The following is a 244,474-nucleotide window of genomic DNA, read 5'->3' as shown; positions in this document are numbered from 1 at the left end:
ATAATTTCATTGCCTATCATTTCTTTTACTTTACACTCCCAACACTTTTTTAATGTAAGCAAGTTTTCTTTTGCATATAATCTTTGTCAATTTTGTACCATGTGAACAGCATTAATTACATCCAATAACAATAATTTAAGTAAATGTGTTTTATTGTGGGTGCTGTACAGGGACTGTCACCTGGTACGTATTAAAGTGGTACAGTTACTAATTAGTTAACACCCTTGTTAATTATAATGCTTTTATATCTATATTCTTTCTCTTTGTCTAACAACCTTTTTACCTTAGAATCCTCAACATCCACTAGCATGTGAAAAAAAGAAAAATGGTTTTATGTCCCCAATGATAACTTTAAGGTTTTATAGTACACACAATTCTTTATTAGAAGGCAGTCTTTCTTTATGGTATTCATGTTCTATTTAATTAGAAAAGTTAATTTAACACTCTTTTTACTATTATGTTTCAAACTCATTAGAGTAAACAACGCCAGGCCTGCGCAGAAGGCGCAGCACAGTCACAGCAAAAGCTAGAAGAGCGGCCTTTCAGAGCCTTTTCTTAACACTCATTGGGTAACTGCTGCAAGCGCACTTGCTTGATGCCCGCTATTGCTTTGATAATAAAAACTTTAGGGCAGTAGGCCTGCATTCACTATGCTATATTTCGTCATTCTTCTGAGAAGCATGGCATCGACTAAACTATTGCGAGCAATTTTGTGCCGATTGTTCATGCAGTGGCTGACAACGATGAGGAAGTATGCCTGAAATGGGTATGCGCCACAGTTGATAGGTCAGGAACAAGCTTTTGTAATGGGTTGGAGCATTGGACGCGTTACGCTATTCGCATTGTGCAATGACTGCTTGTTCTTTCGCTGTTTTAAAACGCTTTATAAGTTGTATTGACGCGATTGCTTTCCTGACATCAAGCCTGCCTAAGGCAAGTTTGCCAACAAGTCCCACACACCGCATGGCTCAGTGGTAGAATACTGGGCTGGCACCCAGCGGACCTAGGTTCGAGCCCCACTGTGTCACTGGTACTAGGTCAAGCTTGCCTAAAGCAAGTTTGACGACAAGATACAAGCACTGGCATACTAAGTGGTAGAATACTGGTCTGGCACCTAGCGGACCCGGGTTCGAGCACCACTGTGTCATTGGTGCTAGGTTTTTTTTTTTTTCTCATTTTGTGCGATAGTGGTTACGGACACCGGCGGCGGTGGACACCTACAGTGCCGAGCATGATCGGAGTTGTGATCTCATAAAAGCTTTCAGTGTAAAAAAGAAGGCGCCTTGAAGAAGGAAGGATTTACCCAAGATTAAGAAGGCAACAGACACTATGGCATGCAGTGCCATGGTGTCTCTGGCATGGTCTTTGGCATGCAGTGTCATGTGATGTAACACTGCTTTTCTTGAGCAATATAAACTTAATGTGCATGTACACAATAACACAACACTGAGCTAACCAACTAGTCTAATGGCTGCCATAAAAATACCCATGACTGGAATGACGCTTGTACAGAAGGTAAGTAAGGCTTGGTTATCGCTATTAATGTGCACAACTGAAAAAGGATTGCAGATACTTCGTCCATAAATATGCATCTGAATCTGCTAGGTAAGTGACAGTCTAGACACATATGAACATTCAAATGCATAAAATTGCATGTTACAAAAATATTTGACATACATATACAGATACAAGTTCAAAAATATGCTCTATTCTAATAATCATTGTGATCTGAACTAAGTAATAGTGCAAGAGCTTTGGTGATTGATGACAAATATTTACAGTCATAGTGTACCGAAACTGAAGACACTCCAGAAAATAAACAAGTGCGATATTACGCGAAAATCTGCTACAGATGACTGGTCTTGGGTATAGATTGGCAACAGACTCACTAGAAAACTGGCCGGGTCGGTCTAAAATTGTGCAGGTGGCAACCCTCCACCTATAGAACACTTAGTATCAACTTTTGTTTTAGACCTCATTCTTGACTTTACCATAACAACTCTTGCTGTGAGGAGACGATTGGAAAATGCGAGGACGCGCGAGGAACTACAAGTGGTGCCAGAGCCACCGCCTCTCGGTTCCTGCACCAACTGCCTTGAAGTCATAGATTTGGACCGCTTCTACAAAGGCCTAGGTAGCTTTAAATTGGTGTAAATGAAGTGCATTGCCATTGTTTCAGGACGTTTTGTTGTGCTAAGCAAAAATATAAAAGCTTGAAATCTGCAACATCGCACTGCATATCATGTGCAGAGATTTTGGCATAGAGTTTCAGAACAAAACTTTCACCTTCTTTACTATTATTAGATGCATAAAAATGAAATTAATGACACTAAAGTTTCAAAAGAATAATTGATCCATACAAACCTATATATTGTTTCACTTTACTGTCCCTTTAAAACCACTTTTACACTGTTGCTTCCTTGTGTTCAGAAGCTAGCAGTGCACTGCACATGCAACACCACTCGTCATTGAAATTTCGGCTGCGCACTGCTACGGTGGCATAGCGCTACTGTTCACTTTTATGCTTGATTAACCGAGCAAGGAAGGCAACACTGGCCTATGAAGGGGAATGCTTCAAAACTCTGGCTAGAAGTACTATTCCCGAGAGTAACCATGTAATTTTTGTTTCTTAAACTAACGGAAGGATAATATCTGCAGTGAGCATGTTGCAGCCAGAATTGGCACCATCCCATGTGATCAAGTTCAGGTGCACGTTAAACTCCAAGCGGCACAAATTTCTGGAGCCCTCCACAACGGCATCTATGATAATCATGTGGTGGTTTCGGGACGTTAAACCACACATATCAGAATTGGCACCATGCTTGCACACCAGCTAGCTCACATTGCAATTGCAGGACAGCTCGAAAGCTTAGACATGATACGTAGCTTGCATTGTGCTACAGTTTCGAGGCATTTAAAGGACTGGGAACACCTGTTTCTTGATCATGTTTTTTTATGGAACAACGAAAGGCTCCCTCTTAGTACGGGTTAGATCTGTAGCAATTTCTTCCAAATGCGAGCAAATATTTTGTAAGCAGAATTTTCCCATCTGAGAAGCTACTAAAGAAGTACAACACCCTTCTCCAGCAAAGCTACGAAGTGACAAATTCCAATGGCTCTTTTTGCGCACTGTTCATTACATTCAACCTTCTACTTTAACAGATAGTGAGTGCAACTGTAATTAAGCACCTTCGTTTTAATGTTTTTAAGTTTTAACCCTTTCAGCCGCTATCTATGAAGAACTGTAAATGTGTGTCAAATCACTACAACGTTATCAAGGCACTTAATATGCCATTGCGACGAAAATAATGATAATTTCTGAATTTAGGGGTGTTATAACAACTCGTCGAACGTGGTAGTGCCTTCACAAAAATGACCATATGTATCAACACACTGCGAAATGATGTTTGATAAAGACTAATTTATTATTCAGGAGGTTCAATTCATCCAAAGTATAAAATATCTTGCTCTTTCCTAGCATCTACTTGATGCAAATAGTGAAGACGAGTAATGTACACAATTTTGTGCATAGCATTTCAAAGGATTAACAAAAACGTTCGTCAGATACTACGCTTTGTGGGGATGAGTTTAATGCGAAGTGGTCGGCAAGTAAATGTTTATGCCGTGTCTTGGCTTTTAGTCAAATATTACAAAGTGAATCGCGTTTTCCAAGTTTTGTCAAGTTCACGAGGGCTTGCCAGGAACATCGAATACATTGGTGTTTAAAAGATAACTTGTGGTCTCAAGCAGCGTAAGCACTCTCGTTAAAGCACAGATGTCAGTATTATTGAAACAAAGTGCAGTTTACAACACGACATGAATATCATATGCAACTTTACTAGTTTGAATGCTGCCTGCCAAATAAAAAGATTACAAATGTAACCTAGGCTGCTATAATAGCAGAGCCAACACTAAAGCTGGCATCAAAACTGCTTGACATCTATATAGCAGGAGTACGTAACGTTTATTGTTATAAAATTAGAGTCAAGAACTGCAATCCCAGCACCTCCGCCACATGTTACAAGGGTTTATTAAGGTACGCAGAGACAGAGACGATAGCAGCAACAGCAGGCCAGGGAGCGAACAGCCAAGCAAGCCAGCCGATCCCGGTGTGCTTCTACACGTGTACCTTCTTCCTCACACATCAAACACTTATCCTGCAACTGCACATGGCCATATCTAATCAAGGAGGACCCATGCTACTTATTAGACCTTACAAGAAGTGAAGGCGATGCCACTGTTCTACTATCGAAAGAAGTGTATAGGTACATATTCAGTTAGAAAATATTACAGAAAGCACCGTATTTCCACACTAATTTGCTGACCATTACTTGAATGCACCAGTAAGAGATCGCGTATGAGACCAATCAGGGTCAAATTTATCTTTCCTTTTCTTGCCACACAAGACTTCAACAAAGACTTCAGTAAAGAAATAAAACCGTAAATCTAACTGAGAAAACAGGGTTCGTTTTAGCCAGTACTACAGAGTAATGGTAATCCTAAACTGTGTTTTGAGAGTTTAAGAATGCAATTAGGTATGGGTTCCAACATAATTTCGACCATTCAAGCTTAACTATCATCTGGACAGTACACATGGTGGTGCCCAGAGTTATTCAATCATACGAGTTGCGAAACTCCCCATAGGCTCCATGTATCAAAATTCGAACACTACATTGGCTGAAATGGCGGGAGTACATTGTAGCGCCATCTCTTGATAACAAAACTAAGTAGAAAGCGCAATATTTTGTGTTTTTGCATCATTGTGAGCGCCATCGCATTCTGCCAAACAGCATGGCAGCGCCTAGAATTTGTTCTTAGGAGAGTTGGTGCAAGGGTGCTGAACATGTCACTTTGTCCCAGTGGTGAGACGTGATAAAGGACAGAGGAGCTGCTTGTTCTCTTGACGTGTCCTTTTTCATGTTTTCCGCATTGCACTAGAAGTAACGTGGCTATAAGCGGCATGTTCGTGTGGTAGGTACACAGCTAGCACAGCGTAATGGACGGCGCAACAAGTCTGTAGTTTATCAGATTCATGTGGCGAGCCCACAATGTTTACATTTCGGCGAAATAGTGAGCTCCAAGGTGTGATGCAAGCGGGATGCAGCGTGGATCCAACCTGCGAGTCTGTCAATGGCAGCAGACGACAATGCCCGAGCAGCAAACGCCAATGCCGTTGGAAAGACTCCACGAAACATAGCTCCTGAAGAGAAAAGAACGCTTGCCGTGCTAGTTGCAAGTAAATAGCAATGTTGAAGTTCCCACTTTCTTGTCGTTGGGCTTTCATAATTATATGGTATCCCAGCCGGTGTCTGATTGATTTCACGATTAGCGGAATTCGACCGCTGCGTGCAAGACAAAGCGGCCAATTCGCGGTAAGTACTGATCAATACTGTTATGCTTTGGTTTGCACTACCGTATCTGTCTTCTTTGTGCGGCCATTACTCCCGTCGTGTTAGTGAGTCACATCGTGAATCACAGAGTGAAGCAGTTTGACACTGGAAGTTTGACAAAGGATTCGTCAAACTTCTCGTGAGCAATCGATCTCAAGCGCACGTTTTCAAACGAGCAAGCGAGGAGTAATAGAAATAATCAGGGCACAGCGTGAAACCATGGTAGCACGAAATTGCAAGCACCACGTTCGACGAAATAAACCTTGAAACTTCGACCCGGCTTTGATTACGCCTTTGCAGAGCGAGACAGCTGTTAACGGCGGCGGCGGGCGTCGTGCAAGCTAAGGCCATTTATTGAGGCGACAATGCCAGTGTTGCGTGCGGCGTTGAGCTGCTTAAAAAAAAAAAGCGCACACACAAGTGGAGATGCAGTGGAGACGCAGATGGCGCAACGATTGGCTCATTCCCGCTAAGTCGGCCAATGGCATGTCCGGGTTTCGGAACGCAGTTTGGCAACTCATATGATTGAATAATTCTGGGTGGTGCCATGGGCATCATGCAGAACACACACAAAACAGCGCACAGTGCTCATAGATTGAACGAACAATTTAGCTTCCCAATCCATGTGCACGGTAGGGCACATGCTTAAAGATTCAGCAAGCACAGAGAGAGCAAGCACCACTGGATCACTCACAAATCTTTATTTACCATTTTTATCGAAACAAACTTCTTCCCCGTCTCGTCGTCCAAGCTGGAAAAACAGCGCAAAAAAAAAAATAAAACAGACACGAAAACCAATATTTCAACTTCTGCATCATCTCGCATATAGCCATGCTTTCTTCCACATTCCCATTGCAAACTTTGAAAACCTACTTTTTTGTATTTGCTTTATTTAAATCCTCTGCACATAAACTTGGTAACATAGATTTACACAAAAGAAGGAAGCTCTCCATTTGCTACCGGCAAACAAGGATGGTCCAAGGGCGCTGCACCCGAGGCAGAGTCCTATAAATGCTGTTAATGACATAAAATTTTGCATACCAGACATCGAAAGCGAGCTGGCATTTAAGAACACCTGCATTTGCTGGGCCAAATTAAAGCCTGCTGGAAAAAAATCTTTATATCAAGCCAGCACCAATGCTTTATTCTCAAGCACGCAATTTTAACACCCGAATCAAACCAGAACCAAGGATGCTTAAGAGCTGTGAACAGCGGATGTACAAGACTGCCACACTCTTTCAACAACTTTCTTTTTTTTTTCTTCTTGTTGCCATTGCATAGTAATGAAGCTGTTCCACAAGCTCTCCGCTGCACTGTGGTCTGGTGAAAATTTGAGGCAATATGGCAAAGGCCTATTGCATTATCTTGCAAGTAACGCCTGAAAATATTTCAATGTTTGTAAACTCAAAAGAGGCAATTAGAAGCAGCAGTTATAATACGACCTGCCTACTTGCACAGCTTTGTCCAAACTGCTTCACGTTTGTTAGGCCCGAATCGCAGAGCTGTCAAACGCTCGTTAACGTCCCAAAGTAGAATAAGCGTTAGAGACTGTACTGTGCTTTAATGGCTGCATCTTCTTTAAGAAGCAATTTGTTGGCCATGCTAACAGCACGAGTTAATGCCATCAACATTCCATCAGCCGGGAGAAACTGGCGATGTAACTCCACCTCGCAAATCTACCGTGGCAGCATTGTGACTAAGCATTCGATGGCCATGTGAATCGGGCCCCAAGTCAAACACATATATGGACAGTCATTATTACAGAAAGATGTTCCAATGCACCACCACGAGTAGCAGCGTCCTTGGGCAGGGAGGGAAGAAAAGAAATTACACATTCAACTCAGTTGTACCATGGCAGAGGGGTGCCAGTAAGACCACACACACTCACACAAGTAAACTTCAAGAACAACAAAAAGGTTAAAGGCAGACAAACCGTAAAACAAGAAAATGGTAAATTGCTTCTCTTCTACTAATAAACATTCGCAAATGACTACATACAGTTCTTCTGTACATATTACAATTCTGGAAAAGAAAAGAAATTACACAGGTCTTGAGGCCACAGTCATTGCAGGCATTCCTCCTTCTGACCTCTCTCTCTCCCTCGCCACATCTTTCTTTTAAGCAGTCCTCCTTTAAGAGTCGCGGCGCAGCATTCAAACGAGACGCTGGTCCACAGTGTACTCAATTGGCGGGTACATAACGTTCGAACAACTCATCCGGCTAGGCTGCACAACTTCAATCAGACCCAACATCCCATAGAGGCAGAATTTCGCAGTGGATTCATTGTATAATCTTACTCGATAGTCACAAGGAGCATGAACAAGAAATTAATCTTGTGAGGTACTAAGCATTATGGCATTTACTGTTTTCTACCGAGAGTCCTTGGAAACAATGCAAGACTGTGCAATTTCGACGAACGCTTGCTATGCACATCTCGTGACCAATTGACGTGTGAACGCTATGCCAGACGCCTACGATGGCAAAACAGACCGCAGGATTCCACCTCCCTGTGGCATTTGAGCCTAAAAGAGCAAGCAGTTTGGCCAGAAGGGCTGCTTGTAAGCTGTGTTTATGCGACATTTGGTACAACTGATAAGGGTGACCCGAGGACGGAGCCCCAACTCGCAGTATTAGTAAAATGAAGGCAAGAACAACGAAAGACAGGCACCAACTGTCACAAATAAGATCAATCATTAAAAGAATGGTCACATATTAATAAATACCTTGAAGATAAAAAAACACACAAGTCAAGATACCGGGAAACATTTCTCTTTCAGGTATCTCCTCGTAGAACCAAGAAAGACAAGCAGTGGGAAACTGCTCTCAGAGCTGCCCATTTTATGCAGATAAGTAGAAATGGTGGTGGAACCCAAAAGTCCTTTTTCTTGACCTACAAAAGGCAATGCACAAAGACTGCCACATACTAGAGTTCCAATTCTTCTGAACTTAACACTGCTGGCTGGCAAATATCAGTAATGAAAGCAAAATAATATTTAAGCCAACTGTGACAACTCTCTTTCTTGACACTTTCAATACACCCGAAAATGATAGTGCAAAACTAGAATAGTCTAAACACACACATGTGGTAGGAACAATACGAAAAAACTTCCCAAGGCAGGTAAGGCAGACCTGGGGGGTGGCCAAAAAAAAAGGCAATGCACAACTTTGTAGTCCTCCCCTAGATGTCTCCAACGCATCACGTTATTGAGGCAGACTGCAACCACATGCGGTCTGCCGACAGGATCAACGGCACGTGTTAGCAAAGAGCCCTTCTATGCTGCAGGTCGGTGATAATGAAAAGAGAAACGCTTGCGGAGGCCACTACCTCAGCTACAGTTTGCAACTCGCAGCACATCCATTTTTTTTTTTTTTCTGTACACAGAATACGCTCGCACAGCTGGGACAGAACACTAAACATGTGCTGTGTGTCAAATGCCTACGTCTGCGATGCAGCCATTCGCGTCTTTTCGGCAGTCCACAGTGACAGGCATAAAAAAAGAAAGAACAGCAGCATGGATGCATTCGTCTTGGCTTATTTCTTTTTCGGCAAGTTGAAACCAATCTCCTGACTGCCATGCTCGCTCTCGGCAACGGTGCCATTGAAACCTTTCACATCTTCCACCACGCGTTTAGCCCTATGAGTACTACACGAGTCCACTGTCGGGAAAAACTATTTTTCGCGTCGTCGCCATGGGAAGTTTCCATTCGGACGCAAACGGTTTCGCGGTCAGGGAAAAAGGGGGAGACACTCGCGACTTTTTCTTAAACACTAGCTGCGACCAACTACCGAACCCCCGCGCTTTTTTTCATGGTTCCGAAGGCTAGAGAACTGCACGCGTGCCAGTCAAGGAACTGCACAAGGAACATGTGAAAGGACCGGCAAACACGCACACATGCTGATGACAAGCCACGTACAGTGGAAGGACAGCAAAAAACCAGACGAAAAAGACTGAGCGTACAAACACGTGTAACCATGCACTCATCGAGAAGACAAGGCAAGAAAAGAAAAAAAGAAATGCAGTGCGTGGCAGCACACAATTCCTGGTTCATACTACGTCCAGCCTGCGCCGAAGTTTTTTTTCTTTCACATTCACGGGAACAACGGAGAGGCCATCTTGGTTTCAATACTCCAGCAACAACAGACAGAAGAAGCTACTCCGGCACTAGCATCGTTACTTACAGTGGCGGCGACAGTGCGGTACCTCACAAAGCTGAGCCCAACAGAGGTTGAGATTTTTTTCCCGCACATACACGTTTCCCTAGGATTCACTGTCCACACAAGAGAGTCTGAGTGTGGGCAGACAGGTGGGGAAAAGAAACAAGAGAGAAAAAAAAAAAACCGAGAGTCTGTAGTGTTCGGCCAGACGGGGGCAGCGATGGCTCGACGCAAACCCTTCGCCGAAAGCCTTCGTCCCTTCTTTCAGCCGTTGATTGTGGCTCCATCGTTGACTCAAGTGACGCGCGCACGAACACTCCCCTCTTTCTCTTTCACGCCGTCCGAGATGTGGCGACGAGCAAGAAAACACGCCAAAGGAAGGCAACGGTCGGGGGACAGGACACAAGAATAAACAACACTTACGGAAAAGTAATAAAAGAGGAAGATCAGGTAGAAACTTGAAGCAAAACGAAGGAAATGTACAGAGCGCGGCGATAGCCTTTTTTTTAATGTTCCTTTCCCCTTCCCGAAACCTCCCTTGGAGCCGGTGGTGGCGGTGGTTCAATAAGTTAGGTTAGGCGGCTGAAACACACACACTCACACGCATTGAGGGCAGCACACTCCCCCTCTCTTCCGTATCGTGAGGAGTGCACGAAGACCTGTTGACCAAAAAATGTGTCCAGCTCCCGAGCTCTTCCTTATGCCCGACACTTGCCAATGAAGATGACACGGTGGCGACGCAACGCCAGTGCGGTTACATGTGGTGGCAGGACGAGGGGTGGAGAGGCACGCATGTGTGCGAGAGATGGTGTGTGCGGAGAGAGAGAAGGATCGATCTGCTCCTCTAGTTCTTTCTTTCTTCGTACGACACACCTCGGCTGCTGCCGGTTTTTCCTCCTCAGACGAAGACCTTGGCGAGGGCGTCCGCTCCGGCGCTGGCAATGTATGGCTTCGACGGGTGGAAGGCCACGTCGAAGATCGACTCGTCGAACTTCTTGCGATGCGAGGTGATCTCTTGCACGCACGTCTTGTTGTCCAGGTTCCACAGCCGGATTGAACAGTCGTGGCCTGCGCGCATAAAGATGAAGAAAATAGGGGGGGGGGGGGTCGCATCGAGGTGGTTACTTAGCAGCAAGCAGGCTGCAACTGGCTCTGTTCAATTCTGGGCTCTCACACGCAAAAAAACAAGAATTCTATCACATTGATGACATGGGGAAGGCAACATAAATTGGTAAATACTAAAACTTTCATCAGGCAAAAAAAAAAAACAACTCAAAGCAACACGCACAGTACACTAATAGGGGTGAGCACAAGTGTCATCTTTTACACAGGGTATCCCAAGTATAATGCAGCACAATTTTAAAAAAAAAGGAACATCGTTACACAGAGCCCACCTTGTGCACGTTGATCCCAGAATATTGTAGTAGGTAATACCAATTTTTTCCATTAGGTCTAGTTAATTGGTCCGAATTACGTTTCTAACGCGACGAGTACTCACTTAATCACTGAACTGTCATTGACGCCTACGCAGCACTGATAGACCGTGGCAAACGCAGTGTCAAGTTTTCGAGAATACCGCACATGTTGTCCAAACGATTCAGAACCAGCAAGACGTGAACGTGACAGAGACTGTCCTTCAAACAATTTGCAAGTGCACTGCTTTGCATCGTGCATTTGAACAACTAATCATAGCGGTGGTCTCTAAACTGTGTGCACACATATTTTGCAAATTATTGCGTCACTTTATCTACATGCATGATCTCTAACTACGACAAACTGGGTGTATTTTGCAAACACAAAATTTAGCTAACCTGCATATTAAATGCGAAAACCGGCATGTGGAAAAATTCACGTAATGCTGAGAACAATAGAAGTGACCGTCACACAATGGGTCACTCGGTCGATCACATGGCTTCGCAAATCTAAACACTTTCGTGTCGCCTGGAAGTTGTAAGACTGGCAAGCCAATACGGACTTTTGCCAATACTCGTTTATCATACGGAAAGTACGGTAGCACCATACTGGCTAAAGGGCACGCATGCAAGAGCATTACTGTATGGAAACTCTTTTCGTATGTATTACAGTAAGCCACGCATTGTGTGAAATGTGGTTCATACTTGGAGTCCCATCTCTGCGACACTGACCACCGCCATCCATAAATGAAGATTCTTCCAATAATAATCCAAGATGATAATACTAGTGGGTACACAAACTTCTTTGCGTTATGTATAGGTTTACTTGATAATGATGGCCACAAATTTAAGCAGCCTGGGCGAGTGGTGCCATCTGACAGTGGTGTGCGTGACCAGGCAAGCACAGAACGTAAACAAGTATGTTATACTTAATTGTCAAGTGTCATTTTTGGCAATGACATAATTCGGAATGAGTTATCAAAAGACATTTTTGACGGCAAGGACACTCGGCGAAACGATTATTTTGCGATCAGCAAATAGCTGCTTCACTTAGAACTAGAAACTGTCATCAGCATGTTACTGTGCACAGTGAGAAACTCCCATGGCTAAAACGTTTTTGGGACTGTGGTGCGCAAATACGAACAGAGCCATAACTTGCACGGTGTGGTACTGCTGTAACTCGCTGAAATGTTCACACAGCAAGAAGCCAGAACAGGAAGTACAATTTTCACAATTCAAACGCGGCTTCAGATGTTTCAGTGACTGGTATGCGCAATCTGGTCTCTCTAGAGATAATCTTGGCTCTGATCATCGCGCGTCAAAATTATGTCGATATGACTCGAAGTGAAGACTGTGGTAAGAGAAGTAGGTGCATTAGTTAGCCCTAAATTGTCCCGTTTACATACACGAGTACTGTATGTGAGTGACTTGTTGCCAGTATTACACAGAAAAAGCTCATTTATAAGAAAAAACAAAATTAACAGCAGACTTCCAGAATACAGTCGAATCTCAATTCTAGATTGAGGGGACCTGATAATTTGTTTGAATTAAAGGAAGTTCAAATTAATGAAAGCTAAATGAACGGAGAGCTCTTCATGCAGTGGCACATGTGCATTGAGCTAACACACAAGGGGGAAGTTTCAGAAAACTTACATTTATTCACAAAACACAGGACATCTGTCATTAATTGAAGTAATCGGTGATGCGCATCTGCACATGTTTGCCTTGCAACGAGTCAATCGATTTCGCACGCTGTTTGTAAAGCATGTCTACTTCGGCTTCAGCATTCTCCTGGCAAGAGAAGTTGCCTGCGGCAACGTGCAGCACCGACACTCTCTAAAGACGACAACAACAACTGCATCTCTTACTACCCTCTGTGCCAAAGCCGCCGTAGCGTTGTTAGCACGTGACAAGAAAGGAGGGGCGTCTCCACGTGGAGAGAAGCAGATCGACATTTGAGAGAGAACCAACACTGTGTGGCAGCTGCTTCTAATCTTTTTTTCTTTCTTGCTTTTTTCCGCATGCGGTGTTGATAGGACAGGGTTCTTTATGTGGCAGGGGCGGGAAAAGCGGAAGCCTGGCACCCGTGCGTCGCAGATCGGCGAGAGAACCAACACTCCGCTACAGCAATTTTATATATTTTTTTTCCTCTCTGCACACTGTGTTGAAAGGAGAAGGGTCAAGGGTCTCTACGTGGCAGGGACAGAAAAGGGAGAAGTGTGGCACAGGCACGTCCCAGCTCGGCATTTGAGAGAGAGCAAACATTCCGCCGCAGCCATTTTTTCCTTTTCTTCTTTTCCTCCTCCACATGCAGCATTGAAGTGTCTGAGGTGACGCCGTCGAATTGTGCGTGGTGCTGAGAGAATTTTCTAAGCGTGGTATGTTCGAATTAGCCGTAACCAGTGCTAGCCCGTTCGAATTACAGGACATTTTCGCCTATTGGTATACACATAGCTTTGACAGGACCACAGCATTGGTTCGAATTAAGCATGTTTGAATTAATGAGATTCGAAAACATATGGTGCTTTGTACAACAAAGCACATTACATTAGCTACTGCTGGCATTGCACCAGTTTCAGTACAAAGTGACTGCTTTGATTCCAGCTATATTAGAAAGCTGACAGTCGGGCCACAGTGTGAATCAGGTTTGGTAAGCGACAGCTTTAGTGACAGTGTCTCCATCACCTGGCTTGTTGCTTTGGAGTGAATTTTCATGCACAAGGGGTGCGGCCTTTTAATATTAGCTAGATTCGCAAGTATTCACAAATGCATTGCCCTGCAACCACATTCTCAATGGACAACACCGTTTTAAGATGGCACTCTCGTTCACTGAAACTAAAACCTCTTCTTTCAAGTCCTTGATGGACACATTGATTTATCTGATGGGAAGGATGCGTGCGCTTGTTAAAGCACCAAAAAACAGTGAGTGACATCAAAGGGGCGCCCTCAGATCTCATAATCTTCGCACACAGCGGCACATTCCTTTTCCCGCCAAGACTGAGAGTGGAGAACTAGCAGCCTGGCGACAGCAATTAACCGCCAATTCCATTCCAACCCAAGCCTACTTTTGTACTAGTACTGCCTAGTTTTTAAAAGACAATTTAATTAGGGAAGAAAAAGAAATAAAAAAAATTTGAACAGCGAAGTTTTAGGAGATCGAATAGCAAGACTGCTGGACTCCAGACGCCTAAGTCAAGGCTTGAAGGACCCCGCTAGCGAAGGCTGATTGTAATCACTGGGCAACCCGCTTTGAAGCCAGGACAATGCAAGAATGAGTGAATACAAAATTGTGTTGAAACTGAACTCGGTGTGTGAAATGCTTCAAGAGAGGCCAAGAACGACATAAGAGAGGCATTGTTTTGGAGCCTCAACAGTTGGAGGACGGCAAGTAAGAAGGCATAGGTGAAGCTATGAGAGATAGCACTCTTTGCAGCGATGAAACAAAAGCGCATTCTTATCCCCCCCCCCCCACCTCGCCTGAGAAAACGACCTCGTTTGTGTGTGAACTACGTGACGAGTCGCCAGAGTGGAGTTCACCGCACGTTGACAAACAACAGGAAATCAATCTGTTCACGGTGAACGTGCTCGCAGCCCGCACAATGGAGGCCACAATGGAGGCAACAGGTAGAGTGCTTTTAAACGACGCATCCGCAACAATGAACATATTGCGCCGCGGTCTCCACTCGAAAATGAGGCAATACTAAGTGAAAAGAAAACTAACACCTCGCTGCTCTTGCAGCCTTGAAATTGATGAGCGAGGGCGAGAGTTCGGTCTGCAACATCTACTAGTCAGAAAACATCGCTTTATCATATGAAGGATCGTTGATGACGCACGCACATTCGTCGCACATTGGCGTCAGTACCGTCACTGAACTGATAAGCGGCCTAGTGGACAGACAAGCACACGGCAACAACTTGCAGCAAAACTTGATAGAAACGACACGCTCATGCTAACAATCAATCTGATTATATGCCCGGTGCATATTAACCGACGAAAAGTACGTGTGCCACGATATTCTTCAGTCGAAACGGCAAAATAAATGTTTTAACCAATTTTCTCATTTTCTCAAAACACAGATTTTGACCACCTTTCTTGTTTGCTCCTTCTGTAAAAACAGACCTATACAGCTATAGCTATAATTCTTTTTGCGCAATGTAGTTAAATGTGCACAGAAAGCAACATTGAGATCAGATTTTTAATATGCAGCTCCAATTTTTTTAATTGTCATAAAATTTCTTTTTTTGTTTTTGGTTACATGCAGACAGTGAACGTTATTGTGCTATAATCCGAGAAGTACTTTTCAATTTTCGATCAGCTTGCAGCATTGCACTCCTTAGGCTTTCTAGTCTCCATATATGTGTTAAAGACTATATAATTTTTATGTACATAAATTTGCATTGTTTCCAGAAGAAATACAATATAATTACTAATCTCAGAAAATAATTAACCTGCATAAAATATACCTGGATAGTTAAAATGAGCTCAGGAAACTGAACAAGGCTGTGCAGTTTCATCTAATTTGGTGAAAAAATAACCAACGTTATCTTCAAGACCCATGTCCCCCCTTAAAGGAGGACAACACACGGTAGCGAAAGAATGTCAAAAGATAACTTAGAAAAGGCCTGAAGCTGCTTTAAACCCTCACACAGTGTCTGAAAACATAAGCCTGAGATATTTCAGTATCTTATCCGAGAGACATTTGGGTACTTTGTGTCAAAAGCGTACCGGGCATTGAGACAAATGGTTTACTGCAAGACATTGAGACATTGAGACAAACTGGATTACTGCAAGATCTTTCAGCTGTCACGACTTGAATCCCGGAGTTTTCCTGAGCCAAAACCACAAGATGATCATAAGACGTGCCACAGAATTTTAAAGCACGCATCAAAATCTAAGCACATAGCTTTTTTTTCGTCACTTGCCCTCATTGAAATCTGGTCACCATAACTGGGAATGCAATATGCACACTAGTAGTAAGCATCGCAGTGCCGTAGCAGTGTTAATGCAGAGGGCAATGGCCACAGCTCTTCAAGAAAACTGCTTCATTAAGTCTGAAACGCATCAGGTTAATTATTCCTCACACAGCTGGTATAACGGTACAAAGTACATATATATCAAAGTGTGATGGCGATGCTGAATAGGATAAAAGGAACAGTCCTGTCAGACCACGCAAGGAAATGGTGCCACTCACTGCCCGAAAGAAGGTAAAGGCCGTTGGGGTCGATGGCCAGGCTGGTCACTGCGTCCAAGTGGGCGACCATGGAGTGCACCATCTTGCCTGCATTCGGCGCAAAAGAGCCAAGTGAGTGGCGAATCATGGCTGAATACAGCAGATGTGGAAACAGCACCTGCTGAGCAGCAAAATTAACATGACTTTCATGCAAGCAGCGAAGACTACAACTGCACAGGAGGCACGGCATCAACAATGCTTTTGCAACCTTTACTCGTCTAAAGTGGTCAGCTGAAGAAGTTAATGTTATGCAAAAGAAGCAAGTTCATAAGCAGCAAAATTCCTAAATGGCTAAATGAAGCCCGAGCGACATTTCACTACTCATCCCCAGTGTGAACAATTTGAGGCAAGCTTGCCTAGAGAATCCTTGTAACAGTAAAATGATAGCTAAAAAAACATCTTGGAGACAACCTGACAAAGTAAATTCCATGCGTTTCAGCGATGCACATACCAGTGTTGTTGTCGAAGAAGCGAATGTGGCGATCCTCGTGCGCCGTCACCGTCATGGGCAGGGTCGGATGGCTCACCACACAGTTGATCTGTTTGCTCAGGGCACTCGCATCTGGGAGAGGAGAAAAAAGGTTGTTGTGATTCTTCTACTACTACAGTATAGACCGCTTATAACGTAAGTCACAGGAGTCACGAATATCCGCACTATAAACGGTACCGCGCTATAACCAAACCAACCATTTTCAAGGGCCGCACTTGTGCAAAACATGTTGAGCATGCAGCTTTGCGTGTCCGAGAATTTCTGAATGTTAAAAGAATTTCATGTCCAAAGACATGTGTTGCCAATGAAATGAATGCGAAGGGGGGGGGGAGGGGGAGAGTGGTAAATTCGCCGACTACCAGACCGCCTCGATTATGCGCATTACACAGAAACTATGTCTAATCCCGTCCTACTATTTGAGCGCTACACAGCCCCACTCGTTTTCAGTTAACCCTATGTAATCCTTCCCATAAAGTGTGGCCACCGCAATATGTTTCGTAGATTCAGTACCAAAGCGCAACTTAGATTCACGCAAACGCTACCGATCAAAGCCTAGCTTGCCGTTTGGTAAGTTGTTGCAGAAAACTTGTCCAAAACATGACGATTTGGCATCAAAAAGATCGCACTAGCAGTGAACCAAGAACCGTGTGCGTGATACAAGTTCGCGTTCGGGGACGGGAGATCAGCAACGACAATCGACAACTCGCCATGCTTTTACGAACGACAGCGCACTGGCAACAAAAGTGAAAGCTCGCCTCAAAACCGTAAAAGGTTTTCAATTTACGGAAGAGGAAGCAAACACGATAGAACAGCGCACCGTGAGCCCTTGCAATGTGGTCGCTGCCACAGCGCACGCGTCGTAACGCGAGTCGCCATCCACGTTTGAGACCCGAATGCAGAAAATTCGAAATAGCGTGCGGCAATCACGGCCCGCGAGGCCCGCAAAGTTCAGTGAGTAGCTTCCAAGCATTTGGGTTCGCACTCAGGCCAAAAGTCCCTAGAATTTCATCTAGGGGGAGCAAACGCTATTCTAAAGCTCATATGGCGCCCGCAATGCCCACACCGCCCGCTGTGCCCGCAACGGCCACAGCTCCTGAAAACATTATTCTAAATCTCTCTATTTGTTGCAAGCGTGACAACGACGACGTCTTGCCCGGTGGGAAACTTAAGCGCATATGCAGTTTATAAGGACGGGATCGCACATGCCACGTTGAGCGGTGCGCAGCCGAAGCCACGCTAGCAACGTAGTACGCCGTAGCCGCGTTGGTGCCGGTGCAAAAGCTTATCGGCCACCGAGGCAACTGTCCTCCCTACTCGGCGAGCCCACGCAGTGTCCTGCGGTCTCTCTCATTTTTTTTATTTTCTTTTTATTCTTTCGGCCCTTGGTTCATTCACTTCGTGCTCCCTCCTCCTCTGTAAGACGTCGTTCGCTCTCCAGCGGCGCACCCAGCGCTATTCGCTGCCGCGTTTGTCACAAACAATTTCCGGCAACCACATTATAACCAGTGTTTCATCTTGGGGCTGCACAACAAGCAGTATGCGTATACATAAGGTTCTATGAGAGGGTAAACGGAAGTTGAAAAAGACCGCATTGTAAGCGGTTCTGCACTACAAGCAGTTACGTTATAAGTGGTCTACACAGTATTTGTACTACTGCCAAGCTTGAAATGTGAGCTGTTGATATCATGTAAAACGGCAGTCCCGTCCACACGTATGCTGTACTACTAGTGCTCGAGGCACAGACAAGCCAAAGAACACAAGCTGGCAAGTACATCCCCTGTGTCCTCTCTCTTCAACGTGTTACAAGAATCCATGCACATAAAAAGGACCAAATAATTGGGTACTGTTTCATTCCTTCTTTTTGTAAAAACAGTGCTTCAGCGTGCCAGTGTCAATGCTCCCACACACATAGTGAGCTTTTTGAAGAGCATCTTTGGAAGGCACACTGCCTATGCACTGAATGCATGCCAATGGAAGCACCATAGGTAGCAAACTTGCCAATTACTCTAGGGAAAGTAAGCAGACGGCCGCCGTAGTTACCTACGTTGTCGTACTTGTGTTTCTGCGTTGTTCACATTCATGCAGTGAAATAAGCAACCCGATTTTCAAGGGATGTTGAAGAAAAAAGGAAACAGAAAGAAAAAAAAAAGCTGCCCCGCAACTTTGTTTTACAGTGCAGTCCACTTATAACGATATCGAGAAAACCTAAAAATATGATCGTTATAACAGGTGATCGTTATATCTGGACTGCCGCCAAAAAATCGTCGCCGGACGTACCTTTTGTAGCTCCAGGCTTCATTTCGCTATTTTCACCAAGTAATAAGTATTGTAGATAGTAGGATATCAAAAACAAGACTTTATTTCTGACTCCGAAGAACGCATCACGGGTTCGCTGAGGAAGAGAGACTGACCGACGGCGGGGTGGGAGCAGTGGGAGGAAGAAAGCACAGCCAGAGGTACACAGCCGGAATGCCAACGAGGCCCCGCCCCGATGCCGCCGCGCCGCTTTGCTTTTCGCTTTTTTTATTTTCTCTCTCTTTCGCGCTTTCGTTCGGCAAGCTACGAGTAGCTTGCCGTTGTAGAAGGCGGGGAGCCGCGGAGCGCGGCGCTTTGCTTTTCGCATTTTTTTTTTAAATTCTCTCTGCCTCTCCGTGGTCGACGCGCGGTGAGGCGCAAAACGTGCCACAGCTCGTGCCATCTGTAGCGCGTCGCGCCAACTCGCGATGCTCTCTTCGGCTTTTTGAACGGCCGGGACGCGCTGCCGGCGCTGTGCTATAGAGCCTAGAATATACTGGTATATTTCTAGACACTGTAGCTGTGCTGCAGTGGCGGCAGATACATACTCGCCTACGCTAACTTTTCGTCTTGTCTCGGCATAGTTCGTTTCAGAGGAACTTATCAAACTAAATGTTACGATTATTCTGAATGAAACATGCCGTCCACGGCGAACTTTTCATCGTTGTATCCGATATGCGGTGGATAACATATCGTTATATATGGTTTTTTCCCCATAGCCCCAATGCATAAAATGAGACTGTTAAGTCGACCCATCGTTATAACCGATATATCGTTATATGTGGTATCGTTATAAGTGGACTGCACTGTACTAATTTGCCACACAGCCTCACGATCAAGAGCAACGGCACCAATGTATCGCCGCTGTGCATTGCAACAGACGAACCGCTCCGACATTGTGCAAGTTATTGTGTCGCTTCTTGACCTCAAACTTTCGTACTGCCATATAACAGCACGATAGATGCATCATGCCAACACTGGTAGGCGATTAAAGTTATTTCAGCCTGAGCATGCGTTGGTACGGTTCAACTGCCAAAGGCATTTCGCTCAAACATTCTGTATTGATTATTTCAGCAACGCAGCAGTGGTTGACTTAGGAAAGAACAAAAAGCTATTGAGACGATGCATTTGTAAACGAAGCAAAGCAAATGTTCACCACGTGTTGCACCTCACAGCCAAACCTTGCTATGTTCGTCTGCACGACGTTCCTTTCATATTTACCTGCTCCGCATAGACAACAGTGCGGACTGTTAGCTATCCTTCGCATTTGGTCGTTACATCTCTCTTACGCGACCCTTTATAAAGCTTGTCACTGCTCCCACGGCGTCATCTCTCGATACTTCAAATTCTAAGTGGCCGCACTACATCACAGAGCAGGTATTCTCTGGTCGAGCAGGCTACACTATCACCTAAACAACATGACTCCTTCGCTGACAAATTTCTCGCTGACTGTCCCTCCCCCACAACGCTGCTCACACCTGGATTCAGGAAGCTTCTGCATGATTAGTCTCCGTACAGCACCCTTTTCCCAGATTCATCTGTGAAATAAGACAGCACCACTTAATTTGTCAAATTCCCCTGATCTCGCCCGAGCATTAGACTGTATTGACAGCATGTTTTGCAGAGAGGCCTGCTTTTGGAGTCTATTCATACAGTTGTTTTTAAATGCTTGCGATCTGTCGGCACAGAGTTTACATGTTCTTTTAAAATTGACAACATGCCCTTACCAAAGCGTTCATTTGTGACACAAACCATTCACACATCCAGTTGCATAGAGCCTTGCGCCTTTCCTGCATCTGTCAAGGCAGAATCGATTGTCTGGCACATGAACGAAGAGGAAGTAGCAGCCGCAAACTTGATCCATCTCCTCGCAGCAAAGCTGTACAGTGTTGTCTTCTGCTTGGCTTCCCGCACATACTGTTGCCGGTGGCCACTAGGTGTCTATCAGTAACGCATCTACAGGTAGTGCACTAGGCGTATAGACGATTGATTTCAAACAGAACACATGGCCACTGCCACCATGAGCTGTTAGACAAATGTTCTTATTTTTGTATATCACGAGGTTAATAAAGTCATGGCACATCAAATGCACCAACTCAACAGTTTTCACAGGTATGCGCCTATTGTAGAACCATTCGTTTAGTTGCAGAAGATGCAGAACGACAACCCTACAGCACAATATGGCGGCACTGAAACGCACCAGTGAGACACAAAAATCAACTTGTCAACAGTGCTCTCACCTGGATTTTGGTCGCTTTCAAGCCGCACCACCTGCTTGCCCGTCTCCAGATCCATGATGACAGAACGAGATGTCGTGTATGCCACCGCCATCTGGGTGGAGTCTGATCGCACGAAGTCTACAGATGTTGGAGTGCCGTCAGCTGAGTAAAGAAGAGTGGAAAAACCAAACTATTCAAATAACTTCAGTACCCAGACCTTGCACATTAGTGTGGTGTCGTATACTTTGAAAATTTCCAGTTTCTCCAAGCACAGAATAATTAAATATTCTCTTCTGTACATGCTTTATTTTTAGAAATAACTCAAGCAGAGGCTAAAAGCACATGCAAATATTAAGTTTTGTCTGCTGGCACCATAAAAATGGAAAGAAAAAAAAAACCCTCACCAATACTGACAAGTTATTAGGCAGCTATGGACGCCTCAATTACTCTGGTGCCTTCAAAAGGCGGCAATTTTTGCTGCAATTAATTGCATGTTAGAACGAGTTTTGCACACAAATATGCCAGAATCCCAGCAATACACATTTCCAGCAGTACACCTCCCAGCGGTACACCGCCCAGAAGTACACCTTACCTGGGTCTGGGGCGGTGTATGTGTGGAGCAGGGGCACCTTACTGTGCGGGGACCAGAGCCGCACTGTTCCATCACCCGAACAAGACAGGAGCTGCAGTTTGGTCGCATGCATGGACAGGCCCCACACAGCATCTGTGTGTCCCCACAAGGTCCCCGACAGGACACCAGGCTCTGCAGACAACAGGACACGATCTTAGTAAGCAGGATGCCAGGGTTGTGAGTTCGTGCCTCACCAGGGGAACCTAAGCACTAATTTACTCTTATGTTTATATGTGGCTACTAATTATATGCATATCTGGTTGATGTGCATAATTACAAATGTATATATATTGTTTACGTATAATTTTTCTGTATGTATAATTGTGTATTATCATTATGTATATATGTCACCCAATTGTAACCCCACCCCTTATGTAATACCCCCCTTGAGGGGGCCCTTAAGGAAATAAAAAATGAAGTGAAGAAGGGCTGAAACTGCTGCCAAAAGGCACTACTATACATTGTATGGACAGCATCTACGACCAAAGTCAAACGTAGTTTTCATTCATGAGCCACTGCACCAGTGTGCTAGCACTGCCATGACTGTAAACAGTAAATGTTTTATTCACGCCCCTGCAAAAATAGGCGAATGCAATTACACAATGCCCCTCCATACTCTTTTTCAGACTTCCTCCTTCGTATCATCTTAAAACAGATCCTCTGATCATGTCTTAACAAGGTATATCATGTTTTCTCACGTATAACACGCACAGAAAATGCATAAAATTTGGAGCTAAAGCTGGGGTGCAGGTTATACGTAAATTTCAGAGTGCAAAGTAATTCACAGCAATGTTTCGCGGAAACGCAATAAAGGTGGTGGGGGACATGATGGCCGATAATGACGGCAGGCAAGAAGATGGAAATAACACTGGTGAATAAATTGAGTGAAACTAAAGATTTTGAACTATTTGACCATAGTTAGTAGAAGGTATTTTTATCGAAGTTTCAAATAAACCGCACGGCGTAAGTGACACACACAATTTTTCTACACGTTATCACACTGGGCGAGTTATATACAGCAGCGTGCTACACGCAAGAAAATATGATCAAACAAAAGAAAAGGAGGACTAGGACAAGAAAGGGCAGAAGGAGCTGCAAGGGAAGGAACCCACCGAAGGAATCGTAGGGGTCAATGGTCGAGCTGGGCACATTCCAGCAGCGGATGGTGTGGTCCAAGCCCCCACTGAAGCACTGCTCCCCCGTTGCACCCATCACCAGGCACAAAACGGCGCCCCTGCACACAGAGCACACAAGAGACACGTTGACCACCAACACAGAGGACAACCATGATTTCACAATCTGACTGCTGTACACATAGGTTAAACAGTATGGAGGAACAAGCACTTCATCAAGACGAGAAATCTGTCAGGCTGAATCAGCATGTGTGCACACCATGAGTGCACAGCATGGCAATGCATTTTTCTGTCACAGCACAACAGGATGGCACGTCTGTCATGTTAAGACAACACACTTTGCACACACCCCCATATGACTTACAAGATCATTCAATGCCTCATTTGGCAGCATCTCCCAGAACAGAGTCACTTTGAGTACAAATTGTTGCAAGTACACAAAAAACAATTGCAGAACTGCAGCGTGCCAAAACATGCCAGTGAATATGGTGCAGAATTTCAAATTTAGTTATTTATTTATTTATTTCATAATACTGTCAGCCCTTTTTCTGAGGGCTCTTACAGGAAGGGTACAACCAAATACAAACCAACCAATATACATCTATGTCAGGTGGTAGCGCAATCAATCAATACATGTGTAACACTTCATAAAATTGGCAAGCACTGCCCGCATTTACAGCAATGCCTGGCTACGCATTACAAGGCTTAAACAGCTTGGAGAAAGAAAACAAAGTAACTCAAACCAAGGAAACATGCAGGCTTATCTGGCAGATCCATCACTCAAATACATGTCCAACAATTTCAAAAGTTCTGGGAAAACGCTTTAAACAAAAGCTTTAGCGCAGCGAGACATTTTTAGATGGAATTTCCGAGGGGGCATCGCAACTGGTTGACGCATGTCCCCACCCAGTGGACTTCTTATGTCCATGAGAGCTCTCAAGCAATAAATTAATTTCAGGTCCCTGTCCCTCTTCAAAATTGCCTAGTAAGAAGTAGCAGCATACTTTGTTCCAATATAACAAGTGACACAAACTCCTGTTCCTGTGAAGAAATTCCAGAAAAAACTCTGAAGCCTGTTGCAAGCATAAAACACAAATGCATGAAGGGATGGGCTGCAGAGAGAAAGCCCAAGACATGCTCTCCGAAACAAAAGGAAAGTCCACTCACGAATGCGCCCTGAATGTGTAGACCGGTTCCACATCTAGCGCTGCCGTCCTGCGAGTGGAGAGAGAAAAAAAAAACAATGTGGAGATGTGTTCGCGCTTACGAAAGACAACCTAAGAAGCCACTAGGGATAAAAAAAACTAAGGCTGCACCTACATTCATGCAAATATGCTCACGTGCTTCTCGCAGCCAATGGCGATGCGCTATGACAGAGCGAGCTGAAAACGTTGGACGGGAAGCTCAATCAAGGTGCACATGTACTTGAAGTGAACACAGCGTATGTACACCAACAGTTGAACATTGTGCACTACCTATTACAATCAAATGTCAGAATAAAGGGCACAAGTATAACAAATTATCAGTTATGAAGAAGTAAATGAATAGTCTGGTCACAGACACAGTGTTGTGAATGTCTGTATGCTCAGATATAATGAGGTAACATGAGATGAGACTTTGTTAAAGGGAAATTTGGGAGTATGGTGAATTGACAAGTATAGCTGAACCCCTTTCAGAAGAGACGTGCACTGGGGAGCAATTCTTGTCTTCTGTATAATTCTTGACTCTTATAAGCAGGGAACCACGTATCCATTATCTGATCGACCCTTATTTTAGTGTGCACACACTGGCCTTACTAATACCCATACGTCTAATACTCGTACAATACGTCCGTTACATCAGTGTCTCAAGGGGGTTGGACTGTACTACTTTTACATTGGTCAGAAAACACAAAGCATCCCACTTGCATAGTTCATGCTGTGTCCAAGGACACACATATGCGCACGCATAAACTCGCACGTGCTCGAACACGCACGTCTAAGCAGAATAGTGAAATTGTGTACTGTCAACGTTTTTCAACACTTGTTGACACGGGGAGAACTGTTCTGGTGTGAAACACTGGTCAAAGACATGCCGAGTGCGAGCATGCAATTCCAAGTGGGCCAGTGTCATAAACTTGGCAATAAGTTTAATAAACATTTCATGTTTTAATCTCTGTGACAGATTAACTCTTCAGAGTCTCCAAGACCTTGGGGAGAATCTGCTAAGAGACAAGACTAGCTTAAGTTCATCGCCTTTGACAGAATTTATCAAAACAGACCCTGTATGTGCATTCATTCGTCACCGATCCCAAAGGTATTGCCGTACACAACTGCCATACACAACTGCGAGGAAGCCTTCGGCTTCCTCGCAGTTGTGTACGGCAATACCTTTGGGATTGGTGACCTCCCAGTTGATTTTTTTTTAGTCAAATTCAATGACAGTCGAGCCCACATATAACGGCCCCACTTAAAACAAACTTTCGCTTAAAACGAACAATATCCGCGTGACCGTGAAAATATGCATTGGTTCAATGGCACAAAATCGCACTTACGACGAACGTCTCTGAGCGCCGCTGATCGGTTACAGTGAACGAAGTCAGCGGTCCACCGACTTCCCGGGAAACTTTAATTTCAACCACGGATCAGGCATCGGGGAGGTGCCCATACATTCTTATTGTTAAACGCCGACCCTGCCTCCGCGCCCCTCTAGTGGCCGCTCTCCCAGGCAGCTTTGCGTTATGCACCCCTCCGTTCTTTGTCCCCCTGCAACTCTGAGCACCCCGCATCAACAGACGAGGCCCGTGTTTTCACACTGCCACCGATCTTTGGAAGACCGGTCGGCCATCTACCCTGTTTTTGATCGCTGATACTGTCGTTGCCGTCGCCGGCCTGGAGTGACCACACCATTTGCCAACATTGTTGGCCACCAACTGTACGCAATAGTCTGCGTCTAGTGCACGCGCGTACGCTACCCTACCTACTCTGATAATTTGAGATTCGTTTCGTGTTTAGGACTTGTTCTCACTCACTTCGCACTCGACAGCATGCATTCCGTGCACATGCGGAAGCGCGAAAACGGCTGTCAATTTGCGCGGAAAGAATCGCGAAATATCGAAGTATTGAATATTATCAACAACAGTGCCCTACTTACTAAGAAATTAAGGTAAATGCAGAAGAACACAAGCGCCGCAGTAGGACATCTTCAAAATGATCCCGATGACATCAGACGGACCACCTACAATTAATCACTAGTAATCGATATACAGTCGCCGATCGATTTTTCGGACCTGGCAGGGACCGAAAAAAAGTACGAAAAATCGAACAGTCCGAAAAATTCGTTTTCGCCAAAAATCTGAAGTTTATTGCATCAGGCAGGTTTAAAAAAGTCCTTGATGCTGCCTTGCCTCAAACTACGCTTGGAGGCAATTTGGTTTGCCCGTATTTGCGCCAAGGTGACATCGTCGCCGTAAACGCTCGACAAAATTATCACCGCGTTGGCGATCTCCGCCGACATCTAGCTGCGAACGTCCACTCTCTATTAGCTTGATTATGGCAGCTTTCTTCTCCATCGTCAGGGTAGTATACTTCCCACGCTTCTTCACACCACCTGGCTCCCGCGATGGCACAGATAGCGGAGCCATGGCACCGAGAACACAAAATTCGATGCCGTAGATAGCCGCTGCGAAGCACACAACGTCTCGACGCTATGCGACACAACACGTGCAGAATGGCGACTGAAAAAAGCTGCAACAACAATAAAAGAATCCTTCTTTCGCCTCCCCCCCGTGCGATGTGATGACGATAGTGCTGACCGAAGACGAAAAAACGGCATCCATCACCGCGTCTTTTAAAAAGCAAACACGGCCTCCGAAACTTAAAATATGGCGTGCGCATTCCAATCTCGGAGGCAGGAAAGGCATCTGAAGACCAAGCTTAGCCAAGCCGACGAAAAATCCAACATGGCGGCGTTTACAATGGCTTGGGGCGTGGCACAAAACGAGCGATTTAGTCCGAAAAATCGAACTTTCAGGGGCAAATTCGCCCGAAAAATCGGTCGAAACAATGCATTAGCTCTATGGAATCCCTGACGGTGCATTTATGAAGTCCGGAATATTCAACAAGTCCGAATTTTTGGAGTCCGGAAAATCGGTCGGTGACTGTAACTGCACTAAATAAAGAACCTTCAGTGCTTCAAGAGAGACAATAAAATGCTGCTTGTTGGTTTCTGTTCAATTCATGGGAAAAAGAAGCGCCGCACGTTACTATGGCGAACAACATAAGTGGTTCGAAAATTCAATTTTCCCGTGGTGACACGGGACAGGTGGTGCCATTTAGCGGGGCGCAGTTGAAACAAAAGCGTCTGCAAATGCGAAGCCAATGGCAGGAAATTGATCAATGGCCGTTGTTGCTCCTGTGACTCCCACTGCTTTTGGTATGCTGCTACTAGCGCGGTAAAGTCGGGCAACGTTGTGTACGACAACAGTGACGCGAGTGTTCGGTCAGTCCGTTTCTTGAGGCCGGTAATTTGAAGTGCGCTAAACCGAAGCGAAGCACTAAACGTGATTTTATTTCAAAATAGGCTCTTCCTTGGCACAAAAGTAACACTACTAGGTTTTTGGACCGCAATTACAACAATCAATGTCAACTTAATAGTTGACTTTAGTGTCCCTTTCATGATCAAAGGTGAATAAAAAAAAATTCCAACGCACAGCAGTACACACTGCAACAGTCTTTACTACTACTCACTTCTTGGCGGGCACTGTCTTCTGCAAGTTCCAAAGTTTCAACGTGTGGTCCTCCGATGCCGTAATGAGCACTGAATCGACAGGATGGAATGCCAACGCACGTACGCCGTCAAAGTGGCTGCAGCAACACACAGGACGAAGCAAGGTTAGAAGTGAAGGAGAATGCAATTTGAGAGACTGTCATATAGAAGATACAAAAGCTCTCTGAGCACTACAAAGAATGGCGCTTTTATCTGAAAGCACAGCTCTAGCTCTTGCAGATACAAAAAGAAAAACACAAGCACAGCGGCCACGCCGCTACCCCTTATACTTCTCATACTGCCAGTCTTCCGAAAAGTGGACACCGCTTCTTGAAACTCGTTTAACTCTCGATCAGTCTTAATAGAACTTGTGCACAGTGCATGTATATTCGCGAGCAGATTTCAATCACACAATTATTTTTCTACTGCGTTGCGCAGGTGTTTTTTTTTTTTTTTTTTTTTTTATGTAACGTGATGCACCCCGGGGTCGAAGTGTTTACCCTAAAATGAGAGTTGTGAAGTAAATCGGCATATCTAAATAACAACCTCTGGAATTTAACATCCCGAAACCACAACACGATTATGAGGGACGCCGTTCCGGAGGGCTGTGGAAATTTCGACCACCTGGTGTCGTTGAATGTGCGCGAACATTGTACAGTACACTGGAGCATGTGTACAGGGACAAGACCAGAATCCGATGAATCCATCAATTACAACAACGCTTTGGTCATACAGACTGCTCGCTCTGTTTTACCATTGCAGCCAATTGCCTTGGTATAAAATAAACATAAATGGCATGACAACATGAATTAAACGGGAAAAAATACCGCCCTCTTAAGCATCACTTTCCGTTTGTACCACTGGTAATGAAGCATTCAAAGTTCAATGATTATTCTTAACACGTAGCATCAAGTCTCAGCCTTGAATAAGATGAATTTCAGTGGGGAACACACAGTATTGTTCAAGTGAGTATGCAGTCTCCCTTATTTATTCATTTCCATTCCTGTTTTCTAACCAACCTATTGTAGTCGCTAAAAATGTTGAATTACCAGCAGTCCAAAAGAGCACTATTGAAGGAAATGATGCATTTGCAACGCAGCCCCTTATTAGGCTGATTTGGCACTGCAGACATCTTTCAACAAAGAATAAATTGGGATGCCCACCTATTGCAAATAAAATATTGTTGTCCTTGCTTTAACTGACGAATCATCAAAAAAAAAAAAGGAGGCACTGACAATAGATCATGATACACGCAATTGCTAGCAAAAAAAAAAAAAAAAAAGAAAATGCAACTGACCTTCTGAGAGTGTACTTGGCATTCCACGTTTTCCTGAACGACTCTTTCGTGGCTGAAATCTGCAAATAAAGAAACTTGAAAAACTGTTGCGGGGATCCCACTTTCACTAGTGCTATTCATTGAAGAAAAGAAAGAAAAAAATATAATTTATTTCACATATATTACACTCCAAAGTCAGATAAACATTACTCTCTTCTCTCAGCAAATGACGCCACAATGTGAAAATCGCTCGTGACAGCCATTGCATCAGCCATTGGCTGATTTGAGCATGGGGCGCTCGGTCGCTACTAGGGCCGCTAGGGTGGCCGCGACATGTCCGCAAGTACATGCGCTATCGCACTGGAAAGCTGCATATTAAAGAAAAAAACTGCTCAAGGTCACAACACGCACGTGACACATTTTCTTTCCCTACTCCATCCCTCCCGCCTTTCCTTCAAGCACTTTCGTCGGGAAGAGAAGAGAGAATGCAATTGCAGCCTGCAGCAAATCTTTGCAACTCCGCTCATACTGGACAGATTCTAAAAATTTTTGCGGCGGTTCATTCATAAAACAATAACCTTCTTTAGTGAATCCATTCCATGGCAACTTGAAAAATTGTTGCAGAGTCCCTTAAATGAACATATTATCCTCAAATCGTTTGATCATCTTTTAAGCTTAAAAGCTTGTTTTGCGGGCTTATAACTCTAGCTGTAATGAATAATGCTAAGTATTTTACAGGTTATCACTTCCATCCTAATGAAAGTCAATCCTGCTACTTCTCAGTTATTTCGACTTCCTTTGAATGGAAAAAAAAGAATAAAAAACTGTTGCATAGAGGCCTAGTTAAAAAAATATTGTGCGGGTTAGGTCATAATAAATATACCCATTTTTTTTATACATCATATATTCTATCTGAATTCGATTCGAAATTATTCAACCAAAATCACTATTCCCTTCGAATTCGCTTGGAACCTAAAATTCACTATTTGCACGAACTAATAAATGTTATCGCAACGTGCGGGTCAATGTTCAGTTCAATATCCGAATCAGGATTTATCAGGAACGAAGCAAGAACTACACAAGTCCAAACGGTGCAAAGGACAACGTCGAGTTTCCACAGTCGACATGTTGGCAATATGGATGTCACTTGTGCCTTTGTAGCAGCCGCTGCTTTCAGTTGCTTTGATGCGAAAAGCTAGAAAAACTGTAGCCTCCGAGACGTGCATTTAAAAACAGAAAACACTCAAAATATGTCAAAATATGTCACGAGTGTCCACATCTCAAAGGCAGTGCTTTTTAGGCACGTGTGCCATTGTACGTTAGAAAACAAGGAAGGAAATGCGAACATTGCAACGTGATGGCAGAGTCACTTCGCATTCTCATTTTGGTGTCCTTGGCAATCGATCTTCTTGAAAAGACACTATGCCCACGCGCAACGGCATAATACTGCTTCTTCCTGACTTGTGCACGCAAAGGGATCATAACTTATTAAAAGATGGCTGAAAACACATCAATATTTGTTAGGAAAAATGCACTTTTTGGGCTTCGGCGCAGCGCAGCTTTCGATATAGTGAATGTCCCGCTGTGCGGGGGTTCGGTGTGCGGGTGCACCGGTCCCATACTTTTGCATGGGAAATTCAAGGGAATTTTTATTTAACCAATATTTCGATATATCCGAGTTTGATATATCCGGCATCGACTGTATATTCACTTAAACGAACAAGTTAAATATATGTGGCCCACTCACATCGTAACTGGACTCTGCCTCGTTGTTGACTGTCAGGCCTGCCAGCTCCCCCAGGCCCAGTGTTGCATCGATGGCGTCCTCGTCCACACCCGGTGCCCCCATCAGTGGCCTCCGTGGACCTGCAGGGCACGAGAACAAACAACAGCTTAGAGGCTTTTTAAAAGGCATTCCGCTGCACTCATCATCAAATGGGCATTACATATACCTAAAGGATTATTAGATAAGTTTCGCATAATATTCTACACAGCCTTCATGGGGCTAATGATACAGTCAACCAATGGTAGTTTTCAGAGGAAAAGACAAGAAAAGGGTCAATTGTGCCTGTACTTTACACCACGGCTCGCAGGTGCGACAGTGTTGCCTATTTGGCCACTAGTGCGTTTGTTCATATTCGATTGAAAAGTACTCAAGTGCTCGACCAAGTACCCTAAAATTTTACCAGCTTGTTCGCAAAACCACAGGCATTAAACCACATAACACAGATCATGATAAAAAATCAGATGTCATGGCTCCTCAAAACAGCACCTGAGCAAACAACAAAGCATAGTTTTGTCATGGCTGTCACCATGTGGTACAACATGGATACTGCCTCAAAGATGGGAGGCCCATCTTTTCTTGCATGGAAAGGGATGACTAAACAAAAATTTCAAGGCTCGTATTCGCCCAGTGTGATAATTTACACTATGTTATTAGGACAATGCCGCAAACACCATTAGGTGCTGTTAGAGGCAGAAATGTAATCACTTCTAATCACTGAACTGTCAACAAAAACTGATGAAATTAGAGGCACCCTTGCTCAAGCCTTCCTTGAGCACTTTAACAGCTCAGCTGTTGAAATAGCTTACAACTGCAGAACGCAGCCATGGACATCCTTTAAGGGGAGACACGGGTATGGGAGGACGAAAATTTTCCAGAAAACCAACTTTTGAAGTATTTCTTTTCATAATCATTAAGGTCTAAGGAAGCTGTTCCTAAAATATTATAGCCCTGTAATGCGTATTTGTCGAGTTATTGGGTCACAAAGTCAGTTTGATGACCATTTTCGCTTCCGAAACCATCTCAAAAACGGTCGAATTCAACGCCGCAGCGCGCGAGAACCGCACCAAGTAGCGCGGCCATTTTGGTCTCATTTTAAAGACGCATTTTTCTATTATCTGTTCTTAGCAGAAGAACGTTTTTCGTCTAGCAACAACGCAGCTATCGCGCATAAAGAAAAACTGAATACTCGCACATCATTGGTGCGTTTTTGTCACGTGGGGCAGTTCCCGGTTACCTATTGGACGCGAAGGGATTCGTCTGCTAGACAGCGGCGTGCAAGCCGCCATTTCGCGTAGAGGCCTAACAACGGCCATGCATTCGGTGCAATGGCAGGCGGTCATCGGAAGTTCCGGAGTGCTCATGCGTTCGGAAAAAGATGAAAACGGCGTTTGAGAGCCCGCACCTTATCACCAGCGAGACCTTCTGCCGCCGAGAACTCGGAAGAAGCAGGCTGTGCCAGCGCTATCACCGCCGCGGCACCCGTGATCGCGGACGCGATAGCAGAGTCCCAAGATCACACGAGAGCTGTGCGCGTCGACACTCCCCTGGTTTCCGACGCTGAAAAAGTGGCCATCGAGTGTCGTGCGAGCGATGTTCTGCAAGATCTTTCATCGAAGTCTGCCACAAAACGCAAGCGGTCTTTTTTTCGAGACTCGGATGGAGCCGCAACACCTGGTACGCCGTTCACCGTCGTTAGCTTAGAGTTGGTCAACGAACTTCTTCAGTGTATGAAGTGCGGTGTGTGTGGTGGGCCTGGCAGAATCTCCAAGGAAGACCGCGAATATGGCATAGCCGCGAAACTAGTTCTCACATGTGACGAGTGTGGTAAACTGAGGACCGTATGGAGATCACCGAAAGCAGGGGGGGACACAGCGCACGGCCCCTTCGAAATTATCGTGCTCGCGGTTCGCGCTGCAATGAGCACAGGAAACGGGCAAACTACGCTCAACGATATTTTTTCCGCCCTAAATATTTCACGGAGAGGCCTGCACACCAAGACATACCAGGATTATGTGAAATCGAAAATGAACCCTGCTGCGCAGAAGGATGCCACGCGCGTTATTGACGACTGCGCGAGCACCGTGAAGACGATGTATTCCGAACTCAACTATGGAAATCCTCGAAATATCGCCGTTTCCTTTGATGGGACTAGGCTTACCAGGGGCCACTCATCCCATATTTGTGTAGGGACCATGATTGAACTATTCACGGGTTATGTGCTCGACTTCGTCGTCCAAACGAACTTTTGTTTGGGCTGCCAGCTAGGGCCGAAGGAGGACAACCCAAGGTATACCGAGTGGCTAGCTGATCACACTTGCCAAAAGAATACCTCCAGTAAGCCAGGACAAATGGAGGTGGAAGCAGCACAAATTTTATTTGGCCGCTCATTGGAGAGACATGGGCTCCGCTACACAACCATGTTGTGTGATGGAGACAGCCGGCCCTTCAACAGTCTGCAGGAGGCACAGGTATATGGCTTCTAGCCAATAGAAAAAGAGGACTGTGTCAACCATGTGCATAAGCGCATGGGCACAGCACTTCGAAACCTCCTGCAAAAACAAAGAGCCGAAGAAAAGCTAAGCCTTGGCGGCAAGGGCAAACTGACAGGCGAGCTGGTCACAAAGCTCACGTCATAATATGGATGGGCTTTACAAAGCAACCAAGGAAGCATTGAGGCCATGAATGATGCTGTCTGGGCAACCTTTTATCACGTATCATCTACTGATGCAAGCCCTCAGCACTCTCACTGCCCAACTGGTGAAGAGTCATGGTGCAAGTACAACAAGGCTGTTGCCAAGCAGGAGACTCCTCCGAATCATCGCTACAACCTGCCGGAGTATGTGGTTGATGCCTTGTGGCCTATTTATTACACGCGCCTCTCTGACAAGAAATTGCTGGAGCGTTGTCAGCGAGGCAGAACACAGAACCCAAACGAGAGCCTGCACTCCGTCATCTGGTCGCTCGTGTCCAAAAACAAACACTCATCGCTTTTCACCATTGAAGCTGCTGTGGCCGAAGCTGTCGCAAGGTTCAACGCTGGCAAAGGGAAAGCAGATGCCGCCATATTGAAGGAGCTGCACCTGCAGCAGAGCGTTGTGGCCGCTGAAAGATGCTCAGAAAAGGACAGGCGCCGACTAGTGGCATCGGAGAAGAAGCATGAGCATGCTGAAAACTTCAAGCATGCCATGAAAAGAAAGCGCACCAAGGAGAATGATGATTACATTCTTGGTGGCTTCTAACATGGTTAATACACCGATTCACACCTTTTCTTGTTAAATATAAGTGCTCAGCATGTTCAAAAACTTCTTTTCTCGTTTTCTCAAAACAACATTTTTCATCACACCCTAAGCCATTGCCCACAGTATCTTTTGATGTAGCAGTCGGATTTTTATAATTCTTGCAGCATTTGAAAGCTTATGAATTCATTAGTGCACGAAAGCCAAAAAAATGTAATATTTTTATTTACAATAGTGATTTAATTAGCAACAAACTTAAGCAACAGTTTCTGATTTCTAATGAGTATACTCGTTAAGGCCATAACTCTGGTACCAATGAAGCTAAAAATAAAATGACGGTTTTGTTGCACTCCCTGGCCTTCATGGAATGCTGTCATATCAAATTTGTAGCAATATTTTATGAGGAAGATGTCAAAAGGCTGGGCAGAATGCAAGTTTATGTAACAGTCAATATTTAAAAATCTAAAAGTGATAGCAAAAAACTAATTGCATATTTGTTTTCAGCTGTGAAAAATACATATTGTATTAAAATTTCAGCTGGAAATACTGAAAATTAAAAAAAAAAAAATTTTCAGACCAGTGTCTCCCCTTAAGTACTCATGCAGTGAACTTGACACTGCTTCTCCCAGAAACTGTAGCTGGAGACTTTCGTTAGTGCGTCGCAAATAGTTCTCCATAGATTGGAATTTTTAGCATGTTGTCAACACACGCAAAAAATAAAATTACACATCGAAGTAACAAAGCAAGAAGTTTATGGTCTGTTATTAATCAAAGAAAGTGTATGACGTGTTTAAAACAGAAAAGCGAGCAAATTGGTGCACTGCTCAAGAAGTTGCCCAAGTGCCCAACTTAACGCACACCTAGGCACCCAAATGACCCAAAGTCAGTGTTCATGTGTCGAAACACTTGCAATCAATATCTCACCAGAAGCTTCGAACCACAGTCACAGTGGCACAATTTGTGTGCAAGTTACTCCCAACTGCATATGTTGATGTCGCGGAACTGTCAGCTTTACGAATGACACGTACTACACTTTTCTTCCCCATTTCATATAATGCACTAAGAAAAATTGGCTCTCACACAGCATTATTATCTTCCACATTGCATATAATGCACTGTCTTGAGGAGAGATGCTCCTTGAAAAACCTTTTTTACAAATATTTGTGACAGCTCAATGAAACTTTCACTGTTTATAGAGTTTGATCTCCTCTTTTCAAATATGCTTTCACTTTTTTGATAGCTCATTTAGTTACTTTTATAGATCATGCGTTTGTAAAAAACAATGCTTTTTTGCGCAAGCTTAGGCAACAATAGTAAGCACAAGAAAGCTCTAAAAAATAGCAAATGTTCTTAATGAATTGAAATTTAATAAAGCAAAGAAACATCGTGTAACACATGTGTGCTGGCCTAGAAAAAATTCTAATGCCGTGTTTCAGTTTTACCATACTCAAAGAACAAGCTTTTGAAACTATCTAGCTGTTCATGCTTTGTAGACCTCTAAAATTTGCTTATTTGAACTTAGGACATGTTAAACATTAAGCATGCCAAGTTTTGTTGCAATCCGACTTCATAAAGCGTACATATTTTAGTGCTACAACTATAAAAATGCTGAAAAATGAGGAGCTGAGAAAAACAGGTTTGAAAGTTAAAAAACATGTTTAATTCTATATCTGCAACCGATCTGCACAAAATTCACAGAGAATGTCACCAAGGCTCTCTGGAAAGAGTTCACAGTTTTAAAAGAATCCAGCACCATACGTTGGACCCTCATAGTCCCTGCGAGCTGCCTCCTCTAAGTGGGATTTTTTTTGCGGTACTGTAACGATGGACATTTGCTTTGGCTGTGACCTTTGCCATCATGCTAAAAATGCGCCTCTTGTTGGTGTCCTTGCTTAGAGAAAGCTATTCCTCAGACGGGAGAACTCCAAGTTCTTGAAGCACCTCCTCAAACACAGAGTGCCCACGGTTGAACCAAAGAACAGCGATTGCTGTCGTTGTTTCAACCACGGTTCTTGTCCCAAATTTTGTTTTTGGGCACGAGAGCCATATTTTGGTGTTGATCGATTCAGCTGCGTTTTGTGCCTGTCCTTTCATGCAACGCTGAAGCAGCTTTTCTTCTGTCAGTCTTTTGTGGACTGGCAGCATTGCCTTGCCTTGGGAAGGAGTCAGGATGGGAGTGTGGGGTGGTGCTGGTTCACCCAGTGTTTGTGCTCGCTAGTGCTTGCACCAAGACACATCACCGTCTGGGCAAAAATAGTGACTCCCGGCACTATCCCTTGAGCAAGAGTAAGTAGGATGCCCAGACAGCACAATACATGTTGCAAACACTGCCTCGGTTACTTGTGATTGCCACGTGAAAATAGCCTTGCAGCTTGTGAATTGTTGCGTCCTTCAGCTTCTGCCCTCTTGGTGTCTTCAATTTTTGGAGAGCTGTTCCAAGTTTTGGCGACATGATTCGTGCAGTCCTCCTCTTAACACAGGAACACCTTCACATACAAATTCAGTTCTGACACAGCAGGATATGCTTTGCTGTCCCCATCAGAAAGAAACGTGAACTGCAAAAGTGTGGTGCAGGAATCCAATCTTTTCCATGTTTTTGCCATGTTCCGTCCAACATGACTACATCTGACGATTCGCCATCCTCGGCAGTCAGCTGTCTTGCTTGTGTGATGTTTTCAGCGGCGACTTTCATGGCGGCTGTGTGCACTTTTTTAGCAATGGCCGTGAAGGTCTTATGATGCACTGGTTTTGTAACGCCAAGGATCACGCAAAACCGCACAAGCTAATCACATCCGATGCCGATTGCACGCACTGCGACCACTGACTTCACATTCACGGCGAAACTATCCCGTGCGCTGCCGCTGACATATGTATCCTCTCTTTCACTGCATGGCGCAGACACGCGGTTCGGCATGTACGTTGATGAAACGACAGTTGTAGCACATGCGTCATTTCAGCAATGAAGTTCTAAAAACAATGCCAGTCCTTTTCGTCTATATGCCGATTCTCGAACAGACAGCTCACACCGCCGGCAGTTAGGGCATACTGCACCGCTGACGAGGTTCCGCATCAAGTCAATCTCGCAAATAAATGTGCTACCGCTGTCACGTTGACGCTCGCTTTTGTCGTTGAACATCTTAATTTCTCTTTCGGAAGCACTGACGAAGTCATTGACGCTATGGATGAAGGTAGGATAATCCAAATCAGGTGCTTCGTCGTTGCCGGGGCTAGGCCTAGCAGCAGACGAACCTCTCCGCTTGCCTTTGGTGCGCCTTCCCTTGAACACTGGTGCTCAACTTACGTGAACAACAGTCACGTTTTCGCCGGCATGCATCGGCCCCATGGCGGAGAAAAAGCAACTCAGGCAGTTGTTTTTGCCATCCCGTCTCTGTAAAAACAAGAAAACGAAGAAAGAGCGCTCGGATGAACGTCCGAATGCTAGCAACCAATGGCGGTGCTGGAATCGTGTAACGTGACTTAAAAGACAGACTTGCCACGTTGGAATGCAGTGGGGAAAGAATTTTTTGTTGTTGTTGTATTTTAAGCGAGGATGCCACACTGCCGAAGTGGGCTTTTGGAAGGGAGGGTTAGGCCTACATACCCGCGAAATTTCAAGAGCCGGCGATGCCACAGAACGGAGTGCCGCGTGCGTGCAATCGGGTAATTTTCGCACTTTTGCGAGCTACCGCGAGTGCTTTATTGGTATTTTTCGATAACTTCTAGTTGATTCTCAGCTTTTATTTTTTAACATATTAAGAATAAGGCTTGAAGGAATACAAAACGCAACAAAATACAAAATTGACTTTCTCAAAAATTGAAGCTTTGACCCACATCTCCCCTTGAAAAAATTGCATCTCACACAGCATTATTCACAACACCATTTCTTCCAACTGGAAGAACTTCAATAAGCCACTGTTAAAAAGTTTTCATATACCACTCCCACCAGAGGAGGCTGTTGGGCAGAATGAAGGAAAAATATGGGCGGCAGTGTCACGCGGCAACCTTGAAGCCTAGTCATCGAAAATTCAAGGGAGAAACTGGCCTTCGTCATGTGATAAGCAAGCGCTATCATTTCTCGCATCGCTTTGGCTATGTCTGTTGTAGCAAGAGAATTTCCTGTGAATACACTAGAGGAAACTCTCACACTAGTGTCTACGAGAGCTGCAAGGCACAGCGCTTCGGCCAGCATGGGAATGATACACGGATTTGTCTGATCATTCTTTTGGCTTCGTTTGGCTTCGCATGGCTTGGAGCCACTTCGTCACGAGACGAAGATCAGCAGTTGCACATAATCACATCAACTTTTTAGCCTCACCAATTCAAATCGCGTCACAAAGTTCACAACCGTCGTTCTTTTGTTCGAAACAAAACCAAAACACGGCAATAAACAAAGCCATAAGTGCATTCGAAGCTCGCAAGCGCGAAAACTGGGCAAACTTGTGCACTACCCATCATTCCCATGGTGGCTAAATGATTGCAGCGCCAGAGTTCCCTCTACTCAATTTGGGGGAATAATTTGGCAGTGGCGTCCCAATTCCAACCAACAAACACCGCAACACTGGTCAGGGCTGCATCAAAGGAAGCTGGCTTGCTCCCTCCTAGATATTTTTTTTTCTTTCCTCCATGCTGTTGAAGACCCAGCGAGACCTACCGGCGTTGTCGGCCTCTTCCAAAAAGGCGCTGTAACTGGCGATGCGCGCAGCGATGGGCTGCCGACCCCCCAACTGTCCGTTCACGACAATGTCGCCCGACGCCACCATACCGAAGGTCGTGGACGAAGGGGAGGTGGAGGACAGGTTCTGGGAGGCCGAGGAGGACGGCACCGCAGGAGGCGGGGCCGAGGGGGCCGAAAAAGCCGGGATGCGAGGCAGCGGGTTCGTCACAAAGGCAAAGGGGGGGTTGCCCCCCTGCCCGCCCTCGTTGGAAGAAGCGGCGGCCGTGCCGGGTGTCGACAGCGAAGCCAGCATCGCTTGCAAGGCAGACCGCTTGGGTCCTAGGGTGGCAGTGGCAAGGAGGGAAAGGAGTGCAAGGAGGAGAAAGAAAAAAACATGCAAGAAGCACAAGGTCATGCAGGCTGTCTTCTCTCCCACCAAAAATGGGCACACCCAAATGAAGAGAGAAGCATTCAAACTATACCATGCAGTGCACACTAAACAATAAAATGCCTTCTGTGATAAATCGCACATGTCGTGAAAAGTACATGCAACATTTGGCTGCAACAGAGCAAGCAATTGAGATGTGTGGCCTTGTATGCCAGCCAGAACAAGCTTTGCAAGAGTGTTGTCCCCTGCTACAAGCAGAGCGGGCCTAACAGACAAACAAGAACCATCTCAATTGCACCTCCCTAGTGTGGCAGAATGTTTTTCCTCTGGATCTAACAGTCTAAAAAAATAAAAGTAGATAACATGAATAAAGAAAGTTCCAAAATAGCCACATTGCTGTACCAAAAAGGCAATGCCAACAAGGCTATGCAGCGATCTCCTGATAAGTGCTATGTGGACCCATCTAGGTGTACTCAACATAAAGCATGCAGGGCAATCACTCCTTGCAGCTGGCAAAATGCAAGTGCTATTTAACAGGCATGGCAAGCGCAGGTATCCCTTAAGCACTACTACAGTCACCTACACATTATTATAGTGAGCAAGCCACACTTCATAAACCAGTAACTACAGCAAGAGATTTGTCGGAAAACCAAAGCCACTTCACACATGACACGAAAACCGCTGAGCATCCAACTGACCACCACTTCCATCGCAATGACACTGCTTGGAAGGTGCGCCACCATCCCCATGCTAAAAAACTTTTTTTTACATTGGGTTCCACGAATGTGCCATGGCAGCTAAACATTACCATAACCTACATCCCCAGCGGCTTTGGTTTTTTTTACAATGCCTCATGAGATGCGATAGCTGCATGCACCTAGAGCAAATGTGCACGTGTTCATTGTATTTCTAAAACCATATGCAACTCTGATAGTGCAGAAACAAGAGGCTACAACACTAGTGACTGAAATTGGTGCAGTAGATAAGCAATTAATTGGTGCATCAGAGCAACAAAACGTGCAGCAGTGTAAATCTAGTGCACACTAGATCAAGGTTCCACAGCAGCAGCTTATTTAACGCTGACAGGTTGATGTGGCCCACAAAATTAGGCTTGTGCGAATAATGAAATTTAGGTTCGAAGTGAATAGCGATTTTCATTCAATAATTTCGAATCGAATTCAAATGGTATACATGACAAATAAGGAAAAATGGGCATATTTATCAAGACCTAACTAACCTGCCCAATATCTTTTTAAAATTGAAATAATGTCTCTATGCAAATGCCTTCTCTTTTTTCGTTCAAAGGAAGCAGAAAGTACTTTGAGTAGTAGCAGGATTTGACTTTCGGTAGGAATGAAGTGACAACTTGTAAAATACATAAGATTTTAAAATTTATTATAAATAGAACACGCAAACCCTTACACAACTTGAATAAAAAAAATGACGAATTAATTTAAGGGTGATATGCCCATTTATAGGTGATATGCCCTGCAAAACTTTTTCAAGTAGCCATGGAAGAGACTCACTAAAGAAATGGTATGAAAATTTTTAGAATCCGTCCAGTACGAGCAGAGTTGCAAAGATTTGTAGCATGTTGCAATTGCATTCTCTCCTCTCGTCCCGAAAAAAGCGCTGGAAACTAAACAAGGAGGAATGACGCGGGGAAAGAAAATATGTCACGTGCGCCTTGTGACCTTGAGCATTTTTCTTTGTTCTCCGGATACAGGGCTTTTCAATGTGCGATTGCGCACGTACACGTGGACAAGTGGCGGCCTCCCACGGCGGCCCCAGTTAACGACCAAGCGTGCCATGCTCAAATCAGGCTATAGCCGATACAACAGCTGCAATAAGTGATTTTTGAGCATGTGGCGTTATTTTCTGGGAGAAGAGAGCAATCTTTAGCAGACTGAGAACTTATGGTGAATTGCAGGCCACGTGCTGCACGATGTTTGGCTCACGTGTTCTTGGTAGCGAACATCATCAATGGCCACCAATAGGCAGCGTTTTCTGACCATGCTCAAAAAGTGTTGTAGGGCCTTTTTAATTGTGTAGTAAGGCTTCACGGCAAGGCGCATTTCCCCTGGGTTGATGCTTTCACGGCTTAGCACACCTACACTGCAGTGAAACCACTTTTACAAGCACTTACATGCGGATTAATTTACACCTATTCATTCATTGCGAATACTTTGAAATTTTCAATAATATAAATTTGAATTGAAGCAAATTCGAATACTCTACTATTCATTCAAACATTCTGAGCATTCGAATATTCGCACAAGCCTACACAAAATTAACTTCAATACTACACAATTATTTGTATTTCAGCTATTTCTAGCTTATGCGGTGTGCTGCATTATTTCCCCCATATGCTCATATACTCTGGGCAACCACAAACAATGCCAAGGCAAGTTTCTGTGCCAGCTTTCACTTCAAATTCATAATATATCAGCCTTCCACAACTAGGCAAAAACATTACAAAATGTAAAAGGAAGAATGCCAATACTAAATCAATCTGAAACGAATGCATTCTCGTCTGCGACTGTCCATACATGGACAGCATCTATTTGGGCAATCATAAAAACACTACCTCATCGTGTGCTTTACTGCAAAAAGAGCACGGCAGCAGATGCAACAGAAACATGGTGGAAACTTGATCACCTTGGCGTAGTTTGGGTATCGTTTTGCAATATGAGAGTGCATCGGTGCATACATTCAAGCATTGCAGATTCTGTTATCCAGAGGCATAGCAGCCCAGTAAGCGCAAGAGGCCACAGTACATACATGCAAAGCAACATTCCTGTGATGCGATGAGGGAGGACAGGCGAGGTTGAAGAGAGAAGAACGAAGGAAGTGCACATAGACGAAGTGGAACAAACATTTTCGGAAGGAGCTCCTCACTTCAGAAATCCAACCTCGACACTTAAGAATGTTTGGATTTTGAGTGCAAATCGCATTTTAAGGCCTTTTGATGAAACCTTGGTGCCAACAACAAACTCTACTGCGACATTAACCTTGGTATGGGCCCTCTCAGGCTCACCGATGACAATGCAAAAAATGAATAGCAAGGTGGAGTGGCATTTGCAAAAGCAGATGCACAGAAAGTATGGACACTTACTGTTAGCATCACAACGAACCACTATGATTGGCCCATACAGTGCAGTACACCCATCTTGTATAAATTGGTGAAAATTTTACTGATGCCGGTAGAGGAAATCTTGGAACAAAAGAAGATCAAAGTTGAGGACAAAAGACAAAGAAGAAGGAGTCCTAGAAAATCCTAGAAGAAGCTGACGCAATTACAGTAGACAAGGCTGCAGACAATGGCAACTAGCAGCCGACAAATCAAAGCCAACACCATGGAATTTGAAGGAAAGAGAGGTACGAGATGGACATCGGGAAGCGAGAGACGATAAGAGGACTTAGACCGAGTGTTACGGAAAGGACTGCCAACGGCGACACGTGGCGGAGGCCCAGGGGAGTTGAGCCGACTTACTCTGGGATGAGACGGGTGCGCTCGTGCCCTTGCGACCTCGGCGCTCTCGCCGGTACTCCTCGACCAGCTGGTTAATGAGCTGTGGATCGGCACCCCACCGCTGCGCCATTTCTTCCTCATCCTCCTCGTCGTCGTCCACGGCACAACCGTCTGGAGGCACCCCACCCATCAGGGCCACAGCACAAAAACACGCACACAAAGCAACGCACCAGCGCATGATGTCGGGCGGCTGGTCTAGGATAATTTTTTTTTCCAATACAGACAGCAGTCATCCTAACCTGTTTTAAACTGCTGTCGCAATTTGATTACATCTCACATCTTCACTTTTGGATCCAGGCGGAATGGCCATGACAGTTAATTTTTCATGCGTGGTAATCTGACAAAACTGCACCAGTGCATCATAACTTTCTACTCAGACATGCATTTCCCAAGATTTTTCTACCAATGCCAAATGACCTCAGGTAAAGCATTCCAGGTGCATTTTATAGCTGTACGTAAAGCTCGGAGCTGCCTTTTAAGCTTTCAACATGTTATTATAGGCAGTATTAGAACACCCCCAATGTCCAATATCACGATTTCATAAGCCCCACGACAAAGTAATAGATTAGACTTGTCCAGTCCAGAGGGTGCCCCTTCTTGAGTATTAACGGGGCAGTGGACTCACTAGGCTAACATTCGTCAAAGGTCGACACAGGCAAAAAAGTTTATTACTAACCCCAAAGTACGATTTTTTCTAGTCGGTCCTACACTATCTAACCTGTGAAGATATGGCCCATTCCCTCAACTTTTGCATTTGTTCCCAAGTTGCATACCTCCATATCTTACAGCCACTAGAATTTGCCGATAAAGTAACTGAGACATGTTCATTTTTCTAAAAATGTGCCAAGCAATACAGAGCATCAACGAAAAGCTTAGTTCAGGTCCATCGAAGCTACACTGGCCCATCTAATATAGCTCTGCACAAAGCTATATTAATGCCACAGGTGTAAACAGTTTGCACTTAATGCTTTCGCCATCACTTTCATCATCCGTTTCTTCATTGCCCGGCCTGCTACAATATCAGGCAGAAGTCTCTAAAAAAGTGACACAAGTGCATTTAGGTGATGCTTGCATATGGCTGATCTTTCGCTACAGGCCCTGCCTGTGCGTCGCATATGTTTTACTACACTGAAATCCTCACTGAATATGTTGGTACTGCCCAGCGACTTCATTATGTAAAACTTTTCTATATGCAAAGTTAAACTAAACCCTGCGCTAAACAGTGCAGGTACCAATAACCCCAACAAACTATGCCCCCAGTACATAGCCCAGCAATAACCAAGTGACACGTTATGAAGCATGTACTGACCCGAATCCACTAATGACGTGTAGCATACATTTGGAGTGGTTGACAACAACATTACACGGAAATGTCACAATTACAATGCAACATAATAGGGTTTGGTCCACTGGTAAATAATATGCCCCTATTGTGAAGCACTATCAATCCAAAACTGCCTCACACAGCCCACAATACAAAAAACACAACAAAAATCCACTCGTGTTCACTTCATGATCCTCAATAGATACTACACGACTGTGCTCAATCCACAAAGTAAATCTGTTCCCGTTACAAAACTAATGGATGTACACACACTCCTGCTCAGCCTTACCATTTGCAGTAGTGCATAGAACTTAATACACTTCAAAACACCTCAATACAACGAACCCAGATCTAATAAAATCAGTTATAACGAAGTAAAGGAAGAATAGTCTTGCTATATTGTGTTAGAAATAAATCTTCATAACGAATTTTCAGATATAACGAAGTCATTTTTGAGTAAGATGCAACTTTGTTATAGATAGGTCTGAGTGTACGCATAAAAACATACTAAAGGACTGTGACAAAGGATACTCGTCAGCACTAGAGAAAGAGTCGAAAATTTACAAAGTTGCTACCCAATTCTTCAAACAAATACGGTGATCCCCATGATCCTAACACTTACCGACACGGCAGACAAACTGCACTCAATCACAATGACTGTACGAGCGCAGCAGCGGAAAAGATATTGAGGATCAAGTAAGGCATCAAGCCATCTCACCCCACTCGGAACCATCGCCCTGATTGCGGCCACCTTCCCGGCCTTCCGTGGAGTCGGGCCCCAGGAAGTCAAATTCCGTTAGCACGTTTTCCGTGTCCGCTTCCCCTAGCTCGTCCCCAGATCCTAGAACCTGGGCAGAGAGAGACGAGAGATGTTTCAGCTACAATCGTATCGTTTAAGGAATAAACTCTATAAATAAATCTCTTCTTAAGGATAAAACTCAACAGCGAGACCGCGATTCTTCTCGACATTCTGAACACCTCTCATCTGCACTATCACTGTCAACTAGCAAAACGCTAAGAAAAAGCAACACAGCGATACCACAGTTCCCCAACTCATCTTCTGATCAACCCCTACTCTGATGCAGGCACACTGGTGTCCCTCTCACCTAGCTGTCGGCTGTATCAGTGCATCGCTTCAAGGGTTAAACTGTATAGCTGAAGGGTTAAGAGTTCGTTCATTTCACCAGAATGCAACCAGGACGCACCTTTGATTTTATTCGCCTGTTGTCCATCCGCTCCTCCGCCTCGTCGTCCGCAGACACCGCATCTTCCATCTCGTCACTGCACGACATCGGGGGCAACAAGAGCGCCATCAAAGGCTTCCCTCAAGCGCACATGTTTGCACACATGCAGACAGGTCCATAATTCAATGGGAACCAACTGGCCTGCAAAAAAGTTTCACTGCCCAGACCTCACTGAAAGGTCGAATGCAGTAAAACGGGCTGCTTGCTTCTTCAACCTATGTTGCGAATCTGCAAGCACAGAAGCTGCAGCTGGTGCTGGCAATATATGTATCATTTTAATCGCGGGAGGCAAAATTAATGAATGCCTTGAGCTCAGAAGGAGTTGCAAGAAAAACTGCAGACCAGTATTTCAACTTGCAACCGTCGTCACTTGTCTCAGACACGTGTGAAGAAAGATACTTTAGGGCATTCGCTCCCTTCAGAAATCAAGTGACTGAATAGTTCTTTTTCATGCATATCCCCACACATGCCACGTTGATTGATGTCCCCTCTTGCCTGGACATGCACAGAAAAGTATTTGTGGTTACTTTCCTTTCCACCACTGCGTTTGTTCAGTTGTTACTCGGACTTTGTGGTGTCATAACTTCTCGTTCGTGTATGTGTTTGCATGCCCACCGTCTAATAACATGAACTAACTTGGCCTTCTGTCATCCTGACCTGGTGCACAACTGTAGCGAAGAACACTATGCTGTGCGCACAGCCATAATTTTTAATGGTAGAGAAGCCTCGAGCCAATAATTAGTCGCCAGATTCTAAAGAACCTAAAGCCTGCCGAGCTATAAAACTTAACGATTGTGAGACTACACTCTTGCACTTTTCAGTTTTCGACTTCTGCATAAAGACAACCATGCCATGGAATCCCTAAGAGCTTCATAAATTGCTACATACAGAAACATGGCTAAGCATCAAAGTGAATTTCTCCCAGAACTTCACACCGACTATACAGCAGCTTTGCAGCCAGAGGGGGGAGAGTGTCCGTGTCCAAACCAATGAAGCAGATTTTTTGTGACCCCTTTTCGCACAGCATTGAGCTATAAAAAGGCCTGAAAGCCCAAGGTGTAACTTGTATCCAGACTACACGTTTCAGCAAGAGTACTCAAAAAGCTCTAAGGGCAGCCTTTCTGTAATGTGAGCTTCTTTCAAAGACTGCTAAGGTTTTGAAGGACTAAAGTGCCCTCTTCAACCTGCTAGCTTCAAAACAAAACACTGCCTCCAGCGATCAGCAAAACTTCTTTATTGCGTGTGGAATGAAATAAAAAAAAGATACATAAAATAGGGCAATGCCAGACAACTACCACAGATTACGACAAGGACGGTGTTGTGGACCAGCTAACAAACCTCGTCGCCAGAGTCTCGTGCATATTTCATTCCTACCATGGTGCTGCTAGGGAAACGTCCGAATGCGCAACATGCAAGTGCATCGTGTCTTTGCAATGCGTGTCTGCTATGGCTGCCAACAAATCGACGCACGACAGCGCCAATTCGAGGCTATGCGACACTTGTTTTCAAGGGTCCACCTATTAAAATATTAAAATAATCAAAATAGAAGAAAAGTAAAAAAAAAAAAACTGCAGTTGACTACACTTGAAGGTCCATACACACACAAAAAAAATGCAGCGTCTCCTTTGGTCTTCAAAAACTTCCACCTCTGGAGATTTCGCCTCTGTCGTATGGTGCAGCCGCCAGCTCACCTAAAATTGTCTTCGTCGTCCTCCATGTCCACGTTTTCTGTGGCCAGAAAGTCGAACGTCGCCAAGACCGAGGCTTCCGTGTCGAGTAGCGCGTTCTCAGCCACATTGACTATCTTCTTGCCTGGTACCCTGGTAAAAAAAAAAGAGAGGAACGGAGTGCAATTATACAAGTGTTTAGACAGAGCACAACCCTTATTTGATCATATGCGGTCACAGAGAAAGCATTTACTGCGAGGCTCAGACCAGCTGGCAATAGTGCCACACTAAAAAACGAGTCAATGCGTTGTACACTTGTGTACTGTGTCAGTAATTTAATGACAGCCAAGAGATGCACATGAATTCATGAACTAAATGCTTGAATCGCACGTCCTACGTGTTATTCGTACACCACATCCGTGGCAAAACAGTACAAAGAAACGCGCCATCGTGTTGTTTCATGCAGTGACTGCATTGCAAGACTGTGCAAATGTGATGTCATAATGGTAATACAGTGGAAACCGGAAAGGACCAGCAACATGTGCTTCGTTCAACAGGAGTTTCCTTTACTGAGAGATAAAAAAGGGTGCAGGGTTGAAATACAAAACCAATCATATGGGAGGCAACTCATGCAGACAAAATGTTGTTGAATCCCGGTACATTAGACAGTTAAAATACCACAGCGTTAATGGCAGAAATAGGCGAAACCGTGTACAGTTGAACCCCTTATTAATAGACATCATACCTGCCAAACTGGCAACAGAGAAATTCGTAAAACCCTCGAGCAGAGAAGGGAGGGTACTCTTTTATGGGGAGCGCGGCACTCTGCGACCAAAAATCGGCAAAAAAAAAAAAGAAGAAGTTTTCGTGGACCTTCTTGCGTTCCCAACATCATTGCACACCTATTTACAAAATTTCGCAGCCGAATACCATTAACTTTTATCGTTATTCAACTTTTGGACAGGAACACCAAAACGTTTCTAGCACTCTTTATAAAAGTCTTTACCGCCTTTAATTTACCGCTGCGTCAGCCACGTGCCCTCGGAGCTCATAGACCGCTATCGCATGGCCTCGACCAGAATTTTATAGGCAGCGGTTGCGACAAACTGTAGTTTTGTTTTCAATCCACATGCCTTCAAAACGAAGACGTTTTTTGCTATCTATGATCCCAACTACCGCGGTTCTGTCCACAGAGCTTACGGAAAGCAGCGCTGCTGACTGGTCGAGCGTTGGCCACGCGCACACTTTCCAAATTCTATCAGTAACGTCGTCGCCATACATGATCATGTAGAATGACCACTGTTTCGTCCCCAGCGGATGTGGAGACGACAACCACACGCACTGTAGAAGACTGTGCGTGGGCTGGTCGCCCGCGTACTTCCAAAGCTTCGAGCACGCTGCTCTTAACCAGTCTTCGTTCGACGGTTTCACACTAAAGTTCATATCACATGCCCCACATTAAAAAAAAGTGTTCAGAACATTCAAATTTCGGCCCATGGGACACATGAATTTAGCTGGGGAATTCCACGAATTCGTATCTGCCGCGGTTTTGCATCACTGAGATTTTGCGATTAACACCTCTTAAATTCATTTATAATAAAATGCGATAGGCTCGCAAAAAGCCTGGAACGGACTGACCTGCATTTTTGTCAATGCGATCAGCTCTCGCACATAAATTTCCATTTCCGGGAGATTTTCATGGCAACCGTACTATTGGAAGAAACAGTCGAAATCCGGGAGTCTCCTGGACAATGCAGGAGACTTGGCCGGTATGTGATGATGACAACACCAATACATATTGTTTTCTCTTGGTGGCGGACTATCGCACAACGCTGTTTTTGTAGCCTCCGCAACTAGGTACGGCAATGCGCCATAGGAGGCCACACTCTTTTACTAATTTATTTTTTTTATCGGAAATGAAATATTTTATGAAAAAATTTCAGCAAGATTCGTAAAATCGTAGGTGCGGTCAAAATTCATGCATAGAAAATCGGAAGACTTGGCAGGTACGATAGACGTGCATCTGCCAGCAATTCTTCTCATTGCCAGCAATTCTCATTTGTAGGAGGTGTGTCTAAGAAGCAAAGTACAACATATACATTTTCCTATAAACCACTACTTTAAACTAGGGATTCCGGTATCTCTTACTCCCATTTGTCTCTTACATCAGTGTCTTTCAAAGGGGTTTGACTGTACAAAATGTCCCTCAAACAAATATGCAACAGCAACACTAAAAGCCACGACAGAGGCAGTTGGGCGCACCTCCTCTGCGTATCCGAGGCCCGCTGCTTGATGGGTTCCCCGGGGGCCGTTCCACCAGCGCTTCCACCGTTGACGGTCGGGTGGGCGGCCTTGTCCTCGGGCGCATTCCCGGAGCCGGCGTTGGTCGCAGGTCCCAGCCCCAGAAGTGTCCGAACCCGTGCCGACCGCACGTCCAGGATGGTGTCCGTGTAGCCTATCTCTTGCAGGTACCTGCCGAGGAACATGCACAAGTTCAGTCTACGGTGGCAACTGTACCACAAGCAAAAGAACTAGTAGCCCCCTCCACCCCTGTACACCCCCGCATTCCAGTAGTTCATGATTTTACTATATACTCTGGGACAGCTCGTCCTGGCAGAGGATCAACGGCCACAGAGGCGGGCCTTCCACACAAGCTGATCACTCCACAAGAAGCACAGCAACTGATTTCAGCTCTGGTTGCAGTTTTGCTTCCTCAAAGTGGTGACCCATTTAAGAAAATATATACATAAGAAATGTAAATGGGACAAAAATTTCAATTGCACAGTGCACAGCAAACGCTCATTGATTCGACCCACATTAATTTTGAAGATCAGACTTGGGAGATATGATCCTTGGTCATGGCCACCATGTGCATGGCATCAAACTCTTGTAATTTGGCCACATTCGACCGCAACCAAATTCATTCATATCATTCTCAAAGCCTGCCCATACAAAGCACTGTAAATGTGAGAAGCAAAAGAGCGAAAATAGCGACCGCAACCAACAGACCTGAGGCAACAGTATGCATCGCCAATTTGAACAATTGGTGACCATGGCTTCGTCCACAAGCGAATCTTGCACTCGGCAGTTTCGTTTATCAATATGTGCGCAATGTCACAAAACTCAAACATGGCAGACACTGTTGAAGATGAAAAGCTTTCAGCTGTGATGGTGCACTGGCACAACACTCATTTGCTACAGTGATGAACAAACAATCAGTTGCAGGCCCTTTTACCTGCGAAACAACTACTCGCGTGCGCGTGGTGGTCGTGGCAAGTACATAATAAGGATGAGGCACAGAGGACGTCTCACAATATTTATGGCGAATTCCACTCGTCGAGCGGGAGCAAGTTTTCTTGCTCCGTGGCTGAGAATCTGCATTCTGCTGGTAGATTCAGAGCAAGTTCGCATGTTCCACCGGCAGATTAGAAGCAACTCCGTGACGGAGCGTTCTGCGTGCTCCGTCTTGCAGAGACGAATTTCGCCGCAACTCCGAGAATGCATTGCCGTCATTTTTGCAGAATCGGACCTAGCTGTTGCCTGCGACTGCCTTGAGCATTGTTTTTTTTCCCCCAAGGCAGTACCCACTGCACGAGTTTACACTACTAAAATGACATTGTTTGATGCTGTTGGTTTGCTTCTCGCTTTGAGCAACAGTGAGAGCACCAGTAGCAGCAGCGAGGACGAGCCGCACGTGCTTTCCCGCCGTGTGCGCTGCGGAAGTCTCGACTGAAGATAATCGGCCATGTCGAAGTTTTCAGGACTGGTTTGGTGACGTATGTGTAAACAACTTCCGGCGCGACCTAGGGGTGGGGCATTCACGTGTTCCACTCACACATCTGGCTTGGCGCAATCCGAGTGCTTGCTCCAGGATTTCAGCGGCCACTTCAAATCTACCAGTGGAATTTGCCATTAGACAAGGAAGTCTGGTGGCATGGTCGCAATGAGAACCAAATCGCAGGATGACGAAAATTGCGGCTTTTACACTGTTATGCAAAATAAGAACTGTACTCGCATGTTCATCAAGAAATCCAAGTTAACTAGCCTTTACTGTATATTTCAGAGCCACAATTTGTGCAGTACATCTTTCTTGTACAACTAAAGACCGAGCCTGCAGCCACACACGGACCAACACATGTCGGTGACGCCATGCTTGCTTTGGAAAGCAGGCAAGCAGAAAACGTGGTCCTAAGAAGTGGGAACTAAAATCCTTCCAAAGTGAGCAATAATATTTGCAACTTTTCGAAACTGTTTTGATCTCATAAAAAAATTTCTGCAAAAAATCGGATAATTACAAATAAGGCTAGGTCCCAATTCTTATTCCACCAGCACATGTGCATTTTAGTTCTGTAGCTTCCACAGCACTGCCAAAAAAAACTGTGCTAAAGTAAATGAAAACTGCAATGGCTTCAAGCAATTAACAGTGGTCAAACAAATGTAGCCAGAACCAGCACATTCACGCTTTCTAAACCAAATTTAGATGGATAGCGTGCTGTTCCTACATAGAACTCTCGCCACTTTTCAGTCACGAGTGAACCAGCCGCAATGAAATAGCGCTCTCTTTGGTTCAGAGCATCAGTTGGGGCCACGTGTCGATTTTCTAACAAGCGCACATTCTTGCACAGCCATATGACTGGCAAAAAAAAACTAGCGTTTTGCATGCGAGCACAAAGGGGCGCCCTCAGATCTCATAATCTTCGCGCACAGCGGCACGTTCCTTTTCCCGCCAGGACCGAGGGTTGAGACCAAGAAACCTTACGACAGCTGTTAACGGCCAATCTTGTTCTCACCCAAGCCCATTTTTGTACTAGTACTACCAAATTTTAGAGAATGTGGGGAAGGAAAAAAAAGAGAAAAGAGGAGAAAAAAAAAGTAAAGCAAGGAAATTGTAGGGAAACCGAATAGCAAGGCTACTGGCTCCAAACCCTCAGGTCAAGGATCGAAGGACCCCGCTAGCGAAGGCAGATTGTAATCACTGGGCAACCCGCTTTATGCATTCCAATTAGCTTGGTCACAAACAAAAAACGCACACACACTTGTTGAACCACTGTTTAATGCCAGTACCATAGAGTACGTTTCAATTTCTTGAGGCCCAATCAACTAGTTTTCACATAAATAGCTCAAGAATTTTACTTTATTTTAGTGTCTTAAAGAAATATATATACCTTGCATACAATATACGTACAAAAGAACAGCAGTGTTCATGAACTGAAACTGACTGAAAGATTGTGAGTTGGTAAATGCTGCTGATTAGACTGAACATGGATTGTTGAGAACCTAGAGTTGGTTTGATTGATATGTGGGGTTTAACGTCCCAAAACCACTATATGATTATGAGAGACGCTGAGAACCTAGAGTGTGTTTGCTTGTGTGTCCAATGAAAAGCTGATCTTTGGTGTTCATATTCGCTGCAACTACTTTGAAGAACCCCTCACAATCTCTATTTAAACAAAAGAATGGAAGAGTTCCGTCTCCAGCAACACCACAAAGTAACAGTGATGCCAATGGCCAGCTTCCCAAAACGCAAAAGCAACCTAATGAGAGACTTTCAAAGAAGCTCTTGAACTTTCTTCAACCATCTGCACGTTAACCTCGACAACTGGTTTTGAATGTAAAAGCTGCTACAATAAGTGTGCATCACCGTACAGGTCTTTTTCAAATTTCTATCACTTTTTTCTTTTCTCACCAGAAAGGTGGCGTTACAGCAGTGTATGAACTGCTCAGGTCTAAACTGCTTCCCGGTCATGCCTTCGCAAAAGCACAGCCTTTGAAATGTTTCTGTGTTAGCCAAAGAAACTTGTAATCCCCATGGAAGCAATGTTTCTTCCCACCAAAAGCAAATACAGAATGACGTTCGAAATGATGCAAGCAATGCTCTAAATGTGATTTAAACATCCTTGAAAGCGAGCTCACCAACAAGAATACATCTCAACTTGTCTACTCACTGTGCTCACATCTGCTCTACGAAGCCAAGGTTGTGTGCATGTAGTAAAGCTATCGTGTCTCGGAAATTTTTCTAAACATTTACCAAAATGTGCAGAGGCTCAAAGCGTGTTATTACCCCACTCCTTATTCTTTGCAACAGTCTTAATGATGTACGTATATTTTTTTTTATTTATCAAAACTGCATGGTATTGAAAATGAATCCCTTAGGCAATACCGCTCTATACATATCTGTGCCCTCACAAAAAAAAAAAGCCTTGTTGGCAGTAAGTGTCCAATGTTATGTGCTGTGCCCATGTCCGTGTGTTAGTGCTGTTTGTCTTTTTATGTGGCTCCAAATGTACCACACCACAAAAACCACACCGATCACAAGTGACACTCACTGTCTTAAAAGTTGGCGTCCTTGCCTCCACGACACGTTGCTGTTGCTCGTGATGAACAACTCGCCGTCCATGGGCTCCTCTGCAAACGGAAATGATCAGTCGAGTCTATTGCCTGTGTCCTTATGCAAAAAATTATGGTGGATGCCAAGAACAAAAGCAACTCAAGACCGCGAGCATTCACTCTAAGCAAATGAGCTGAAAAAAAAGGGGCTGGGCAAGGGAGACGGGTAATAAATTTGAACTCTGATAAGAATTTAAGCCAGACCTCCCATGTGCGAAATGAGCACACTTCCGAAATGTCACGGTGGGTACCTGGTTCAAGCTCAATAAAAAAAGTTCCTAGTGAGCAAGATTTTTCTACAGCGCTTTCTCCCCAGCGGCATCCACGAGCAGTGGAAACAGTTTTGTGCAAGTTAGGTTAAGATGCTCCTACCAACCCGTATTTTTTCAAGAAGATGCTGTCGTGGTTAGTGCTACATCCAAATACCACCCAGACCTGGTTTTACACCTCGGTACAGGTGTCGAGTTCTACTACCTCTCCAACTTGAATTAAGAAAATATGTGGGGCTAATATAAGGGGAAGATATCGTGGTCAGTGCAAGTGCACCTAAGCGACCAGCTTCCTGGTGGCGCTATCTACCCTCCCGTTACATCACTGCAATGTAAATAAGAGGTCAGTCTTTACTCTAGTCACGAGCTGGCTGGTCGTATTTTGTCTCATTCCTGGCTGTACCTTGATACGCCTGCACATTGACATATGCCCCATCCCAACAGATTCGAACACGTCCGGTTAATATTTTCATGTTCCACATTTAAAGGCAAAGGTCGAGTGTTCATTTTTTAAAGACAATCACGCCCAATGTACTAGTGATGACCTTAGGCAGCAGTCCTTTAGCGCACCAGAGCTAATGGACTGTCTGTCTGCTCGAAATTAGCAAAAGGCAAGGCAAAGATATTCTATGCGGTGAGTCTCGAGATAAGAATTTAAAATGAGCTCAACCTAGGAGATTGCGCAGCGTGCAAGTGCCCATTACCTTTGTTGACATCGTCGAAGACAGGCGCCTTCAACTCTGCGGGGTTTGGATCCGTGTCGTACTTCAGCTTGTGAGACTTGATCCTGCAGATCAAGACCATCGCCAGTTGTGCATTAGAGTACACTTGCATATGCACGCAACTGTGTAGAGTGCAGTGCTGGTACAAATGCAGTCTACGGGAAGCAACGAAGTCCTAATAATAATTGTCGAAGATTTAACGTCCCAACACCAGGATACAATAAGGGACACTAAAGTGAAGGTCGCCAAAAAATTTCTAGCACTTGAAGTTCTTTGAGATGCTCCCTAATCCAAGTACATCAGCTTCAAGCACTTTTGCCCTGTAAAAATGTGGCCGACACAGCCGGGATTTAGTCCCGCAACCTTTGGGTCAGCAGTCGAGCACCATAACCATCACTGTGGCAGGTTACAGAAATCCCATGACACAGTGCAAAGCACAGCAAATGCGCCATTGTGAATTTGTGCTGTCAGTGAACAACTTTAAGAGAGAGAGAGACAAATGCTATCTGTCTTTGCTAGGTGCACCTTGGGAGATTACCTGCCTTTTGCCCATATTGTAAACATTTAATTTAATTTGTGTGGGCTATGGTAAAAAGAATTGAAAAACATCCAACGTGGCTACTGAAAAATGAACAGCTAAAATCCTGACACTGCATCTGCATGCAGGCGCAAAGGGTGCGCCCTCAGATCTCATAATCTTCGCACACTGTGGCACGCTCCTTTTCCCGCTAAGACCGGAAGCCGAGAGCAAGCAGCCTGGTGGTGTAGCAGTTAATGGCCAATCTCGTTCCAACCCAAGCCCATTTTTGTACTTGTATGACCCAATTTTGGAGGACAACTGCAGGGAAGAACAAAAAATGAAGAAAGAAAGGAAAAGTAGAAAAGGACAATCGTAGGGAAGCCAAACAGTAAGGCTGCTTGACTCCTAACTTCCGGGTCTAAGCTCGAAGGACCCCGTTAGCGAAGGCAGATTGTAATCACTGGGCAACCACTTTGCAGTCAGCACGAGATGAGTTAAAAAAGAACCGAGAATGTGCCACGAGATTGATAGAAATAGAAGATCAAAATTTATAATGATCGCACTGAGCACGCTGTTTGCAATTTATGTAAAATACTTTTATAGTAACACAGAATGATGCCAAAAATTTTCGTGCAAAAACGGAGAAGCTTTACAACAACAATAGATACGGTATATACGGTAAAGTTACGCAAGTACACTGTTATTAAGAGTGATACATTATACTACTTGCAAATGAAGTATTTACTTATGAGGTCATTCACAATCTATGCATATTCAAAATTGTAAAAGGTAATGCTAAAAAAAAAAGAGAGGTGCAATAGTAACTAGGAAGGGGCACACCCATGGTGGACCTTTTCGTTTCTCATCACACGGTGGCTCACACAAATGCTGTTGAAAGCGCGGAAGTTCACAAGTGAACACTTGATATTCTGAGGAATACTTGTTGGAGACAAGTGCATTATGTAAGGCAGTGAGTAAAGAAAAATAAAAGCAAGGGAATTGTAGCAAAGCCGAATAGCAAGGCTACTAGACTTCAAACTCCCAAGTCAAGGCTCGAAGGATCCCGCTGACGAAGGCAGATTGTAATCACTGGGCAGCCCACTTTGTGGTTGGTTCAAATGTGGACACACTAACAGGGCATGCACACGGTTTTTTCAGCTTTAACTGGATTATGGCTGCAAGGTGCTAGAGGCACGTGTAGCGCAATCGTTGGCAGAAGTCCAAGACGAGCTATGCTAAAGGGCACTAACAGCCAACCAAGCATGGAGAACAACAATATGCGAGCTTTCGCTTAAAGTGCAAGTTCTCAGATTCATTCCATTTATACTTGCTTGCAGAAGTTTAGTTTTTCTACCTAAAAACTGATGATTGTAACTAAACATGAAGTAGGCTAAAACCTCCTTTAAAAAGCACAAGGTAGCTATACTAAAAACTAGGAAGGGCTCATTGTCTAGAGTCCCCTGGAAATCGTCACCTGCCTGCTTACCATTGCATTTCGCATGAGGCGTTCAATAAAGCCACATGCTCAAAATATGCCAAGCTCTTATGAAAGAAGAAACCATCTCAGAAAAATGCATCTTTTCTACTTAGTTGAGCTTTCACTTATTCCTTTAAAATGCATTTTACTCAAGATTTACTTTTGGGCAACTTCTTGAGCTTAGACAGGATGTTCTTGGTACTTCCGATAGCCCGATCAGGATTAAAATTTGACCACATATTATCCTTAACACGTGAAGAGTTCAAGTATCTATTTTAAAACTTGATATCTTTCGTACACCTCGTACAACCTTGAAGTAAGCAATTAGTATGGGCTGAGGATTCTAAGAATTCTCACATTACAACTTTTCTTGTCCATTAAAATGTCTTATATAAACTTTTTTGACCGTCACTTAAAGTTTACAGTTAATGTGGGGAAAAATGAGCTATTAATGGCTCAGAACCATGAAATTTTAGTGGCATAAAAAGTTTATCCTAAACGAACAATACTTTACATTGTTATGGCATAAAATGAAAACTGAAACTTAATATAAAACCAATTATATACTTGAAATCAACATCAAAGCGCATACCCAAAGAAAAAACTTGATTTTCAAATCACATCTCCCCATAGGAGCCCAAAAAAAAAAAGGTTTAAATGAGTGCCACTAAAACATTTTTTTACTACATATTTGAATAAGCTGTCAGGAATTTTTTCGATAATGTTATAAAACATTAGGCTGCACATTCTGAAATTTCACTTGGAAATTCGAACAAAGCACTGCGCAAACAAAATACCCCAGAAGGGAATATGATAAACCCTAAAGAAGAACAACCTTGCAACAGCCAGAAGCATACTAGAAAGCCTGCAGAAGACTTTTGCAAAAAAATATACAAGAGTTATCGTAGGGGCTACTTTTTTTTTTTATGACCACCAGAAAAAAATGTTCAAATTATACTGTTCTGAATGAGGTCCTTAAGGGTACTCGTGAGGCACACACAGGGTGTTCATAAGGTACTCACTGATAGGAACTAAATACTTTGCAGACGAATTGGGAAGATGTTTACGAGTTAAGGTGTAGTACGACATACCACGCATTTCGACGAAATGAAGCAAGCCTAATTCACCAAAAGTCACCTGCACTGTGGCAGATTGGCAAAGGCTCTAAAGCTTGAAATAAGCACAGCAGAACATCTCTTTCCATTTAAGTAGAACTGCTTCACTGGTGAAAACACCCTTGGGTGAATCAGTTAATTCACAGTTTACTTCTGTTAAGTTTACTATTGACAGTGAATAAGGTGAAACAATGTTTCTTCAGCACCATAACACTAGAGGATGAAATGCGTCAAAACAGATTCATTTGCTTCTACAAACGCATCTGTATGGCATCTGCAAACTTATGGCATCAGCAAGCAAACAAAGAAAATATGTGCAGCAAGCTTCGGGGCACCCCTTTCATGTTCTCTCTATCTCACCATTGCTGGCAACACAAACAAGAAAGTGCAATGGCAGCGGTTGCCACTCACCGAATTTGACTTTTTGCTGCAACATAAATACACAATTGCTACTTCTATGCCATGCATTTCAACCTGTTACGCCATTTGAAAACGTGTGCAATATGTATTGCGAACAAGGTTTGCAAAGCTCCCCATCCCGACACCTGACATGCCCGTCCATGCGGTCTGATGGCTGAAATAGAAACAAAAACTAAACCCTAATCGGGTATGCCCACGTTAAGTACGAAGACTGCCTACACGTCAGCATGTAAATAAGCTTGAGAAAAAATTGGGGGACCCTTAAGCTTCACCTTTAAGGGTCGAATGCAATAGCAATACCCAGTTCTTGGCATGCACTGCAACCATTTTACGTTTTTTGTTGTTGTGCGACGTTCCTCGAGGAGTTCGAATTGCAGATTACTACAGCATAATCGATAAAGTCGAAAGTGGCTTGTGTCAGTGAAGCTTTCGCATATGGCTGCACTTGATATAATAGGTAGCATGCTTTAAGGGGAGATGCGCGTCGAAAAATCGCGTTTTTCGCGGAATTTTTCAGTTTTGAGATTTTACCTGTAAAATTATCTTTGTATATTCAGCTACAACTCCGCAAAAGATCAAGGCGAAATTCGAACGAGAAGTTAGTAAAAATTCTATTTTATTCAGCCACGGTGGCTCGAGAAAGAGCTAGTTTCGTCGCAAATCAGCAACATTCGATCGTCTCCTTCTCGAGAATGCAGCATCTCCCGCCATTGCTGTTTGCTTGGAGAGGTTGAGAAAGCCTTCGTTTAGCCTACAGCACCTCCCTCAGTTTCGCATTTTGGCCCGAAATAATAAAAAAAGGCACGTTTTGGCGCCTGTTTCAAGCGTTTCTACTGCACATTTAAATCACGTGGTGCTCTAGCGGGGCCGCCCGCTGCGGCGAAGCACCGAAGCCTGCATCCATCCTCGACTGTGTGCGGCGACTCGATCGAACTCTGTGGCCCTTTTCCTGCGTTTTTTCAGTTATTTCGTAATGAACGAACCGAAAAAGCGCAATTTCCGAGCTCGGAAGGCTCAAGCGAAGATCCCGTACCGAGTGCGGCATCGCAAACCTCTACGGAAAGTGACAGCGGGAAGCAGCCGCTCGACGCCTCTGGCTAGCCCTAACCAGCACGGCGGCCACTCGGACGAAATCGACGCTGCGCTGAACTTTGTGAGCGCTTCGGAGGTGAAGATTGGACTCTTCGAGAACGATAGAGCAGCAAACGATCGGAACTCTGCGAGTGCTGTGATATGCGATATCAGTGCGCTTACGGTGCTGATAAGTGGAGCTGCTTGCCCTGCGTGCCACACCTGTACCCTCGTGGTACGTGAACCGGTCGAAAAACGGAAGGGTCTCTCGGCGTTTCTTGAGTTGCATTGAGCGAACAGTGAGTGCCCTGAATCGGTACTTTCTTCTGTGCACACCTCGAGCCGTGTTGTGCCTGGTGAGCTTGCGAACGGTGCTAGCGGAAGCCGGGAATATCGGAGTGAAAGCTCCCGTGACAGCTTCGCCGTAAACGTCAAGGCAATGGTAGCTGCGCACGCGATTGGCATCGGGCACGAACAGCTTTCACGTTTTTGCGCCATTCTTGGCTTGCCGACGCCGTTACATCACAAGAACTTTATTGCGATCGGCAAGAAAGTTCATGCTGCTGCCATGAAAGCCGTGGAGGAAAACATGGAGAAAGCGAGAGTTCACACGAAAGAGATGGTCGGCAGCAGTGATGTTGCCGTGATGTTTGATGGTACGTGGCAAAAGTGGGGCCACAAGAGCCATAACGGCGTTGGCACAGCTGTGTCTGTAGACACTGGCTTCTACCTCGATTTTGAGGTTCTCTCAAACTTCTGCCTTGCGTGCAGCCGGCACAAAGACATCGGGAGCGAAGAGCAAGTGTGGCAGGCGTACCATGACCCAGTTTGTGAGAAGAACGTTGACTGCTCCTCTCATGCTATGGAAACTGAGACAGCAGTGCGCATATGGACGCGGACTCCCTCATATGAGACACCGTTGCGCTTCACCACATTTTTGAGTGATGGGGACAGCAAAGCCTTCAATGCTGTCTTTGAGGCCAAAGTGTACGGTGAAACATCCATCGTGAAGGAAGATTGCACCAACCACGTGGCCAAGCGCCTGGGCACTTGAATTCGCAAGCTCAAGACTCCTCTTCCACGTGGCGAGAAGTTGAAGGACGGGCAAATACAGAAGTTGCAAAACTACTACCGCATAGCCATCACCAGCAACAGGGGCAATGTCCGGGAATGTATCGTGCCATTTGGGCATCACTTTTTCATTCGAGTTCGACGAATGCAGCCAAGAGCCACAAATTCTGCCCCGAAGGAGTTGAATCATTGTGCAAGCACCAGCGGGTGGAAGCACTTGGAGAACCCGCGCCAGACCACACTCCGCTTCTGACAAAGACACAGGGGGAGGAGGCTCTGCTGCCTATATACAGGCGTCTCACGGAGAAGAAGCTTCCCACCCGCTGCTTACAAGGGAAGACACAAAATGCAGGCAGAGTCCCTCAACAGCAAGATCTGGTTACTATGCCCGAAGACGAAGTTTGTGTCCAAGACAGTAGCGGAAACTGCAACTGCCATCGCCGTTTTGTGGTATAACTGCAGTCATGGCAGCTTTGACAAGTGCTTCAGGCGATTAGTATTCTGCCACCAGAAGAGCTTGTTGCCCTGGGAAGCTCCCGTGACCAGAGGAGAATGAAGAAAATGTCCGTCCGCCAAACTGCTGAAGCTCGAGCCCATCGCCGAAACCAGGTGAAGAGAGCGCGTCTCACGGACTTTATTCGAGAGGGTGCTGAAAGGCAAACATATGGGCCAAGGGAGTTCTGAACAGCTGTGCTGTGTTTGAGACATCATGCTCTATTTTTGCAAGAAATTTCATGTGCTTTCGTCACGTTTTTGAAAAATACAGATGTTTGAAACTTTCAAAAGCATTTTTATCCATTTGTACTTTTCAGCATTTTTTTCGTTTTGTGCACCACATTTCAGGTACTTCAAATGGTCAGATCTGGATGAAATTTTGCACACAGCCTCTTCAAAGTGTGTAGAATGTCGATAGCTATATGCATTTTAAATATCTCTTATACATTTTTTTGAAAACAAAATTAAAATGTTGACTCACAGCACACAAAGTATGCACTTTTGGTATTCCTGAATTTTTTAGAAATATAGAAATTATTTCAATAAATTTTAAGTAGTATCTAACATACTACTTCACCTAACCAGCAAAATGAGCTATTGCAGGCTTCTCTAAACAAAAATTTATTATGAAAAAAGATGTGCACTGTTGGGGGCACCGTCCTATGTACGGCTGACGCAGAAGCCTATAGCTAATGTTTCAGCCGCACACAGTCGTTCCGTGCACGGTTAACGTCCCCCAACCGTAGCTTGCCTCATTGCAGCTACTACTACGGGTTCGGGCGAATAAGGCAACTGGCCAGATCAACAACAAACACTTTATTGCTAAGCGTTAGCAATCGCGCGTCACTGTCGCGGGGAGATACTACAGATAACAAAGGTGTTGACGCTTACACCTCGGTCGTGGACGTCCTCGGCTCGCAGGAGGGGTTGCGGGTTCGTCCTCCTGGGATGGTCGCTGGTGTCAGAGAGCGAGCGCCCGTTTGCCCGCTCGTTTTGTTCCCCGACCCGATTTCCCTTTCCCTGACGAGAATGGTACCTTTCCTCGCTGAGGGAGAGGGGAACCTGTTCCTGGCGCCGGGAAAGGGGGGGGAATCGCACGCGCCGGCCGTGGGGGAAGGGGTCCCCGCAACCAGGCGCGTGCGCTGCCCTAAAAGGGAAAAGGGAGGCTGGGCGCACCTGCTCCCCACAGCACAAAGCCCCATATTTTTCTCTTGAGAGGTGTCTCGCACAAAAACTAATAAAGCTACATAAGAACTAAGCACATATTTGGAATCAGCGTTACAAACTCAGTCTATGACCAAAGTTTCATAACTTTAGGTATAATATTAAAGAAAAAGTGTTTTCGAGGAGTATCTCCCCTTAAGGAGAAACATGGCCATGGGAATTGTAAATTCGGATAATACGTTCAGTTTTTCAATTTTCTTTTTCTGTAATCCTGAGACGATGTTTTATATCATAGTGTAATTTTAGATCAAAATAAGTAGTAAAGTTGACAAAAGCATTTTACTTAGGGCTGTTGTCAAAGGCTATGTGAAAAATGGGCATAGCAAAATGCAAATTTGCAGCTTTCCCTTGGCACCGTGCCACCATATTGGCATCATCGTAAGGAGGACAGATTGGAGCTCAATATAGCCACAAAGATGCATTTCTCCAATGAAAAATAAAGCCAGCTTCCTTGTGAGTTCCATTTTATCAGCTTCAAGCTGCAGTTTCTTTGAGCTCCATTTTCTCAGGTTTCATTTTTTGAGCAGTTGTCGGTCATCCCTGTGCCATTTCACAACAAAATAAGCTATAGCCATTTCGTTTCCTGAACTTAGATTGACACATTGGTGAGTGCCGTAAGGCTGTCCATATTTGCGTGCACATTATACAGACTTTTGTAAATGGCTTTCGTAAAAGTTGTTGGTAAGACAATATGTCCAGGACATTTCAGAAAAAAAATTGTGTGCTTACTTAAATATTAAAAATTAACCAATAGCATTACGACCCAAAATAGACCCTTAAAAATATCCTTGTGCTTGTGCAAAGATTTCGACGGAACTTGTGTCTCATCAGCCAATTTTTGGGGGGATATCTATCAAGTATTGTAGCTCAAAAGTTGTACTAGACAGCTCGAAACAGATTTCAGTTATAATACCAGCACAACAAATGACATCTGCATGCCGAATTTGATCCCTTTAGCTTCATAAATAGCAAAGATAATTTTCATCGCCACGTCCCCCCCTTACACCACGAACAATTATGCTAGGGAAATGTTTTCGAACTTGCTAAGCACCACCACACGGTCTTAGGGGAATATGCACAGAAACACCTGTGCTTTTTGTAATGGGCGAACGGCTTTAAACCGCCGAGTCTTTGCTATAATTAAATTTTCCGACACCCGATGGCAATGCACGTTTGTACCCCACAATATTACTGCGATATTACATGTTGTATAGAAGAAGTCTTATAGAAGAAACACGTTTGTAAAGCATAAAAATTATTTTCACAGATTTCCAAGCAGAGGCAGTCATTTTCACTGTACTTCCAAGCAGGTGCATAGCTGTGTGGTGGAACACCTGCTTGTCATGCAAACTGCTTGGGTTCTATGCCGACTCGGGCCCGGAAATCTTCGCAATTTATTTGCATCTTTCAATTTTATTGGCCATGGACAAGATGATTTTTCGCTTACAACAAGCCCATGCCCACGCCGCAAGTTCTTGCAAAATTAGCTTTTTATCATGTTAATAATGGCGCATAGCAACGCTTTCAAGCTACCAAGTCCACACAACTTTAACACAGCCGTCTAGGCGGGAAAGCCTGTGGTAATATGTAGAGAAATAAAGCCTTTCGGTAGCGTATGTAGGCCACAGCTTGCAGTGAAAGAACAAAGCAAAGCACAGGTGGTCAAAGGAATCGCACGAGTACACTCTCGTCCTGCGTACCTTTCCTGCTTGAGGGCAAACTCAAGCATCTTTATTCGCCTGATGAGGTCGTTCTTTAGGTTCTCCTGCCCTTTGCGCTCACCCTGAAGAAATGCTATCCTTGCCTGCAACAGACAAGAGGAAAGGCAACATTCAGAACCATCACAGAATGACCCGCGTCCATTGACTAGCAAAGCTATTGTAATGTCTAATGCACACTGCAAAAAAATTAATAAATAAGCGCATTTCAAAAGACAGCGTAAGCTTTGCTTGGTGTATGATAAGCCTTGGCATGGCGTCACTTTCAAACCAATTAACTGTCCGCGTTTTTATGTCAAGCTCCGTTAGTTAACATGGGTAAACTGTGGTAATACATATTCACTGCTTCAGATACAAGTTTTCTGGCAAAAATGAAAGACAGGTACAATATGTTCATGAACTGCATAAAAAAATTAATAAATAACCATGATTACAGAAGCAAGAATATTGTGTGGAATGTGCCAATATATACTCTGGTGGCCCATGCACTTGCTATAAAACTATAAGGACAATCGACATGCTTACCATGTACATACTTTTGACATATGATAAGGCACAAACTAAGAGTTTGAACAAACTAACTCCACTCTAGTTTTCTTTTAATCTAAAACACACTACTTGTTTGCTTTTTGATTCATGATACAACTTTAACCCACCAAATGCATCAAACTTTTATTTGCATATACTCAAATGGAGAAACACGGTATAGTGTCATTCTCTTGTGTTCTTCAACAAGAACAACTTAAATAGAATACAAACTTGAAAAAAACAAAACAAAAACCCATTCTTTAAGTCAGCAATGCATAGCAGTGCACCAGAGCACCCAAGAAGGGGAAGAGTTCCCAGCTCGTAAACCAAGTGGCACTCCCACTATCTTGAAAGTATGGGGAGGGAGGAGGTCTGTAGCTAGAACCGTTCAAACAGCTTGTCCCTTTCTCTCGCGCAGATGAGTAGTCACGGTCATGCTGGCTTCGGAGAAGGAGACAAAGCGAGTCTGCAGTAGCCTTGAACCGAGCCGCACAGCACATGGCACCGTGCCGTTCAACCCCCTTCCAAAAGGTTCGGCATGACGACGCAGCGTTGAAAGAACAAGAAAGCTAAAACGAGAGGCACACTCAACTCGGCCTTTGGGCGCAGTGCCAAGAAAGCACAAGCAAAACCAAGTTAATAAGCAGGAGTAAGAGAAAAGATACAAGACAAAGTAGAGCACCAAAAGAAAAAGAGAGAAAAGTCTAAGGAGGAGTACGAGCAAGGAACCCGTCTTCCTGGAGGTGCACGAGGAAAAGAGCCACGCGAGAGCAAGCCCACCTCAAGGCACCAACCTTGGCCCGGCCCTTCTTTCACCGCTTTGCGACACGACAGCAGAGAGACAAAGTGTCATGCTCTGCCACAGTCCGCTGACGTTCAGACGTTTGTGCAACGAAAGGGGGCAAAAAAATTTGTCCCTGTGACGTCTGCGCAGTTTGCGACATTTGAAGACTGGAGGAAATGAGGGAAGCGTCAATGCCGCTCCTGCTGTTAAGTGGCATCTATCCAAAGACTGCTTTGATGCTCTGCAGAGTTAGGTTTGGCACAACACGAAAACAAGTGGCAGGCCAGCTAATGATACACACAAAAAATAAAAAATCTCACACATGTAGAAAGACAAAGGGGTTATCTACATTCATTATGACACTGCTTTTATGCGTGTGTGCATGGCAAGAGATTGCCATAACAATAACAGAATCAAAAAAGAAGAAAGCCATCTACATAAGGCAGGACAAAGATTGGTTTTTCAAGCATTGAGAAGTTTACATAACTTCAGCTTCAGACTAACATTAGCTCCAGCCACGATCTCATCAGATAGACACGTTACATCCGGCAGTTTTAACCTCTCTTCAACTAATAACGTCAACGACTTCTCATGACCAGACTACGAGACTACTACGAGATACGAGAAATCAATATAAGGAAAGAGCCCACAACTAATGCTAAATGTTTGATGACTGAAGTAATCCATAAGGAAAGAGCCCACAACTAATGCTAAATGTTTGATGACTGAAGCAATCTGCCCCCTATTGGTTTACCTGTGCTGATTAAAGGAGCCTTAAGTATATCTTAGCTTAACTACAATGAAGGAAGCAAATTAATAGGCACTGCCTCTCTATAATACTTGCAGATAGTGTGCTGGCAGGCAAACCGTTTACTGCGTATATATATGTATAAAAAAAAAAACAGGGCATCTTTCCCAGGTGAGTGATCATTGTACTGCGTGCTACTGAATTCAACTCTGCTCATCAAAGCTACTCACGCACACAACCTAATTGCTTAAAAAGCCTTGTCCTCAGAAACCCTTGTACAAGTAGACCATTTGTTTTCATAATGAAGAACAACACATTTTCAATGGCGATTCTTAGATAAGCAAGTTTGGTCAAGGTACAGGAAAAAGTTGTACAGCCTCCAGTTGAACGAACTACCAAGGATTCTCTCTTTTGCACCATGAGCCAAGCTATTTGCGAAGTCCAACCTGTTAAATTCACAACTATTTAATGGGACACTAAAGGCAAATACCAAGTTGACATGGATTGTTGAAATCGCATTCCAGAAACCACGTGATGCTTGTTTCATGCCAATGAAATCATTAATTTGGAAGAAAATCACATTTTAGTGGTCTGCATAAACCTAGGGCAATTGGAACAGCCTGCTTCCGCGAACAGCGTTCTGACATAGCATTTCCCATGCCTACAGTATGGTCCAGAGAAAATAGGGGCTGTAGTGGTCAAATGCCCAGCGTTGAAAACACTAAACAGAACTGGTGTCGTTCAAAAATAATGCCAATAAATTGAAGGGCCTTTAAGCTTCGCCTTTAAGAGTTGAGCACGATAGCGATATCCTGTCTGTAGTACATACTTTGAACACTTGATGCACGAAATCTTTTTGAAAAATTGCTATGCACCCCCTACGTGGCCTTTTAAGGGAATAGGCGCAGTAACCTGCGTGCTTTGTGTAGTGGGTGGCAGGCTTTACACCATGAAAAATCATTATGATAATAGCATGTTCCAACGCTCGATGGAAATGTACGCTTGTACCACGCATTATTATTTCAATATGTAATGTTGCATTGTGAAGCCTGAAAGTTACTTTCCCAACATTTCCGAATCGAGGAAGTTATTTTCTCTATTCAAAAGCAGATGCGTGGCTGTGTGTTAAAACACCCACTTGCCACGCATGTGACCCGAGTTCGATCCCCACTCAGACCCTGAATTTTTTTTTTGTTATCAATTTTTCGGTCACGCACAAGATTACGATTCTTTGCTTACAACCAATGCTGCCTACACCAGCATTTCTGCGAAACAAGCTCTTTGACGCAATCACTTTAAAAGTTATTTTTTTTGCATGAATTTGCAAAAGTTTCAGTTTATTCCATCTAGTAATGCAATGAAAGTGGCTCAAGTACGTGTGATAATTTTAAAGACTCCTCACTGCTTCATGGGGCTTCCCTTCCAGAATGTCCCATTGATGGTGTGAACAGAGTCCCACAGTAGTACAGAACGCAGTTACTTGGTAATGCATTGTAAAACAGCACGATAACACACGGACACAGCAAGAGGATCACACGGGTGCTAACTTTAAAGTGAGGATTATTTTTTGCAGGAAGAGAACATACATGAAAAGAATTGGTCATGCACAATTACTCTGCCCAACACAAAAATATAGAAATATAATGAAGAATTTCACTTCATCGTCAGACAGGGATAACGATAGGTGGCTTAGGCATTTATCACCGAAACTTGCCATGAAAATAAAAAAAGCTTCAGCTACCCCTCTAGCTGTTTTATCACCGTTTCGAAGTAGAGCAGTAGTGTCACCAAAACACGGGGTACATCTGCATTTCTCACCGTGATGGGACAGGATCTCTTTCTGACAAAATAAATGTCAGTTTGAAGTTAGCACTTGTGTCACCCTCTCGCTGCGCCCATGTGTTTTTGCACCATTTCACAATACGTCGACTCCTACACTTGCCTCAACTTTTTTTTATTACTAAAATGATGCTGTATATGATGCTACTGCTTTAGACGTTCTCAAGACCTCCCACTCTGACGTAAAGTGTGATTTGCCTTTATCGTCCCTTACAAGGTGCACGTTTTCCATGCGGGTCACGTCACTGGCATTAATATATTCACTGACTGCTATGGGGCACCGACACCCTGCCACGCTAAAGTTGTAGCGGCAACTATTTGCTGTCCAACTCCTTCAAGCTTAAGCACGGCAAATCGGCTAGCACGGTCGTGGGTTACACACCGAGTTGCCCAATGCCCACTTCCAACGACCCGACCGGTGGTTGAAAGGTTGTCGGTTGACTGCTCAACCGAACTGCGAAACGCTCCAGAAACGAGAGGCGCTCGCCACTTTCTCTCCCCCCCCACGACGGGGAGAAAGGGTGCGCACGCGTCGTCAAGCCAGGGAACAACAAACGGTCGATGAAACAAAGCGCCAAAACCCGCGGTCGGTCGCAGAGCCTTCAGCCTCGCAATAGGGCGAAAGCGGCGTCCTTTATTAAACGGAGACGACCTTGGCGGCACCGCACTCGCCCGCCCTGCACGCTGGGTGGGCCATGGATCGTCGCGTCGACACCGCCGGAGCGCTGTTTCACGCTTGACTTCGCCCGGCCAGCGGCGGGCGCGCCGATCATAGCGCGCCGGACGCGGCGCGGAACGCCGAAGAACCGCGCGCGCACCACTACACAAACAGACGCGCGCGCGAGCCAATCTTCGCGGATCGTCGACCCCGATACTTCTTTTTTTTTTTTACTAAATAGCTTCTTTCTCCCAATGCTCCGCGCATGGTCCGATTGTACACTATCGACCCGTCGTTTAATCTCCGCTCGGTGGAGAGGACCGTACTGGAACAAAAAAAAAATCTTCAACGTTTACGATTCACCTGCGCGGCGCCCTTTACCGTACTTCAGGAGTGCGGAGTGCAAACGCTCATAAGCAGAGGGAAAAAAAAACGAAGTATACAAATTCAACCCACAGAACTACCGCGAAGCTGCCATGCGCAGTGTAAGAAGATTCTCTCCGCTGATTTACTTAAATAGTTGACTACGTAATCTGTCGCTTCCCAGCTAAAATATAACGTTTGGGTAAGCAATGATGTAGGAATCAGTCATAAACATTTGCCAGCGTGTTCAAGTTTTCGATTTAGAAGCATTCCTGTATGGTAAAATAAATTTTCCTGTGTGTGTGCAAGTCCTTAACGTTAGGCAATCGAAAAAAAAAAACGAAACTGACAGCGACGGCGGTGGGTGCCAAGGGTGCTTATATTTACTTATCCGTTGCTCAGGTTGTAACACGACTGTTGGCACTACCGCCATAAAATTTCGCAAATATGAAATCGTAGGTCAGTGACCGGCCCTTCAATATGGTTTTTTTTTCTTTCAAGGACAGTTGTTAAGCGTTAACGTTCCGAAATAACGAAACACCGCAGTAGAGGGCCCCCGTAATTTTCCCACCACATGGGGGGGTTGTTTGAAGTGCCCCTAAACCTACGCATACGGGCACCGAGCACGTTCGCGTCCGTCGAAAACGCACCCGCCACGGCCGGGATTCGATCTTGCGACCTCCGAGTCAACAATCGCGCACCGCAACCACAACATCCCCGTGACATGTCGACCTTCCTATTCTTACAAAAAAAAAACGTGTGCAAAGATGTTAAGATGTTCGTAGAGCCCAACATCGTTGAGCCAACAAAAAAGAAGGGTCCCTTTAAAAAAAAAACACTATCCGAAAAAGGCATCCAAGGGCCTTGCAGAAAGCTACGAAGAAGCCTTATAAAGCGACACTGACGTGACCTCACAGGCGGTGCACACAGAAACAGAAGCGCCCACGACACCACGATGTCGACATCGACTCGCGGTGGGTGACGCACCCGACGTACTCGGGCGTCGGACTTCGCTACGAAGTGCAGCAGATTTCCCACCAGACGTTCTGGAAAGGCGGAATCGGCCAGAAACTGGCATCGTAATGATTCCGTATGTTTCCGTAACAATCTTACAGAAATATATGAAAAATATATGGGAAACATATGTATTCTTACGGAAACATACGGAATTATTGGGCATCGCATACAGAACGTTTCAGTAGGGATGGGATAAGAACCCCCATCTTGAAGGTTTCGGACGCCAACGATTCAAAAACCGCTCTTCAGTTGACTTTTCTTGATGTCACAATCGTTACACTAACTCGAAGACAACAATTAACGATGGTTTCTCCTATGTTTCCTAGGATCTACTTGGCTGCGTCTAACAAACGAACTCTCCTAGACGTTACCTACCACGGCGGTGACTATGGAGCTCGTCTGCTGACCAGCAGGCCGCGGGATCGAATACCGACCACGGCGGCCGAATCTTCGATGCAGGCGAAAAGTGCTCGTGACACGCGTGTATTTAGGGTAGCCGAAATTTCCGGGTCCATCCAACACTACGGCGTCTCTCATAATCTTATCGTGGTTTTGAGACGTTGAACGGCATAAATTATTAAATTAAATTTATTTCCTGTCTTACGATACACTGCTCGAGGGCAGGTAAAAGCTGCTCAAGGGCAGCTTGACGAGCCTACACATACCTCAAGTACAGCAGGGAGGCAGATGTGGAAATTGTACAAATCAAAATTATAAGGATAATTAGAAAATTCCCCTTGCGTTCTCGTAAGGCAGAGACACACGCGGCGGGACGCCACGCGTGCATCCTCGTGACGTGTGTTCCGGCGACGGTCGAGGTGTTGTAACGAGTCTCGACAACCGCGGCGCTGTTACGCCACCGAGTTCCTCTACTAACCATACACCACTACTAAAGCAATAACGTTCCGAAACCCTTACAACCCGCCGACGCGGGCTGCCCAGACAAGTTCCGCCCTTGTTGACACGACACTAAGGAAAGAGGATGATGATAGAAACGCCGGTGACAGTCACATCTACATGAGTCACAACAGACGCAGAAGAAACGAGTCTTCCGTCAAGAAGGATGCCCGAACATGCAAGCAGTAGCCACCTCATCGATAGCGCCCGCTGCCGACTCGGAAACGGGGGAAACTGCTGCATCGGCCGTGGCAACAGGCAGCACGGAGGCGATAATGGCCTCTCCAACGTGTTCCAGAGGACGACTGTATACCCTTAACTTCTACATCTGCAATAATGGCGCTCTCCGCGTTATTCTGAGAAGCTGGTGTACAGGGGTGGACGGGGGGAAAAAAACGCGAACGGCACGGAGTGCCGTTTCCATCCCCCCTCCGACGACCCTTGGTGGCAATTAAGAGATGCTAGAATCTCTCTTCGCTTGTAACATGGAGTGGATTGTTATTAGGGCGAGAGCCTCACCGAACGGGTAATTCGACCGTCGGCGGCGACCGTCCCGCAGCGTGGTGGGGAACGAGTGACGTAAAACAAAAACGTCACAAATATTGGTGTGACGTCACGTGACGTGTAGTGCCCTGCCCTGGGCGGCGGACAAAGCCGAAGAGCACGCCACCTCAAGAGAAGACCGCGCTTGGCAGAGGCATGTGGGAAGCCAGGGCTCATGTTACCTGCTGCCTTATTAAACGTCGACTGAAGAAGAAGATTGGTTTCGCCTTCGAGCCCTTGCGTGTGAACGCAACAAGGGAACCTGCGAGTTTGTTATCCGGGCTACGAGAGTACTCTAGAAAAGGCGCAAAACAGCAGAGCATGATGAGTGACCGTTTGCGTCTCTTTCCATCGTGGTAGTATGTAAACGTCGACCAGCGAGTTATACAGGCGCTGGGACAGTTAAAGGGCCACTAAAGAGCAACAATGACTTGATTTAGATTGATAAACTGCACTCTGAGGACTCTAATGTCCCATGTTTCGCTATCATAAGTTAATTATTAGCGGAGAAAATCAAGGTTCAAGATTTGGTTTTGAATTTCACGCAAAAATCTCCGTGCGTGACGTAACAAATTTCAAAATACATTTACGGTATTTTCGTTCCATTTTCAATGAATTTTTTTTTTTTTGAAACTCCATATGCGAAGTCTGTAGGGGCCACCACGTATTACAATGTAGTTCATTTTAATCGACTAGACTCTACTCAGAACCCAGCAGATGCCTTCGAAATTTCTTACGTCGCACAGTTTGGTGCGAGAATCTCGAAGGTGGCGCCGCCGCCCGCAATTTCTTTTCGCGTGTTTTCGGGATGGTGAAATTGTACTTTACTAATACGCAGCAAATATTTTGCTCTTTAGTGTCCCTGCAGGCTTGCGCGCAACGTTGACGCCGCACGTAAGAAAGAAGGAACCCTGTAGACTCCAGCGAAAAACCAAGACCCACGAGAACCATAACGAAACCCACCGAACAAGTGAAAAATTACAGATAACCACCGAGACACGGCTGTTTCATTTCTCGAACACGGCGAAAACAGGAGTACAGTTAACAGAGTCGACATCATTACACGCTCGACAACCGCAGCGTACATGTTCATCCTGGCCCACACTTTCATTACGATCACGCATATTTCCACTGCCACACGAGGGCCCCTGCCAACGATCTACAATTTTTACTACCCGGTGCCAGGCGAACAGCCTGCGGGGGAGGGCTCCCCCTTTAAAGGTCCTTTTTCGCTCTCAATGCCATTGAGAGCGAAAATACGGGGGGGGGGGTAATCACTCAGTGTGCCACCCACCCCCTGCTACGTCCCTACCTCCTGTGATAGCCGATTCTATTTTATGCATGCAAACTTCCCGATTTCGTCACATCGTTTAGCTAACCCGTTGCAACCCTTCGGCTGCGTTCCCCATCCCTTGGTAATCATTCCGTTGCTCCGACGAACCACAGGTTTCGTCCTACGCATATGTAGCCGGCCCAGGTCTATTTATTTCGCTGAATGCCAACTACAATACCGGCTGCCCGTTCTTTTGCAATTCTATCTGAACGTTTCGTCGATCATTTTCTGCCCCTCTACATGACCTCTGCTGTTTTCGATCTCTTTAAGGGGCGAAGCTCCTTAAAGTGTGAGTCGTTCTCTCCTCTGTAGTAGTAGTAGTAGTAGTAGTAGTAGTAGTAGTAGTAGTAGTAGTAGTAGTAGTAGTAGTAGCCACCTCTAGTTTGTGAATTGCTCAATAGATAGCGTCGTGTGCATATGTTCTTGCAAATAGTATCACTAGATGGCGTTAGTGGTTTTCGTATTGTTGACAGACGGACGGACAGACAGACGGACGGACAGACGGACGGACGGACGCTTCACCCCCACCGATCATCATTCACTTCGTGGATATGCTGCGAATATTTTTTTCTTCTTAGGTTTCTTTGTTAACCTTCAAGTTTCAGCCTCGATAAATAATAAAAAAAGTTTCGCAATAACCTCCACTCTTCTCCCGAACTGTCCTCGGTTGCAAATAGGCCCGCGGAGACACTGCAAGTGGCCCCACTTAATGACTGCATAAATTATTAAATACGTACGTAAGAGACGATTTACAAGTATACAGCGCAAATAAAGCAAGCCCAAGAAAGTTTGAGCACGAACCCAGCGATATGTTCGCGCCCAATGTTTCTCGCGCTCGTTTCATTACCGCTGTAGCGTTAATCACGTTGAAGCTAACCCTACCTTCAATGGCACTAGTATACGAAAGCCACCAAGATCATCAAGTCGCGCGGTCTATTTCAGGGCGAAATCTGGAACTTAAGTTCATTCTCCGTGATGCAGAGGAACTTCATCCTTTTCCTGGCGTCCCTGCAGCAGATGAAAAGGACGGGACAACGCGAGCCTTCCACGACGACGTCCTGGCGAACGGGGGCAAAGACAAACGCTAGACGCGGCGCCGGCGTTATCCACTTTATCGCAACGCCTGTTTTACGCGCGTGTTCGCATATCCACGAATTCCGCGAGAGATACTGTATAGGCCCGTTTTTTTTTTTTTTTTTTAAAGCCTCCGGGTGCGCGCGTCTTTTATGGCCACCGAGACGGCATATGCCTGCTTCGCAGTGTGGCTCCCACGCAGCGTTGGAAGTCAACGAGACGACGTAATCTACATATCTGCAGCTATCGTCAGCCAATATCGGCAAAGCGATCCCATACTGTCACATGTCAGCTCAAGGTCCTAGCTGCCAACTCGTAGGCTCTCAACTGCGCAGTTAGCCCGAAAAGGCCTCTTTGCTCCTCCAAAAGACGAAACGTGTACAAAAGATTGCACATGGCACGGCGAGGAGGGGCACTTTTCCCCTTGTGGAGTAAAGCACCCGTTCTTTTTGCAGTAACTGCAGGAATGTTGGCGCCGTGTGCAAACGACCCATCGATGCCTACACAAGCCTGTTTCCTTTCAGACGGTGCCGTAGCGCGGTGTGATGTAATGGTTAGTGTACGCGCATGATGACTGAGTTCTCGTGAGTTCGAATCCCATGTGTTTGCTGCAAATTTTCCGAAATATATTTCTGAATGTGATGCATGTACTTCTAATGAAATGCCTGCCCGCACTTCGAAAGGCTGGTCAAGTCAGCCAAAATCCAATCTTTTGCGCAAAATAACTGTTGCTCCCTTGAAGGAGTAACCGCGAGAGCGCGGAGTAACTTCGCAGTTAATCCCAAAACGGAGCAATGAAAGTGGTAGGTTAGTTACTCTTCTAAAGGATCAACCTGGATATTCCTCTTTCTCCTTCACTTCCTAGAGTGTAAGCACTTCGCCCACTCAAATATTCGCAAACTCACAAGCACCGCGCAAAACAAAACCGCGGGTGTTCGAGCACGTCTGACGAAGACATTAACGATGGGCGCAAAAAAAGGTAGCGAGAAAAAGCGGACTAAAACGAAATCTACAGACGCACAGAGCACGGCAGGAAGACGTGTACCGTGATATCAAGCAGGTTTCAAGAGCGCACAAACTCGTTCAAGAGGGCGCTCCCACAAGGACTTCATATGTTGCCTTTTTGGTTCGGTGTTAAGATACCTGTTGATGTGAGAGTTTAAAATGTAGTGTCATGGGGGAATAGTAATCATGGGGGAATAGTAAGGAATAGTAATCGGTCATCGTTGCCGCCTTCAAAAGAGAATATACTCGTAATTGGCCACCGAATGGAGCGCCGCATTTGGTGACATGGGACCCATTTTTTGCAAACATTCCTCACTGGCGTAACTGGCGTGTCTAGTGCATTTCATCAACATGAAGATCCTATTTTCATCATAACATATACATCGCGAAACGTAACAGATTGTGAACGGGGGGTGGTTCACATTGTTTATAAAGAAACGCCATTGCTTTAAAAAATGAGGGCGGAGGGCAGAATATTTGCGTCAGTTACAACATCTCACATAACCCTCTGACCGAAAGGGGGGAGCTTTCCCGGCTTTCATCTCAAATCCTCGTGCCGTGCCTACTACCCTTGGGTCCCCGCAACGACACATGTGCGCCCGCCGCGCAAAGCGCGCACTGACCGAGGGTGCCGTTACGCACCGCTGCTGCGGCTACGGCACGTGCGGCCGAATTACACCACACACACGACACACCGCGGCCGCTGCAACATCGCGGCACTGCTCCACAAAGGCGAGAGTATGAGAGAGAGGGAAAGTGCGAGGTAGGAATACTACGTGCATGTCGATGATGGAGAGGGTGTGGTGTTGAGGAAGGAGATTTCTTCACGCGACGCTGCGGCTGCTGCTCAACATCCATTTCCCTCCTCCTCCTCCTGCCCCCACCATCTGCAAACACGCCCCTTTGCAGTGTCGACAGACTCCTCTCGCGTGTGACATCACCCAGACATGTGGAGGGAGAGAAAGGACGACTCTCGGAACGTGACGCGCGAACAATACGTAAACGACCGCTTTCGCGCGGGGGACACGCAATTCGCGACAGCAGTGCTCTCCACCCCCCGCCGCAGGGACGCGTATGTGTACCACCGCGTGACGACGACGACGCACACGCAAGCATTTGCTCCAGCGCGGCGGCGGCACGCGAAGCTGAAGGAACAGCCATACATGCACGCGAAGACGTGCGACACCGAGTCCGGGTGACAGTGACGCCTGGAAATGCAGCGAGCAATGAAAAGGAAAATTATGGGTGTAACCTTAAGAGAGAGGAAGCGAGCATAGTGGGCCAGGGAACAAAGAGGAATGAATTATATCATAGCTCAAACCAAGAAGAAATGGTCATGGGCCGGGCACGTAGCGCATACGCAAGGTAACCGCAGCTCATTGAGGGTAACTGACTCGATTCCAAAGCAAACACGTGAGAGGGAGACCGAAAATTAGGAGCGTAGATGAGATTAAGAAGTCTGCAGATATAACGTGGCAGCAGGGAGCACATGAGGAACACGGGAGAAGCCTTTGTTCTACAGTGGCTGTAGTCAGGCCGCTGATGATGATTTCAGGAGCCCGGACGACACGGATAGACCGTTGAGGGATTTGCACGCGGCGTCACACACAAAAGGACACGCTGCAGCGACCCACGAAGACGCCGTGCAAGCAGAGGCAGGATTGTGCCTGCCATGCGATCGGCCACGCACGCACATACACTTCGCGAATCGTGATTACATGGTGCCGGGTGCGCCGCGAAAGCCGGTGTGTCGCAAACGCGACGGACAAAGGAAATGGGGTTAACGATAGAAAAGAGAAAACGTCGATGGAGGACAGAACGCGCGAGCGGCGGCCCACAGACGATGTGCATTACATGGCCGCTCAATAAAACACAACGGAAGACATAGTTACGAAACGAAACAAACCAATCAACTATGGACGTGTAGAAAACAAAACCAGGCCAGGCTATACAGGGTTAAACGAAGCTTCCGAGTCTGAAGTGTAAAGATGCCTCAACTTCCGCATTCCGAAGGAGACAATTACCGCGCGCGACACAAAATAACCGAGAGGTGAAAACTAAATCCTTGTCAATACTTGTAGCTAATTTTAAAATACGAAAAAAAAGCGTATCGTCTTTGCGAATCCGAGTTCCGGTGCGTTAGGGCCCTTCAGAGAGCAATACTATTCAGTATGGCTCTCCGAAGGGCTGTCGAGTTCTTTGCAATGCAACTGTGCCAATGGAAAGATGACGTCTAACATGATCTCGTTCGCGGTCATTTCGGCCCTGCAGTCTGCTCGCTTTACGAAAGCAGCAACAAAATAACTTCAATAGCGTAAACTATACCACATAACGAGCTCCGCTATGGAATAAACGTCGGGTCGCCAACCGCGGCTAGCGAAGTCGAACACGGTCCACTTGCCAACGCCAAGGGCCTGCCGACCGAACACGAACAGCGGAAACGTCGCACAAAACAAACAAAAAACAGCTAAATCACCTTTAGAAAATAAAAGTGCACAAACGAAACGAGCGCAAGAAGCAGAATGCCTCCGGTGCCGTCCACTCCCATCGCGGGGTAACTACAACGCGCGGCATGCACATGATCACATCCCCCCTCCCCTCTCCATTCTCCCCTGCAGATCACTCGTCTCTTCTTCCAATCGCAACAACCGGTCTGCCGTGGCCACACACTGCCAGCAGAGAAGTGCGCGTAAAGAACAGCCAACGACACACCGCGGATCACTTTGTATCTTTTGATTTTGCTTTATAAATCCGCGGATAAACGACCCCTTCACCGCTGCTGCACGGAACGAGCCCGACGTCACGCTCAAATTAGGAAGGACCGTAGCAATTAGCGCACGGAGAGAAAGTCAAGAGAAGGTTCCCCCCTCTCTCTCTCTATCTCTTAACAAGGCAATGCATGCGCTGCAGGTTAGGGTACAACGACAGAGCTGCAAACGCATTCAGAAGGCCGATCGAAGATCGGGCATTGCAATGCGGAAAGGGGGGTCGAAGGGAGACACAATGGCAGTGCGCTTCTGTTCTGCTTTCTTAATACTATGTTCGGGATCGTTAGACGCTAATGTATAGCGATCACTGTTAAAATGGAATATCAAACGAGTTCAGATCGATGGATCATTCTTCGACAACTCTTCCTGCCGTTGAAGTCTGCCGTCATCGGTTCGTCATCAAGGTTGGTTGTATTGTATCAAGATTTTATTGTAGTGTCGTCGCGCATGGGCACTGTTCTTGCACTCTGTACAAAAGCGGTCGTAGCATTTACAATAAAATTCAGTTGACAGCACTCTTTCCAATCCATTTTGTCTACCTACACTTGTCGGGCTGTTACTACAATACGACCACGATGAACCAACTCGCTCAAATTAGTACGCTCTTGTCGTTCGTTATCACAGGAGGAAAACAAAAAAAGGCTATTTGAGTCTGTCGCCGTGGCGCGGTGGATAGTGTGCTAGGCATCTGATGCTGCGGACCGAGAGGTCATTGGTTCGATGAGCGTTGACGGTACTTTTTTTTCTTTGACATCTGATCGTGTGCATCTTTTCGTCGTCATTTCCGTGACGGAGATACGTTCCTGAAGTATTGGTGGACCCCGGCATAGGACACTTGCGGGTTAACAACGAAGATCCTGATGCTTTCTAAGCCCGAGCTTATGTTCCCCGTTAAGTGAAAGATTCACAAAAAAGTCAATGAGCACGTCACGTGCATTGCCAAGGCACCCTCACTATATCAAAACGTAATTTCATTAACGGCAAACTACCATACAAGGCATAGTCAGGACAAAAATGTCAATGAGCACGTCACGTGCATTGCCAAGGCACCCTCACTATATCAAAACGTAATTTTTTTATAACGACAAACTACCACACAAGGCACAGTCAGCGTCGTCACAATGTAATGACGTTACGGCGAGCTGGGGAGGGCATCTCAAGGAAGAGAAACCACACGTGTTTTCGTTTCATTTTTTTCTCTCGCGTTTTCCTTCTTACGGACCGTTTTAAAACGGAAATAGCGGTGTTTCTGGTATAGTAAAACAGAAATTCGCCCATACGAAAATTTATTTATTTATCTTCAGTAAGATCTACGGAAGTAGATGCGCGGTATTTGAGCCGACGAAAAAGAAAAAGAAGTTCAATCATAAGAGATCGAATGAGGACGGTAGTTTCTTTTTTTCCCCGAAAATACTGACTGCCCGAAACTTCAGCTACAGGATTAAGTGACGAATGCGAACATGCTACAATCAAAACAATGACTCGCAATATATGTATGTATGTATGTATGTATGTATGTATGTATGTATGTATGTATGTATGTGTATGTATGTATGTATGTATGTATGTATGTATGTATGTATGTATGTATGTATGTGTGTGTGTATGTATGTGTGTGTGTATGTGTATGTATGTATGTATGTATGTATGTATGTATGTGTGTGTGTGTGTGTGTGCGTGTGTGTGTGCGTGTGTGCGTGTGTGCGTGTGTGTGTGTGTGTGTGTGTGCGCGCGTAGGGAGATTCACACCTCGTTAAAAATTCTACTGCCCCACTCGACCAATCTGTTTTTTTTTTTTTTACCTATCGATGAAGCGATTTCGGTTCACTTTGGTTGTAACTGATGCTCTTCGTTTGCTTGTTTGTCCTGTCTTGTCGTCGACATACAAACAAACCCCGTGCGCTTTCCACCGAATCTGTCCAGACGTTTCAGCACGCGACGGCCCGGTGAGCCGGCGCGGCATCGGCGCACAACGGGATGGAGGCAAGGAGGAGCGGACACACCCACGCGCGCCACACGATTCGCCGTCTATGCGCGTATGCAGCATGCGCAGTTATGTATACTGCGTGTGCACGACGACCAACGGTCATTTTCGTCTCACACCGCTGCCAGTGGCACGCTTAACGGCCGAGTCACGACTGCAGCAACTGCAAAGTGTGCCTACCGCACTTCCCATATATATATATATATATATATATATATATATATATATATATATATATATATATATATATATATATATATATATATATATATATATATATATATATATATATATATATATATATATATATATCCCCTTGCTTTTATTCTCTCGCGCGGGATCCTGTCCACCACCTGAAACCATAGAGTTTCCCAATATACACTAGAGGGAACTCTGGCGCTAGTGTCTATGGGAACTGCAATGCACGGCGCTTCAGCGAGCATGGGAATGATGGTTAGTACACAGATTTGTCTAATTTTCGTACTTCTGGCCTGCTTCTGGCTCCGTGTGTGTTCGTGTGGCTTGAAGCTGTTTTCTGACGAAGCAAAAGTCAGCAAATGTTCGGCGATTGCGCTTCACCGCCCTATTTTTTTCAAATTACCTTTCCAAATTGGGTCACGAAGTTGAAAAGGGTTTGTTTTTTCTTTCAAAACAAAACTGAAACAACAGCAATAAACGAAGCCGCAAGTACGATTCGCCGCCCGCAAGTACGAAGACTAGGCAAATGTGTGTACCACCCACCATTCCCATGGTCGCTGAACGATCGCAGCGCCAGAGTGCCTTTTAGTTAATTTTGAGAAACTCTACGCCTGAAACCACGCCCGTCTTGGAGACAGAGGCAGAACCAAAGCAGTGGTCGCATTCCGCCCGCATCGAAATATTCGACCACCGCGACTGCGGGATCGAATCCGCAATTTTGGGGGTGGTAAGTTCGCAAATAAAGAGCGCAGCACGCAGGCGGATTCCGCTATACGACGGCCATCACAAATGAACACAAGCGCGTGTTTGTGTAATTATTCGAATAGGGTTGAGCATCTCAAAACGACTACAATTACGAGGGACGCTGTAGTTGGGGGAGGCGGGGGGCTCCGACATTTTTGAACAGGCGGGGTTCTTTAACGAGCAACTGAATATATATAAGCACACGGGCCTGCAGCATTTTCGCCTAAATCTAGGATTCGCCCGCCGCACCCGGCCTTCGATCCCGCGACCTGCGGGTCAGCCGTCGAGCACCATGACCACTATAGGCCACCGTGGCGGGTATAGCACCGTTGTACAAGAGGAATTTCTATTCATTGATTGATATGTGGGGTTTCACACCCAAAACCACCATGTGATTATGAGAAACGCCGAAGAAAAGAAATTTGAAAGGCTATTGACTTTTTTTTTTTGCGTCAATACGACGCGCCGATCCCAAAACGTTACAAGATACAGCATATCAAAGGCAAAGAAAAAAAAAGAGACGGAAGGGATTAAATCGAGAATCCTGTGAGAACCGCTGGTCTGAATGGCATGCCGGTGGACAGTATACGGCCCAGAGTCCTCGTGGAAAAAGGGACACTTAGCTGCCCTGTTTAACGTTCGCGAATGGGCGCAGCAGAGCAAATATACAGACGGCGGGCAATGTTTTATACTCGCCATACACGCGCATTGCTGCACGCAACTGGCTCTCGCTCGCTCGGTCACTATCGGTGGGGCGACCACCAATGCACAATATCGCGTCCCAACACACACACACACACACACACACACACACGCACACACACACACACACGAAAGAAAGAGTGTGCGAAAGAATACGCGACTTGTGAAAATAAAACACCAAAAGAACAACAAAACTCCATTTGCTACAACCACGGTGTAAGAATAGTTTAGGTGAGAGAACGGCGCATAGCGGAGGCTTCGTGGGGAGAGGCCACGGCTAAAACAGAGCGTGCGTATGTAGGAATGCGAGGAGCCAGCCGGAGAGGGCGGCGGCAGACCAAACAAAGACTGTTGCGCAAACAAAACGCGTCCACGCGGATAGCGCGCAAGCGTCGAAGACTGCGCGGAGGTTCGTTCGGCAAGAGTTGACTTGCATACAACCACCGATCCATGTCCACCGATCTGTATACACGGGAGATTGATAAAACGTGCAGGCAAAGCCATCTAAAGGCTGCTGTCGATGCATATTACACGAGATGGCAGTCGACTGATTAATTGATATGTGTGGTTTAACGTCCCAAAACCACCATATGATTATGAGAGGTGCCGTAGTGGAGGGCTCCGGAAATTTCGACCACCTGGGGTTCTTTAACGTGCACCCAAATCTGAGCACACGGGCCTACAACATTTCCGCCTCCATCGGAAATGCAGCCGCCACAGCCGGAATTCGAACCCGCGACGTGCGGGTCGAGAGAGATGGCAGTCGGACTGAGATTGAATGAAGAGAACGTTGTCGCAACTGCGGGCCGCCCATGCGTTATCCGAGAGATTGGCAAAGACAGCGCTGGCAATCGTAGCATATACGTCAAAAATACAGCCATCACAAAGCCAACATTAGCCGTTGGCAGAAGACAGCCGCGACAATACAAGACTGAAGACGGCAAGCCGAACTTTCACTTAAAAAAAAAACATTCCCTTAAAATAGAGCAAATTTCACAGGGAAGGGAGTGAAGGCTAATGAAGCGAGAGATACGAGAGTCGAACCAACGAGAGGAGCGGATTCGTTCGCCCACCCGCCATCGATCAGGCGACCGAAAAAAGAAAGGGTTTCCCCCAACAAACACGGAACGCGTCTGGCGCATGACCCGCGCACCGGGGCGACTACCGCTCACACCAGATCACGCGCACCCGGCAATCAATAGGGCGCTATTGGGCGCGGCTGTTTGCTCAGAGCTTCGTCGCCCGGCGTTGAACCGATCGGAGGATATAGAGCGAGCCCTCTTCCATCGGCCCCACAGCTTCCGCCACAACCAGGGAACGCCACGCAACAACAGCAGCTGAAACTATGATTACAGCGACGACAAAGGCTCACGCCAAGCAAACCAAGCGGAGAGCGCGAACCGAGGGGAAACGAAATATAGGGTACGCAACGAAAAGAGCAACGCCCGTAAGAAAGAAAGAAAGAAAGAAAGAAAGAAAGAAAGAAAGAAAGAAAGAAAGAAAGAAAGAAAGAAAGAAAGAAAGAAAGAAAGAAAGAAAGAAAGAAAGAAAGAAAGAAAGACGTAGCGCCGCGTTGAAAAGTACGAAGACGGAGAATGCCCAGAAGAAGCTGCTGCCGCAGGGCATGTACGCGATGTGCACCAAGCGGAAAAAATAAATACACAAATAAAAAACCGACATCTCTCGAACTGGCGGACGTATATACGAGTGCAACGTCGGTTCCTCTTTCCCTCTTCCTTCAGCGAGAGGAGAGTACTGCCAGCGTCACTGGTTACCCTCTCTGCCCCCCCCCCCCTTCGATTCGGGGCCGAAATTATCTTCGCTCCAGTTAACCCGCGCCTATAGCTAACACCGCCGCCACCTCCTCGTGGTCCACGCTCACACTTCCCCGACGAGCGAGGCACCTCCATCGTTGGAGCTGCACGGCAGCCACAGTTCCAGAAAAGAACGCCCCCAAATGGATCACAAATACAAACATACGCAAATGCATTGCAAGTTACGAGAGAAAAAGGTACGAAGACGTGCACCGAGCAAATATTCAGAACCAAACAAATTGTAGGGCAATAAAACGAGCATGTTGAGGCAAAGAAAGAAAGAAAGAAAGAATGAAAGAATGAAAGAAAGAAAGAAAGAAAGAAAGGGAAAAAATTGGCTCTGTATCTGCATGTTTCACTGCAAATGTCGTCGAAAAGCGATAGTCTTGCGTCTGGAGAGAGTGAACAAAACGTTTATTTGATGTTCTGCGCGAGAAAATCAGTAAATTGTATTCTAGGAGCGCTGCGCTAGAGAGTCTCGATCCGTGCAGCGAAGGCGAACGTGCGCATCAAGTCACGTCACACGTGAGACATGAGCGCTGTCTGGCAGTTCTCTTGGAAAACGAAGCGCGCGGCGTGCGCGCCCGTCTCGGAGCTCATAAGGTGTAGAACGCAAGGTGACGTGTAGGTGCCAGCACCGTGTCGTCTTAGCAAATCACTAGAAACACTTGCCTTTTCAGCAAGCGTTGCATGGTCAGCGCAGCGTGATAAACACTACGGTTCTTAGAATTACTTGTGTATGCCTTTTCTAGTATAGAAAGCCACACATACAGAATATTGGCAAGTTATGATGTCTCAAATATGCGAAATAATTGCTTTTCAATTGGCAATCGCACAAGTATGAACGTAGAAACTTGAGCAATATTGGTGGGCACTGCAGATGGGGTTGGCCATTTGACGTATCACTTGGTGCCGTTTGGGGTATCATTACGGCGGACAAACAGACAAATGTACAGACAAACACACAGACCAAAATTTTTGCGTCGAAGTACCCCAAGAAATACCATCGTCTTTAAAAACTGAAACACCACCTTCGTGATGATGCACGCGAAAGTTTCCTCTTTCTCGTCAGCCCATGCGTACGTACCCGATGAGACCGACGGGCAAACGAGACGACCGATTCCGCCCGCTGCCACACATACGCGGACGGGGGGCATAATCTCGTAACACCTTCGGGGGCCACGACGAGAAGCGCCTCGTTCCTCAAACAAGCGGGCATCTAACGTAGGCGCACAATTACGCACCAGCAAGAAAGAAAGAAAAAAAAAGTTCCTTTTGCAGTCGCAATCGTCGAGGGCACGTAATGCGAGGGCACTCGTTCTGCTCGCGCTAAATTTGCGTAACCCCCTTAACACTTCTCGACCAAAAATTAAAAAAAACGAGTTCTCCCTTCCCCTGTACCTATCGCATAATCTTTTCTCCCCTTTTATCGAAACGTATAACCATCCGACGTTAACAGCGCCGACAAGGGTAACGCGTGTCGAGGAACTCTACAGGGAATGCAGGCAAGCTGGTTTCGCGCATAGAAGACACTCCGTAATTCTCTAATTAACAGACTCGCCACGGATTGAGAGTATGCCACGATTGTCCGCGCCACGTTTTTCGCGTGAGACTGAAAGATCACCGGCACACGCACCGAGAAAGGCGTGAAACAGAGACGCCGGAACTGGATGCAAATGCATATGCCCCGTGCAATGCATTGCCCCGTGCTAGTGTAATCCCTTCTATTAACCTGCCGTACGCACCTTGGCACGTTGCGAAGCCCGATTGATGCGGACGTCCAATCGCTGCATTATTCGCGGAAGAACGGCACTCACTGGAGGAAGTCGTTGCACCGTTAATCGGCCGCATCGAAACGGAAGCAAAAGGTGCCAATACGAAAGGGCGAACGAGACGGGCACCTGGCACGCGACGGGCACGATTACGCTGCTGTGCCCCCCAAATCGGTCACGAAAGGCGGCATACGCCGAGACAGCGAGAACGGATCGAACCGGTTCGATTAGCTCGGCTAATAACCGCCAAATGCATAATAAGATGACAGCGTCCGTGCAATATAAGCAACGCGCTCCGGTCGAGCACGAAAGCATTTTTTTTTTTGCTCCTTTCACTCATCACACGCCTGAAGGTTATACGGCAAGGACACTACGTTTAGAATAAAAATGAACACTACAAGCCTATAGAAAAATACCACGTAACATTCACATACTCTATGAAGTATGGTAACATAGGTGTAACGCGTTTAAATACACGTACGCTCAGGCGATATGAATTGCGGTTGTATTTAGTGTATAGTATTTTGTATTTGGGGTATAGTAATAGTATTTTGGTGTATAGAGCGCGGTGGGCTGATTGATCATTCACGACCGCTAAAGACATACAAGCCGCAAGAAAAAAAAAAGTAGCGGGTATACAGAATCACGTAAGAATAAAAATACGCTATGTACGAGCACACACACTCATCCTGTCACTCTCCACGTTCTCCAATTTCCTGCACTTTTCTTTCCTGCCGAACATTCCTGCCGCACCGTTTTGCAATCCGATAAGGCCCACAGCAAACTCGTGTGACGGAAATACAAACCTAATCATACCCATCGCAAGCCCACTACAGCTTCCAGAGAGATCGATCGTCAGCTGAGATAGTACACCCTTTTTCTGCCACCATTGCACGACGGACAAACCGGAAGCGACTGCGCGATCAGCATGCCGGACACACCGACGCGAACTAACACGAACCCCTGTGAGCACAGAGTATTTGCAAGTACGCGGCGATTTTATCGCCGACCCCACGAATTCCACTTCCTAAAGACTTTCTTATCTCGAAGGAAGTTGGGCACTCATAACGGTCAGCGCGCAAGAAGGACAAAAAAACACAAGTGCACGACACAGGCGCTGTCTAACAAGTGAAAGTTTAATAGAAGAAACGTGTCATATATGCAAGCATTAAGGCATTAAGGCAAACGAGGAGCTCGGTTGAACCATAGTCACACAATAAGGCCTTTTTGGGCGCGTCTGGATGGCTTTAAAAATTCTTTTTTTCCGTATAGTATAGAAGTGTGGAATAGACTTCCAGAGTACGCTGTTACTAGCGCAAATGTCAAAGAGTTTGAGTGTTCGCTAGAATTGTACTACCAGCAACATGAAACGTAATGTCTGTTTTGTCATTGTGTATTGTTTTTGTTTTGCGTTTATATTCCTCCCTGTAATGACCCTCAAGTGAGGGTTACAGTATTAATAAATAAATAAAATAACTTTGACACCCCCACCCCCCAAATGCACGCAATAAAGCACATCCTGTAGATACAAAATCTCAACATCTGTCGTGCATATTCTTGAGTTTCTTTTTTTTTTCCTTTTTCATGCGCTGATCGTCATGTTCCGACTAGCCTAATTTGCTACTTTACTGAAGCTGGGTACGTATGGTCCCAGTTGGAAAGGGGGGAGAGACGGAAAGACACCCTGCAAAGGGGTGCACGGCATAAATATCAAAAAGACAAAACATTAAAGAACCCCAGGTGGTCTAAATTTCCGGAGCCCTCCACTACGGCGTCTTTCATAATCATATAGTGGTTTTGGGACGTTAAACCCCACATATGAATCAAAAAGACAAAACAAGCGAGCAGGTAAAAAAAAAACCTAGCGCGTAGCCCCACAATTAATTATCCGATCCACGCAATCAGAGGCACGCGCATGCAAGCACGAAATGGGAGGTGCCTGAAAAGCACTGCGCCGCTTTCTACGAAGCAGATCGCCCAAGGTCACTCGTATACCGGTATATACGGTCGCACGCACGCAGCCACACGTTATAAACGCGAACGCAACGCAGTACACGCATGGGCTCCGAGATTCCATTATACTCGTCACGTTCTCGGCGCGTTGAAGCCCCTACACGCGAGCTGGGATTACCTAACCGGCAAACGCCCATATAGATGCTGTCAAAGCGACGCCGCGTCGCAGGTGTACATAAGCGCTATAGTAAGTGGCGCGGACATTTTCGTTACGTGGCGCATCGCTAATAAACCTAGAACAGGCAACGACGGCAGTCATCGCGTTCATTGCTCGTTGTCAGACAGTGGGAAACTTTTAATGTGCACACGCGAGTTGACGGGAAAACTACGCGGCCGAATCGCCCCCGATGTCCGATACTTCAAATCCGGCGGCTTCAGCATTCCCTGGATCGAAGGATCATGATTGACACGAAGGCAAAGTCAATGAACGCCCGTATACTCAAACTTAGGAGCAGAGAGAAAAAGCCCATGTGGCTAAAATTATTCCGGACCCGTGCGCCTCGGCGTGCATCACAGTATCGTGGTTACCTCGAGCAAATTCCGACGTTATATGCGAGAATAAAAAAATCAAATCAAGCTGGCGGGATAAATGTCAGGTCCTAGAAAATACCGTGAAACGAAGATGCGAGTGCCAGGATGCGCACATGCACACGTGTTACATGCGCACGTGTGACAAAAAGGTACTCCATTTCAAACGTTTCCTGCTAATAAACAGTTGTGGGAAGTCCCGTTCTCGATCGTCTTTCTATAGCGTCCGTTGTGTTTTATTTCTTGGGCTAATGTTATCTCAGAAGCGCATTCGGTACATGAGGGTTCCCAAGTACAAAAAAAAAGCGTTGAATTAGCCCAATGAGGACCATCCTGTACGCGCAGCATCAGTCACCAATTCAATGCAGCTGCAACAGTGGCCATCTATACATTAGCCGCCGCTGCTTACGATTAACGCGTCTAATGGCCTCTCTCTGCCGAGTCTGCAACGGCTTGCTACAAGTTCCAAAACTGTTTGCTCTCCTAGTATAGGATGTATTGGTTATATTTTTCATACGATCATTTGCACATCGCCCTCAAATTCACATCTCAAGCAATGTCTTCGCTCACACGTGACCTCAATTCACGGTCTACCAGGTAGGCTGCATATGTAGAGTAGACGCTAAATACCTGGTAGTGACTGACTAACTCAATATTGACTCCAATTGCAATAGCTAGGTTAATTAATAAAACAAACGAACAGACAAGCAAGCGGGCCGGCGATTCGCTCCCTTCATCGTTCGCTTCCCGCACTGGGACGGCCCGGCGAGAAGATGGCGAAAGGGCATCTCCATCGTGCACAGTGTTCCTTTTTGTGGCAACCCCGCCGGGTCGCGTCATCGACGGAGAAAATAGTAGCGACGGAAAAACAGAGGAGCTCGACTCATCGAAGGACTATTTGTATACGGACTGCGCCGGGCCAGTTTTATACGCGCGGGATGTCCCACTTTCGCTTTGAGAATGAAAAACAGGATTACACTGCCCGTCACGGCAGGAAACAACACGACTCGGTGCAAGCACTTATAAAATGCGAAATACGGTGCGACATTACTGTGCCTGAGAGAGAGAGAGAGGAAAAGCTGCCTATCTGCGTCTTTGTGTGATCGTGTGTATATGTTCGGGCGAGCGGCCGATTCCTGGTTGGATAAGATCTCCAGGGCTCACGTTTGACGCGTATACAGACACATCAACAACACTCTTAAAAAAAATGGAGTGACGTTCTCTCCATTTAGGGAGAAACGGCGATGTCCCCAATGTTCGTCTTTAAATAGAGAAACGTTGCTCCTTATGAAAATCAACATGGCTGCCCCCGGCGAAGCGAGTAGGCTTAGCAAATGCAACGATTCTCGACTGATAAGGAGCACACGGCACTGAAAGTTACAAAAAACGGTCCCGCTGAGCTTGATATTGCACGAAATGATTATAAAAACAAGCAGACGAACCTGTGGCGGTGAACACATCGCGAAAAAGAACGACGGAGCAAGTACGTTTCGTTCGGTCAGCGAAGCCACGTTCACTCCGATAGACACGGATATATACTGCAGAGCCCTCACCTGAAGAGTGCATGCTAGGCTTGCTGTATTTATTTCTCGCAGATTCACATAGTGTAGCGAGGTTATCCATGCGTTTACGGGTACACAGGTCACGAGATGTGCCTCCAAACCGTAGACTCGATCGCAGCGAAACCATTCCGACTCAGTATTGCAGCTTTGATAGACAGATGTTCAACGTTATATAAGTAGCTGGAGGTGTGAGAGCGTCATAACCGTGAAGTAGGTGGTAGCTGGCGCCATCTAGAGGGACTGAAAAAACTAAAAAAAAGTTGCCTGCTGCGACGTACATTGTCATACCCATTTTCACGGCTCTCTTGCGGATTGTTTACGCCTCAGCCCATTCAGGATTGCTTACGTCACAGCCCATTGAGGATTACTGTCACTGACAACGGAAGCCTAAATATGCGCTGGTGCAATGCATATAACTACACATGCACACATGGACATATACTGCACATATAGTACGCAACAATTATACGCTATCATATACGCTAACAAGTACGCAACAAGAGCACAATCAACCACTCACAGCAACGAATCACACTACGACGTGTTTACTCACAACATACTATGAAAGCGCGCCAGCTTATATAGCGATGAATTTCGACTGACCATAGTGGCACAAGTTACAAGTAGGTTTTCTTACACTTTTTTTACGTTTCGTATCAATACCACAACATGCGCACACGTAAATATATTGTATCTGATGCTAAGACAAACGCGAGTTTATCAATGATTGCACAATAATGAACGGAATAATTACTAGAGCTTATCAGGTTTTCACGAAGGCGGATACCCCCAAGCCTTGCATAGAATGCCCAGGGCATTCCGAACGCTGCGCCATCTGTTGAGCACTGACAAAGTTACTTTTTTTTTTTTCTTGAAGCCTTCGAGAGTGCAAACACTTGCCGCGCGTTAGCCATTTCGGAGGGCACGTTTCTTTTTAGGCACTGCGCCGTGCTCCCGACCGGGTTGCAGAAATTAGGTGCCTTTTCTCATCTTCTAACCACTACCACCACCACGTTTCTTTTTCTTCTTGTTACTTGGAGAGGGAGCTGCATGCGGACCAAACTTTGTCTCCGTCGTGGTAGGTGTTCTGTGGTCACGTCGACCTCGTTTAGTTGCTTCGTCTTAACGTTTGCTTATATTCTTTTTACGTGCGTACCACAAGTGTGACCGTTAGCCATGGATATAGTACACCACTAGCCCTTCAATGACAAGGTTTTTGATGCGGTAACGACCGTCCTAGCAGTGTAAACGTACGTTACAACGCGGGTCTTGCGAGAGAAATAAGCGATGACCTCGCATCCGATGGTATTTTTTCGTGAGCTATGACAGTGGCTGTGCGTCGCGGCAGCTCTCATACTTGAGTGGAGGAACTATCGCTGCAGTGCGCAAGTTTACTATAACTTTATAGAATGTTGTGCCTGCATACTTTTCTGCTTCAGATGCCTCTCGCGATTCGCCTCGCGTATCAACTTGCAATCATAGTGCGTGCCACAATTTTGTTGTTAGCGCTGCGGCTGTGGTGGTTATTACTCTGGATTCGGAATACTCTTTTCACAAAGGTGAGTGAGCGTTAGTACTTACTTGCTGTGCACAGCTGTTACTAGAAGTGCATTTTGTGTTGAGTTTCTCACAACAAAGGAGAATCATGGACGAGAAAGGCATACTGCACGCGTGCATAATTCCTTCCTACTTCTCAGTGCTGGCATGGGCAATTCAAAACGAGTGCGATTGAGAATTTGGTTTAACCTACAGAACTCATTGGTTCACTTTTCACAAAAGTTTAGTTATGATGATGTTTAAAAAGTTTCTGATGGTTGTAACCTAGCCTGGCGAATAAACACTCGGTGAAACTTCGCAGCCTGTTTCCCTTTGTGCTTTCACCTGCCGTGGTAGCGTAGCCTTATTGGGTGTCGTGTGACTATGCTGGAGGACGCAGGTTCGACTTCCGGCCACGGCGGCCGTATTCGAATGGGGGTAAACTGCAAAGAACATCCATATGGCGGTAGTGGCACGTATAACTCTATCAATTGTATATGATCGTACTTTCACGCATGGAGTGTACAGTGGTATCAGGTTTCCTAGAATGATGAAAAGTGTGATGCTTTTTTACGCGCCTCGTTGAATTCATGAGTGCTGTTGGTGCCGTGCGAAACTAAAAATGCGTGGGCTTACGAAGTATGTCGACACCGAAAAAAATCATTATTTTTTTTACACTCTAAGGTAATCGATAAAGCAAGACTGATTGGGAAGCAGAGCTCCTTGTATTCGTGACAAATTGGTAGTATGAAACAACACGAGACACACATGGAAGTGTGCGGAGCATCGTGCGAGTGCCTGACGATAAAAAAAGAGAGGTTTTTACTCTACACTAATAAAACAAAAGAAAACGTCACTCCTGCATTGCTTACAACAATCTTAGGTTAAAGCAATCGCTCGCGACTGGCCGCGGCCGGCTATAGGCTTGGCGTGTGCATGCGCGCGAGCAAGACCCCCGTGATTGAGGAGAAACTTGAACGCTGAAGGAGGAACGTTTCTCCTTTGGTCCTTGCCGCGAGAGGGCGCGACGGGTAAAGCGCCTGAAAGGGAGCAAGTCGCTGCGCCGAAGGAGCAACGGAGCCCGTTTCTCCATTCTCGCTCCCTTTTTTTTTTTTTTTTAGAGTGAAGCGCTCATTTCAAGATCGTTAGTTACATTGCTTCTCTCTGCGGTGTTTCCACGAACGCGAAGCAGCGGGTTTGACCACGGCGGCGGCGGCAGTCTCATTTCGAAACACGCGAAATGCTATACAGGCCCGTGTATTATGTGTACGATGTCAGTATACACATTGACAGTTAGATGGTCGAGACCTCCGGAGCCATATGTCTGATACCAATATCGTTGTTTCGGCCTACGGATAACTTGCGGTGTGATCCGCCTTCGCACGGCGAAGTCAAAAAAGGACGCAGGGAAGGCGGCTCGCAAGACTTAAAAGCAACCATTCGCCGGAAAAGGTGGGCTGCTCAGAGGAAGACTTGTAGCCATTACTTATGCGTTTAAATTGAGCTACTTCTCTCTCTCTCTCTGTGCGTGTGCGCGTGTGTGTGTAACGTCAGCCAGGAGGAGTGCGCGCCCACTGTCTATATAGGCCTACTTGTGTGCGTCCGCCGCTAACGTCACATACGAGTGCAGGTGTCCAGAATTGACACACACCCTTTGCTAAAGGATGGAGTCCGGAATCGCACAAAGGAAAACACAAACAAGAGCAACGAGAGGGGGAGGCATTGCGTACAACACGGTCCATCTAATCTCAATGGGAGAGTCCACTCTACAGGCGACCGTTCGGTAAGAGCACAACGCGGTCACACATGGAGCCCTCGTCCTCTGCAGACGACAAAGAGCACGTGCGCAGCGATGCAGAGAACACGATGCAGCAGGCAGCCGAACATTTTCGTGCACGCCTTCTCGCGTAAGCGCGCACGCAGCGACCTGCAGTGGGGCTTCCCTCATCGAGGCCCGTACCACGGCAACCTATATACACGGCGGGGCATCGGCGGCGAAGGTCGTCGCTGCAGCGGGGAACATGTGCCGGGGTCGATAGTAATTGAGGGCGGTTCCCTCCGGTCCTTTCCAAGCAGAGAAGTAGCCTAGCAAAAATCACAGCCCCGCCACACCCCTCTGTTTACGTCACGTGTGGTGGGGTGAGAAAAGATGATTAGTACAAAGGTATACTTTCAAGGCACGGGCACCAAATGCACTACGATGCGCACAGAAAAAAAGAAATCGTAACACAAACAACGATGGTAGAGCATTTGTGCAGCTATAGCGTGAGAGCGAGCCACACGGGGCATCACGGAATCAGAGTCGCGTTAGAGGCTAAACGAAAACGCGCCTATATGCGATGCAGTTATATTGACTTTATATACTAAGCCAGATCTACCTAACACCCCGCAGTCACGACAGCGTTTGCGACAAAGGAAAAAAAAAGGGGGGGGGGGGGAGACAAAAGCCGCCTTCCACGGCTGCAGAGAGGGCCGTCACAAATATAGTCGATCTAATCCACTGCGCCGAGCTCGTTCAGTTACGAAGCGCATAACCACAACGCCTTCACTTTTTTTTTTCTTCCACCTAACCTTCGTGTCGAGCTGCTTTGCCGAAGCACCATTTTCCCAAACACACAGTATCGACATATTTCTTTCGAGCGTCCTGCCTTTCCCTCGGCTCCTCTTTTGCAACAGCAACATGCCGCTTTGGTATACCGGCTGGCTCTCTCTCACAGACCTACCTTAACCACTTCAGCAAACATTGCATAACGGGGTAATACATTGACGTGCCTTATCCGATTCCTCAACAGCGCGTAAAGCAAGGGAACTAAATTAAAATAGAAATCAAGCAAACCAAACAAGAAAGTCTAAAAATATAATAGGAAGTACGGAACGTAAACCAACACATGGAGGCGAGGTCCTGCCTCTATGCAATCTGACTAATAATGGAGTCACCCACCCAGACTCTTACACACTTAGGAGCTCTGCCAACAAAGTTATGAGACTTACAGAACCTCCTTAAGGCTTGGCCCACCACACCGTGCTCAAGAGTTTTTTTTTCTGTGTGGTGCTGAGCAATTTTTCTGCGTAACATGGAAAACATGCTCAGCCAAGAAAAACCGTAACGATACAATGAATGAATAAATGAATGAATGAATGAATGAATGAATGAATGAACTGAGGTTCTCCTTAGCATTTCCCAACAGCACCAGTAGACTGTTGTAGCACCCCGCTTTTCTCTCTACCTATACAGACACGACACTAATTCCAAATTCCCAAGAACGAACCAATTCACATCACCTCCCTCTCTCGTAATAAAACGACCGTCAAATAGACGCCTAACAATTTTACGGGCAAAAACCGCGATACGATTAAGAGAGAAAAATACGGATTAATTCTTGAATACTTGGGTTTACTGCGAAGCAAAATAAACACGACGGTTGCGACGCGGCCCCCCGAATCAAACCCGCGCCCTCGAACTTGCAGTGCAACGACGTGCGTGCCAAGTCGTCGCTGCGGGTCGTCACAAACTACTCAGCACTATGGTTACGTCCCGGAATCTAAGTTATCCTTCTCTTTTTACATCTTAACCAGTTCGCCTCACATAACTGAGCAGGGCCACAGTACATGTATGCGCAAGAACACGTAACCTCCAGCGTACATGAAAGCAGTGCAGTATAGTGTACCTAAGGCACTAAGCCGCAAAAAAGGGAGCGAAATGGGAGTAAGTGCTGCATTCCGTCCCTGCAACCAACAGTTAGTCCGTGGAGGGGTTTACTGCAAGACGAGAGTGCCGTGTGCAAAAACAGGGAGGAACTGTTAGACCATGCGGAGGAACGTTTACTACGGTGGAACTTTCCTGCACCGTGGCGGCCTCGAAGGAATGGTCAGCATGCGCTTAAGCGAATAGTTCCCTAAATAAATGAGCTGTTAACAGTTTGAGTTAGTGTAAATGGTTGTGATATGTACGGTAACTACGTCAGGAGCAAAGTAATATTGTTTATATAGCATAGATATAAGCAAATGTGTAAGCCTCCCCCCCCCCCTCCTTCTCAAAAAAAAAAAAAAAAGTACTCGTGCTCAAGCTGTATCAATGCATGGCGTGGTGTTATCCGCAAGCTAACCTTCGTTGGTGTAGCAGTGTGTTGTGGGTGTGTTATCGTTACGTGGTTGCGATTGCTGCCTCTTGTGGTGCACTGAATCATCTCTGCGCTGTAGGAAACGAGATCCGCTACTGGAATGAAGTGCTACTCTATCGAAACGCTACGCGCCGATTGGGATATCTCCCGAGAGGTGAGTGTAAACAAGGCTGTCATCCCTCCGCGAGATATACCTCTCTGTGCCGTTGATATGTGACGAGCACCGTTTGTTTAACACTCACGTTCTTCGCGAACAAGACCCGCATGGTTCGCGCCATAGAGTTTCCCACAATACTTACTAGAGAGAACTCTGGCGCTGGTGTCCATGGGAGTTGCAACACACGGCGCTTCAGCGAGCATGGGAATGATGGGTAGTACACACATTTGTCTAGTTTTCGTACTTCTGGCCTGCTTCTGGCTCCGTGTGTGTTCGTGTGGCTTGGAGCGGTTTTTTCACGAAAACAAATTAGCAAATGTTCACCGTTTGCGCTTCACAACCTTATTCTTTTAAGCTTACTATTTCGAATCAAGTCCCTAAGTTCAAAAGGGTTCGTTCTTTCTTTCAAAACAAAACCGTAACCAGTAATAAACAAAGCCGCAAGTACGAATACTAGGCAAATGTGTGAACTACCCATCATTCCCATGGTCGCTGAACGATCGCAGCGCCAGAGTGCCCTCTAGTTAATTTTGGGAAACTCTATGGTTCGCGCTACACATTGTTGAGAGTGCTGCCCCGGCCGTCTCCTTTTAGAAATACAAATGTGATAGCTGGCCCCATCGAAACGTGGTAAACATTAGCTGTAGCAAGTGCAGCTGTTCAAAAATTGTTTTGCTATCAGGTGCAGCACAAATAAACATTTAATCGGAGATTTCCGCCCCATTAAAATGCAATTAAACTCTGCACAATGACATGTTTTACAAATTGAACTAATTTAGGAAGGACAGCTGTTGACATTGCATGTCAATAGCTTGGCGTGGCGACGCTAACACAGGCATTCGGTGACCACGTCAGTGATTTCACTAGTTTGTAGCGATGCTAGGTGTGTTTAAATTTTATATCTCGAAAATGAAGCACAAGCTTCATTGTTAAAATAAATGTGCCCACAAGCGTATCGCAGTGAATGCTTGAAGCGTGAAACTCGAGAACGGGCGCCTTTAACTTCATATTACGTTTTGAACTGTTCCATGGCATTATGCCGGGTTCTGTGAAAAAGCAGTTTTCTTCCATTTTTTTTACGTGATTGGACGTAACTGCAAGCGCACGAGCACTTCTGTCTTAATTATTGAATGCTTCCGCAATTATTTTTTCAGGAAATCGATTACTGAAAGCACTGCGCCTTTCGAGGAAGGTCAATATATTGCAGCTACGAACACGCTCTCAGCAGTTATCGATGGTGTGGGTGCACTTCCTGAAATCAACTGGACAGCATCCATTCCAATGAAGCTATCATATATTTTGTACTCATATAAGTTGCTGAATTGAGGTGTGCACACTATGGTGCAGAATCGACACGAGTCGCTGAATAAACTTGGCTGTTTCTTTAAACTTTTTCGTTTTTTCTTTGTCATTAAACAGATATTTTCGGTAATCCACATAACCGCGCTCTGAGAATCAAGCAATATTGATACAGCAACGGCAACATATACGGAAACATATACGGAAACTCATCAAGCACATAAATGCGATCACCAAATGGTTGCTTGCCGAACACTGAATGCTTAAGTCCAATATAAAGAATCTTTCTAGTTTGAGCAACATGGCAGAACGCGCAGTGTCCATATGGCGCCGCCTACATATGCTCCGGTAATATTCACTCCAATGTGAACTGGGGGTGTGGTAGGTATGGTGGGTTAGCGTACGTGATTGCTGATCGAATGGTCACGAGTTCGAATCCTGTGTATTTGTCGTGAATTTTCTGTAGCTTATTTGTGAATTTATTTCTTGCGTATTGATTGTATGTCTTCAAATGCATTCATCAACCTCCAAGTTCTCGGTAATTAACCAGCAGTTGTAATAAATACTTTTTTTTTTCGAGAAGGAGCAACTGATAGGACTAACAGTTCGTCTCTACGCAGTCACTTCCTCCCATACAGGGGTAACTTTTACTCCTTGGAATTTCGTCCCTCAAAACTACTGAGGACTAAACAGTTCCTTGTCAGTTACTTCCGAAAGGACGAATCGTTCATCCTTTGGCGAGTAATGGTTGTGGCAACGCAGTTACCCCCCAAAAGGACGAACCACAGACCCCTTTTCGTCCTTTGCGGCTTGGAGTGCACGAATTAAACAGCGCCTCGTAGCTCAGCGTCAAAGTGATTGCGCAGCGCGGCGGCTATTCCGGACCTTGTATAAGCCGCCAGCCAGAGCACCTACATGCAAAGTCATCTGTCGCAACGCGCTCAATACGCACGGGACGTTGGCTAATACGAGCACACACACCAATGATGGATCCTGCAGGCTGCGTTGGTCTCTTTACGAAACCCTGCCGTTGCATAAACACCGCTACGAGGCTGAATCCTACGCGACTGCAGAAAGGGAAAGCCGAAATAAAGGTTGCGTAACGCACCACTGCCACACATATAATCCATCCGTATCTATATATCCAGAATATCTATGTACTTCTAAATCTATATACTTATATGGATAGATGTTTATCTAGGTCTCGCGCGAGTACGAAGCGAAGCCTTGGCTTTGACCTTGCCTTCAGCGCTTCCACTTCCATCTCCTCTCATCTTTCCTGTAAGTACAACTACACGCGTACGAGATTTCGTAATATGGCTCCGCCAGCGCCGGCTGTTTACAAAGCACCGCTCTCGTTTTTTTTTTTTTTCCCCTTCGTGTACGCTTGACATGCCACTGCGAGCGAGTGATGTGCCCGAGCAACACGATACGACGAAACACGGCCGCCCCAAAGGCATGTAGCACTAAAAGAACAAAGCAATAAAAATGACGAAATCAACGCGTGGAACAGAACCTCCGCCGAAGAGCGCAGACGACACAGGCGACGACGTCTCATATGATCCACGACGCCGCCTAATTCCGTCTGGAGCCGCGACTCGACATAACATACACACCACTGAAAGCTCGAGACGGACGTCGAGTACTACTCCTGTGAGCGCGAGGCAGCAGCTGGGCTCGTAAGTGGGGGACGATAAATGGCAGCTTCCAGGCGCTAAATATTACTATTCAACGCGCGCAGACACAAAAAATAGAGGGCAAACGACGAGCCAAGGCTTATTGGTGCATACACTAAGCGTCCCTGTTTTCTATGCACTGTCACGCAGTCAACCAAGTATCTGCACTGAACCATCGATATAACGAACACGGATATAACGAAATATTGGTTATGAAGTAAATGAAGAATAGTCTGGCAGTAGCTATACTTTTGGGAATATACTTTTATAACAAATTTACGGATATAACGAAATTAATTTCTTGTAAGATGCAACATTGCTCTACTGAAGTTTGAGTGTACATTCCATACAAGATCAACCGGATTTAACTCCGCATGTCCACTATAGCCAAGTTCATTCAGGCTGCGCGGCTGAATATAGTACTCAGTCATAAGGCGACGCCTGTACACTGTGCGGAATGAAATGTCCACTGCAGTGAGTGCTGCTCAAAAGCGATTGATCAATAAGCGATTGATCGCTTATAGTGACGTCATTACTCTCGCCGTTTCAACTAACGACCGAAGCGAATATACGAGGTTGGCTGCCTTTATGTCAATCAGCATGCACCGCGAGCGATATCTCCCACGATAAAGTGATATCCCTCCCAGAATTCGCGTGCCCCGTGCGATTGACTGACAAAATAACGTGGGATACGCGCTATATACCAGTCTTACTGGGCTCCATTGACGCATGGAGTTATTACGAGCTCTCGTAGCCGTGCACTTATAAGCTCGGCTGGAGCGATGAAGATAAAAGCAAAGTGATGCCGTGTATAGAAGCGTGATAACGATAAACTGATCGATGATCTAGTCAAGCGGCATCGAGATCATTCAGCTCCACAGATACAAGTTATTCGCGTCAGGTCATACACGTCACAGCGCGTGTATCAATGGAGACGGTCTTCGGCCGAAGCTTTTTCGCAGAACGGAAACGCAGACACTTACCAAGGGGCCGTCTTAACACGAAGACCCAGATACGAGCATGCAACGAACGCAAATAAACTAAGCCAACGAACGCAAATAAACTAAGCCGTATATGAGAGCGAGGCGGGGCACAATTTCGACTAGTTTTTGTTCATTCAAAATGGCACGCACACGTACATTACCAACTAGCCCAACATGTTTTTAATTAGATACACACACTGCGCTGATGTGCGTCTGTTCTTTAAGAGCGGGTAAATGTATATTTTCTGTGCTGCTCCATCGGCTCGCCAACTGGCCCAATAGAAGGCCGATATACATTAGCTGAAGTGCGCGAGCCGTTTAGTATTGACCTTATCGACATTCTCAATCGGTAACTCGGTCAATAAATTAAGGAATTTTCGGAGGACAAAAAAAAAACCCTGCGCCCAACTTGCACGTTCGAGCGAGGTCACCCGGCTTCTTTCCATCGACGGGGCTCGAGTTCTCAAACTACGGTTCACGCACAGGTGCGCGCACACGGAGCTGACTCAAACTTTGGCAATGCACCGAGAGCGCAGCTGTTGGATGAACCCCCCGCGCTATCCACATGCGCATCGCGCGAAAAACTACTTTAAATACCTCGAAAGCAGATGCAAAAACTCATGCTGAGACTTTTTTTTCTTGTTTTCTACCACACCAACTGCATATTGTGTTTAGGTTGTAAATCAGAGGCGATACTTGCGACAACGCCCCCAATACGAGCATGACACTTTTTCTGCGCTATGTTGGTGACACATGCGTTAGGACGGCTTGCGTCTGAGCTACATAGCGGGTGATCTTGCATGTCGAATGGTTGCAGCTCAATTTTAGACGCGCGGACGAGGGAAAGGAACACAAAATACAGTGCTGTCTTGTGTTTGTTTCTTTCGTCCGTGCGTTGAAAATTACCTGCAAGCACTCGGGATTCAAGCACGAGTTCCGTGCAGTCCGAAACATAGTTGCGCAACGACCAATGTGTCGCATAAGATCCGCTCTATTTTCGTATCTCCCTGAAATCGAATATGGGAAACGGAAGCACAGCCTGTAGTGTACTCTCTATAATCTGAAGAAAGCTGCTATAAGTAAATGATTTGGCAAAGCGACTGAAATTTAAGTATTAATATAATAAGGAAGTAAAACATTGAAACGTATTTCGATTCTTTTTTGTGTGTGTTTGCACGTGATAGAAGTATACGTGAACAAGATGCTTTCCTAGTTCGTGACAGCATAAACCCCTTTTGGGCATTCGAAAAGTCGCCACATTCGGACGAGCGCACCCTGGCATGGCCCACGAAAAAGCGGACCACGTGACCCTTCCCTCGAACACGAACAGGAACGCGAGAGTCGTCGAAAATCAATACACCACGGCATTTTTAATACAGAAACAACAATCGCGCGCAACCGAAATCAACACTGCTTTCGAAACGACGTTTTCCTTTTTTTCAAGGAAGCCGCAGGACACACACAACTCGGCCTTTTTTTCGAACGAAGCTCCTTCGAAACAAGCAGGAAAAAAGGCAAACGGCGTTTCTTTAAGCTCGCGTCTTAATAGATATGTCCCTCGAGAAAGGAAGAATTACGTCGCTACCCTTCTATTTTATTTCTTTCGCGACGACACGTACGTAAACAACGTATAGAAAAAAAAAGGGGGGGGGGGGCAACGTGCGGCGAAACAAACGGAGCAAAACAGAAAAGGACGGGCAAGGCGAGGGATAGAAGCGAATGGCACACGGCACAATAGGCAGCACCACCGAATACGTCTCCCCCCCCCCTTTTTTTCTCTCTCTCTCTTTACGGTCTTCCCATTGTTCGCACCGGCGGCGGCGAAAGCAGTTGCGTCAACACCGCCGTGCAGACCGTGGCTTCTTTTCGGCTTTGTATCCATACAACAGTAAACACGATGAGTGCTATTATAGGTGACTGCTCCCCCCCCCCCCCCCACACACACACATACACCAAGGCAAACACGATAACGAAAAGGGATCAGCCGCCGTCCGCGGCGGATGAAACGACGTCGAAACGCAAGAGGCATTGCATAGCGAGTGAGAATGCGTCACAAAAGGTGGAACGCACCGCGCAGCACAACAGATCGCTTGTTTTCTTTTTTTCGAGCGCCGCAACAGGGGCGAGCTTCAGGTCCCCCCAAAGACAAGTCTTTCATCAGTCCGCTGACGTTTATATACGAAGACGATAAAAAAAAAGTCGGCTTGTCGCGCCGAAATGACAGTCGAGCGACACCGAAGTGAGAGGTTAAATCAGTTTGATAACTTACGCTCCAAAAATTCTATCCAACTTCGCGATCGTAGGTTTGATTACAGAAGGTAAATGTTTCTTTTATCTCCTATATCTCGCGTCGTAAAACCAGAGCGCGTACGTCTCACGAAGAATGAATTTTTACTTGTATGTTTGTTAAGACGGGTGAATAAAAACTGCATGAAGTTTCAGTGTTCCCCTGGTTTCCGTAACAAAGAATGTATTTCATAACTGATCATCAACGCCACGCCATAGATACTAGCAGACGCCACGAGAAATCTATATTACACGGTCAAGTTCACACGGAAAGTTCCAACCAGCGTCACCAGTTTTTCGCCACTTTCTTTTTTTTGTATAAAAAGCGCGTCTGATCATGGAAAGAGCGGTAAAAAGAAAAAAAAACATTCCTCACATATAACATGCCGACACCACGGTACAGAAACCAAATCTACGGTTTCGCAAAGGGGCACCTAATAACTAAAGCTCAACTAAACTGAGCCAGTGCACTTCAAGCCAATCGCAAATGCAGCCATCCCGGCCGGGAATCGAACCCGAGTCATCCAGCTTTGGCGACGTAACACAATTGCAGCTCAACTACATAGATACGCAGTGAGTAGAACGAGCTCAGAAAAACGCGCTCTTCAAAAAAAAAAAGGGGGGGGGGGGGAAATCCAAATCTACGGGCTTTACCACAGGCCACCACTCCGGGGCAACAGTATTACACAATCAGCGGAGAACAACAGAAAGTTCCGATACATAGTCGACGCACTCGTCGCAGAAGTAAGGCGTGCGCAGACAAGGAGAGTGTTGTGATCCCGGGGTGCTGTGGTAGCGTGGTGTAGCTTCGGGTTGAGGAAACGACCGCTTACAAGGTGGGGATACGAAAAACAAACAAGGCTTATGGCACTATTTACAAATATTTACAGCATAGGAAAACTTCACAAACCACGAGCGTGGTGGTTAAACCGTTACACAGTTCAGAGCGACGTCCTGCACTCTGCGGCGCCGTTATAAGCCCTGTCGGGCTCCTCCTTCTTCAGTGGAACACCAATCACACACACACACAACAGGTGAGGGGTACGAGCATGCACGGCGCACGTGAACATCCAATTTCGAGTCAAGATCACTGCACTTAAAGGTGGCGCCAGAGAGGCTCTTGCTCGTCGTGTATGTCGCTGGTCGAGGGGTCCCAAGCTTCGGACAGCAGACATCAAACGGTCCGCCAATCTGTCCGCTCAATTAGCAGGGCACTTTGTGGCGGCTGTCGCCGTTTCTTCAAAGGAATACGCTGTCTTTGTTGTCCCCTCTGGAACGGCTTACAGCTTCATGGCGACACGACGTCTCATCCGCCGGCTAGCAGGGACAATACCTGGCGGGCATGGCTACCTCTTTGAGGATTAAAAGAGCGCCGCTCCCCCGTCATTTCTGGACGCTGGTTCCGAGAAAACTGGGTTCTAGGCGTGGGAACGCTGCCCGGCCACGCTTCTCAGCGACAGCATGGCGCCTACTGATGCCGGTCATAACAAGAGATAAGAGAAAGCCAAAAGTGCACCGTTTGTAAAGAGAACACCGCAGTGCAGAACGATGTAATTACGCGCATTTCTCCTCTCACGGCCTTGTTGTGCACGGACTCTTCGCTTTCTTCTACACGATGAGCCCTAACGCCACACGAACGACGGTTCGTCATTGTATTTCCAGCCCTCCAAAGCGCAAGGCCGGAAGCCTTCCGAACACAGGGAAGGTGTGTGTGTGTGTGTGTGTGTGTGTGTGTGTGTGTGTGTGTGTGTGTGTGTGTGTGTGTGTGTGTGTGTGCGTGTGTGCGTGTGTGCGTGTGTGCGTGTGTGTGTGTGTGTGTGAGAGAGAGAGAGAGAGAGAGAGAGAGAGAGGGGGGGGACTGTTCCGGCAACACCTTGTACATCAACTGTTTAGCAGATGAGGCAATCAAACCATCCCATTCCATTCTCGCCTTACGTACACTATAGTGATGAACCATGTCCCAACGTTTTAAGGGAAAGAGAGAAATAAACTATGCTGCGACCAGGCGCGCGTTCTCTTCGCCTATAGGTGGGCGAACCCTTTCCACCAGCCGGAGCTCGCTCTCGGTATAGACAGAACTGCAACAACGCCTACCACTGCTATTCTGGAGTTGCTTATCCGCTCTCTTCATCCATGGGCGCAATACTCGGGTTGTTTCGACAGCTTCATAGCATGTGGTACAGAGTGTTTGAAGAGTCCGGCACACCAATAACAGTTCCTGCTGTAGTTGCCGGGGTGAATTGCATGTAGCAGCGTGTATCGTGCGGATAGGCGCCTGTCTGTACCTTCTCCAGGTCCCCGATTGCCCTCTACACGGCCTTTTGTGAGCCGGTGGATAGTTAGGAGAGATAGAAAAAAAAAGCACCTCTTCTTCAGCAACCATTACTGTGCGCGAAAAACTGCGCTAAAATAGAACAGGGCACCACAAAGAAGTAGCAGTAAACAGACCGAGCGCGCAAACTACAAACTGTTTTCTATTGACTGTAGGACGTCGGTTAAATTGACAAAACCGAACGTAGCGGCGCATACCCACCCAGGACCATCCCGTGCCAGCTAACCGCACCTCATTCATCATAAAAGGACAGTCCTCCTTTGTGCTGTCCTTTTCTACACTAGCTCAATTTTTTTTTCTCCCTAGAAAGAACCAACCAGCCTATTAAAGACGCCCTGGTCATACTACCGCGTGTACCGATGACACAAGGACGGCGACGCAAGAGCTCCGCGCCGCTGGGACCCGGAACGAAGGCCTTACGCAACGTTCGAGGCGCCCTCAATAACGCGAACATCGTCGAGAGAGAGAGCGAAGAAGAGACACCGCGGTTTCCAATAGCAAATCCGGCCACGTAAGCAGGAGGAGCTCTTCCGCATTCGTGTTGCGTGCGCCGCTCCCGGAAAGAAAAACTAGTGTCGAAAGACGCGCCGGGGACGTCCCGTCATTTCCGGTCATCCAGGCCTTGTCCCGTCGTAGAACACGTCGGCCTGTATACGGCTCTTGCTGCCGACACCACCAGCCACCAGGGCCATCAGATCAATTAGCGCCGAGCGGGAGAGAAAACGAAAAACCCGCCGCTGTTCCGGAAGGACGCGAAAGCGACAGGCCGGAAAAAAACGGATAAGGTGTCGCACTACTACGAAGGTTGAAGGAAGAAATCCTTTATAGGTGTCCAACAACGCATGAATGGAATTGAATTGAATAATCGGGTAACAAGAGCTTTAATGGAATGAAAGCGTTTGCGGCTACGCTGCGCCTTTGGACGACCACAATGTCGCCGTTCTAAACAGCGAATCAGTGCCGCAAGCCGACAATATCTTTGGTGGAGTGTAGCACGGGACCGGTGACAATTCTAAACGAAATAGTGAGCGTGTGACAGTGAAAGTGAGCGATTGAGTGGGTGATAAGAGCCTGCGCCTAAACAACACGAGTCATCTATTGCCATAATAAAAGAACTTAGTTTCGTTTGTTTTCCTTTTCTTTACACTGGCATATGCCTAAGCGATATGGTAAGGACGTGGGTGAACCAAAAGCCGACGATATGGGGATGTGGAGGGTTCAGAATTTGATTTTGTTTTTTTTTTTTGGGGGGGGGGGGGGGCAGGGTTTTGACACCGTATCACCCTCTCCCGGCTACGCCTTTGCAGAGAACAACCTGCTTTGCAGGATGTTCTCTTAGCTACCAGCTCTCTTAGCTACCACTTAGCTACTAATATACACAAAAATTTGCGCTCACTCGGCCCACATTATCTTGCACCGAATAACGCCGCTTGTTCACGTGTAAACACGGTAGAGAAAGGACACAACACCTCAACGTTCGCCGTTCACAGTTCGTGTGCGCGCGAGCGTGGGGGGACGAATACGCCGAGACGCGTTGGTGCGCAAGAAGACAACGAAAAGAGTGCTCGTTAACCAATGAACAGCACAGCAGCAACAGGAAGAGCGTCCTTCACGGCGCGTACACAAAGAAGCAAATCGGCGGCTGGCACAATGGCACGGCCTGCCGTTCACGATCATCATTACGAGGGCGAGCAACGGAGCAGCGCGTGTGAACGAAGCCTCATTTGCATACGGCGAGCAGCTGGATGGGAGGACGAGACGACCCCCCAGCCATAACTGGATGACCGGCGCGGCGCAATATTGAGCTCGCTTCACCTCTCAGCCGAATCCGATCATCTTGGCCGCCCTTGCGTTGCCTCGATAGTCTTTCTCGGGACACTTGAAGCAACGCATTTTCGTCTGGCTGTGTCTGTCTTGTCGGTCGGTAACACGATTGGGCCAGCCAGACAAAGTATAACCCCTTCCTGAACATGGAGTTTCTCGATATACACTAGAGGGATCTCTGGCGCTAGTGTCTATAGGAGCTGCAACAAACGGCGCTTCAGCGCGCGCATGGGAATGAAGGGTAGTACACACATTTGTCTAATTTTCGTACTTCTGGCCTGCTTCTGGCTCCGTGCGTGTCCGTGTGGCTTGAAGCTGTTTTTTCGTAAAAACATAAATTAGCATATGTTCACCGTTTGCGCTTCACAACCTTATCCTTTTAGGCTTACCATTTCGAATCAAGCCACTAAGTTGAAAAGGGTTTGTTTTTTCTTTCAAAACAAAACTGAAACACAGCAATAAACGAAGCTGCAAGTACGATTCGCCGCCCGCTAGTACGAAGACTATGCAAATGTGTGTACTACCCATCATTCCCGTGGTCGCTGAACGATCGCAGCGCCAGAGTGCCATCTAGTTAATTTTGAGAAACTATGTTCCTGAATGCTCAGCCATCTTGATGTGGGGGCTGCCTTCATATTTATAAACATTGTCCATCAAGAAGCAAATATTAGACATATGTAAGGTGCAACATCAATACCCAAGTATTAGGTAGTGTGTTCGTTACTAGAAAATACGTATATACGTAATTCTAGACACCCTATTATTTCTTATGATGCGCGGAAATTGCGACGCTATGCACGAAAAAAAAAAAAAAACGGCCGACGGAAGACTTTCGTCTTTCGACGACATTTGCAGCCAAGCACGCAGATACGAGACCATTTTGTTTTTTTTTTTTTCGCTGTCCTTATTTGGGCGACTGTTCGATATGACAACGCATTGGTTTTAAATCTTTTGTATTCTTGGTATGTGCGCTATCACTCCCTGTATACTATAAACGTTCATTCTATCTCCAAAAAGCGGGACGCAGTGTACGGAACACGGACGAGAAAAGAGAACGACAACAAGGGCTCACGGTATCTTCTCCAGTCCCTGTTGCGCACTGAGCCCCACTTTCGCACTTTTGATGAATCGTTACCAACTAGTCCAAAATGGATGTTTTGATACTGTTAGCAGGGCTGCGTGCCTCTGTCAACAATAATAATTGTTGGAAAACCCCGATAAGGTTATGCAGGCCAAACCTCATAAACGCGAAAATGCACGCGACAGCGACGAGCGATGCTATGAGCTGCGAAACAGGGCGTTCATGCGACGTATCGCGTGGTAGTTTTCGCGCGATCGCTCGGTTTGCCAGATTTGGAAACCGTCGCCCGGAAGTGGTGTGCTCAAAACGCCGGAACAGGATGTACACGACTGACGCACTTCCGGTTACCTTCTAGTGCCGCGAAATCACCACCTCCTCTCGTGCTCCTCTCCGCCCGAGTCCCGCGTGAACAACGAAGAAATAACGCAATGTTTATGCACGTGCACATGAAAAAAAAAGTGCTGCAAGGCAATAAGAAACACTTTCCGTTCCATTACACAACAATAGATTTTATTCTTAAATTGCATACCGCTCACTACGCGGTTTACTTGGTATGAGCAGACGGCCTCATGCAGGCAACGGTGGAGTTCGTTCGCCGAAGTTGTCACGCGAATGAGGTTTGTCTGCGAATTAGGTTTGCCTGCAATTGTTCGCGCGAAGGCAATCTACGTCGCGAGCATTTTCGCGGTTATGGGATTTGGCCCTGATGGACGCCGCAGTGGAGGGCTCCTGAAGTTTCAATAACTTGGCGTTCTTTTAACGTGCGCCCAGATCATGGCCTATATATAGGCCTAAGTAGACTGGTACGTCTCAAGTATTTTCGCTTCCAAAGGTGCCTCTGTTAAAAGCTGCTTGTGCCTCAAGCATAATTTAGCCGTCGTCTCCTCCATCCTCTATTAGTAATGGAAATGAAGTTTATTAACAATAATATGGAGTTTCATGTCCCAAAACCCCGAAACGATTAAGGCGCGTTTATACAATGGAGAGACACGACACCGATTTCGGTCTGCGGGCTGTCTTTAGGAGTGTATTTTGTTGTCGGTCTATGTACACTGCAAAGACAGTCCCCGGGTGGTCTTGAGGACCCCGCTCGCGCCTTGTCGTGCTCACGGTATTTTGATGGCCAATTTTGTAGTCACGTTGGAGACACACGCAGCCACACCGACTAAACTTGCACACACCTGCACCTCATTTTTCAGCCATGCTCCCCGCTCTGCCATTGTCCCTCTCCGGCTAAGCGGCGCAGCCTCCGCCGTAATCCATGGTAAAGAGGAACGGGGGCGGTGCACACAATCAACGCCTATATTTAGGAAGATTGCCCGCTTCGTAGTCGTTTGAAGCAAAGACACGGGGAGAATGTTCGCTCAGCCGCGGTTCTCCCGACGACACGCTGGCGACAGGTCTGCGGATGCGTTCTGCTGGGGTCTTCGGTCTCTCATCATGTTACACTACGACGAAATGCTGTCTTTTGAGGCGTCGTCGTCGGCCTAGTGTGACCATGGGGTCTGGCGACTTCGTCGGCGGGCGACTCGTCGGCCGGTGGTCCGCGTCTTCCTCGCGTTTTCGTCGTGATCATGCCAGTGTCGTCTCGCTCTAGTGTAAACGCGCCTTTATACGAGACGTCATACTGGAGGGCTTCGACCGTCTGGTGTATACTTTGAACAAGCGCAGAAATCGTACAGTACACCTTTCTTTGGCCTTTCGCCTCCACCGAAAAGGCAACCACCGCGGCCTGAATCGAACCCGCAACCTTAGGGTCAACAGCCGAGCACAGTAACGACAGCTCTACCACGGCGGACAAAGAACAAGTTATTACAACAAACTTCTTCGTCTAAGTACATCATGCCTTCTCGCATCCTTGAGCATTTTAAAGAGAAAGAGAGAGAGAGAGAGAGATCGGGAGAGGGCTTTTTTTTTTAACACCGACAGTCCAGCAAGAACGAACGCGGCGCAACGCCAAGGCATCCATGGAGTGTCCCGCCAAAGAGGATAAGGCGCACGCAAGTGCGGCCAAATGCCACAAGTCCCAGCAATGCGTTCAATTGAGCGTCCGGCCGCAATCGAGGTCTCTCCTCGCGATATCGAGCGAAGTCGCGCTTTTAAACAGCAGCACAGCCGGCACCGCAACAATCTCGTTCTGAAGCCAAGGGCGGGCGCGAGCAAACGAAACGTGTTCACCCCCTCGAGAAACTATACCGCCCACGTATGCATAAGATCTCGCAAGCTTGCATCTAAATGCTGCAGTCCCAGCGCGTAGCGACTATACGCTGTGACCCCAATAATACGCCACTCGTAAAGGCGTTTTTATCTGCATATACACCCTGTATAAAATGGCCACAGCGAAGGTTAACGCCGTCATTAGGGTGAACTTTCCCTGAACTGTTCCCGCTTTCGGGGGTCAGGCAGGGACAACATCGTATACCTATGCGCCATGATAGAGAGAAAAACAGTAAGTACGTTTACTACCTAGCACTCAGGCAACTAGAGCAGCTAGTAATGCAGATTGTACACCGTAATTCTACCGAATACATTCTCGTAAACGGTCGCAAATTTCCTGCGATCGCAGAGGGCGGGCGATAAATTTAACTATCATCGACTCGCGGATCAGATACAGGCGAAAGGCGCCACGCTCCGCTGCAGAGAGTTTGTCAGTGGGACGGAAAATGCGAATAATTTGAGGCCGTGACAACCGCAATACCTAGAGAATAAGCCACACTACGGGACGCCACTGTAATGAATCACTGCGAACGAGCTGCTACTGCGCAATGGCGAAACCTTGTGCGTTTCCGCATCCTTCCACGCGTGGTATAGTGCTTGGTTTTAATCGGGTGAAAATTGCTGCCCTCCCGATTGGCCGAGTGAGTAAAAGGCGAACATCGTTGGTCCCGAGTTCGAATCCCGGACTAGCTCGATTTTGTCACTAAGCTTTAATTTCCGAGAAATCCGCAGGCATCGGGCATTGACAGTGCCCCAAACGGACGCCAATTTTCCCTTTCAGGTGACAGTTGTGGAACAAACCACAGCCAATCATCGATTATGATTATAGTCTACTAAACTTCACAAACCGGCTCGGCTGTCCAAGTTCGCCGCGGAGCGGTAACTATACAGCTATATATTCAACTAAATGAGCACCTATTTTTCGAAATGGGCCAAACTCACAACCGAAACTAGCTCAAATAAGGCTGTATTGGCACATACATATTCCCAAGTTTCATCTGACACAGTAATAACAAGTTATTTGCTTGGCATGATATTTGCTGTCTTTCATGCTACAAATGATTGGATGGTGCTTCTTTTTTGCTTGAAATGTGTCATCCCTGTCATGGTTTCTTTGTGAGATCGGCAGCATTGCTAAATAATAATAATAATAATAATAATAATAATAATAATAATAATAATAATAATAATAATAATATTTACTATTATAACTAATTTATAATTGTCTAAGAGTAAAGTTTGGTAAATGTATCTACCACTAGAGCCTTATTTGGGCTACTTTCTGTTTTGCCTTTCGCCCACGTCGAAAAAAAAAAAAAGGTTCTCAAATACTCGCAAGCTTCGGAGCGATGAGGCACTCCGTAATCCGGTAGCGTGCGGCTCCAAAGCTTAAAGCGCTACACACACCGCCGAACTTCCGAAACCTTATACCTTCTTCCCTAGCGACTAACAGGCACGCAACACAAACAAAAAGAAACAAAAAAAGGGCGCTTCGAGTTTGCTTAACGGTCCTTGCCCACTGCATGCAGCCTACACACCGCGAGGATCGTCGAAGAGCAAACACACCGAAAAGCCTGATGTCAACAATCCCGGTGATTTTTTGCCTCGCGCCCAGAAGTCGAGCGAAGAGGGCAAAATAATATTAAAAAAAGGGAGCCACGCGCAAATGCGGAGAAACTGTATACGCTCAACTCCAGAGGCCGACTGTAATTTAATAGACTTTGAGAGGATGCAGTTCCACTTCGGCTGCGATGGGAGGAGGCTGTGAGAAGGACATTGAAAAAGATATATATATGAAAAAATAAGAGACAGCCTTCCCAGGCGCCAGGCACTATTTCTTTCTTGCTCCTTCGTAAACGTCGAGAAAGCGACGCCGGAGGAGGAGGCGCCACGCGCACGTCTGACGTTCTCTCGCGTGAGCCGAATTAATGGGCTCGAACGGAGGAGTCCGGGTTATACGGGAACTTGATATATCGACTCGCCTCCCGAGATCCGCGTCTACGCTGGCGGCGAAACGGTGCGCACGAATCCCTAGCCGTCGAGCTTGAAAGACGGCACCAACTAGATCCAGTTGAACCCCTTTATATAAGGGACATGCTGCTCCAGCCAGCAATTGTCTTTCATATGACGTGTCTCTATCTTTAAGCAGGGTATACCACGTACGCCTTTTTTTTTTCTTATTAACACCTATTTCAATGTAGGCACATTGGTGTGTCTTGCACCAGTTCGTCTCGTAGATCAGTGTCTCTACAAGGGGGTTGGACTTTATACATGATTGAAAGGATCGAAAGCCAATTTGTATGGTGCCTTTCAAGTGCTGGAACGGCTTTATCGGTCGAAGAGTCTCATTGCGGAACGACGGTAACGCGGTGATCAATTTATTATCTTTTTGTTTTGTTTTCGACGTGCGGCGTCTATAGACCTTATCGCTGTTTACAAACACAGGTGGCTAAAGGGCTTCCTCTTTTGTGTGCGGGCGTAGCCTGGCAGTAATGGCGAGGAACAGATGCCTTAACGAGTAGCCAGTTCATTTTCAAGACTTTTCTCTCTGCACCTGGTCAAACACTTGAAATACACTTTTTTTTTTCAAAGCTAGATACAACATTAGAAGAATCAGCCCTTAACTTTGAGCGCCTGCCTCCCTTTTACCCGAGAGCGGTCTTTCCTTACTCTAGCACAACTTACAAGATTTCTGTTTCGGTGTTAGAGAGTAACAAATGGAGCGACCGGAAGTTTTCTCGGTAGCATCACGTGCCGCTCCTATTACTGTGTTGAAAGCGGCCGAAAAGGCCCAATACGAAGTCGCACACGCAGCACGTACAGCGAGTGGCGATCGCGGTTCGTGCTCATGCTATGCAGCTTTCTACGCGCATGCGTACACAACTCGCGCATGCGCCGTGACTCGATACGTTCCATCGTTGTCGCGAAGGAAGCGCAACTTGTGAGCGTCAACTACTTTTGCTTCTTGTAAGCAGCCCAGAATAGAGCCGGGATGGAAAAGATTGCACACTATAATCCATAGCCCCAATTAGGAGGAGGAGGAGGAAAAAAACCTTTATTGATTTTGGCTGTGCCAGATAGCCCTTATCCCCACCGGTCTAATTGACATCCCTAGTCCGGGACGTCATTAGTCAATCAGGCTGCGCATAAACCCGACAGACTATACGTTCAGCAAACGGCAACGTTTCAACAGTTGCAGCATCAAGGCTGTCTGATAGAATGTTCGACAGTTTTTTATTGGTTTTATTTGCGTGTGCAGCATGTGTGTGAACATCTCTACTGGGCATGCTTTGTTGCCCATTCAAGCTTCTATATTGCGGTCCTATTATGCGCGCTACGTATCGAGCACGTGAGAGATTACACAGCAGTACACAAACACCGAAGGAATGCTCCAGCATACGAGAAACAGAACGCATGTAGGTTCTACTATCGTGCCACAGTATGTATGTATCATGACCCTCACATACATGCATATATGTCTAAAGAGACGTTAATTTTATTTTGGATAGCCGGAGGACGCAAGAGTATTCAAAAACAGTTAACTTGTACATCTTTCTATTTACACAAGTGGAGAAAAAAAAAGAGCTAAAGGACTTTTCTTTTTTTTTTTTCTTGTTACAGTGCACAGACTCCTGGACACAGGTGGGCGTCACCTCATAGCGTCGTACCACCCGTGTTTTTTTTTTCTTCTCTTTTTTATTCCATCGAGTATGGAAACGAAATCATTTTTGTCGCCAAAGTAGACTGGAAAGAGCCAGGGGATCGCAGATAGCTCGAACCAGAAACAATGAACGCTGATGCCGTTACGATAACGTATAACCCTGCGCAACGTGCTTCTTCGGAGCCGTGCAACACTTGGCTTGAACAGGAGTTGCGTAAACGAGGGAAAAAAGATCCAGTGTACGATGCACCACACTATATATATATATATATATATATATATATATGCAAGCATACATGCTGAGGACACCTCTGAAACTGTTTTTGCTGTGTACGAGGCTTGAAGCTCCACACGGCCACAAATTAAGAAAACAGAAATGTATAAAAGAGCTATAAGTTGTGTTGCGTAATTTCCCTCGACGCTTCTTTCTACCAATGCGTATAAGCTAGCTGTGTTGCGCTGACCAAATGGTACGTCTTTCACGTCCCAACGACCTCGTTGACGGGAAAGTACGGAAATCATTTAACTATATTCTGTCATTCTACACGTTTCTTTTATTGGAGTGTTGTTTGCAGCAAGGAAGAAAAAAAACACGTGATCTCGTTTGGTTCAACTTTCAAATCGTGCATCGATAGATACAACCTCTACGCCGCAGGCCGGAATTAACGAAGTAGGTCAGCGTGCACAAATAAATCTTGCTTTCATATTGTCATGTTGCCATTTTTGTGACATTTAAAAAAACGCACGTGTACCGTCTGCAGACACTTGAGGGAAAACGTAAGGTTGGTTCAAGAAAATACGAAACCAAGGTCAGCAGCCGAACGCCGAAACATATTATGGTTGCGATGGCTAGCAGCATAACGAAGGAACCAATCAATCGGCCGCTCAAACGATTGCATGAGAACACACACACAGAGGGAGAGAGAGACTATTAGTGTGGACGGTGGCACCAGATATAGCTGCTACTTTTTCGGCCCACGACTTCGCGCAGAAGCCGGCGGCGCTCAATGAATGAGCGATGTCGATTAACCACGGTCCAGTAACCCAGTGTCGCACAATCGCCCAATTTCCACTATTGTTGAAAGATTCAAAGCTTCTTCTTTGAATCTTTGGACACTTTCCGGCGAGTCCTGGTTGGCCACGCATACAAGACTTTCCTTGGAGAGAAGGAAAGGAAGTTTCATAGCGAGGGCCTCATTCTGGAAGACTTGATGCCTCGAGGTGGTATGCGAGGGAATATTGGTCAGCTGCCATCTCGTAATCACATTACTACGTGACGCCAAAGAAGGCGAAAAATAGTGTTCCACACTCGCCGTCAAGGCAACAGGTGCCGCTTAGTGACGCGCCCATGTTTAAACACATATATACCCTATAAACTGGAAAGGGGGAAATGACCGCCGCAGCTCAGTGGTTACAGCACCGGACGCGTTATTCGAAGGTCGCAGATTCGGATCCTGCCAGTGCCAACTTATCTTTCCGTCTACTCTTCTTCACATTTACATTACAAGTACTTCTACTAGCGTTCCCCATACTTTCCCTGGCATTATCGTCTGTTCTCATTAATATTAGAGAGACAGGTTCACTTCCTTCTGGGTTCCACGACTTTTCGAAGAGAGTATACAGCGATGCCAACTTGCATTTGACGTCACTGTTGTCGCAATATTACGGTACTAGCTAGCTAAGACGCTTCATGAACTCTTGCGAAACGGTGACATCAGATTAGTGCCGGTGTCACTTCCCATTCTTTCTTTGTTTCTCCTTGGCGCGGCTGGCGAAAGAGGGGAAGCGGGCAAAACACCAAAGAACGATAGAGGTGAATGACACACTGTCGTCTCTTGCACTGGCACTCTCAGAAAAAACGTCGCGAAGGCCGCCATCTTCTAGTATCCAGCGCAGAGAAGCTGCCTGTGACGTCACACGCAAGCTATGTATAAACAGAGCGATACGAGTCAAGTCAGTACTGGCAAAAAAAAAAATGCTAGGGTGCAACCACAACGAGCTCCGCTTCTTCCTCTCGAAGCATGCCACAACAAGAAAAAAAAATGGAAACCATTCAGACTCACGAAGTCACCGAAAGCATAATGTAAGCGGTGACGTGAAATACGCTAAATAGTCGCAATGATATTCGTTTGCTAATACGACCATAGCAGCCCCGACAGGTGGTATCACATCCACCAGCCGGTCCCGTTATAGACTATTCACTATTTCGCGGACGGGTTGGAGTGTCGCCATGTTGGGCTGTGAACCTTTTCCGATTTATATCTTTGATAACTAAACGAACAGTGTTACGGTAGACGCATGCGTATGAAAATCGCCTATACGCGGTAACCAGGCAGTACGCTAACGTAAGCAAGTTTACCGACGAACTAACGCTCCGTGGGAAGTGCTTGTACGGACTACATGGAGAGACAGAGCTGAGAAAAAAAGAGAATTGCGTACTCACGGAGAAGCGGCGACGGCATAGAATCTCGAGAAACTAAAACTACCCTCTCGTATGTTCCATAAAATAAAACATATTACGCGAAACACAAAGTGCAAAGCCCCTTTGCGCGTTACGCAGGAACCTTTCCCGTGCGGCCACCACAGCAGCAGTTTAAGTAGCTGTACTGAAGCCCACAAACACTCACACAAAAAAGGAGAAGAAAAAAAGGACACGCCAACGGAGAGTGGTGGATGATGGTCCCGTCGCGGACGTGTGTAAATGTGCTTCCGACATGGCGGAAATAAATGATCCGCCGACGGTGGTGCTGGTTAAAAGGAGGAAGTAGCTGCGAAAAGATGCGAGGAAGTGGACCAAAGGACCATCAGTTCATAAATACACACGTCTGCACAGGAGCGAGCGCACTAGCCAAGCACTTTATGCGAAACTGAAGAAAGGCACTGCACACGTTATACGGCGCATATACACGCCACGAATTTTCGCCGTTTCTGTTACCCTCTCGAGTGTTTTTGGACAGTGGAGTATTTCGAAACGCGCAAGTACACGAGGGAGATTTCCGAGGGGAAAAAAAATAAACGCTCAAATCCGTCCCCGCTTCCACGCACACGAAGAAAGCCGTTTGTCGCCCCGTGCTAGGGTCCTTTCGTAAGTATATTGCGAAAGGGCGAACTACAACTGACGCATGCATTCGCGAAGAAACCGAAAAACATATACACACTTCAGTAGTGCGCGTACTGGGTCACAAAATTCAGCCAGGCCAGTTGTAACAAATGATAAGCTCATCCAGAAACACGAGAAGCGGGGCCTCTCTTTCTCTCGCTTACATTTTTAATATGTGTTCAGCAATGCTCGCATTTTTTTTTTTTTGCACGTTACCGAGCAATGTTCCACTGGGTGCCATTCCGATGCGATTCACTTTTTTTTTTTTTTACTGAGAAAGTTCTGAAACCCACTTTAAATAAGGGGGGGGGGGGAGGGAGCTTTCTTAAGCAGTACGTAATAAGTGCAATTTTTTAAAAGGACAACCAATCCCATCACTGTAGTAAAAAAAAACGCTGACCAAGGGCTATTAACGATGCCATATCGTATTATAGTGTTGCATTTTCACAATCACTATTGTAGCGTTGCATATTCAAACGACATACAACCTAAAACGCCATACGGCATAACGTGTTCACAACAAGGAAAATTGTAACGCGGTAGTTGCAAGAGAAATAAAAAAAGTAACAGAAATGAGAAATGCGGCCAGCAAGCATCTCTCAACCCGTTCTACGCTTGGAACATGCTAAACCATTGGTTTTGGCCGTGATGTTGCGCAAGCAGCTGATCCTCGTTCTCTTTGCATGCCTTCGTTCTTACCCTTCCGTTATTAATTTGCATGACGTTTATACTTTCTACGCAGTTCTTACACATAACACTTTATAAGGCTCGCTGCAGCGCTGTTGCGTACATTTTTTCCTCTCCTCAGCAGTTGTAACCACCACAAATCACTCCAATAAAGGGAACACGAACAGCAAGAGGTGCCCTCAAAGCAATGCACTGCTTGGCTTCTTACAATTTCGAGCCAGAGCTGGCTTAGAATTTAGAACGTTTAGCGAGATTATTAACCCGGCGGCGGAAAATCGAACCTTCGGCCTCACAGTGATCACAGTGCCGAGAGCGCGGAAGTTTTTCTGTTTTTTTTTTTCGCGGCGAAAAAAAAAGGAAAGGGGGGTCCTCCCCGTGTCTGCTGTGTTTTCTGATAAACAGCTAATTTTCACACACACACACACACACACACACACACACACACACACACACACACACACACACACACACACACACACACACACACACACACACACAGGTGCGCGCGCGAGAGAGATTCATAATCGGCGAGCAGATCGGTTATAACTATGAATAACGCCAACTCGGACCCAAAAAACGCAGGAGAGATAAGAGATAGGCCCGCCTTACACACACTAAGCCACGAGTGAGCGAACTAAAGCGGAATGCGCTTATCGAATTATCGCAGACATCGCGAAGTCAGCTAACGAGAATAGCGGGCCCAGAGAACGCACGTAGGGCCAGCTAACGAACGAGTCGACGACCGACCAGAAATTTCAATACAAAAGTGATGTAAAGTTTACATTATAGTTAGAACAAAAAAATGAGTGATATTCGTCTGAAATTAAATCTGCGCGGTTAAATATTCCCGAGATCGCACACTAACAATTTGTGTCCAGAAGCGAATGAATATAGGATTACACGCGCATCCATTTACGACTGCCGACCGAGGCGGCTGAAACGCAGACTGCAGCTCTAGTGGGACGGCACACAGTAGTCGCGCCTGCTTGCGATGACATCGAATCGCCAAATAAGCTTCCCTTTTTGTGCATCTGAACGTTTCAGACGACTTCGACTGAGAAATCGCGTAATTTAGCGACAAAGTTACAGACAGGCTAAAGCGTGACCAATACATCATATAGTGACAACGTTACACCAGAGTGCTAGTGCAGGGGAGGCCCCCTAACTGTTTGGTCCCCAAGATTTTGTGCTCTGTCGCGCTCTCCCTGCCTTTTGCCGTTCGCCAGCAGCCACCTTTTAAAAAGAGCGCCAAGGAACGCACAAGCTCGGGTCGTCGCGCCACTTGCGAGTTCCTAGAACTGAAAGTGTTCAGATTCAGAACTGTACAGTTCACTGTCACTGATTCAGCATTACAGTGACCTACGTTACAGTATTCGTCAAGTGGTTACCAGAAGGTTACGCTGCCTTGCCACTGCAGCGAGGTAACATTTCAAAGAACATTGCGCCTCCACATCGACTAGCGATTAAAAACGCTGAACATATTCATTTCAAATTGGTAAACAGCCCCTAAACACTACTATATCCCTTCCTTCTGAACGAAAAGAAATGTTCAGTGAATTGCTGCTTGTTTCCACATTTCGCGCCGAAGGCATAACGTAGTCACGTCAGATATTTCAGGGTTAGACATCACCCGCTGCAAACTACACAGCCCACTCCCCCCCCCCCCCCCCCCTTTCGATGTTAGAATGTTACGGGGGACCGAGAGAGGGAAAAAATAAACAAAAAGCACGTGATCCGGCCAAACGTAACGTCCCATAATAAGTGTGGCAGCTTGGGCTAGCTGGTATGGCATGACGATAGTTATAGCACGAGAACAAAACGACGACAGAAAGCGTTCGTGTCCTTCGTGTGTCGTCGTTTTGTTCTCGCGCTATAACTATCGTCCCATAATAACGCTTGCAATAGCAGTCCGCAAGAGATGAAAATCTACCCTCGCTCGAAACTGTTGTACAGAACGCCAACAAAGTACGGAAACCCAAACTGAATAAAGCTCTGAATCGCTGCGCTGGCGGTTAAATTGAAAAGTACTTCTTCCAACTTTCAGAGCAGCCACGTCGGGGCCCTCTGTTAATGATTGAACAACGGGCTAGACATTGAGTAGGTAAGCGGCGCAGCGGATGAGCTGCGATGCCCACCTGTCGTCACACATGCCCCGTCAAGTACGATAACAGCAAGTTTTCGCATCCGATATATCCTTGTACAGAGTTCCAAAACACCGTCAACGCACTCCGCTGAGCCGTCGAGCTTTTCCAAAGAACTGAGAATGGATCCCCCGTTAAGCAGTAGTAGCGATGCTTTTTCGCGAAGCCAAAAATGACACACACGCAGGAACGCAAACATCCAAGAAGAAGAAATTAACATCCAAGAAGTAGAAATGATTGACGACAGACAGATGATCTGCTTGAACCCAGGCGAAACTGAAAAAAAAAAAAAAAAACGGCAGTGAGCTGCCGCTTCTGCAAGACCTGGGACGTCAATGTAACGGAAATTGTACGCCTCGCCCGTAAACAAAAAGACTTCAAGGGGAAGAGGGGAAGGGTGAAAACCCGCTCGCTTCGAAGTCGCGCGCCGTGTGGAAAACCGAAACCCAGATGTGTGCGTCCGTCCGAGCGCTCGTTTTGTGTTCTGTTATTTTGCATTTTTTTTCTTCGTTGTTTATACAGCGCGACCTCCGCAGATGCCCTCCGCAAACGCGTGAAAAAGAAAGACCCCCAGAAAAGAGGCACGGCTTCGCGAAGATGAGCTCCCTGGCCACTTCGGGGTAAAACGCGGGGCGATGAACAGCGACTTCTGCAAAGGCGAGAGGGAGGGAGAAATAAGAGGAGGTGAGGTGTAGATGCAACGCTCCGCGCATTTTTTTTTTTTTTTCGCAACGCGCCGTGAAATAAATAACGGGAAGGATAAGAGACCATAAACTAAGACAGATAAAACGGTGGATGAGCTTCTGGCGCAACATCGCAAGAAAGCAACGGTTGAACAGGACTCCGGCGCAGCGAGCGTTTTGGAAAGCGTTTCGTGTAATGACCCACAAAGGGAGTTGTAATATCGAGGGCCGTTAAAGAATAAAGAAAAACACGCGGCAGATAAGAAAAACTGTTCGGACCAACGCTCTTAGCGCTCACGTTGGAGGAGATGACGTCAACGCGACGATACGAATATAGGGTGGTGTACTGCGAACGAGGGCCAACTTTTATAAAAGCCAAACAAAAAAAAAAGTGACAGACGGTAGAAATCGTGCCAAACACGTCAAGTTTTATCTGAAAAATGTGTGACAAAATGTGCGCTTGTTTTTTTTTTTTTACCGCCGCCGTTTCACAGCGACATGGCGAGCAGCCTGGAAACAGATTACAATTTCGAACACCGTGTGCTGTTTGCGTGCGCATTAAAGTAGGGTTGTTTTTCAAAGCGCGATACAGAATACGCAAGCCATGCGTTCTCAAAGGTTAGGCCGGTGTTGGTTAGGCATGCGCGGCTCGTACCAATCATAACACGGCATGCGATAAGTTCAAAGGAGATCGCATTAGCCACCCCACCCAAACCCCCTGCTCAACATGAAGGCGTTTGTGTGCTGAATACGGCTTAAATATGCCTTACAAATTTCGGTACTAATGTTTACGCACAGCGAAACATTCGGGAGATTACCAAAAGAAAGTCACAGTGACAACGGGAACAAACTACAAAACAAGAACTGCTAGTCAACTGAGTAACGGTACACTAACAAAAAACAACTAGCAGACGACACAGCTGAGGGGTCATCTGGTAACAAAGATTGGGCGAGAACACATGCCGCGGCGCTCTCAGCGGGATAGTGCAAAGGCAGCAGCAAAACAAAAACCCAATAGAGCGTGCACAGCACCTCGCGACATCGTTTGCTCCGGGGGCCAGCACAAGCGGGAACGAGCAATCAAGTCGTAAACAAAAAATCGAGCGATCAAGAAACGCGGCTGCCACAGACGGGTGGGCTTCTTTCCTCAAGCACGCTACCTGCCGTCGCGCCCAGATCGCTGGGACACGGAAGCGCGCACGAAAACGACGGCGCTGAGACAGCAACGCAACAGGAAGGAAGAAGCCATTTCAAGCAGTAGCCGCATCATTGAGCACTCGCTTCCGACAAAGCGGCCCTGTGCTTCACACAGGGCGCGCAATAATGGGCCGGTCGGTGACGAGCGTCGTATCCCCCGTAAAGTATTCAACGAGAGGATCGCGCAACTTGTGACGCGCACAGAAACCCAAAAAAAAGCACGAACGTAAAGGGGAAATAAAAAAGGCAGTGACCCAGCCCGCTTCCTGACAAGGCACGGAACAAAACACCGGCAAAAGAGCGGCGCCCTACGCAGTTCGTCCCACAGTCTTCCCTTCAAACAAGATCACATCGCTGGGATTCTTTCGGCGTCGATAATCGGCCGAATGTGCAGGCGGCGTGCAATGTCTAGGCCAACGATCGAATCAACGCGAAGGCAGGGGCCGCGTAGGAAACGCAGGCCGAGTAGACTGCCTTCGTAAACCGCGCAGAAAGTTCGAAAGAAGGGTTAAAAGAAAAGCTCTGCGAATAAGAAACAAGAATGTAGCAGAACTGGAGCAAGTGCGGACGCAACAGCGCTAACCTTGAGCAAACTAGCGACCGACGGGAGGGATTCTTCCGTGCGTCCAAGATAAAACTGTGCACCCGGCTCGTCACGTTCCCGAAATGTCGCGACAGCCGCGTGTCACACTACAGCCGCGGTCAACTTGACACTCGATTAGAGACCGCGAAAAGACTGTCCCGAGTTCTTAAACGACAGCATCCCGGTACGCACGCAGAGGAGGAAAACCCCTTCGACAAAGGAGCGTCGGAGATGGCGACGCGAGCACGGCAGACGGGAGCGCACAGCTTCGTATCGCTACCTAGGACTCGTTACGGTTAACGTCGCTTCGGGCACGCTTTCCTGCCGCGCTCCGAATCACTGTCCGCTCCAATTCGGCCGTTCTCGACGTATTTTAGGCCTAAGGGGAAGGAATAAACCTGAGCGCCATATTGCTTTTTTTAAGCCAGCGCTAGCCATTGCCAGAGGCAGTAGCACGGTTTGTATGAGAAAAGCGGCGTTCCGGGATTTCCGACCCTGCCAAGGGCCACGGACGCTGTCAACCGTCGGCAAATGCGGGTGAGTTTCTATCGGTGTCGCAGGAACGCGCAGCGCGACGCTGACAGGGCGTAAACGACGACCAGGCACAGCCCGCGAGGCGGTGTTTCGAGGGATGCGAAACAGGGGCGCAAAGCGTCACCGCAGCACACACTCACTTGGAACTCGGCTCTCTCGACGTCCCACTGGGCTCTCTCCATTTCGAAGCGGGCCCACTCGTGCTGTATAAAGTGTAAAATCCCGGGTATGGAGTACTGGGGCCTCTGCGCTGGTTCTTCTTGGTTCATTTTGGCGTTCATGCCCATGGGGCCCCCCGGCGGCCCCAACTGACTGTGATTTTGCGCTGACGATACGTCCTCCATATCACTGCATGGTCGCCATTTACATGGATCCAGCCGTGGCCGACGACGTCACGCGGAATGCCGGGATACATTTTCCGCCGCGCAGATGACGTCATTACACGGCTGCTTACTTTTGCAGCAGGCAGAGAGCGCGACAAGCGCTGCAAAAGTTCGACTTTAGGCGTCGTGAGGGCGCCACTTGACGTGCCAGAAGCGGCTGAAAGCGCAGCTGGGAGAAGTTTATCCGCGCGTGTTCTTCAGCGTTTTTATTTGTCTAGATGTATGCAAAGTTCGCGTTTTCGTACGGATCGTGCGCTTTTATGGTCCTGCCCGAATATTGTTTTTTTAATGTGACCCGATGGTAACCGGTGCCCTAATTGATTGTTAACTAATTGCACGCGGCGAGCATCATTTAATGCTTGTAAGTACACGGCGTGAGGTTCGTGCCAATAATATATTTCAAAGGCGTTCAATGAACTTCAAAACAGTTTCATTTGTGATAAATCTACGCCGGTGGTTTTACCACTGTCAGCGTTCCTCTTTGTCAATTCGCGGGCTATTCAAAACAAGTTAAAACAGTGGTAAACAAATCATTTTAGTGCTGGTCCAGTGTATTGTTTTTCCGTGTTAAACTAAGAAGCAGCACACCTGAAAGCATGTTTTACCACACTCTTCATCAGACCGCGGTGAAGACAGCTTGTAAGAGGGAGGAGAGGGTGAATTTGGTAATTGCCACTTTGTATGAACAGTCTTGGACCTCGCAGAACTCCTTCAACACCCTATAGTATGCTTTGCGCGCGAAGAATTAAATTATGCCAGTGACAAGCGAAATAATTTAGTTTCTGAACCATATATCACAAGTACTTTAAATTATTTCGGTGTGATCGATCACTGTTGTTGGTTTATCTTTGAAGTTGGTCATATCTGAAGCCGAAGTTCGATTCCCCATTTGAATGGCCCTTTTCTATGCAATCTCCAGCTTTTGGACGCTATCTGAAGACATGTACAAGTTCCTGTTGATTGCCAACTGCGAACAGCGGCTGCGTTACGCCTACTACTTCTATCCGGTCGACAAAGCGAAAAGGCCGTCGTTGGAAGCCGCGCTGATCAAGAAATGTCTTTCCAGGAATCAAAACAGCGTAAGTATTTGCCGGCTTATTCGGAGCGACTTTTTTTTATCTGCTAAAAATCCCGGGCGGAAGTTTAGACCAAGCCCATCATATCTAGCTAGCTTAATTAGCGGCGCCCCAATTTGCACCTGCGTGTTAATTATAATTAATGTGCAGCTTCATGTCTGTGAGTGATTCAAGATGACCATGATAGCGAAGTGTGCCGCCTCATTGGGCCTGCGCTGGTGATAGTGACGATCGGGTGATAAAAGTTGAACAGCGTAGTGAAGCCGTCTATGACGTCATAGGTATATTACCGAGAAGCTCTCGTGTTTACCGGTTACCAGTCACGCTCGTGGCCAGGAAAGAGTGCTAGCCCCCCCCCTCCCCCCCCCATCGAAATGAATTTGGTAAGGAAAGTGGCGGGATTTAGCAGTGATACTGCCACCTCGCTCAATTATTATTTAAAAGTAGGTGCTATATCCTCAAATAATCAATGGCTTCAGCAGATACCTCCCATCCCCTGAAAAACATTCCTGGCCACTACCTTTTCACCGGTATAATAGTAATATTAACAATACCAACCATGATACGATTCTGAGATACATCCTATAGTGGAGGGCTACGGAAATTTTGACCATAAAAGGTTCTTTAGTGTGCACCGACATAACATATAGTGTACAGGCCTCTAGCACATTGCCTGCGCTGAAATATGACTGTCGCTACCGGAGTCATACCCTCTACCTGTTCATTAGGAAAAGTCAAGATGAAGTCAAAGATTGATAAAATGTGAAAATTTACCTGAGATATCTGCCAGGCATCTTGACGATAGTGTTCATCTATTTGTAAATGTTTAGTCATAATTTTTTTCGTATTACTTATAGTTTCGATTATTTTACATGGTCAGACACTTTGGCGAAGCACATGCTTCATATAATTCCCCTCCCCAGCTCAGATAATCAGAACACTAACATGGATGTTTCCATCATATATTAAAAACGTTAAGAAGGACTGAGTACTGGGCAAGCACAAGTAATTGCTAATACTATTACAAAACATGTGCGCAGACTAGAGTGTGACTGCTTTTACTGTACTTACCACGCCAGAACATTCTGTGCAAAACACATACATGGCATAGAACTCATCTTATGTGAAGAATGTGCATGTAGCATACGTGCTACATATCATTATGAACAGGTACTAGTTAAGGAACTACAGTAACGGTGATAACCACCTAACATATCATGTACTGAGGCTTAACATTTTTGAATCTTAGTAAGACATTGTGTTACATGTGCCAGATTGTTGGTGACAGTTTCACTGGGATGCCGACTTTAGCAGGCGGCCACTAGAACAGGGCACATATGAGAAGCGTTGGCAACAGACAAAGTGTGGAATGAGTAAGTGTGATTTTGCAAAACTCGTCAGTAATAGCACAGCTCTTCTTTGTTTGATTCTCCAGTGCTCATTTTTTCTGCACGACGGCTTCAACATCGTGTACCGCCGGACGGGACAGCTTATACTGATCATTGGTACAGATGACGATGAGGTAACCAGCGAATTCGTCTTTGATTGATTTTGGTGATGGGCCACATTGTTTGTGCATGCTATTAAAGGCAGCTGAGCAGCACAATGCGAACTGTGCTGCAGTTTCACTGCTGATTTCACCATGATTGGCACGTCCACTTTTCAGCTGTTTGTAACATAAACAGTTTGCACCACATCATGTTGAAACCATCTCAATGGTTTACGTTCTTAACATGCTCAAGATTACGGAGGTCAAGATTACTGCAAAGGAGCACTACATCTAGTTTGTTTGTTGTATCAGGCTTTGGGTGAATGTTGCCGTGAATTGGCAATTCAGCTGTTCCTCTCATGCAGAGAGCATCGCGGTTTCATAAATAGACAACCCAGTGACAGAAGTGCGGCTACAAACTGCTCCAAAAGAGGCATGCTGCTCCAAATCGTAGTTCTTGCTAAAATTTACTTCGAACCTGCTCCTAAATGGCACTGAGAAATTGAAGACGAGCAATTTTGACTGTGTGACCAACTTGTAAACTCTAATGAAACTGAAAAAAAATTTGTACGCTGTGATTTTAGCATGTTAATATGTAACACTGTTGGCTCTTATTTATGCAGCAAGAACTGGCATATCAAGCTTTCAGAATATTTAAATATTTTCAATTTTACATGCAGGCTACTTCAGTGATATGTAAAAATAACAGAGATTGTAGTATTTAAATATATAGCTCATATCTCGAGCATTTGGCAAGCAACCTAATCGTTTGTGTCTTGCAATTTACATTGATTTTAGACTTTGGAACATCTTTCATAATAGATATTTGTACTTATGCGACACTCTGAATATAGTAGGAGTTGTATGGCATATTCTGCCATCTGCTCCTAAAACACCAATAGCTGCTCCAAAGTGGTACTTTTCCTGCTCTAAATGAGGCTCGAAAGAGTAAAAAGTTGCTTTTGTCACCGACAACCTTATAGTGTTTAAATACACTTAGGCCCTCAAACATGCCTAATTGCTTCCTTGTTATTCGAATTTGGAAGAAAAATGTACGTATTTAAATTATCCTAAAGAAGCATTTCGTGGCAGAATGCAATGTGCAAGTGTTAAAAACATGCTTAGTCTCGTCAACAAAAATTTTTACGTAATGTTACACTTTTTCCTGTTCTTTTATTTTTGACATATTCAATATTTGTCAAACACCAGTCCCTCACACATAGTCTAGATTTTATTTTGTTGCCCCGAATGAAAAATTGGTACAAGAACTTGTTGCACGATTTTCCGTTTCAATAAAAACTGACACATTGTCGCATAAAAGCAATCACGAGATCTTTACCAGCATTTTTTCACTTGAACAAACCAGGCATGTGCAACATATTTTGTATATTACACTGTGAAAGACGAGAACTGAGCTTGCTCTGCAATGACGAATTTGACTGCTTGAATCATCATAGTTTTTGGAGTCACCTATCATTTCTTATCTTATCTTCATCCAACAGCTGTTTTTTTTTTTTATTTGCTATCAGCTAGAGTTGGCTTATTTTCCAACCTTATCTCTGCTCGCTTCAGCAGTGCCTCTGTAAGTCTACCTGCCGCGTCACTTGCGGTAAGAGCACGCCTCTGCCCTTACTCCACAACAATGGAGCCTGCATCAGGCCCCTGATTGCTGCTGATAACAGAAATAAGATTATCGACAGCTATGCATGTAAGCAAGAGCTGCAGTGTTGGTGTCGGGCGTGGGAAAGATAAGAACCTGTTTTCAAAAGTTGCTCACAGAGTTCATCGAACTGTTCCTCAAAGGGGGTGGTTGCCTCTAACGGTTCCGTTGCCAACCATGACAACTCAGCAGCTGTAACGAATGCGCAACATTACTTGTGTATTGAGATTTAGGTGTGCAACAAATAACGCTATGTAGGCAAAATTAATCTGTAGCCACTAGTATGCCATGCTTCATCACGATATTGTGGTTTTGGCATGCAAAACCTCAGAATTTATTACTTCTTCAAATCTGGTTTGCCATCAATAAACAGCTATATTTTGAAGTTCTCATTCCTCTATCTGTGTCAATGATTTTCTTGTTCTAAAATTTTTGCTTACCACGTAAAATTAAAATCTTAAATACATTGTAGAGCCAAGTATTTAGGTTAGCTTTAGCAATGTTGAGTTCGTAACCTTCGTACCTGTCTTTAATCTTAGAGATCTATCCTAAATATAAATCGGGCAAAAAAAAAGGAATGCGTGTGTGCATGTATATGTGCACACACAAAGCATAGAGTACACACAGTAGGATGCAATCCCGGATATGTGGATGCAGTGATAAACCTTGGCAGTATAAGAGCTCATCATTACTTTAAAGAAAAGCAAAATAGAAATGCGTTGATGGGCTGTAAGAAACATGGACAACACGGAATAACAGACAAACACAGTTACTGTACTGCAACCATCGTGTTCAAGAAGCAAGCCTGAATCCGTGCTTCAATCCATGCGTATATTACTTGAAAGAGCAAAAAGTTGGAAAAGAGCTACAAGGGGCAAATATTTATAATAAAAACAGATACTACCCATCAACCTGCAGAAACAAAAAGACTGAAGATAAAAGCTGAGAGAAACTAGCCATCGTGTGGCATCGGTGTTCGTTATCTTCTCATGCTATTTTAAATACATAAGTGTGGATGCATTTAACAAGATGTTCGACTTCATTTATCTCAGTGGTCTTCAATATACAGATGCCATAACAAAAATATGTTGACCTTGTTCTTTGCAGAATAACCTTGCCGTGTACGAGTTCGTACGTGCCTTCCTACAAGTCCTAGATGCCTACTTCTCGGGAGTGGTAAGCAGCGCAGAACGCATTGGTTATTCTTAAGCCCTTCTAATTACTTCTTGTTGTTCCATTTCAGACTGAAAAGAAGGTATCCTTACATCAAAAAAAAAAAAAATCTCGAGACATGTCAGCATTCAGCAGCTTGTTTACAATGCGCGCTAGTATAACAATTGTAAGAGATGTCATTTACTTTTATTTGATGCTTGCTTTTGTGCGCTTTTGGATGGTTATTGAGGTTGGGTGTGTTGCAGTTAAGTTGAGTATGCAGCAAACACAAAGCTGTGAGAATTTCTCGAAACAGTGCCGCAATGACAGAGCTACACGCATTTTATTATCTAAAGAAGGTCCTCACCGGGTTTCGCTTTTTCCTTCGCTATGCTTTGCTCGTAGGCTTGTCTATTTTTCTGGCCTGTGTTCCTCCTCAGAGGTTGAGAAGGCGAGAGTGACGATTATGCCTACAAGTGAGCAGACAAATGGGTTCGTTTTGTGGATGACATGATTCGACGTGAATGCAATGGTGACATCGGAGGAAACGCTGAGGATTACCGAAAGGCCTCGCGGAGAGGAGGGATTCTTTTTGTGATGGCGAATTCCACAGCGTGCAAACGTAAGAAAAGCATGGGACAGAGTGGATAAGAGCGCTTCTCTGTCCCATGCTTTTCATATGTCCGCACGCTGCGAAATTCGTCATCGTAAACCAAAACCAACAAGCCCACGCTTGTACAGTCATATTAAGGGTCTGTTTCTTGGAACTCTTGGGGCACCGGTGGCTTATAGGACTGCCATGTTTGGCATTGTTGACTCTGACGGCATTTTGAACTCAGTGCAAGCATTTATTTGGCATGTTCAAAAATATCGGAGGCGGTTCAGGGCATTTTAAGTGTCAACATGGCTGAAGAAATTATTTGTAGGATCCCTAAAAATAAGGAGCTTGCAAACCTCAAGATATTACATCGCTTTCCTAAATGTCCTGCATAATCTGTGACTATAACGAACACATTCACACTTAACGCCAAGTAGGCTTGTTTGGTTCAGACTACACTAGGTTAGCTCCAATAGATGCATTATATGTGACGAATAGATGAGTCGCTTGAGCATTTCCCACTGACTTGCAAGTGTTACTTTCCTGGAAAAGTAGTACGGGTACTCCACATACATAACTGATCACTGTTACCATTTTTAATGCTGTTCATAAGGTTTTCTAAAAGCAAAAACGAAAAGAAGATGCGCAGCATGACCAGCAGCGTGTTGTATCTTCCTTTTGTCTTTTGTGGATTTTATGAACATTCAAGATTAACAGGCTCTCCCAAGCGGAGGTATTGTAGCACTTCGACTTGTTTCAATGACGGAATCGCCCACGCTTTCCGTAGGGTGCCTTGACTGTAGACGGCACCAGATCGTTGCCGAGTTTTTCAAGCTGCACCTCGTCCTTCAGCACATGGTCAGTAATGGGAACGTGTCGGAGACCAACGTACAAAACATCCTGGAACGGTTGAAAGCTTTCGACAACGCCTGAGTGTGGACTTGACTACGATGCCGCTGCGGACCGTGGGCAGCGCAAGGTCGTTTTCAGAAGTGTGAGCAGGCACAGTCTCAAAGACTTGCCTGCTCACAATGACGTTGGTCGAGTCCTTGCTCACGAACTAGAGGTCGACCTTTGACAAAGCGAGACAAGTCACTAGTGTAGTGGTTGCTTGTCGGTGCACATTTTAAATACGCGCAAAGAGCTCTTCTTAAGTATGGACCCTTCTGTACAAATACGCACAAAATGAAAATCACTGGTAATACTTTTGCCAGATTTTTATTTCAGTCTCATTTGTCTTACTGCAGTGCATCAGCCGGTAGAATGTTGCAGCTGTTTTTACAGCCCATTTATCTGAAACAAATTCATTCCTTTTTTTTGTATGAGTATCTCTATATGAATGTACAAGAGATGTCTGCTACCGCTTTGCAAACTTTGGAAAAGGATATATCCCGACTCTGAGTTGCCAAGATTTGGTAAAGAATACACCATTAAAAAAATATATAACCATCTCTTTGCATCTGACAATTTCAAGGCTGTACATCCAATTCCATTCCAAACCATCAACTGTCACAAGTGGTTTGCACAGGGTGACTTGTTTCCAAGAAATGCAAGTGTTCTGTCACAAACGAATAATTGAAGAGAAGCTCCGCCCACAATTACAAAAGCTATGCACGTTCTTCATTCCCGGAAACTTAAAACAATTTCCTTGGGTTCCACGTGGATTCGATTGCCTGTACCCAAGCGGTACTTACTGGCAAACCTGAATATAGTGAAATTGAACAAAACTTGCCTGATGTACCACATCTACTTGTACCATGAGCACGTCTTGTTCCCAAAATTCAGGATGAAAATTATGAGTGTTTCTATTGCATAAAGAAAAGGCACCTTTTTCGTCTAAATTATTTTGTAGGTTTTTTTTTTCTTTCATACATGTAACTCGAGAGCTGTTTTTTTTTTTTTTTTTTAACTGCCCAACAAAACTGGCTTACCTCTGCTAGACACTCATTCACGGCGTTCTTTCGTGCTAGAACTGGAGAATCCCATCACCTGTGCACATCACAGTGCGTGGGTGCGACGCACCCTTGCTCTTTCTCGGGAGTATATGCTGTGCTAGAGTGCATCAATGTCCTGATAGCTTGTTTAATGTTTGTATATGGTTTACCTTTCCTTCATTATTGCGTGCATCATGTCCAGATTACTAAACTTTTTTTTTTCTTTTTCTTCTCTATGTGGCCTTCTTTGATGTCCAATGGCAGCATTGGGCCCTCTACATCAGAACACGGTCAACAATATTGCATGTACTGCCTGTTAATACACCATGTAGATGTATGGCTTTTGCTTTCCGTTAAAGTCCGGCTCGCTCGAAAGTCAAGGGGCACTTTTTTTTTGTAATTTGAGCGCCCATTCATTTCATAATTTGCAAACACAATCTTCAGCAAGAGATCCACGCAGTGGGTCAGAACAAAGGGAAAAAAAAAAATTTTTAGACCTGAACGAAAATTAACCTAGAAGTTTTCTCCTTTTCATTCCAGAGTGAAACCAAAATAATTATCGTTCTTTGATTAACGGAAATCAACGCAGTTTGGAACAACCAAACTTGCACAATGCGAGCAGTCATGCTTGCGCTACCCTCAGGGTACAGTACTAGCGCGTATCTCAGGCACAAAACCTTAAGTGAAGATGTGTTGAAACTTCGTGAAAAATTCAAAGAATGGCAACCAGCGCTGTTTATAATAATACATGTAGACTTTCGTGTGCCCGTCACGCAGGCCAGCACGGAGAGGGCATTCTAAGGACTGAAGGTCATCAGAACAGCGGTATTGCATATCTGAGAGTACACTCTACGACTGTATTCTTCGAAGATCATACCCTTGACCCAAAGCACAGAGACTGATCAGAAACTTTATAGTTCACTTACGAGAAAATTGAATACTATAACATAGGACACTGGTTTGCACTAGTTGGTACGAATCCATGGTACATTTATTTGCGTTCTTCTATATAAATCAATCAAGTTACTACACCTCGAATCTCATACTCAAAATTACATTTGCATACAAACAAAACCGTTACGAATCATTACAGAACAGTGTGTGTGTGTGTTTTTTTTGTTGTTCTGGAACAGAAATGGAACGGCAATTTTTGCAGTGGAATGGAACTGAAATGGAATGAAACACATTTCATTCCAACACCTTGGACCCATGGGCTGTGATATTTAGTTTGAATTGCCTTAACCGGGTGAACACTATTTAAAAGGTTTGCGCAGTGCCACAGCAAAGTGCATAAAATTTCAGTGCGTCTAAAAAAAAACAGGCCCGTATTTGCATGTTAACCTGCAAAAGTCATCGAAAGACAATAGTCTTGGGTGTAGAGAGAGTGATCAAGACATTTATTTGATGTTCTGCGCAAGAAAATCGGTGCATGGTATTCTCGAGGCGCTGCGTTAGAGTACTTCGAGCGTGCCGCGAAGGCGAACGAGCGCATCGTCACGTCACACGTGAGACATGAGCGCCATCTGGCAGTTTTCTTAGAAAACAAAGCGCGGGGCTCTGAGACTGGTGTGCGCGCCCATCTCGGAGATGATAACGCAAGGCGACGGCAAGGTGCCACCACCGTCTCGTCTTAGCAAAGCGTTGGAAACACTCGCCTTTCCGTGCAAGCGTTGCATGGTCAGCGCGTGATAAGTGCTACGGTCCTTAAAATTACTTATGTATGCCTTTTCTAGTAAAAGACGCACATGCGGAATATATACATGTTGCTATGGTGCCCCAGGCATGCGCAGTAATTGCTTTTTAATTGACAATTGCACAAGCATGAACGCTCAATCTTGAGCAACATTGGTGGGCGCTGCGGATGGGGTCGGCTGTTTAAAGTACCCGATGCATTTAAGAGTGGACAAACAGACCAAAATTTTTGCATCTAAGGTCCCCAAGAAAGACTATCATCTTTAAAAAATACCGCAGACAATAAAAAAAGGAAACAAGTTTTATTTTCAGTGAAACACATTCACTGTGAAGAGCAGCCCTACAAAACCATCATCGCATAAACAATGCAGGGAAACATATGTGAAGGACAAGAGGTCACAACATACAGATGTACAAACAAGAGACAATGGAAGGCTACAACCTGAAGACATGCATAGTTTTTTACACTAAACAGTACAGGGAACATTTAAAACATGCACAAAATCACAGTGACAACTAACCGCTTCTGCAATACTTGAGCCATAGCAGCCATCAATCAGGTCAACTGCTTCTTTCAAATAACATGGCCATGGGTTAAGCATGCTTTCTGCCGAAGTTGCGATTAGTACAAGCAGCTGTCAAGTTACATTTAGTATCGACAGTGCCCGCCACGTCCATTTCTTCACAAAGTCTCGTGTTTAGGTTTCCACTCGCCATTCATTCATCGCCAGCAAGAACCCACGCCCAGCTCCGCATTGACCAAGCTCAGAACTGGCTGTTACCGAACCCGGAGATGCCACTGAAGCATAGAAGGAATCTAACTTATATGAACATTGACATCAATGGCTTTAGCTGCTAAAGAGTTGTTAGCCACCGACATAGGTGCCTCTTCAATCTGAAAAAGCAATACTGTTCAACTATGAAATGAGTGTTTTGGGTGTGATAGCAAGCACAAGGTGGAAGATGTATTTTCGACAATATGTTTCCGTTGATGCAAAGTAGCTCTGGTCATATGTCATAAAGAAGGATGACAAGAATTTTAGTTTAAGTTTTATCATAGCTTAGGCTTGAGGTGTGACCATATGCATCATAGATATGGGGAGAGAGAGACTTTGACAATCCTGCTTAACTACCTTTGTGTAATACGCACACATTCGTGAACAACTATGCCTGTCTTGGGCCACACTACATCGTCGTAGTTCTCGCATTTTTTCAACTCTGTGCTCAGCTACACATGTTCTTGCACAGGCTTCCATTATCAACTGAATGTTTCTGCACATCAGCGCACATATAGCACAACTATGCCATTTGCAAGATGCCACCAAAGCTCGAGCCACAAATGCGAAGCTGGCAGGTTGGCACTGGTACAGCAAAAGGTGCTCATGCCAACAGATGTCCGGTACCGGCAGAGTTATTCAGTCGTACGAGTTGCAAAACTCCCTATAGGCCCCGTGAATCGAAATCGTGGGAGTCTGCTGAAACTAATAAAAGCTTGCAAAGACGCCTGCACTGCATACTGTGTTGAAAAACTTGAGAGGAGCACACGCAGGGGCGGTGCCGCAACAACATAGTATTTCGTATTGCTGCTACCAGATGGCGTGCCAATTTGCAGGCCCCCATAAAGAATCGGCCATTGGCACGTCATGGTTTCAAACGCAATTTCACAACCAGTACGATTGAAAGAACTCTGTGGTACCAGCACATACCAGCCCTAAGCGGCCAATGCACTGCACTTAAACAAACACCTACATAGCTTTCAAGGTGAAATCAACTAATATGGCCACTCGTATGCCGCTACTTGGCAACACAGCCGTACCTACGTAGCCACAGACACACAAGTCCCACGCAGGTTGGGAGGTCAGTATATCATACAATAAGTCTGAACAATAACACTGGTGTAACAAAGAATAAATACTTCTTTCAGAGGCAGCAGAAACAAAAAACTGCCGCAGACACTTGCATGCCACTTGCTCCGCATCACTGATAGTAACATCAGAACAGAACCAAAGGTAAAGAAGTGCTAAGAAACAACAAGCCAGTTGACCTGAGAAATAATACACGTAATGCCATGCCCTAGTTAAAAGAACTATCTACTTTGTCACATGTAAGCTTCAGGACAGTGCAAAAAAGCATGCTTTTGTGCGTCACCCTTGAAAAAGAAAGAATCAAGGACCAGCCAAACACCGCTACAGCTTTACAGATGAAGCTAGCTTCATAGTTACATAGTCTCAAAAAAATAATTGGTAAGTAGTAAAAAGACAGCAGTAATTAGGAGAAAAAGAAGAAAAGGCAGCTGGTAGCAGCTGCATAGCAAGCTCTCTTGCACAAACATGCCCACAGGAAAGACAAATGGGAACAGCTACAGACACCCATCTAAACTGACTAATGAACCATTGCAGTTCAGAACGATGACAACCTCAAAACTTGACATCATCAAGTTTTAATAGTGACCCGGAAATTTGGAAGCTCCAATGTCAATTGAAAGACTAAGCCAACTCAAATCAACGCAAGCTCGTAAATATTAATAACTGCATGGTCCTGAACAGAGCCACACTCTCTCTGCACGCAACCATCATCGTGGGCAATACGACTGCTGGAGTAGAAGCACAACCAGAAGTTCAGGAAATATCGACTGCAAGCTTAATTCAAACGACAAAGAAATACGGCAGAACTTTGATGCCAAGACTAGCATGGAAGTGTTACGCGAGTGGACAGTACAACCACCACTTCGTTAAACATGCAAGCTACCTACTTACAGGACGTACAAAACTTGCAGTTCAATGGAGCACACATTTAACAAGGAAAAGTTTAGAATGGTAGTTGTGTCTGACCACTTCTGCACAAATATCTTTGCCCACTACATTGTACTTCACATTACTTCAGTCATATCCAAGTAATAAAGTCTGGATTTCAATGGCTCTTGCTAAAGTACTGGCTGCCTTTGCATTTGAGTTTTCATTGGACATAACATTAAGCAGTTTACGTAGTTTGAAATCCTGTTTAAAATCGGCTTTACACAGTGCCTGTGGCGTCGTCCAGTGAAAAACAGGTACAGTTGGCCATCAAATGACACGGACCATGTCAGTGCACACCGAAATTGCATCTGCACGGTCTAGTGGCGAGCCGCCTGCTGCCCAGAGCATTGCTCGGGCGAATGTGCACCTACAGCTGTGCTCTCGACAGAAGACGTCTAGCCACTTGGGCAGCATAGATGGCGATTTCGGCTCACACTCACACGGTGCATATCGTTTTGAGATCAACTGTACTTCAATGGGAAAGAATGAACAGAGCCGCTGCTCACAAAATAAAATCTGCAATTCGAGTCTGAATTTTGTGCAAAAATCCAATAGGAATTTATTCTGTATGTAATGGCCAATTACCACAACACCTAAACATGGTGTCGGCGAAATGAAATGGAAAATGTTCTTGCCTCTCCTCAAAACAATTGGAAACATACTTCTACAGCGACACAATATTCGGAAAAAAGTACAGCACATAGTTGTAAAGGTGCTCTTGGGTGCAAGAAGTGCTGCGTATATAACCGTGCTTAAAAAGTATTAGCGCTAACAAGTACCAAAAACTACAGCCAGTTTAACACTCCAAGACGGCAATGCAGACTCCCGCTGAGCAGGATTGGTATGCGCTATCAGTTACCGCTACAACTTTTCTTTTATTTGAACGTACTGCTACAAAATAGCTCTCACCAAAACACTAAAAGACACACATTCGTTATGGACACTTCCAGGTAAAAAAAAATAACACCAGTCATAGCACAAGCCCTGACAAAATTTCTGGGCAACTTCCACGTTCAGTGACCGTTCATTCATTTTTGCAAGACCTTTCAAACAGCACATGCTCACATGCGACACCCACAGACAGCTACTCTAGAAAGGAATTGTTGACGTTCATAGCTGCTTTCAGTCATAACTCACTCACCTACCCAAAGAACGTGTAAACACTTCACATTCTCATGTTTACATCGTTTCAGGTGTAAAACCCAAGCTTACGCAACGTTGAATTTCCACACGCTTGGGACAGAGCTACGGTGCAGTTATAATCAATACAGAATGCCTGCCAAGTAAAGCGAAAACCTTGCGTTTCACACCTTTACTAGCTTAGCATGAACGTGCGACGAGCTCATTGAAACTAGTTTATCGTGACATTGCAAATGCTTCAAAGAATTATTAAAGGAGCACTGACATCAAATTTCAAAATCTAGATGTGCTCTTAATTCGATTGCTCGGTGTGCCTAGGTCCTCTTGGCCAAATTTGAATTGCGTTCGTCACGTGGAAGTTATTCTATTTTGACAGCAAACAGCGTACAAGAGCATAATGAAAAATGAGATGCCCCGGTGACATCGACAGTAGTACTATGTGTTCAGTGTGATACATTCCCCGCATACTATCCTGTGCGACGATGCACTAGTAGCGATAGTGTCTACGATCCGAGTGTTTTATCCTGGCGCCAAAGCCTGGAAACGCACTTACTCGTCATGTGTGATCTTCGTTGTACCGCTTTGAATGATTTCGTGAAATCACCAAGATGCAAATCGCCCATAAAAGATCGGCGAAAGAAAAGAGCATTATTAAATGTGTGCTCATCAGTCAGGGTGGCGGAGAACCGTTGTGAGTTGCAGTCGTCTAGTTCGAAAAGCGAAAAAACCACAGTGAGGGTGTCTTTTCACTACGCGCATGTTACACGCCAACACTATTACAAACTATCAAAGTGGAGCAGCATACAGACAGATATCATCGCTAACAAGTAACACACAGGTATCGTTAATAGTGAATTTTACTTCATCCGTAGACTTCCTTACGTCTACGTAATAACAAGTTACTGCCGCCGCCGTGAGCGGCCGGACAGATGGAGCCATCTGGAGGCGCAAGCAAGAACCTGGCAGCTTCTTGCTTCTTATTTCTCCTCTGGTGCGCTTCCCCTATACCTTTATTCCATTGACCCCCTTGCGTATAGCTGAATGGTGTGCACGCCACACACACTAATATAGCTAATTTAAACGCACGAGCGAACGCAGCCGAAGCATGCATCATCGGGCACGTCATCACTGCTGCTCGAAATGGCGTCCATTTCGGAAACGCTCTTCTGCAAAAGGTCGAGCGAAGCAAAAATGATTGGTAATGTCGCAAATCATTGAGATTCCAAGCTCCAGACTCTCGTATTCAACACTAATCGGCACTTTTTACGGCGACGACGGCAATGCATGTGACAAGGCATGACAATGTGTGCGCCTAGCAGACGCAACGTTTGCGAAGCAGCATGGCCTGACGTCCCTCTTTTCTGTGGAGAAGTGGTCAGCTGTAGCGTGGTGTGGAGGTGACCGTGAGGTGGCGCCAGTGGTAGCACATCCAGCTCTAAAAATAGCGGGATTGCCGGCGGTTTTGAATCGTGCTAGATACCAGTGATATGAATCAATAAAAGTAATAGTTATTTGTCCCGCAGTTGCGGACACGAATCGCTACTAGAGTGTCGATAGCTATTCATTGACGCAAAAATCTTTACATCAGTAAATTTAATGTTAGTGCTCCTTTAACTGTAAGCAATTAGAATGAAGAGAATAGCCGTGTTAAGAACTAGTCAAAGCCATTGAAATGATTTAACCCTCGGAGACGCACCGTACAAGCAACAATGTAGAACATGGGGCAAAAACGAAAAGACGAAACCTTTTATGGGATAGTCACAAAAAACTGAGCCAGTACAAGCGAAAGAGTGCTTACTAGAAGGTAAACCACATCGCTGACAATGCAAAACGAAGCCTTGCCAGAAGATAAACAACCAGGCTACTGAGACCTCATACAGCACAATATCATCCAATCTACATTCGGCTTTGATAGCTGATACACCTTTGGCAATAAAGTGGTGTGCATGTAGCCTGAGAAGATGTACACCAAAATTTCAAAGAAGTGCTAGCCACAAACAAACTTGGTTACAAAGTACATGTTATAAATTTTCCGTGTACAGCTGAGAAACAGAGTTTCGAACTTGAGTCAAAATCTATCGCCAAAAGCACTTTTACTTTTTGCAAACAGTGCCCCCATCATAACGAAACACGTTTAGCAACTACAGCGGCCCTTTTATACCGAACTTTGTCGCAGGACCATTGAAATGACAGCTAAGATAAATGAAGGTGTAGCATAATCACATCGACGACGCACCTTCTCTCAGCTATTTTGTAGTCTTCCCTGTGCAATAGTGTTACGTCACCTCAGTTGAGGGTCGCATTATTCATAAATAAAATAAAACTGGCATACTACCAAAAATAGTGAAACTCTCAACACATGCATGAAAACAAAATGCAGCCAGCTCCACTACGTGAAAGCCGTCGAAACAGCACAGCCGATGGCCCCTTCGTCGGGCCACTGCCTTTCCATTTTTCTTTTTTTGCAAGTCTTTATAAGTTTAAGCTTTGCCAATCTTTTTCTACATATCTACGTGTTGTATCATTTCTTTTGATATCACACTGTGTGTTAAGTAACAGGGCGACGACATGTTGGTTCACGGCCACGCCGGCAAACTACGGTTGCATTCTATTGCAGCTATGGTCCACTTCACAAGCACACTCGCCGAAACTTGTACATACTCCTATCACAGCTGCGCTAGAGTGCAAGCAATGTTGCCGTGCATGACGTGCCCTCGTTACACCAAAAGACGGCGAACGCTCAACTAAGAAAAGCTTTGCTATTAAAGAATGCATTCAATCCAGGAATCTGAAAGGAGGTGAACCCATCAGACCAAACTTTCAAGCTCCGAGACCGATCCTTAAAAACTTTTACAGTGAACCCACAAGTGCCACCATGTTTTCGATGGCACAAGGAAGGCCATGGTTCAAGATGAGGAGAGGAACAAACTTAGCGAAATAACGAGAGCGAAAAAATGCAATGCTGAAATTTGGAACGAAAAGAAAACTAGCGAGTATTGTCCACACTTGAAATGACCAGTTCTCTCGAGTTTCTCGAGCATAGCGTGGTGTTTGCAGACACCTCGTGCGTGTGCGCACGAGCCGCAAGTGGGTTTGCGGCAAGATTTCGTCGGCTCGGGCTCTTCAATTGGGAGCGTCTCTAGTGTGGTACGCAAGACAGGCGCTCCTGAAAAAAAAAAAAAGGAAAACGTATACACACAACAGCTTATTAAAAAGGTCAGCCTTTCATGCAGCCTCATATACAGTCGAGCACCAGTATATCGAACTCATAAGTTATCCCCTTGAAATTCCTTTGTAAAAGTATAGAAATTCACATGTGTATATCGAACGCTACTTTTACCCGCCTTCAAATATAATGAATGCAGCGCGAGCTGGAAGGTGCCTTTTGGCACTCCCCCGCGATCTCCACGGCTCCGCGCGCGAGTTGGAAGGCACGCTTAGGCGCTTGCAGCGCCCGGTGACCTCTGCGTGGCACCACGCCTCCCCCCAAACCCAAAACGCTCGAAAAAAAAAGGTAAGGGCAAGACGGCCTGGACTGCACAATCTCCAACTTGCGGAATGGCTTTTTTTCATTTCTCTTTCTCTCTCTCTCAATGTCTCTCCGCGTACCCGTCGGCTCGGAAAGCAGGAACAAACAAGCCGGCGTCCTCCGCCCCTACTTAAACTTTTTATTGCTATTTCGCGAGTTTTGATCAGCCAACCACAGCTCACACCTTTTGCTGTTGCCCTCGCAGGTGGCCATCGCCTTGCGACTTGCAAGCGCTTTGTTGCTTCCGTTATGTACCACCACATGTGCAGCATTTCTCTATTGCGTGCGTGGTGTGCCAGCACCTGTGCAATGCCGCTGTGGACTCCTTGAATTGTAAACTTCTCATGTAGCTATGGCCAGTATTAAAGGGACACTAAAGTCAACTATTAAGTCGACCTTGATAGTTGAAATGGCAGTCCAGAAACCTTGTAGTGTTACTTTAGTGCCAAGCAAGGGCCTATTTTGAAATAAAATCATGTTTAGTGGTCCGCATCGGGTTAGCGCACTTCAAATTACCCTCCTCAAGAAGCGGATCGACCGGACCGACTCACGCCACTGTTGCCGTGCACAACGTTGCCCGGATTTACTGGGCTAGTAGCAGCAGACTGAAGCAGTGGGAGCCACAGCAGCAACAACGACCATTGATCAATTTCTCGCCATTGGCTTCGAGATTGGTGACATTTTTTTTGTTTCAACTGCGCCCCACTAGATGGCACCACCTGTCTCGTGTAACAACGCGAAAATTAAATTTTTGAACAACTCGCGCAATTCCCCATAGTAACGTCCGGCGGTTCTTTTTTCCATGAATCAAACAGATATTAACAAGCAGCATTTTATTTTGTCTCTTGATGCACAGAAGGTTCTTTATTTAGTGCAGCTAGATCAATTACTAGTGTCATCGGGATCACTTTGAGAATGTCCTACTGCGGCGCTTGTGTTCTTGTGCATTTACTTTAATTTCTCGGTAACTAGGGCACTGTTGTTGATAATATTGTTTTAGGTGTTGTCATACATTGAGCTTTCACTCTTTATTCTTTATTCATCAGATACCCCGCAGGGCCCGAAAGCGTTATAGCAGGGGGGTAACATCAATAAATGACGTACATCTCCGTTCACACACACAATACAACTTTGTTCACACATAAATAACTGAAATACATTTTCGTTCACACACATAGTAGAATTTTGTTCACACATCAATACCTCTTCGTTCAGGTTACAACACGGGTTTACAGCAGTGAATAAAATACACCTTCGTTCCCACTATGTACTTGCATTTCAGTTAGCCTGTTCCACTGTTTAATCGTTCTAGGAAAAAATGAATTGGCATACATGTTCGTTTTAGCTGGGTATTCCCGAATTTCGCAACTATGATCAAAACGTTTTGAAGTGTAATGAGGGTTGTGTAGGTATATTTCTCTATTATTTCCAGTTTTATTGTAGTAAATGCAATAAAGAAATTTTAATCTCTGCTTTCGGCGGCGGTCAGAAAGGCACTCTCATCCTAGCTCAGCCTTCATTGCAGTGCAGATCTCCCTCCTTCCGTACCGTACCAAGACGAACCTGGCAGCACGATTTTGTAATTGTTCCAGAGCAGCAGTGAAGGTTACCTCAGCGGGGTCCCACACGACACAACCGTATTCTAAGATAGGTCTGAAACAAGTAGTGTATGCCATACGTTTTAAATTCACATGCGAACATCGCAGGTTTCTTTGAATGAACATTATGGCCTTACCAGCTTTGGCTATGAGAGTGACGCTGACGTAAAAATTTATTTAACTTCAGTGCCCCCTTAAGAAGCGCAAGACCCTCGAGTTTGCGGCAAAGTTGAAAGCTATTCGGCATGTTTAAGCCGGCGAGAAAATAGTAGCGACCTCTACAGCTTCTCCCAGCAGGAGAAAAAGCAAGCGGTGTTGTCGCCAACTAAAATGTGCGTCTGCGGGAAAAATGTGCTTCACTGCAACACAGCAGTGACACGCGGTGTTGTGCCACAGACACGTTGCTCGTTCGGGAGCATGTCCCACGAGATCGAGCCCTGTTCCGACGAACTGTCTCCCCCCCTCTCAGCGCTGCCTTCCGTGCAGAAGAACCGTGCAGTTCCGGGGATAACGTCGCTTCCTCCGCCGAACCACTTTGCAGTTCCGGGTACGGCTGCGTCTCCTCAGCCGAGCCACTGTGCCGTTCCGGAGAACTGGTCTCGCAGAAGAGTCCCAAAACGCTATTTAAGGCTGTGCCGGCCCCATGTCAGAGGGATTTTTGCCCCAGCCGACGGTGTCGTGCTGGCCGGCTCTGTACAAACGACAACCTGCTACAATAAACGCTACTTTTGTTGCTGTTTTCAAAACGGATTGCCTCCCTGTTTCGCCTTCGGGCTAAGGCTTCAGCGAAGGCTTCAGGTTGGGACAAAGCTCAATAAAAGAAGGTTGAAGTTCAGGCCACTGCTGAGATCTAGATCCAACGCGAAGCGCATCGCGAAGAAAGGAACTTCAGCGAAATTCCGAAGCCGAAATCTTCGTTTCCTCTCATCTCCAGAGCAGACACCTAAGAATGACCACAAAGATAAGTTGGTTCAGTCACATACAGTTTTGGCAGAACCTGTCGAAGGCAGCGCACTTGTTAATAAGTGTGTCGGGGCTTCCAGCATTCCTAGCCATTCGAAAAGGAAAAGGCCTCGGCAAAAGCGTAGCGCGGAAGAGACGAGAAGCGTCAAACATGTTAAAGCAGTTGTTAGGTGCCGTGACGTCTTCATTTGAGGCGCCAGGTTCAGGGCTACGCGTAGGATCGCGAAAGGGCTCTATAGGAAATGTTTGAAGCTCATACCATCACTGAGATCGAGATTAGGCGGGAAGCATGTGAAGAAAGACCAAATTTCAGGGAAATTCGAACGCCGAGATCCCCGCCTGGTCTTATCCTTTTCACTGCCGCGTAGATGCAAGCAAGTGGGGAAACGTTGGGAGCGCTTGAGCGGTAACACGAGCGGTTGTTCTCCACCATGGCGAAAGGGTCACTGGTCGAACCGGAGGGGTAAACGACGCAGTGCAGATGCCCCTTTCTTCGAGTTAAGTGGGTGTACGTCAAAAGTCGGTGCTATTAAGTTCGGCGAACAAGTTGGTTCGTCGTCCCATTGTCCAGACCGCAACCCTCGAAAGCTGTGGAGTGCGCGACTCCCGAGAGTTCGTCTGAGATAGTGCTGCCTTACCATAATAACTTTTTCTAAGAATAACTTTTTCTAGTTGTGTTGCTCGCCGATGAGGAAGCAATGCGTTTGAATTTTTGAAAGTTTGACTTTCCTTCTCATCGAAGAAGCTGACATTGATATGTTCGTTTGATTAATTTTGTTTGCATAATATTTCAAAAGTAACAGTAGTGTGTTTTATTTTAACAGATAAGGCTAAGAAAAAGCCCCTGTTTAAAATACCTTTTGTGTTTGACATTGCGTGTTATTTTGCACGTCGGTGTAGGTTAACTTTTAACTTTGTTCTGTCTAATGCGCGCAAGTTTGATTTTCAGTCTTATTTTCTTAGTTTTTTTAAGCATGCTTTCTCTTGTCGTGATGATCGTTGGTGGCGCGCATTGAATGCTTGCTTGTAGGATGACAAACTTTGTTATGTTTAACAGTCTGACGCTTGCAAGCGACGCCAATGTGTGTGATTCTGAATTGCTTGGTATTCTAAATTGTAGTTTCGGGGCCAAATTGAGTTAACCTCAGGAGCTTCGATCGTCCCTATTCTGCCTAAATCACAATTGAGAATCGCTCAAAAAAAAATTCTGCTTGGTTCAACAGTGTTATGCACTGACACTTGGCTAAAGCTGTGTCCACCTTATGTATTGCTGTGTCCACCTTATGTATTGCTCCTCAGGTACATTGCTCGTGATGCTATTTTTTTTAGCTCAGTTAAATCTCGAGGAAATGTTTTCGTTTCTGCTGGTCTGGCGATTTGATCAGCATTTGGAGGGTGCTTGCTTTGGCCAGAGTGGTTTGGCTTTGTGTTCGACTCCGTCGTTCCAGTGAACCTCCGCAGGCCTATGGAAGTCTTTACGGGCGGAGAGAGCGGAACGGCTACCGACGGTCAACCGGCATCCCTCCTTCCAAGCCGCGCTGACGGCTCAAAACTCCGGATGCATTGTCTGGCGGCGGGGGTGCTGTTGTGCCACAGACACGTTGCTCGTTCGGGAGCATGTCCCACGAGATCGAGCCCTGTTCCGACGAACTGTCTCCCCCCCTCCCAGCGCTGCCTTCCGTGCAGAAGAACCGTGCAGTTTCGGGGATAACGTCGCTTCCTCCGCCGAGCCACGGTGCCGTTCCGGGGAACTGGTCTCGCAGAAGAGTCCCAAAACGCTATTTAAGGCTGTGCCGGCCCCATGTCAGAGGGATTTTTGCCCCAGGCGACGTTGTCGTGCTGGCCGGCTCTGTACAAACGACAACCTGCTACAGTAAACGCTACTTTTGTTGCTGTTTTCAAAACGGATTGCCTCCCTGTTTTGCCTTCGGGCTAAGGCTTCAGCGAAGCCCGCTCGACGGCTCGCCGCTCTTCGCCACCGCTACCATCGCGACAGAGAAAATTCATAACAGCGGGCAGCATGTCACCTGCATAATACGCCTATTCTTTCTGCTAAAATAATTTAGTACCGTATTCACTCGCATAATGATCGCACCCCTAAACTTTGTCGTCCAAATTCGACTTTTTTTCCTCCGCGTAATGATCGCACCCTGAACTTGCCGCATCGACATGTCATGTGCCATGTCTAGCTGAACGCGCATATCATTGTTTCTGTGATCTGAAAGCGGGCATCACTACGCTTATGCGGTAAATTTACTGATTTAAATGAAAGCATTCCTTATTTAGATAGACGAAACTGTTATGACGCGCGTGACGTATTCACAACCTCTATAACTGACGCAAAGAAGAAAAAAAATGCGTTGGCTTCGCTCCACGGAGTGCTTTGCTCCGTCAGCCGCCTGTTGGTTGACCTGTGTTCATCCTGCAGCAATGTTTTTTTTTTCCTGAGACCACGTTTTTTTTTTGTGTGTGTGTGTGCTTTGTGATCGTCTGTTGAAGCGCCGTTTCACCATGGGGCGGTACGCGAGCTTTACTGCCACTTTCAAGCTGAAGGCGCTTGACTACGCGCTAGAGCGCGGTAACCACGCTGCCGGCAGACATCCGGCGACGAAATCCGGATCCGATATCGGAAAAAACAGCGCGACATGCTCATGGCTACTAACAGCACGCAATGGGCTTTCTGTGGACCCAAATCTGGCAAGTTCCCTGACATTGAAAAGGCAGTCCTCGAATACGTGAAATACATGCGCAAGGGCGGTTGTGCAGTGTCATTAGACATGATACGGATGCAGGCGTGCAGTTTCCCGGAGGCTGGGAATAGCCACAAAGGACTTCCGCGCCAGTTCCGGCTGGACGACACGCTTCATGCGGCGGAATGGACTGTCGCTGCCATTTCCTACGCGCTCGACGGAACGAAAGATGACCCTCTGTGGGACAATGAAGACACTGCCGGTTCCGACAGGGAATCGTGCGGCGACGCCACTGATGCCAGTGATGCTTCGGAGTCTGAATGAACGTTAGGGGGTCAGAGAGGTAAAAAATAAAAGGACAGTGTGCCATGCATGTATCTCCTGCATAATGCCTGTATTTTATTACAAAGGTAAGCCTTAATTTACTTCTATGCTTGGTTATGTTCATCATAGCTACCGTAAAAGTTCTGATTAGCGACTTTTTTGCATTTCCAGTGCTCAGAATATTTTTTCACAGAAAATTTACCCCGCGTAATGATCGCATCCCGAAGTTGGAGCCACTTTTTCGCAAAAAAAAAAAAAAAGTGCGATCATTATGCAAGTATATACGGTAATACGTAGCCTTCATAGATTACGAGAAGGCGTTTGATTCAGTAGAAATATCAGCCGTCATGCAGACACTACGGAATCAGGGCGTCGATGAAGTATATATGAACATCCTGGAAGAAATCTACAGGGAATCAACTGCTACCATAGTGCTTCATAAAGAAAGGAACAGAATACCAATCAAGAAGGGTGTAAGGCAGGGGGACACAATCTCCCCAATGCTATTTACCGCGTGCTTACAGGAGGTTTTCAGAAGCCTAGAATGGGAACAGTTAGGGATAAGAGTTAATGGAGAGTACCTTAGTAACCTGCGCTTCGCCGATGACATTGCATTGCTGAGTAACTCAGGGGACAAATCGCAACTCATGATTACGGAGTTAGACAAGGACAGCAGAAAGGTGGGTCTTAAAATGAATCTGCAGAAAACGAAAGTAATGTACAACAACCTCGGAAAAGAGCAGCGCTTCGAGATAGGTAATAGTGCACTTCAAGTTGTAAATGACTATGTCTACTAAGGGCCGGTAATAACTGCGGAGCCGAACTACGAGATCGAAGTAACTAGAAGAATAAGAATGGGGTGGAGCACATTTGGCAAGCACTCTCAAATTATGACAGGTAGATTGCCACTATCCCTCAAGAGAAAGGTATATAACAGCTGTATCTTGCCGGTACTTAGCTACGGAGCAGAAACCTGGAGGCTTACAAAGAGGGTTCAGCTTAAATTGAGGACGACGCAACGAGCAATGGAAAAAAAAAATGGTAGGTGTAACCTTAAGAGACAAGAAGAGAGCAGCGTGGATTAGGAAACAAACGGGGGTTAAGGATATCATAGCTGAAATCAAGAAGAAGAAATGGACATGGGCCGGGCATGTAGCGCGTAGACAGGACAACCACTGGTCGTTAAGGGTAACTAACTGGATTCCCAGAGAAGGAAAGCAGGTTAGGGGCAGACAGAAGGTTAGGTGGGCAGATGAGATTGAGAAGTTTGCGGGTATAAATTGGCCGCAGCAAGCACAGAACCGGGTTAACTGGCGGAACATGGGAGAGGCCTTTGTCCTGCAGTGGACGTAGTCAGGCTGATGATGATGATACGGTAATGACCCGTGTGACAACATTCATGATATGTTTTGATGGAAAACATAATCACTGAAGTTTCCGATTTGAGTTTTTGAAGTAGGTGTCGCAGGCAGCAACTCAGCCAGCCGTGCAGGTGGGCAAATCGCTGGAGCAATCACCAAACGGAGGTTTGCGTACATCACGAATGGCGTCAAACTGACCTATGTTAATTTCTTTAGATTCCTAGAAAGAAGGCGTAAGTCATGACACACTGATGTTGCGAGAAGCATGTCTTTTCTGCAGGTGCACATTTCAGCTGACCACAAGACTACTGTCTAATAAATGCAAATGCATTTCATAGTCGGGCTATATCAGTGTGCCAGCACACACAGTGGCAGCATTCACGGTGATCTGTGAACTTTTTTTTACCAGATTTATTAATATTGTTTCTCCGTTTTTTATAGTGTGTCAATTAACTACACATCTACAAGTGTAATGCAGCAATGTAGCTAGCACATCTTGAACAGCGGGTGTTTCAGTAGAACTCTATCCGCTTCATACTGCGGTAGTTTGATCACAAAAATAGAGTGAGTTTCTTTGACCATGAATATATCATAAGATAGCTAATTATAGGTGACATTTGCCAAAAAAAAAGAGTCAATCGATATTTGAATAAATGCAGCAGGTCCTGTGACAGCGGTCGCTTCCGATTCTTATGGTACATTTGAGTAGTCTTTTTTGAGTACTTCAAATGCTTTGAAAAATGGATGTAAAATAACAACTAACCATTACATAAGAAAAAGAAATAAGACTTGTCTACCAGCATGTTCCAATTGTAGAGAGCTTTAAAAGCTGTTTAACTCACCACTTTCAACCATGGTCAGTGCGCTCTAAGATGACTGCCCAAAATGCACAATTATTATGCTTCACCGCACAGTAACTTGACGTTACAGCAAAGCTAACTTTCAAAAACTGCTACAACCGGAAAATGATTGTAGCACTGAGAGCTGGTTTGAGGCTGCGAGATAACTGAAATGGCAGCGAATATGGCTTGAATCAAGAAAAGATGCTGCCCGTAAAAAATGTTTTTTAATCTGTAGCCTAGGACAATAAAATTCTTACTGTATATGTAGGCTTTTATGCTGCTTTCCAATTTGTAATCAGTTTTATAGTAAGTTGCACAGCTCTCATTTTGTAAGTTGACAATGAAAAAAATATAGTTCTTTCCAGTCACACTTTTATTTTACCACCAAGATTGTATGGTTCTGAGCCATTAATGCCTCACATTCATCATCATCATCACCAGCCCGTCTACACCCACTGTAGGGCAAAGGCCTCTCCCATGGTCCGCCAGTCGACCCAGTCTTGTGTGTTTCGTTGCCACATTATACCCGCAAACTTTTTAATCTCATTGGTCCACCTAACTCTCTGTCACCTCTTCAAGCATTTCCCTTCTCTGGGAATCCAGTCACTTACCCTTAACGACCACCGGTTATCTTGCCTACGTGCTACGTGTCCGACCCATGTCCATTTTTTTTTTTCTTGATTTCAACTATAACATCCTTAACCCCGGTTTGTTCCCTGACCGACTCTGCTCTCTTCTTGTCTCTTAAGGTTACACCTATCATTTTCTTTTCCATCGCTTGCTGTGTCGTTCTCAATTTAAGCTGAACCTTCTTTGTAAGCCTCCACGTTTCTGCTCCGTAGGTAAGTACTGGCAAGATGCAGCTGTTATATACCTCCCCCTTGAGGGATAGTGGCAAACTACCAGTCATGATCTGAGAGTGCTTCCCGTTCTTATTCTTCTAATTACTTCAATCTCGTGGTTCGGCTCCGCGGTTATTACCTGTCCTAAGTAGACATATTCCTAAACAACTTCCAACGCCTCTGCACGTATCAAAAAGTGGTGTTTTCTGCCAAGATTGTTGTACGTTACTTTAGTTTTGTGCATATTAATTTTCAGATGTACTTTGCTGCTTTTCGTGTTCAGTTCAGTAATCATGAACTGTAATTCGTCCCCTGAGTTACTCATCAAGGCAATATCATCAGCCAATTGCAGGTTACTAAGGTATTCTCCCTTAACTCTTATCCCTAACTCTTCCCAATCAAGGTTCCTGAATACCTCCTGTAAACATGCGGTGAATAGCATTGGAGAGATCTTGTCTCCCTGCCTTACACCCTTCGTTATTAAGATTCTTTCGCTTTCTTTATGGAGAACTATGGTGGCTGTGGATCGTCTGTATATTTCTTCCAGTATGTTTATGTAGGGTTCTTCGATGTCCTGATTCCGTAGTGCCTGCATTAATGCTGATGTCTCGACTGAGTCAAACGCCTTTTCTAATCTATAAAAGCTACGTATAGGGATTGGTTGTATTCAGCGCATTTTTCTATTGCTTGATTGATAGTATAAATGTGGTCAATTGTGGAGTAGCCGGTACGAAATCCTGCTTTGTCTTTTGGCTGATTGAACTCTAATATAGTCTTAATTCTATTAGCTATTCTTTTTGTAAATAGTTTGTAGACAACAGAGAGTAAGCTGATTGGCCTGTTTTGCTTAAGTCCTTGACGTCTCCTTTCTTATAGAATAAGATTATGTTGGCATTTTTCCAAGATTCTGGTACGCTTTTCCTGTCAAGAGACACTTTTTATATAAGGTGGATAAATTTTCTAACACAATTCTCAGCCATCTTTCAGGAAGTCCGTTGCTAATTTATCCTCATCAGCGGCTTTGCCTCTTTGCATTCCTTCTAGAACTTTCCTTACTTCGCCTTTCGTTACTGGTAGGATGTCGAATTCTCTTGGACTATTATAGTTTCTCCAAATATCATCCTGGTTCTTTTGACTTCTGTACAGCTCTCTGTAGAACTCCTTTGCCATCTTTACTATCCTATCCATATTGGTTATGACAATGCTTTCCTTGTTTCTCAATGCATACACCCGATTTATGCCTATACACAAGTCTGCCTTTGCAACTTATAGGTTTCCGCCGCTTTTTAGTCTGCTCAATTCTTTCCATGTCATACCTCCTGATGTCGGCAACTTTACGCCTATTGATTAACTTCGAAAGCTCCACTAGCTAAAATTTGTCAGTTGCATTTGAGGCTTTCATCGCTTGTCTCTTAACATTTTTACTAAGATGCCCTCTTAATAAGATGCCTCACATTGCTCCACATTAACTGTAGAATGCAAATAACTAACAAGAAAGTGCAAATAGGACATTTTAATGGACAAGAAAAATTGTAACATGAGAATTCTTAGAACAGTGAGCCCATACAAATTGCTTACTTTAAATTTCTAATAAACATACAGGCAATATCAGGTTTTAAAAACGTACTTGCACCCTTCACATGTTAAGGATTATGTTAAAGGCAAAATTTCATCCCCGTCAGGCTATCGCAAGTACCAAAAACATGATGTACAAACTCAAGAAGTTGCCCAAAAATGAATCATAAGAAAAACGCATTTTAAAGGAATATGTGAAAGCTCACCTAAGTGGAAAAGATAATTTTTTTTAATATGGTTTGCTCTATCATGAGAGCTCACAATCATTGTTATTTTGAGCATGTGGCTTTGGTGAACTTCTCATGCAAAATGCAATGACAAGCAGCCAAATGACGATTTCTGGGGGACTCCCGATAATGAGCTCTTTTTAGTTTTTGGTAGCCACCTTGTGCTCTTTAAAAGAAACTTCAGCCTAGTGCATGTTTCATTGCAATCTTTAGTTTGTTTGTTTTTTTGTCGTGAAAGAGAAACTGAGCTTTTTAATAAAGAAAGTATAAACAAAAAATATATAATTTTTGAAAAAAAAAAAAAAAAAGCTCGAGTTTTTTTGAGTCTCATCTCCCTCTAATGCCATTTACATACCTGTCAGCCTGGAAAACCTTGGATTTCAGTAGATTTGTGGATGTGGGAGAGGGGACATAGGGGACGCACCAAAACCAGGACTAAACTCGCTCAATTTTTAATTCATTGTTTCTCACGGCCACACCGCCACCGACAGCTCTCTATGATTGCCAGAAAGGTGTTCAGATGACGGCAATCATACTTATTACTACGCAGCGTGTGCATGTGTATGTGGTTAAAGGGGCCCTGCAACACTTTTTGAGCATGGTCAGAAAACGCTGCCGATCGGCAGTAAACGCTCCCGAGAACACATGAGCCAAATGTTATAGCGCAGCACGAAGCTTGGAATCGACAATAAATTATTAAAGTCAGCTAAAAATTGCTTTGTTTTCTCGACAAATGACAGAAGGTGCTCAAAAATCACTCATAGAATGCCCATCTATCAGCCATTGGCTTATTTGAACATGGCGCACTCGGTTGTTAAAGAGATGGCCGCGGCAGGCCGCGACTTGTCCAGGCATGCGTGCACAATCACATTGAAAAAAACCGCGTATTCGAAGAAAATAAGAGAGAAAAGTTCCCAAAGTCAAAAGGCGCGCGTGGCGTAGTTTGTCTGCCCCTCCCATCCCTCCCTGCTTAGCTTCCAGCGCTTTCGTTGGGGCGAGAGAATGCGATTGCAGCATGTGACAAATCTTTGTAACTCTGCTCGTACTGGACGGATTCTTAAAATTTTTGCGGCGTTGGATTTGTCAGGCAATAAGCTCTTCTACAAAAATTAATTTCCTGGTTACTCAAACAATGTTTTAGGGCCTCTTTAGGAAATAAAATGCACCATGTGCTGTGACAGATAGTGGTTCCTTCCAGATTTTAGCATGCTTCATCCCATGACACTGATTTGTTGCTGTACTTGACAAAAAACCATTGGGTAACCTCTATTTTGCATTAAAGTGTTTTCAATGGTGGCAGCCCCAAGCATTTGGTGAACTCTTGATGCAATCACATAGTCTTACCATTTGCACGTGGGAGACGTTGAAACGAAGAGGAGTGCCTGTTCACACCTCCTAGTAGGTCTCCCGCCTTGTGTCAGGATTGGACGTCAGCAAGGCAATGATCATGCTGCACGACGGGAACACCTGGTTAGTCATAACAATCTCTAATGCCTTATGCGGCAAAATCAAGACATAATTATGAGGAATGCCCTAACGAATGACTCAGAATTAGTTTTGACCAGAGGAGTTCTAAGGGTTCATCTAAATGTAAGACTGCGAGTGCTTGCATTTCATCCCCATCGAAATGCGGCCACCATGCCTGGGAATCAAACCAAAGTTCATGAAGTCAGCAGTGTGACGTTTAACCTGCTAACTACCATGGTGATTAATGGTACAGTGGTTGGCTAAGCGAACATTCGGGCTGTTACAGTGTGTTGACAACCGAGTTGACATAGCCCTACGTATTCTTTCACTTCAAAAAGCACTCTACTGCTGGCCACTTGAAGAATGAGATGTAAAGAAACTTTTTAGGCAGTACAATACAGAGCACAGTACACGAACAATTTCAGCGAGGATGGACTGAATTCACTGAGTGGATTTAGTTGAAACACCCACGAACAAGAAAACAACACAGAGGTCCCACTCTGGTTCTGTTATGAACTACATGATTAATAGCCATATCTTTATAAACAGCTCAAAGCTTTGACTACTTGTTGATGCAAGATGAAATATTCCACACGAACTGCTGTTCAGGTGGAACCACTGCCTCTTTAGGGCTTGCAAAAGAAGGGGGCACTACAGAAGCAGAAATTTCTGCACTTGCACTCACCAGTATAGATAAATGAAGAAGAAAATGAGGTAAAATGCCAGCCGGATCATGGAGTCCCGAAGGTGCCGCTTGAGGTTGCCCCGGTTATGGATCTCCGTCGGGTCGTACACCCCGAAGTTGCAGTCAGGTACCGAGAGGTACCTGCGGGGCACAAACACCGAACAGCATGACTCGATGGCAATGACAATAGGTTGGGCTAGTCACTTTCCCTTTAGATCCATGTTTACCAGTGAAAAAGAGAGACAAGATAAAGATGAAGGACAGACATACTTTCAAAATAAAGAGTATAAGAGAAAAAATCATTTCATAAGAGATGTCAAGAAAGAGCGACAAAACAGGGGGAAGAATGCACAAATACCATACGTGGCTTATATCTGGAGCTTCATGTCCCAAAACCAGGATATGGCTACGAGATGCTGTAGAGGAAGGCTCCGCAAATTTTGACCATCAGGTGTTATTTAAAGGAGCACTGACATCAAATTTCAAGATTGAGATGTGCCCATCATTCGATCGCTTGGTATGCATAGGTCTTCTTGGCCAAATTTTAACGGCATCCGTTACATGGATGTGACTGCCCTGCAACATCGGCACTAGTGCTACGTGTTCGATGTGATAGATTCCACAAATACCATCCTGAATGACGATGCCCTAGTAGCGATGACGTGTACGATTCGAGTGTTCTTATTGTGGCGCTGAAGCGCAGAAACGCACTTGCTTGTCGCGTTTGATCTTCGTGGCCCTGGTTTGAATGCTTTTGTGAAATTATCAAGATAAAAACCACCTTTAAAAGAGCGATGAAAGGAAGGAGCATGAGTAAACATGTGCTTGTCGGTCAGCATGTCTGGGAATCGTTGTGAGTTGTAGATGAGTTGCAGTCGTCTAGTTCGAGGCACGGAAAAAGCGCAATGAGGATGTCTTTTCATATCACGCATGTGTTACACATTAACACGACCACAAGCTATCAAAAGTGGAATGGCGTATAGTCAGATATCATGGTTAACAAGTAACACGCAGGTATCATTGCATTTTAGTTCATCTGTAGACTTTGCGTCCACGTAAAAGTGGTATGTCCAAAAGAAGATGTCCCCACCTATCCAGCCTCTCGCAGTTAACCCCGCAAGAGGCTGGATAGGTGGGGACATCTGGAGGCGCAAAAAAGAACCTGGCAAGCAGGACACATGTTCTATTTTTCCGCTGATGCTCATTCGCGATAGCTATATTGCATTGACCCCTGTGCATATACCTGAATGCTTTGCACGCCAAAACACACCAATATAGCTAACTGAGACACACGAGCGAACATGGCTGAAGCGTGCATCCTCGGGCACCTCTGCAGAGCTGCTTGGAACGACGTTCATTTCAGAATCACTGTTTTGTAAAAGGTCTATCAAAGTGAAAATAATTCGCGAATCGCGGGGATTTCAAGCTCCAGACTATCGTATTGAACCCGAGTCGACACTTTGTATGGCGACGACAGCAATGCAGGTGAGAAGGCATGACTGAGTGTGTCCGTCTAGCAGACGAAATGCTTGCAAAGCAGCTGAGCCTGACATCACTCTTTTCTGTGAAGAAGTGGTCAGCTGTGGCGTGATCTGGAGGTGACCGCGAGGTAGCGCCACTGCTGGTGCTCCCATCACTAAAAATGGTGGGATTGCCGGCCGTTTTGAATAGTGCTAAATACCAGTGATATAAATCAATAAAAGTGATAGTTATTCATCCCTCAGTTGCGTTTCAGGTCACGAATCCCTGCTACGCGGTCTATAGCTACTTGCAGACGCAAAAATCTTGGCATGAGTAAATTTGATGTCAGTGCTTTTTTAATGTGCACTGACATCTCACAGTACAAGGGCCTCTAGCATATCGCCTCTACCGAAATGCAACCTTTGTGACTAACATCGAAGCCACAACCTTTAGGCCAGCAGCCAAACCATAGAAGGCTTGTCGGAAATACCATACTTCCTCTGCTGTCAATGATACCGAGGATGTACTCATCCATTTTATTCATTTCTTGGAGGATACCTGCCATTTTTTACTTGGATCTAATCCAAACTGCTTTTATTGAAGAGCATCCAAAAATTTCCTAGAATTTACAACTTAGGCCAAAACCAAAGTTAAGGTTACAGCATTGCCAACAACCAACTGTTAGACCAGCAGATACAGTGTCATTACTGTCATAAAGCGATGACGAAGCACTTTCTGCTTTCAGCTTGTACAGGCTCATTTCACGGTCAACTCTTGTTCCGTATCTGTTACCAGTAAAGTGATGATGGTGACGGACCTCTTGCATCATGAGAGCCCACATAAAAAAAAAGTTATTTTGCATGCTATGTGAAGTTGCACTGCGTCTTTCTCTTTCATGTGTGGAACCTGTGCCCCTAAGTGGAGCAAGCAGAGGAAGAACTTCAGCGGCACGTCGACCAGGAAAAGTTTCCACAGGCCAGAAACAGAAAAATGTGTAAAGGTCGTAGGCAACATAGTGGATTCTTTAATAATTCCACGCAGACCGAGCTTGCTTTTGAAATGACACCGTTTGAATGGGCACACGGTCGAGGCATATTCAGCAGTTACACTAAAGCCAGAAAAAGCTGATCACAGAACGAAAGAAACTAGTTTTCCATTCTATGAAAGCAGGATGTACTTGTGTATATATAAATTTTTTTCCCTATAATGTTTGATAATAGCGCATTTCAGAGTATCTTTATTTTCAAGTCTTGAAAACCGAGGGTCTTGGCTTTGATTGATATTGATTGATGTGTGGGGTTTAACGTCCCAAAACCGTCATATGATTATGAGAGACACTTGATTGTCTGTTAGTTTTCATTAGGATCTCTAAAGAGCTTTTTGTCTTAATTTGAGATTAAGACAGGCTGACGATTACACATTTGACTACATTAAAAAAAAAGTCGTACTTTATCACTCAGAACCTGTTCAACAGGCCACCGTTTAATAATGCTTCTACATACGAATGCTTCACCACTGTGTAACACTTAGAATCACTCACATAATAAAGTGAAATGGAAGGATACAAGCTTTGCAAAACACACGAAAAAAACAAACACTTCAGTGCTGCCACAAAATCCTTCAACGTCAATATTTCAAACAACAAAACTAACTCGGACGGAAAAGCAGCAGTTAATGATATATACAGTCTTCTTCATTGGACACCCAGCTAACAGAAAAGAAAAAAAAAAGATGTCAGGTGACTCACTTGTAAACCTGCCACACGACCATGGGGACATTGAGACCGAACAATATCCAGTGGAAGTTGACGAAGAACAGCAGAACGGTCAGAACAGCCTGTGCGATCACCTCTGGAAGGACCCACTGCGTTGAATGAGAAGACTGTCTTAACATTGGTGCAGATTAGAGGACGCTGCACATTCAAAACAGAATTTCGAATGCCACCCTTCGGGGAGTATGGCAAAACTGCCCCACTTTAAAACAAAAAGGATTGCTTCTGCGCTCTTAAGTGCCGATGCCACGATCTGTTATAGTGAGGGGCTCCAGGTTAATTACAACCACCTCAGGTTCTTCAGTGTGCACTTAAAACTAAGTAAGTAAGTGTTTTAATGCTTCGTAGGTGAGTTTTAATCCAATTGCGTTAATGAAGCCCCATAGCGGAAATTCCAGAGTCCACGTTGTTGGTTGCGAGACAAATATCGGCTTTGTCAGTGAGCGAAAAATAGCGAGGTACGCAAATAATAAATATCGTGGGTCCAAACTGGAATCGAATCCAGGCCTTCTGAAAAGGAAGCAAGTGTTCTAGCACAGAGGTACACCACCGCTTGAACCAGTTTTGCGGAAAAAAAAAACCTATACAGGCATCGCCATTTAATAATGCTTCCACATACAAATTCTTCACCACTGCGCAACATTCAGAATCACTGGCACAATAATGTACAATGAAAGAATACAAGCAATGCAAAACACTCACACAAAAAAATAACACTTCAGTGTTGTCACGAAATACTCATTCCATTATTTCAAAACAATGAAACTATCTGAGACAAAAAAAGCAGCAGTTTCTATATATACATATCTTGTAATCAGCAAGAAAAGAGACAACACCCATTGTCTGGGCCAGCTGTTCTTATTCTAGCTTTGTTCTCTTCTACCTCGCTCCAGCTACCCGCATCAGCCTGGGTTTGTAGGTTAGGCATACTGCTGCCAATATTTAGCGCGTGGGTTCGTTTCCCGGCCACGGCACTAGCCAAACAACACCCGTGTGCGTAGGTTTATCTGCTCGTTGAAGTACCATAGCTGGTCTGATATTACGTGTGATTGCACTTTCACAGACCACGAAAAAAGAGACCGGCCAAATTTGAGAACGCTTTGGAGCATGTTTCCAATGGCAGCGGGACTTAGACCATAAATATATATATATATATATATAAAGGGAAAGAAGTGGATACTTAAGGGCTCGTTTTCCCGTGTTTTGACACAATATTAATGAAATCTAACAGACAATAATGCCAAGGAAAGTATAGGGGAGGTTATTAGACTGAATCGTAAGGTAAATGTGAAGAAAGAAAAGTGGGTGAAAAAATAACTTACCGTGGGCAGGAACTGAACCTGCGACTTTCGAATAACGTGTTCGATGCTCTACCACGATGGCTATCCTCCCAGCCTCTTTATTGGGTATATAGGTGAATTTGAACGTGGGAGTGTCAGTCAGCTCCATCTCTAGCTTGTCTTTCGTCACATTTACCTTACAATTTGGTCTAATAACCTCCCCTATACTTTCCTTGGCCTTATTGTCTGTTAAATCTTATTAATATTGTGTCAAAACACGAAAAACGAGACACACGCACCAGGTATTGCATCATGGAAATAGTGTACCCAGTGCACTCTCAGAAGCTGCCAACCTACTACGAAGTGTTTAGCCATTACTAATCTTCAGCAGCACCAGCATCAACAAGCTGTGCAGCAACGTAGATGCACATACTGTCTCATGGCCGCATAATGAGTACTTCGCAAAATGATGATGACATAGCATGGCTTTGCAACTGCACTGGCATGCATTCTCAGAGTTCGAAACAGTATGCACATAGACGGCCCTTCCGCGCTCACTGCACGATTGAGGTTAGCTAGTGATTGAGACGGCAACATGAATGGAACCTGATTAAACTACCGCATTGCACTCTTACAGGCAAAGATCAGGTGACCTCCAACATTTTTGTGTTTTGTTGCAATCATAATGTGGCTGCCGTGGCCGAAATCAAACCCGTGACTGAGTTCAGCAGCACCACGCCATAGCCACTTAACTAGAATTGCACGTGAAGCTGTTTCTGGTAGAAATAGGCACTGGACAAGACCACTTAAGAAACCCTGTCAATTGCCGGTGTTTTTGGTAGGGTTTGAAGTATACTTAACGAGCAAATATGAAAAGTCAAAAGGTGCTATATGATCTATTGTCTTAGATTCACCACAAAGTGACTGCAGCACCCAGTAACTGAAACTGCACCAACGTTTCAGCACGAGAAGCTGTGGATGAAAGTGAGCACTGCATTGACAGCCGTACATGCAGTACAATTATTTATACATTACCGTCATGTGAAAATTTCCCCCATGTGATTTAGTGCTCACACCCAGTCTTGCTTGCCACTGCCCTTCGTGTGTAACACCTTCGAACCAGAGAAGCATTCTTTGAATGGCATAGGTGTAAAAGAAGGGACCTTTAACTATCCACAAGAGGGGCTTGCTTTTCCAGAACAAAGTGATTAATCGATCCCAGTGCCTCTCAAATGGAAAGTGGGCAGTCTGGGATTAACTTGTAATCGCAACAAAGGACTCTTGATAATAGCTCATCCCCAACACTTTCTGCCACCCACAGCTGCCAAGACAGCCTTCCAATGTCAGCTGCTTTAAGAGCCCTCGGTCTCAGAGCAGCCATAAAACTGAAGTTCAATCAAATATTGATAGCAGAAAAATTTCCTGACACTATAGACCTTTTCACTCAAGGCTCAGAAAAACATGTGTCCTCTCCAGTTTTTGGAGCTCGCCATTGAGAACACAGACTGGTCATTACTTATTTCGAAAAGCAGCATTAGCGATTGAAAGTGGGTGATCACACCCATCTAGTCATGTGCGTACATTTATCAAGTTAGAGCGACTTGATACTGTAATGACATAGGCTGCTAAAGCAGTGCAATGATGAAGTATGCAGGCCAGCTCCAGTAAAAGTAAAAAAAAAAAGCCTATTATGCTCAAGGAAGGCGGGCAGTTCTCCGTAGCTCTTCGTTTTCCTTTGAAATGTTGCACCCACCGGTTCGTAGCATATCCGCCAAACTTTTTAACGCCCTTTTTTTTTCTACTTTCTGGTCCAAACACAGCTTGTTATCGCTGCCTCCATGACAGCATTCACTTACCCCATTCAGCTTGGAACAACATTGCTGAGCGTTGAGATAGTCGCATTCTAAATCGGACAGCGTAATCACCTGTACGCTGCAGATAAGGAAAATGTCAGTGTCGCGGTGGATGCTCATAAACAAGCTCTGTCACGTTGCCACGTGAATCGTCGCCGCACTAAAGGCACCATAAAACTCAGGCACAGATGCATAACACCAGGCTCCAAAAAACACATAGGTTATCTGTATCAGTTCTCTCGCAGTGGTCGCGAAGAAACATTCTATTGTCCCTAGACCGTAGATCAGAGTCGTAGGGACCTCTGCAGTACATTCCACGAAAGTTGCCGACCTACAGGCACAAAACAAGCCGGTGCCGTTGTCAGATAAGCCGGCAAGTGACATGCCGGTAAACTCGAGAAAAGGATACGACATAAACGGTAAGGAAGAGCAGGGCTCCCGTGTCGAATAAGGAAAACACAAACAGAACCACGTCGTTCACCATCGTCTTGGCGTCGAGCAAGGTATCTCCGCGCGGGACGGAGATAAGGAGCAACTAAAGAAACTTCTTCTCCCCGCAACAAAAGCTCTCAGGAGCTCGCCATGGGCCGAGGAGAGAACGGCACGACGCGCCCACCACCCCTGCGTCTACGCCTAGCGGCCAAATTCGAAAGCTTGCATAATCTCAAACGCAGCAATGTTTTGTTGTGCGGTTTTCGGAGCATAGCCTCCTCTATAACTTTGTGCCCGAGCGGTCGGTCCCTCAGCGCCGTCCCCCGAGCTATTATGGGATGCGAGCGCTCCTGGCGGAGCGCCGAGGCGCAAAACGAGAGAATGGATGGCAGCTATGGAGAAAAAACCGGCTTTGAGTAACTACCGAAAGGGCAAAAATGAAATAAGGAGGGAGGCATTTTACGATAATTCAAGGGGAAGCGCTTTACTGTTTGAAGCGAGATCGGGTTGCCTTAGAACGCGTAGTTATAAAGCAAGATTCAGTAAAGAAGAAGAACAATGCACATGCTGCGGGAAAGATAAGGAAACGGCGGAGCATGTTCTGATTGAATGTGGAGATATCCACCCAGGTGTACTCCTGTATCCGTCAACTGAGCTCGTAATGGTTCTAAATTCTCTAAAGAATTACGCGGAAGTTTTCCTCGCAAGAGCGAGAAAGATGAATCAGCCACTGAAGGCTGCCGTTGACAACGCCGCGCAAATACTACAGAAACGTGACAAACTCAAGTGCTCGACCCCGGGACATCATAAAAAACTTTTGGAGGTTGTGCTCGTGAAGTTTCTCCGCCCACTTTTTCTGAACTTCGCGACGAGTGTGACTGACAAACACGACTTGGCAAAAGATTTTCATGTCAAACCATTGTCTCGAAAAGTGCTCAAGCTTTGAGCGCGAAATCAAATAACAAAGCTCACATTGCATTCTGCATACAGTGCTTGTGTTAAAAATTTGGTGTGTGCGCACTTCTTAACGTATACGCATAATCCAATGCAATGTAGACGGTTTCTAGACCGTCATAAACGCAAGCGTGCATAGGCCGCGTCGTCTGCTGTTATTATGAGATTGGTGCGGCATCTGGCGGCGAGCGCCAGAACTATAAGGGACGGATGGCGCGTATGTATTTAGCGCTAATGCGCGGGCACAAAAAAATATAGGAGGCTATGTTCGGAGTAAGAAATTAGCCTCGATCGCAGCGATGTGCTATTGTTTAGCAATGGCCGCTGGCGCTGTGCGAGTGGAGTTCGCCGCGAATCGAAATTGATCCCGAGTCGCCACAATGCAGCGGATTGCATGAAGGCGCACGATTAAGCAAGGGACTAATCGACGGCAGTAACTCGCCGGCGAAGTAAGACGCCGCCGCATTGTAATCCTGCCAGGTGGGTAACTTCGATAAGTGTTTTTCTCGCCGACTCATGTCAAATGTTGGGACTCCCGGGGTTGATGTATCGTATGCGAGTACCCCGCTTTTTTGTTTCATTGTTTCTTGGTGATCACGTTCGCGATAAAAACGCGGGGCACTCTGCTTCCGTTTCGTAGCATCACACTCGTTGTCCGAGTTTAACGGGAAGCTTGTTCCTATGTAAGCTGTCACTAGAGTTGCAGTTGGCAGTTGCGTTCATTCATTCGACATTTATCGCACAAGAATGTCGCAACGCTCGATTGATTACCGTTGCAACGTTTATAGAATCCATCCTTTTTCACGCCTGAAGTTTGAGCCGTCGGAAGGGTGTTGCAGCCTAGACAGCCGAAACTCTCTCGGCCGCAATTGCAGCTACATTGCGGCACTGTCGGAATTGCGGGACCATCGATTTCATCGTGTTTTTCGTTTCGCATCTGCGTTGGGTGCATTCGGTGTGTGGGATGCCCCACTCAACTGCACGCGTAATCTTTGATACTCGAGGCCCGCGAAGTTATGTGCGCTTACGTAAAAACGGCGAATTCAGCCTCTTCCCTTTAAAACACGATCTTTCCCTCTTTTATCCACGATGCGCTACAGTCGATCTGCTTGAATGCATCCAAGAAGAGAAGGAGACTATGCGTAAGCATTTTGAAAGGCGCGCTTGTTACACTCAATTTCGTGCCATCACATATCTTCACTCTTTCTTCCTCAGCGCGTCGACAGCTGTTATGTGCCGCGGCGCCTTCCCAAAGATGCTGTCGTCGGTTGTCACGCATGCAACGCACCAATGAGGAAGCTCGAATCAGCTGGTGTCGGGCGACTGCCGAGCCTAGGAGTACGCATTGTTTTAAGGAGCGTCGTTCGTGTTTTATGTGCAAATCATCGCGTGAGTGTGTTTCACTGGTGATGTTGGCAGTTGTGTGCGCTTCTCCCGCCGGCACCAGTGTACTGAGATGCTGCTTTACCACCATCGCCCCGTGTGACTTGAAGCGAGGCCAAGTGTGCCCCGTTGCTGGGACACGTTCTGTACTTTAGATTGCACAGGTGAAGTTACCTCTAGTTATTTAACAGCATCTCGTTTTTTTTTTTATTTGACCGTTTGTTATCCTAAAATCGAGCTGATTACCACTATATACTCTAGCAGCATTACCCTAAAGTACTTTTACGGATAACTTTGCACCTGCAGTGGCTTAGCGCCAGGGTTTTATTGTAGTGCAGTTGACCACTCTGCTCTGTACAGATAAGATACAAAAGCCGTGGCTAGTCATTGTTGATTATAAGAACAATAAGTATGCATTATATGGCCTGGTCTTGTGAGATAAGCAATTTCCATATAATGCACTACACGAAACGATACATTGGGTGTAATTACTCGACAATTCAGTATCATGAAACAAAAATCAGGACCTCTGTAGGAGTCCAGTATCATTTGCATGTTGTGTGTATCAATCTGATGCAGGCTTGGGGAAGGACAGTAAGCATTTGAAATTAAAATGAAGCCAAGCCCTGCTAGAAGCACACGCAAGTTTAGCTATGATTGACAACATGTGCGAAAGCACCAGCTTGTTTCATGCATGCCAAATGGCTTGATGATGATGATGATGATGTGATGGCGGCCGGCCCCTTTGCAACGGGGGAACACACTCAGTGTCCTGGCCTCAAAAAGAAAAGTGGGAAAAGAAAAACAAAAAGCACAGAGAAAAAAGAAAGGACCAAGAAAAGGATCCACACTCTTGAACGACACAGGCAAGAGACGCGCACACAGTGGTCTAGGTCCTAAGTCCGCCGTATAGTTGCCCACCACTCAGTAAGCCGCCTTTTCGTGGCTGCGACCGCGTACCGTCCCCCCCCATTGTCGCTGCTTCCATCTTCATCAAGCCTTTGAAACCCGAGCGCCTGTGGGAGGGTTGCACCCTCCACCTGAGAAGTTGGGAGACTCCTGCAGTGAAGGACGAGATGCTCCTGTGTCTCACTCGCTACGCCGCAAACTCTGCACAGGTTGCTGACCACAGTGGCATCAAACTTTCTGCGGTACTCCAGAGTGCGAAGAGCCCCAGCTCTCGCCTCGAACAGGAGGCTGCTGCCAATGCTATTGTCATAGAGGCGCGACCCACAGATGCTGTCCTGGTGTTTCCTGTAGCACTCGAGAGTGGACTTCGCCTCCATAGCTTCTCGCCATCGGGTTTCTTCTGCTTCTCTGACTCGCATGCGGACCTCGACCGTCCACTTGGCTGCTGTTTCAATAGGACTGGCTTCTGCAAAGAAGCCATACTTCTTCTCCAGCTGGTAGAGTCGTCGTGTCCAGTCAGTCCTCATGCATGTTGCCGAAAGGTACTCGAACACGCGGCGCGCCCATCGAGTGCGTCGCATGAGCGTGAGACGACCCCGATAGGCAATCTTGCTGGCGGCTTCCCGAGCTTCAAAGCTGGACCATCCGACGTCTCCCTGAATCGCCTCGTTGGCCACTCGATAATGGCAACCGAGCGCTGCACGGCCGACCTCTCTCTGCTGACGCTCCAACCACTCCCGTGTCGTTGGCGATATGCACACTACCGCGTTTCCAAACGTCAGGCCCGGCACGTGAACCATCTTCCACAGGTCCCGGATCATCTGAAATCGGTTGCAACCCCATAGGCATCGGCGACGAAGGATTCGTTGAGCCTGCAACGCAGTCTGTCGAATCACAGTCTCGTGTAGACTATATTTTGCTGCATCCACACACAGGGTGACGCCCAGGTATCTGTAATCGTTGCGTGTGGCCAGCAGTTCTCCTCCTAAAGTCAACGCTGCTGCATCGGTACTCCCTCCAGTTAGACGGACAACCGCCGATTTCTTAGTGTTGAATCGAAGTCCAAGACTCGCGAGTTCCGTCTGGCAGATGTCGAGGAGGGATTGCAACTCCTGGTTACTCTCTGCCATAACCACCAGATCATCTGCAAATGCCAAACCAGGCAGGTGGAAGTTCTCTTCAGCACTAGTTGTGCTGAAACGCATGCTGAATCCGAGGTTGGAGTTCAACAAGGCCCGCTCTATTCTGGATGCGTATAGAATGTACAGCAATGGTGACAGTGGGCAGCCCTGCCTCAGACCCTTATTTACATGAATTGGGCCAGTAGTTATGGCACCCAACTGCACACTCACTACATTGTCACTGTACAACCGTTGTATAGTGGAGATTAGCAGCCGGGGCAGTCCAAGGTCAGACAGGCATGCAAAGAGAGGACCGTGCGGCACGCTATCGTACGCTTTTTCAACATCGAGGAAGCAGCACAACAGCGTTCTCCCTTCCCTGCGAGCTATTTCTGCACACTGTGTGACGACGAACAGATTGTCATCCAGACGTCTGCCTGGCCTGAAGCCATTCTGAAGCTCGGTCAGTAGTCCCTTGGTTTCCGCCCAGCCACTCATCCATGCTTTGATGACCCCCGCGAACAAGCGATACATAACACTGGTGACCGTTATTGGTCTGTAGTCCTCTATGTTCCTCGCATCTCCGCCCCTTTTGGGGATAAGAATCACCTTCCCTTCATGCCATTCTTTAGGGATGGGCTCGCCTTCGATGATGGCCGTGAGGATCTCTGCGAGCTGTTCCCTCGAGTCTTCTCCCAAGCACTTTAGTACGCGCGCTGGCATGCCGTCCAGACCAGTGGCCGTTCCAGCCCTAATCCGCTTCAACGCCCGTTCAACTGTGAACCTTGAGAGGGCCCAGGGTGGTTCTGTTTGGCTTGGGGGGCGTTCGGTATTAGGACTGATTGCCTCCTCTTTACTAAGGGTGGTGTCTGTATTCAAGTCTGAGGTCCCGAAAATCCGGGAGAAGTGCTGTGCAATGTATTCACAGGGCTCTCCGACTGGTTGCCCCGTTGCCGCATCTATGAGAGGAGGTGGCGGGGGGGCGGCTCTGTCCAAGGACCTAATGTATGTCCAAAATTTGTGTGCTGCAGATCTTCCTTCCTGTCTGATGGACTGGATCAGCCTAAGGTTGTAGTCTGCTATCTTGCACTGAATCAGGGTCTGTACCTTGTGTTTACGGTCCAGATACACAGCCCACTTCTCTGCACATACCTCAGTGTCAAGGCCTTTGACAAATCTTCGATGTTCCCGATTTGCTTGGCGGCGCTCCTTCCACGCCACCTCCACTTCTTTGTCCCACCATGGGTTCTGTGGCCTGCGTCCCGGCCTCTCCTGGACCATCTGGGTACGCATTACAGCGTCCAGTGCGCGCATGAACTCACTGTACGAGCGGGATTCCCGCCGTTGAGGACTACTTTCAAAATCCTTGGCGACCCTCTCCACGGACTTGCTCGGCAAGTACATGCCACGCCTGGGTGGAGGTGACATGCAGCCTGTTCGAAAGCCGCCCTTAGAGAACAACAGCCGTATGCGATTATGGTCACTTCCAAGGCTGAACTGGCCCTCTTCATCAATATGCACTTGTGCTATGCGAGCGGCCAGTTTTGCAGTCACCAGAGCATAGTCTATGGTAGAGCGGCTGGTACGAGCGCACCATGTGAAGCATCCCTCACAGTCAGTGCGAAGGTTAACGATTTCCAAAGAGAGCTGCTCCGCACATTGCAACAACAGCTTCCCATTGTAATCCAAGTACCCGTCAGTGGCCGGGATGTGTCCGTTAAAGTCTCCCATCAACAACACCTCGCGGTCTGCACCCCACCGTTTCACATCTTCAATGATACACTGTAGGACTTTGTCGTTACCGTCATGTGGTCCACTAGCCACCGTTAAATACACCACACCAAAGAGAACTGGCTCACCAAGAATAGTCCCAGAAACCCAAATGTGCTCGGCACAAGGACCCTTCATTGGCATCCAGGCTGTATTGCTGCGCCACAGCACACCAGCGCCGCCTCCTTTGCGGCAATCCCCTGTACGATTGCAGCCCACCCACTGCCATTCGGGGTCAACTGGTGGCTCTTCCAACTCTCGTAGGTGAGTTTCCACCACACCATACAGAGCGATCTTTTCGCTATTCAGCGTCTTATACAGCTCAGCCCACTTAGCTGCCTTTCTCGCCCCATGAAGATTGAGAAAACCAACGTTTACATTGGTGGTTGTGCGTTTGCGGTGGTGGTGTCTTCGACGGCTCTTCAGAATCATTGGGTGGTTTGACTCGGCATTATTATTTGGCGCATCATTTGCTGGCGGACCATTTCCCCAACCATTTGATACAGCTCGGGGCTTGCGCTGAGCCTGAATGCTTGCCACGGGGTCTTCGTAGGGTGTGCAGTGCCCAGATGTGGCCCCCATGTTGGCGGAGCCAAACTCGTCCCCGGTGGACGGGGTGTGCTCAAAGGTGCTAGCTGTGCCATGTTTGCTGCGTAAACCGGCTGGGTGTGTTCGCGGAGGGTTTGCCCTGGGGTGGTCCGTACATCGGCCCTGATTTCCCCCTGGTGGGTGGTCACGCTTGTGGTCTTGGGTGGTTCCGGGGATGGGGAATGTATCTCCAGGGCGGGCATGGGGACTCTCGATCCTATATTTGGAGGTGGTCTGCGAGTTGGCTTGCCCCTGTTCCCGTGAGGCTCGCGTAGTCCTAAAAAATTTCGTGTCTCCTGGACCAGCTGGGTCGCAACTTCACGTGTTGTATGTGCCAGGTAGTGAATGCCGTCCTGGGCTAGTCGTCCTTCTCCTGCCAGCATCCTAGAGAGGTCGACAAACTTTGCCTTTACGGCTCCACTCATCTTCCTTAGCTCTGCGTTTAGGAGCATTGCTCTTGCCTGCGTTGCCTTGCCTCTCGTGTTAACTTCAGGGACGGAGCAGATGACCAGCCTCTTCGCATACGGTGTCACCGCCTGCCGGATGTTCTGGGCAATATCTCCATGTTGCACTCCTTTGAGAACATCGTGGACCCCTACGTGCACGACCACCAGCTGTGCGCTGTGGCCTTCCCCTTCACTGCGGCTCTGAAGCAGGTGCTGCAGTTTGTCCGCCGTCATCCTGCGCTCCGAGACCTGCCTCACGAGCACACTGTTGCCCCAGATTCTTCGGAGCTCACCCGCGATTCTTGGAGCATTGCCATCACCAACGACTAGGACCTCGGGTGTGTAGCGGCAAGCAGCCTTTTTGTTTTTCTTCCACTTTCCCGGTCTTTGTTCATTATTTTGAGCGTTTGTGAGAGACTGGTCGTCAGCTTTGCTCCCGTCGAGTCCAGCAGCAGTCCCGTGCTTCAGATTCATTGTCTCGCCGACGCCACCCGTCTCGTGGGTCCGTTCGGGAAGACCCTGCGCCTCGCCGGTGGTATGAGAGGAGCTGCCGCCACCCCGCTGCGCACCCTCGCCGCTCTGTTCACCAACGACCGCATAGCTCAACTGCTCCTGCACCGACTGCAGTGGCCGGCCACCCTCCGACTCCACCACCGCTTGATCCCTTTCCTGCAGGACATCCACCGAATGCGTCTGCGCTGCTGTGGATGCAGTCAGTACCGGCCGGGAAGGACAGCTGTGCTCGGCAGCTCTCAGCGGTTCTCGCAATTGCTCCTTTACCGCCAAGATCACTCCTCGAAGTGTGTCAATCTCAGTCTCCGAAGCACGCATCCTTGCCTGAAGCACTTCTATCGTGCTGCAGAGGTTGCATACAAACTCTGCGGCATCTGCTGCTTCCATTGATGGAAAGCTCGTCTCATCTAGGTAAGCCCATCTCCGACACTTCTCACACTGTACCATTGGTTCCTCCCGCTCTTTCCTCTTCGCCCTCTTCGCCATCGCACCCAGGTGTAGAAGGGGGGCGCCACCTTTCGTCCACAGCTGGTACTACTACGCGTCCGCGCTGGTGCTGTTTGAGCAGCTACGACGAGAGCGGCCAGTTAGGCCTCATTTCAACACAGACAACACATCGCGACGATGCACTGACATCGCACATTGATGGTATCCCGTTGGTCGCTGAGGCCCGACGAGACAATCCCCGCACCCGCGGGTGGCAGAACTTGCTGACATTCACCTGAGCGGCACATCACAGCACACACATCACACACCGCACACACACCACTCAGCACACACCGCACACACCGCTTCTATCCGTGCAGATGCTCCGTCTACCTTGAAAATTGTACATGAATGTCTTCATTTTCTTGTTTCTAGTTTTATAGCTGAGCTTTTGTTTGTTTATTTAACGCAGAAGCTACATAAGCGTGTAGAAATATTTATGAAGTGAGCCCTCTCAAATGTTAACTGCTTAATGCTTCAACTGCGATCTCACGTGAAAAAGGAAGCTGTGTTGTTACCTATATTCACATGTAAATATTGTGCAGGATGGTGATGAGATTTTGATCTTGCATATGTCATAAAGCCAATCTTAATGTTTGAAAAAGATGTTTCGCATACCAGGATGAGACTGGCCAAGAGCTAATGGAGGCCTATTATATACGTAAGAAATGCTGTTACTGTGCTAGCAATAGATACATTAGAGTGCTTCTATGGAAGTTTTTTTGCCGATAAGTGGTTGTTCCACTAGGCTGATCAGTGGATGTATCGAATATGTTCGTGTCACAAGTGAAAGGGCCCAGCAACACAAATTTGGCATGTTTTTTTTCTCATTGCTTCTTTTGGAACTGTGGCATCCACCAATATAATTGCGCAAGTGGCAACTCGAAAAACAAAAGCCGTTATAATTTTATTTCGATGAAGAAACCACATTAGTTGTGGATTAAGAGCGACACACCGGGGCTGTTTGTTCCTGAACGGAAGTTATGTCAAATCAATAGTAATGAAATTGTTGAATCAAAGCATTGTTTCTATTGTTTTAAACCTTTTCATTTTAGTCAGCACCAGTATCTGTCATGGCTTCTGGTGGCGCTGACAGATGCTCCTATGATAAATGCACATAAATGCCCCATAGTGGAAGGGAGAATGACCGTCACTGTAGCGCAGTTGATAGAGTATCGGACGCACTATGCAAGGGTCGCAGGTGCGGATCCTGCCGGTGGCAAGTCATCTTTTCGTCTGCTTTTCTTTCTTCGCATTCACATTGCAATTACTTTTAATAGCATCCCCCCATACTTCTTTTGGCAATATTGCCTGTTTATTCTCATTAATGTTGTGTCTAGTGAAGAAAATAAGCCCTTAAAATTCCCCTGGAATGCAAGTATGTGCCGTAATCATTACCGTGAATCATTGCATTCAGTGGAACGCTACAGATATAAACCGTTGGGCAACTTTGTTATCATACTGCCAGGTCCAGTTTCTCATTGCTATTCATCATAGCTAAAAATCTTATATGTCCTATTATCGCATTGCGAGGTGGCCGGCATTCATACAAGCAGCGGGAGGTCATCAGCAAAATACGTCGAATATACAACGTGACTACTTGATAGCAGCGATAACGTCGAGCGCAGTTAGAACTTGTACAGGCAGATGACGTTTGTCACGGTCGGCCCCTATTTATAGGGTATTGTCGTAAATGCAGCAGTGGATCGAGAGTGTAATCTTATCAGACAGCCGGACGTACCAGGCAGTGTTTCAGCATTGGTGACAAAGGCTGACAAAACGAAAGTGTAACAATAGCAGTGACGCGCCCGAATCGAAATAGCCCAAACACGTGGTAATGTGGCGCCGCAGTTAGAGACGACAGTTTCTGTTGTTGTGTTTCACTAAAATTCGTCCACTGTCTTGCATTTTGAGCGCGACGATGTCAGGACGAACGCGCGTTTGAAATCTTCTTTTGAATAGTAAAAATATCACAATAGTGTTTTAGTAACAAGAATTGTCTGCCATTTGTAGTCGCTCCTTGCATGTGAGGTGCTTTGTGATTGTTGTCACTGGCCCTTTGGTGAAAGAAGGCATTTCAAGCCTTGCAAGATGTTGTCAGGTAGTGTGCATGCTTTGTTTTATTTTTTTGCAACTTTAGAGGAGGAGGGGGTGATTCTACTTCTACCGCTTGCTTTCTTTGTGGGCCTACATTTGAGAGGGTAGTTGTTTGAGCCCTCAGCTGTGTTCCAACAGACAAACATGATTTGCACTGGAAGATTATGCGATAAAAACAGCATAGATGTTATAGACGTAGGGTTGGGAAAATTTAGCTGGACCGCTCATAATTCTGATCTTTCTTTCACTGTTCATTGTTCAAGAAGGCAGATCAGATCATTAACTGTAGAATGGTTTACGAGGCATTTCTCGTGTTCTTTTATAGTCGCTTGCGTGTTTCTGTGATAGTTGGATTTTGGTAGCTTACTGGCCATAGTTATGCACTTACGAGTGTGATGACGTGGCTTCAATGCCTCGCCATGGTGGCCACATTTCAGTTAGGGCAAAGTGTAAAAATGCATGTTTTGTGCACCATAAAGAACTCCATGTGGTCAAAATTAGAGTATCTCTATGATGCACCTTATAATTGTTATTAAGGCACTTAAAACTATAATTTAATTTCTTTACATTTAGAAATATGAAATGCCAACTGAAGTGTCTCAACATTTGCAGCAGTGAATCTTAATCTTTTCCAGGGAACCTCTTCTTTGAGACAAACATTTCGATCCCCCGAAGACCCGAACCTTTCAGTTTAAGCATGTGTCTGATATGACAAGTCACTTTTGTAGCAAGGATGGAGAAAATGTCAAAAGCAGCTGTGCTTTTGACACGAGAGGAAATGCAGCTGGCAACATAAGGGCAGCATATCAAAAGGACACCTGAATGTGATGTTAAAACTTTTCTTTTAACACATGGTTGGGGCTGTTGAACGGTTAAAGGGAGCAGTACGGTGGCACTGTGCTGTCAGTCACATGACACGCGTGACTTGCAATTCAGCGTTAGTCATTTCTATACCTCATGGTAAGTATTTTGTATATTTTTTTTGCACAACTTGGAGTGTTGTGATCGTTCTCGACATAATTTCAGTGCGTTGTTTTGTTAAGCCCGACTTCAGAAAGGCCAAGAAGGTTCTTAATTGCTCTTGAAAGTCTGAAGTTTTGCTGTACTAAACATTTTGCCAGATGCATGAAGTGGCTTTCTATTAAAGTGTTGGGCTGAAAATCTTTTATTCAAAAATAAAAGTTTGAATGTGTCTTGTAATATGTCATGGAATTATTGGCTTGCGGATGTTAGGTTCAAATGGAGTGATAAATATGTTGCTGAATCGACCCATCATGGTGTGGTTGTGATGCTCGACTGCTTACCTAAAGGCCACAGAATTGAGTCCCAGCTATTGCCAATGGAGGCGAAGGCTAGAGACCTACCTGTGTTCTTAGATTTAGGTACACTTCAAAGAACCGCAGGTGGTCGAAACTCTCGGAGCCCTTCAATATGGCGTCCTTGATAGTTATGTTGAAACGTAGAACCTCAACAGTTATTATTATGTTGTGGCATCCTTCATCACACCGAGGTGTGGCTTCAGCATGGCTGACTTTAGGCACATCAAGATGTATTGTGCACTCGTGAGTACAGCTCAAGAAAGCTTTATTTGTGCAAGTAAATTGTCGGTAGCAGCCTCAAAATAGCACACCCTTGCTGACTAATTTGTCCTGACAGACTGAGGTTTTACAAAAGCAAGATATAGGGCGGGCAGCTCAACACTCCTGTTTTATGTTTTTAGGGACATTTCAACTGTTCACTTTCATTTACGGCTGTTCGGCATGCTTTCTTCACGTGTCTGCAGGTCTGGTGTTCCAGTGGAGAGGCATGGCTCGGGAGCCCGTCATTCTCAATGTCTATGACATGGTAATGAATTCAGTGGTATCTTCGTTATTGTTAATAACATAACAAAGCAGTGCAGTGAACTGATTTGTGCATATTTATTTGCTTGGGGTATTCCGTGACAAAGAAGACCGAACGCAGCCAAACGTAGTCTTTATCCGTTTTGCACAGCTGCCCTTTTTGCTGGTGTGATTATCTTGAAATATCATGATTAGGAATGTCAAGTTGAAAGACTGCAGCCCTTAATGCAGCACAGTGAGATTTTTTTTTTTTCAGATTTCAGATTTTTTTATTGGTACGATTACAAGAATGTGACATGTGTTTAGTATACAAAAGGAGGTCCCAAAGTCAAAGACTGTATCGGGACCTCCTGTTAAGGGCAAATTGAGGTAAAACACTGTTAGAGGCAACATAAGCAATAATCAAAATTATAAACTGAGCATAATTGCAACATAACATTGAAATATATACATATATACATATATATACACACACATATATACACATAAATATATACATACATACGCATACAATATATACATACCAAAGGAAAACAAACATAAAAGAAAACCAAATGAATCAATGAATAATGTGAAGAGTATAACTGAAAAACAATACAAAAAGTTGTAATACATGTGGACATTCAAACAAGGTAGCGCTATGGCAAGAAACAGTAAGACCAGACATGCATAATGTGTGATTTTAGTTTTTTCTTGTAGTGATGCAAGTTTCTAGCATTTTTAATAACAGATGGTATTCTGTTCCAAAATGCTATAGATGAAAATTCAGCAGTTAGTTTGCCATAATTAGTACGTACCTCAGGCAAAAGGACGTTATTGTTACGTGCAAATCTAGTATTACTATGAGCAACAAGGTCGGAAGATGAGAAGCAGATAGGAGGTAGTGTCTTGGTTATATATTTATAAAATATGATACCTAAGTTGTAATTGAGGAGCTCTGAAATGGTCAAAATGTTCTTATCATGAAGTAGGCATTTACCGTTAGAAAAACGTGGACTGTTAGTAATGATTCTTATGGATTGGTTCTGTAGTACTTGAAGGGAAGCCAAATGAGTGTTATAGGTGTTACCCCAGCACATTATGCCATAATTAATATGAAAATGAACGAATGAATAGTAGAGCGACAGTAAAGTGGAACGTGTGAAGTATGGACGAGTTTTAATCAGAGCGCGGATGCCGTATGCTATTTTCTTTTTGATGTCAGAAATATGATCTATGTATTTCAAGATAGAATCGAGAGAATATCCGAGAAAAGAAGCGCAGGGACTGGAAAAAATAGAGTGCGAGCCAAAAGTCAATGAAGGAAAGGATGCTGAATATTTTTGATACGTTGAAAATACTACAAATTTAGTCTTGGTTGCGTTAATAGTTAACAAGTTAGCACTGCACCAACTTGAAACATTTTTCAAGTCAGTGCTTAGCTTGTCGACGAGAAGTGAAATGCTTTTGTCAGAAGTAAATATGGTAGTGTCATCAGCATACAAAATGGAATTAGTGAAGGACGGACAGTTAGGAAGATCATTTATATAAATTAAAAACAGGAGCGGTCCTAAAATAGATCCTTGAGGGACACCAATATTAGTAGATAATTCCTTAGAATATAGATTAGAAATGGACACAAGTTGAACGCGGTTATGCAGGTAGCTTTTTAGTAACGCTAAAGCAGGACCACATACACCGATCGCTTCAAGTTTATTAAAGAGAATGATGTGATTTAAACTGTCGAATGCTTTTGTTAGATCGATGAATACTGATCCTGCAAATAAACCTTTGTCAATGAATTTTTTTAGTTGATCGGTTAGATGAATGAGTGCTAGATCAGTAGAGAAATGATTGCAAAAGCCGAACTGACAAGGGGACAGAATATTGAATTTATTGAGGTAATTGGTTAGGTGTACTCCAATCAACTTCTCAAGAACTTTACCGAAAAAGGGCAGAATGCAAATGGGTCGGTAATTATTAATCAATGTCCTAACACCTTTTTTATGAACAGGGATAAATTTACCGCGTTTAAGCTCTTTAGGAAATACGCCTGTCTTGAATATCAAATTCGTAATGAAACACAATATATGAGAAATTAGGGGCGAAATGAGTTTTATATGAGCAGGCAGGACTTCATCAATTCCTGCACTGGTAGATTTGAGGTGTTTTATGACATTATGTGTTTCTTCAGGAGTAGTGGGAAAGAGAAAGAACGAATGAGGGAGGCGTCTAAGTGGCGTGATTTGTGTGGGACAGGGTGCGTCAGCGCTGGAAAAGTAGAAACAGAAAGCGTCAGCTATGTCGATAGGCGAGTTAAATTCAATGTTGTCGATTACAATTCTGGATACTTGGTGGCAAAAATTCCTATCTAGAAAGCAGTTTACCTAGTCCCATTTTTGTTTAGCGTTACTACCTGCTTGCGATATTTTTTCTTCTAGAAAAGAATGTTTCGCAGCTTTTAAGTGCTTGTTTACAGCGTTACGTAATTTTTTGTAGCGGGCAATTAGCTTCATATTAAATGGCTGACGTTTAGTTTTTTTGTAGAGGTTGTCGCGTCTACATAAAGCAGCTAATAGCTTTTGAGACATCCACAGATTATGAGAAAATGCTAATATTTTTTTACATTTCTTTTTGGAAGTGAATTTTTGGATATGCGATATTACTATTACGAGGACTCTGCTATTAGTAGTCTTTCTAGCTTTAATTTGAAAGTTGTCTGTACAGAGAAACATCCAGTTCTTTTCCTTTTTTAGTGTTAAGCCTTTGGAAAAGAGGACCTTGTTGCTTGGAGTTAAAAGATCATTGATAAAGACAGGAGCGTTAGTACCACCAGTGATACCTAGATCACTAGCACAGAGCTTCGCCTTATGTGCTTTACTGATGTAGTCAGATTTCTTAGCCCGAGAGCAGAAGCGCGCAATAATGTTTATTTTATCTTTAGACCGTGTTGGCACGCGATGCACAATGTCGAGATCAGCAGGCAATATGGAACAGCCAGCCTTCTCCCCTATCATTTTCACTATTGCACTACAGTCTTCCCCCTGAGAGCAGGGAACGCCCTTGATCTCCACATTGCTCATGCGCGAGTATTGCTCCAGTTCCTCAACCTTGCAGCTGAGGGAGTCATTCTGGGTTTTTAGCTGTTTATTCTCATTTACCAATGTGACATTTTGGTTACGTAGGTCCTCGACAAGTTCGTTCAAGTGCTCCGCACTCAATTGTAGGGATACAACTTCTTTTTTTAGTTCAGCAACATCTATGCCCGATTCTTGCAGCTTGAGTAAGAACCTGCCGACGACGTTTTCAGATGTGTCCTTAGCCAAGCTGTTAATTTTAGCCTCGAGGTCTTCAATTTTTTTGAGAGTTCAGCATTAGTTGGCATGGTAAATACTCTTGATAAAAAAACAATTGCAGACACAGAAAAAATGCAAGACAGAACGCAATTTTTGGCAGCAGCGGCAGTTGAAAAAAAAATAGAAACTATACAGAAAAGAGCTTGAAAGAATACCTGCAAGAACAGGGAACTCTGCTTAATTTGTAGCTCGTGCAATGCCACTGCTGCCAGTGAAGAGCCGGTGCTGGTGCTGGCAAATATATAAGGCTTGCTCCCCGGGCAGCGACCTCCAGCGGCGAAATCGTTGAATGCTAGCAGCAGGCCACAAAGTGACCGCGCAGTCGCAGCTTCACCACATGTGGATGATCCAGCACCTTCCAAGGGCAATGCCATGATGAAGCACCACGAAGATAACCGCCGATGAAGCAGCCGGGACGGGCAAAGAAACGGGTGGTCAGGATAACTGCAAGAACGGGGAAATCTGCTTAATTTGTAGCTCGTGCAATGCCACTGCTGCCAGTGAGCTATTTGCCGAGAAACTATTGGTGGCGTTCTTGTCGCTTGCAATGAAATATGCAAGTCCTTGAACATTTATTGCTGATGGTCTATAAAATTGGCTCTTTAATAATCAATGCAGCGCCATGAAAGTGGAAGAATACAGTAAACAGAAATCTTTTAAATGGATATGCTGCTTGAACAGAGCAACTCTCACTAATATAATTTTATTGATTTTGTACTTGGATTCTTCAACTCTCTTCCTCTCTCAGTTAACGGAACTCCCGTTACATGGAACACATTTTCCTGGCCCCTTCTGGTTCAATTTAACAGGAGTATACTGTATTAAAGCTTTTTAAAAAGCACCCTGTGATATACCTGTATAAAAACACAATAAGTGAGTAAGCGTGTAGTATAAACGTTTGCCATTGTCGTCCCAGCATCTTGTTTTATGTCAAACACATGGGTCACTTGAGAAATTTGTAGCCTGCTCAACTGCTGCACCGAAATGTGCAAACATGTTTTGTTTTTCACTTGGTTTTGGAGCATGAAGTTCGAGAGAAACTCGTAAAAGTCAGTTTCATATGGGCTTTCTTTCTAGCTTTATGCTTGAAAGATTTTCTTCCAAGGACATTTCTTGCACAGAAGTTTATCAAACTTGATATTTGAAAGAAAACTGGTTTCATTTTTAGTTTTTCTGTGTGTGTGCATGCATTTTTTTTCTGTTCGGAGTAATAGTTGGGCATGTTTACTGTTACCATCGAAGTGTGGAGTGAAATTGACAGAGCCTGCACTATGTATTTCTCTCTTTTATACATCATCAAGCTTAAATTGAAGCTATTTGACATTCTTCGGTTATTTTTTTCCTGCATCAATTTTGGTTTTCCTTATGCAGTACTGGATCAATGAATACACGGCTCCTATTGGCCTCGGAGTATTCCACACGGGTGTGGAAATTTATGGAACAGGTAGGTGTCCCTTAAATATGAGTATCGTTGCAAATTCAAGTGTCTGTAATTAAAAAAAATTAACAATGACAGCTGCAAGATGTGTCCCCATGCTGAAGAGCATCCTAAACTAAATATTGCAATAAAAATATGATTGCTAGCTTCTGACAAAAGCCTGGAATTGTGTGCATATGCATGTTTATATGAATGAACGTTTGAAGGTGATAGTGAAGTATTTAAGCATTTTTCGTACCAGTGACGATTTGATCTACTTTTGGTGCTGAATTAATCTGTTGTCTCTTTAATTGACCTGTGGCTTTGTGCTGGCAAACCACATGTAAAGCTGTTTATGAAGGGGGCTTTCTGGTAATTTTTTTTCTAGTGTGATAATTTACTAATCAGGTGCAATTCACATCATAATGCTTTTCAGAATACGCGTACGGAGGTCACCCTTTCCCGTTCTCAGGAATCTTCGAAATCCCGCCAAAATTTGCCACCGACCTCGGAGACCAGTTCAAGTACAAGTGAGTGAAAGGCTCTTATGTGGTGTACTTGTTATGCACTTCGATCCGTATAAACACTGAATGCAAGAGAATAATGTGGACAGCTGGCACTTGTGGTGCTAACAGTGGAGCTTGTGGCCGAAACATAGCAATGTCTGAATTAGGCTCTACTTGACCGAATTAGTAGTCTTCATTAGCATTGCCTTGACCATCATGTCCTAATCAGCAAGGTCCTCTCTCTGTTCCAGTTTCTTTTTCTTCTTGCCTTCCATTTATCTGTTCTGTGCTGATGTATTGTTTTTCTTTAAAAAGCAAACACATTGAAAAAACATCTACATAGCATATCCATTGCGTCAACTTCAGTGGATATGCTGGCTACAGGCCTTTTACGAAGTTCCAGATTACTAGACGATACAGAAAAATGCGCTGTAACTATCCTCATTTCTCAAGCGTATGTCACTGAGAGAGCAAAGTGTCCTGAAGTCTAAGATGAAGAAGAGGACAGAGAAAGCGTGTGGTGCCCAAGTTATTGCATCGCACATGCTTGGCACAGCTTAGTTTTCTGGTCACACGAAGCAGCGGGATGGAAAGTTTAAACATAAGCACTACTGTTAAAACAATGGTTGCATGATTATGTGCAATCAGTGCCTTGTTGACGCATGCAGGCAGAGCATACTGGTGGGCCACACGGACTTCAACCAGGTAGACGTGCGAAAGATTGTCGAGGAGCTGGGAAACGAGTACCGTGGGGACAGATACCACCTGATGAACAAGAACTGCAACCACTTCTCGGGCGCCCTTACCAAGGTGACATGATGTTCTTTTCCTCTTGGTGCACATCAGGATATGTAGTCATCTACAAATTGAATGGTAGCGAGACATTACAAAGTAGAACAGGTTTCGGTACTGACAACTCGAGAGTGCTGTGTTAGTACTGCTAATGATGTCATTGCCGAGGATGACTTACGTCTCGTGTTGAACGTGCAAGCTCATGTCATGCTGACATTATGTGTACCTGCCGAAGTAAGGACGAGGCAATGCACATTAGTGAGCTAAAAGTTGTTTTTAGCTTCATTCATGAATTTAGCTAAAAATTCATGGTTGTACATGCATGCATGTGTGTGTGTGTGCGATAAGGATGGAAGTAGTGGTAGGCATCTGGCAACATCTGGCAGAGGTAAATGCTGCCTGCTTCGTAGAGCCACATTGCTTTCCTCTTAGGCAGGCTGTGTTTTGAGATTGCAGTGACAAACAATGAAATCAGTCTGAAGTATCATGATGTTAGCTGGCTGGGCACACGGATTTACACCAGTGTAGAGTTGTGTACCAGGTGAACAATATCATTCTATGGCTTTTACAGATTCTGGTGTAGGTTTCTGAACACATATGTAGCTTGCCCCCTCCCCTCTTACCTGCAGATCTTGTGCGGTGAAGAGATCCCGGCCTGGGTGAACCGACTGGCCTACTTCAGTTCCTGTGTGCCTTTTCTCCAGCGCTGCCTGCCCCGAGAGTGGCTGACACCCATCGCACTACAGGCTAGCTCCCCTTGCCTATGAGTCACACATTAAATTCGCCCCGTTGTGCACCGGGGACGGTGCTTTCGATGCACGCCTCTTTCTGCTTTGCTCTGTGCGTGTGTGTTTGTGTATGTGGAGCAATTCTCGATGCTTCGTTTTAGCATGTGTGTGAAGAGTCAATTTCACATGAAGACATGCGTTGAGGTGTGCACATGCAGAAAAGGTTTAATGTGCACTGCACAGCATTTAAAGAAAGACCAGCTTCTTTGATTCTACTTTCCTGCAGTACAGTCATGTCGTGCAGCAAGATGTACCAAGATCGAAAGGGTACCACTGCTACAGACTGTCGTATGTGTTCCTTAATAACGCACATGCCATTTTCAATCTTAATACTGGCACAGTGGCTTACAGGCACATTACGGGCAACCTGGCAGAGCAGTTTCCAGTGTGGCGCTTAGAACTTTTTTTTTTTTGTTATGTGAGACCGGGCTAGTAAGTATACATAACTTACCTACAGCTATGCCATATCTTGTCACAGTATGAGCACTGAGATGTCTTTGTGCTGGACAGTGTATTTGTCAAGATTTAGGAGAGAAGAGGAAGTGACGCGCACAGCATAGCGACAACAACTTATGAGAGGTTTTGGGTAGCTCTGTGTCATTCTGTGTTATGTTCGTAGCTTCTACATGCTCTGGGTAGGCAGATCTATGTCATTTCGTTTACCAAGCTTGCATTGGTCCAGCATCTCACAGCTGTTCATGATATAATTAAGCCTAATTAAAATAGCACCAAATGCTAAGAAATATAGACCAGTATAGTGCATCAATTTTTTGCTTGATTAATTGAGGTTTTTATAACATGCCAAAATTATACTTACGAAGTGTACTTTATCGAAGTAGTTCAGATTAATTTTGACCACCAGTTTTCCTTATATTTCACCCTCCGAAACGCAGCGCAAACCCATTGTGGCAGTTGGCACTGCTCTTGGCTCTGACAGAGCATGATGACCATTGCCATGCATGCAAACCCGTGTATTTCTTATTTTTTGAATATGCGTGGGTCTTGCGGAATAAATTACTGTTGCACGTGGTACTGCTCATTGTAAGCGGTGCCTCAACTTAGGGGAGCATCCTTGATTTTTTTTTTTACAATGCACTCGATTGGCATGTTACATGAAAGTAAGTTCGTTGTATCTGGACGTTCGTTATGAAGGTGTATTCCTAACACCATATCTATTGCAAGACTATTTTTTATTTACTTTATTATTATAACTGACATTTCGTTATATCCGGGTTTGTTATATCAAAGTTTAAGTGCATTTCTGCAATTCACTACCGCTACATAGAGAGGGGTGCTACAACACCTGTGTCGCATGTGTTCACGACGATGCCTCAACAACTGTGGTTCGCCTTTTGTGCGCCTACACACTGCAGCCTACACTGCGCGCTTTTCTAATTGCTCGCATTTGCGACGAAGAACGAGTATGTCACATGAAAGGAAGATGCAGGCATGTACATCATTTAAGTCGGAGTGTAATTTGAAATGTCGTACATTAATGATGTAAAATACGAAGAAGTTTGGTTATCGTAGAAACCATTGCAAGCATAAAACCATTTACTAGTGAACACGCTGATTTGAGTGATTTGATTAGGATTTTCGTTGCAAGCAGTCATATGAAAGCAAGTGAAGCATAGGGCACGTTCTTTGTAGCTTGTAAGTTTCAGGTATACCTACTGCACCTGAACTCCGCTTCGTCGAGCGGAGTTCAGCGGATAGTGGAGGGGACTGGAGGTGGGGAGGGTTTTGAAATTGTTTGGGCGACCCCTAATAAAAGATAGAATTTCAGTTTAACGAAATTTCATTATGATGAAGTAAACTGCTTACTCTACGGACTTCGTAATATTGAAGTTTGAATGCATAGACTCCACAGCGTCACTTGCCAAGTGTGAAATGAAGTGTACGTAGACAACAGTCACAGTGACACTTCTACAACCTACCTTTTTCGCTTGCACAGGCCAGCATCCAAGAGGGCAGCACCTCCAGGGTCCACAGTCCCTCGTCCACTCACCCACCGTCACCACCGTCTCCACCAAATCCCCCACGGTCTTCGCAGAGGCGCGTGCCTCGGATCTGACACGTGGCCCCCAACTCTATGAAAATGTCACAGACACTACCTTCTTCCCTCCGTCATCCGGCCCCTCTGTTGCAAAGCGTGGCACTACTGACGTTGGTTTTCTGCTGGTGAGAGGTGGCCTAGGTGTGGCTGTGGCATTTGCTGTGGTAAGTGAGGCTTTTTCGATGCATTCACACTTAAAGCTCAGTGTCGTAGCAATCGTACGCAAAGCTTGCAGGCGCTGTGTTAGCGTTCGTCACTGAACAGGAGCGTGAAATGGATTAAGGGGGGAGGCTACCTTCGAAGGGCAACTTTTTTGTTTGTTGAGATATCTTAATGAAATTTTCAGGGTACACTAATAGCAAAGCCATTTGAATAACCACAAAGTTTCATGCAGTTATGTTCACTGGTTCCCAAGTTACAGCCATTTATCAGGGTAGTCCACATGGGTCCCTTAGTCAGGGTCTGGAGAATTTGAAAAATGTGCTAGCACTGTGAAATTCACTATGATGATTCCTGGATAGGTGCTTTAGGGCAAGACAGAGCCCTTTTTTAGGGGCGAAGCTCCTTATGGCGTGGCTTGGGCGTCCCTCGTATGTAACCACCAGTGGCACATACCTGAAATAGGTATAACACTTGACCTCCAAGGTGGTGCCAGTGAGAGATTTCTTCTGTGCGTTGTTTAACAATAAAAAATAGTGCTCAATGTACATGCCAATGGCTGCTAATGGGGAATGAGAGACATGAGCATTCGGCTTTTAGTCAACGCGCACGCTGCGATCCCCATTAGCAGCCATTGGCATGTACATTGAGCACTATCGGACAAGAAAAGGATGCTACATTATACTCGCTGGGTGTAACCTCCTTAGCTTTAGAAAGGTTTAGCGAGCGTTGAGCCGCAGTGCCATGAATACAATGAACTTGTATATACCATGAATTAACTCAAGGTGGTTAAAAATGAGAAGTAGATACGAAGCGCAAGCCGTAAGAAAGTAAAAGCCGAATTCTCCTGTCTCTCATTTCTCATTAGCAGCCATTGGCATGTAAATTGAGCCCTATCTGACAGGGAAAGGTTGCTACGTTATACTCGCTGGGCGTAACCTCCTTGGTTTTCGAAAGGTTTAGCGAGCGTTTGGTCGCAGTGCCATGAATACAGTGAACTAGAATATACCATGAACTCGAGGTGGTTAAAGGTGGGAAGTGGACCCGAAGCGCATGCCGTAAGAAAGTGTGCGTGTGCCACCTCTCGTTTAGTCCTTGGAATGTCCGCTGGATGGCGGTGCTTCTATATGGGGAATATATGATAAAAAGATGCGAGATGGTGGGACTTGGAGTGTTGAATAGATGAACGAACGGACACACAAACAGATGCATGGATGGACGCATGAACGGATGCAGGGGCGGATGCATGAAAGAACGCAGGGACGGGCACACAAACAGACGCATGGACGGTCACACAGACGGACGCATGGACGGACGAATGCTTCGCCCCACTCTCCATCATTCACTCCGTAGATATGCTGCCATTTTTTTAAATTTCCTTGCCAAAAAATGTTAGCAGAGCACTGAATTTAGTGTTCACAATTTGGCTCTCATCAATGAAGTTTTAGTTAATTATTACAAATTACAGACACAATAAATTGAAAAAGCGGGCTTGTCTTGCCCTGGGCAATTTATTAAGGTGCATAATAAAAAAAACCTGATAGAAATCAGACCAGCAGTTCCAGAGAGATCACCTGACTAAGCAGCCTCACTGGCCAAAAAAGTCATTCTGAGAAAATTGACTTCGAAAGTTTCAAACATTTATTATGGTCTAAAATGACCCTGCAGAGTAGCTAGATGTGTCCTTAGGCTCTCTTTTTCTTTGCCGCTTTTCCTGCTTCTCATTCATCCGTTTCTGAGCCTTTCTCAGACGCAGAGAGTCTTTCTCCGCAGCTCGTTGAATGGTTAGGTGGCCAGGTGTGAGTCCCACTGATGACGACAACTCTTGGGTGGCCCTGTAGCAGCCGGCATTATACCGCAAAACTGCGTCATGCAGTGCTGTCTCGACAGCAATCAATGATGCATGTTGCTCCTTGGGCATCAAGGAACATAGGACAGAATGGAATGACTCCGATGCATTTTGCGTCTTTGCTCCCAGGCAGCGTTGCAGTAGAGAAGCCTGCGAAAGGCGCTGGTAGACTGGCAGCAGCGCCTCTGCAACGTAGCCCGGAAGATTGTATTTGTGCTTTGGAGGTGGCACGCCATTCCCCTTGCAGGCATTATGACGGCACCACGAGTCTGCACCTTCCGGGCACAAGTCATGGTGAGGATCCTCGTCAGTTGAGGTGACGTGATAATATGACGCCATCACTGCACGCTGCATTGCAGCCACATTGTTTGAATTGTTCCGCAGTGCCCAGCCATAATAGTCTGTGAGTTTATCAATAAGGGCTTTTGTCAATCTGCCCTTCCCTCCCAGAGCCTGTTCGCTTTTCTGCACAAGATTACGTAGGGCTGTGCCCATCCTCTTCCAGACATGGTTCAAGCATTCTTCTTTCACAATAGGGACTAGCCCATAAACATTGTCTTGTTGAAGGGCAGAGAATGTGGCGCTGTCCCCATCAGATACAATGGTTGTATACCGGAGGTTATGCTTGGACAGTGAACGTGAGAACAGAGTTACAGCTGCTTCAACCTCCATCCTCCCAGACCTGGCATCAGTGTTTTTTTGGCACACATGGTGCTTCGACCAGCTTGCATAGCCCTCGTCTTCAGGCTTCGGTCCTACCTGGCAGCCGAGACACTGATTCGATAAAACTACAGCATGCAAGATGAGGCCTGTGTGATACTCGATGATTGCACCAACTCCAATGTGAGATGTATGTCCGCGCTTATGCCACGTGCCATCATAGTTCACTGTAATGTCCTTGCAGAAAGATGGGTCCATCTCCTTGTACACCTTTTTCACAGCAGAAGCCGATTCTTCATAGAATTTATCCAGGGTCTGTTGCTGTGGTTCTCTGAATTGCTTCAGGTGCCTCTGGAAAGTTCTGTGGTGCAGGCCACGGTGGGAAACATTCATAGTTGCCCAAAAGTCGTTGAGGGCTGTCTGTCCCTTCCCTATTTGTTTCATGGCCGTAATGGCTCTTATATTCACGTCGAAGGCCCTTGACTCGTTCTGACGAGCAGAGCTCCACGAACTTGAAACTATTCCACAATGTGGACATACCAGCTCAAGCTTCGTGGCAAGTCCAAGCTGGGTGCCTCCTTGAACTTTCATCCCGGTCGCGAGGCAGCGCGGGCACGGGTTCTTGGACAGCATGTCGCTAAGGGCATCCCCTTGCACGAGGAAATATCTCTCGCCTTCGGTCGTAGCGGTGGCAGCTTCGGGTTCAGGCATCATCGCTTGAAACTTCCTCTCGGTCGCTGGCATAGCGCCAAGCTTTCGTTGCACAGCAGCACGTTCTCTCTCCGCCGTCGCCAACTCCTCGCACATCCGAAAACGTGTTTGGAAGTGCACAGTCGACGACGCGGTCTCACTGTTCGGGGCCGGAATCAATGCGGTTGGCGAGCGCGACACACCAGGCGCACTTAAGCACGAAACACCAGCCTCACTCGTCACGACGGATCCTTGTGCCGATGGTGTAGAAGTCTCGTCGCTAGAAGCGTCGACGCAATCGTCTTGAAAAGATGAAGCGGAAGCATCGGTGCAACTGTCGCCGTGCGTGGGCGTGCAGGTGAGCTTCGCCATGCGTACGAGCTTCAGCTGACGCTTTCTTGAACCGAACGCGTGCCAAGTCTTGAACTTCGAAATGCCCATCGTGACCGTCAGCGCAACAATCCGCGTCCCGTGAACACGGCGGAAGATCGTCTCGTGAGGACGGTAGTGATCGTCTCGTAAAGACGGTAGAAGATCGTCTCGTGAAGACGGTAGAAGATCGTCTCGTGAAGACGGTAGAAGATCGTCTCGTGAAGACGGTGAAAGATAGAGGAGCACGTGTGACGACCGATCGGAATGATGGCAAACGGGGCACACAAAGAACGCCGGCATTACAAGCGCCGGTGCAGACGACGAGCCGGCGCATGCCGGAGAAGCAGCTACGTCATCGCGCGCAGCAGCCAATAGGAGCCGCGCGTTCCCCCATTCCCTCGAGAGGCGCACGCTTTGTCCAATCGCGGCTTCGCATCCAGGCAGCGGGACATTCGAAAGCTTCCGCGAGCCCCCCAATCGTGAGCGACTTCCGCCTTGGAGCGCCACCGCCACTGCCGCGGGTGGCGAAAAAAAAAAGCGCAAGAATTCACAAGCAAAACAACATCAAGATGGCGGCGATCGGCCGAGCGGTTGGGAAATGGCGAGCGCGCGAAGTTGGGGTATTTTTGGCGCTCGCTCGCCGCTTGCCTGCTGCCGCGGCATGTTATAAAATTTATTTGACGTACTTTCGCGATGAATTAGACATTGATATTTACAGTAGAGGCAGTTTATGAGTCATACTGCCCGAGTATGTGGTTTTCAAAAAATCGACTTTTTCGCGATTTTTCGGTTTTCAAAGGGCGCGTCCCCCCTTACACCCTGGGCTGATGGTCATCTAACTCAAAATCATCTGCTGTTACCTTATGATGAAATAAAGTTTTATCATTCATCTAAGTCTTAGGCACACGGAACGCGTCTTGGTGGCTTTCAGCTGCCTATGCTGCCGTCGCCAGTTGCGAACACAAAACTCGTGGACTCTGAAGTGCCTACCAGCAGCTCACTTTCATCTTGAAAGTTGCCGTGTACCTTCCGTATCACCCTACAGGGTAACTGCAGAACGTACATAACTTATACCCCTGTCACACGGCCACCAACAAACTCCGTTGAACACCGTCAACGTAAATCTCCCCTAGGGGGTTCGACGGAGAAGGAGTTGTGGCAGTGTCACACGGCAATGAGAAGGTTGCAACAGTTGCCGCAAGGGGGCTCAGCTGGCGCTGTTTGACTTTCGGAAAAGCATTCTAATATCATCTCTATTGATTTTTTTGTGAATCCTTGTGCGGTTTTTACAAAAAAGCACTATTAAGTAAGTATGCGACTAACAAACCATCAAAAATAATTTCAAATAAAAACGCATTTGCTAAATATAGCAATGCTGCTAGTGACGCTGGCCACATTGTGCTTTTAGTTGTTTTCTTGCCGATATACATGCTCGGTACGAAAGTTCTTATGTTCTGCCTCGTGAGCGCACATTTTGTGTTCTTCAGCCATGAGTGACACAGCGGACGACGTGAGGAAGTAATGCGATATTGCGCTGGTAATGACGTTGATCGGCTGGCGCCGGCCAGCCCGACTCGCGAGGCACGGTGTGTAAGGCATCGGTGTTGAGAGTAAGTGAACTCTGGCGGGCGTAAATATATGTAAACACACACGCGTAGTGATTGAGTACTACAACAAAAAAAAATGTTTAATACTGCAAAAATGTATTATTGTTTCACTGCAGCCACTTCGTGCTCGAAATTTTTCTCTGACCTCTAGACTGCTGGGGACGAGAGTACCTCGTTTCGCTGCGAAGGGAGATCGTCGAACGTCCTTTGCAAAATGCTCTGTTTACCTTCGTTTGCGTAAGGGTGGCCGTGTGACATGGGCTGCAACTTCGTTGTCGTAAGGACGAGGGAGTTAAACGGTCTTCGCGGGTGCCCGTGTGACAGGGGTATTACACTAACACACCGCAACGTGCACTTGCCACTTTGACTTGACTTGAATTGGATTGGGGCGTGTGTGTTGATAGTGTGCATAATGCTTAAAAGGTGGCGCCAGGCTGTCTTGCACTATCATCATCAGCGGTTGGAAGCAGCAGATGACATTGTGGTTGCAATCTTTTGGGGGTGCGATAATTACTCGCGAAAAAAAAAAGTCGTATCTTTGTTGGGCATCGTGGGGGAAGTGTGAGAATTAAGCGAGTGCCAAGATTACATTAGTAAATACAGTATGTTAGCCGACAAAAAGTACATGTGGTTTGAGCAGAAAAATAGCACGACTGTCATTCACAAGTAAGGGCAGGTGCGCTATGGTCCTATGGGTGAGGTTGCCTTTTTTTCTTAGATTGTGACCGAGTACAGCAGCGTGTTTTTTGCATGGCCACCGTTGAGTTTGTGGCTTTTTGCTAGTCATCATGCGGTATGTGATATGGTCATTGCATAATCTTGCATCATATAACTAGGTTTTTTAATTCACTTTGTCCTGAGGAAATTTTTTATGATTGCACCAGTGTATACAGTTCAGTTCAATTTATTGCCTTTAAGAGCCGGGGGGGGGGCTTATTACATAAGAAGTAGGGTTTTGTTTAAGTTAACAAGAACTGATGATTGTTTTAGTATTGAAGTTAATAACACGGTCTTGAAAGGCAAATGATAAAGCGATAGTGACGATGTCTTGGGGGAACCCATTCAGGTCCATCAGAACGAGGGGCGCATAACCATGGTTGCTTTAGCCTCGCGTTCCTTTACAAGGTTGAGGGAAGCTGCCACTTCTCGTCGCGCCGTGCAATTGCCACATCGTACTTGCACCATTGTTCAGTTCATCGCAGTAGAATTACTCTGTGCCATTACTGCTGTAGTGCACACATTTTATGTTTTTTTCCCTCTTTCTTTTCATTACAGAAATCAAATGTGAAAAAAAAGAAAAACAAGCAAACCTGGTTGTTGAAGCCCAAGACATGGTCATTCGTCGTGACTGACAACACGTAGCGCCGGCCACCTGGCATCCTTTGGTGCTGCAAGCCTGTTGTGCCATTCATCTATTGTGAAAACGAATCCCTGTGTGACACTCCCGAAAGCCCCGCGTTGATTGTGCGTGCACATGTGTTGATGAACCTGCCATGTTTACACTCGGCAGCGTACTGCAAAACTAATGTTGTCGCCGACTCCCTTGAGGAAAGCTGCACATTCAACGGAAACCCAAGGCCACGTTGCAGCGAGCCGGCCACCTTTGACAAGCCGCGACGAACTTGTCTTGTCAGCGAGTGCTTTGATTGCCGACCGGTGTTATCCGATGCATGGCAGGCTCGACGGTGATTCCTCTACTCAGCTCAAGTGTGATACGGCAGATCGCACGTTTTTGAAACTTAAGAATTTCAGGATTAAGTTGCCTTGAAAGTGCCCGAGTAAGTTTTGGGCATTCTTGCAGCTGTCATTGCGGCAGCAAAATTTTTTCTATATAGCCGTACAGCAGCATGTATTCTCATTCTTTCTATTTCTTTCCCACGATTGTACTAATAATGTAGCGCTTCGTTTTATGCCAAATCTCGCGTATGCATTGACATTTTTAGTCTGGCTTATTCTTTCGGCCATTTTTTTTAGTGCTGTGGGCACGTTTCTGCATTTAATATTTTTTGTATGTTTCAAGTCTCGCGCACTGCGTCGTCTCGTGCTACCACAGTGGGCAGTCAGTAGCTCTCTCTGCCAAGTTCTGCGGTGCGTTCATTTGACCTAAGTGCACCACGTAGCTTGGTGGTTGCTACAAGTCACGACTGTGGTCTCGCATTACGCAAAGCGCGAGCCATTGACTTTTTGCCGCGATTATGCTATTTTTGCGAGACCAAAGTATTGAGTGACGGACAACAGGTATTTCTTGTTGCTTTATATGCTATGTAATGCCCTTTTTTGTTTGCAAGTCGAGTCGACCAATCCTCAATACCTTGCCGGTCTTATATAAACTAACGAGACCGGTCTCTTCAGTGTTGTTAATGTTGCATGTCGCATTGTGTGTATTTTTGTAACAAACTTTATACGAATTGTGTCATAGTTTCTAAAGGCTTCGTAGTTTTTCCATTGTGCTCGTTAGGTACTTCATTTCATTGAGTCAGTTTTAACATCAATTAGTGCCTTGGTGACGACAAACTTCAACTTGAATACTCTAAATATGCTCTTCAACTTGCAACTGTTCAGTAGCATCAGGGTCACGTCCCGAAAGTATTTGGAGACTACGTAATGAATGCAAAGCAACCTAGCTACAGTGGTAGACTACGATCCCGAACATTTTTGATCTTCAGTAACTATGGGCCACAAGGTCACACGTCACTTCAAATAGCAGTTGGAGACAAGGTGCATACTGTGAAACCAAAAAGAATGGGCCGAGTGTATCATCAGCCCTCTCGCACTGCTGAAAGGACTCTGCGCTGCCCTGGGGATTCCAGAGGCCATGCTTTTCCGAATGCAAGCAACCTGGCTTCACGAATTGGGCGCAAAGGGTGCCTTATCGACATCTTTTATTGAAAAAGGCTGTATGAAAGAAAGCTCAAGTTGTAAAGGCTGCTAAAATTCATCCAACTTTCCACTTCCTCTTCATTTTTCATTGCCAGGTAATTGAACTTTCTATCAGCAACAGTAGCTAAACATTACAAATATATACTGGGAATGAAAATCTCATTGAGAGTTCGTTGTGTGTGTTCACATTTGCTGCGCAGGTTGTGTCATGTTTATACAGTGGGAAATTTGAGGTTTTTGAACCTGATGGATGTGACCAAGAACTATGGCGTTGTTCCGAACTTGAAATCAAGGTTTCGATTCCAAAATTTTGTTAGAGCGCTCCTACCCTCATTATTTCTCAAAGTTGTCGTGTCATCGCAAGGTTGAACACTGTAATTTATTATTGCATTTTTAAGCACTCCAATTGGCTACCTTATCTAGTGAGTGTTGGCATCCAGTATATATCATTCACGAAACGAAAGTGACTCCGTTTTGCCCTTTCTTGATGTCCTGTCTATGTTTCCCTCATTCTTTCCCCTTCTTGTCCATTTTTGCTGAATCTCGTCAGCGACTGACATCTTGATCGCGGGTGCTACTAATTAATTCACTGCCAGGTGCACTTTGTTAAAGGGGCTGTTTCTTAGAATTTCGCTACATTACTGTATTAGTAGTAGTAGTAGTCAGCAAGCGCAGTGAGGTAGACGTTCACAGGAACGAATAAATGTACACACTGTGTTTTGATCTTTTTTTATCGCTGCTGCTTGTGTTGTGGTGTTATATTTGGGTCTAGCTGAATGCCACTCTCTCGCATTAAGGCTACATTCGCAAGGAGTTCGTACCCATAGTCAATGAGTGATTTGATGTCACTGTCAGTGGTTGAAGCAAGCATTTCAAGAAACTGCCAGTGAAGACTGTCGTTCTTTCTTTGTTGTGAGACATCGCTGGTAGATTGCCAAAGCCTGAATCCCTTTCAGGTTTCCAAAGAAATGCATTAGGAAACCAACCACTATGCAAATTACTTGTGCCAGGCAAAGGGCATGGATATCTGGCAATATAACTTGGAACTTGTTCAGCTCGTCCGAGACTGCTGTCTAAACATATATTAAATCTACGATGAGCTGATGCAATGTGCTGCGATAGGCTAGGTTTTCTTGTGGTGCAGAAAGGGCTATTGTAAACAAACAACTAACCCTAAAAGCCTTCTCAGTAGTATTATAGGAATAGTGTGATGCGATGGTGGTCTTTTTGTGCTGTGAAGTTCCCCACAGTAGACAAGTGGGTATGCAGACAACAAAGCAGCATTGTTCTAAAGCATATCGGTTGCCAATGAACGTTGGATGCGTTATGGCATCACTATAGGGTGGTCTGAAACATAAGGCTGAGACATGGTGTCGCAGAACTCTCGGTTATTATGCAGCCCGTGCCGACTGAACAGCACGTCCCTCACTTCGTAGTGTCACTTTCGTCTCGACCGAGAAGCTTCTTTCCCTCTTGTGGTGTATGCACGGTTAATTTACAACAACACATTGCCAAGCAAAAGCAATTTACTTCAACTTGGTTGATGTTCCAAGAAGGTTGGTAAAAGCTGTGCACTGTTTGTTGGCACTTTGTTGTACAGAGACGACATGGACTGATGAAACTTCTTATTGCTACTACGACTGACTGCATTAGCAATTGGAAATGCCACACGCTGTTGTAGGCAGTATTTACTTCACTGAAGACAGCGCATTCGCAGAGCCTGTGTAATTAAAAAATGCCACGCCTTTTAATACATTTTTGCCTCGCGGACAGTTGACAGCAGCTGTGTATGTCTATTGAAGCAAAACTGTCTTTACTGGTTCTCGCTATGCGCACAATTGTTGAAAGAGACGTCCTAAACTCTTTTAGAAAGACTCAGCATTGTGGCCTTTTTTTTTTCTGTATGTTTTATTAATTTGCACATGGAATATGACTAAAGTATCCTATACGGTGAACATTTGGCCCGCTTCTGATTGGCGGATCACCGCCTTGTAGACAGGTATGAAGAGTACAGCAATGTTGATGCATTTGCTAAGCCAAACAGTATTAAAATGGACAATTTTTTTTTTTTATAATAGCAGCAAATTTTCGCGGACATTTGCTGTTAAAGTGCCATCTTATGAAGCAATAGTAAATGCTTTCCGGAGTAAACTTGGTATACCTTGACGGCGACCACAGGAGAGGAACTTGCGATTTGGAAAATGTACTACTGAAAAGCACTACTGACTTAAACAAAAGGTATTTCTATGCACAGCCTGATTTTAAAGTCAATGGAAGGCCCACAAACAATTGAATAATATGAAGCAATAATAGCCTACAGTCACTTAAATACAGCTGTTAGTTTCTACCCGACATAAGAATACCCCTTTAGAGCATACTAGTCAATTTTTCGGTTTCCGTGTAACCTTGCATATCAATGCAACAATGCAAGGTACTAAAGGTCACAGAATGGTGTACGCAAAGTCGCTTGTTACAACCCTTTATTTGCCGACCTTCTCTTCGATTTAGCGCTTATGAGCATCTTTGGAGAGCGACAGAAATATGAACACAGAAGGAGGCATGAACCATATTTGTTGGTTTGTCAAGTAGATAGGGCTAACACAAAAGCAATTCCAAAAGTCTTTGTAGGCACGTATTTTTTAAGAAATAGTTAGTGCATTGGGGCAAAAGCTCACATGAAAAGTGAAGCATTTCTTTAGGACTTTCCAACTTGGTTGTCATATATGTGAACTTACTGTTTGAATGTTCTGGCTAGCGGGTTTACATTGGTGTTCTCTCTGTCGGACAGTTGCTCATCAGCTACATTCAGGCTTGCCTCATCTCTATGCAGCAATGCACTTTCTGCACGCATTTTCTGTATTGTCAGTGTGGCTGTAAACACTTGTAGTGTATTCTCTATCTCCACAGTTAGCTGAGGAATATCGCATAGGGGATAATCTTTACGCTGTATTCTGCAAGTCTTTGTACACCTAATTGGTTTTACTGTAGCTAAAGATTGACTTTGAGACGCTTGCACAGTAACAGATCTAAGTGGCGCCATCAACCTGGCATAGTACTTCTGCAAGATCTGGCCACAACGCCCTCATCAGGGGCAGCTCATGACATTTGAATATGTTCTGGAAGTGCTTTTTTGGACAACAAAACAATTTCACGTACCTAGCAGTTGCATGTCATTGGCACGCTTGGTTAAGCTTCATGTTGAATGCAAATATTCAATGCAAATATTGAGAGCAAATGGCTTCATTTTATGGCACTGACATTTGCCGAGCAGAAGCAAAGGCATAGAATCACTGGCAGTGTTCAGAGTGCAACTCTTTTTGCTACCTTGGAAGATTTGTCAAGCTCTGTGAATTGATGCATATGTGGAAGGCATAGCCAAATTTGTTTCGTGTGTCATCAGATGCTCTTACAGTTCAGCTAACTTGAAGTGAACACCGAACTTCGGCTCTAGCAACTGTCGTCATTCGGTATGTCAGGCAGCTCAGCGAAGGGAGGATGCATTTGCTGCATTCACGTGCCAACTGCCCCCGTGTTGACTGAATTCAAATGCGAAAAGCAAGGCGACTAATTATATTAGTCACGAGACTACTTTTACTCCGCTTCACTAGAGGACAGTGTGATGTGCTCTCTGTGCAGCAACAGCTCTGCTTCCGGTTTGGCAGCGCTCCAACTTTTCCCTCGCCCACCCGAATGCTCTGGCGCTCAACAAAGCAGTTTGGGATGTCTTTTGAACGCCCCTGTTCATCAACAAATGTGCACCGTTAAGGCGCGGTCTTAGTCTTTACGATGCTGTAGCCATGTGTGCTAATTAACAAAGGTCTGAAGCAAGTTGAAAGTGTGGCGGCATTAACCCTTAATTTTCTCAATAAAAAAATATCATTTCACAAATTTATAATTTTTTTTTCCGTGTTCTCTGGAACACTAGTTTTTTTTTTTTTTTTTAATCAAAAACATAAATAAGTCAGCATAGGGCAAAGTTTGTTCCCCTGCGTAGTAGCTAGCAGTTTTTGTTGTAGTATTGGCCAAAAAAAAAATCTAGATGCAGATGCTTGCAACCTAAGCTAGTCTGTGATCTAGTGTAAGTAGACTCTCAGTAAATGTAAATCTTTTAAACAGAACTACTGCTTAAATGTAACTATTACCTCTGAAATGCTTGGTTCCGGGCTTGTATTCTGCACCCATGCTCTCCTCTCAGTAAACGGGACTTCTGTTAAATGTAACATATTTTCCCGGTCCCTTCAAGTTCCGTTTACCGAGAGTCTACTGTACATTCAAAATGTGAGGGTTTGCTGTGAGAAGTAATGGATTAACCAAGGCGTTTCACGGTGCTTTTCATGAATTACTAAAGCAAGTTCATGGGAGATGACAAGCTGCCACCACATCTATGCCTCCGCGAGGGGGTTTCTTGTTCAAGGCATGTCGTGAGGGGAGATTTGATGCGACACACCCAAGTGGTGCAACAGGGTTTTCACGAGAGTATTTCCAGCAGTGTGTTCAATTTGCGTCTACTGTCTGCACTCTAACAAGCCTCATGTAGTAAGGAGACTTTCTCTTCCCCACCGAGCCATTGTTACCATGGGCATTTCGAGTACTTGGGATCTGTGGAACACTCCAAAAGTGTGCAGTCGTAGTTAATATGTACCTCCGTGTCTGTGTAGTAGAAACCGGACGAACAATGTTTCATTGCGGTACCTGAGCCCGTCGTGTGCCGAGGTTTGAGAAGGGTGCGCCGTGCAATAGGCAGGAACCCAGTTGCCTTTGATGTTGTTTGACGTTTCGAGCTGAATGGTAGCTCTGTTATTTGCGAAATGCCGGCACATCGCACCTTTTCACATCTCGTAGAGCTCATTATGAAATGCGGAGCTGCAAGAAATGCATTGCCGTTGATCCAATCAAGATGTCCAGTTCAAATTAACTGAAAGAAGTCCTGGTTACTGTTTTCTGTTGACTACAACTGCAATACGGAAGTATTGACATGATCTCACAGCTTAAGCAGCAAAAATGCAGCACAAGCCTCGGTGAACTTGAAGCTGGAAGTTTTAGTTCAGTCTACAAAGGAAGCTTGCCTACTTTCATTGCAGAACGATTTTTTTCGCTTAACTTTTTGCCTTTTGCAGCTGTATGCTCATACACTTACTATACTCAAACCTCATAACAAAGCTGCACCTTATACAAGATGAACTCTTTATATCCAAGAATTTGTTGTAAAGGTATATTCTTAACACATTTTTGCAAGAGTATTAATTTACTTCGTTATAACTGACATTTCGTTATAACTGCACTTTGTTATATCGAGCTTTGAGTTGCTTCTAAACTTTGTGACATGGCTGTAGGGCTTCATTTCATAAATAGAATTTATTTCATGGTTATTGGTTTGTAGAAATTCTACACACAGAGGAGACAAGTGCTGTCAGGCTGAACTTTGTCCTTTACCATTTGCGAGGACATATTTATAATACACGTCACTGACGGTGCTTCATTTGTATGTGAATAGGTTCCATTGTTTAAATGCAAGATGTCTGGTTGAGTCGGCACTTTGGTTAGCATGTCAAATTATTATAATACCATTTTGCAAGATACATGTACGTGCACTTACCAGTGTCCTCACACCTCCATTCGAAGCTCATATCTTATATGTAATCTTGCACAAACTACACAGCTCTTGTTCTAACGCCTTTACATTCAGTAATACGAATCTTTTAAGCCCTCATTGTGCACTAACATGTTCCTTGTTTTACTTGTGCCCGCATGACTTATTTCATGCATATGATTTCTTGCAGTGTGTGCGATTTTTTTCGTTGCTGTTGTAGCTGCAAAGTTGTCAAAATGCTTGCTCGTGCTTCTTCTCAATGTGTCCGTCTCTAGTTTTACTTTTGAAGCACTGAAATGTGAGAGTCATTAAAAAAATATCAGGAACATAATGTGTGGGGTTTTACCGTCACTAAAAATTCAAACAATTGTGTTATCCCTTGGCAGAGCCAAGGATTGCGCCTGCATGGAGGAACACATAGTTTGGGCAGAACATTGACAGAAAAGGACGACGTACACAAAATTATCAAGAATATAAGCAGATTCAAGGTCACTGCGTATTATAAGCCCGGAATTGTTCAATATGAACGTGTTTATTTCAGTTATTTACAGCAGTCTCGAAGGAATTCTATGCAAGTTGACTTACACTTGGGACAAAATTGTCTTTAGCTAGATTTGGTGCTTTTTAAAATCTGTAAGAAAGACAAGCGTTCGAAGAGCAGACACATACGTATTTCTCTCTGCTGATGGGCAACTGACGAGTATTCTAATGCATCGGATAGTTGATCTAGAGCACGTGTAGCACACTATATAACCCTTCCACTGAAGAGCATCAAAAATATTTGCTAAATGTGGCACACGCCATGATATATCAATGTTTGTTACAACTCCCAAGCAACGACTGTGTGTTTTTGTTAAAGTAAATTAACCGTTTCCACCACACTGCCTGCCAGAATGAAACCTGGCCATTCGCATGGCTATGTTGTGTGCCGTTCTAAACTGTCGCACATTGCATGACACCCAGGAAGGGTTTAATTGCACCACAACAGCTTCGGGTTACGTGACCCTTATATAAATGTCACTAGTAACTCCACTAGTAGAGTAACATGTTGCTGCTGACCCTTGCCCTGGCAGTAGCGATGCTGGAAAAAAAAAGGTCAAAACCTCATAGTGACAAGGTTTAGGTTACTGGAGTTCCAGCGACACGGGCGTACCTCCAATACTGGTGAAATAGCGGTACTTATAGGTATGCTCGATTTGCCTACAGCAATCAGGACCAATTCACCGCAGTGATCGAGAAGTTCAGAAATTGTGCGGAGCGAGTGCGATGGTGCAGGCACAGTGCAACACCAGAAACGAATGAGGAGGTGCCGACAAAGTGGCCCGCTTTATATACGTCGTTCGCATAACATTGACAAGTGGCAAACAGCATATGCGGACAGCTTATAAGGCGCAAACATCTTGAAAAAAAGACACCACGAGTAAATGTGGTTAAGGCGTTTACGCCTTGATTTTGAGTCATCTGCTCAGCTGATAGTGCACACACACAGCTGCACCAAGCTGGCACCATCAGCATAGGGGGTGCAGAAAAATCGACCAGCACTGCAGGTTTTTGATGAACCGCATGGTTCAGAGTTCACTAGTGCTGCACCGCTGAAATGTATGGCAAGGTGCAGCATTTTGTGAACTGGTTCAGATGGTGCAGGCGAATCATAGAGTACTGATGTAATGGCAAGCAGAACCTTGCATTTTACTCAAATTGTACAGTGGTGGTATGACACCAGGCGTGACATTCCTGCTTAGTTCACGTGAAATTGAGCTATTGGGGTGCAAGCACTCCCTATGCCCATGCCGAGGTTGACAGCTGGACTTAACAAATTAAAAGCCTTGAATTTCATCACAGGTTTCTCACTTGTGGCAACAGCTGCACAGGCCAAGTATGCCAAGTGCGCATCGACTCAGCCTACTCAATGCAGCATACAAGGTTGGGAGCTACACATTCTACGCTTAGAAACTAACGTTGCCACCACAACAGGTACAAGCGGCTCAGGCATCATTGTTGTACTTGAAAATGGCATAGTGCAATGGCGTGCTTTGCTTGGCAGTCAAAGAAACTTGATTGCACGCACTCACCGCTACTTACATGTCCTCACTTGACCTTAGGGTACACTGTAAAAGTAAACCGTACTTCAAACAACTTAAAAACGAAGCCTGAAAAAGGAGCAGGCGCGCGAAGAGGCACAAAGCATATTGATTAAATTCGGCTAAAGAGTCAATCATAAAGCAACTTCAGGAGAATAACAAAGTTGCCTCTACATTCACTAAGTTTCTGCAGAATGCGGGGAAGCTATATAAATGCCTGCACAAATAGCAACGCAATAACTGAACAAGGCCCATCTGAAACTTCGGCACAGTCTGAACAGTTATACAAAAAATAAAATGCATTACACCACAGTTACAAATACTGTGACATCAGGCAGGCAGCAGTTTTCCACATAGTACAGTGAACACGTCACCCTTCCCTGTACCAGATTTCTGGGTATAAGGGTACATCGTCTAACTCTGGGCTAATAATAGTCAAGCTGATGGCCACAATGACAAATGTTAAGCATCTTTTTGGAGGCTGTCATCACAGAGTGCATGAATTCTAAAAGCATGCAGCTGAACAATTGACTGCCACATTATAGTAGTGTATATCTGAAGAATGTGCTCACGTGGGCCAGTTCATATTTGAAAAAAAAAAAAAAAAGGAGTCATAAATTAGAGGTGAGTATTTAAGCAATAGTGTTGAAAATAGAACTGTTCTTGCCGGGGAAACTTGAAAAATTGGATGATTGTGTAGTTTTCTGTCAAGGCGACATGGTGCACTCACAGCGGTGATTCCCATCGCCCTCAAAACATGTGCAAGGGATGGTGGCCCACGCACCTTACTGCTTTTGGTATGCTTCTTTACCGGAAGCAGTTATGCAGTACTGATACACGAATAAAATGTGGCGCAGCAGACCTTCACAGAAGGTCTCAGCTTAAAATAAATGTCACACAAACAAATAGGTTGATAATTAAACTAAAAACAAGAAGTATAATAAGATTTGTTCTATTCAAATATCTCTCGTGATGCTACACACATACACATATAGCAAATATTTTGCTGTAGCAAGATAAAATGGCAGATGATGTCTTGACAACCACTGAACTTCACGGCTTACACGGCGGCGGTAGATCGCTCTGCCAAGTCGAATGCGGTGCAGCGTTGAGACGGATGCACACCAGGGTAAATGACCTGACACGAGCACAGCAGGGAAGTTTACTCCTTCAGGCCATCACAACACCTTACTCAAAAACGTTTCACACTCGGTGCGCTGCGTGCCCTACCAGCGCACGTAAATGCGACTGCCATCAGTGATGTCGTAGAAGCTGAGGTCAAGGCGCTCCTTGTCCAGCACCGACTCCTTTCCTTCCTGAAGGAGGGCGAAAGGAAGTTCAAGAAGCACTTGAGCAAAGACCTCGACTAAGACGCAAGACAATAACTGTGACAGAGCTGCAATTACTCTGTGGCACTTGCACTCGTCCTCATTTTCGTATTTCCATGTAAACGGCTTGTTACACGAAGAAAAGTGGAAATTTTGAGGGCTTGCTTTTCATTGTTAGACACAATATCAAATGAAAACTATTAGACAACACAGCAAAGTAAAGTATAGGGGATGTTATTAGTAGTAAATAACTGTAAATGTGAAGAAAGTGGCCGGAAAGTTAACTAGACGTTGGCAGAGACCGAACCTGTGATCTTCGAATATCGCTTCCGATGCTCTACCAACTGAGCTACCACTGCATCTGAGCGCGGGCTCGCCGTCAAAACTGGGAAGTGAGAGCTCGAGAAGCTGAAGCGGCACGGGCTCGCCGCTAACGACAAGCCACCGATTCGGGGGGGGGGGGGGGGGGGGGGGGGCGAAGGCTCGTGACGCGCACAGACAAGCGAACCCGGAGTTGAGAGCCCGTGAAGTGGTGGTGGCACAGAAGCGCCAGCAAGTGGATCCCGAGGAGGTGCGGGCAAAGGATGCTGCAGCCAACCTCCTTAAGCGATCGCTACCTGAGGTTGGTGGCACCGACGTGCGTATTAAGCGTGACTTTTTAGATCGAGAAATGCCACAGCGGCAAGGTTTGCGACTGCTTGTGGTTCGACAACAATTTGATCACCACTTCCAGCATCAGAAACGAGAAATCCCAAGTCAACGTCATCGCCGATCTACAATGAGAGTTTGCCGCCAGCAATCAAGATCATAGTGAGTACACCGTGTGCTCTACTTGCGAAGACTCCCGCGATGAGCGTAACGAGCCCTCTCATTATTCATCTCCGGTGCTTCACTCACTCATCATCATTCACTTCATGGAAATGTGGGATTTCTTTTTTTCTGTCTGTTAGCGTTACGTAGCATGTGATTTTATTATGGGTCTAATACTCCCTCGCATACTACCTGAAAGCATCAAGTCTGCCACATAGTAGAACAACTGCCTTTCACGCATCGCGCACCAATGTCTGAGAACCTTTAAGATTATGTTAGAATCTCCTGAAAGGCTTGAGCACGTAAACATTTAGTTGAGTTTGTTATTGAACTAAAGCGACCACCAGCAATATGCCACATGTATAAATGCCAACACGCCTAAACCACAGATCAAATTATCAACAGCCAATGCACTGTTCACTATCAGTGTACAGCATATATATATTGCTATAGTTCAAGATTTCGTCTCATGGGCACAGCTTCGCCCAAATAGAGAGTCATGTTGAACACATCAACTGCTGTCTTCGTCGGCACGACCATGTGACATCTGGTGGGGGTGCTCTTTTGAGGAGGTGCTCTCCACGAAGGAGCACCACCTCCACCAGGTGTCTATACTATGAATGCTGTACTACATTTTTGTTTGCTTGCTTTACATGTTCTGCCATTTCATTTCCTTGGAATAAAAAAAAATGAGCTCAGGGTCAGTGCTTTTGTCCACATGTTCATTTTGCATGTGTGCACTGAATTCCACAGGTGAATGAGTTATTTAATTTCGGTCCCTAAAGACAAAGAAGCAACTGGTAAGCATAACCATACATCATGAATCAGTTAAACAAGAAATTTAACTACCTTGATCTCTTGCAAGGTCAAAAAGATTCTCTAACACTGGGTGAAAAAGAGGAAAGTTATTTTCTGCCAGTCCTACTGCTTCTAACTTCTAGAAATCCTCTTTGAAACACACTGTGAATCCCGTCTTGAGGAGCGGCTCAAGACACCTACCTCATGACTTGCGAGCGAAAGACAGAGGCGGCTCCCTTTCCGGGGAAACAGCTGCGTCACCAGGGCTTTCAACTTCTCCACCGACATGGACACTACACCACAAACAAGGCAACAAAAAACGGAAAGAGGTTCACGCTCAGGCTGAAAAGAATCGTACATGACCTGTATACTCTACATGCTTTTCTTTTCAGAAACATATGTGCACGTCGCACACGCTATGAAGCAGTTTCTCGCGTGCTATGAATATACATTCGAACGGACATGATGCATCCACCCAATATAATGCAAAAGAGAGAGATTTCTGGAAAGTCATAAAGTAATATTGGCATTTCTGAATATTGCATCTGTCTAGGTCAGTCATACCTACCTAATGTGTTTTAAATAAAATCATGACACATATCAATAGGCCCTGGTAGCGAAGCTAGCAGATAGCATTGCAATGCCATGATGAATGTGCATTGAGCGTTTGGAATAAAGATCCACTTCAATGATGTCTATTATGACCATTATGATACCAACGCCTATAATGACAAGTCAAGTGAGCGCTCGTGAAAATGCCCTATAAACAGAAAAGTTTACTATCGATATTGCGGTCCTACCAGAAACGGAAAGCATGCACAGATTTGATAAAGAATGTTGCTTTCAGTAGTGCCTGTACTCGGCACTACAATATTATTTTACATTACTTATGTGGATCTCTATTGTCACTGCCTAAAGTAGCCATGTGTCTTTAAACTTTTTTGGGCATCAATGGCAGAAAGTATCCCACATGTTACTCCACACACAAATTTTTAAACACCGCATTTCAGCTTCTGTGGCAATGATGTTGCAGTCAGATTGGTGCTGTAGTTAGTTTTTTATGAAAGCAATAGCACTTGGCAATACAACAAACCTTGAATATGTGATAATTAAATTGAAACTGGAACATAACCTTAGCCACATTTACCAATGAGTTCGCATGAAATTTTCAGTACTTACATGGTAGGCGCTTCCTAATCGGTCCCCGGTCTGGTTCTTGTGGAGCATGAATTTCAATGGCTGGAGGGTTTTCGTAAAGGATCATTTCGAGAGGCGATGTGTTTGTGACAAGCACCAGAACAAGCAGATTACTGGAGGTACATTAGCGGAGAGCCTCTAAGCAAGCACATTCTCTGTTCATTGTGCAAAGCACTAAACAGACTGACTGAATGACACCACTTCCACACGACATCTGTACCCTTATAAGAATTGCCATTCAGAAGGGCTGTGCCCCTGCGTTATTAAATACATGCCAAAGTTGAATGCCTACAGCCACAAATTATTTATATACAGTGAGAATTTTTGTGTTACGCAATCTTTTTCAAAATCTTTAATATGAACACCTTCATAAAAGATTTCTGTGAAAATTTTCAGTTCGTGAGTCAGTTTCGTTAGGTTTAGAGAATGTGGACACCATGCAAAGATAAGAATATCATGCGAGAGAACAGCTACTCTTCTATTTACAGCATAACTGAAAAACGGGAATAGAAAAGTGTACCTGATGTATTGTAAAAAAAACATTAAAACCAGTGAACATAATGTGTCAGCACACTGATGGCCTCTTAGATTATTTTCACTAAAATACTTAACAAATATTATGCAAAACAGCAGTGCAGGCAAACTCGCAAGTTTTGCAACATCTATGTAACATATAATAATTTTTTTTCACCGGTATTTCTGCTTTATCTTGGCGTGAATGGTGCACACAGTGGCTGAAGGAGTATATGTGTTGCTGGTGCAGCACCAGGTCTTAGTGCCAGGAACACTGCAACTCGTAAGTTCTGATGCCCCCAGCGCTATACTCACGAACAACTTTCTTTAGCACTGCTATGACATTGTCAAGATTTCTCAAGAGGGGTATGCTATTCAACGAATTGACTTTCGCCAGACTGAAGTTTTGTCCCAGATGGCCTCCCCAATATAACAAAAGAAGAACAGCAACGTCCAACATTGTGCATATCGCATTCTACAAGAGAATTCCACACAGCAGTCATTGCAATGTGATAAGCAATGAAAATAAATTAAAACATAAAGGATACTTATGACCTTCTTGTTTAATGAAGGCATCTTGCCATCCGGCACAGTTTCCGGTGCACCATAGGCTGAAGAGAAGCGAAAACACAGAGATATAGATAAGACAGGCAATGTCAGGCAATTTTTTGTTTATTCAGTGCCACCAGCGCAAGACAGCCACACTAACAGACCTGTTGTTATAAATATCAAAACAAGCATGCAAAAAGTTTGACAACATGAGTGCTGCTTCCAAGCAGTGTAACCTTTTTTTGGGCAGGGATTTATGAAAAAATTATATGCTTCATTATATTGACAATCTCATTATACTGAAGTTTGTCACATTGAGATATAACTGTATATCATACGTAGAAGTTCGCAGGAGTTGCCACAGTATACGCATAACCTAGTGCTGTAATCTCGCATGTCACTTTCAACTGTTCAATATTAGATTAACATTGAGTATATGCAGTGTAACAACACAGGCAAAACTTGCACTGCACGTGGGAAAGACGAAAGCACAAAGCTGGATTTGCATATTTATGGCCTCACAACAACCGGTCATGCCGACGACTTCAAAATAAAAAAAAAAGTCCCGGCTTTGCCGCAAAGGCAAAGCAATGAACGCGATAGCAACAATTTGGAAGGGCATGCACAGAATGTCGACGAGATCGAAATGTGCCCCGAGTTTCTCACGCAGAAATGACAATGACGCATGACACGTACTCACAGGTACAGATGAACGTGAATAAGCATCTCAGTTGTTACTTCGCTGCGTCTGAAAAGCGCGCCCTTTTCACAAATGAAGGCTGTGCAACGATTGCAGTGACCTTTGTGCGCCCCGTAACTACAAAAGAATCATTCCAGTGCAAGAGAAATGCCAGCCAGGAGGTATGATCCCCCCAAGCAGGAGATAAGGGCGCCCAAGAGATCGTCCACTCCACCCCCTTTATTCTCTCACACAGGCCAATGTACACGTGAGAGATGAGAGCCGTCTGTCACGCGCTCATTGCACCATCTTGCTGATAATGCCGAAAACCCCATAGCTTTCCCCTAAGATGCCCGCCAACAGCCGTAAGTGGTAGATAAAACAGCTTGCGTTTGAACAGTAAAGGACGTGCTCCTCAGTGGATCAGTGGCTAACGCCTTGCATTCACGACGCGAAAGTCCCACGTTCGATTCCACGCGCTGGAGTCTTTTTTTTTTTTTTTTTGCAATTTTTTTTCTTTCTTGCATTTTCATATACATATAGATATGTATACATATACGGTGCATGACATCGACGCCGGTGGCGAAATCCAGCCGAGAGTGTCCTATTGCAATAAAATAAAGTACTAGATAGAACTGCAACACTCAACAAAATAACTCAATGAACTTTCTGAGCCGCTGGAACTAGGAAATGTTAAACTAGCATTTTTTTTCATAAAGTTGTCTTAATAACAGCATTTTTCAATTGATCTCTGAATTACTGCAGAAATCAGTTGTTTTCTTCTCTGCAAGCAAAGAACAAACATTCATTTTTAAACCTAATCAACATCTGTCACTAATACCAAGATTTTGTGCAAACCTCATTACCATTCATCACATAAATTCCAAAATTATTCTACAGTGACTGATTTACTTCAACTTCGCTTTAAAATAAAGATGCTGAAATTCATACCATCTATCGAATTCACTTGTTTCAGTAGTGCCAGAACTTTATTGGTTTTGTTCTTAGGAGCAGAACTTCTGGTTCAACACAACAGTACAGAAAAAGGACTCACTTTTGAGAAGACTGAGGAACCTAGGATGTTCACGGACAAACTCTGGAGAAGGTGTTCCCCCTTCTGCTGTTCCACCACACTGGACCCACAGCGGAAAGAAGCGGTTTACATAGAAGATGCCGGCTTCGCGCCTTTCATCTCTCGTGACCTGCATAGCATCAGACGAATTGATTCAATGGCACATTTACCACCCCTGTTTGATTAGTTACATGTCAGCAATCATGCGGCCACATGTTAAGGTGCCTGTAACATCATTTCTGCCCCTACGCCATCTCACATAATATTGTTAAAAACATATTGCTAGTAGGAATGATGCAATAACATGTACAGCACTTGCAAATTCATGCGCAACATTAAATTTCTCAGTGTAATGACTAGCATGCGCTATGTCTCCAGATAACCACGTCATATATACAGAAATAAATCCGGTTTCTGAAGATAGTTTTGTCTCTGACGTACTCATTTGAGTTGAGGTTATGCCGATATGTCCTGAACTAAAGAAGGTTGAAACGAAAGCATGTGCGTCACTTGGCCCTAAATTGTTTCATTTTAACTTTTCACCACTGCACCCACCATCTAGAAGTAACCATCCAGCAAATCTTGTAAATAAATGTCTCAGAATCGTTCCAAAGTTATGCCACCTAGTTCAGCCATTGTGCACATTTAACCTATGTTGAATTATTTATTAACCGCATTTAGCGAATGTTAAAGGAAATAACATTGCTCAAAAAGCAACTCGATCTTCATCTTTTCTTTTTTTCCTCACCAATCCATGAACACCCCCTCACTAGAACATTTATGAGCTTGGTGTGATGGCCCCTAGCCCCTCTTGCTCCTAAGTCCCACCAGCTTCCAAAGCCTCAGCCACACACTGTCCATAATGCACAATGGAACCAGAATGTCACTGTCAGGGTTCCGACATCTTGCAACAAGGGCCACATGTCAATCGTTGCGGCAAGAAATTGACAGTTCTTCAGAACTCCCACATCTTTATATTGCATGAGAACCTATGCTGTAAAAAAACGTACGTTGTATGCAAACAATGACAAAATGATGTTCTTTTTTGCTCCATTATTGTGTTTAAAACAGCAGCATTCGACTACACATAACCTCATGAATACACGTGCGCTGCAGCTGTTAAACGAAAACAAAGGCAAGCGCACGTCTCAGCAACCCTTAGGGGAAGGCCTATATTGGCATCGAATACTGACCGCCATCCGGTCAAGAAGCTGCAGCTTTCCCAGATGAGACACTATGAGGCAGCGAGTGATGTGCCTCTTCTCACGAACCGTTACAGGGTTCCCCTTCACAATCAGATCCTCCAGAGAGGCCAGCTTGTGCAGCTCCGCTATGCTGACCCACTGCAACAATGAGGACGTTGATAGTAAGAAAGAAAAGCAAAGCCACAACAACTGACAGTGCTAAGAAAGCAAAGCTTGCAACATGTGCGTTCGTCTCATAGGTCTCGCACTTCTACTTAGCCACCAGGTGGTGACAGCACTTAGCCACTAGGTGGCGACGGAAGTTTTATATACCGTATTTACTCGCGTAATGAACCCACCTTTATTTCAGAACGTTCATGCCAATTTGGGGGGAGAGTTCATTACGCGAGACAAAAAAGTCACGGGAGTTACAACAGCGAAAATTTCGCATGGCGGCTTTGCTTGTTTGGGCCCGTGAAATGCGTGACAAATCTTTTTTTGTAGCCTGAAGTTCTTTTTGTTTCTCTCGCAACGAAAGCTTGCAGATTAACGCCGAAGTGTCATCCAGCCGCTCGGTTCAAATGCTTCAGCGCTTGCTGTTTGTAACCAGCCGTGTAGCTAGCGTACCGGCCCAACATGCCCTACGCAGCAGGTGTCCCAGCTAAGTTTATAAGGACAAACCCGGCAGCAAAAAAGTGGCAGTATTGCTGCAAGGGCGAAGCAGTGAATACGATAGCAACAACTTAGAATGTAACACTGAGAATGGCAAGAAGATTGAAATGTGCAGCACGCTGTTCACGCACACATGATGTATTAAACAACACACACAGGACGAGAACGAACTAACAAGGTTTACCGCTCAATACGTAGCGCGCTGTTTAAACAAAAAGGATGCACTAAACTTAATCACAGGTACAGATATGAGTGCAAAATAAGAAGTAATAAGTGGTCTTGTTGTTACTTTCCTGTGTTTGGAAAGCGCACTCTTTTCCCAAATGGCGCCTGTACAGCGAGCAAAGGCATCTTTGTGTGCCCGGTAACTAAATGCGATCGTTCCAGTCAAAGTGGAACGCCCACAATTGTCCCCACCGAAAAATAAGCACTTAATTATCTAGAATGTAAGTGGCGTTCAATCGACCACCAGATAAATATCGGTAAGTGATAAAATAGTTAAATGATCCCCAACGATAGGAGGGCAATATGATTCAATGAAAGTAACTAGCTTCAGTCTTGACCCACATACAATGCTAGAATGCCTCTATCACAGACGAAATAATACCTCCTTGCAATGATCTATATAAGAAATATTCAGCAGTTGTCATGCTTTTATTTGCCAATTAAACCAGAATAAAAGCAGTAACAGAAAAAAAAATACTTGCCTTCAGTGCAGTCAGAAGATTTGTCTATGATTTTGCTCACACATGAGAAAAACAAAAAATCATGCGCACGTTCTACTACTGCCATGGTCTCCGCCACTCGTGGAACCCACATTGAACGCGCCCTCTTGCTGTAGCCGGGTGCGTGAGGCGATACTCGCTGTTTTTGCTTGGGAGGCCGGCAATTTGGACGGCCAGAGAGAACCCCACTGCGCGCACGCAATCTCGGAGGCCATGTTCAAAGCCATGCGCTTTGTTTTTGTGCTGCTGTGCTTGCGTGGCGCTATCAGCAAAGAGTTTTCTCCTGCATTCAACAGATGAGGCCTTTCCGTAAAAGGTACGACTTCCAAATTTTGATTGACGTTTTCCGCACTCGCAGATGTTTAGCATGGTTGAAAAACTAGGTTTTGACTTTAATTTTAAGTGTTCCTATTTTGTGATATAATTGCTTGATTTAATGCTGTTTCAATCATCAATGACACTGGCTATCATACCGAAATAAATTAACAGATACATTACAAAAAAGTCTTTTTTTCTGTTTTTTCAAGGTGAAGGTGGGTAGTAGGTTCGTTATGAGAGTAAGCTCATTATACGAGTGAATACGGTATTAAAGCCAGGATGCAACTGTTCCACGCGTGAAGAATGTTCAGAGGTGGTTGGCTAGGAGACGCCTCCATAGCTTTGCAACAGACTGCCAGCACAGCTCAGCAAGTACAAAGACAGGCCAAACGTTTCAAAAACATCACAAGCAGCAAATGCAAAGTTCGATAGCGGTGAGCATAAAACATGTCATGCATGGCTGCCACTACTTTTGCTGCACACATTTCACTCTGTCACTAATTTTGGCCATGACCTCCGAGATTGGGTTGCGCATACTGTCTCACGACAACGTATTATTGCATTTAGGTGCAAAATCGTGCTTTTTCTAATCAGGATGGAGCAGAAAATCTCATTTAGTTCAATTCGGTGCAACAGTGGGAGCACCGTGATTATCACAAGGTACAAAACATACAACATGACTGCCTTAACATTGCTTTCTTAATTGTAGTGACACGTATCTCGAAGGAGTACAGCCACTAGCGTGGGTCTGGTCTTAGCGAGCCGCAAGGCACCCGTTAACCGTCGCCCTGGCGAGAACACAATACTGCTCAAGGTCACAATCTTTTATTGTCTGTGGCAACACCAAAACGCAGTACCGCCCGTTGCAAAGGCGCGGCGGGAAAGCAAATGGGCTTATCCACTCCGCGGGCAAAAAGTACTACACAGGGTGCCACGAGCATGTCTTGGTGGTAAAAGTGATCCACGGAGACATCGAGACCAAGGCCCGGTTGCTCGAGCGAGGGCAAAGGCGTTCGCTCGCATTGGCTTCGGAGAGAGACGGGTCGGCGTAGCTTGGCCACGCACTAAAACGCCGTATCGCCCTTCGGCGGAGTGTACATAAAGGGGCAACAAAAGGTGAGCTTTTGCCTCGGGCACGAGGTGCCGTCAGTGAAGTCCAACAAGCCCCAAACAACGGGAGTCGACGGACGGAAAAAGGAATGCGTGCTCACCGTGAGCTGTCCCGGAGAATCTGACCCACTCCCGACGCATGCGCCCGAAACCTCTCGGGAGACCTTGCGCGCTGCGCCACAGTTGACATCCGCTACAGGGTGAGAGAGGTTAAACGTCACTCCGCTCTCCCAGCGCGGCAGACAGCAGAGGAGGGAACTCATGTCAGGATATGAGACAGGCAGAAAAAGCGGCAAAGCCCACACAAGGGCTAGCCTCAATTCCCACACTATAAGGTCACCATATGTTAATGGATCCATGAAGTGAGCTAGCTAAGTTGAACTAGCACTCAATCATATGTGCACATGAATACACACTCGTTTACAATTTGCAAACCCTTTTCGATGACATATCAGTCTAGTGAATTATCTCCTGAAATGCTCACGACATAGTTAAATGAAAAATGGTTGACAGGGTTGGCAACCTCGTCATCTTGTACACTGCCCAAGTCAAATTCGCTCGAGAAATTTTCATAAATTCTAATACTGTAATATTCGTTCAAACATACAGAGCACTCGAATATTTCCATGTGCCTAGAAAAAGCCACCAATCCGTGCGCTCATTACATTCGACCAGTGCTTTAACAATGGTACATCACAGGGTTTCTTTAGTAAATTTAGGAACCACCGATCTATGAGCTCACTATGTTTGACAGCTGCTGTAACAATGCCAACAGCCTGCCCACCTCTTCGAGACGGTTGTTGTGAAGGTTCAGCGTCACCAGGTGAACAAACAACGGGGTTTTCTGGCCCGGCGGTGTCTCTGGGAACGAGACGCTTGTCAAATCACAGTCAGCCAGCGACAGACTTTTTAACCTGGGTAGAGGAGGAGGTGCGCACACAGCACTCAATTAATAAGCTCCATGGCTTTCAACACAGGAAGAAAAGCTGAAGTAGCTGACACAAAGGCCTTGCTACTGAACAGATCTGCTAGCCTATACGTAATATTAAGTCAGGATTTGCCAAAATACGTGTCGGTAACTCAATAATAAACACGACAAACGCTATTTAGTTTTGTTTAACATCCAACCAAAATCTACGATACTGGTCTCACTAGTGGTTAATGGTCTGGTGAAAATGAACAGACGCCTGTGAAGATAAGCACCAGATTTGCAAAGCCTTTCACTAAAAAAAAACTGTCAATTCTTGCTCCTAACCATAAATGTCAGGGTCATAACAACTAATCGGAAAAAATTCTTCATTTTGCTCAAGGGCAGCATATACCCAGCATAGCTCTTGCTTTGACAAGCATGCTTGGTAGGCCACAAAATGTGCAAAAAGAAAATACAGCCAGGAACACCATTTCGAAGTTCTCGAACAAATGCAACAAAATGTCTTAAATTTCGAGGCCGTCGTAGTCTTTTAAATGAAAAGTAATAACACTATGTTTCAAATGAAGCAGAGACATAACATGACAAGTTTCGAGTAAGTCTGTTGACATAACAAGGTCAATACACGAAAAAGCAGCTTCAAAGTCCATGATTACCTAAAATGCTGGGGTTTTAGTGAAAAAAAAAATTTGGAAATGAGGTTATGACCTTCTCTTTCTTTCATAATAATGAAGCTACAATTGACAGAATGACAATAGAGTTTTCAGTCAATAAATTAGCAGTCCAAACAGACCGGCTGAGCCACTATGGCATACCATTGATGTTCCTGTGATCCAAAACGGCAGCTCACCTCGGCAAGCGTCCCAAGTGGCAGACGGTCTCCCACGAGGAAATGGGGTTGTCCTGTAGGGACAGGCACTCCAGCTGTTGAAATAGCGTGTCGGGCGGCTGCCGCAGGACGCTGATGCCGTTTAGCGACAAAACCAGGTCCTCGACCCAGGGCCACATCTCTGCACACTGTAGGGCCTGCAAAAACAGCACGGGGAGCCATGCCGAGCTCTAGAAGTTGGGAGAGTTGGTCGCGATCCGTTACTGAAAGGCTGCAGTGCTAATACACTCACACCTCATTATAACAAAGCTGCATCTTGCACAAAAATAAGTTCCTTATATCAGAAAATTCGTTATGAAGGTATATTATTAATACTATGTCTATTGCAAGACTATTCATCTACTTCATTATACCCGATGTTTCATTATATCCTGATTCATTATATTGAGGTTCGAGTGCACTAAACTTGAGGTCCAGAGCAAATTGGATTGGACCGAATAATTCAGAACTGCACTGTTCGAGTATGTTATGCAGAAAAAATAATTAGCATTTCTGTCACAACCCAACTAACTGACACAATATCTTTAGGAACTAGAAAATATAGGCATGTGAAAATGTCTTTTTTTGGCTGCTAGTGAATCGGAAGCAACCTTGAACAGTAGCTACATTTGAATAAAATAGGGTACAAGTTACAAGTAGTGAAGTACATGATGTCTTAAGGGGGCAGACTGGTCTTTGGGGCCAAAAAGGGACAAAAAAAAATCATTTTTAAAATTGGCATATTTGGTTTCTGCAAGTATTTTTCTATCTCTCTGCAAATTTTCACACGCCAGGTAGTGGTAATTTTTTTGTAATGTCATTCTGACTGTCCAGATTCTTGGAGACGTTAACATGCAGAACCTGCAAAAAAATGGCGAACAGACTTCGAGGCTTCTTTATAGTTTGCCACCTGCGTTAGAAGCTCTGCTACGAATTTATGAGCACTTTTAAGACGATTGCAAAACATGCGCACCATGATTGTTGCTTTTTGAAGAAGCTGCGTGTTTTCTTTTGGTTTTTCCATTTTTCTAAAAAAGCTAAATTTAAGACTATTCAGTTTTGAGGCGTCAATATCTCTGCAGCTAGGGCAGGTTCAACAATAATTCTTTTTGCAATGGAAACCTGTATGTGTGTAGAGTGCAAGTATCGGAGCAGAGTTTAGAGCACAAGCCTTCTAAATTAATTACTCATCGAAATTGTAGCATAATTCTAACTGCTTTTGAAAATTGACAATTCATTTTGCTGTAAAATAATTTAGTAAGGCCTAAAAACAAAAAAAAAACTCTTGCATTTTTTCAATCTCTAGTCATAAGTCTATGTTGACATATTTTAAATATCACTTTTCATTAAGCATTTTTTTTCTATGACGGCCTCAAAAACAGAGGGTGAACTTAAGTTATCTCACAAACAAGATGAGTTACAAAAAAACTAATTAAATATTTGAAGTAAGTAGAAAAAAACTGCACAATTCTGTGCAGTTTGATCAAGATCACTGAAGAAATAAACAAAAAAATGTCTAAGACCAGTCTGCCCCCTTAAAATTTCCTACACTTCGTGCATATAAGCTTCTATAACATGCTTTTAAAATTTCAAAAAAAGTATTAGGCAAGGTGCAGCTTAGCACTGACAGCTGACAAGTGTGGTTTCACAACACGGCAGCCCCGCACTGCAGTAAAACCACCTTTTTGGGGGGTTACACGTAGTTGACATGTGTATTCCAAATAGTTTGAAACTTCAAATAATTTAAGCTCGCGTGAAGGCAAATTTAATTGCTGTAATGTTTGTTCAAATATTCAAAGCACTCACACATTTGCCCATGCCTACTAAATTGCAAACACATGACAAAAGGATCACGAGATGAATGCTGTCAGAGTTTGTTTAGCACTGCAGCCTTTCAATAGCGATTTATCAAGAAGTTAAAGGGGTCCTGCAATACAAATCAAGCGTGCCGTTTTCATCACTTTTTCTTGAACTGTGAAATACACCGTTATTGCTCCACGGTTGGCCATAAACAAAGCTGTTATAATTATATTTCTACAAAGAAACTGTAATGAAACTCCAACAGTGCGGAATGCAGACGTAAAAGCGTCGTAGGGCCTCTTTACAGGGGCCATAAGACACTCACCCAACAATTTGTAGTTTTCAGCAAAAACTATTCATGAAGGGTTCCTTATGCCTCGCTAAGACCGGACCCACGCTAGTGACCGTACTCCTTCTGGATACGTGTACACTACACTGATGCCCAACGCGGTATCAAAAGCTCTAAGCTTTTGACTGCTCTTAGTGGGTCAGTTCGCCTGCTCAATTCGGACTTGTCGCAACGTGCCTTCTTCGTGGCATTTTATTCCCCTGACCTTTTTAGGCGGATGCCACGCTGCACAAAGAGGCCATTGCCTCTATTGACGGGCACCTCTTTTGCACCCATTCGTGTCCTCACCCCCTGTTGTGGTGAACATACAAACAACGCGGTAGCTGACGTGCTATCTTGTGCCTCCTGTTGTCTGCCGACAACCTTGATCCCGGTGCAACAGCCGCTCGCAGTGCCCTCGCACATGCAAGCGTCGGGGGCGAAACAGTAGCAATAAAATGGCCACGAATCTGCATGCTACACTGCATATGTCGTCGAAAGACAATAGTCCTGCGTCTGGAGAGAGTGAACAAAACGTTTATTTGATGTTCTGCGCAAGAAAATTTGTGAATGGTATTCTGGAGGCCCTGCGTTAGTACCTTGAGCGTCAAGTGGAGGCGAACGAGCACATCGAGGAACGTTAGACAAGAGTGCCATCTGGAAGTTCAAAAACGAAAGAAGGCCTGCTTGCCCACGGAGAAAGATGCACTTAGTATCGGAGGTGATAAGGTGTAGAATGCTAAGCGACGGGCAGGTGCAACCACCGTGTCATCTTGGCAAAGCGTTGGAAGCACTTACCTTATTGAGCATCGCGTTGCACTGTCAGTGCAGCGTGATAAACACTACGGTTCTTAAAATTACTTGTGTGTGCCTTCTATAGTATAAAGGCACACATACAAAACATCAATGTGTTGTTATGGTACCTCAGATATGCGCAATAATTGCTTTTTAATTGACAATCGCACAAGTATGAACGCTGAATCTTGAGCAATAATAGTGGGTGCTGCGGACAGACAGACAGACAGACAGACCAAAATTTTTCTGTTGGAGGTCCCTAAGAAAGACTATCGTCTTAAAAAGGGGAATCCCCATGCGGATGACCTTGGCTGCTATCCAGGTAAGCGGCGCACCACGTAGCGGACGAGTGGAGAAGCTTTCTGAATGCCACAGTGCCGACAGCGAACCCGTGACACCATGCACGCGGCAATTGCTGCGGTCCTGAGTGGGTGTGATACCAGACTCCACCCCTTGGGGAAATGGGAATCACTTTCGGCAGCAAAGAGCTACTGAAGGCTCAGCAAAGTGATCAGTTTCGAGTGCCATAAAGACAGAGCGCCGTATACGCTGCTTGCTCTGTGGCGTTGCGCGATAACAACTGCCTCGAAGAGACGTAGCGCTGTTACGCTGCTTGCTCTGCAGCGGGCGCAAATAGGGGGGCAGGAAACAGCGTGTGTCGCCGAATCCCCAGCGGATTCATTTTGCTGGACCATGACGGGCTCCTGCTGAACTATATAGCCACCGGCGAGAAGTCTGTGGATTCGTTTAAGGTGGCTGTGCCCAAAAAAGTCCGAGAGCCACACTGTTGCGATCCTCTCACGACGAACTGAAGGCGAGTCACCTGAGTGGCTCAAAAGTTTTCACAAACTGAGCAATGTTGTGACCTGGCCCGGCACGAAGCGTGAAATTTATCACTATTCCGTGCCTGCCACGTCTGGCAAACGGTGGAACCAAGGGTTGGCAAGCCGCCCGGTCTTGTCAGTGAGGGTCCGTGGCGCGTTCTTGCTGAAAGACCCCCTTTATGGGAAAACTCAGCCGTGCCCACATCACAGACCTGAAGCCCCTTGTCACGGTCTGACAAGCTCGTGCCAGCGCCCAGCGGCACTTCGTGCAAGCAACGAGGCGCACCCGAAGCAGAGGACTGCATTCGGACATTGCACCATTATCATCTGAGGAAGCGGACACCTTCGTGATTGCGTGCGGGACGGCGCACTTCTCTGCAACTCAAGGCCCTCAGTTTACTGTCTAGCCTCAGTATGCTTAGCTTCTTTGCGGCCTGTTCTCGTAAAGAAGTCAACCCCGCCAGGTTCGCTGCCAAGTTTTCTTTTTTTATTTAAGTGTTCATGAGTGTTTCACGTTTTATGTTCTTTTGTCTAATATGAAGGGTTAATTTATATTTTATGTTTTTATTTTCTTTTGGCCAGATATTGAGTGTAATTTTTGCTCTGCTTTACTTTTTCTTCCGTGTTTATTTTGTCTACCGGCAAAGGGAGTTGTGACCTTCAACGTTCATGCTTATGCGTGGAGAGAGGGGCGAAGAACGCTTTGTGCCTTTGCTCGCGCAGCCGTTGGCGGTGTGTGTGTGCTTATGTGCATGTGTATGTGCGTGATGCTTCTGGGCGTGCCCGGAAAGAGTGTGTGTCGTGGTTTCATCCCATCTACGTGGACACTAGAGGTGCTCGTGGCCCAAACCTGCTGACGTCAAAAAGTCCAGCTGTGCTCTGCTCTCGGCCGTCGCCGAGAAGGCCTGCTGCCCCTTCCACCTTGGCACAAGGCCAGCTGACAGCAGTGATATGCTGCCGGCTAACGCCAGGGCGCCTCGCAGCCAATTTCGGTTCAGCCTCCCTGATCCCTGGAGAGGCCCAGCTTCCCAGTGAGGTTCCCCCGTGATTCATCGAGAAATGCGGGACCTCCGAACCACCACCGAAGCGGTGTTCGTCGGACACGCTGGCCAATCATCAAGAGCAGCCATGAGCTATTAGTGAGCCCCTTCCATGCCTCTGACCTCGCACACGGGCATCACACCCAGCGGACATTATCACGCACTTCCGCCCCTCCGCACGGTGGCAGCTATTCCGCCTCAGCACCACGAACTCTAGCCTTACTTCCTTTGCTCTTTCTTTTTTTCACAAATATATTATACTGTCATGTGTTTATTTTGTTATTGATGTTTTCTCCTTGTCATTTTTTAGCAGCAGTTTATAGGGCTGAACTGAGGTTAGCTGTTGCTCATAGCAGTGCCATTTTAACTGCATGGATGACGTCTGGCTGCCTTTGCTGACCGGTGAAGGGCAAATTTAGGAGAGGGGAATGTGGGAATTGAGGCTAGCCTGCCGCCTTTGCACAGTCTTTGCCGCCTCTTTTTGCGCTTTCATATCCTAACATGACTCTCCTCTCCTCTGCGGTCTTCCGCACTGCGGCAGTGGGGAGTGACATAAAAAGCCCTCTCAACCGGTAGCGGATGTCGACTGTGGCGCCGCACGCGGAATCTTTCGGGACATTTTGCGAGTGCGTTGGGAGCGAAAGAGAATTTCTCCGGGACAACTGAGGGCGAGCACGTATTTCTTTTCTGTCCGTTGACTCCTATTGTTTGGGACTTGTCGGGCTTCGCCAACGGCGCCTCCCACCCGCGGCGAACGCTCACCTTTTGTTGCCCCTTGCGAACGCTAGGCCGAAGAGCGGTGCAGTGTCTTAGCGCGTGGTCAAACTGCGCCGACCCATATCTCTCTGAAGCCAACGTGAGCGCCTTTGCCGTCGCTCGAGCAACCGGGCCTTTTGTCCCAGTGTCACCGTGAATCACTTTTGCCCACGGAGACGTGCTTGCGGCCCCCCTGTGTAGTACTTCTCGCCCGTGGCGTGGATAAGCCCATCTGCTTTCCCGCCGCGCCTTTTGCAACGAGCTCTGTACTGCGTTTTGGTGTTGCCGCACACAATAAAGTGTTGCGACGTTGAGCAGTGTCATGTTCTCTCCACGGCGGTGGTTAACGCGTGCCCTGCGGCTCGCTAAGACAGGACCCACGCCAGCGGCTGTACTCCTTCGTGATACACGTACACTACAAGAATAAAGCCAGATTACGCAGATTACGATGGAGGATTGGTGCCATGGCCCCTTTAAGACGGAAGGAAATGGTGCAAGAGATGAGAAGACACAAGAACGCACTGCTATGTTGTTGACCAAGTTGCTGGATAATGTCCAGCACCCTGCACTACACATTTTTTTCTTGCTAGCCAGCACGTGTTGGTGAGCGAAAGGATGGTTCCAACCATGACACTGGCAAAAGAAGCGTGTGGTGCTGCTTTTGCCAGCAACTAAGAAACATGGCATCGCAATGACACAGCTTAGTAGGCACTGTTGCTTGATGTGGTGCAGAAAACAGCACGACTGAAGTTGGGTACAACGTGAGCACTTGCAAGTGACTAAAAAAAGTCACAGTTTCACCGGAGCAGTCAATCGGGTAGCAAGAAAATGGAATGTTATACGAAGTGACGCTAGCAGCTAACTCCTTTAGGATCTGATCTGGTGCTACTCTACGGCACACTGTAAGTACATACGACCACTCCAGCGAGTGAAAACACTCCAGCGAGTTTTTGTGCTGTCTGTCACCTCAATGCAAAGAAAGCTGTGAGAACACAGCATGTAAAAAAATATGAGTTTTCTACTAATCTCTGTAGAGATTAGTAGAATATTAGTACCGCAAATCTAAACTTAAAATAGCTGCCTGAGCAACACAGCCCTTTCCCTTCTACCCCTTCCCTTCCACCCCTTCCCACTCTCATTTCATTTCTGCTTGAGCATTCTGCAACTTTTGCAAGCTCTCACATGCACACGGAACATACGACACACGTGGGTATGCTATTGATTCTGACTGAATATGGAGCATGACGGCGACAGCGACGGCAGCAAAAATGTGCCTTGAGTGTCTATATAACTGTTATTTAAATAAAAGCAAAACAGCTCCTCCTCGTGCAGCTTGCTACAGCAGTGGCAGGTTTAAGCTGCCTTTGAATGCAGTGCAACTTCTAGTGTGACAAGGCTAGGAATTGCAACCACAACTGCCAGACATGCAGTTGCCCCGAGGATTGCTCGCACATTACATTCACATATAACTCCATTACAGTAAAATAAAAATAGAGCTACCCACTTGGTCCCAGCTGTAGCCCACACCTCGAAGGACCATCTGCCGAATAGACCGGAAGCTGTCCCGAAGCGCAGCAGGATCCTTCGGTATTTCCAGTATATTCTTGCTGCAAGAGAGAGCTAAAACTTAGCCCAACGGTGCCAACTGGTACCCTAAAAATGAGGCAATATAGACACCTGATGAAAAGAATCCCATGCCTTCAACTGTAGTGTAACAAATATCGTTTCGATGAGCCAGGATGTCACAAAGAAAAGACTGCTGCAAATAAATTTTGAATCATTCAGCTCACAAATGGTGGGCGACTTCTGTTCAATTGGGCAATGACGTTACTTTTGTCTAGAAATAAAAAACAACAGAATAATTGTTGAAGCACAGACTGACTATGCTTCAGGCAAACACACGTATGCACAGTAACACACTGACACTATTTTTAGGTTACTTGTGAAAAAAAAAAGTTATATTGTGGTGAATCTAATAACAATCGTGGACTCCTTATTGTCCAATCCTTCAACTTAGGCAATCTCTGTCAAATCCTGAGTAATCAGTGAGTTGGTGTAATGAAGTTGCTAGGCTACTGTCAGTACCAAAACAAAGCCGTGGACACCAACCTGAGGTGCAGCGCCGACAAATGCGGCAGCTGACGGGTGATCTGTGCCACCTGTTCCCACGACGACAACAGGGTGTGTGTGAGCACCAGGCTCTGCAACTTTGGCACCAGGCTCGCCAGCTCGCCCTCATTGCCAGGCCGGTCGATAGGTATGCTCGCCAGGGTCACCTCGCGGATTGTCTCGCCACGGCTGAAGCGAAGCCATTACACCACGCAGAGCGTAAAAAAAGACGAAATTACCAAGCTGTCCTGGTCTAAATTCACAGAGCAGATTTAACACGAAAAGGTGCCGGTACCTATTCTCGCCGGCACATCTTCTCGGTACGCTAGAACCTCGTTCATACATTCCCGTTTAGCGAGATTTCCCGGTGCCAGCGTTCGCAACATCATTGTCAAGCAAAACTGTACGACGCTTTAGGGAAATGCGACAGTACATATTTCAAATTATTACTTCCTTTTTTCTTTGCACTTTCTTCAAATATGTAAGAATGAAGTCCTACTATATTGTAGGCTTCCTTTCAGGTGCAATAAAAATCTTCAACACGCATGTGAAGAGCAACAGAATGCTGGATCAGTCATATACTACCTATACTTATTATGAGTTAGGCACTTCTTTGAAGACCATGCTATAATGCAGTATTGACTGTAACTTTTCAAGTGCAGCAGAGCTTGCAGGCTTGACAGTCAATGGCTCACGTGGATATTTAGTACAGTCGAATCTCATAATTCGAACAAGCTTAATCCGAACATCTGGTTAATTCAAACTCATGATAAGGACCCGTCAAAACTATGTGTATTCCGATGAGCGAAAACGGCCGGTAATTCGAACGCGCAAGCACTTGTGGCGGTTAATTCGAACATAACGTGCTTCGAAAATGCTCTCAGCACCATGCCCAATCCCACGGCGGCACCTGCGACACCTCAACGTTGCCCGCGAAGGAAATGAAAAAGAAAGAAAAGGCTGCGGTGGAATGTTTGCTCTCTCTCAAATGCTGATCTGCGATGTGCCCGTGCCTCACTTCTCCCTTTTCTGTCCCTGTCACATAAAGACCCTTCTCCTTTCAATGCCGTGCACGAAGACAGGGAGAAAAAAAAAAGCTGTTACTGGGTTGAATGAATGTGTGGTTGAAGGAAAGGGAAAAGGCACTATCTTTTGCAGCCCTTGCCCATTGCGGGAGCATGGCTCTGCGCCTTGAAGGGGGGGTCTCTCACGCGCCGGTGCCACGCTTCCCCCTTTCCCGTCCCTGCCACGTAACCATTCTCCTTTCAATGACGTGCACGAAGAGAGCAAAAAAAAAAAGCTGCAGTGGCGTGTTGTTTTTTTCTCAAATGCCGATCTGCTTCTCTCCGCGTGGAGACGCTCCTCCTTTCTCATCACTTGCTGGCCATGCTGCGGCTGCGTAGCTGAGAGACTACACATTTCTGCGTGCAACTTCTCTTGCCAGGAGAATGCTGAAGCCGAAGTAGAAATGCTTTGCAAGCTGCGTGCGGAATTGATTAACTTGCTGCAAGTCAAACGTGTGCAGATGTGCATCACCAAATACTTCAATTAATAACAGATGTCCTGTGATTTGTGAATAAATGTAAGTCTTCTGAAACTTCCCCCTCATGTGTTAGCTCAATGCACATGTGCCATTGCATGAAGAGCCCTCGGTTTATTTAGCTTTCATTGATTCGAACTTCTTTTAATTCGAACAAATTTTCGAGCCCCTTCGAGTTCGAATTATCGAGATTCGACTGTACTAATCTGAAATTCAGAAAACTGTGACTTAGAAAAATAGACTTCTGGCTTGGTCGGCAATCCATGACAAAGAAAATCAGCATAAAAGACGAGACAGAGAAGGCGGCTAAACAAGCACATAACTGAAGAACTGAATAACAATTGTGATTTCACATTGGCAGGGGAAACAGGTGCTCACGAAGGAAACGAATAATTTCAGACGTCTACATTTAGGTGGCCTGTGTTGGTCTTGTGTAAGCCAATGAATGGTCTTGCTACACACTAAAACAATCCCCGCTTTAGATCGCGGTCGCGAACGGTGAGTGAGTTATCAGTGTTACATAGCATTCTTGACAGGAAAGTGGCCAGCACCGGGTTTTCAAGAAAAGAAATACGAACAAGTGAGATGACGATTATTATTGTGTAGCAGAACTATTCCCCGAATACTCCATATTTTTTTCTTAGAGTGCACAGATGTAAACTGCTTTAAAAATGAAATGCTCTTCAACAAGTTGTCGTGCCATTTAGTCTGTGACATTTTATTCTTCGACGAGAACTTTTCAGTTGTTGGCTGCACGCCTGTCCTGTCACCTTCCTTGTGTCTTCTCACGTTATTTGATGCTGATTTCCTAAGTCACAAACACTGTTCCTAACCAGAGCTGAGCTTTTTCTAAACTAGACTCAAACCTCGAGGTCATGAATCCAGATATAACTAAATATCGGTTATAATAAAGTCAATGAAGAATAGACTTGCAATAGATACAGTGTTGGAAATATACCTATATAGCGAATTTTGGATATTACAAACATATTTTTGTGTAATATATCTCGATGCCACGCCTCTTCCTTGCTGCACGCACCTGAGTATGGCGGTGATCTTCTCAGGCCCAACAAACTGGACCGTTCGTTTGGGCGTAAACTCCAGGAGCAGCACGTCCTTGTCCTCGCTCAGGCAGGGTGCCTCGAGATCGGACAGGGACGAGAAGTACTTATTGCGCACGGCGTCCGCGATGCTGAGCGTCTTCTCCACCTTCTGTGGGCGAATGAATGAACCACCTGTCTCTGACCTGCAACCAGACGGGAAGCTGATTAGAGAGCGCTTAACGGCAAAAAATGCTTCGCGTTCCCACACTGTATTATCAACCAATGCAAATATGAACTGAAGAATTGGAAAGTTTTCTTCTCGGGTTTAGTTTACAATAGAGAACATGTGTACAATTAATCTTTATTGTAATAAACATCATCCCACATAAACACAATTTCATTACAAGCGACATTCATCATAAACATTCATCATTTCATTGTAGTAATCATGAGGCAATCTATCTGCTTTTGCTATACTTGCTAATTAATTATTTATATTAAAGTACAAACATACACTCTTGGTCCCTACAGCCAATGAAACGATGTGCCAGGTCCACAGACACCAGGTTTGTTTCACTGTTGTATTTGTATTCACCGCATTTCATTGTGACAATCAATAAATCAATATAAAATGATTATCGTTTCAACATTTGAAGAGATCTGTACGGAACATACAAGAAACCTTGGGTCTAAACTCTTATGAAGCTAGTGCATGGCAAAAAACAGAAAATGACAAGTGGTCACACATGTAGATTTTTCCAGCAATACTAGCACAGCTGAAATATGTAGAAAAACAATAAAAGGTTAATCAAGAGAGTGTCATCATACCTGACAGGACACACAAAATTGTGTACTGGTGAAGCCATAGTGAATAGCGACATTTATAGTTTATCTAGCACTGCTCTACAAATTACCATGTCAAAAAGTTATAAAGAATTGGGTAAACATTGCTCGTGTTCATAGCAGCTTTATGTGACTCAACATTCATATGGCAGCCAAGTTCTTTTCATTATAAACGATGCCTCCTTTATTTTTGCCAAAGCAGTCATCATCATATCATCTTAGCAGTTATAATGTTTAATGCATGGACAACACTAGTAAAACAAAGTGCTTCTGCGCCCAATTATGTATACACCGAGAGTCTATATGTTATGAGCAGGAGTTGCGATGTCATTCAATAGAATGTATCAGCTCACCTCGTGATGAAGTACTGGACGTCCTTGTGACAGCCATTGTGCTTGCCACGATATGGGTCGTCCCACTCAATGCCCAGCCATGTACCTGCAATCAGAACGGAAGCTTAGTGCACACAAATACAAAAACTCTCACTCACAACAGCACATGTGCACATTACAATGATGCAAGCTACATCAGCACGAGCTATGACAATGCTGAGTGACGAACCTCTAAACTAACTAACTTTTATGGTAACACCAGAGTATGCTTGTATCACCAAGCCCAGTAGTTTAAGGCCGGTTAACAAATCAACCTTATTCGCATTTTCCTCGCAAATTTTTTTAACTTTAAAGGGGCCCTGCGACAAAACTTGAGCATGTATTCTTCATATCATGCTCAAATTCGATATCGTGCTGTGTAATACACAGCACGATATTTGTGCTGTGTAATGCACGGATATCGTTGTGCAAGCGGCAACGCCGAAATCGACGCTGCAATAATTTTAATTCACGGGACAAGCAACCTTCACTTCAAATAATGGCGACACATATCGGCTATTTTCGTTATGCAAAGTGGCGTCATGTGACGTGACGACAAAAACCGTTCGCTTTTGATTGGCTTGACTCGACAAGTAGCGTGAATATTCATACAGTGGTAGCTAGTTCATACGAGCAAATGCCAAAAGCAGCAAAAAAACTTGTTATACTGTCTCAGAAAGAAATCATTACTATTTCTAAATTACGTATCTTCAGGACAATGAACACGACACTTAGTCTGTGAACGAGGCTATCGTTTGGCAGCAACTAAAAGTAAAAACGCATGCCGCGTTTTTAGCGAATCAAAAATGCGACATGCGGTGGACGCCATCATTTTCATATAACGAGCCTTGCATTCAAACCGAGAAGTGGCCCCGCCCAAACATATGTATGTGTCTCATACAGTGTAACCGTGGGAGCATCTGCTATTCGATGCATGTGGTTCGTCATAACCATGATAAAGATGCGGTGAAAAAGAGCGGTGACTAGGTATTGTGTGAAGGCCCCCATGAGGTTACATTTCCAGTATGTCTTTATGAGACGCGTGCTCTGATTGAAAGCAGTCTGACGTCAGCAGGCGAGTGAAATGTGAAAAAGAATGTTGCTTACCATCGTCTACTCGAGTTTTGAACTTTGAGGACTCATAAGTTCACTTTTTGTGCACCAATTCTATCATTTTTGTTGCATTCGTCTTAAAAATCATTGCTACATGCGTTTCAGTGCTAAATAAGGCTGTCGCAAAAGTGTTGCAAGGCCTCCTTAATGCATGCGATAAAAAAAGGTACGCCAATATTTACAAACAAACCCTGTAGTCATCTTTTACCCTGCTACCATTTTTAAGCCGTTATAATGCAGCCAGAGTGCACAGAAACTTAAGAAAAATTAACATGAGAATAAGGTTGGTTTATCAATATGTGCTCTAAACGTATGACACCAACATTGAAAGGTTAAGGTGGTGTTTGCGAAATCCCTTGGCTGCAAGACAAAAGAAAGGAAAAATACAACAAATCAGAGCTAGGTTCCCAAAAACATCTGCACGTGATTTAATCCAGAGTCACCTATCACAGCAGCATCATGATCAGATCATGGCTTTGGAACACAAAATATTCTCTGTACGATTTATCATGTTAACTTTCAATTTTAAATGAATAAATGATACTTGTATTGGTGTTTTTTATTACTATTCATCACTCAGTGGTTCAGCACACAAAATAATGACAAAGCAATAGTCACCACTGGTTTAGCTACAGAGTAGGTTAAGTGGATTACCCCACCCTACAACATCTTTACAATTGGCATGTACACTAGCACCTTGATATAATGATACCAGATATAATGAAAGATCATTTGTAACGAAACAAATGAAGACTATTCTTGAAATAGACTTAGTGTTAAGAATGTATCTTTATAACTTTGTTATAATGAGGTTTGAATGTATAGCCACTTAGCAAAGTGCAGGCTTGGGCTAGCTGGCATTCCAGTGAAGCTACTATTGCGCAAACTGCAGAGACTACACACAAGGGAATGCTACACACACAAGTGCTAACTGCAAAGGTGCGTGGTTACAGTTTGACGTGCTCCTATAGAAAGAATTCAGTTGGGAGTTTGCACTTGTGTGTATTGCATTCTCTTACCTGTCATCACAGAAGTTAATGCTTTAGCAATTTTGGTGTATACACACACACATACAAACACAAGCATAAACATATAAAAAGTAAGGTTGGATCATCGCCCCCCCCCCCCCCCTTTTGCCCCAAGATGAAACACTGGTAGCATCCCAGTGGTGACAACTGTGAGCTCGTGTGTTCCACTAGTCGTCTGTACTACTAGTCGTTTCAAAGCAACTCATACCATGGCAGATTACTTTCGCTTGCTACGCTGCCAAGTCGCAGATTCAGGCAGAAATAGTAGGAGCAACACACGACATTTCAGTCATTCTGCAAGAAACCTTGGTTGCATGTTTCAGTGGCTACTGAGGTTGCCATGGAAATGTACAGAGCAGAAGCAGAAATATTTTTCAGAAATGGTTAGCGTGGCACGTGCATGAATAACTTCCGATGTAATGCTAGCAGACAGAGCATCCGCCGGGAAATCCGGCTTGATGCAATCTGAATGATAAATCATGAATGTGGGCGGCCACTACAAATCTCCAAGTGAAAAACGCTGAAAGTATTTTCCACCCACGTTTCTTCCTTTGGGGTGTCTTTCTGTCACACGATGAAAAGTATGCACCCTTAGGGGAGCGTCTTTTGTCCCACAACAATTATAATTGCCTGGCTTGTCTGCATTTGCTTTCCTGAATATGTTACTTCTCTTTTGGGAATGCTATGTCACGTTGATAATGTACATGCCATTCGTAACCTCATAGTATCTGGTTTGGGGCATTAAAGCAAAAAAAGCTGCCAGAAAGAAAACTGACGTATGTGAAGAAGACAACCCGAAAGGTGCAACTATTCTTGGAGTGAATACTCCAAAGAGAATAAGTGTATACGAGGCATCTTTCTGCCACACAATAATAATCTGCATCTTGCTTACTTGTGTTTCTTTTCTCAACTGCGAGCTCACTACTTTCCGATAAAGAATGCTATGACAGGCTTGGTGAACTAGAAGTACTGAGCACCCAGCAACAACACCAGGAAAGGTACGCAGGATAGATCATTATTGTTTCACAAAAAACACCTCCATATATGCACTTTCATTGTAAGGTGGAGAAAGGGCAATAATAACAGTGGCTCCCAAGCTCCACACTCAATATGGCAATCTGGAGTGAGTAAACATTCAAAATTTAGAATATGAATTTTACAGCTGCTGCTACTCAATTGAGGAATTACCTCTTCAAGGTTGTCATGTGATCATTCTGTCCAAGTATCTCTCAGGAACACAATAGACATTGCGCAGGATAGGGGCAAAAATACAGTAACAAGGGGGCAACTATTTTTAATAGTCCTGTGGTAGAACTACCACTGGTAGTCAGAAATTTGAGTTTTATCTTTCCGGTTTATCGCTTTGTTTTTTGCAAACGCTAGATCACTCACGCGCATGAGTTCCCCACTACTAACCAGGCTTGCCCTACCTGGGTAACTAAAGAATAGTTCAAGCAAAACAATTGATTATTTGACAAAGCAATTTCTTCAAGCAATGTACAATGCTATAGTATATTGGATGTGGCTCTATCAACATACACAATAAACCACACCACACGAACCTGCTTTGACTTTTTGTCAGCAATGTCATAGCGTACGCCGAATATGATTACACTTTGCTTTTTATTGAAAACTTTCTTCTCTGAACCGGCATATATAAATCGCTAGATGATTTGAATTGGCTGAAATTATGTGAATGACCTTTTATTGCTTGACAGACACCACACTGCCCCGATATTTCACTTTTCGCAAAACAAACTTTCACACGAAGATTTGATTTAAAAGTTTTATTTTGTTCTGCTTTGGATCAATAAGGTCACTGTCTCAAACTTTCACCTTTACTTTTTTTGCAAAATGGTGCACATTAGCAAGTTGTCAATCACACCAGTGTCAAACTTACTCAGTCAAAGGTGTAAACTCGTGCTACTGGTACTATGTATCAATGTTACTCTGTAAAGGGCATAAATGATATAAGCCCCGCCGCGGTGGTCTAGTGGCTAAGGTACTCGGCTGCTGACCCGCAGGGCGCGGGTTCAAATCCCGGCTGCGGCGGCTGCATTTCCAATGGAGGCGGAAATGTTGTAGGCCCGTGTGCTCAGATTTGGGTGCACGTTAAAGAACCCCAGGTGGTCTAAATTTCCGGAGCCCTCCACTACGGCGTCTCTCATAATCATATAGTGGTTTTGGGACGTTAAACCCCACATATCAAATAAATGATATAAATGCTGTTGAGAATGACTGCAAAGCTATCGTATCCTCACAAACACAGGTTACTTAATCTGAAAATATCCAACCGACAAACATTTTACACATAAACCCTACGCAGCAGCATCAGTGATTCAAATGACACTTGACGTGTACCAACAGAAATCGGCAAATGCGGAACAGCACGTGTCATGGTAGTGTTCACGAACGCAGCCTTATTTTACAGTTTCGTGTAAGTTGTCAGGTGATTTCTGATGCATTATTTCACAGTTTCGTGCAAGTTGACAGGTGATCTCTGACGCAAACAACACTTGTGCAGCCTCATTCCAATGAGAACATCAGCAGAACGAAACAGCAAATGCAATGAACCAGCAGGGACGTCTCTCTCACCCTTTGTGTCTACCACGGGTCCACAGTAGCGCACAACGCCGTAGTGACCGTCACAGGAGACGCGCGTGCCCACGGCCACCTCTCCGAGTTCCTGCTCGCCCATGGTCCGAGTTTAGCGCGCATCTGAAATAAACGCGCGCCCGACCATGTGGCGTGAAATGGGTCACGCCGAGCTTTACTTTGCTGCGTTTCTCTCCTAACGGCGGGTTCCCTCCGAGCGAAAGTTTCCACGGCTGTCAGAGGAGAGAACTAATGAAAAAATAAAACAAGAAAGAGCTAATGCCCAAGACCTTCGCACAAACCGCTTCTGGTGTCTTGAACATCTGAACGCTGCTAATAAAACCGCACTGCACGCTTAATTTTCACGACAAGTTGCCTGCCCCTGAAAATAGTCACGCGTTCGGCCTTGCGGGAATGTGCGTGCTTATTTCGAATGCCTAGGCAATCTAGACGCAGCCAATGAACGAGACATGATAGACAAGCAGTTGTCACGGAAGATATGACACAGATCGCCATGCACGTAACTACGCGACACACCACATTATAAAAACCACGTTGTGACATGCAATAGCTGGTCATCATCCAAATGGAGAGATGGGTATTGAATGCAACTGCGCCGCTAAAAGCCCGAGATAAGAAAGGCACGAGCAATATGACTGCCAGTGGGTAGGAACACTATTTTTACTACTCAATGCAGAGGTGTTGGCGCAGGCTGGTACGAAGCGGGTTGCGGCGAAGCATGACGCGCAACTGAAAACGATACGGCGAACGTAAGCGACGCAGTCTAGAATTAGCACACGAGCAGTCGAGTTGAAACGACAAATCGTCGACAACCGACACCACGAAGTAATCGATAAATCTACGAAAGTCGTAGTGTTGTCTTACACGAAAACTGGCATCCGTCGGTAATCGTCAATCCGTGCTTTCGGAACGAGCGTGGGCGAGCGATGGCCGTATTGGTGCAACCGGCGACCGAGGACTTCAATCGGCTAGCTATTCCTTTCAGAACGCACAACAGTGAGGACAGGTGCTCGTGAAAACGATACGGCCAGACGAAAGTGGACGAGAGGCACGCGGACGCCGGAGCAACCTACATTTATTTTTTTTTTCTCCCATGGAAAACGTCCAAAATATCGCGTCTGGGTTAACGGAGGGCTGCGTCAACGGGACGGCTTCTGAGTAACGAAACAAACAGCGCAATAGAGGTGCGATCTAGGATAAAAGCTTTCTCGAGCCCCGCACAACAACCGACACGCGAATGAAAGGGTACGGTGCTTTGTTGTACACGCTAGCGAATAAACAACACATCGTGCACAGGTGTACTACGCACAGAGTGTTATCCTCGGGCTGGGCGAAGGTCGTTCCTTGTTGCAGCGCCGAAGACGTTGCTTGCTTTCAGAGCCTCTTGAGTCGCGAGAAGTTTTTCACTTGTGCGGCCCGATCAGCTCAGGTTATTTGTGAGGGCCAGCGTCGTTCTATAAACAGTCTCGATCTTGTCTTTCGTGGTAAGGCATATCCAGCGCGTTTTGTTTTAGTTCTATCAGCTAAGTAAACTGCTGAGCAGCCGCGCACGACAGCACTCACTCGCAGAACAAAGAGGTGTTTACAAGCAAAGAAACCAAAATAAATTAACAGCCGAAGATATTTGACGGAAGTGGAAGCAGCCTTCGCGACGACCGCGACCTCTGTAAACTTCGTTTCTTGTAGCGCTGGTTACTGTTTTGCTTCAAGCAGTTTTTAAGCACTTCCCTTTTAGATTTAGTGACGAAGTTTTGTTATTTATCTAGCAGTTCTCAATATTTCCGGTTTCGCCGTGTTTGTTTGATGGCGTCTGCATCTCTTGCGGTTTTGGCACGTGCTGCGTTGTGATGTGTTTGGGAACAGCTTGGAATTAAACTCTCCGTACTCTATGGGTTCCAAGGTCTTCTGCGTCGGCAGGGTACGTGCGTTTGCGCCTGTTCAATGACCCATAAGAATACCAGTTCAGCGCCGAGCTGGCAATGCAATCGCACTTCGTATGCAGTTCCGCAACTCCCAACTTTAGCAAGCGTTTCAGCGACTTGTGTATCACATTGAACTAAGAAAAGAAATGGTGACAGACATATCTTCATACAGTCTCTGAATTTCATCGCTGCCCATATGAAGCCATACGGCTTCTCGATCTTTGCAACTCTAGCTAGTGCGAAAAACCTAAAATACCGCATGCAACTCGTCGTGAGCGATAGTCATGGTGGTTTTTTCGGCGTTATTTCTGCTTTCAGGTTCTCGCCGAAGCTCTGAGGAATGGTTTAACATCTGACGTTCTGGCCGTGAGCCCTACTCAGTGCATGGTGCCTGCGCAGCTACGTCGATTGAACGGACTGGTCACCACACGTCAAGCCCGGCTTTGCTCGCAAGTCGCGGCTAACCAGGCAGCACAGCAGGTGAGCACTGCTCCTGATTGAATGGCGGCTGGACTGCGGAGTTTAAACTTCTGTTGCGGTCCAGTAAGTATGAATTGTTCAGGTCTTCCGGTAATCACCTATAAAAATATTTTATGGCAAAATAGAAATTGGACAGAGCGTTGTACAGCAGTACACTACACATGTGTACAACAAATACAAAAGCACATTGCGTCTGTTGTGCCATGTCCTGCTGTTGCACTGCACTACATTCCAAAACAATATGAAGAACCAACAAGCCAAACTTAATGAAACCAACAGACAATGGACCCTATGTATATAGGGTCATTATTTTAGTGGTTGTGGGTTGAGGCCTCACTCTGTTAAAAGCAAACCCTATTTTTATGTTGGCCTAATTGTTTGTTTATACTTATTTGTTTGATTGCATTCAAGGATACCTTCGAACAGTCTTCTTCCTTTCGTTCTAACCAACTAGCCCACAACTGTACCGTAGAAAATACAGTACAACTACAACGCTTCGAAAATGAGCATGTCTATGAAGTAGAAGTATATTACCTGCATTACGAATTGCAGTTCTATGTTAGATTATTAATAAGATTACTCGAATTAACATTTTAAATCTTCACTCTAGGTTGTATTCCACTCTGTGAAATTGAAATTAGGCAGCAATTAAACCATGTTTATTCGAGAGAAATCCAGCTACTGCCATTATTTTCATATGTCTATGCATAGACATATATGTATCGTAGATCTAAACTTGTTCATGTGTAGGCTTACATAATTATATGCCTGTACGTGTGCTTGCTATAAATTATCGTGAGACACATACAGTGAGGTCAATATCTTTTGGGTTTTGTCTTCTGCGACATTGTTGCACATAAAAAAATTTAATCCAATTCATCAGGGCGGAAAAGACAAGTTCGAATCTTAGGCAACACACATCAGAATTCTTGTGGACAGGTCTCGGAACCACGTTTTCCTGCCGTGCTTCTTCCCATTCCAAGCACACTTGACCTTGATCTCTGCTCGATTTCAGGATGTCTCCTTACACGTTTCGGAAGACCGATCCGCGGGTACTGTAGGAGACAGCGGAGAACCGGACAAGCTCTATAAAAGAATTGAGCTCGAAGTCCGAGGTCACGACCCCGCAGTCCTCAAGAGCTACAAGTGGTATGCGTTGGAGGCTGCAAAGCTTTTGGACATCAAAGTCTCAAGAACGTGAGTTACCTTCTTTCTTGATGGTTCACCTCCCCTAGATGACCCACAATAAAGCTTTAATTGGCAAGTGAGTAAACATGTTGGTCCAGGAGGAGATCGTTTTAGCGAGCTGCATTCCTGCATTCACCCAGCAAAACTCGGGTGTCTGGTTTGCGTGAGCTTGGATGTGAGCTGATATCCACGTGAGCTGGTTACAGTGCTCAGACAGAAACACTGGCTAGAGGAATGAGTGGGAAGACGAGAAGTCTATATTAGTATTAGGCAGTTATTTGAAGAGGTCTCAAAGAGCGCCAATGCAAGCAAATCGTGTATGCACTCACACATGCACACACACACACACAGAGTGTTACAGAAAAGTTTGTCCGATTTTCTTTAAAAAATAGCAAAATGTGGCATCTGCTCACTGTCTTCACGTTTGCTTTTTTATAGTGGCAGGCATCTTAAGATGGTTGATTGAGGACGTCGTTTGGGAAAGCGGTCAAGAAAGCTAAATAAACTTTTATTTAGCAGAGTTGGGCAGTTAAGTCGAATGGGAAAATCTAAGTCCTTTGTGCGAAGAACCCATTGCAGTTTTGAGACTGAAAAAGCGGCCTCTAGTAATAATTTCGAAGCAATTGAATTTTCCCAAATTCTGCGGCAAAACCAAAACACAGAGGAGCGCAACAGCCATATTCGTAGAAACTTCCTTAAGGATTGAGCGTCATTATATACCATCAGTAGACCTCGTTGTGTGGGTGTGTGGGCTGTGCTTGCAGTAATAGCATGCATGATGCACATATGTGAACGAATGGGAAAGAAATACACCTCTGTAATTGAAGTCATTCTAGTTTTCTGCTTGTTGCACTCATTGGTGCTTTGGCTTCGATTTCGCTGCTGAATATTTCTGAACTTCATTACATCACAATATTTAATATAAACTGCATTTCTATATCTCGAAGCTGCAATGAGTTCTTTGCATGAAAGATTTACATTCTCCCATTGGGTATCACTGCATAACTCTATTAGTTAAAGAGTCAATAAATTTAACTTAATTTCTGACCAAAATGTTGTCTTCAGCCATCGTAAGGTGCAAGCCACTACAGAAGAAGCACTTGTGAGGACAGCAAGCAAATATAACATTTGCCTTTTTTTTTTTAGAATAGTGGACACATTTCTTGAAACACCCTTTATATACGCTTTGCATTCAGTGAATGTTCGCATCCACTAGTGAAACACCATACTCTCTGTCTTTAACCTTTCAACTTTGTGTTAATGTACAGGTATGAATCTAATCTAACAAGCCATCTTGTTGCACATGTTAACTAGACTTAGGCCCAGAAAACAGTGCAGTGACTTAACCAAGAATAGCAGTGTTGTAGCCAAGGAATTTTTTTTTGTGGAGGAGTACACTTTGACCAGGTTTTTTGAAAGTTCGCAGGTAGTTGTTCTTGAGCATAGGTTTATGCTAGCTAGGTATCCTTAGGTGGGCAGATATTGCGGGTCAGGCACATCTCGGCTCTGTGGACTTCCTCACTGAACACTGGCGCTCCGTTGCTCAACTTACGCCGAAGCTTGGGCGTGCCAAAGTTTTGTTGCAGTAAGCTCTCGAACTTCTTGTCCCACTCACAAACCCTTTTTCTGTCAATACTGAAGTGGCGAGCTGTCGCGGACACATTCCTTCCCGCCTGGCGATTCCATTGTACGACTTCATTTTTTTTTTTTTTTTACTGTATAGGAATGCATGTCAAAAGTCGCCGTTGTCACGTTGGGAACCTTCAAATGACAATAGCAAAATGGCAAGCATTGTGCCAATGCCAGCGAATGTGGTCAATGTGGTCACGTGACCAATTTTAGGATTGCATTTTGGATTAGGCAAGAATGTAGCTGTTGGCGCAGTTTCGGTTTCGGCAGTTCGGGATGATTTGACAGAGAGTGGCTGGTTGATGGGAAGGGCACTTGCTCGGTAGATATCGAAACTAGGAAATCTTCACGGTATATGAAGGGGGCACTTACATGAGTCGGAGCATTTAATTGGTATTTTACGGTATGTGTTTGTGGAAGGTCACTCATCCTATACAAAATGCATTGTTGAAGTCTCAACACCAACATGCTTCTACTCAAATCTAGGGTGTTGATGGCTTTTAGAACGTAGCATGGACTTTGGACCAAAACTGTTCAAACTTACTGCCTCTTTTTTTTATATATTTTGAGTAAATGCACACATCGGAGTTCAGATGCTGTGTTCACTAACAATTCTGTGTCTTGTGTTTTCTTTCTCTGTCCCTTTCAGTGCGTGCCGTAACATGTCAGAGTCCAGAGTGCTATTTTGCTGATCCTTCAGCAGTGACAAATAAGGCAGCAATGTGTGCTGTGGGCATGCCACGAAAAAGGAACATAATAATAACCTCGTCCCTCTCTTCGGGCCTTTCGGTATTCCTGTAGTTGGTTGTAACGTCCCCGGCAAAATCTGGTCATGTCGGCTTAGAAAGAACCCGTTTGTCCGCCTGCAGCTGGGCACGCTTCCTGCTCTTCCACCTCACGAGGCGATAAGGAGCACTCGGCTTGAAGGAGAGGCAAGCCAGTGAACGGAGCATAGTGAAGGAAAGAGTGAAACCAACGAGCCATCGGTAGGGGATGCAACCATCGAGCAGGGGTGAAACCATAGGGAGGGGATGCAAAGGGGACACACGCCCCCCTCAAGCACTGGCTCTGAAGCCCCACACGGGTCCTTTCCCGCTCCCACACCGCAATGGAATACTGGTTTGAACCCCCCCACTCAAAAACCAAATGCTGGTGACACCCATATGAGTGAGGGTCATGTTTCGATCATCAGACGCGTGTGACTTCCCTATTGTGGCACCATTTAAAAAAATTGTCCCGGTTGACTTGTTCATGACTGCAACACTACAACTAATTTTCGATCTTGTTGGTTTAGGGGTTTCTAGAGTACTGCTTCGAGCATTTGGATATGTCGTTACTGTGTGCCAGAGCGATTAAGGTCCCATGTGTTCTCTCCTGGCCAGGTGGCAACCGAAAAAGGTGCACGAAAGGTGGACCCTGCTGAAGGCCCCATTCGGCAAGAAGAAACACATGGTCCAGTACGAAATGAGGACGCACTTTGAAGTCATTGAGGTACCCTCTTTTATTGTGACACAGCAGAGGGTTTACATAAAGAATACAGATATAGCGAGTTTTCGGTTGTAACAAAGTATACATCAATAGTCTTGTTCTTAGTGCATGGTGGTGAACGTAGACTTATGTAATGTACTTTTGAATTTAACACAGCCATGTTTTGTGTCAGGTGAAACTTCATTTTTATGGGGCTTAGACTAGGCTTGTGCAAAGAGTGAATTTTATGTGCTAGCAGCAGGATTTGACTTTCTGTACAATGCAAGTGATAACCAGTAAAGTATGTTGTTTTAAAATTTAATGTATCTAGAGCCTATCAGTCCATATAACAAGCTTTTCAATTTAAAAATCATTATTCGATGTGAGGGTAATATGTTCATTTAACCCTGCAGTGGGTATTGGCATCAGTGCAAACTCCCCTTGGACAGGTTTTTTCACGGCTTGACGTTCTTTTACTGCAGTAAAACCACCTTTACAGAGTTTTACATGCGAATAAATATAGCATTTGCGTTCTTTCTCGACTTGGCACCTCTCTACTGCAGTGGAACTACCCTTACAAGGGTCACATCCAGATTATTATACATTTATTCATTTATTTCGAATACCGTACTTCAAAATTTTCAATAATTCAGTTCATTTGGCCCCTACAGGTACTGTGGCATGCTTCAGTTTCTATGTGCGCCTCACCGCAGCGGTCTAGTGGCTAATGTACTCAGCTGCTGACTCGCAGGTCGTGGGATGGAATCCCGGCTGCAGCGGCTGCATTTCCGATGGAGGCGGAAATGCTGTAGGCCCGTGTGCTCAGATTTGGGTGCACGTTAAAGAACCCCAGGTGGTCAAAATTTCCGGAGCCCTCCACTACGGCGTCTCTCATAATCATATGATGGTTTCGAGACGTTAAACCCCACATATCAATCAAACAGTTTCTATGTGCAGTAATCACTGAACTGCTCTGGCATTCTACGCGATTCTACTTTGAGTGCTAAGTAGTTATGGTTGACTAAGCAGATGGCATAGACAACAGAGTCACCAGGAGACGACAACATGGGCATTGAAGTGAAAGAGAACAACAAGCAAAGAAGAAGCATAAGGAACTGAGCCTCTGAAATATAGTAGCCTTGGTTTTAAAAAAAATCGCTCTAAGCAGTGTTTTCAGTGTCTGCGTTGCTCCCTGCTGTCAGTACGGTTTGTTCAGCAACATTCTACCAACTAGCCCAATGTAGCACACATCTACGGGCTGTGGCAGGTCGCACGTTTGAATCGTAGCCTCAACCCAACCACGTTATGATGTTGGCAGACCGCAGTGACTTTTATCTACTAAGCTTTTGGTGCATACAAAAAAAAAGCTTATTGAATTTGCCTGCACCGCTGCTAACCAGCTGCTGTTAGGTAAAATATAACCTCAAAACTTCATTATAACAAAGCTGAGTCAAGAAAGTAAGTTCATCATATCCGAAAATTTGTTATGAAATTATCTTCCATACAATGTATCTATTGCAAGACTATTTTTCATTCAATTCGTTATAACCAATATTTTGTTATATTTGTGTTTGTTTTGAGGTCTGAGTGTAATTACGTTGCAGAAATGGAGCAGGTAAGGCAATCTCAAGATAACGTGGGAGGCTACACAGGCCTGAGCTCTGCCAATCGCCAGTATACTCGTTTTGCTTCTTTAAACCACCGCCCAACATTTGCAAAACAACTCTTGCAAAAGAAAATAATGTTAGTGTGTCCCGTCATCTATATGCTGGCCATATAAACAAATATAACTGGTTCTAAATATTTTGACAACTGGCAGAGAGCATGTTTTGAGTGTAGCCAATGCAAGTTAGCATGCCACGTATGTGCCCAATTCGGCAAACGATAAATTTGAAGAGCTTTTTATGAATTCAAGCTCCCACAATAGTGAATAATTTATGCTTTTTGTTCTGAATCAGTAGTTAACTATTTTGATGAGTAAATTGCTTATAAATTACTCATGCTTGTTGACGTACTTGTACTTGTAATTAGTGCAACTTTTTATATGATGAAATAATGCTCGATAAAAATGTTTGTATGTGTCGTGCAGGGCATCCTTCAGTGCTGCTAGCACATTTTCCCATAATAGTGAAAGAAGAAAACCTGGCAGAGAGTGCAGAGCACTGCCGAAAAAACCCGGAAGTGAAAGGGTTAATGATGGGGTATTTACACGTCATACTCAAGTCATGCAATGGCTGCCCCGACCCAATTTTCTCGTCCACCACCGTGGATCAGTGGCTACGGTGCTCTCCTGCTCACCTGAAGTTTGCGAATTCGATCCTGGCCGTGGTGGTCGCATTTGGCTGCAGGCGAAATAATTGAGGCCTGTGTGCTTTGCAATGTCGGCACACGTTAAAAAACACCAGATGGTCAAAATTTTCGAAGCCTTCCACTTCCGTGTCTTTCGTAATCATATCGTGGTTTTGGGAGGTAATACTCTAGATATTATTATTATTATTATTATTATTATTATTATTATATTCTCCTCATACTTTGTTTTTTGTCCTTTAGCACAACAAAAACAAGCACATGACCAGGGCCATAATCTTGCCATTGACATTTAGTTCTCTGCAGTACCTTGCGGAGTTCCTCTGTTTATTGTGAACATTGTGCCTGCGTGCTCATATGCTCACTGAATCATTTAACCAAACAGCATCGAAGTTTGCAGAGTATATTTTATTTCCTAAATAACTGTGAGGCTTTTACCAATGCTGTCAACAGTCGCAGCAAACACGTTGGTGGCAGCTCTCTGTTTCGTACCTGCTACTTCTACCGAATCTCCCATGTAGATTATGAATGGAGACTCGTATGATGATTTTACGAATGTCTGTGACGTTTTAAGTAGGATAAACTGTTCTACACCTTAGCTCTAAAAGTATGAATTTACGTATATTTCGTGTTATATCTTGTTTTGAATCACTTTGCACTATATACATTGCTTACTCAGCTGACACTGTGTTTCTTGCCTCACCTTTGTTGGTTCTAGCTCAAGCACCTGACAGGCTCTACGGCTGACACCTATCTCGAATACATTCAGAGAAATCTTCCAGAAGGAGTCGCCATGAAGGTCACAAAGGTGGGACATTTCTTTTTTGGTTTAGGATCATCTTTGTAGTGAGCTTGGATTCATGAGGCATTAAATATAACAAGAAAAATGAGCATTAAGCGGTATTGAACACTGAAAACATAACATTGAGCATGCCGTGCATGTGCATAATATACTGGAAAGAGGATACGATGCTTTTTCTTTTTTAATCTTTGTTTCGTTTCTGTAAAACCTAAAGGTCCAGTGTATATAGAGTGAAACCGAATGAACAGTGGTGGTACTTTAGGAACTGAAGTCTGGAAGTGACGTGTTAAATTTTGCGTCATATATCAAAGGAATCATGAACGAAAATCGTAAAAACTGACGAAAACTTTGAATTTCTACTCGGCAGATACGACTGCTCCGATAAACAGAGTTAACTTCCTGCATTTGTAACAGTTGGCTGAATTCTCGACCGATTGTCAGCGTGCAGCGGCTGCACGCGAGTGCGAGCCGTAATGTCACAATCGCCGTGGCTTATGCAGGGTGTGCATGTTCCTGTCCTCCTTTTACTTCTCTCCACCTCTTCTTTCATGCCACCCTCCCTTTTTCAGATTTCTTTATCGATACGAATACAAGAATGTTACGTGTGTTTATTCCACAAAAAGCGCTGATGCTTCGTTCCACAAAAGCCCTTCAAACCAACAGAGAGTGTTGTTCGGTATTGGTGTCATTCGTAGTGGTCCATGCACCGTAGGAGAAGCTGACCAGGCCAAGAGATATGGACAAGGGCTAGCATTGTTGGCTTGTTTCGGGTGTGTGTAACGTCGTCAAACAAGATCTCTTCTAGATGACCGCGTGGCAGCTAAATGCAGCAGTTTGTGAAAAATGCATTAAATTCATTATTTTCCTGTAGTTTCTGCCTGAAATGAATATTGTGTCTATCGATTTGAGGCCCCAATCTTTCACATTGGTTGAAAATCTTGGGTGCAAAAATTTGTTTAATTATCATTTTAAAGGAGGCTCGAAACGAGTGCAGTATTTTATCCCAATAGACCGGTTTTACAATAGTGAGAGGGGCATGCACAGCGGAACATTGTCATTGCAATGGCAGTAGCTCTCATTGATCTTCTGTCGCATTAAAGTTAAACCCAATTTTCGACTGAAATCCCAGCGACAGTGATGTGGCCAAATTTTCCACTAAACTTTGTAGGACGGTTAGGGAGTGCATCAGCTCAACTGCCCTCTTTTCTACGGGATTTTTCCGAAGAGTGTTTTAACATACCCTCTAATTGGTTTCCTGCAATGAGGTGTAGGAAAGGTTGTGTGTAGGTCTAAGACTCAATTTACGAGCTGTCGTTGAACAAAGCACCCTTTCGTTTTTAGTCTTGAAATGAAACCGTCACGACCAAGATTGCTCATCATGCCTGTTTTGAACCTTTCATCGTTAAAAAGATGCTTACTTTTCTTTCTCTCTGCCTAGACCACGCTGGAAAGGCTACCGAGTTACATCAAGCCTCCAGTGCATGAAACCAGTGATGCCCAATCAACGTTACTAGAGGACGCCTCAAAATGAAGAATTAGTTATGCGCAGTAACAAAACGAAGGAAATCACGACGCGTTTTCGAATTCTAGTGAATGGAAAATGACTGCCCTCACTGAATAAAAGTTTTGTTAGCAAGCAACATTTTCTCTCTCATTTCACCACAGCCAAGGCCTGGTGGAAGAGGATGCAAAATAATACAGCATTCACTGGGCGTCATTTGCGTTAGTGCTGGGAACCCATTGGTTCTCCAATGGTCCATATTCTTGCAATAATTCAGTTGAGGTTTTTTCACAAGAAAATCAATAATTTATTGGACAGCATGATATGGTCTCTTTTTTGAAAAATCTTTTGTGAAACAAAAAAAAATGCCAAGCCTGTGCTGAATGTGCAGCGCTGTCACAGCGAAAGCTAAAAAAGCAACCTTTAAGAGCCTTTTTTTAACACTCTCTTAGTACCTGCTACATCCACTACATTATTAATTATTCTGTAATAGGCAGGCATTTTTCATCATGCTTCAGAGAAGTGTGGTATCCACTAAACACTTGCAACGAATTTTGTTCTTCATGTGGTGATGTTGAGGGAGGATTGTGCCTGAAGTGGGTATGAGTTAATAGGTGATGAAGAACAAGCTCTTGTAATGGGTTGGAGCATTGTACGACCCATTTGTTATGCAACTCGCATTCTGTGATGCCTGTTGTTCCTATGCTGTTCTAAAACGCTTTATTACTCATATTAACACGATTCCTTTCCCGACATCAAGCCTGCCTAAGGCAAGTTAGTGAACGAGCCCCAAGCATCGACGTGGCTTAGTGGTAGAATACTGGGCTGGCACGCAGTGTACTGAGGTTAGAATCCCAGTATGTTTTTGGTGTTTTTATTGAGGTTTTTTATCATTTCATGCAATAGTGGTTGCGGACAACTACAGTGCCGCACATGACCCGTGTTGTGATCTCGTAACAGCTTTCGCTGTAAAAATTTCTTAGGGCCCAACTTGGAATCAAGAGCAACAACACAAGGTCCACATAGCAACCAAAGAGAATACTATTCTTCGATGGGATGTTAAGAAGTTTTTTCACACAAATGCACATATCTGAATGGAGTAAAGGCTCGTTAACTTGAACTCAAAGGAGAATATAAAATTATTCTAATTTATCAGTGCTCAAATTAACGAGCGGCCACTAGAATGAATGGACAACGTGCCACGTTGCGTGGGCAAATATGTGTGTCCTTTCGTATATATATATATGTGTGTGTGTGTGTGTGTGTGTGTGTGTGTGTGTGTGTGTGTGTGTGTGTGTGTGTGTGTGTGTGTGTGTGTGTGTGTGTGTGTGTGTGTGTGTGTGTGTGTGTGTGTGTGTGTGTGTGTGTGTGTGTGTGTGTGTGTGTGTGTGTGTGTGTGTGTGTGTGTGTGTGTGTGTGTGTGTGTGTGTGTGTGTGTGTGTGTGTGTGTGTGTGTGTGTGTGTGTGTGTGTGTGTGTGTGTGTGTGTGTGTGTGTGTGTGTGTGTGTGTGTGTGTGTGTGTGTGTGTGTGTGTGTGTGTGTGTGTGTGTGTGTGTGTGTGTGTGTGTGTGTGTGTGTGTGTGTGTGTGTGTGTGTGTGTGTGTGTGTGTGTGTGTGTGTGTGTGTAACCCTACGAAGAATGGGCGACGTGGCTACGCCATGTTTATTCGAAAGCACTTCTTTCTTCTTGGCTTCTACCAACCATTGCTTCCTTCTTACGTCACATGATTCCCCCTCCCCCCGAAAGAATGCGTGAGCTATAATCTACAAAGCCTGAACAAGTGGAGTGTCATAATAACAAAAATAATTGCAGAAAATGCAGTAGTTCCATGTCACATGGCAGTTCCATGCACTTGCACAAAAACATTCACAGGAAAGGCAGTCCGGCGATATCTAGGAGACCTCAGGTGGAAGAGGTTGGCTGTTCCGTTCTGGAGAGCATAACCATGCCTTCAGCGTGGAAAACGATGATGACACAGCCTGGTTAGTAGTGAGGAACGAACAAGGTTGGGAGTTCTTGTAGCGTTGGAAGGTCGGATGTCTCATGCGTTGGATTTTGAGTCGTGGCTGCGACAGACGCTTTGCTTCTAGAATGCGTGCTTCTTGGTGGATTGTGACGACGTGATGCCTGAGTGCTAGCGGTATGCAAGAAGTGCTTCTGCATCTTTCTTGGCGTTTTCCGTGGTGTTGCGGTCTGTGTAACTGCAGGCACAGGGAACGTCTCTGGCTTCTTTCCTTTTTGACGTCTTGGAATAGTCTTTGGGTTGGAAGTCTTATTTTCCACTGCTCTTCAATTGATGAGTATGCTTCTATTGAATTTCGCGTTCGTCGATGCCTTCGTTGCAGTCTCACTCATTGTCGCATGAGTTTGCTGGCTTGGCTTTGCTTGCTTTGCTGATATTGCTCAAGAGATGACTGTAGTGGAGCCTCTTTCAGAATTGGACATTCATGTCTTTCGTAAGCTGACATGTTCTGTAGACAGCTGGTGCATTATGAACTGGTGTCTTGCTTATCGGGAATGGTTGGTGGTGCGCCATCATTGCTAGCATGCTCTTCAGAGGCTTCGGTGATGTTGTTCAATACGACCGCTTCTCAAAGACAACTGCATACGAGGTTTGATGCATGATGTACTTCTGAATTGGTTGGATTCTTGAATTGGTGAGCACTGCATGAGGATACCGCAGGCGACGGGGCATCACCAGGTTCGAACTGCAGATTTTATCTAGTCTGCAGTGCCATAGAAATGAAGTCTTGCGATGAAAAACATCCAGATTTGACAGGTAGTTCATCAGGGGCTTCTTCTTCGCTGTTCACTATGAGTGGTTCTTGCGCCTGGTAGCGTGCGACGTTCGATGCGTCTGAGCCTTTTGTGTTTGGAGTTTCAGGTGCGCACTCGACAGCGAAACCGCAACAGCCGTGGCTCGGTCAGATTTCAGTAGTGAATGGCCCTATTTCGGTGCAACTAACGATGCGAGCTGTTCTGGCGCATGTGTATGCACAGAAGGGCCAGAGCCTGGCTGAGTATCTTCCGAGTTTCTCACCTCCACATCAACCATAGTGAGCCTGTGAGATTCGAGGTGAGCGTTGTGAGCAACTGAAGAGCCAAGCGACGGAAAAGCAGGAGGTGGTTGAAGTGCTTGAGATGGAGAGTACAGTGCACAGGGTGGCTCCCTAACGCGAGTGCTACGGTGCAGTGATGACGTAAAGGTTGGTTTTCGATCGGGCAGTTGCAAAACGCAGTGCGGTGGACGGTGCACTCTTCCTGTAAACAGATCTGGCTGCCTTTCAGTGAGAGGGTGCTTTAATTGGTCTTGTTTCAAAGGCCGATTGATTCTTGGTGTCCCAATGCGTGAGCAGTGCTTTTAACTGTGTCGACTGAGTGCAATTGTTTCCAGATGGTTGGCAATAAGAAAGTCTTCACCATAGTCGCGAGAACGGGTCATCATCTCTACCTTTGATCTTTTGCCACGATTCATCATTTTCGAATATGTGTGTCAAATAAAACTGAAATGCCTCACTGGAGATGCAGTCAGTGAAGTTGGCCATCATCACTCATTCTGACCATGATACAGCGATAGCGTGGAACATGAACAGGTAGAACCAGTCCTGCACGAGTCCATCGTTCGCTGCTCCGGTGTACTTGGGGATTTCAAGGTCGGCCGATGAATCTGTCATGGTGCTGGTCGTTGTGTCCTGGTTAGAGATGATTCGGTAGTCGATGTATACTCAGGGCAGGGCGTCTTGTGGGGAACTGCATCGATGATGAGCGACTGATGAAGGGTGTCACAGGTCCCATTAATTAGGGAGGCGATCGCCGGGCTAATTCCAAGGGCGGAAGTATCAGCCCCCCCGTACTGCACCACGAAAGCGTGGACAATTTAGAAGTGGTCCTATTTGGCGCGCCAGCGGACGCCAGCTGTGGCCCAAAGAACAAGTCAGAGCCGATAGTTGATAAAAAACAAAATTATATTCTCACCTATGGCAGATCAAAACGATACACAATTGTGTACACTCGACAACAGTTGAATACGATGTGTCACCAATCAAACAACGTACTACACAGTACAATCAGCCACACTCGAAACAACGGACACAAACAACAATACGCCCTACAATGCAATCACATGCATCGAACAACCAAGACACTTAAAGACTAAAGAGTTCGAAAACTTATTCAGTCCAAAGTCCTTGGAATTAAAGTGTGAATGATACTCTTCCCAGAATCACTCACTCAAAGTCCAGCGCTGTTGTCGTTCCGCTGCCCCCGAAGTTTCTCTTTAAGGAAACCTCGCTTCTTTAATTGGCCGCTCTCCAAGCACCAAACTTATTCGCCTGTAACACGTCGGCTTCCGACGCACAGCTGTTGCAACGCGTCTTTGTTTGCTGGCGCTAGACACACTCTTCTGCTTGTAGCACGAGTCTTCAACCCTCAGGTGGAAATCTTCTTCATTACCTGCTTTTGTCACTGAGGACAGAGCCTTCGCCGACAACACGGCGGAAAAACCCTACGCACTCTGGCGCATACTTTCTTCTTCTCCTGATCGCCCATCTCTGCTGCTCAGTTCAGTACCGTCCGCGCTAGATACCAGAAAATTCTTATCATTTCGTCGGCGCGCTGCACAGCCAAGGCTGGGGAAAGAGCGAGACGTTTCGAGGGCCTTCCGCTACACATGACACCACTCTGCATCACCACGCCCCTTTCCTTCGGGAACCTTCCAGGGCTTGCTCGGCCGCAGATGTGAGGAGGTTGGTTTGCGAAACTACGCTTCCGAGGGGGGGGGGGGGGGGGAGATGGCGCACCCGGGAAGTCTTTGGATGCTTTTTTTTTCTTTATCGATGACCTTGGGGCGCCTCGTTGGCACTTGGTCACCCGAATTCGGCGGCACGCCCTTTTTGGAGCGCCCGTTTGTGACACTGCCCCCCCACTTTAAGAATATTATCTCATAATATTCAAAACCACACTAACGAGTGAACAGTCACCACACACTTAAAATCTGTAACATAGTCCGTCGCTCATGGCACTTCACATTCACAATAGAACACTCAGTACAATTGCACATTGCAATTCAATCTCACAACGCATAGAATATAACCACAGGTACATGAGTACAACACTCCATCACATACTCCAAACAATACAGATGTACAAAGGTCTGTCTTTACAACAACTGTACAATCCTATACATCACGTCACCGCAACAAACACCTTGACTCGCTCGACATACACTTGTGACACAGGATAACAACACAACACACTTAGACTCAACACTGCCAAGCACATTCCGATTCGACCTCAGCACCTATCCTGTGCACTTCGAGCTACGCTTGCGCTCTTTCTTACGGTGCTTGCTCAATCTCTTCTTATTTTTGCTCGTTCTGCTCTGGCGAGCCCTTCCAATCGATGGTAACTGAGGCGGCGTCTCTGCCATCAGTGAGCCTTTCGACACAAACGTGTCATGACGTTCAACTGATCTTGTCTGGTTATTCACCAGCTTCTTCACGTCACTACATTGGGCCGAGCCAGCCGACTCCGTCACCTTTTCACGGTTGGTCGGTTGAGGTCGCTCTGCCACAAGTCCAGCTGCACGGCATGTTCTCTCATTCAACGCGATCATCTCCTGATTCACTGCATTTTGCGCCCAGGCTTCACCTTGGGCTCGGGTTAAATCCTTCACGGGATTTTTTTCCACTGTATCTCACGGTCCTTGTATCAACGAGGGCTCCATCTTCGGGTGTTCCCCCAAACGTTCTGGATCATTCGGCCCTCGCACCTCGTCGATGTTTCAGATGATGAGGTCGAATCGTCATGCGCAGGGCAGTAACCCTTCCGCTAAAGTAAGGGGCTTCAACCTCAATCTCTGCTTTGGGAAGCATCCGAACCGTGCTGTCAATCAGGCAAACCGATTTCGTTTTACCTGTTAACTCACTTTCGCGTACCAAATTTTTCCGCACGATAACAGTGGAGCTACCGGTGTCTTTTAGCACCATATTCTTCTTGCCCGCAACTTTTCCAGGCAGTGTTGGCATTCACTTCGTAACACTGGTTGGCCATTTTCTCATTACAGCACCCACAATAGGAAGTTTCTTCCCATTTTTCAACTCCACAAATCCGTCGGTGACGTCATCATCATCGGCTTTCGGTGGCACCTGCACACATGCTACTTGGCGAGTTTGACTCGCTCCGTTGCGACATGCGTCTGCCTTGTGCCCGGTCTGACCACACCTGAAACATTTTACAACCGTAGGGCTCGTAAAGTTAGTTCGACAGCTGTTATCGTGATGACCCACTCGGTTACACAGAAAACATCGCGGGACACTCTCCGGTGCACGCTTCTTTTGTTCGGGTGCCGATTTCTTCGAATATTCGGGACACTCCTTCTTGACTTTGGCCAAATTTGTGCCACCTTGCGCTTCCAAGAATTGGTCAGCCAATTCAAGCATGTCTTCAAGTGACTCAGCTTTCCTCTCTTTCAAGTACAGCGACAGGCTTGGGTGGCAACTGGAGAGAAATTGCTCTCTAAGCTCATCCAGTGCCTTCTCTATAATATAGAGAAAGCACTGGCTCATCATACTCCTGTGCTGTCCCTGAAAGTTCGATCCATCTGTCAAAATAATGGCTAAGTCGAGTGGCGTACTGCGTAGCCATCTTACCATCAGCTGGTTTTCCTGTCCAAAATCTGTCCCAGAAACCTTTCGCAGTAAATCTAAATCGCTTCAGTAAAGCAGCTTTCACATTTGCATAGTTGGCTGCATCTGTCGGCGTCAGCCTACCGTACATACTGAGCGCTTCGCCACTCAAGCAGGTACTCAATTAAAGCAGTTGCCCATTGATGTTCCGGCAAATTCTGGCTCCTTGCAATCGTCTCAAATCTGTGAAGGTACGCGTCAAGGTCGTCCGACACATGCCGCTCACGTCGAAATTCTTGGAGTCGCTCTAGCGATACGATACGCAATCCGTGTTCACCATGAGGTCTACATATTACTCGCAATAGGCATTTCACAGAACACCTACCAGTGGGCATGTAGGGCCCACGACCTTCTGTACTCCTGACCTGCCCACAGAACACCTACCAGCTGGCGGCGGTCTACGGAGCTGCCTGCGCCGGCTCGGATGCCGAACTTCGCCGCATAGGGGCGCTCGAGTTACCCCAGATTAAGAAGAACAATGCACATGCTGCGGGAAAGATAAGGAAACGGCGGAGCATGTTCTGATTGAATGTGGAGATATCCACCCAGGTGTACGTTTGGGCACGAGCCTACAGGAAGCCTTGGGTTTTAGGGACAACAATGGAAAGCTGAACACACCCGCGATTGAAATAAGTAAGAGACGGTTAGAGTATTGGTGGCAGAAAATTAGAAAGAAAGGACAAAAATAAATATTGAAAAAATAAAATATGGACAGTGTGCCGTAAATGGCAGAGAACTTAAGCTGAAAATTTACCTTTTTTTCCATTAAGATAGAATTTATCGAAGTAGAGGCATTAGGCCAACATAAAAAAAGAAAAAAGGTTTTTTTTTTTTTTTTGTCGAGCCTGGTGGCATACTTGTCACCACCCCGTTATAAAGGGGACGCTCATAGCATCCATCCATCCATCCATGAGCGCCGGGTGATGCATAGAAATGCATGGGTTGCCACCGGTTTGAGAAGAGTTTCATAAGGGTTTGAGTAAATGTGACGGGTATCTTGAATTATTTCATTTTATGTGACTTTGAGAATCTTCTTTTGCATTTTGCATGACATTTCAGAGCATTACACAAATAAGATACAAAAACATGTATCATCGTGCAAAACAAGAAAGAACGATGACAGAGACAGGTTGTAAAAAGTGCTGGCCCTCCAAATGTTTAACTCATGATACCGGCTATACGTGTATACAATGGTAGACTTCTTGTCGCACACTCAGCTGGATTGAATTTACTGTCTGGACGAGAAAGTGCAAGGACTATGACATTTGACAGTGGCCGTGGCATCCAGCGCGCATAGAAAACAACCCAATACAGACAATTTCGCGCATAATTACCTTCGTATCAAATGGCAAATGTAGATCGCAGGTACATGAATAATCAATAAAAAACACTCTGCAATTTGTTTTGAAACGAAACAGCAAACAACAACAGCAAACGACTTTACCTGCAAGACGGCAGCGTTTGCTCTTTTGGAGAGCAGATTCCTCTGCAACTTCACGGTTCAGCTTGGCTATTTGCACTTTTAATTCAGTATTATTCCTTGCCATGGTTTGGCATTTCCGGTGCGATGATTTTGCGGAAGTCATCACACGGCGCCTCTTCTGGCTGGTTATAGTTGTTTGCGCGGTCAATGAGCGTCGGTCGATTTTTTTTTTTTTTTACATTGTCGCCAGGTGCAGTTTCAGGTGGTTCTGTGCGGTCAAATTTGGTGATAGGGTGCATAAAGTCTGAGGATGGTCTTGAAGTTGTGTTTGCGGATGGTACTGATGACATATGTCGCTCGATGTCAAGCTCTGCAGCACGCCGGGGCTGAACCTGTTTTCTTCCTGCATTAAAAAATTGTGTTCTGTTATACGCCTTTTCTTGAAATTCGTTTTCATTGGTCCAATTTTATGCAAGAGCCGTGGGGAGACGTCAAGAATTGAACATTGTTAGTCACTTTTTTTCTTCGGGCAGGGTCTATGTTCCTGAACATTTGAACGTTTCAAGGTGTGGCGGACTTTTGCCACGTGCGGCACCATGTACTTTGGATATTGTGGAAACACTGACGGCACAGCATTCGCTTTCAGCCTTTTTATCTTTAGTCCCAGCTTATAGTCGGTTGGAGCAAAGTGCACACTGCACATCTTCGACCTGTCATTTGGGAGCCAAACTTCATTGCCAGCACCTTGAAAAGAAGATGAAGCTTAATAGTACGTTGTGGAGTTGTGAGTTGGCGCTCTTTCTGTCTCGTCTTTTTTTTCTCTTTGTCAACCTTGCGCCACGTATTTCAGCCAAAGAAGATGAACATTCAGTGAAATATTGTGAATAAAATACAAATTTTTTTTGTTCTTTTCTAAGGAGTATATCATGCAATTAGAACTTTATACCATGGTGGCGAAGTGAATAAAACAGAGTTATGAAGTGAGCGTATGACTTCACCTCGTTAACCATGTGACACACGTAACTGGCTGAGATACATTAGCACTAAATAAAACGGATGACCACAAGAAAGAAGACAAGGAAACATGCTACTCACAACTTTTCGTTAGGAGAAAAGTTTTCACGTATATGTCCTTTTGTCATGCATGCGCGTAGACGGGTAAACTAACACGTTTATATTACACGCGGTAGCACATAAATTCAAGTTCGAGGTCGAACTAATTAAGCGACAGAGGATAAATATTCACTTATGCAACGATCTCTGCTCTTTTTGGTAATGTAATTAAACTACCAAAGCAATTTTGAAGAAGCTGCTTCTTCCCACAGTGGGTGTGTTTGAAAACCTAGGTGCATAACCACATGTAGTGACATGGCTTCCATATGTGCACTCTTGTCATCTTTTCTTCTTTTTTTTGCCAATAAAAAGTTGTGAGTATAGCACGTCGTCATTTACTTTCTTGAGGTTGTTGGTTTATTTTTATTATTTTTTTGCGCTAATATGCGTCTCAGTCTGTCATGCACCACCAACCAGCCCAGCAACTCACTATTTTAAAGACACGTAGTCATTTGCAACCCATATTACATTTTCAGCATGCCAGACAACGCCCAATTGCCCTTTCTAGAAATCACCTTGATCCATTTTTCACCAACCTCGATCACTGGAAACTCATGAAAAGTCACATCAGAAGTCTTCCCTTGCCTTGATTCGCAGACACACACCATCGTGATGGTTCGTTTGCACCAAGAAACCTCGCTTCGCTGGTGTACAAACTGCACCTACCTGCACGCTTCTATCGCAGCTTGGCACGAGGAGATGGTAGCAAAAGATTGTCATTATACTTTTTAGTTTATTCAAAAAGAGGCTTTTATTGATTTTTTTCCAATTGTCCAGAGTGTATGCACGCGTAAACATTGCTGCTTTTCTCCCAGTGTCGCGCAAGCAGACGACAAAAAAAAAAAAGCGCAGTGGCCTATGTTTTGGCCGTCAGCACCCGGTGCGGATGGGGTAAGGTCCCTAAATAAAAAAGTTTATCTAGGGACCTTAGGATGGGGTAAGTTGCAGCGCCACAAGACGCATAGCGGCAGGCGCCAATACCAGAAAGGGCGTGCTGGCGCTTTGCTCGCTGGGCAGG

At 45.3% G+C, this 244,474-nt stretch overlaps 7 protein-coding genes across 13 annotated transcripts; 3 read left to right on the top strand and 4 right to left on the bottom strand.

Annotated features, from left to right (window-relative positions):
• Window positions 1-6,072: 6,072 nt before the first annotated feature.
• On the bottom strand, window positions 6,073-120,673 carry LOC119167346 (Connector of kinase to AP-1). Of its 4 annotated transcripts, XM_037418811.2 has the most exons (20): window positions 120,412-120,673; window positions 63,282-63,385; window positions 54,171-54,253; window positions 53,137-53,215; window positions 49,073-49,282; window positions 46,835-46,963; window positions 45,105-45,180; window positions 44,618-44,747; window positions 42,537-42,686; window positions 38,653-38,994; window positions 30,727-30,845; window positions 29,001-29,059; window positions 27,685-27,801; window positions 24,125-24,172; window positions 22,937-23,058; window positions 21,786-21,956; window positions 21,215-21,355; window positions 16,641-16,751; window positions 16,151-16,237; window positions 6,073-10,614 (listed from the first exon to the last, which is right to left on the bottom strand). In XM_037418811.2, exons 1-20 carry the CDS (start codon window positions 120,613-120,615, stop codon window positions 10,445-10,447), a joined length of 2,652 nt encoding a protein of 883 aa, XP_037274708.2. In that variant the 5' UTR covers window positions 120,616-120,673; the 3' UTR covers window positions 6,073-10,444. The 4 variants fall into 4 exon arrangements, with proteins under 4 accessions (XP_037274708.2, XP_075740794.1, XP_075740793.1 ...); XM_075884679.1 differs by lacking the exon at window positions 38,653-38,994; XM_075884678.1 differs by lacking the exon at window positions 42,537-42,686.
• Window positions 120,674-120,889: 216 nt separating this feature from the next.
• LOC142787018 (AP-4 complex subunit sigma-1-like) lies at window positions 120,890-127,562 on the top strand. The gene is made up of 6 exons (XM_075884639.1): window positions 120,890-121,015; window positions 121,574-121,733; window positions 123,166-123,252; window positions 125,987-126,055; window positions 126,123-126,207; window positions 127,417-127,562. The coding sequence occupies exons 2-6, from the start codon at window positions 121,596-121,598 to the stop codon at window positions 127,560-127,562; spliced, it is 525 nt and encodes a 174-aa protein (XP_075740754.1). The 5' UTR covers window positions 120,890-121,015; window positions 121,574-121,595.
• Window positions 127,563-137,250: 9,688 nt separating this feature from the next.
• LOC119167351 (cornichon-like protein) lies at window positions 137,251-157,281 on the bottom strand. The gene is made up of 6 exons (XM_037418819.2): window positions 157,068-157,281; window positions 156,662-156,730; window positions 153,502-153,617; window positions 150,294-150,434; window positions 149,486-149,591; window positions 137,251-137,356 (listed from the first exon to the last, which is right to left on the bottom strand). The coding sequence occupies exons 1-5, from the start codon at window positions 157,140-157,142 to the stop codon at window positions 149,537-149,539; spliced, it is 456 nt and encodes a 151-aa protein (XP_037274716.1). The 5' UTR covers window positions 157,143-157,281; the 3' UTR covers window positions 137,251-137,356; window positions 149,486-149,536.
• A 1,057-nt stretch (window positions 157,282-158,338) lies between these two features.
• On the top strand, window positions 158,339-192,230 carry LOC142761620 (deubiquitinase DESI2-like). 3 transcript variants are annotated; one of them, XM_075884636.1, is made up of 8 exons: window positions 158,339-158,524; window positions 169,141-169,202; window positions 173,905-173,977; window positions 174,387-174,480; window positions 175,125-175,266; window positions 175,878-175,994; window positions 177,991-178,256; window positions 184,705-192,230. In XM_075884636.1, exons 2-7 carry the CDS (start codon window positions 169,164-169,166, stop codon window positions 178,108-178,110), a joined length of 585 nt encoding a protein of 194 aa, XP_075740751.1. In that variant the 5' UTR covers window positions 158,339-158,524; window positions 169,141-169,163; the 3' UTR covers window positions 178,111-178,256; window positions 184,705-192,230. The 3 variants fall into 3 exon arrangements, with proteins under 3 accessions (XP_075740751.1, XP_075740752.1, XP_075740750.1); XM_075884637.1 differs by lacking the exon at window positions 158,339-158,524 and adding an exon at window positions 159,346-159,591; XM_075884635.1 differs by lacking the exon at window positions 158,339-158,524 and adding an exon at window positions 168,157-168,317.
• Window positions 179,875-181,629, bottom strand: LOC142787015 (uncharacterized). The gene has a single exon (XM_075884633.1). It carries the CDS (start codon window positions 181,565-181,567, stop codon window positions 179,903-179,905), a length of 1,665 nt encoding a protein of 554 aa, XP_075740748.1. The 5' UTR covers window positions 181,568-181,629; the 3' UTR covers window positions 179,875-179,902.
• Window positions 192,231-192,398: 168 nt separating the features above from the next.
• Window positions 192,399-224,564, bottom strand: LOC119167352 (tubulin-specific chaperone E-like). 2 transcript variants are annotated; one of them, XM_037418820.2, is made up of 14 exons: window positions 224,247-224,564; window positions 222,917-223,039; window positions 218,163-218,247; window positions 216,963-217,169; window positions 214,384-214,572; window positions 213,779-213,881; window positions 206,714-206,889; window positions 205,720-205,849; window positions 202,120-202,269; window positions 200,909-201,056; window positions 199,175-199,237; window positions 198,096-198,155; window positions 197,118-197,209; window positions 192,399-195,296 (listed from the first exon to the last, which is right to left on the bottom strand). In XM_037418820.2, the coding sequence occupies exons 2-14, from the start codon at window positions 223,017-223,019 to the stop codon at window positions 195,207-195,209; spliced, it is 1,596 nt and encodes a 531-aa protein (XP_037274717.2). In that variant the 5' UTR covers window positions 223,020-223,039; window positions 224,247-224,564; the 3' UTR covers window positions 192,399-195,206. The 2 variants fall into 2 exon arrangements, with proteins under 2 accessions (XP_037274717.2, XP_075740749.1); XM_075884634.1 differs by lacking the exon at window positions 224,247-224,564 and adding an exon at window positions 223,802-224,147.
• Window positions 224,565-224,706: 142 nt separating this feature from the next.
• On the top strand, window positions 224,707-234,372 carry LOC142787017 (small ribosomal subunit protein uS10m-like). The gene is made up of 6 exons (XM_075884638.1): window positions 224,707-224,855; window positions 225,178-225,339; window positions 226,355-226,536; window positions 229,539-229,647; window positions 232,649-232,738; window positions 234,171-234,372. Exons 1-6 carry the CDS (start codon window positions 224,826-224,828, stop codon window positions 234,261-234,263), a joined length of 666 nt encoding a protein of 221 aa, XP_075740753.1. The 5' UTR covers window positions 224,707-224,825; the 3' UTR covers window positions 234,264-234,372.
• The last annotated feature ends 10,102 nt before the right edge of the window (window positions 234,373-244,474 follow it).

This window comes from Rhipicephalus microplus, unplaced genomic scaffold (assembly GCF_043290135.1).
Source record: "Rhipicephalus microplus isolate Deutch F79 unplaced genomic scaffold, USDA_Rmic scaffold_42, whole genome shotgun sequence".
In the NCBI taxonomy this organism is placed as follows: Eukaryota; Metazoa; Arthropoda; class Arachnida; order Ixodida; family Ixodidae; genus Rhipicephalus; species Rhipicephalus microplus.
This window is presented reverse-complemented; position numbering and strand designations above follow the sequence as displayed.

What these genes read in the sequence shown, in the direction of transcription:
- LOC142787015 (XM_075884633.1), bottom strand. Translation starts at nt 181,567, where the DNA reads ATGTGCGAGGAGTTGGCGACGGCGGAGAGAGAACGTGCTGCTGTGCAA.
- LOC142787017 (XM_075884638.1), top strand. Translation starts at nt 224,826, where the DNA reads ATGGGTTCCAAGGTCTTCTGCGTCGGCAGG. An exon ending in GACATCAAAGTCTCAAGAAC is followed by an intron (nt 226,537 to 229,538) that starts GTGAGTTACCTT and finishes TCTCCTGGCCAG; the next exon opens with GTGGCAACCGAAAAAGGTGC. An exon ending in TCGCCATGAAGGTCACAAAG is followed by an intron (nt 232,739 to 234,170) that starts GTGGGACATTTC and finishes CTCTCTGCCTAG; the next exon opens with ACCACGCTGGAAAGGCTACC.
- LOC142787018 (XM_075884639.1), top strand. Translation starts at nt 121,596, where the DNA reads ATGTACAAGTTCCTGTTGATTGCCAACTGCGAACAGCGGCTGCGTTAC. An exon ending in TTTCCAGGAATCAAAACAGC is followed by an intron (nt 121,734 to 123,165) that starts GTAAGTATTTGC and finishes TTGATTCTCCAG; the next exon opens with TGCTCATTTTTTCTGCACGA. An exon ending in ATGCCTACTTCTCGGGAGTG is followed by an intron (nt 126,056 to 126,122) that starts GTAAGCAGCGCA and finishes GTTCCATTTCAG; the next exon opens with ACTGAAAAGAAGGTATCCTT.
- LOC142761620 (XM_075884635.1), top strand. Translation starts at nt 168,209, where the DNA reads ATGGTTGGGGCTGTTGAACGGTTAAAGGGAGCAGTACGGTGGCACTGT. An exon ending in GGAGACCAGTTCAAGTACAA is followed by an intron (nt 174,481 to 175,124) that starts GTGAGTGAAAGG and finishes TGACGCATGCAG; the next exon opens with GCAGAGCATACTGGTGGGCC. An exon ending in TGACACCCATCGCACTACAG is followed by an intron (nt 175,995 to 177,990) that starts GCTAGCTCCCCT and finishes TCGCTTGCACAG; the next exon opens with GCCAGCATCCAAGAGGGCAG.
- LOC119167346 (XM_037418811.2), bottom strand. Translation starts at nt 120,615, where the DNA reads ATGGAGGACGTATCGTCAGCGCAAAATCACAGTCAGTTGGGGCCGCCG. An exon ending in TGACCCCTACGATTCCTTCG is followed by an intron (nt 21,957 to 22,936) that starts GTGGGTTCCTTC and finishes TGTTGTCTGCAG; the next exon opens with AGCCTGGTGTCCTGTCGGGG. An exon ending in ATACACCGCCCCAGACCCAG is followed by an intron (nt 21,356 to 21,785) that starts GTAAGGTGTACT and finishes TTCTTTACTCAG; the next exon opens with CTGACGGCACTCCAACATCT.
- LOC119167352 (XM_037418820.2), bottom strand. Translation starts at nt 223,019, where the DNA reads ATGGGCGAGCAGGAACTCGGAGAGGTGGCCGTGGGCACGCGCGTCTCC. An exon ending in AAGATCACCGCCATACTCAG is followed by an intron (nt 214,573 to 216,962) that starts GTGCGTGCAGCA and finishes GCTTCGCTTCAG; the next exon opens with CCGTGGCGAGACAATCCGCG. An exon ending in TTTCGCTCGCAAGTCATGAG is followed by an intron (nt 195,297 to 197,117) that starts GTAGGTGTCTTG and finishes GCCCTCCTTCAG; the next exon opens with GAAGGAAAGGAGTCGGTGCT.
- LOC119167351 (XM_037418819.2), bottom strand. Translation starts at nt 157,142, where the DNA reads ATGGTGAACGACGTGGTTCTGTTTGTGTTTTCCTTATTCGACACGGGA. An exon ending in GTTGTTCCAAGCTGAATGGG is followed by an intron (nt 153,618 to 156,661) that starts GTAAGTGAATGC and finishes CATTCAACGCAG; the next exon opens with TGGGTCCTTCCAGAGGTGAT. An exon ending in GTCGTGTGGCAGGTTTACAA is followed by an intron (nt 150,435 to 153,501) that starts GTGAGTCACCTG and finishes TGTGCCCCGCAG; the next exon opens with GTACCTCTCGGTACCTGACT.